The sequence below is a fragment of the Harpia harpyja genome, chromosome 23 (assembly GCF_026419915.1).
Source record: "Harpia harpyja isolate bHarHar1 chromosome 23, bHarHar1 primary haplotype, whole genome shotgun sequence".
Lineage (NCBI taxonomy): Eukaryota > Metazoa > Chordata > Aves > Accipitriformes > Accipitridae > Harpia > Harpia harpyja.
Genome location: NC_068962.1, coordinates 15,452,508 through 15,729,226, shown reverse-complemented (window position 1 = coordinate 15,729,226; position 276,719 = coordinate 15,452,508). Strand labels below are relative to the sequence as shown.

Sequence of the window (276,719 nt, the reverse complement as noted above, 5' to 3'; positions counted from 1 at the left end):
AGTCTAATCTGAAAGCAGACAGTTGATAAGGTTACAAGGAACATAGTTGCGGGTGTACGAGACTTGGTATATAAAAGCCCTTTTGGAAAAACACTAGGTCTTGATCACAACAGCTGTTTATTAGTTACAGGTAAGATTAAAACATTGGCAGGTAAACTGACAAACAGAAGTAAAGGCAAGTTTATATAGTTGATTCTTTAACAAGAAGCATCTCAGTGGATACAGATGTCTTGTGTTTGATGCTGAACAAACCGAACACTATTCATCACTGTCTTATTGGAGTGTTCTCTGTTTTTACAAAAGTAAATAGAATGAGCAGTGAAATTCCATACCATACTTGTGTTCCTTGCATGCGTGTGCCTGAAAACACTTCGCAAATGTTGGCTTTGACCGGGCATTTCAATGTTAAGATTAAAACAAACAATTGAACCTGAATATCTTACTAGTAATGGAGTATGTCCAGCCTGGGCTATTTCAGTACTGATGAAATATTTTTATCAATCACTACTTCCTGTTGTAGAAACCTGGAAGAATTCTACCTTAAATTGTTAAAAGTGTTGTTTGTTCTTTCAATAATGCTAAGGAAGTCTGGTTTTATTCACTCTTAGAAAACAAACTGTATTTGTTGGTATGATGTTTTATGTTAGGCTCATAAATGCTTCCTAAGTGATTGTTAATCCTTAGTTTACATAATGAGATCAAACTGTTTCCAGGATTAGCTAACAGTAGGTAAATGATAGCTGGTAGCTGCTGCTATTCTGATTTAATAATCCTTTACAAGTGTTGCTCATTCAAGCAGAGAGAAGGGTCCTTTGTATACATGATAGTGTCAAGACATAAATGGTATCTAAAGTTTATTATGCTGAGGTGATTTTCTTGTACTAGGGACTACAAAGATGTACCCAGTGTATCTCGGTGGTAATGACTGTTTGGCTCGATTACATCAAGTAAGTGCTGATGGGCTTGCTTCTGTCTTCAAGTCCCTTCCCTGAAATTCTTTTCTATATTTTTAATATAAGCTGCCTATCATGAGAAGCCTGTGTCACTGTGAGTGCCTGGGGCTTGTAAAAATTGCACAAGTTACTTGTCTGGTGAATATAACTACTTCAGAAAATGGCCTTATTCCAGACTTCTTGACTTCATTGAGGTTTTGTTCATAACCAGATGCCTCTGACAGATGCCTGCTCAAAACATCTGAATATTTTCTCCTGTTTGCTGAGGGGTGACAGAACAGGGGCAATTTTCATTGTACAAAGATCAAATTAAAGAAGGTGAAATAGGGTTTGCTGCTGGCCTTAAAAGACCTTTCTTCAATGTTCAGCTTTCCCATATGTTTTTCAATGTTACCTTAGACAAACAGGTTAATCTGTCATTTAGTTTTGTTAATAATAATGTGGAAGTTCTGCTTCCCTATAATCAAATTGCTGTGAGATACAATTTTTTTAGAGCAGTTGGATAGTCTGACGCTCAATTGTTTATGGTGAGACCGGTGATGGCTTTGCTCTTGCATTTTTGATTACTATTGCTTTCATCAGTAGTATTAATTACATCACCTGTGTGAAAGTACAGAGGCAAGACAAGTAATTTTTATTGCTGCATTTTTTGCGCATGTGTAATTATGGTTAGTACTGGGACCAAAGGTCCTTAAAACGAGAACATTAGACGTACTGAACGGAAGAATGCACATCACCTTCATCTTGCCTCAAAAGCCTTGTCAGATTCTCCTTTATGTGTAGCAGAGTTTAAGTATAGCCCTGGCTCTAGTTATGGAGGAAAGAAATCAGCTGGGACAAAGTCACTGAAACCTCGGACAAAAGCATGGTGTGTTCCTCGGCACGTTCATAATCGTCTGGAAGAGAGACAGTGCGTTTTTCTCAGTGGTACTCTTCAAGCAGTAAGAAAGCAAAACACTTCTGGCTTTCCATGGATGTGGTGGGAGAAAATGAGGCCCTGCAGCAGTTCTTTGAAGGTAAGAGTCTAGTTGTAAGAGAGGGTCTTAGCAATTTTTGGTGGCAGCAAAAAATACAGTCATTGTTTGGGGTTAATCGAAGAAAGGAGGAAGAAAAAGAGCCCTGAAACCCAAAGCTCTATTTACACAAATCTGTGGCGTAAGGCCGTGCCAGAATGACATAGTACAAGTGGTACAGATGTGCTGCAGTGCCTTTCTCCTTCTGCTTCGGCCGGCAGACCGAAGGGAGGGTGGACCCAGCAGAGCCTGCGGTACCGCCGTGGTAATTCCCAGGAAGAAAAAACGGGAAGTGGCTGAGGTCTCCTTGCAATTTATCACTTCTGAAATCTCAGTGATTTTCACGAGGTTAGAGAGCTCCCTCCCTGCTCTGCTCTACCACGTCAGGTTAAAGAGGGTTTTCTTTCCACTGATATCATTCTGAAACGGCCTGATGATAATTGGGAAAATGGTAATTGTGGCAGCATCCTCGGGATCCTTCTGAGAAGTTAAACTCGGATTTTTGTGATTTTTGGCTGGGATCTGTCCTTCTGCCTTTTTCCCAAAGACATTTTATATTCAAGCAGGTCCCATTAGTCTCCTGCCTTTCTCTTACCACGCAATTTACTTTCTTAATAGATTGCATGATAAAACTGCATTTCTCAGGCCTTGCCATAACATGATTCAAAGTGGTTGTTCAAAGGCTTATGTAGCTTTTTTATTTTTTCTAAGTCTTTTTTTCCCCTTCCTCCAGTTTACACTTGACTTTTTTTTTTTTTTTTTTTAAATATATTAACCTTTCTATTCCAAGCTTCTTCCTCTGTATTTGTTTTCCTTCCATTACCTGTGCAGGTATTCACGTGATACTGATCTCAAGGTAACTTGGAAAACGACCTTTTCTGTTTTGGATAATGTGGACAACTTTTGTTTCCCTGCATTTAATTTCCATTGTGCTAAAGTGATTTTTTTTTTTTTTTTTTTCCCCTGTTGACCTTGGTGAGAGGTGGCAATTCCCAACTTTTAATTTCAAGCTAGGAAATTAAAGAATCTCCAGCATCGATCAAGAAAATGTATTTAAGCCAAGACATTTAAATCAGTGAACAACAATCTAGGGCTGCTAGCCAGCATATGTGTTGTTTATAGATGTTAGGAAATTCATACCATGTTTCTTAAGTTCACTTTAAGTCATGGGGATCAAAAGCTAACTTTCTTGGCTTTGCTTTCAGCAACATGTTTGTTTTTATCAAGCTGTTTGTTCAAGTACTGCATTGCATAGCTGTTAAATACTCCAAATAGTGTTGGAGATGAATTATATAATATCTCATAATCAGAAATTTTTTTAGGAACTGACTTGGAAAACGGGACTTTCCTAGGGAGTATGGGTTAGGGCCTGTTGGCTTTTGTGACAATGATACTTTGATGGTAGAAGGTATCTTGGAGTTTTTACCTGTATAAGCTCTTTAACTAGAATTAGTAATTGTAATTCTAGAATTATTAATTTAGCTCTTTTTAGAAGGTAGTTTGGCAGAACATCTGTCTGGGCCAGCGTGAGGGGGAGAAGCCCTGTCGATTCCATTTAATTGCAGGACAAATGAACCATCTTGGGAGGTTACGTTCCTTCGGTAACGTCGTGTGGTTCTGCTGTGCAGTGCTAGAATACGACAAAGGTCTGCGAACGCCGTGCAGCGTGCCGGGATGCTGTGAGATGGCTGAATTTCATTATCTGGACGAGATTAGATACGTGTCAAGGCTACAAGAGCTAATCATTATTTGATTCAGCATGCAGTAGCTAGGCTCCTCTTGCTGTTAAACCATAGGTAAGCCTGAAAAAGTGATTTAAAGGCAGGGTTTGCACTCTTTTCAAGCTGGGGTTAACTTCACTGAATGTAAGGCCAGCTTTAACTGATGGTTTCTCTCCAGCTTAGCACTGCGGCTTGGGGGTTGGCTTTATAATGCCACCTCGTGAGGCAAGAGCAATAAACTGCTGGTGCTAACTTGGTGGCCTCTGAGATTAGTCATAGCAGCGTTAGAACATTGTCTTTCAAGGCTACAAAAAAAGCTGAGTCCTGCAATATCAAGTGGAGCCACTTGAGAAAGTCTCTCCGCTTCGTCGATAGTTCAGTTTTGGTTTCCAAATGCATCAGCTGGCAGCTGAGCACATTTGTAGATCTGTTTTGTAAGATTATTTGAAATTCATGAGCAAAAAGGATCTCATTTTCCACATTGCTTTAGTTCCTTACAGTGCAGATTTGTTTTGACGCTCATTAGTGAGATAAACTCACATTTGCAATATTGAGAGGGCACAGTCTGAAAAAGGAGTTTTTTTCAAGGAAAATGAGATAATGTTTGTTTTCCTGCTGATCGCTCCTTTCAATAGTTAATAGACCTCTTAGATTAGATATGACTCTGACTGGGATTTGACCTTGGCTTTTTCTCATTCAAGTAAATGGCTTTATTCTTGTGTTGTGGGCATTCTGGGAAGTTCTTGTCTTTTTTTCTGTCTCATTTCACTCCCACGCTGGAGATGTCATCTCTGCTGCAAGTTTTTTTTCTATGATTTCTTTTGAAATTAGTGTTTTTAATTAAAAGATCTGTATTTTAGGATCAGAAATTTCCTATTTGTCAAGGGAAGGTCAGAGCTCCTGATGTCCGTGTGTAGCAGAGCAGTCTATTCTTGCTGACGTTATCAGAGGGTTGAGAAACTTGAATGAAGGCCAACCTAGTTACAACGTTAAACTGAGTCTTGTCATTTTTCTTGCTGTTGTTGGAAGGTACGCTGAGGTGTCTGAAATGGGTGTGTTTGGTCTCAGTGCTCTCTCTGATCTAAAGAAGCGGTTTCGCCACCTCTCTGTATGCTCATGCTCCTGTGTGGATAACACGGAGTATAGTTTAGAGCTCTTGCTAAATAAATTAAGCCACAGAACAAACACGCCGTTAAACGCAAAACGCTTAAAACCCAAAGCTGTCTCATACCATTTTAAGGATGAGAGATTGAAACGGGAATAAAAGATGAAATGGGAAATTCAAAATATTAATGGCAAGTTTCTCTGGCAAAAGTTACTTTGGGGAAAAACCATCTATCTTGACACAAGCTCACTCCTTACCACTTGGAGTTACGGGTCTTCCTGACGTTGAATAACTCAGACTGTGATGTGTCCTGGCTGGGCGCAGTTCTGCCAGCTACAGCTGGTTTGTCCTTAACCCATTCCTGTTTCTCGCTGCCCTGTGCCCCAGGTCCGTGGCCATAGCTCTGCCAGCCCGGCAGCTTTTATCAACGACTCCAGGTCTGTTCCAGTCAAACTGAACTGGGCTATCTTGAACACTTCGAATAGTGACCAGTACGTGGAGTCCTTTAGCATGAAAGAAGTTAAGGAACTCTATAAGCCACATAAGTGATACTTATCTTAGTGTGAGTCGATGAAGTTCAGCTGGACTTTCCACTGAGCCTGTATAGCGGAGCTTGTAAAGCGCTGAGGCCTGTTTTACTGGTGAAGTATCCTGAGATGAAAATCAGTTAATAATTCTCAAGTAGAAACGTTCCCCTGAAGTTGCAAGAGTTTGTAGCAAACATTATGAATTTGTCCTTTCAGCAAGCAGGAATTACCAAGTGCTGACCACGGTCTGTGTGCCATTTTTTATACCTCAAGCTGTATTTAAGTATTGTTCCCTGTACAGAGCAGCTGATGTTTTAACATGAATCTTACTACAAATAGCTGGACTTGGCTGGGAACTTCCTGGCATTCTCTTTTAATGTCAGGAAATTACCAGTTTAGCATTGATTTTTAGTCAATACTAGAAGTTTTGACAGAGTATTTGTTTTGATTGTGGACTGAATTTATGTTTGCAGAAAGAGCACCCTGATAGCCTGGTTATTTGGGTACTCCTTTGGAAGGCGATGGCTGTGGTTCAAGCCAAATTCAGAACAGCGTCTGACTCTCTGAAATGGCTGCGCTATTAAAGACATAAAACCTCCTGCAAGGAAATTTCTGGTTCTCTGTCCCCCCTCCTTCACTTTGCATTTAGACACTATTGAAAAGGGGGCAGCTGATTTAAATGTGGTCATATGTAAGGCACTACATGGAAATGGTGGGAGAATTAACTGAGGCGGGTAAGTCGGGGATGGAGGCTGATGGCTACGGGCGTATAAAGTGCAGCTGAGGAGCCAGGTGACGAGCCTCATGGCTGGAGGAAAGGCAGGGACGTCTGCCAGAGAGAGATGAAGCAAAAGCAGCTGTCAGATTAGGAGGCTGGAGTTTGGACTCATCCTTGGGGACCCGGGGCTGGCAATAGGGACAGGCTAGGTGAGAACGGACAGGGAAACAGAGGCCAGTGGCAGGACTGACAGGTTTTAGACTTCAGATTGAAGGAGAGAGAAAAACAGAATATCAAGCTTAGAGAGAAATGGGAAAAATAACATCATATGCTGCCTATGATGCAGTCTCTGTTCTGCCAACAACCCCAGTCACCGTCTTGGCCGTTCATCCTCATCACTCTCCCGGGTAGCTGGCAATCCTCCGCACAGCGACCCTGAAGCCGAACGTGTCCCCCAGCGCAGACTCTTCCCGGAGATGCCTGGGCACGTCGCGGTGCGGAGCGTGGGCTGGGAGCGGAGACCCCCCAGCGCCAGCTGAAAATCGGGGCTGCCGACCCCCCCCCAGACCCCCCGGCAGCTCTTGGCCAGGCGTGGGGCTCTGCGCAGGACGCGATGTGCTTGTGGGGGTCTCTCGGCAAGGCTCGTCCCACCACGTGCGCGCAGTTCTCTGCTCTTGCAGCCACCCGACGTCCAGGCGAGCGGCTGGCGTGCGTGCTACCCGTACCTATTAAGTGCTTACTGGGATCAAATGCCTGTGAAATGGATGCCACCATTTTAAATAAATTTGCATGCGATCCAACAGCTCCTCCTCTGCTGAAACAGATGCCAGTGCGAGCACGTGATGCCACCAGCCTGGAAAGTACATTCAGAAAGACAGAATAAAGTTCTACAGGGCAGCCCAATGCACTGGCTCTTCTCTGCACCTCTGTTGCGAACTTTCATTTGCCTACCTTCTTCCTGGTGTGCTTCCTTCCTCTCCCAGCACAGAATCGCTTATTCCTTCCTTCTCCTCCTACCCATTTAACTGCTTATGCAAAGTGGAGAGATTAAGAGGGAATGATACATATTGCTGTTGTCATCACTTGGCAACAGAGCTCCTCTCTGGACTGTGGATGCCCCTATTAAGGCCATGTCCTTGTTTGATTCATAGCTGTACTTCAAAAGGGCTTGTCTCTGAACTTGGTCAAAATAAGGAATTCTTGGGTTTGTGGTACAAGAAAACGCTTTGTATCTCACCTCTGGCCTCATGTTAATAACAAAATTATATCATTCTGCATGAGGGCTAGGCAATTTGAGCAGGAGGGTAAAAGGAGGAGAAGGCGATGGAATTGTTTTCCTGTGGACTACATTAGCAAAAGGGGAAGTGTTTGAGATTCAAGGGGGGATATCCTAAATTCAGACCTGAAGAACAGAAAGATGAGAATCCAGCAACCTTGAGAGACGTTGCTAAGGAAAGCCAGGCTCTCTCGTAGTCTCAAGCTGGTTTTACAAATTGTTTTGCTGCTACTTCAAGACTTTCCATGTTACAATTTTGCTGAGGCAAGTAAACATGCTGCACCTATTGAATCTGTTCTTCTCTGATATGCGGAGGACAGGTTTGTGTACAGTGTCGGGATCTTGGGATGCAAGGATGTATCGGTAGCACACCTGCAAGTTGCTATCTCACGGTGAAAGGCAGCCAAAATTAAGTCAGCAGCAGCGATAAGCAAACGCTGCCTAGACCAACCTGTGATCACAAAGCAGTTCAGGGGATGTTTCTTAGCAATGTGAATTTACGTATTGAGACAGACGCATGAGGGAATTCCTACGCATGGTGGTGGAAATGGATTTTTAGGGGAAATGGCGGGTGTCAGCTGCTCGGGGCTGAGCCACGCAGCTCTGGATGTATGGGCTCGTCCATTTTATCTTGTGCAGCAGCGCGACAGCCACACACGGCTCCTGCGCCTTGCTGGAGGGAGCAGGAACTTCAATGTCCTTATCTTGTTTGCTTTTGCCACACCTGTATTTATGGAAGGCGTGCTGGAGAGGTGGGGAGCCTACAGAGTAGTTCTGTTTGTTTGTGGTTTGGTTTTGGGTTTGTTTTTGTTTTTTTTTTTTTTTAGAGAGAGTTCTGGCTGACTTTCTACAAAAGTTGTCATGAATTCTGGAGAATTTATAATCATAAAATCTGTTTATAGCCCTCAGTTACCAAGCAACAAAGGACAAAGTACTGAACCTTTCTATTCATTAATACATTTAACATGTTAGTGGGCTGTTTTTTCAGGGAGGATAAAAGGAAGCCACCAGTCAAACATTTCTCAAGCTTTATTTGTGCTTTCTTCAAGCTCAGGATGGTGGATTTTTAAACTGAGTCTTTCACAAACTCACTTGCAGTACTAATGCAGAAAGTGAATCTGTGTGAGACAATGTCTGACCTTTGACCCAGTTGCCTCTTTTGATCCCAGTGTAAAAGGGTGTGACGTTATCTTCAAAACCCCTTTTTCCAGTTGCAGACTGGGGCCCTTCATCCTCGTGCTGTGGCAATTCAGTGAAGCCTTAATGCCGAGGATGAACTGGTGTTTGCCTGGTGCTGCTGTCGTCTTTGCCTTCCCCTGCACACCCTGGTTTATTCTGCGTTTCCCATCTTTGCTCCCAGGGTGACTAAACCCGAAGCGTAACCCACCCGTTACACACAAACCAGGACAGATTTGGTTTTCCTTTGTGCAGGAGAGAGGGCAACGTTACTTAGCTGAAGTACTGACAATTCCCTCCCAATTCCACTCTCATAATTTCTGTCTTTCTGACATTCTTAATTTTAGGGCAAGATGTCCATGGAGCCTTGGAGAATCCCATGGTGGATACAAGTATGTTGGAAGAATTCATCAGTAGTGACGCAGAGTTTGGAACTTTGTAAGTATCACCGTAACATGTACTTTCCCTCCGTAGCAACATCTCTTACATTGTTTTCAGTAGTGCCATAATAAAATCGGAATGCAACAGTCAGACCTGAAATCTGAGTTTCAAGAGGGTTGTGGCTCTCTTGATATTGTTACTTACTTAAAGCTGTATAAGATGACGTGGAAAAATGAATTACAGGCAGTAATGGAAATACAGTCATCTTGTTCAACAGAATGAATGATAATGAAGTCTGGGATAATTCACAACTGTTATGCTAATTGGGGCACTAAATGCAAAGCTGTTATTTTAACATTCCTGTAAGTGCTAGTTTAGTGTTTATGTACAGAATAAGTGATATAAGTGACACTAATGTATAGTAATTTGAGAGAATATCGTAAACCTCCCAGTCTGAGGGAAGCAGGGCTACTGTTTTCATTCTAACGCTTCATTCAGAACAGAGAGACTATCCATTAATCTCTTCTGAGACTAACTCTAAGAGATACAAAGGATGCATAATGCAAAGGGTCGTGGTCAAGGGTGGAAAGTTATGCAGCATAGATCTATCAAAGACTTCAAACCCAAATCTTTCATCTAGACAACTGTCAGATGACTGTTGTTCAATGCAAAATATTATTAATGGGCCGACACTTGCACTAGCCAAGAAGCAGAGCAAGAGGGGAAGTCTTAAAAATAATTAAACATGGGATTTTTTCATTCCAGACACACTCAGCAGCACACATATTTACTTACGGTGGGCTAAATAGGCTTCTACCTGCTCTAAATCATGAATAATGAATTGATTCTCTCTCTGCCCACGCTATAAAAGTAAAGAAGAATGAAGAGGTGGTTATATATAAATATACATAACCTTTATTTTTTGAATAAGTAAACACGTATCAGGTAAACAGATTATTGAACTCCTGTATGACAACTTTAAAATATTATTCTTTTGCTTTTATACACAAGACATAGCAGAAATATAAATGTGTATACGTATGGTATTATGTAGCTTAGGTATGTTAGATATTATAGTTGCAGTGCTACTAAGTATTTACACGCAAGGAAATAATACATAAAACTACTACGGGTTTGGAGACTCAGCAGGATTTTACACGGATACTACAGTAATACTTCATTAATTATGGGATTAAGAAGAACATCTACTGAATCATTAGATCTCTAAGTCAAATTATGAAGTATTTCTCTGTATTGCAGACTATTTGTGCATAAACAGAATAGAACCTCATAAAGGAACTTGCCAAAATGCGTCAAAGGAGAAAAATATTAAAAGTCTCCACATATATATAAGATGCAGATCAGCATAATGGCATGTGCAATAGTGAATGCAGAATGCAGTGAATAGGGTGCTGTTACCACCAAGGTCTTGGGTGCATCTGGAAGTGACCATTAAAAGTTGTCTTGCTTCAGGCAGGCCATCGGCATTATATTTATTCTCCTCTTACACAGCATGTGAAGCACCATGTGATTTCCTCATCTTTTCCTACAGTGATAGCTTACTCTTGAGTGGTGGAAGGAAAAAAAGGGTTGCATATCCTTTCCTAAGGAGGCATTTAATTGATATGCTATGTCTGTAACACAGGATCACTTAAACTACAGAATATTTTTTCCTTCAAAAGCACAATACCAGTTTCAGTAAAGTTCTAACTTGGAGACATATCGCTACTACCTCTGTACTTCATGAATACTTTATTTGTCCTATAAAGTGTTTGTCTGTATTTTACTGAAATACTCTCACTTAAAGCAGAAATTGAGTACCCAAGACAGCATTTGAAACTAGGAACATGAACCAAATGCGTAGAAGGGAAGCTTTAGACTTTTGTGGATGTATCTTTTTAAATTTTACAAGGCATGTTTAGAATTCAGTAGCTATGGATTAAGTATCCCACAGAAAAAAAAAAATTCAAATGTTTACCTACTCTCTATTCAAAGTTGAAAACGATATTTAGAGCAGTAGACACGATATTTAAAAGCATCAGAAAATTTGTTTTGAAGGAAATCAAAGATTATTCTGATGTGGAATTTTTAAATTTATTTTTTGAGAGTAATCATGTAGTTGAAGCTAAGCCAGAATGCAGGGTTGTGGATATGGCATGTTAGAAAACCAATAGCAATACCATTATGAAATACACAAGAACATGTCAAAAGTAATAGGCCGTGACCAAAAATGAAACTCTTCTCTCTCATGGCATCCAAACTCAGAAATACAAAACCTGAAGTAGAAACAGTAGAATTAAAATCTGGTGATGGAAATTTTCCATTGATGCTTGAAAATATTTGCTGTGTCTGTGGGAACACGTGTTTTTGGAATATGAGGGTGTCCATTTAAGCAATTTTGTTTTATTCAACTTCTGCCAGAACACTGGGCCTTAGTCGAGGAGGTGTGCCCCACTAAATGTCTGTCATCCTTCCTCTGCTCTAGCATTTTTAGCCTGACATGTGTCATAGAATCACAGAATCGTTAAGGTTGGAAAAGACCTTCAAGATCATCGAGTCCAACCATCATCCATGCCCACTAAACCATGTTCTGGAGTAAAACCATGTTCAGGTAGTGCTTCAGAGCAGTGTTTGAGGCTACAATTCACAGGAATACCTGAAAGGGTTAAGAGTCCATTTCTTGAACCTCCGTCTATTCCTAATGTAATAGAGGAACCCTCTGTAGGTCCTTTAAATGGCAGTGAGATGGCATAGGATTTTCTCTCCCTTAAGCTGCTTTGAAAGCGCCATCACGAAGGACTGAAAAACCTGAAATAAAATAGGAGATGTGACAGACCTGTGCCCTCAGCTGACAGGAGACAAGCACAGCCTCTCCATAGCGGTCTGCCGTTGACTTGGGATGCTCCTGTTTTCAATGCAGAAGGAATGAAGTGGTTTTGCTACGTAGTGTGGGAACATCTGCTTGTTGCTGTGACCTGCTCGTGAAGGACTTGGCCTAGCTTAAACTACGGGGTAGTTCCAGGTCTCACTCTGAGTAATCCTTTACACGCTGTCTGATAGAAACGCTGTAAAAGCAAAGCACAGTATCACAGGGAGATATAGTACAATATAATGAAGCATAGGTACCAAAGAGTAAATAATCAAGAACCTTCTTTCAAACCTCAGGCATGTGAATGGGCTGAGCTGCTGGAGACAAGCAAAGCTCTTAGTCACCTGCACACAAGGAAACTCAATTCCTGCCTGAAAATCGGGAGAAAGCTGCACAGTAAAATATGGGCTGGCATGTTCTTATACAGAGCAGCGTGCCTGAAGTTCTTTAGAAAGGAATCATAAGAGGTCGTGTTTTCCAAGATTTACCGGTTTCAGTAACAAAAAAGAGTGAACACTTAAAAATCACGGAGCACGCTTCAGTTATTTGGCTTTCCACCATGACCTCTCCAAGCAGGGGTGTTAAAGCTTAAATCTTTCCTGCTTGGCTGTGGGGTTTGCCAAGGAGGTGGCTGTGGAGCACATGGAGTATCTTGGTTCCCAGCCAGGATTCCTCTGTCCTGCCTCTAGTCCCTGGCTCTTGTCATGGCTGCGAGAGTGTAACTGCCTTTCCAGCCTGTAGTCCCTGTGCCTCTGCACCTGCTCACTGTGTCGTGGTTTAACCCCAGCCAGTAACTAAGCCCCACACAGCCCCCATCACTAGTGGGATGGGGGAGACAATTGGGGAAAAAAAAAAAAGTAAAACTCATGGGTTGAGATAAGAACAGTTTAATAGAACAGAAAGGAAGAAACTAATAACAACAACAACAACAATAATAATAATAATAAAAGGATTGGAATATACAAAACAAGTGATGCATAATGCAATTGCTCACCACTTGCTGACCGATGCCCAGTTAGTCCCCGAGCAGTGATCCCCCAGGCCAACTCCCCCCAGTTTATATACTGGGCATGACATCACATGGTCTGGAATACCCCTTTGGCCAGTTGGGGTCAGCTGTCCTGGCTGTGTCCCCTCCCAACTCCTTGTGCCCCTCCAGCCTTCTTGCTGGCTGGGCATGAGAAGCTGAAAAACCCTTGACTTGGTATAAACCCTACTGAGCAACAACTGAAAACATCAGTGTGTTATCAACATTCTTCTCATACTGAGCCCAAAACATAGCACTGTATCGGCTACTAGAAAGAAAATTAACTCCATCCCAGCCGAAACCAGGACACCTGTGATGGTCCCATGGGGGGGTCTGAAGGTGCTGTGCCATGCTGGGACCTCCCCTCGCCCCAGGGTGCCGAGGGTGTTCCTCCTGTGTCCTGCTGATTGCCAACAGCCCCGAGCTGCTCTGGAGGTGGCCCGGCTTTCCAATCCGTAGGATGTGAACTGGATGAGCCTCTTGCTTATGTATCTCAGCAGAGAGGAAAGCAGCCCAGCTCTGCCTGAATTTGGCACGGCGCGGTGTTACTCGGCAGGCGTGTTGATGGCGGGTGACGTGGGAGCTGCTGGACGGTGGTACTGCGTGGGTCTGCACTTCGTGAGCACCCCTTGTCGTGGGCAAGAGAGCCTAGACCCAAGAAATTTGTACTTTAATTTGTTACCAATTAATGCAGACTTCTGATCACTGACTCGTGTATTGAGAAAAAGAGAACATAAACAATGAAATGCTTAGAGAAACATCCTTCTCCCCCCCGCCTTTTCAAGGCTCAGTTTAAACTGAGCACTCAGTTGCTATAAATAATCAGTCAGCAATGGTGTTTGGGTTAAAACATGACTGAATGGCTTGTCTTCTGTGAGGAATGAGGGGTTGTTTTCTTTTTGAAGCTTTTCTTGGAGGAGGCTGTTGGGATGGACCTGTTGGTACTCTTTATTTTCCATTCTGTTGTGATTTAGATATAGAAGATATTAATTCTTGGTCCTCCACTGTGTTATTCCAAACGGAACTGTAAGATTGTGTAGGACAGAAAAGAGGGAAGGTAGCTCGTCACCCGTGGAAACCCCACGTTAAGCTTCTGGATCTTTTTGGTGAGCTTGTAAAAGCTCTTGTTTCAAACCGGGCAAACGCGCTTCCCAGCTGTGCGGCAGCCCCCGCTTCCCCCCGCGCTGGGGCTGCCTCTCGTGGTGAGCAAGGTGCTAAAATGGGACCTGCTAGCATCTGATGGAGACCGCGAGCGCTTTGGACGTGCTCAGGTCTCGAGAAATCAGCCGGTGGAGGACGATGCTACAGATCTTTGACCTGCAGTCTCGAGGGAAGGGGTTTAGAGCCCTCGCGGGCTCCGTGCGCTCAGAGTCGCGGGGGTGCCCGGAGGCGACTGAAGAACGAACGGCTCGTGGGAAGGAAGGAGGACTGGAGTCAGCGGGTTGTGGGGGGACGTTTGGGCAAGAGCTGGTAGGGATGGGGCCTCCCTGTGCGGGGGGGAGGCGGAGAGCCGTAGGAGATGGTCTGGTGAAGCGTAAGTGACGTTGCTCCTGTGAGAAGGGGCAGCAACCGTGGTGGGCGATGTTTCCTGAAGACCCGTGTCGGTAGCCTGATGGTGCCCCTCCGGCTGCTTTCAACGTTGCCTTGTGGTCGTCCTCCGTGTTTCCTCCCAGTAGAAATTAAAATTTCTTTTTCATCCCTAGGCAGAGCCAGTTGCCAGACTCCCCACCGGACTCTGGATCGGAACCGTGTTCTCCGCCACAGCTCCAGAGTAAGTCGCATGAATTCGGCCTCTCCCAAGCCCGTAGGAAGGTCTCCAGCTCCTTTTCCTTGTCCTTACTTTCTTGTCTGTTTGCTTCTTGCAGCCCTGTGGTGTGACGCTACGTGGCCCGGTGGGCTGCAGCCTCCGCTCCCCTGCCCATCTGCTGGGGTACCCAGCAAGCTTCCCTGCAGGTTCATGGAGACTTATTCCGATCCCGGTGCCGGTGGGCATCCCTGCACCATCCCCCCGGGCTGCTGCCTGAAGACAGAAAGTGCTGTGACTCCTTGGAATAATTCTACAGCCCCCAGCTGTTTGGGGTTTAATTATTCATCCTTTCAGCCAAATGCATCTCAGATTTCTGGGTAAATGATAAAGTGTTTATGCAAAGGGCGAGACAGCTACAAAAAAAAAGTTGAGCTGGTAGAAGACAGGGTTTAGGACCGCTGTCAAATCCCCGTGGGTGTAGGGTTTTCCACAGGATGGCAGTGTTTAGACATTTTTGAGATGCTTGTGGTTGAGGGTTCTTTAAACTTCTTGACTGAAGTTCAGATTGGAAGTAGGAATGGATTTCAATTTTGAAAACGTTACAAAGCTAAAGAGAGACCAACATAACTGCTCTATAACTGGATTATAAAAGCGTTCAGGCGTTTTGCAATACCTGTTGCAGGGATTTGTCCATAAGGATCTTGTAAGTGTTCTGACAAGTGGCACGAGAGAAAAAAAAATAATTGTCACATCTATGTAAGGAAGTGAAATGGTATTCATACACCACCTGCCATATTCACCCACCAGCGTGTTGTGGATGCTTAATTATTTAAAATACACTGGGTAGTGCACGTATCCAACCATGATACCTGGTAAGACTGAATTGACTGATGCATGCCAGAGGGGGAACTCTGGATTTCGGGAGAGAAACATGAATTTGTCAGTGTGAGTCCTGGGCTTGCAGATGCTCCATCCCCGTCTCCTCTTCTCTACAGAGCTCAATTACGTGTTGGACGTGGGTGAAGGAAGCTGGGCCTGGGTTTCTCAGTGGAGCTATTTGTGTTCTTTCTTTGTTTTCCAGTAGAAGGTGCCCCTTAGTCAAAGTCATACTATTTTTTGAGTGAATCCTTTGGTTATTGGAACTTAAGATACAAAATACTTCTTGACCAACTGTGGAACTTTTGAACAAACACAGAAAAAGAGTAACAGTTAATGTGATGAGCAGGCTTTTCTGCTACTCCTGCCTGCACCTTAGTTTGAGTGCCGACTGAGCCTGACTGAGACCTGGAGTTTGGCTTGGGTTTTTTTCCCCCGTCCAGAAGGAGTGACCATCTGTCAGGATATTCTAGTTTACATTTTATAATATCAAAACTTTGGAATAAAGTTTTTTTCCCTTTGCACAAAGGAGCATTTTTTGAAATCTCACTTTCTGGGAAAGGGGAAAAATGTTACCCAGCAGTCGCCCCTTGAGATCTCTTCATTAACACATTGGTTTAACTGCTACTGGTGTTTTCTATATAAGAGGGAAAGTGAGTTCACACTTGATGCAGCACACTTATTCAAGATAAAGCTGTGATTTTAATGCAAATGTCAGGAAACAATAAAACCCTGCCCCTTATGCACCGTGTACGTTTTTAAGAAGAGATCAACTTCTCTATTCATATGAAATAAAAAAATAAACTGGTCTATGTTTTGGAAGGAAAAATTACATAATTCAGTTTTAAAAAGCCAACAACAATCACCTCCCCCTGGCAGATCAGAATTTGGGTGACAGTGCAGGTAGAATGAGATACGTGGGTGTTCTCTTGTTATGATTCTGTAACACCTGTATTTAAACTTATTTATAAGTAATGCAGCGTGTGTTTTTAAAAAAGTATTTCTGCAGCATCAGGCAAAAAAAGGAAGCTCTCACAATTACTGGGAGATGCCCCTGATTCTCCAGTCCAGTCTCAGGACTCCAGGCAAGGTAAGCAACTGTGTGAAAATGAAATTTAATGTTTCATGCCATAGACAAGTACATTTTAAGAGCACAGCTCCTGCTGGTTCTGAAAATGCAGCAGTATTAACAGTCTGGGCTCCGCTACCAGGTTTGGAGGAATTTACCTTTTCAGTGTTTTTGAAAACCAGGATGTATTTGTATTTGGCAAAGAGAGAAGAAGCATTAGAGGCTCGTGTTTCCTGAGGACTCTCTGGACAAAATATTCTGCCCTTCTCCGTGTGTGAGCCTGCAGTACACAGATGATACCATACTCTGCTGACTTTGCTTGGCACTAGATTGACTGGGCAAAGAAACCATCTTGGGTTAGCTTAACAGGGAATTATTGGGGTGGATGAGCAAACAGATTGCAGTTTCCCTTTATCATCTCAACTCCATATTTTTTCTACAAAGTGTGTCCATGTGCGAGCTTCGTAAAAGCTGTGTGTTCTTCCCCACCTCTTCCCCAAATTAATTTGGTTCATTGTTTTATCAAGATAAAAATGCTAAGCTTATACCAATTGAATCAAAAAAGCTTATCAGGCATGTACAGAAATGGATCAGCTTCTGTGAAGTGTGAGGCTCTCCATGAATGAACAGTTTGTAATGAACAGTTTATCTGAGGAGTTTCACCCTTGTCTGTTAGCGGAAAATCTGAGAGTTGCTTGTTGTTTCTTCAGAATAAGTTATTTTTCAGCATTAAATGAATCTTTTAGAACACTTTTAATGAGTAGCAACTGGATTTAGTAGGTTACTTTTCCTTTGGTATCTTCTATTTGATCAGTGTTGCTTGATTGTGACTAGTCCTCTAAGTCTGCCACTGCTGGAAGGAGAGGATGTGTCTAAAATTGCTATTGCTGTTTTTAGTATGTAAAGACACAGATTTGAAATATGCTTTCCTTGGGGGTCGCTGTTAATAAAATTGCACTGACACACGTGCTATTGGAAAAAGAACACAGCCCTTGGTTAAAATGGCATGGGGATCATTTAGAAATGAGGTGTGAATTTCTTTACTGTGGGCTTTTTCTTATATTTTTACTCTGCTGTATGTCACAAGTGGGGAACTGCAAATGAAGCTGGGGCCTGAAATGATTCTGTAGGCTCTATCTTACTGTGCTGCCACTGACTGTGGATGGATCTTAGCTGATATGCTCAACGACATATTTTCTCCTGTCCTTACTGTACTCCATTTATCTGTCTCATCACATTCTCCTCTGTCTTCATAAAATGTATAATATCTCAGAAAGCATTAACCAGTCAACCAGATGTAGCGATGAATGCGTTTGCTATTGGAAAACTGTGCCTCCTGCTCTGGAATGAAGTACCTGTTGCAGTGAGTTAGAGTATATTCAGTTTAAACCTGTAGTAGAGAGACCGGGAAACTTACGTAGTTATTTTGCTTAATTGTTTCTTGCAGTGTTGCAGATTTACAGTAAAATGGTTGGCTCAGCTTTCCTTTCCCCCGCCTGCCCCCAAAGGAAACTATCCATCCTTTTGGAGAGAATAAAAATAGGAACTGCTACTTGTGTAATAATTTGCAAATAAGGAAAGCTGAAAAATTTATTTTCTAGGGCAAGGGAATATAACACCATCTTTTGGAATAACTGCAAAGGACAATCGGATTTAAATATATATGCAATGTGTTTGTGCTTTATATGTATGTATATATGTAGATATATTTATAAAAATGTTTATGCAGGATTTTTGGCTAGTCACAAAAGTAATAACTGAATTGTCACTATCTCTCTACAGCAACTGTTAAGGACTTTGCAGCTGAAGTGCAAGAATATGACAGTGACGGGCAGAATGCAGCTTTGGAAAAATGCTGTCAAGCTCTAACATGGCAACCATATCAAATTTCTCAGTGGAACAGCTTATTTAACTCTAATTATGAAAAACTGTAAGTACTGATGTTTGCACTTGGGAAAAGTGGTTTCCTGGGTCCTTTTTTTTTTTTTTTCTGGTACTGTAGTTCTATAGGAATAAATGATACATTTAGCACCCCTTGTTCTTACTGAAAATAAGACTGGAGAAGGAGGTATAGCAGGCATGATGGAATATGAATCTGCAGATGTATCAGAAGCAGAACTTTAAACACTGGTTGAAATTCATGCCAGGTTTTCTGATTTCCCTTCAGGGATTTAGGGGCAAAAGGAAAATGAGTTTAACTTAAAATACCTGTTTATTTTTGTTTCTTTTGTCAAGCACATTGGGGCAAGTAATTACTGAGCATATGGCACCTTTCCCTCTAATGGCCTAAAACATTAAAGAAAAATGGAAATAGAAGATACCTGTATTACTTCTGGGCTCATATAACCGAAGTCTTAATAACTATAGACGTATATATATGATGTGCAACTGTTTAGTCAAAGGTTTAGAGTTCTCCTGTATGAATCAGAACTGTAAATCATTTTTTTGCCGCTGGCAAAGGTCATTCCAAGTTCACTTTACATCCCTGATTTTCTCCATTCTAGTATTCAGTGAAAGATCCCTTTTAACAAAAGCCCTTCTGCAGTGGCTGGTTTATTCCCCAGGACTGGTGCAAACATTTTGTCCCTGTCTCCACAGGACTTCACCAGCATAGTAAATTTTAATTTTCCTAGAGCCCAACCTGCTAAAAGCACTCGTGGGAGTTTGGAGGGTATCAGTGTCGTTGCTGGACACTGTCGTTCCCTGTTGATGCCCAGCGTGACGGGTCAGTACGCATCGTGCTGTGTCCCACACAGCCCTTCTCCCGAGGTACGGACGTGACACCAGAGCAGACGGCTCGGTGTCCCCACCTTTCTACTCCCTGGGAGCTGGATGGGCCAAGAAACCTCCTCCTGTGTTCGTCATGCCAATTGTCACTCTAGATGGAAGCGGCTTCCAACTCCTGTCACGCTTTCAGTCAATGACGACGTGAGAGCTGTGAGCTGCTCGTGGGAGATTTGCTTTCCCACCGCTACCCAACTACTTGGTGGTTCCCATACGCTTAAAGTTGAAGTTCCAGGCTCACATTTCTTGGTGGCTTGTGTCAACAAAGACAATGTGATGCTGAGCATTAAAGCATCCAGATACACGTGGCGCTGCCACTACCGTGGAAGGGGATTGAGATGTTATTTGCAGAGGAAGTCAGTGTTAATTTTAAGTGAGGTCAATGGCAGCGCCTTTGCTCCAAGGTGCGCTGTAATTATAGCACGGATTTTCTGAGCAGTCATCCTGTATTTTGTTAGCCTCAAGAGTCATGTACTTATCACTGCTCAGTGTAGGTGGATTGGTCCTGTACCTCAAAATTGCTGTGCCCGCTTTAGGGGCATTTCTCAGGTTAATGATTATTTTCTGTTTTATTCATCCAGTATTTTAACCTTTTGATTATTTCATTTTCACAACAAAATGCTGTTAACTGAGGTAGACTAATTAGAAAAGGTTACTCTACCATTAATTATGCCCTGCATTGTGTCTGCTTGGCACTTTCTTAGCTGCTTGCCCCATTACTATTGTGATTGGTGGGACTCTGTTCCAAAGATGTTGTCTGAAGACTCAAATTCTGAATAGAAAGAGGAATTGGAAGTGTGTTTCTCGGAGGGATGCTTGTGTGACAGGGATATCCCTTGCTACCTGAAAGTTCTTCCAAGTTTTACTGTACTGCTTGGTGAGACTGACCATTCTTTGTGAGATCAGATCAAAATATGTATTTGCTCTTAATTACTGTAAATGGCATACTCGGAAAACGTTAAACGTGAAATTCCTCTTTGGGAGTCATTGTTCCAAACAATTCAACTTGGAGAAATGGAAATTTGTACTTTTGCTTCTCAATCTGCTTGCCTGCCTGTAAGCAAGAACTTTGAAATTGCTTTAAGAATATCAGCTAATGAACTTGCTTCACACTTGAATCTGAAAAATGACTCTTCTCCCTACTATGAAGTACACACATAAAAAGAATTACCTTTGTAGGAAGAAACTGAAGAAGTTTTGCTTCTTTAATAATGATCTTTTGAGGAGATGGTAGATACTTCATTATAATTTTTAATATGAATTAACATATGACTTAGTAGTTTTGGAGTAGTTACAAAGTAGTTTTCTCTTTATTCTCTGTCCTAGATAATCAGTGATTGTCTGAAAGGGGCCTTTTGTTCGTAATTTATAAAAAGATAATAAAGTCTGTACATTTCTTGTGAAGTCTGTACATTTTGATTTTTTCCACCTAATAATGTGCAAACAAATGGATGAGTTCTGAAAAGCCATCTTCAGTAATTGTGTTAATGAGAGGTTCTCGGTAGCATCAGACGAGATCATCATTATCGAACTTCCATTAGCAAGAAAAGCCAACGCCCATATAAGAGAACCTTGCCATGTAGTCCTGTTATTTCAGAATTATGTATCACTTAAATCAGAGGACTGGAAACATTGTTGGGATGGTGAGTTCACTGGCTCTTTTAGAAAGATCTTTTGATACCTTTCCTTGTTTGCTATGAATCATAAGGACAGAATACTCTTTCACTTTGGGTGACAAATTAGCCCTTTCAATAAACAGAATAGGGTTTCCTTAGTTGGGGTAGGATGGACAACATTATAAAGGAGAGTTTTGTAGTCATCTGGCCAGAGGGTCGGTGTCTATAGCTTTTCTTCTAGCTTGAGTAAAGCTGTGTTTGAATCCCAGCAGCTTCTGCAGAAGCACTTGGTGTGGGAATTCAGGAGCAAACCAGGGAGTTTTGCTGGCTCATTAGCACATTGTTGTCTGCAGCGCTCATTCAGCTCTGGTTTTTTATAGCAACGTTATAATGAATGCTTGAACACACTAAAAGGTTTTATTGTGCTTTTAGGTGCACAGAGTCCCTTTGTACCAGATTTGTAAGTGAGGATTATGTAAGCTTCTCCACCTCTGGTTTCCAAACATTTCAAGTGTCAGACTGGAATTAGAGTACATTTTATATGCATTTTCATTTTTACACCTCTGAGAGGCTAAGAAGAAAATACTGGTAGAACTGGTGATTGTAAAGATGTATTTCAGCTCCCATTTTGTCATTAAAAATCAGATGGATTTTCAGACCACGTAAAAAAATAGGAACTCAAGATGTCACTCAAATATGCCTCAAAGTTGCTATTCTTTCTTCTTGTTTTTGTAGACCTGCTGTAGGATATCACATTGTCACAGATAAAGGATTTAATTTTTCAACAACAGATGATGCCTTTGTGTGCCAGAAGAAGAATCACTTCCAAATCACAGTCCATATTAGAATCACTGGACATCCAAAATATGTCAAAACTCAGCTGGGGGGGAAACCAATAGAAAAGTTTTACTTGAAAGCTTTTGGAATAAAGGCAAGTATTTCTCCTCTTTGTGATTATTACTTTTAATAAGTTAGTATGTGATTATCCATAGAATAAGGTAAATAATTGAAATGAACTCTTTTCTTAGTCATTTTTGACCAAGACAAAAGAGAACACTTTTAAGTTACTAGTGACTTCTGTGTGGAACTCTTTTGCAAAAAAGTGATGTTTTGTGGATGCTTGGGCTGATATATGCCGAAAGACGACATGTTTGCCTGTTTGCTGTGGTTTCACTGAATTCCCTCTCTTTGACTGAAATTTTGTTCCCTCTGTGGGCAGTGCGGGGGTGTCAGCTGGTGTGTAGGTGGCCAGTCTACCCATTGGTCAAAAAGAGTTCTTGAAAAAAAAAAACAATTCACAAAGCAAAGAAAAAAACCAAATCTGGTTTTCCTGAACAGTTCACATGTAGAAAACCAACAAAATTTCCCCATTTCTTCTTGCCAGGGTTTCCATTTTCATTTTAAGAACCAAATTCTTCCCAGCCAATATGGGTCCACAAGCTTGCATATACAGAAGTAGTAAGAAATTTTAATCTTTCTGAAAGATTTTACCACATTTTTTTACTTACTACCAAAATTCAGTCATTTAAAACAATCCATGTAGCTGTTTTACAAGGCAGCTACTACCAGATTTGCTTAATGCATTCTAATGCAGAAGAAATTAGTGAATATTACTGTCATCTGTTCCCATCTGAAGCAAAGTGCTGCTTGCTACCATTCCAGAAAGGTACAGAAGTTTAGATTAAAATAACTTATGGAACTACCTTGTACAGGTTCAGTTCTCACATTAAATATCTGCATTTTTGCTTTGGGATAAAATGAGCCAAGAACAGTCTAGATTCAGAAAGCAATTTTTCTTTTGCAAATTAATGCATGACTTTTTTTTTTCTTTCCCTTTTTTTCTCTTTCAAATTATGTCCTCAGAATGATTTGGGGCTTCAGACTAGCTGTCAGGTGTCAATTGATCAGAAGTCAATTCCTGTGTTACTTTCTGTGTAGTTCCATGAGAAATGAGAGACATTTCACTCTTTCAGACAATTTGCCTGTTAACTTCTCTTTCAGTTTTTATGTGTTTTAAAATTTAATATTCCTGTAATTTTTGAATTTTTTTTTCTTCATAGGTGGAAGCTCCAAATCAAACAATTGCTATTGAACAGTCTCAGTCAGATCGAAGCAAAAAAACTTTCCATCCTGTTAAGTAAGAATTTTGAGAAAATGATTCCATTTGATTTCAATATGTGATTGGTTTGAAATGTGAAGTAGTAGTTTCTTGGAAACTTACAGTAGTTCTAAGCCAGTTTTCTGATCTGTATCCAAATTCCATTCTGGGTGCGCACATAGAATCACCATAACAGTAAGTGCCTGGTCTCCCTCCATTAAGGAAAATTTTCAGCAGCTTTACAAGTGTGTGAAGAATGCCTGTCCAAAATATTTATATTCAGCTAGCAGCACTGCTGTATGGTGTTCAGAGCTGTATGGCAGATGCATTTCCCATCTTAAAAAATGGCAGTAATGTTCCTGTTCTACGTGGGCATGAGATGTATTTGCAGTGCTTTTCAGGGGGAGTGCCTCTGCTAGAAACATCTGTGCGGCTTCTCCCCACAGCTCTCTGCCATTCTTCTGCATCTTAAGTCACTGGCAGAATCAATGTTTGTTCTTCTGGCATGAGTGTCTTCTGTTGGAGCTGTTCTTTTCTCTATAAATAATTAAATAAGCCTTAAAACAGAAAAAGATAAGACAGCATCAACTTCGACAGGACAGTGCTGGGATAAAGGCTGCATGCAATATATAATTGCAAAAATGAACTTTGAGCTTGGGATAAGAGCTCATTTTCACTAAATTATCTCTATCATGTTATTTTTCTTCCTTTTGCACACCAACAAATAGATTCTGGGTGTGTGTAAATTGTTTCATGGGTGACCGTTCGGTGGACTGGGTTTTTTTCCATGCAAACCCTTTCTTTATTCGTGTTGTTTATCACTTACAGGAGCAATGCCACTATGTATGTGAGACACAGCTGTATATTTTATACTTCTAGACATACAACTTAGGTGTAGGTGATAAAAAGGACAAGCAGTAACATTTATTTATTTTAATGAGGAAATTCAGATCCAATAATAAGCAATGTCAACCTTGGCAAGCAACAAATACCCATCCCTTAGAACACATGCGGTTTTATTATGTTCAAGACTGTACAAACAGACCGAGAAACACAAGACTCTATTACTAAGAACAGTTTCCCACTGCTGGTGCTTTATCCTGTTTATCTCCTTGACGTAGTCACTGTCTTTTTAATGCATTTTTATAAACCAGGGTTACTGTGTTTTTGCTGGGGTCCCTCTGTTTTTTTTCATTTGTCAGTTTTTCTCAGAACTGCTTTAATGAGTTTGAGGAAATCTGGCTTGAGCTGGGTAGATCTCCAAATGCTTATTTCCCTGATCTTATTTCCTTTTCTATTTTAGAGTTGATCTGCCAGGGGACCAGATAACTAAAGTAACACTGGGAAGGTTGCATTTCAGTGAAACAACAGCAAATAATATGAGAAAAAAGGGGAAACCTAATCCTGACCAGAGGTATTGCTGTAGCTAGTTGGCCTGCATGTGTGAAGTGGAAAAGAGAAAGTCTACTTTAGAATGGAGCTGATGGTTGTGAAAAATCTCAGTGTTGCCAAATCTGTGATTTTATTTCAAATTCTGTGATAGCTGGTATCTCCTTAAAGGCCTCTCTTCTAGAGTCACAGAATGATACGAGAATAAAAGAAAAGACCTCATCCTCATGGGTAGAGATAACTTCAGGAAGTCATAGCCAGAATGATGGCTGACGAAATCAGGAAGCCAAAAACCCAAATCATGATGATTTCCTTCTGAGGAAGGAATGGTCTTCATCTTTGAGTCTTTCTTACTTAAATTTCTCAAAATTACTGTAATCTTTGTTCATTTTCAGTGATTGTGGGCATTGAAAGAGCATGTTGCTTGAGAATGAAGGAAGTACTTTTTCTTTCATATTGTAACATAAATACATCTAAAATAATGTTCTGGCTATCTTTTGATGCATCACTAATAGCAGCTGTACTTAAAACATTTTATTATTTTCTGTGAGAAGACATTACTTCAATTATTGTCTTGATTAAATCAAATCAGATACTTCATGCTGGTAGTCGGACTGTATGCTGTCTCTCAGGACCAATTCTACTTGCTGTCTGCAAATGTCTCTGAAAAGATCATTGTGAGGGTAGGTAGAAATTTATATTGCTTTCACGTTAAAAGTATTTACTGTTTTGATATTCACAGGAGACTATGGGGAGGGTGATTCTTGGGCACACAAATTACCATTGACTCAAAAAGATTGCGAAAAAAGTTACAGTTGCATATTGTATGAGTATGTTGTTATCTTTTAATTATCAGGATTTTAAAATGTTAAAAGCAGAGCTATAGAAGAATTTAAAAAGAAAGCTTGTTGTGAATTCCAATACAAAATACGCTGATTTTTCCAGATTGTTTTTTCTTTGAGGTGAAACAATTTCCTGCACTTGCCAGGAATTTGGTAAATGCTTTCATTGGCTAGATGCTTCATTTTCAAAGGAGGATGAGAAGGAAAAAAAAATGCAAGGAAAGAAGCTCAAGCAGCTCTAGGAGGATTTAAGACCCATAGCTGCCCCTTTCCAGTGTGTTTCCAGAGTGTCACAGCTCTTAATTTGGTGGATGTAATATAGGTTTCAAAAGAGAAAAAGGAAGAATTGGTGTCTCTTCCTCACGACCATTACTTTTCAGTCCTCTGATTGACATAAATTTTTCCTTTTAGTCCTCAGCTTTAGCCTACAGTGAGAGTTAGACTCGGAAGAGAGCTCTATTGGAAGAGGAGCTCTGGGGGGTGAGGGATAGGAGAGAGGGAAGGCGCAGAGCCCCAGCGTCAGCGGGGTTGCAGGGGGGCTGCCGAAAGCTTTCCTTCAGTCCTGGCCCCTTCTTCGTGTGACCGATAGCCGTTGGGTAACGTTTGAACTGGGCATAGTCTTGGGTTATGGTTATTTCTAGGGTGAAGATTATGGTTAGGGCTTAGGGAGATAGGGAATGGCTAGGTGCCGTGCGGTGGGGCTGCCGAGGATGGGGAGGGCTGCCGGGAGACGCGGTCGAGTGAACTTTCTCGCGTGAACTTTCTCGCGTGGGACAATCGAGGAATTGCTTCTTGTTTGCCTGGGGTCTTTCTAGTCCTTGGCTTATGGTGAGGAGTAGGCTTCCAGCCAAAAGGAAGTTCATTTTCTTCCCAGTGGCTGGTATAGTGCTGTGGTTTGGATTTAGGATGAGAAGAATGTTGATAACACACTGATGTTTTCAGTTGTTGCTCAGTAGGGTTTATGCCAAGTCAAGGGTTTTTCAGCTTCTCATGTCCACCCAGCAAGAAGGCTGGAGGGGCACAAGGAGTTGGGAGGGGACACAGCCAGGACAGCTGACCCCAACTGGCCAAAGGGGTATTCCAGACCATGTGACGTCATGCCCAGTATATAAACTGGGGGGAGTTGGGCTGGGAGGATCACTGCTCGGGAACTAACTGGGCATTGGTCGGCAAGTGGTGAGCAATTGCATTGTGCATCACTTGTTTTGTATATTTTTATTTTTTTTTATTATTATTACTATTTTTCTTTTTTTTTTTTCTCCTTCCTTTTCTGTCCTGTTAAACTGTCTTTATCTCAACCCACAAGTTTTACTTTTTTTTTCCCCCAATTCTCTCCCTGATCCCACCAGGTGTGGGGGAGCAAGCGAGCATCTGCGTGGTCCTTAGTTGCCGGCTGGGGTTAAACCACGACAGTAGGCAATTGCTTGGGTCCTTTTTGGCAGCACGTCATCTGCCTAGGCTTATGATTACAGCCTGGCTTAGCATTTGGGTTTGGAGAGAGCAAAAGTGCAAGTCCCCAGTATGTGTGGTGTTGCACAGGGGTTTCCCAGGGAAGATGAGGGCTTTCAGATGGTTTCAGTCCTGACTTCTTTTTCATCCGGGCCATAACTTCGTGTCCTCTCGTGCCATCAGCCCTCTTCCTGCGGTTACGGTTAGGTTTTTGGAGGGCGGTGTGGCCGAGAGCTCCTTGCTGGGTGGAGCTGCGAAAGGGCTTTGAAAGCAATGTTTGGAGTTCAGTAGTTTTCTGCCCTGCTGAGAAGTTTTATCATCCTGGCCGTTGCTGTGGGTTCTTTTATTTCAGGACACTGAAGCATTATGTTTGTATTATTCCTGCGTATTTAGTTCTTTTCCTTTTTTGTCCGTTAATTTCCACAATACTGCTTTCATCTGAATTTCTCTTTCTGCGTCTAGCAATGTTACAAATATCATGTCTTTACTAATTTGGGAAAGCTGTTGAATTTTCACGTTTGACTCATCCTTGGGATCATTGTTACCTTATAAGATATGTATTTTTATGTATGATTTAGAAATTTATATTTTTCTACCATTTTTAAAGTTAGATGCTTTTGAAATTTCAATGAGGAGAGCTCCTTCAATGTGTGTGAGACAGTTTTTTAATAGGAATCCAGGGAATGAGATTTTGCAAACCTGGCCACTATTCCAGACAAAGAAAAAAGAAGGCAGAAAAGCAGAAGGATCAAGAGGCTGTGATTTGAAGTGGTGAAAACATCAACAGGAAAGCCGAAAAGAAAAAAAAAAAAAAAAAAAAAAGTCATTTTCCAGATGTCTGAGAGGGCTTCAGTGGCAGGGTGTACAGTGAGCCAGCCACTGGTTACCTTAAAGTGGCAAAGCTGTGCAAATGCACTGCAAGAGAAAGCAGCTCATGTTCTGGCCCTTTATACACTCAACCACTGCTCGGCTGGTAGTTTTGTTATCAGGCATATCAGATCATGCTCTAATTGTGACAAACAGTGGTAAGTGCAGAGCACCATGCCTTGTAGATGGCAAGGCCCTGTGAAAGCCTGGCTTCTTTAAATGCGTGCGAACTTTTTATTGTCATCATACTTTTCGTTCGCACTCAAATTTTAAAGCCTGAATTCAAAGTTTAAAAAAAAATAATTAACGAAATTTATTATTGAAATCAAATGCCTTTTCTAACTATACACACCCCCTTGTTTTATTGGTGTTCTTTGAAAGATCCTGTTTCCTCGACACGAAATTTCTGATCTGAGTTAATTTAAAATATTACAGAGGATTTGGTGAACCACATGTGTTTAATCTCTACCTTGTTTGGTCTTTTCCAATTTCCAGCCTCAGCTAAAATTTGCTGGTAAATAAAGAATGGTTATGTGGCATAACGTTGAAGTTAGAATTTGGAAAGCTTTGGACATTGACAATTTAGCTTAAGGTGATAATAAAATATAATTCAAGTGAAAAAGCAATGAGGCCAATGCTGTGTAAGCAGAAACACTTGGAAGTGACTCCACTCTTTTTTTTCTTTTTTTTTTTCCTGTTGGTGTGTTAGAAAAGCTCTTGAATACAATTTAAAGATTTAGCCTTCCATTTTCCCTGAATTTCTAATGGAATAAGCAATAGTACATCTATGCTATGCTATACCTTTAAACGTAATTTTTTCTTCCAGGCATCTAACCCAGGGCAGTTTGAGAATGACAGTGATGTACTGTGGCAGCGAGGACATGTTCCAGAGACAATAGTCTATCATGGTCGAGTAGGAATTAACACAGATGCACCAGACGAAGCACTGGTTGTCTGCGGAAATGCAAAAGTTATGGGCAGAGTCATGCATCCATCTGACAGCCGAGCAAAACAGAATATCCGGGAGGTGAGGGCTGTGGAGTATTTAGGGCATTTATGTTTGCACCACAGCACACGTGTGGATCATTGTTCTGACACATGAAGCAGCTGCTTTATCCTGCGGAAAGGCTGGCCTAAAGAAACCAGATGCAGCACTGTGCTCTGCAGAGCCATCGCCTGTGGATTTTGGAAGAGGCTGGCCGTAGAAGCTGGGATATCTGTGTAAATGGGAGTTGTCAGACTGAAGGGTCACTGGCAACGCAAATACAAATAGCGCTCTGCTGATGGGGAACGGGAAGATCGTCCGTATTTTTGGATGCGCGGATTGCCCAAGTGGCCGTGCCAGGCTTGTCGCTATCTCGGCGATGTCCTAGATGCCGTGACGTTCTTAGTGTTGCAACATGTGAATCTTGGTGTTTGTCCAACTAGGTTGATACGACTGAGCAGTTGAGAAGAATAACACAAATGAGGCTGGTGGAGTATGACTACAAGCCTGAATTTGCATCTGTTATGGGAATAAAAAATACCCATGAAACAGGTATTCAGTCAGCTCTGTTCCCATTTTTCATTAACTTCCACTGTTGTTCATTGTGCCATAGTGCCTTTTAACACCCTGCTGTTTCATCCTCATTTCTTGGGATACTACAATTGCACACTTTGCTGTCTGTCTCCTGTGATAGAAAAATGCCAAAATTAAGTATTTCTGGTAATTTTCCAACTTCTGTTTCAATTTTTAAAGATAGGAGGTTGTTTTTCCAGAGGTTTAATGAGAATGAAGTACGTGATCACAAACAATTTTGTTTTTATTGCAGAGAAGTGGGAATTCTAAAGGTTTCTGTTTGTTTTCTGTGGGATGGAAAAAAAAAAAAAAAGGTGAAATCCTGGATTTTCTTACCACAGAGAAATTCTAGATCATGTTTGGCCCTACCTGTAGCTTTTAGGATGATCAACTCAATGCACACAACCATGGTCAACGGTATGCCACTGTGTTTCCTGACTTCAGTTTGTTATTTTGTGAACAGGAATAATAGCCCAGGAAGTGAAGGAGCTTTTACCTCAAGCTGTTAGAGAAGTTGGAGATGTTGCTTGTAATGACGGAGAAAAAATAGAGAACTTCCTCATGGTTGACAAGGTATGGTCTTGAGAGAGAAAGGGCAAGCGTGTATTTAGATTGTTCCTTTTGTATGTGGAGCTGTAAGCACACGCTATGCTTTATAGAAAGGTGTAGACCTCCACGTGTATTTACAAAAATAGTGTTTGGCAAATCATTGAGGAAAAACTGAACCGCCAGATGTTGGTAAATGGCTGAATCCTTTAATGACAAAAAGTATTTACATTAAAATCTCATTATAATAACAAATATACAGTAAAGGAGAGAAGGAAAAAACCTACTTTGCTGAATGAAGGTGGGTAGCGATTTCACAGCATTGGTCCAACAAGTGGGACTCCAAAATATTCTTTTGGGTTTAAGTTAATTGTTCCAGAAGTGAATTAAGCACTGATGGCATTCTATTTGCTAAATAAAAACTTCCTTACTCTAATTTTTCACGCCAAATACAAATGCTAGCTCCGTGTGCTCTGTGGGAAGGTTTCTTTGGCCATCTGAAATCCTTATTATAGCTTTAAAATCACATACTACAAAATGTTTATGGCACACAAAGTAATTACCATGCTCACAGGTTGGAAACGATGCCTCAGCCTGTTGTCCTGTGCTCTCTCCCCCTCCTTTCCCTGTAGACATAGGACGGCAAGGGACTGTGGGTCACCCCTGACGGCAGGCAGCGCTCGGCCGGAGCATTGCTCAGAGCAGCCCCTCTGTTGTGCGCTGGTTCGCTGCAGGTCAAGGACCGCTTCCCAGCTTCTTCCCGCTTACAGCTGAGAGTGGGAAGAGGGAGGTTGTACAGATTGGTAACCTTGTCCTGTCTGGATGATGCCGTGAACACGATCCTGTATTCATTATAACCATGCATTCTTTCATTATTCTATAGAAAACACAAAGTTTATACCACCAAACTCGGAGAAAATATCTATAAAAAATACTGCGTTTCACTTGTCATCTTTTGATAGGCTACAAATTAGTTAAATTCATAGGTTAAATCTGCTAGGCTGTATTCCATATAAAGGAAGCACAAATGAGACACCTTGAATAAAGCTGCAGAAAGAGCCCTTTCTAGAGATACTGTTGAAAAGGAGACTTAGAAAATTTGCTGTATTTGGTCAGGGTTCCAGCCTGTAGCTGATCTCTAGGTGCTCACAGAAGAGCAGTGGTGTTAGGTAGTGACACAAGGTTCATTTTGTCTGTCAGCCCTTCCCGTTACGCTGTGTGACAGCTGCAGCATCCTTTGCATTTCTGAGCCCCCCCCAAAACTGCTTTGGGGTGGCCAGTTTTTTTCTGACAAAACTTTTAGGTAGGACAATTGAGCTTTTGACTTACCTCTCCCTTTGCTGAAATATCACACAAATTTGGGCCCGTAGTGTTCCCTTTCTCCTCTGTAGCTCGGGTCTCCGGACAGCACTGCCAGGATGTTTTCCAGGGATGTGACCCGGCAAATGGAGAAAGCCTACAGCACCCGGCGGGGCCTGATTCTGCCACCGACGTGGCCTGAGCAGGACTGAGTTGTTACAGCAATGGCTTTTTTGCTGCTTAGCGTTTTCTTGACTACTTAGCTAGGTCTGGGATCGCTTCGCAAACACTTTGACATCGTTTTAATGCGGTTAGGTAAATCTGCGCTTTCTCCTCTTTCTCCTAACACCTGTGGCAGAGGATGTGAATGTCAGTGCTGTGACCTTTGGGGTGACAGGGGCAGGGGAGATCTGTGTCTAACAGTTTAAGATGTATATTGAATTCAGAGATTTGGAACATCTGATGTCCAGGTGGAACATCTGCTTTCAATGTCTGGAGCTCCCGACTCCAGAGCAGCCCCGCACCTTGACTAGTAAAAGGACGGTGCTTCATATCTTTGTGTTAGTAGGGCAGGTGATGGGGCCCTGAACTTTATTATCTCGCATTCCATGTTTAGTTCCAGATCAGCAGGATATTGGCTGGTTTGGTTGTGTCTCTTTGTCAGTTACCCGTTTGGAGCTGTCGAACCCTGTAGAATTAATTGTTTGCATTACACATTTGAACCAGGCTCTGCTACTTTCTAGAGAAATGTCTCAACTGTGTGGAAATTTGCTATTTTGGAACAAGAATCTTTCTGCTGTTCTCAGTCACACTGTGGTCAGTACTTTGTCATCAGTGGGGCAGTAAAACTCTAATCAGTCCTTTTTTTCTCAAAGAAAGCATTCCTTCATTTTGCCAGATGAGCCATTTTCTCAGCTAGTTGAAGTCACCTGGAAGAGATTCATGCATGATTTGAGGAGAATGGAAAGGGCAGCTGCTACATATCATTGATATGAGGACAAGTGACCGTATAAATGATTTCACAGTTCTAGATGCAGGAGGTTATTTTGAAGTCACTTTTTAGTTAAACAGGCTGTTGGTCTTCTGGCAGTAGAGAAGTTTGCAACTTGCCACTGATACCTGTGCTCAGGTTCTGTTTATACAAAATACTGTCTGTTTTTGTGGAATGCAGTCACCTTTAAAAGAAAGGTGTGCATGGCATTTACAACGTGAAAGGCAAAGCTCTGCTTTTGCCTTACTTCTGCATGACTTGCCTAGACTGGAACACTTAGCAACACTAACTGCAGTAACAGCTTCATCCAAGGTTTAATGGCATCAGTCTGGTTGTACGTTAGGATGAGAAAGCCGTTCTTTCAGAGTGGAGACAGTACGCTGTTACCATGCTCCTGCAGTGGATCAGTAACCATTTTTGGCTCAGAAATGGATAAAATACTACTTGGATTCTTGGGCTTCTCTGGCAGCAGATTGATACCTAGATGATAAGCAGGGGGTAGAAGAATACAAGGCTTTTCCTGGGTAAAATAGTCAGAAGGAGTAAATGGAGGGTGTCTGAACTGTGGTAGCTGCAGAGCTGATCACGGTATTGGAACTTGTAGGACTCCTGTAAGAGGGTGGAGGGGTTGCAGGGGAGAACAAAATATTACACCGTCACAGCTTGACCTCTGCTTTGGATCTTTCCCTGTCTCAGGGACTCCTGTGTGATTCATGTTATGTGTACAACATGGATGGAAGCTCTAGCTTGTCTGAGACAGGTTAGTCAATCCTGTAGGCAGATGGTTGGATGTACATTTTGCTAAGGGATTCTGAAATCTATGTTCAGCTGCAGCACTACAAATCAAATAGTAGATACCTGTTGTGACAGTGTTAACGTTTAAAATTCAATGCAATATGAAGGTAAAATATAGTTTAAATTCTTGGTCTACAAAGCCCTTTAGCTTCTTCAAATTTTTCTGCAAGTCCTCATTTTCAATTTACTGCAAATTGACCAAAAGCAATTTTTACAATCTAGCAAAAGGGGTTTAGAGTCGTAAGTGCGTCCTATTTACAGTGAGATAACTTGTGTTTGCATTTTCAATATTCAATGTATCCTTATATAGGTGAATTCTGTACTCATTACTGCTTGTTACATCTGATCGATGAATATACTGTATCTACTTTTGTCATTGTTTTGCTTCTCAGGATCAGATCTTTATGGAGAACGTTGGTGCTGTAAAGCAGCTTTGTAAACTAACCAACAATCTCGAAGTCAGAATAGAAGAATTGGAACAGTGGAACAGGAAACTGGCCAGGCTGAAACGGATGAGTAGTTTAAAGTCAACAGTCAGTGAAGAGAGCAAAGTCAGGTACCTCTGTCTGGGATGTTCTCTGATAGTCGTCACAGAAACTGGTAAAGTGGTCTCTGCGGTAGAAGCGAAAACTGATTTTGCTCGACAGTGGAGTTCAGCTCATTTCCAGCATTTAAGTTGTGCAAAAATTTCAAATTTCTCATAATTTTTAACTTGCTGACAAAATTAATATTTGAAATGGCCATTAAATTGCAGTCATTTTTGTAATTGCTTCAGTTGCATAAAGCAAGGGTAGATTATGTCCAGTTACAGCTCTGGAGCTTGGAAATTGCTGCTAAGAGAAATCTGCAGAGCTGCTTCTGCAAGAAAGAATCTTCATTAGTGCTTCAGTGGAAGTGATGAGTGTTTCCTATTTCTAAACCATTTCCCCAAGTTTTCTTTGAAATCAAATGTAGCATTTAATAGCATTCACCTGAATGAGTTAATGGGAGGCCTTTGTTCTTGAAAATGAATCTGATGACACTTCTGCCTTTCTCTTTTTAAATGTTAAAATTGCAAAAGCAAGTGACATTAACACCCTATTGAAAATGTCTCTTTTTCATTTGTTAGTTGCCGAAGCATTTGAATGTTAAAGAGATCTTGTCTCTTACAGCAGGTATAGTCGAGCTACTAGTCTTTTGCCATCAAAAAAATCAGTCCCACTGAAATCCAGCAAGGTGAGTGAAATTAAATATATGAAATGTGCCTATGAGAGGGTTTTTGTAAGTGCTGAGATATTGGTGAAAGCTTTCTTGTTTCTAAATATAGAATCAAATTCCTTAGCCAGAATTGTTTAGTGTCATGCTAGCAGCTTAAAAACTAGCTGCACTGAGATAGAAAATATGTATGAGGCACTTCTACTTCTTGCCTATACATTGTGGGTGTGCGAGTAGATCCACGCTGTCTAATGGTGTGAAGGAGGAGACCAACAGGACAGAGTTGTTGAGCCCGTAGGTGTGCTCACGTGGTGCAGTGCAGCCTTACACAGAAATGCTCGCTGCGGTTTGGAAGTCTGCACAGTGATAATTCTTCCTTGGCTTTCTTCCTTGGATGAGTCTTTCACCGTGGTTTGCAGTTAGCATCTCCTGTTTTGTGCTGGGTAGTGCTGTCTTTCAGGTGGTTAAGACCTGGATAGGACATCGTTGCTATTGCTGAATGACTTCCTCTTGCCCATACCCTGGTATAGAAAGAGGAGACCCCTTTTCACAGGGATTGAATGAGTTAGGGAAATATATGTTGACCTTGTTCAAGACAGTCTTTCTAGGCTGCTAAGTCCTGTTCTTCAAGACGAACCAATGCTCATTTGCCTACCTTGCTTTTGCCAGTGCCAAAGAGCAAGAGAAAATAATAGGTCAGATGTTCTTATTCCATGATGACAATCAAATGCTCCATCATCTAAGATCATCCTGCTTGTTTGAAAAGTGCCTTTCTTCTGTATTTCCACCAGCCCTGGTTTAACGTGGCCTGAGCATATGCCGAAAGCGGCTCCTCTTTTAGTTCTGGCCACTGCTTACTGAGTTCTTAATTTGATTTTTAAATACTTCAAGAGTATGAAAAATGGCAGGAAGAAAAGAGAAGGAGCTTTCTTCCTGTGTAATGTTTGTGTCCCCAGACTATCAACAGTGTGCAGTGCGCTCACAGTTTTAGGGAGCCTTTCATTACTTAAGTTTTTCTCTTTAGATGTTGACCCCTATATAAGGATGACTTGTATGGTTTCTCCGAAAGAAACAAGGTTAACTTAAAGTCAGACTAGTGTAGTATTTCTTAATCTGCTAGTAGCAGCTTAGTTATGTGCCACTTAAATTAACCAAACATGTATTTTTTTTCTAGGTTTGTTTGTCAAAGACGAAAGAGTCTTGCTCCGTGAAGATGTTCCGGGTGACCATAATAACTTTGATTGCTATTATGGCACTATGGTAACAGTTAATTATCAACAAGTTGACTTGTTTCTCCCTTCCCCTTTCTATTCACCAGAAAGAAGATTGCAATTTTTTTCTTCTTCTCACCCTTCCTACTCAAAGAACACAATGTATTTAAATTAACAGTGAATATGCCTGGTAATATTGTAAAGTTGAAATCATTTTAGAGAAGTGAGATACTGATGTGGTGCACGCACAGCTAATCTCTGTCCATGTCACAATGTATGGTGCACCTTGAATGTATCTTGGTGGCTCGTGCTACAGGGGCAAAGCCGGACTCGTGAGACCCTGCATGTTTTATGCAATCATTCTGTGCCGAAGTACAATTTCTGATGTACAGAGTGATTCTGTTAGGTGAAATGAAGCTGGACTTGTTCCCAGTGTGGTGGGCAGTCCTGTGACTCTGAAAGTTTTACTTGTGACGTTGGACTTGTGGAAAGGAAAGTATGCTCTGGACTTCTGAGATTTGCCATTTTCTGTTTCCAGTCCAAAAACCCACGGATTACAATCTCTCTGTGAACTGAGTACTTTGAACTGGTGTTGTGATTCTATTTACAAGGGAAAACTGACGATATTTTGTGTTGAATACAAGTATATGTATATATACATATATACAAGTATACAAATACAATACTGTATACAAGTATCTGATCTAAACCCCATTAAATTCAGTTGGAATTTTTCCCACTAAAGGGAAAGTGATCAGATAATTAACTCTTACATTACTACATTTGGACAAGGTGCTGTCAAGGTATTATTCATATTATGTTACGTAAGAAGGTGGATGTAAATCTACAGAATAATTCTCTTTCTACAGTGCTTTGACAATATCAACCCTATATTTACTTAGCATTCATGACAGACGTTTTGAAAATCATCCGATTTACAGGCAAGTAGTTAAATTTGTGTTAGTGAATTAGAATTAGTAATAGATTGTGGACCAACCTGTTTTGGTCCACAACTCTGATGTCCGTTTCTTAATGAATTGTTTTTCTTCATCAGCAGTACCTCAAGTTCTGTTCTACTCTCTCCCTCTGCCACTACAGCAGGTAGGGTATCTCTGTTGGTCTGCATACATGTAACAGGCTTTCAATTTCTGTGCTATTATAAAATGCCAATAGACATATAGCACTAGTGAGAATTGTGTCTTTTTTTTTTTTTTTGCCTTTAGCATTGCAGGGGGAAAGCACAATTTCTCAGAGCACGCAACCCATCAGCAAGATCCCTGAAGTGAATTTCTGTGACATTTTGCCTTGTGACAAGGTCTATTGTTGTCCAATTCATCATCCAAAAGTCAGATCTCTAAGTTATAAGAAAACCAATGCAAAAGAGAAACGTAAGTTGAAGCATTAATTTCTGTTATTTACCATTTAAGTAAAGACTATATGAAGAGTGTGGGGGAAGGGGCAAGAATCTTGAAAGGTAGTTAGCTTCGTACAAAAAAGCCTAGTCCAGAGGACTTAAAAGATCCTGATATAACTAATCATCACTGCAGTCAATATGTTTTTGGAAAATCTGGCCTGGTTACCTTTAAGAATTTTGGGTCCTAAGATGTTTTGTCAGGTGTCACTGTTCTGCCTGGCCATTCGTGGTAAATGATTTCATGTGAACCAGAAAGTCACTAATCCCTTTAATTAACCTTTGTCTGTAGTTGGACAGGAGTTGATTGCGGGCAGTGGAGGGTGAATTAACAGATGTAAAAAAAAAAACAAAAACCAAAACACTTAATGGTGTCACAGGTGGTGATACTACATCTTTTCTGTGGGCAGGGACAGAAATTCAACTGCCACAAAACATAAAACTGAGAATTAAAACTCTGCTCACTCAGGCAGGGTTTTTGAGTAGAGTAATGTTATTTGAAGGCAGAGCTCTGTGAAATAAATTACTTTTACTGGAACGAATTCTCTTTCAGCTGTTGTCTGCCAGATGTTATGTGTGTAATATATGAGTAGGTGTATTGTTTACAACTTTTATGATATTTATAAGAAAGAGTTTAAATATAAAGGTATGCACAAGTTGTTGGAATCTGTATTCCTCTTTCCCAGACCTTAACATTGGCAATGTCTGGAAGCAAGCGTTAATATTACTAAACCCAGCAGTCATACTCTTCCTTTCTTGGCCTTGGGAACAATTCTTGCACCAACCACAGTTAACAAGTTGAGGTGAAATTGGGGGCGGATGCAGTTCAGCCTCTGAAACACAAATGTCTGCCAGGGCCGGCGTTGCCGATCGCTGTGACACTCTTATCTATCACATCAACTGTTCCAGTGGCATTCACCCACTGGCCATTCTTTATACTGGAAAGTGCTGTTGTCCCCAGACAAGCTGCGGGTAAGTGGTCCTTGCGATTCTTGTGATTAGTGCTGCAGTAAGCCCTGTGGCAGATACAGCTCAATACAGCGCTTTCAAGAGGTCGTACCTAAGTGATTTGTATTGCTCTGAAGCCCGAAAGAGTGTTGATTAATTAAAAAGACTTTAGTCTCATTTACAAATGAGGGAGCTGTAGACGGGTGAAAATGAAATATGAAAACCTTCTATCCCCAGCTGGCTGCTTTTGATATTAGGTGGAAAGAGAAGATAAGAATAAACACAAAGCATTACCTTCTCAAGGTCTTATGCTCCAAATAGCATTAAATGTGGATCCAAGAGTGAAAAATCAGCACAGTACGCAAGCTACTGAAAGATTTCAGATCTGCACAAGTTTAATGAAGCTGAATGTATCCCCAGATGGAAGGTAACAATGTCAATATGAAATCCAAACAGAAGGAAAACCAACAGGCTGCTTAATGTAGCTGTAGCCAAGATAAATGAGAAGGAAAATGTTTTCAGAACAAAAAGCTAAGAGTTAAATATGGGGAACAATTAAGATAAACAGTGAATATTTTAGAATCAGCTGACTAGTCTGATTCACGGAAAGATAAAACTATTTGAAATCACGGTTGAATTAAATGCTAATTTAGGAGTTCATCTTTAACAGACCTTTTACTGTTCCACTACGCGGTACCTGAATTCTGTGGGTGCAGGCTACTGCTGAGTGCATCCATTGTAACTCCTAATGCCTTACACCTCAGATTTGTTGAGGAGAAGGCTGTTAGGAGTGTTCAAGTAGAAAAAAAAGCATTCATAAGCAAGACAAAGTTTATGAAACAAAAATTCAGCATGTCTTTATGTAGTCTAGTTTGATGTGGCCTTTTTTCCTCATACTTCATTTGTCTTAAGAACTGGTTTCTCTGAAGGATTTAGACTTTCAGCTGAGCAGCTTGAATACCCTTCAGCATCTGGGCTTTTTCTTCTCTCTGCTTCCATGCCGTTAGTGCTCATCGCTCGCCCCTTTGCGTTAAGCATCACTGATAACCAGGGACTGGCCTTACTTTCTCTGAGTGTTGTTTCTCGCTGCTGGCTTTCCCCTCACAATAAAAGCTTGGTGAGGATTTTGGTCAAAGCTGCTGGATATTGGTCAACTTAATGCCTTTGCATTTATTGCCTTCGGATGGTAATTAACGGATTTGTAGCAAGGTACCACCACCACAAGAAACCTTCAGCAGGTTTTTTCCATACTGCTTATAGAATATTACAACTCATGTGAATTAAAACCAGAAGGTGCTTGAGGGGAAAAAAAAAAAGGATACCACATTTATTGGATGAGTTTATCTGAATCTTATCTGGAGAAAATGGTTGTCCTCATTATATTCTGGTCATGCTCGTACTTTTATATTTGTTATTGCATTGGATCTTCACACCCCACACGGGCCTTTGAGAAAGCCCTCAGAGGTACTGTATGTGACAGAGTGGAAGTTTACCACAATGTATTGAAGGCTTCTACAGCGTTTTGGGGGGGTTCTTGGTGTTCCCAGTTGGCAACTTGAGCTCCAAATAAAAATAACATCAGGGTTCAGTTTTCTACATTTCATTTGGATTGCATCAGCTTAAAGGACAATGAAATAGTAATTTTATGACAAGTAAAAAAACCAAGTAAAAATGAATTTCTGTACTGGTTACTGACTTAGTTTAAATAGTTGAAATCTTAGTGAAGTAAATCTGTCTTCATCCTAGCTTTTATACAAAATTCTGATAACCACTTAGTGCTTTCTTCCATTATCTGCAAAAGAATCACAGTATTGAATGTTTAGTAATTCAGAGTATTTAATAAATATTCCTGCTAACACTTGCACGGCTGAACTATTTTATCTACAGGGAGAACATTTTTCTTTCAGTGAGCAGTCTTTTACCTTTACCAGGGGATACAGATTTTCTTACAGAATAGTTCTCTGTTAATGAAAATGCAAAATGGCAGGGAATGTTTAATGCATTGCTAACATATCTAGACTATTAAGGGAAAACAGAAGAAAGCGGAAGGAAGATGTGACAACTAGTTTGTAAATTAAAAGGGAGTATGAGAGAACAAATAGGCTTTTTTTAGATCTGCCTCAAGACCTACTGTACATGTATAACTGATTGCATGTGTTCAGTGGCCATTTGTCTAGGTGTGTGGAACAGTATAAAGAAATGGGACAGCAGATGACTACTAAGTGCAAGAGTTACTGCCTGAGTTGGCAGCACTGGTAGATCTGTATGATGAGCAATTAAATAGAAAATGCATTCAAGGAATAACTGGCAGCAGTATCACAGATTCATAACAAAACACAAAAATGATGGAAATCCCAAGGATGATTTTGCATTGCATTGCTTCTGGGCCCTTGGATTCCAGTTGTTCATGTTGTTCCATGCTCTTGGTCACCTACTAGCATGAGAAAAGTCTGGATTTTCTTATTTCCCAATACTGAAATGAAAACCAAAATTTGGAATGAATAAGGAAATAGCAAGGTCAATGCAGCTGTCTTGTTTCAATCTCAGTGAAATAATGCATTTTGATCCTTTCTTTTGTAAAATAAGTTTTTATATAATGAAACAGTGACTTCTGTTCTAAACAGTCATTTTGAAATCAGAATCTTTCCTTTGGAAAACGCCGGAATGAAGCACCTTGGTATTCTAGAAATACGTGATTCTTTTTTTTTTTCCTCCGCAGATTAAATGGTATTTGATGAAGCATGTTAGTTTAGGCAAGATCAACATTTCTCAGTGCCAGCTTATTGGTAGCATGTCTCTGGACAGAGTCTTGGCTGGCAATTAGTGTAAAAGCACAGGAATAGCTTTAAACCATTTCCCCTGGGCTTGAAGGGCCTTCTGCCTCCCCCCAGGTTGTATTATGTGATGATTATTCAAAAGATCTTTTAAAGTTCATTTTTCTAGAGAAGTGCTATGAAAATTAATAGGATTAAAAAAAAATCAGCTTATATTTCCCAGCCTAGTTCAATGTCTGAAATTACAGAGGTGACAATCAGTGAACGTGGCGATCGTGTTGTTAGAGCTATTACTCTCTTTAATTTGCTGACTCACCCTTCTCTCTGTGAAGTACCGCGTCTCACTTGGGTCCGTCCTCAGTGTCTTGCATCTCACATTCAGACAGCAAGGTTACTCCCCTGGCCTAGGTTTGAGTGGCAGATGCTTATTCTTACTAAGACTATTTTCTCACTGATGAGAGAGATGTGGCTTTATGATCAGATTTGTGCTGAAGTGCCTGACTGGATCTTGACGTTCAGTTTGGCTCTCTATTATAACAATTGGTGATATTCTGCGTGTGGGATGAAATCTTTTCTCTTAGGCTATTTTTTGAAATGTTTTAGATATCCTGTAGAATTTCAAAAGCTTGTTTCTTGTTACCTACAAATTTCTTTTGACTGTATATATCTGCTTCTGAAAAGAGGTGCTTTGCATTTTAAAGGTTTCTCTTGTGGTTACGCATGCCTTTATCCAAGAGAGAATTAAGAAAACATCATCTGGTATTGTATTCATATTTTGCTGTTACGAGTGTGCAAGGCTAACCTGGGGACATTTGTACATACATCCTTTCACAGGAAACACAAGTGACATGTTACCTGAACGAGATCCAGTCAAAAAATCTAATGGAAGACCTGATCTTGGAAATGACTGTAAGTCCCATATTTTTTTAAAATACTGTTGGAATGTATACTTGTATAACTTCGAAGAGTTACTTTTAGGCTTGGAATTCTGCTGCTGGAATTTGGAGAAGTTTCATTTATAACTGGTCGTTATAGAGAATTAGCACTTAGGAATCTATTAAATACCTGTGATTTGCTATAATTTTCTTGTCATTCCAATTTATTCTTACGTCTTCATTAGGTTTTTATAGACATTCTGGCTGCCCTCTCTAGAGAGTTCTTAGACTTGGCTTCAGATGCAATAAAACGACAAGTGATATTTTCCTTGACAGGGGCTAAAATCTTGTGAGGTGCTCAACACAGCAAACCCTATACAGCAAAATACGTAAGGATATGAGTGTAGTATGAGTGTAGTATTTGTGTGCAGGCAATGCACGATACAGTGTTAAGGAAGAGTTTGGGGGTTGGCTCCGTTGACCTAGTGGATTAAAAACATCAGCTGCTGAAAGGGGCCGTCTCTACCTTAGGATGCTGACACTGCCTGCACCAGTGGAGATGAATTGAAGTTCTTCGACACAAGACTTTTGGCTTGATTTCAGGCTGCCCTTTTAGTGACTGCGCACTGCTGTCAGAGCCAGTCTGGGCTGAAAATTTTGATTCTTTCCCGTGGAGATGAGTATCTGCTGATTACATATGTTATAATGGCATGCTCTGGCATTCATTCAGTATGAGCAGGATTATGCCTTCTCTTTTCTGTTTAAGCGGATGCTCTGTTTTAAGGTTTGTTTTTTTTATAAATATTTGGATGATAAAACACCTGTACGCTGGCACGTGCTTAGAGTAGTTTGGTACCCAGGGCCACGTGAGGAATAGAACACAGGCTCTGCTTGTTGCCTGGGTATGCCCCAGTGGGATGATCTGGGAAAAATCATTCCCCTTTGGATTTTTTTTTTTTTTTCCACATGGCTACACACCTCAGAAAAGGGCCTCTGTGGCATTACTATGATGCATGTTTTAATGAGATGCTCTGTCACAGGGAAATGTTCTTCTGTGCTAGTTCTTTGAGATGAGCATGCTCAATTTCCCTCTGCCACTTGAGCATATGTGTGGATATTTGCATGCCGAAAGTTAAGTACATACTGCCAGACAGATGTTTTATAATCGGAGCGCAGGTCAGCCTACAATCATGCGGTTTCTGTGCAAAGCAGGGAACTGCTGCTGTGGACCAGAAACACAAAACCAGCGTTCACAGCGCGATGTGAAGAGCAGGCTCGGGTCTCTGAACCGGGTCCTCCCGGGGCTTTCTGCACCACGCTGCAACGCTTAAAATGTCGATGCTGTAGGCAACAGCCGGAGTCTGGCCATCTGCTGATGGCCCACACATCTCCTCCATAACCTGGGCCTTCCCCAAACCCTTGGCGGGGTAAGCCGAGGTCCACTCCTGGGGATTAAACCTGTCCAGCCCCTTCTGTTCGCGGGTCCTCCGCAGTTCAGACTGAAGTGGGCTGGTTTAGGGGTCCGAGGTGCTGCAGGTCCCGACTACGGACCTGCCGCTGATGGGATGCTCTAGAGGTATCCAGGAGAAATAAGCTTTTCGGGATGCGGTGGTTGCTAGGCCAGCTGTGAAAGCAGAAGCTGTGCTGCTGTGTTGGCACGCTGGTTCTTGCCGCCTAACTCTCCGCAGGGTTAATCTGCCTCGGGGAAGAGCAAAGCCATCGTGGCTATACTCTTCATCCTCTATGTAGAATAATACAAAACTCTTGAGTTCCTGCAAGTTCAAGGCAACATTTTATGAAGAAATTGTAATATTCATTAGAGTTAGGTAGTTCTCCCGCACATAGGATTAGAAACAAATTTTGCTGCATTCCAAATTATTTCTCTCAGCAAAGATAATGTTTTTCAAATTAACATTTACTTGCGTGAGCATGGCTTCTAGTATATTAAAACGAACATTGGCACATTTGTATTCTACTTGGACTGCTGTCAAAATAGCCTTCAATGTCTGCCCAAAAGAAAATGTTGCAACGTTAGGTGCCCAGGATATTTGTCCTTGTAAATCAAACAAGGATCTTATTTCCCCTGTAATAGCAGAATGAAGGTAATCAACCAGAGGCTTTTTACTGAGCGCTAATTTAGACCTGCAGCAGCTCCTGTAATGGCAAGCAAGGGAGTAGATGCCACTGTATTAACTGCAATTTTATTATGCTCTTCTCTAAGATTTCTGACATAATCAAGAATATAACAGTATTCTTTATATTTTTAGGGATTGATACAACAATCAGTTCTATACAGATTTTGGAAACTCAGCAAATCATTGACAATCGCTATTGCAGTAAAAATCTACAGTGCAGGTAGGTAAATTTTTTCATTATGCTTTGTTATGGTGGAATAAAATACCATTGATTTGGCTGGCTCCTCCTCACAATCGTTTACTCTAGCTTGCAGAAGCTTTTTTCTACCTTTTTGTATTTTTTTCTTTTAAAATTTAAATGCAATTCCATGTTTTTGCAAAGATACTATCTATCTCGAAATCCTGTGTGTATTAATGCTGCCTTTTTCAGGTCCGGAAATTACAGCTATGTTATTCCTGTTAACAAATACACACCCATGGATGTAGAAATCTCACTAGAAATAAAGTAAGTACAATTAAAGATAATACATACATAATAACAGTCGTTCATTTTTTGGATCGTAATTCTTGCCTGATTTCTATTGTGACACGAATTTGTCCCTATTCAGAGGAGTGGGACAAATCTATGCACAACTAAGTTCTCAATGTAGACCTTTGGGTAGATCCTTTGCTGTAGTGTAGGCCCAATGCTGCTCTCCGCCCAATAACGATTTCACCCATTGATTCACATATTAAAATTCAGTAGTCTTAAGGTTCAGTCTAATAATCATTTGAGCAGACATGTACACATATATTAGCAGGATTGTGGCCTTTGGCCTAGGGATTTGATTTTTTTTTTTCCTGTTTTTTGGTGTAGAGAAATATTGTTAGGAACATACATAAATAACTCCAGAGAACACCTTTTTTTGGTCTGTTGCACCAAGCCCTGTAAAAGGGGATTCTTGTGCGGGAACCTCTGGTAGTGCATAAAATTGTGACTTGCAGCAGGAATAAGCAGCAGACTTACTCCTCTCAGCAGATATTTTCTCCTCAAATAAAAGCCTAGCTCCACTGTGTTCTCCCAGAAATAACAAGTCCTTTCTTTTGGGGTTCTTCCCGGAGAAAGTCCAAGGATAGCCAGGAGAGCTGCCAAACACTCTGCTTGATGACACTTCATGACTCCAGTCTCTCCAAGAAAGGGCTTGGTGAAGTTATGGATCGTCTTTGGGTCCAGTCTTTTGATCTTGAATGTTATCCTTGTAAACATCTGCCTTTTTCAGATAAGAGGAAATATAACAGTACTCCTGAAGTGCCTGCTTGTTTTCTACAGCCACTGCAAATTTGTCTTTTAGGTGTATGCCATTATAATCTAATAATACAGCCCTCCCATGTAGGGATTAATATATCATACTCAGAGTTTCACTGAAGCAGTTAGTGAATTTATTTTGGATATTGGTTTGTGGTTTGGGGGGAGGGAGATTTTCAATATATGCCTTTTCTATATACTTTCACTAAACAAACCACAAAATTAAAAAAATCAAAATATTTAACAAAGCCCAAACATATTTGGATTACTGCTGTGTCCAAATACTGCAAGATACTGTAAATACTTCAAAAATTTGGAAAACCTTTATGCCTGCTGAATAAAATGAAATGAAACCAACACACATCACTAATAGCCTGTCTAGGACAGAGAATCTGCCATGTATGAATTACATGCATTAAAATTGCTGTTTCTTATAACACCTTGTTAATGTTGTGAAAGCACATTTTGTTGGGGGGTGTTTCATTGCTCCCCACAGCATAAACTAGAAATGTTCGTGTCACCTTTTCCCCACCTTCTGCTTTCATTTTTTCTGCTAGCCATTGCCATATCCTAGTTCCTTTGGATCTCCAAGGCATTTTTGTTTGTTTATGCTCTTCTCAAAAAAGCCATCTGGTAGGCTAGGAAGTGCTGGAAACTCTCTCTAGGGATAGTTTGGAGAAGATATGACCACAATGTCCTTGCTGTTGAAGATTTCTGAATGAAATTCTGTTTACCACTGCTTTCCAAGACAAAGTCTGGGATATTTGTACTTCTTTTTAATGATATATTTGCATGTGTACAGTGGCAAATGGGAGTTACTTATATAGGTCCCTGTTTTAAGGCTTATTATGGGGTGGTATTCCATAAAACTGAGGTTGTGTTAGATGCCCCAGTACCCTCTGGCACAGGTATATTATCCCTATGCTTGATGTAAGCCATGCAACTCAAGCATGTCGTGACCATCACTTTTTATACAAAGTCATATACAGTAGCTTCTAATATGAACATTCTTAAGGTTTGAGGAAGTATAGTGTACGTTTCTAGATTTATCTTAACAACTGTAAAGATCACCCGTATTTCCCAATGCAAAACATCCTCCATTCATGGGAGAGAATGGGATCAGATCAGAGGTTGGTGGCTTAGGTTTATCTCCTTCATATCAGACAGTGAAGTAAGCTCCTCTGCTTTATTTCTCCACAATTCAATTCTTCGGATTTTTTCCCCCTATATATATATATTGTATTTATATATATGATTATTCTATTTAAGAGCAATGGGATAGATCGTTATTTTTCTCTGTTTCTTGAAGCACCACAGAACCATTAATTATATTTCTCTGCAAAGTCACATTTGGAAATTATTGCTCCTATTATTCTTCAAGCCAAAACAGTAGGAAGGATTTCCTAGAAACCACACAGGTAAGATTTTTGCAGCAATACTCTGGCTTGTGGGGATCATTTTTATAAAATTAATGGCTGCAAAATTCTGATCTTGATTATGGTAGTAGAAATCTAAACGGTACTTTGAATCTGCTGGTCGTAGCTGGCTTTGGCATGACCATAATGAGATGCAACCCTTTTGTAGGAGTCAATTTTCTGCTGACTTTTATAAAAATCTAGTGACACTCCGCAAGAACAGTTTTGAGTCTGCTTCAGCCTAACTCACCACTGTAACTTGTATCTCCAGAGATATTTAAGAAATGGGGCTACTTCTCACCCAGGGCCTTAGGAGACAGAGTCCTCCAAACTCTCATCTACTCTACTGTTTCCATTATTGTCTTATGGGTAATGAATTCCAGTTTTTAAGTCTTGAATTCACTGGAAACAATGGTAGTATTCCCCTTTATTTCTGTGTGAACAGGAGTTTACCAATAAATCTCTCTAGGGAAAATTCTTCATTGTAAAAGCAAGAGGTGTTTACATGTCATTCTCTGGATTGCCTCAATGGGAATAAATGCTGCTAAAACATGTTAGCTTTTCCCAGTAAAAAAAATATTTGGAGGCTGGATCTTGCAAACTTTTGATTATCTCCAGTAAATTGATGAAGGCCTTAAACTCCCTTCAGATTCTCTGGAAATATAAGACTCTTTCAGGGCCTTGATTTGTCCACATTGCTTGAAAATGCTTATTCTGGCTGAAACAGTAGGAAAGGCAGAAGCAAGGATAGTAGCGTTTCTGAACACATTGTAGGAGAAACCTCCCCGAAGTTGGAAGTCATTTCAGAGTCGTCTTTAGATTTCTGATGTGTGCTGCCATACGTGATATGTTCTTAATTGACTTGAAATTACTTTTTTTGGTGCTTTGTCAAATTCGAGCTGCCCCCACCCTTAAGCTGACTTTCTGATCAACTTTTCAAATGTCTTTGCAAAAAGTTACGGGCTTCTCTGCTACTGCTGTAAAGCCATCAGAAAGCCAAAATTGTCCAAGTTTTGACCTGTCTACCATAATCCAACAGAATTGAAATTAAGAGAGTTTCACAATGCAGAAATATCCTTGAAGCTTACTGCCAAAACTGGTCAAAGAGATTTCCTGCGTCAACCCCAAATCCACATCAAAAGACTAAAGCTAACTAGCCTCCAGCAGCAGGGAGCATTCAGGTTTGATGTGACTTGAAATAGAAATGCTGCCTCGTTGAAGAGGGTTTTTTTCCCAAGAGGATTTTCCCAGGGACTGGAAGGCTTATTCCCCACCAAAGGGCAGGACAGCAATCATTTGGCCTCAGCGGTCTCACATAAGCTGTATCACGTGAATGTATCGTCTCCAACAGAGAGAATGTGTCAGAAAGCGGCAGGGGGAGGGAAAGATGAAGGAGTTGAGACACTAGAAACTGATGAAATAAAAGTTGCCATGGATCATCAGGCTAAAAAGAGGTGAAGATTAAATTTTATTTTATTCAATGTAGCATAAACATTTCAGATGCAAAATATATTCATTTCCTTTGTACATGGCAGGACACCGCAATCAAAAATAGCGTGAAATCTTGCCTGCATCTGTTTTTGAAATACTGAGTGGAGACACTACCTCTATCTTTGGAATATAGAGAGGACCTTTCACTGCCTTCTGAGGACTACTGAAGTTGCTGTTTCAAAATCAGCAGAATTGCCATTTGCTACTATTACACCTTAAAGCTCTCGGGCCGCCTGGCACATCAGGAACAATCCCTCTTTATTTTGGGATTTGCTTGGAAAACGAGAGAGGGACTTCGGTTATCCAGAGCCAGCTGAGTGTGGCTGGAGGCAGCTGTCTGTCAGTGCCTGAGCAGAGCTGATCAAGCGAACCCACGCTCGCAGGGTTTCAAGTCAGCACTTTGTCTTTAAATACCCTGACTATAGCTATCAAGTCTTGTTACCGTAATTACTTCGCACTGCATTTGTCAATGAAATGTTTCCAGAGCCTATCCTTCTCTCCAATTTAATGGGAAATAAGGTTATCTAATCTCTCCCTCTCATTTATCATCTAGGGACGTCAGCATATTTGGACTCTCCCTGTAGCTAAACTGTATGACAGCGCATACTATTTCCGTGTAGCTGCACCGGTAAGCCTTTTCAAATGGCAACACAGCAAAAGACAAATAGCGTTTGAACTGAGAGAAGATCCTATATGAATCTCCTTTATTTTTCTTCTGCAGGGTTTTGCAGGCTGCTCGACAGATCCTTATTTTGCTGGAATGTTTTTTACTGACTACTACTTCTATTTTTATCGGCAGTGTAACTAAAATGTCGCTGATCATTCTGTTCTTTGGGGAAAAGACAAGGAAGCTCTTGATATGAAAAAGAGACTTGTGAATGGCCCTGGATATTTTTTTAAACCTCTTGCTGAGTTGTATGGCACTTTCTTTTTTGTTTCACTTTTAAATTAAAAAGAAAAGGAGAAAAATGAAGTGTTTGACAACAACCATAGCTCTGCATTTCCAGGAACTGTTTCTAAAAGGATGTGAGGCAATGGAGTATATGATGTGTAAATAAATAATCCCATTGATCATAGTGAAGTTATATGATATTGTACATATAGCAGACAAGAACAAACGGGTAGGAGCTCTGCTGAGCTGGGATACACTCCAGTCCTCAGAAGATGGTAAGATAATAAAATGTTATTTGCAGTCAGGAGACCTGCTTCTGTCCTACAGGCATATACCTCCTTTTAGTATCTGCTGCCCTTTATTTATATATAAATCTACTTTTTTTCCCTAACAAAACCAAAAGCAAACAAAACTTAGAGAGAAATGTAGCACTGCAAACGCCCTCTAAAATAAGTGCTGTAAATTAGGGAACAACAGGTCAATTCTACGGTGTGTGTAAGTATTTCCATTTCAGAAAGCAGTACCATCATTACCATTACAATTGTGTGATTTAACGACACTGCTGCTGTTTGAATGAGATATGTTTCAGCTACCCTTTTTATTTGTTTTTTAACTGTACAGCAGGAATGAACTATTTACTCCTAAATTCAGGTTATTTTCTTCTTGGTGTCTGTGATTTGTGCTAGTGTGATGAAAAAACAGAAATATTTGAGAAGACTAATGTCTTGCCTGCACGGCTTTCTAAGATGGATGTGGGTACACACTTGCATGGGAGAAATCTTTCTGTTTACATTTAGGAAATACATTTTTAAGGTAAAGCTATTTGAATGAAATTTCACATTAGTTGCTCAGACAGAAGGAAAACAGATGTGAAAACCAAGTACAGTATCAATAGTGTTGTGGGGTATGTTTAGAGCAATCATTCATTTTGTGTAGAGAAGAGAAAGTAAATATAATGGAGAGACTGTAGGCTTTTAAAGATTTATAATGTAAAAGTTACATTTGAATAACCTTACTCTGAATGAAATTCTGTATTTAGCAGTGAAAGGGAAACATTAGGAGGAAAAATTAATCTTTACAAAAGAGCTGACTACAGTCTTTGTAAACACCGATGTGTCATGATTGTATATTTATTGCCTGACAATATGATGGGAGAGTTTAATTTGTTTCTATGCTGTCATTTGGCATTTCTTTTGTCACTATTTTGGGATTTCCTTTAAGGATGACCTTCTCACTGATTTTTTTTGTTTGTTTGTTTGTTTTTAAGATGTGTGTGTTTCAGTTGGGGTTAACTGCAACATCCGTGGATTTTTTGCCTTAAATGACTCACTCCTTTGACCTTAAACGTGTAAGGGTTTGGTTTGGGGGTTTTGTTTCTTTGTTTGTTTTTTGTTTTGGTGTTTCCCCCCCTCTCCCCCAGGAAGTATTTATAGTGTAGACCACATGTTCTGTAATATCCCAGAGACTAACTGGACTTGGAACTCTGGATCCAAAAGCATCAGAAGTTTGTGCCTTTTTTTTTTATGGTCCATACTTAAGGGTGATTCCTAAGAAGCATCACCAGGTCACAGATGATAACGCATATGCATTTTGAACAAAAATTGTGCCTTTCTAGACCCACGTGGTTTTCATCACACTGTTCAGGGTTGAAATACTCTTCCCAGTGGCACAGAGCACTGCAGTAGGAGAATGTAAGCTCCCAGTGTATCCTGTCATCAAAAACTGCCTGTGATTAGAGTCTGGGATGACATGCATGTGGGATAGGAACTATTTTCTTTGTGAAAAAGCTTGTGGTGCTTCTATTACACATTACTTTGCCCATTCAAGAATTTTCAACTAGTTCTTTACTCCTGTCATACGTTTTCAGTAAGGTACTCTTGAAGATTTTAGTCAGATTTAAGATGACAAGTTGCTGTACGGAGGCCGTGTTCTAACATGTCCGTGGAAACAAAAATCCACCTTGGCAAAAGCTAAGGAGGAACTGGCAGAAATGAAATACTTCGCATTGAAAAACCTGTGATAAATAGTGTTCAGGCTCCTGAGAAAATCTGTGAATGACAATGAGCTGAAAGACTTTTTTAGATGGGATGACGTATTAACAGTAGTGTTTTGATCATTTTAAATGGGGACCAGATGGCTTCTGCCTGTTTGTGACACTAATTATATCGGGGTGACCACTGAATGAGTTAGTGGGTCAGGGGGCCAGGAGAAAATACTGGTAATGTAACAGAACCCTGAGCATCCATGAACATTCCGTGGTTTTTCCATCTAGAAGTTTAGTCCAGTTAAAGTAAAACTTTGCTATTTGCCTGGGATTTCACATACGCCGGGTCCAAAAGCGCAAGAGAAGATACCTGATGTAACGATTCAACCTATACTTGCATTAAGGCTCATTTTAATGAGAGTCAGCCAGGTGCTTGGTCACCTGGGAATCCCAGAAAAAGTTTTAATTCTCTTTCCCCCTGGCTAGTGTTTTCAGAATACATGGAATTGCCAGGCATGTGCTGGCTGGCTGCACAGTGCGTGTACAGCAGGTTCAACAAGCCCAAAGAGTATCAGCCTGTACGGATTTTGGCTGGGATAGAGTTAATTTTCTTCAGAGTAGCTAGTATGGGGCTATATTTTGGATTTGTGCTGAAAACAGCGTTGATAACACAGAGATATTTCAGTTACTTCTGAGCAGTGCTTACACAGCATCAAGGCTTTTCTGCTTCTCAGACTGCCCTGCCAGCCAGCAGGCTGGGGGGGGGCACGAGAAGTTGGGAAGGGACACAGCCGGGACAAGGGATATTCCAGCCCATAGGACGTCATGCTCAGTATATAAAGCTGAGGGAAGAAGAGGGAACGGGGGACGTTGGGAGTGATGGCGTTCGTCTTCCCAAGTCACCGTTACGTGTGACGGAGCCCTGCTGTCCTGGAGATGGCTGAACACCCGCCTGCCCATGGGAAGTGGGGAATGAATTCCTTGGTTTGCTTTGCTTGCGTGCATGGCTTTTGCTTTACCTGTTAAACTGTTTTTATCCCAGCGCACGAGTTTTCTCACTTTTGATTCTCTCCCCCACCCCAGCGGGAGGAGTGGGCGAGCGGCTGGGTGGGGGCTGGCTGCCTGCAGGGGTTAAACCACGACACAGCCCCACCACATGTACGGCGGGTGATGCGCACACCCAGATTTTGGTCCATTTTGATGTGGAAATACGGAAGGTCTAGGAATGATTCCCACTGCCGTATCTGCTGAGCCTTCGCTTTCCTGTGTTTGGGGAGGTGGAACTCAGCTTGACACCACTGGACTGGTGACATTCTCCACCTCGTGCAGTCCTTCTCCCTTGTACCACACTGAACTAGCACTGCTGTAGAATACCATGGGGAAAACATGGCCGGCAGCATTTTCTGTCCTGAACAACTAAAGGAAGTATGGATTGACTTTTCCAAATGAAAAACATGGTTCTAGAAAGTTCAAGGGTCTCAGTTGTTTTTTTGCCATTTCTGTGTGCTCAGTGATAAAGTTGCAATGATTTTTAATGTGGGTAATTAGATTGTAATTTGAAACAACTTTTGTAGTACTGAATAATGAATTGTTGATGTTTTATGTACATTCTACCTGGAACAGGAAATTCCCTTTCCCTTACCTGTTATTAACACAATGTGGATGAATTGTAGAGGCCTCCAGACATCCATCACTGGAATAATTCCCCCTAACTTGAGAGGGAGCTGAGGCAAAGCAAACATCCAGTCTGGGTGATAGACACAGCCATAAATTGCAGAAGGGAAAACTAGAGCTAGAATAGGGCGATCTGGTACTGTTTGATCTGGGTTTCAAACCATGCTGTTCATATCAAGAACGTGATACGGCAATTCACGTTTTTACTTGACTGTAACGCAATTACCTAGCCTTGCTTTCGGTAAGTTTGATCTAGCGGTGGCAGTGGCATTTAAAGTGAGGATCTGAGATCACTTGAAAGCCCGGCGCACTAAGTAGAGAGGCTATAAAGGGAAAAACCTGCACGGTCACCCCATGGAAACCAAGTACAAGGCAGAAGAGCAGAACGAGTGGTTCTGGGGTGTGAGCCTGCAGCTGGAATAGCCGATAGCCTTCAGGCACAACCCTGGCTGAAGCTGTAGACAGCTTCAGACATTTTTCTGGGATCATAGCTTGCTTTCTAGAATCAGAAAAATACTTGCATTGAGAACTGTTAGCAGGTTAAATTCTGCTCACAGTGCGAGAAGTTGCTCACTCAGGAGTCACTGACTTCTTAAATTACAAATCCATTGCATAGAACCTGAGTCAATCCAGCTGCAAAATGAAAACCTGATTTACATCAGGCTTACTCTTTCTGTTGATCTGAGTGCTAGAGTATGTTTAAAATAGATCAGTTCATTGTAGGTATAGAAACTACTTTCAAGACACACAGAAAATTAATTGTAGTTTTTAAACTAGTTGCAGTGCCTTAGGACTTTTATATGATACCTTGGTTATATGAAGACATGGCTTTTATATATGGCATTATAGTATGCTTAAAAGCATTGAACACAACTGATGGAAACTCATTATAGGAATAGTTTACTGATCTTAGCTTCATCTTGGAATAATTCTACTTAATGTCCCAGCTAAACTGTGCTGCAGAGAAACAATTTCCTGCAGATTTGTGTCCTGTATCGCTGATAGTCTGCCACTGCAAAAATCCCAGCCGCTCTGCTGTCTTCCGTGGATCGCTCTTCCGCATGATGTTTGCTTCCTCCTGCATTCCCTACCTGTTGGATGAGGCAAAAGGCAGGACCAGCTCCGGTCTGAGCTGTTCTCATATTGATGGGGAAAAGCTGGCTGCTCCTTCACACAGGGAATTCCTACCTGCCTTTGGAAATATTAAATTGTTCCTGTCTGTTTCTTTGTTTGGGCACCAGTTTGGATCTTTTTCTCTTCTTGGCTTCAGACTTTCTCAAATCTTGTAGAAACATAATATGGCTGAGCCTCTATCGAATTTGATTGTAATTGGTCAACACATTAAAAATTACTGGTAAGCAGAACAGGGAGGTTGATCATATCAGCTTGGAAATTTGATGTTCTGTTTAAAGCCAGGATTTAGTTCATTCCAGACAAAAGAATCTTGAGCGATGGCTCTCAGGTTCCTTAGGAGAGGTGGTGCTTTTTGAAACAGGATGTTTGGGAAGTTTTAATTTGTAGATCCAGAGCTTTGGATAACGTCTTTGACACAAGGAGGCTGGGAATCAGTCTCGCCTCTCTGTAGACCTGGGGCCACTGATGGAGCCTTCATGCCACCATTGATCACTAATAAGACTTTTCTAATAGTATTTTCCCTCCTTGAAGGGAAAGGGAACTGGAAGTGGGGCAGTGTTGTAAGGGTAAATGCATTAAACACGCTGAGATGCTTGTATGTGTCAGGTTTATATATGTCTGGGACTAATCAAACAGACCCTGTTTTAGTAAAACAACCTGCTCAGCACTTTTGAAAAATCAGGTGCAGTGAGGACTGTATAGGTCTAACTTTAGCTTTCCAGTTTGAATGCTTTGATCTTGGCATGTTAACTCAAAATCCTCGTTAGACTTTAGAAATGTTCCTCCGGAAAAAGCACGAACATCTTTTTTTCTGGGCAATGGTGATCAAGTATTTGTAAGAAGCAGTTTTCACTGTTACATTTCCACACCCCCTCCCTTGCTCTTATGCATGCATAGTATTTGTTAAATTTTTCTCCTATGATATAGGTGTGTTTGCTCACTGTGGAGTGAGTAATTTTAATTAACAACTGCAAACCACCAAATAATACCTGGAGCGGCAGCTGCTGGCTATGTCCCATGCTCCTAAAATTATTTGGCTGAAACAACAGCGCTTCCTAAGGCAACGCCAAGGCGTAAGCATGTCCCAGTCTTAGATTATGTGTGTTTTGTCCACTGACTTGCTTCCCCTCCTGCTAAGCTTTGGAGAGTGCCGAGCGGCGGTTGCATCCCAGTAGCAGGCACCAGCAACCTGGCTGATGTGCTGTGGGTGCTGCTGGGAGGGACTGGGCTCACGTACCCGCCTGGCCCAGCCTCAGCGGTCCCCAGGACACGGGACTTATTGAGCACAACCAGAGCGGCAGTGAGGTTCGAGACATGTTAAGGCACTTTAGTTAGTCCTAGTGCATCTTGCCCAGGTCCAGCATAGGTTAAAAAAGAGAAAAATTCACGCGCTCGCAGCACTTCGGGCAGCTTGATGTCCTCATAAATACAGTCTCCTCTCCCCGCCTCCAGCATCCCAAATAGCACGTCTTCTGTCAAAACAGCACACGAACGAACATTTTCAGCGTGAGCCCAAGGCCTATGTTCAAAATAGCAGGTTTCGCATTGGCCATCCTGACCCAATTTTAACCCCGGTTGCTATGGCACTCCGCGGGCCGGGCGGTCGGCGCGGCGGGGCGATGCGGCGATGGCACACAAGCCTTTTGTTGCTCCTTGGCCTGGCTCCAGCCAGCTCGTTTCCCCCCCTTCTCCCTCCACCGCGGAGCGGCTGGCAGCAGCCTACATCTGCCGGCCGGGTCGGTCTCGCGGTGGAGTCGCCTTCTCCCGGGCACCCAGAGCTGCTCCCCTGCAGAGCACAGCTCCCATCCTTTGGCTGCATGCCCCTCCGTTGGAAAAGCCTTCATCATCCCGCTCCTGGGCTTTGAGCAGCCTCCCTCTCCTCTTCCCTTACTAGTTGCTTTCCAGCTGTCCCGTGTCCTGCTTTACTCCCTCCCAAAAAGGAACTCGTTACAATACTTTTAAAGGATGAGATTTAAAATAGGTCATCTTCTTAGTAACGGGTAGAAAGGAAAGTGACTTTTATGAACAGGATTTAAAACAAAACTCATTATTTTAGAGGCGGATGTTTTAATTTCTAGTTGATGTTAAATATATCGCAATTGCCTACAAGCAGTGATATCAGCACAGGATTTGCAAATCGGAGTTTAATGTTAATTTAGCTGGTAGAGATACTCTGCGGGGTAATCAGTGCTTTGCATTTTTCATTCAATCTTAATGTTACACTTTCCCTTCCACAACATAATCTCAACTACAGACCAGCTGGCTGTGTTGATTAAAATCCTCTTTCTGCTTTTTATTAATCTTCATGGTTTTGCCCTAGAATTATGAAGTGGTCATGGTCTATCAGGAAGGAAATCTGCTGGGCCAGAATGCAGTATTTACAAATCAAGATTTCTGCCTAAAGCATATTGCTGAGTCCTAAAATAAGTGGTGTCCTGAATCCTTTGTTATATCCACAGAGCCTTACATGAGTTTGGAACAAAGCTCTTCAGATTTAAATTACTTACAAATAATTCATTATGCATTTGGCTGACACGTTTTCTCACCGAAAACCTAGATTAAGAGAATGTCATTAGGGGATGGGGCTGACAGTGGACTTTTGTTGTCAGTAGGCCTAATTCTGCATTTCGGAGGCGTAGAGTCATGCAAGCCCTTCTTGTGGACCCTGGTTGCATTTACCTTGATGGCAGAGAGGGAATGGATGGGGTCAGGGTGTTGCTGGAAGGGGGAGCACTGATCCAGGAATCAGAGGTTCCTCGGGATGCACAGCAAAGGGGTGGGAAACCTTCTCAAATGGAAGGTGATGGAGCAGCGGGAAGGATGCTCTGATTCCCAAGATTAGTCCAAAGGCTGCTGGGGCACATTCTCGATCTTCCTTGCTCTGCAAAGCTCCTTGCACAAAGGCTGTTTGTCCAGACTGGATGAGATTCACCCCAAACAAGTAATGTGCTCTGTGTGTTGTTGCTTTTTGGTAAATAACTATTTGATCATGATGAATTGATTTTTTTTTTGAACTAATTTGATGTGATGATTAGGCAATCGCTTTAGCACGTGTTTTTTCAATTATCTCTCATTAACAAAATGAGGCAGTAACTAAGCATAATCTGCCTTTTCCTGATTTTTCACAAGGTTAATTAAGACTGCGGATATTCTTGCTGAGGGGGTTGGATATCTTTGCATCTAGGATGGTTAAAGTGGTTATATCCTGTAGTTATGCCACCTATACTTTGGCCAAGATCCTACACTTAAGGAGGGTACTCTGAAAATGTTACACAGGTAGAGAGATCTGCCCACAAGGTCTTTGCTGCACCCTTCCCTACTGTATGTTGCTGTTGGGGACTGTGTCAGTGCATACATTTGGGGCAGAGAGAGCACAAAATGATGATGGATGCTTATAAATAATGCATACTAATACCTCAGAATTTTGCTACAGGGAGTCTGGTTTGGTCTTAGAAGAAGGAAGTTTCCTATGAGCCAGCTCTGCTATGGCTTGAACTGTTGAACACAAGCTCTGGCTGTTTGGGAATTAGTCTTCTGTGAACAGAGCTGTTCTTTCTCTGTCTTCTTGTGGGTGTCTTAAACCTTTGTAGGGTCCCCTTTCCTCGAAATTTCTCAGTTTCTAGGCTTGTTTGGAGTCTGCTGCAACCTTATGATTTTGCAATTTTAATCTTCAAAAAGCAATTCCTTTTTCTTACTCTGGAGGGCCTTGGCTGCAAAAAAAGTCGGTTCTGACTTCCCCTCTTCCCAATTTACTTTTATCCGTTTTCCAGGCATTGATAGTAGTTTTTGAAGCTCTGATTTCTTCAGGTATAGCAACTTGCACTAGCAGCTAGCAGTGGTAACCTCAGTGCTGATAGGATGCTGGTGAGCATCGCTTGGCTGACTGCTGACAGCTCATGGGTACTGCTCAAAAAAACCAAAGCCCAAAAGGCTACTGGGTGGCGCAGGTTAATCACCTTGTTTTTCTCCTCATGACTGCACAGCTCTTACTTGCATTGGACTTTTGCCATCTCAGGCGTTTTTTTAAATATAGCGCACATAGCAGCTGTGAAGTGACTGGTAGCGGCATTCAGTTGATGCTCTTCCCTTGTAGCCTCTGGCATTCCCATGCAGCTTCCCCCAACAGCATCATGACCGAAGCAGCTCAAATTACCCCTTTGGCAGTAGTCTTACCGCTTTCCTTTGTGATCTGCTTGCTTTAAGGATCTGTCTGTTGCCTCGTCTGTTGGTAAATACCATCCCAAATTCAAAATTCTTGCCCTTATCTTCCAGAAATATTCAGCAGGTTGGGATCTCTCTGCTGGCTTTTGTGTTTCTCCCTCCTTTTGGGCTATCGCTTTTGTCCCTGTGCTTTCTCACGTAAAGCCCTCTTCCAGGTCACTATTTCCTACCAATACTAACCTAAATCATCAGAGGCTCAGCCACGCCACCAAATACGTATTTCATGAAGAATCAACGCTACAGTATGAAACCTCAACGCCTTCTGTGCTTGTGGATGGTCTTACTGACTTCAGCTGGTGCTCCACAGAGCACCGGTGGTCCTCTGGGTACACACGGCAGGCCTCCGGTCCATGGGGGACAAGCTGAACACTTCACAAGCAGAAAATACAAAAATGAACAGAACTGCTTAACAAAAAGAATGCAAACTCTGCATTTCTGGTTCACTTTACTGTCCCTTAAGGATTTCTTTTTGCATTAAGTTATGTGGTTAAGTGTATTTTTCAAGACAACAGAGTGACCTGAAGCATCTCGCCCAATGCGTCTGTCTTGGCAAGGTTTAGTTTCCTTGCTTCTGTTCAGACAGCTACCAAGAACTGTACTCCCTGTGTTTACTTATTTAAACTGAATTAGGTATCATGGTTACAGGAATCAAAACAAAAATAGTCTGCGTATCCAAGAAGCAGCTGATGTTCTGTTTCTGGAGTAAAATATACGTAGAGAAATTTTTCTTCATTGCAGAAAGAAGAAAAAAAAAAATCTGAACCTGTCAAAGTCAAGCATATTAAAGGAGATGGTTGCAAGAAGACGACCCATATGCTGTACATAATATATGACTTTCTTCCTCTTCTATATCTGCCCTCCAAAAGATGAAAAATTACAAGGGCTGAAACTGAAAGCATCATTAAATGTTAATCTGCTGGGTCTTCCTTAGTGCTAGCGAGGTCAGGCTGAGCCGCAGAACACGGTGACAGATGGAGCATCCTCTGTGAAATCGTTCCGCGTTGCCAAACGCCGCTGGTAGACGAGCTGTCTGTCGCCGTGCCCGTGCTCTGGCCGTGCGCCCCGTGAGCTCCCTGCCCAGGGGTGGGAGCGCTCCGAGGGACCCGGACCCCCGGGCAGGACAACGCCGGCGTGGGCAATGCCGTGTGTGGACACCGAGTCGGGAAGGACGGGCTTTAGGTTAGGGCCAGTAACGAGTTTTCTGGCTCTGTGAGCGTTAGCGTAACCTGCGGGCAGGAAAATGCGGTTTTTGCAAATGGTTTGTCCTGGCGTAGCGCTGAGCCGGGGATCTCTAAATCGCTCTGAAGGGCACTCTCCCTGCTGAGCTTGGTTCCTGTGTTTTTCATCACCTCGTATGAAAAAGAGTCAAGTCTTGGAGGCTTACTGTCTTTGCAAAATTAAGTTGAAATCTCCTGACTGACAGCCCTAAGGGCTTTTCCCGTAAACAAGTGAAGCTATACGGCAGCTGCGACAGAGGGATAGGTTTTGCTTGGTGTCTAGATATGCCCGCTTTTGACCAGGCTCCCTACGCTGCTGCGCTTTTGGCATCACCACTTCGTAACTCGCCAGCTAATTTAGTGGCGAAGCTGCTGACAGGAAAACAAACCAGTCGAGTTCCTCCCTAAAGCTTCGGCACAGCAAAAATGGGAACGATCCCCAAATCAATGCCTGCCCCAGCTCCTTTTTGCCAAAGTCCTTTGCGGTGGAGGAGCCGAGGCTGTTCCCCAGGGCTGCCAGAGCCAGCGTTGCAGACACTGTGGCCTTAGGATCTGTCTGCTCTCGTTCAGGAGGGAGATAACACGAGCATTATTCAATGTCACCTACCCCAGAGACGTGGCACAGAGGTGATCTGCGAGCCTCATCCTCTGCCTCGCGTACGGAAGAGAGCTGTTCCCGCTGCACGAGCCGAGGGGGCGAAGAAGACCTAAAGCTCCGATGTCCTGTCTCTGGTGTCCTAAAGCTCCGGTGAAGCGGTGGTGTCACCGCCTCGGTGCTACCCGATGCATTTTGGTGATGACCTGGGTTACACGTGTGGTTCAAGCAACTTGTGAGAGGCAGCGTCACCACCGATACGTTATATAATGTTTAGGGGTTTAGCGAAATCCTTAGAAAACAGTGGAGCTTTCCTTAGTCGCTGCTGGTTATGAGTCCACTCATTTTAACTGTGTCTAACCTGGGTTGCACATTTTCCCAGCACGGGCGGTTTCCAGAAGTTATTTGCTGGGCTTGATTGCCTTGTGAAGGCCAAGAACGTTTGCGGAACCTTAAAATGAAGCTTTTAAACTTTAGCGTTAGATCAATAATTGAGGTTTTGTATTCAAGCTTTTTCCTCAGATGAACTGAACAGCATCAAACCTGAAACAAATGGGTTGCACACCTTCACCTATGCATTGCAGCAAAGAGGAGAGCAAAGTAATGTTTGCTTAACAGAAAGACATACTTGCCAACAAAGGTGTAGTTACTTATGCTTTTGAGGCAATTGCAGGCTTTCACTCACAGTGGTTGTAAAGAGGTAAATACCCTGAATATGAAGATGGCTCAGCCCTGAACAGAATAATGTCTAGGGCAAACCGGTACTGGTGGTGGTGTACCTTAAAATATCAATATATGAATGGCAGGTAGACTGACAGGCAGCTCAGGTGTCCATGAAGTGGGGACAAGGTGATAAATTGTCAAGCTGAGCTAGGGACAGCAGAGGCTGAGACTACCATACCTGAGGTTACCCAAGAGGACCCTGGCAGAGCAAGGAGCAGAAACTGCATCTTCCAAATTGCAAAATGGCCTCCAAGACGAGGGCTCGCCTTTGCTTTCTCACGGACATCTCCTAACCCCTCTTCCTAAGCTCTGCTCTGTGCCTGCTTTTCCGTAGGTGGCAAAGAGCCAGCTCACGTGGGCTCACAAGGAGTTTTGTAGTCTGATAATGTTTCTCAAAACAGCAGGCATCACACTGATGATGTGACAGTTTCACGTTGGGTGAAATCTCACTGACTGTGGGATTAAATTTATGTTTTTCCAAAAAGGCTAATACAAAAATGTGCTTATCTCAGGAGAAGTGAAGTTCTCCCTTGGCTGTGTGGAGTCATTGCCTTATCTTCTGGGGAGGGAGGAAAAGTGGCCGCTGTTGCATGGGGTATCTGGGAGCACAAGCTCTACCCAGGATGGGAAGAGAGTGCCAAGGTCGCTTCCCTTACGATTCATCTTGGATTTACGGCATTTCTGTGGGTTGTGGACTTATAAAATCCTGGCACCTGCGTGTCTTGTCTTTGCTTCCTCGTCCTACAGGTTTTATTCAGACTTGTGTCAATTTTCTTCTCCAGGTATATGCCCAGCTGGGTTTTGATAATGCTTCTAGAGGCCCCTGTGAATTTTCTCTTCAATTACTGCCTCCCCTCTGGGAAGATTTTACATTTCCAAATGTGCTGAAAAGCACATTTCCCACATCTACTTTAACAGTGCTAACAGAGCTCCCTCCCCAGGCTCTGGAGACTCCCAGGACACACAGGGTCAGTGCATCGCTCTGCTTCAGCGTAGCCATGTCAAGTTTTGTTTTTAAAACGTCTCATTCAACATACCGTAGAACATTAATCCTTTCTCTTCAATAGATAAGCCTGCATTTTTGGCAACAAATGCAGGAAGATAGCCAGTATGGAGCAAGAACTGTGTGAATTTGCTTCTACTGAATGCTGCATCGTGCTAAGGTACTCTGGTGCAGATGGGGCTCCAGATGGGGGTCAGACATCCACCTTTTTATGTCTCTGGAGCAAACATTCCCCTCTTTCCATGCTTGCATTTGCAGGGAGCATGCTGCTTGTCTGAGCAGGGAGATGGCCATTTGTGTAACAGAGCTGGTGAAATGTGTTGCAAACAAAACATGCACTGTGCTTCATCCTGGAGGCCTTGCTCTTTTGCTTTCTTCTTTAATTGTTTCAGTGGACATAACTAAGCCACTCAAACAGAAAGTCTGTGGCTGTTCCATGTGCAAGAAATATGCAGTAGCCATCGCGAGCGGGTGATGCGGTTCCTGGAGCTCTGCAGTGGGCACCCCGAGACCGAGGTGCTGTCATTCACCTGCGTCCATTTGTGACCCAGAAAAAGAGAATTTGACTTATTAACTTGGCTTCCTCCGCTGCTTGGTGCTGCAGTGTCAGCCAGTACCTTCTGAGCGAGGGCGCTTTTCAGGGAGAAGTGGGCAAACCAGCTAGAAACCCACCCCAAAATGTAAGGGAGGTCTCAACAAGTATTGCTGATGAGCTCTGCAGGGGCACGACTAGAGAGCCCTCACAACTTGCAAAAGCTCTCCTGGCATTTGTGTGAAGTATGAGGGAAAGAGGAACAGCCCTCTTGACTCCTCAGGAGATGTCTTCTGACATCTGCCGCAGGGTAGCGGTGGTTTTTATCACAGTTTGCATAACTGCAGATATTCGTCCTGACTATGAATTTCACTTTCGGGAATCTGGGCAGGAGAGTTTATGTCAACTGAAGTATTGAATGGATTCGTGTTGTGTAATGTGCTGGGTGATCCAGATGGTTAAACATCAGCTCCCGCATGGCTGAGTGGTTCACTGGAGGTTTTTCTTCTCACCTGCCTTGCCTCTATCTGAGCCCGGGCTGCTGCTTGCAGCTGCGAGACGGAGAGCCAGAGGGTGCAGCAAGGTGGCTTCTGTGGGGCACGAAGGCCACCGGCTGCCACCTCAATCCTCCATGAGCAAACCCATTCCTGATACTGACCATTCGCCTTACCTGCAACGAGCAGCAACGCTTCTCTGGTTTTCATATTGTTTGGTGCTTTTCCCTTTGGAACAAGAACTGGTATTCTGCTGTTTTGTCCCATTATTTGTTGTTTTTCTTAATGAGTTCCTCTAAGGAACCTTATTTAAGCAAACAAAATTTGAAATGTAAACTTTAGAAATATTTCACACACATATGTATCTTTGGCAGGTTTCAAGCCCAGAAAAGAGGGAACAGAGAAACCGACAGATGGAGAAGGATGCAGCCGAAGGAATTGCTCCGTGAAGGAGCCTCTTTAACCTGTGAGGCTGCTTTGTATTCGCTATTTTTACTTCCATTTGAATTATAACGTCGAATTAACTAAAATAACCAAAGTACAGACAGTCATACTTAAAGGAAAGGACACAATTAAGGATTTGCCTGCTTGAGGAGAAAGTAAGGGCGCTTCGTTACCTTAGGCACAAGCTAGATGGTGCTAGAGCATGTGAGTAGGCTGATGTTCATCTATCAGCTGTGTGAAATTAAAATGTCATGGTCAAAAGAGACTGTACTAAGGGAAGCTCTTCAGCGTTACAGGCATTTTAACACCTGGTTTTGCCTGCTACTTTTGTTCTGACTGTGTAAAAGTAGTTTCTACTTCCCTTGAGCCTCTCAAAACTCCCTGTCAAATATATTAACTTACAGAAACCTCTCTTTGATATTCTTGTATTGAACCCATTAATACAGATGACCCTGCTCTGTGATTTGAAGTAAGGTCAGTTTTGTCTCTCTCCTTCATTCCTCTGTTTGCATTACATTGGGAGAGCGGTCAGACATTCCCCAAAGCCAAAGGGCAGCGCCGCTCGGCATGGAGCTTGCAAAGAATGACGTGCGTTGATGGAGTAAATGTTCAAAAGCATTTGTGGGACCGAAGGGCATAATTCCCATTGAAAACCAGTGGGAGCTGTACTTTAGAGTTTCCTATACTGCAGAGCTTCCCCTGGTGTGCTTACGTCGGTACTTCCCCTGTTCAGACTCAGGAAAAAACCACCCTTGGTTGTGATTTAAATGATTAAGTGATTTTTGGATGTTTTGACTTGCTTAAAAATGAATTGTTTTGACCTGAGGAATGAAAGAACGTCACTCTTTCAGCTTTAACTGCAGACAAAAATTTGTGACCATAAATGTAGTCAGAGGATCCAATCCCTCTGGGGCCTGGCCAGCTGCAGATCCTGTGCTGCTCCTGCACATTTTGACGGGTCCTTCAGGGCAATGTACCCCACTCGACAGAGCCCGGAGTGCCGTTGGATGGAAGCATGCGTTTGCTTCAGAGCAGAGAGGAAGGGGAAATGGTACCATGCAAGTTGAAGAAGTCTTCTCTTTATTTTTTAATTTTGTACTTACAGGTTTTGAAATGCAAGATCTTTACACTTATAAAAGCATGGCCTACAAAGACTTTAAGGTGCATATAACTTCATCCATGTAAGAAGTTGAACTGGAAGCAAAGAGACTATTCACTTAGGTAAAAATCCCATGTGTTTTAGCCCGCACACTTAGCACCTTTCTTTGAACTTGTACAGCTTTATCAGCACGTGGCAGATACAGTAATGTCACTGCACTGAAATGTGATGTGATGGATAGAGCGCTAGATGGTGAGCCAGGAGCTGTATCTTCTGGCTCTTCCCATGCTGTATGATCTTCTGCAGGACTTCATCTCTACTTTTCTTCACTTACAAAATGATATAAAGATGTTTTCCTAGCCGCATAAAGCACCTTGCTCTTTAGAAATGAATAGCGCTGTGACAGATATGTATTACTGAGTGTAGCAAAAGGAGTAAAACTGGAAAAGCTGAATATGTTCAATGCATTTAAATATGCCTGGGGGTTAATAATTTCATTGGCAGAGCACCCTAGTATTCTGGCTAATGGGCCTGTTTAGTGAGCTCCCGCCACGTCTGACATACCGGCCCGCTGCTGTTCAGACACAGTCGTACATCTGGTGATCCGAGCTGTGCCGCTCCATCTCTCGCACCCCTTCGGTGAGCGTGACAGGGCCGGGGTGACGCCAAAGTACTCAGCCAAAGATCTGTGCTTTCATCTGAGCCTTGAGGACGTGCTGGAAGTGGTCCTTTTTGCAGCGTGCAAGGTGATCGGCGGGCATGGTGGAAAACTGCTGCGACGAGCAGAAGAAATGGTGCTTGCACAGCACCGGTGCTGCTCTGCGAGGTGTACACGTGGGAATACAGGTCAGTGAAACATCCAGAGGAGTTGCACAGCTGCAGAGGGCATATTTATGTGCGCAGGGTGCGGACGGCAGGCTTGAGCTAGCCAAGCTGCTGCTGAGCAGCCTGGCGTGTGCCCGGGGAACGGTGTGCCAACACGCCGTTCCAGCCTGGTCCTCAAAAATAGCTACAGCACTTTTGTCCAGAGCTGCCCTCAGGCTGGCGTGGCTATTTTGGCTCTGGAGTGGGGTACTTGTGGCACAGGGCTGCGGGGTGCGTGGATTGCCCGGGGCCCCTGGCTCCCCTGGCAGTCTTGGCAGGGGTACGTGCCTGGTTCTTGGAGCCGTGTTGGGCTTGGTCACTGCGAACGCGAGCAAGGTGAGGGTTGGAGGCTAGAGCAGGTATCATCTGTGTTTTTCAGGTGTATCAACAGATGTGGTTTTGGACCCATAAGTCTTTTTTCAGGCCTGAAGCAGTAGCAGCTGGTTTTGCTCTTAAGCAACCCAAAACTGTGCAGCTTCACTTGCATCAGCTGGTGGAATATTTATAACTTTGTACTATGAGGTGTCCCCAGTTTCTTGGTTCCCTCCTGCTTATGTCTGTGCGTGCAGCATCTTGAAAAATTTCTCCATTCTTTGCTGCTTGCATTTATTTGACTGCCGTGATTATCCTGGTATAAATACAGGCTGGGGGATGGCAGGATTGAGAGCAACCCTGCAGAGAAGGACTTGGGGGTACTGGTGGATGAAAAGCTGGACATGACCCGGCAACGTGCGCTCACAGCCCAGAAAGCCAACCGTATCTTGGGCTGCATAAGCGGCAGCGTGGCCAGTGGTCGAGGGAGGGGATTCTGCCCCTCCGCTCCCCTCTGCTGAGACCCACCTGCAGTACTGCCTCCAGTGATGGGGTCCTCAGTGCAAGCAAGACATGGACCTGTTGGAGCAGGTCCAGAAGGAGGGTCACAAAAATGATCAGAGGGATGGAGCACCTCTCCGGTGAGGTTCTTCAGCCTGGAGAAGAGAAGGCTCCAGGGAGACCGTATTGCAGCCTTTCAATACTTAAAGGGGGCTTATGAGAAAGATGGGGACAGACTTTTTAGTAGGGCCTGTAGCGATAGGACAAGGGGCAATGGTTTTGAACTGAAAGAGGGGAGATTTAGACTAGATACAAGGAAGAAATTTTTTACGATGAAGGTGGTGAGACACTGGCACAGGCTGCCCAGAGAGGTGGTAGATGCCTCAACCCTGGCAACATTCCAGGTCAGGCTGGACGGGGCTCTGAGCAACCTGATCCAGTTGAAGGTGTCCCTGCCCATTGCAGGGGGGGGTTGGACTAGATGACCTTTAAAGGTCCCTTCCAACCCAAACCATTCTTTGATTAATTCCAGACTGTTTTTAAGGTCTTAGGAGAATAAAAAGACTCAGTCTTTGGGGTTTTTTAATTTTATGAATTTTATCACAGACTCACTAGGAAATTTATTTTCAACCAACAGTGGACAGAGCATGTGGAAAAGTCCTACTGAAATGTCAAGCCACTGGACCTTTTGTCCCCAGTTGCCTGAACTTGGAAGGCACACACAGCTCGGCTGGGACTCTGTCTGCCTTTTTTAAGAGCATTGGAGGTTTATGGTTTGAACCAGCTGCTGTTACAATCAGCTGGGGACAGCAGCTTGATGGTGGAAGCCTTTCCTGTCCTTCCTTCTAATACTCACTACTTTATTTGTTATGCCATGAAAGATGTGCTGCAGGGTCCTGACTGGGAGTTCTCATTAATGAAGAACTGAGATCTCTGAACACCTTAAGCTGCTGCCTACAGCTTTCTTCATGATCCTCTCCTGAGACCAAAAAGAAGCACCCAATTCCCAAACTTCCAGTGAATGCTTTATTTCCCTTGATCTTCCCTACCAGCTGGCTCACCCTTAAAATTTGCCTGCAGGGACGCACTAGAGGCTTGCTTGTGAATTAAAGAAAAAAAAAAAAAAAGGCTTAAGTTTTCATGAGACATTTGCTGCCAACATGAAGACTACCAAAGCTTATTGTGCTATTACTGAAGAAAACATTTTTCAGAGGAGTTATTTTGACTAGCTCTAATTTCCTAGACTTCCAGAGTTCCCAAGCACCCTTTTCCCTAACTGAATAATGGAAATTTGCTGTAATCAGTTTCCCAACCCATAACCAGATATTAGTTTCTTTGGATCCTTCACACATTGGTTTTCACCAAAGTGATGAACTTGCTACTCTTACACTGACTTCAGTTTCTCTCGATAAAGGAAAGAAAGGCATTAAAGACCAGCCCTCCACGCAATATGTTGAGAAAGTATGCTAGCATTGACAACAGGCTGGCTGATATTCATAATAATATTTTAACTGGACTGCAGCAAAAGTTTCTACTAGTCTTTTGGCTGTGCATAAGTATTGTATGAAAGCATCCATATTTCTCAAAATCAGTCTGTAAGCTGGCAATAATTTCTGGTTTTGCAGTAGAAGAGTGGAGGTTGAGAAAAAAACCCACGGGTTTAAAGGAAGTTGGGAATGTCTTCCTGCCACTTAGCCTACCGTGTTTGATATGTTCAGCTATGCGCTGCTTGGAAATCAACCAAGGATGTTACAACAGATGTCTGACTAGTCATTCAGCTCAGTATTGAAGATTCAAGCAGTGCTGAGTTTGAAGTCAGCTGGTGGTAGCACTTGACCCAAATTCGGTGATAGCACCCCAGGGTTTATTGAGCGTGCAGTGATTGTTGGGTGACGTTATCCAAGCAGATGTTCAGCTGGCAAACTTGCTTTACTCTGTTGTTCTGTCCTCCGCGAAAACATGGGAAACATACTTTGTTGGGTCTTCCTGGAGGAGAAATTGAGGCTGTGGGGAGAAGAGGTTGCCGATCGTGGCAGCCAAATGTTCCCACGTGGAATTCAATGTGTCACCCTGTCCATCTCAGTGAAGCTGCACAGCTGGGTTCACTGGCAGCTCTTCTGAGTTTGCTGCCTGGTCTGGTTTATGGAACGAGCTCTGTAAAACCTATCCCATATGTTTATTTTGCCAGAAATCCTATTGGGTTTTGATACCACAACTGAGCGTGTTCATGGATATTTGATCCCTGTCAGGATAAGACAAAGATTTGCTCTACATGGAATTTTAAGTCAAATGTTAGTTCTGCCTCAGCCTGGATTATATACACGTGCTGGCAAAAATTAATTTGGTGTTCTATTCCTGCTGTGAACAATGCAAGATTTTCCTTTGGGGATTCTAAGATTGTTCTTACCTAGTAATTAAATCTTAATCATGTTTTTGCCAAAAGCAGTATCTTTGTCTCGCAAGGAGGGAGGTGTCTCAGTGTCCGTCTGTCTCTTCTCCTCCTCCCAGTTGCGTTTGCCTTGTCAGCTGTTCAATCTCTGACTCTGCAAACCGATACTTGGATCTGCTGTGTGTGAAAAATCCCTGCTCTGCATCTTGCCAGGAGTTATTTCCTTCTGTTCCACTGCGTGCTGGTTTTGGCTGGGATAGAGTTAATTTTCTTTGGAATAACATGTATGGGGCTATGTTTTGGATTTGTGCTGAAAACAGTGTTGATAATATGAGGATGTTTTCGTTATTGCTGAGCAGTTCTTCCACTGAGTCAAGGTCTTTTCTGCTTCTCACCCCACCCCACCAGCGAGCAGGCTGGGGTTAAACCACGACACCCTGGTATCCAGAGGAGGTTTTTCTTCCTGGGAATTACACGCTTTCTCTGCCGGGAGCCACGGACGCACAGCATGGCTGGCACAGGGCCATCACGTGCCGTACCTGCCCGCTGCCAAGCGGGGATGTGCGGCTGAGAGAAAAGGGCTCCGGGCAGGAGGTCCCGGAAAGCTCCCGCTTCTCACCCATCCCGAGGGGTTGCTGGCGGGGTCACCTTGGGTAAATGGCTTCTGTCCTCCTGACAGCCAGCCTGCAAGACTGTATGTGCATGTGTCGGGGTTTAACCCCAGCCAGCAGCTAAGCCCCACGCAGCCTCACACTCGCTCCCCCCCCATCCAGTGGGATTGGGGAGAGAATCGGGGAAAAAAACCCCCTCAAACTCATGGGTTAAGAACAGTTTAATAGAACAGAAAGGAAGAAACTAATAATGATAATAATAACAATAATAAAACCACAATAATAATAAAAGGATTGGAATATACAAGTGAGGCATAGTGCAATTGCTCACCACTCACCGACTGATGCCCAGTTAGTTCCCAAGCAGCGATCCCCCAAGGCCAACTCCCCCCAGTTTATATACTGGGCAAGATGTCACATGGCATGGAATACCCCTGTGGCCAGTTGGGGTCAGCTGCCCTGGCTGTGTCCCCTCCCAACTCCTTGTGCCCCTCCAGCCTTCTTGCTGGCTGGGCATGAGAAGCTGAAAAACCCTTGACTTGGTATAAACACTACTGAGCAACAACTGAAAACATCAGTGTGTTATCAACATTCTTCTCATAGTAAATCCAAAACATAGCACTATACCAGCTACTAGGAAGACAATTAACTCTATCCCAGCCGAAACCAGGACACATATAATGCAGTGTGCAGATGTTTTATGTATATTTGTATATATAGTATTTTGTCAACATCAATGATTGTAGATGTTTGTCCTGTTGTGAAATCAATCTCATATGTATCCTGTCCTGGATTCTGACATCATGTTTATCTTGTCAGGAGTTGAGTCGTTTCTTTGTTCTCCTCAAACCCAAATCCTTTAGTAAGAAAGTTTTCTGTAAGAAAATGCAAAATAGCTCTTTCTTTGTATTAAAGGATAGTCTTCAAAAGCATAAAGTCACTAAGCTCTACAAAGCCTTTTGTACAAGTAGTTAAGTTTACAGATGAATTAGCTACCACGAAAAAACCAAACAGAACAAGTAACAAAATCCAACTGCCTTTCCCGTCTCTTTCTTGGACTACTACACATATCTGTCCCAATGACAAATCTTTAAAATTAATCACGGATTCACTTCCAGCTAAGGACAAACTATGACAATACAATCTATTGGAATGGAGTTTTCTTTTCTTTTTTGTTTTCATTCTGGAACCATATTCTGTGCTATAGGGCTTTCCAATTTAATGTACAAACCTCTTTCTTTTCCAGCCAAGAGCCAAACATACATTAATGTATGTATGAATGCTTATTTCTGTAAGTATTCATTATTTTTACCTTTTAAAATGCACATAAACATTGCTAGATATGAAATGTTTAGAGCTTGTAGGGCTGAAAAATGTGATACTACTTTAGCTTTATCACAGCTTTGTCCTTTGCATGACTCAAGGACTTATTCTGCTATGAAAATTATATGCATATCCTTGGAGAAACCTTTTCTTTTTCCTTTCTTTTTTGTTTTCTTTTGCAGACATAATCTACATGATGGTAATAAAAATTAAGCCTCGGTAGAGTTTTGCCAGGAAGAATATTAGGATGCTTTCCCATTCTTCTCTCATTCATCTTGGAGGACTCGGGAGGGATTTGGTTTGGTTCTGGTTGCCACCGACGTGTGCATCGCAGATGCCAGAAAGACCTTTGGGAGACTCAAATGCTGTCATGCAGGAGCTACTGGTAGTGACGACTGCATGCTATTTAGAGAAGGCATTCACTAATTCCTTTTGTGCTTCTGACATGAGTTTGTGAAAACAGACCAAAATGGTGGTTTCCACTGCTCAAACCAATGACCGGTGTGAAGGAATAAAGCTTTTTTTCTGAGTCAAATTGTCTGTAGCATGTGCCAGTGTTCAGAGTCATGACACCATAGCCAGATCATTTCAGTATGAAGCGTGTTGCGAGGAGAAGCTTCTGTCACCCATTCTGAAAGATCAAAGACCTCCAAGATGTGCATATGTTTCACAGTCAGCGGTAATTGGTTTTATGTCGAGCTTTGCTACAAGATTGGTTTCGGATTTTGTCCATCTGAAGTAACATAGCAGTTAAGATTTACCTAGCTTACAGTCGTAAGAATTGTATTAGAAATAATTTGCCTAATGACTGGTATCTGAACTGTTTCCTTCAGCTGCTCTTCTTGGGCAAGTCCACTGAAAACGGAGATGCTGCCTTCACTTTCCCAATGGTAGGATCCATACCCTATTCTCTAGCTTGGATAAATCTCCGTGTACAATGCAGGAATTTCAACTTCTTTCTGTGCCTTTAAAAATGGAAGTAATGTGAACAATATTGGGACTTCCCTAGCTGTGTTGGGTGTTCACTCTGGATATCTAAGCGGCCTGCTCTCTTCCTCTCCCACCCTCAGACCATCAGAGCCTTCTTCAGTCCTCCTCCTCCCACATCTCCCTGGCTTCCTCTGGCTCCCAAGAGCTATCTATCTCCAGTGCCCCCCTCCCAGTACCTTGCTGGGCAGTAGCAGAAGTCAAGTAAGCTGCAGCTAGTTTGACTCAGTGCATTTGCTCCCATTTTGTGCCCTCCAGGTTGTGCTTGGGTCAGCCACCTCCCTTGCTTTGCCCCTAACACAGCACCTCTGGTCTTCCCAGTATTTACACACTGGCTTTCATTTAAATGCATAAGCACAAAGTGCTCGTAGGAGTGGAGCCTGGGGCTGACTTGCACTTGGTCCAGCTGGAGAATTAGTGCCATTTAAGAGAGTATGGTCATTTTTCTGGTGGTTGAAGAGACAGAAGTTGAAGGGTAGTCAGTAAGATCCCCACTGGTCAGTGCCAATACCCTGGCAAGCATCCTGGCAGCACAGTAGAACTACGTCCTTAGAGGATTCCCTTTGATTGTTCCATGGATGTGTAAGGATAAAGCCAGGACTCAGTTTACCAGTAAGTCCAGCTCCAGAAATCTAGCTGAAGATTTTTTTTTTTTTGGGGGGGGGAGGGTGTTGGATTCAAGCATTACCAGCTCTTGAGACCACAAAAGGCACTCAGCCTTGTGGGTGCCTCCTGTGCACTTACGAAAGGCGAGCTCCTCCAGCTGAACGTGGAAGGTGTTTCGAGGGATAGCGTAAGGAGTATGTGAGCTCCCGGTGAGGAGGCTATGTGGCAAAGCATCAGCTCTTTCTGTGGAAAGACACCTGCCTACTCCAGAGGTGAGCATCGCGGAAAGCTGTCTGCCTGCTTCTACATGTGCACGTGGACTGTTTCCACTGCCCCTAGTTTTCACCTGTATTGTACCTAGGTAAGGGTGAGGAGAAGGAAAAGTCAAGGCTCTTTGTGTGGATTATGTTTTGGCAGTGGGTTGCTCCAGCGAGAGAGCGTTACTGATGTGATGGTGCAGGGGGAGCGGGAGGGATGGGAGCTACCTGCTCCTGGCTGGTTTCCTGCCTCTTAGGATAAATCTACAGCTTACATTTTTCTCTGCAGCCTTCATCATGCTGACACTGATGTCAGTCTGTGCCGACTTGTTTTCTCACAGCGAACACAAGCGGCGCTTGATGTGCATATTGTCATTTTCACAGCCCATATGGTCCTCTCAGGTTCCTCAGGTGCTTGGCAGAAAGGGGTTATTCATCAGCAGCTTAATTCATGGCTCCCTGGGGAGCCAGGGATGCTCCTCAAGGAGGGCGAGCTGCTAATCCCAAGCCTAGCACTAGTCTCCATCTAGGATGGTCTGATAATTGGCAATGTGGAGCATGGGAGTAATTTAAGAAAAAAATGAACAACCCTGAGGAAGGCAAGATTCCTGAAGTTACTGTAGTCATATGTCAAACACCTGCGTGCCTGCAAGGAGCCCAGCTGGATCTTCTACAGTAGCTGGGGCTGTAGACATTTGCCCCCTTAAACATGAAGTTGGAGCTGGTTGTCCAGAGGAAAGGGCAATGAAGTGCAAAAGCTTCAAAAGCTTCAGCTACTGTTTCCTTCTGCCTGGGGTCAACCGCCTTAAAAGTGAGACTCTGGCTAAACGAGCCTAGGAGGCACGGGAATTTCTGCCAGAACAGAGAGGCTGGGTAATCAGTCACATTAATTTGGGCTAAGTGAAGCATGAATGAGGCCTTTACCATTCATTCCATGTTAATCATATTGTTAGCTAGAATAACAAAACTGACTCTGTAGAAATCCAGTCTAATTTCCTTTTGTTGTAAAGTTAATCCAACCATGTTGTTATTGCGTAGAAGTTCTGTCTTCCTAAAAGATCTTTGACATTGGCTTAACATCTCTTTCATAAGCTTAATTCTCCTGATTGAATAGTGTTTTGGTATTTAGCAGAGATAACTACTCCATATATTTTATGAAAATAAACTTGGAATCATCTGTATACCCTTGAAAAGGGAGACTACCAAACATGTGTCCAGGCAAAGTATGATAACTCTGAAATAATAAGGAAGAATCAGATGAGGAAATAATAATATAAATGGTGACCTAGACATTGTCCAAAAGGTAAAATTGCATGAGAACTATTGAGGTGTACCTTCCCTAGAGATGAGACAGACAGATACGTGTTTATACTCATTTTGTGGGTGAGAGAAAACAAGGCTTGGAAAGGACATCTTAATCACTGTTATTTAAGGCGTATTTCGGCTCAGTAAAGAATTAGATCATATGTATTACCTAAACCTTGACTAACGATGGTTCTTCCTTAAGATGTCTTTAAAATACAGAACCACACCGAAGAAAAGGTTTAGGTCAGTTAATCCAAACTTACCCCAATCTCAACCTCTGATGCTGAGATAATCAAATGAGTTGAAAAATACAATTAAATCCTATTTTCAGGTCTGCCTTTTGAGCATGCCTTGTGCCTTCCACTTAAAATATTGCCCCCAGGTACGCTCACATACTTTATACACAAAAGCATGAAAATATGTATACACAGACACAGAGTAAAGTCGCTGGCAGCCAACGCATTTAACTCTCAGCCAACTGCACTTGTGTGGTGCTTGTCCTTAGTGAACCTTCCTCTGGTATTTCTTTTGTGTTTCAAGCTCATGTAATGTTGAGTTTTCATTGCAAAAGTAATGGGGTTCCATTTGATCGGTTGCCTGATTCAGGGCGGAGAATAGTACGGGTTTTCCTTTACATCCAAGTCTCAGTATAACCGTCTCCGATATTGCCTGAGTCTACCTTGATGTGCTTAAGCACGTGCTCCCGCGCTGCCCCGGGAGGTCTGGGTCTGCCCTTTCCAGCCTGGTGCTCCCATCTCCTCCCTGTGACGGTGTCAGTAGCTGCACTACCGTGCGGTACGTTGGGTTCAGGTTGAGGAACGCGCCGAAAACTAATACAGCAAATGAGTAAGTGGAGGTTAATGCCTGGTCAGACCCGTGAGCTGATCTTACGCACCATGTGGCAGCAGGATCACCAGCCTGGACCCAAGAGCGGCCGTGGGAACATGTAGCCAAGGACCGGCTCATGCCTTTCAGCCACAACGTAGTCTTGTACTGGCTTAAGTTGCCTGTAATGCCTTTCCTTAGCCCACGTGACTGGATTTATAGACAAAAGAGAAAAATTAGTAGTTTTAAATTCTTCCTTTAAAGATAAATCCCACTGTCTAAACCCAGGAAGCAAATAAAAAGTATAAACCCTTCATTTTAAAAATTTCTTTCTCTTAAAGCTGGTTGCGTGACTTTTTGGCAGGCTGACCTGTAACATCCAAGGCCCTACGTTCAGTAGCTTTTTGGATGAAGTGCCCTCTTGGAGTTATCTTCCAGTTAAGTGGCAGATCAGAGTAGTGATTTTCATTTTCATATTTACAGCTGCTCTTTTAGTCCCACTAATTATCTTAATTTAGTACACTTCAGCAGAGGTCCTAGCAGTACTCTTGTCTCTGCGTGTTTTATGACCGGCCATCAGACAGAGCCAAGGTTGCGTCTCAGACTTTTGTACCTCCGAGGCACAGACTCCCCTCCTACGCAGGGACTCCCGTCTACACTTCGGACGTTGTTCTGGCAAGAGAGGAAGCAATTCACCATTTGACTTTTATTTTCTTGCAGACAGCAGGACCAGATCACCCCCAAATTCAAAGACTTGGGTCTCTGTCAAAAGAAAGTGTCACGGGACTTTCATGCAGTGTGGCATGCCAAGCTTGAAGCTCTTCTCCCCAGCCCCTCCAAATACATATCGTGTGTTGCTCTGGACATTGCTGGCTGTAAGAGCGTAAAATGTCTACGCAATGCTCGGCGTCACTAGCACAATTCTTTCTGCTGTTAATTAACCAAAGCCAGAGAAGGTTAGAAAATATGCTGTAAGCACATCTCTCCAGCTGCCACCCTGCAGTATCATGGACAGGAGCGGTTCCAAAATCTTCCTTATTTTAGTGGATTTCTGGGCATGAGTGAGGTGCCAGGTCCGCTCTGAAAGGAGGTGTTGGTTTTCTCCTAGGCAGAAAGTAGCATCAAGATAGAACACCCCAAATTCCAGCACCTTTGAAAGCTGGGGAGGTTGGGCTACGTTTTGGCTGACGGCAACCCTGAAGACTCGTTGCCTGGAGGTTCTGGTTGTTATCAGCGCAAAATGGTCGTCTCTCTGCCTGCAGGTACCTAGGTGGGGTCATATGGGGCTGTAAATCACTGCTGGGGAAGCGCTTTCCCTGGTCTGTTCTCTCTTGTCTTCGTGTGTCAGAAAATAATTAACAAACATCTGTGGGGGATTCTCAGTAATGGGTTGTCGCCACTGTTTTATGGATGTAGGAACTGCCTTCCAGGATAACCCCCGGTCCACACCTAGGTCAGTGTCCTATGTTCGATACTGGCCAATGTCGCTGGGAAAAACGCCCATAAGCTCCATAATAACACGGTGCCCATGCATTTCCCTTGACCTTATGTGCGATGCCTGAGTACCAATAAAACTTTTATCTTTTTCTCCAGTGTGCTGAGGAAAATGAGGACATTTCTGCAGGCTGCATTTTAGGGAATGTGTCCTGAGGATTCTCTAATGCTCCCAAGTTTTCTGTGAACTACAAAAATATGACAAGTTTATAAACATGTTTCAGTTGTAGTGCTAATCAACTGAGGCTGACGCCAGCATTTTGTTGGGAAAGGCTTTCAGTCCTACGGTGCTTTTTAAAGATGTTGTCCCATGTACATCTGTTACTAGGCTTATTGCTTGGGATGTGGTCCTCACTACTCCCAGTGTCCTTCACGTGTGGGTGAGGGGCAGTTTCCGACTGGGTGGGCAGAGGGTCCGCGCATCCTCATCTTCGGATACACCTGGTGGGACTGCAGCCCTGGCTGCCGTGAAAGGGAAAGGCGTGAGGTGTGCCACGCAGGCGGTCTCCAGCCCAGCAGCTCAGTCCTGGTCCCTCCAACCACCTCAAATTGTCCATCAGCTGCTTTAGCAGACGAACGTAAGAACGAGGTCAGATGGCTGCCACATCTTGTGCGCTGGGATTCTGCCTGAGGTGCCGCATCTTTTATTATCCTTAGCTGGCATCACGTTTGCCTGGTTGTGTTGCAGCGATGTTTTAAATCTGCTATTTCAAAGTTCCATAAGTGAGACACTCTTAGCTGCCATACCCTTGTCGTGGTTGTGACTTCTCATTCCTGTTCTCCTGCGGGACTTCAGATATCAGTTTTCTTCTATTTCAGTTTTAAAGACAGAATCTGGTGGCTGGAGCTGTTTGGTTTTGCTCCTCAGCGCACAGAGTAAGATGGCCATTGGGATTTAATTTTCTGCAGCAGCTGTTAGGGGAGCACTGCTCACCTCTGGAGAGATCGTGGCCGTGTGAAGGCCAGCACAGATGACCAGCATCTCCTTACACTATCCTGGAGCAGTTTCGTGAGACAGTGGTGCCCTCCTTTGTCTCTTAGGATAAATCTGACTTCTTCTGACTCCTTCTCATTTTACAAGAAGTTGGGGACAGAAACTGTCCTCAAAAGATTTTATTATGAAAATGTAGTTGGGGCTTTGGCTATTTTGTTTAACAGAGCTGTTCACAGATGGAATCGAATGTCCAAAGTTTTTTTAGTTTTGACTGAACAGGCAATGGTATGAGGTTAATTAACTGCCACCTGATTGTTGCAAACAATATTGGAGGACAGGAATTCTGAAACATAAAATTAGTTGCAAAGTTATCAACCTGCAAATGTTTTTAATCAAGTGGCTTTTAATTAATCTGCAATTGTTGCATTGTATTTAAACATGTACTGTGATTGCTAAATTCTAATTAAATAGCGATTGATTACTTAAAATAGAAGAGGGGAAAACAATCTGCTCTGATAACGTCTTACTCGAAGCATAGATTTCTGCTGCCCTCCCTGCGCCCCTGCCAGCACTGGTCCTGTCTGATATCAGTAATATTTTCTGTCGGGAGAAAGACCGCTTCTCACTGGGATGTAATTAAGCAGTAAATTAGCGTTGGTCACGTGAACGATGAAAACTCTGGAGTGCTTTGCCGGTATGTGCAGTGAAAGCTGCTCCTGGCTGGCGGCCGAGCCCTCCCCGGGATGGATGCCGGAGGTGCGTGAGATGGGGAACCCTCCTGCGCCCACCCCACCGGGCCCCCCGCTCTCCTTCCAGGGCCGTGACGGGGACGTGCTTCGGCGGTGAGGCGCGTGGCAAACCCGGGGCTGACTTGGTGGGGATGGAAAAACAGCAGAAGCTGGTGCTGTATCCTGCTGGTCCTTGGTACGTGTCTTTTGACATGTCTGTCTTAGCCAGGCAAGTTAACGGTTAACTTTTAGGTTTTCTTCTCATTCATCTATTATGAGAAGAATATGTAAGGCATGCAGTGTCTGATACATTATAAACAGGAATTGAGAAACGAGTTATATCAGTAAGAAAGGTATCAGGTGATACAGGCATGTCCAGCAGCAGGATTTTGGAGAGGCAGAGCATGAGAGGACAGCGAACGGACCTTCCTGTGGATGGGTTAGGGGCAAAGGTTGCTTCCCCTCTGAGTTTTCACCCATAGCTGTTACAGTCATGGGACGCAGGGTCATGGATGTTATTCTGCGTGTTATTCAATCACCAGTCAAGGGAACCCCTCGCAGAAGCTGGTATGGCAGAAGCGCTCTGCTGCTCCCTATTTTGGCAGAGAGACCAGGGATGAGCAAAGGAGGGACTTTTTCATGCTCTGAAAGGCGCAGCCTTTCCAGACAGACATGGGAACGCAGAGATGAGCCAGTTTGCAGGAGCTGATGCTGCACTTGTGTCTCCGTAAAGCATCTCTGAATAAAGAAGTACAGCTTCCAGCACTGTCAGTTCAGCACTTTGCCTACCTCAAACACAATGACAGGTGTGTTGTTTTGAATTAGGGGCAAAGTAGTCATCATCAAAATTACACTTACAATATGACAAGCTTTAGCGTTTACCAAGAGTTATGCATCTTCTGTACATTTATTGGTATTTAATCTGCAAGGTTGGATCACCTCAGCAGAAAAGTTGACATTGAACTGCTTTCTGGATTCTCTCAAGCACCGTAAAACACAATTATCTTTACTCAAGCTCTCTGCAGATGAGCTAGAAAATGAATTACTTTCAGATATTATCCTTTAAGAAGCTTTTTAAGGGAGAAGAAAACAAGTTGTAAGCCCTGCAAGGAAGGGTAGTTCTCTCTTGTGGGGTGGGAGTATCTTACAATCTTGTAAACGCACTGAAATAGCTCCTGTAACCTAAAAATCCCAGTGAAGACAATTTTTCTTACTCTACCATAGTTACCTGAGGCCAAGCCTATATGTTGTTTAGTTGAGCTTCGCCTCAGTGGTATTCAGGTTAAAACCCCATACCGATCAGGGTGGTGTTTCCGTCAGGTTTTGCACTCAGCCAGCCGGGCAGGATTTGCTTTCCCCATGAGGATGCTCCTTCGCCTCGCTGAGGCTGTGTCGCCCAACGTCAATGCTTCGAGGCTTGAAGCGAGTCCGATCTCTAGCCTTCGGTGGTCACCACGTCTTGGCTCTCCCGAGGGGAAGAGCTCCTCAGGAGCTGTGGCTGTGTCCTTTCCGTCAGCTCAGAGGGCAGGGTCTCCATCAAACGGAGTAGCTCTGATGCCTTGAATGTCTTGTGGAAATACCTTGGCTCAGATAAAGGAGGTGGAGAGTAGGCAAAGCAAACAGACTTTGGCGACCTTTTTCTCCTCATCAAGAGGGAAAGAAAAGAATTGGGTTTGAAACTGTCACTGTTCAGCGGACCAGCACTTCCACCTTCTGTAAGTGAGACATGGAATTATTTGCTGGATGTATTAGTAATCTTAAAAAGAGATGGGAAAAAAAAAATGAGACCCGTAGTTTGCAAATGGCATCAAATCTTTAAGTTAGGAAAGAAAAAAGAAAATACGCAAATGTACAATTTATTATTCATTGGCAATAGCTATTTCCCCTTAGAGCAGGCAGATTGGGAAAAGCAATTAACTAATGGTCTTGCGTTTTGGTATGTGCGAGGGGGAGCACAACCCATTCAGGTTAGAGCACGCAGTGGAGGCAAAAAGTACTTTTTTCCCTCCTGGATGATGTCTGAGAGCAAGCCCTGAGCGTGCCTCCTGCTGAGAGACAAAATTCACGGTGGCTTTGTGCTGCGGGGTGGGCTGGCCCTCGCCGGGGGACGGGACCCAGCCCGGCGTGGCACCGAGCAGCTGTGTCCCCACCGAGGTGATGAGGTCTGGGATCAGTGCGTGCGCTGGTGAGCCGGCCAAGACCCTCGCAAGCTGCTGACAGGAATGATTTGAACGATGGATTTACCCCAGGGGACGCTGGATTAATTTGCAGGCGGGATGGAGGGAAAAAGCTAGATGTGACTGCCGACAGATCACAGAAAACCTCTAGCTGATGTACTTAGTGATTTAAAAATAACAACCCAAGTGCCAGATTGTGTAAGGGACAGAGTGGAAAAAAAATTACATGGGATTACTATTTTTCCTTTCGAGGAATTTGTTGTCCACCCTACCAGAAACGTGGCTCCTGTTCTGTTTGCCTGTTGTTTAGCAGAGCAGAGAGTGCTCTGGATGGGGCAATAAAAATTAATGAGAGCAGGAAAAGATCTCCGGGAAATACAACAGGAAAAAACCAGATTTTTCAGCTAGAGAGGAGATGAATACAGAGACGTGGTGGAAGGATGTACAATAACAGACAGTACAGAGAAATCAAACTGGCCCAACTGAATTTCCTTCTAGTACTAGCATAAGAGAGGATTTTGGAAAATGAATGCATTCATGTAAGATGAACGACTTAAAAGAACATGTTAGCAATCTTACTGAAAGGAACAAACTCAGTGTATTTCAAAAGCTCTGCATATCCTAAATCATCCAATTATACAACCTTTGCAGTAATCATATGGCCATCACAGTATTACCGTTTTACAAAACACCACACTGAAATACAGCTTTCTTGTGATGAATACTGGTTTCAGTAAAGAGTAAGGTGCTTTTACAGTCAGAATAATCGTAATGTTCACCATCTCCTCTTCAAATATATAATTGTGTGTGCGTTTGATAGCTAGCTTGGGATGAGCACGCTGCAGATTTTTTTGTCCTGCCTTGTAAGTGAAAAGAAATAAAACATGGCAGAGAGATTTCGGGTTGAGATGCGGGTGAAATCCAACACTCGCTTCTCGAGAAACAAAGGGGCTTTGTGCGAAGGGCCGTGGGGCACGCCATTGATCTGCCCAGGCAATGCCGTGGGGTAGGGATACAGCACTCATGTTTCTGTGGCCGATAAGCAGCAGCTATTTCTTCTTGATATTCACAGGAGAAGTCATTTTGATCTCTGCAGTCATAGGGAGGGACCAAGTCTTGCTCCAGACCTGAGGAGCGCTTACTTCGGCATCAGCAGGAGGACGGGTCAAATCACAGGTCCCTCGCCCCTTGTTTTTTGTCTCAGGCATTTTACTGCCTGTCCCCTGGGTTATCGTGTGGTTTCCAGTGCCTCTGGGTGCCATTCAGCAAAGCCCATCTCCAATCTTCTTTGTTTTTTCGAGATGACTATGTGGGAAAGCACGCAGTGCGGCACGGGTCCTACCTCCTGCTAAACGGAGAGGTCTGAGGCTCCCTAGGTTTCCGACTCAACTTATCCAGTGAGTTTTTTTGTGTAAAAGCAAGCAAAATCCACCCCCTTTTCTCCTCTCAGTACCTTCCTAGGCATTTCTCTAGAATTGCTCTGCTGGTCAACTAAAAAGTGTTTTTGTTGTTGTTGCCATAGTGTAACGAGATTTCCCTCTGAGATGTTTTTATGTACTTTTCAGAGTAAAACCGAACCAACTACAGTTTTAACATGGCTTCTTATTAGATTGAAATTGTACAGACTACAGAGATTAATTTTTTTCCCCTCTTTCTTTTTAAATTGGTTTCTGATCTACCATCGTATATAAAACTGATTACTTGGAACAGTCATTTCTGAAGTGCTGCATGTTCGATTATTTCCATGTTTGTTTGGTTGTTTTTTTCCTGAAACATGGCACCTGTTTTCCCTAGTAATTAGTGCGACAGTTCATGCCAAAGCTAACAAATTAAAGGCTTGGCTTTAATTTAATCAGGTTACTAAAGCATGAGCTCATCTCTCTATTTTTATTCATCTATTAGTAAGTATAGTTGCCAAAAGTACTCTTCTAGTTCCCACTCCATGCTCAGAGCAGGGAGAGAGGCACCCACAGAAGGCTATTTAACCTGCAAATCTTAAACACTTAAAGAGATAATCTGCTATTTGGCTCTTTTTCCTCTTTGCCAGAGGAGGAAACCTACATGATCAGCCTAATCTAGCCTACACCTAGGTAAGACAAGTGCCATCCCAATTTACCAATTTACTTAAACACTTACAAAGATCTTTTGACCATGAGGTTGTGGAATATCCCACTGGCCAGAGTGTACACTGGTAGTCCTGGTTTGGTACCTGGACTGTAATGCAAAATTTATTTTAGGAAAAAACCCCTCATAACAATGTTAAACAAAAAGTGCTGCCTTATTTAAATAATACGAAGTGCCATAGTATTTAAATTGAATTTAAAAAGTCTCATTTTCATAAGCAATTGTTTCTTTATTTCCTGCCTTTATTCCTATTATAAATGCTGTTTGTACAATGAACAAATTAAGAAGATTCAACAAATATTTTTCAATGGCAACTCAATTTAGCTATGAATAAAAATGAGGAATCAAAAGGCTAAACCCCAGTTGTGTCAAGAAGTATGTTAAAATCCCTCCTATAAAGCAAAGATATATAGCATCTCTGGATGGGGGTCTGTTTTGTATAAAAAGTGGGCTTCATACATTTTGAAAGTTTGAGGGTTTTTTTGCTCTTTTGCCTTGTCCACTGGTACCTGCTGTGGGCTTCCACCCACCTTCTCTCTTTTGGTGGAAGGACCCAGAGATTATAGCAACTGAAATTTCATGGCATGGGAAAGCCATTTTCCAGCCAGAGTTAGTCTCAACCACAGCACCTGTGGAGGAATTGATGAGGTGAGGTGAGGTTTTTTTAAAAATAAAAAGCGTATTCTTTTTATTAGCACTACGTTTTCTATCTAAATATACAGGGACCACAGCAAGATACCCCACCAAAAGCCATCGGAAAGACACTGGAAAGTTTTAATCCTTTTTCCCTTTTTTCTCTTTTTATTGTTGTTTAGCAGCTGCCTCAGTTCAGAGCCCCCAGGTAAAATGTCCCTTGGTTTTCTCCTCATCTGCAGTCCTCACCGTATGAAATCAGTAGCCATGGCTGGCCCCAGTGGGTCACGGCCAAACCTCTTCTTTCAAATAGCAGTGCAAGGTTTACCATTTTTTTCTGGCAAGAAGTGAGTTCTCCACAATTTGATAACACATTACAGATCCAAGGGTGGTGTCACTGCAAAGGGGACTTAGGTTTTTCTCCTGAACTTTGTATCTTCATTGCTTCAATTTAGATGGGTTCGTCTGGAGTGCTTTTAATTAAGGTATTAGTCAAAACATTCCTATTCCTTATTTGGGCTCAAATATCCCTGGGTGAGGGACTGCACTGTCCGGCGGGCAGCAGGGACATGTCCTCTCAGCCCTTTTTTCTCTGATTTCTGATGCTGCACAAAGCACTGCATGCATCGCTTAGGAACAGTAGGAAACTGCCTGCATCCTGATCTGATTTAAATTATTATGTTGTCTAGAGAAACAACATCAGATCAAACATCTTTAAAAAAAAAAAAATCCCATATGCCGTGAATCCTAAACAAAGCACGAGTTTGCCTGGGACGTAATGACACCAGCCTGTTGTGCTCTTCTGCAACAGCCTGTAATTATTTCTCTCCTCAAACTGTGCATACATCATTGAGGAGGCTGATACATAAATAAAAAGGCTGCATTAATTTCAAGCTACATTAGGAACGCAGGAGTAAAAATAACCAATGTCTGATAGATAGGAAAAAAAGGCAAAATTAGAAGAAATCTGACTGGGGGGTTTCTAGGGGAGTTATAGAGCAAGGAGGAAACAAAAATTAAACCAGCAGAAAGCAAAAAAGTTTGCTATTGCTGCAGGATTAGGTACGGCATGTGGGCTCTGCGGGTTCCTGCCGGTCTTACACTTAAAGAATCATAGAATTGTTTAGGTTGGAAAAGACCTTTAAGATGACCGAGTCCAACCATTAACGTAGCCCTGCCAAGTCCACCAGTAAACCGTGTCCCTAAGTGCCACATCTACATGTCTTTCAAACACCTCCAGGGAAGATGACTCAACCACTTCCCTGGGCAGCCTGTTCCAACGCTTGACAACCCTTTCGGTGAAGAAATCGTTCCTAATATCCAATCTAAATCTCCCCTGGCTTGATCACTGACAGGCTGGGCAAAGGCAGCGCTGCAAAGGTATGGCGTAACCCCTGGGTCTTCATCTTGTCTTCTTCAAGGCCATGAAGAAAATGTGATTGCATGAAGCCCAGTGTGATTTTCTAAATCGCATTGTTTCTCCAGAAGGAGGATGTGTGGTGGGAAAATGGGCAGATGGAGCTGACAGAGGCCATCAGGCATGTGTTGGGTGCTCCTGCTTTCCTTCTGCTATTCTGGAGTCTGCAGTTCAACTTGAAAGGCTTTGGTGTGCCTGAGTACCAGCTATTTGAAGTAGTGAATTAAATTGGGACTGGAATTTCACACAAAGCTTGGATTTGGTGTGACAAATCAAGGTGGCTTCCTATCCTCCCTGTCTCATGTCCAGTCAGTTCACCTCTTGCAGCTAAACACAGATATCCTCCATGCGCTCTGGGGAGATGCTGTTTTGGCTGCCAAAACAAGCTCTTTCAGGCTAAGGGACATTCTCGTGTCATTTTTTTATTTTTTCACAGCAGCTATGTATAACCAGGAAGGAGGTGGCTGCATTTTTCAAACCAGCATGTTAGAAGTTAAGATTTTAAATCCATAACTGGGACGTAAATCTGAGCGATTTGGTTCCTGGAAGAGCTGAGCGTTCACGTATTCTGCTGAAATCCCAAGGGTGACTGTTTTGGCTAGCAGGTAACATACGCTACATACAAAACTTTTTTTGAAACAAACCAAATAAATTCTAACCTTAAGTGTTCAGAAATCAAGGCCCTTGTTGGAAGGGAGTGTAACGATGAGTAACCCGCCCAGTGCGCAGCCACGTCCTTCCCCGAGAGCACGCTGTCGCCTGAACCAGATGTGCTCAGCAACTGGTCTTGCCGCTTTATTTTTCCTGAGCTCATACATCACATCTAACTTTTCTGGCTAGGAACTGAACGGTGACCCTCACCAGCATCACCCTTTTGGAAATCTCCCTTCAGCTCTCTGGCAGGGGCTTTTCCCGGAGGCAAAGCCCGGTGCTCCCGGCTCTAGAAAGGGAGCTGGTGCCTTGAGCCGGGAGGGAGGAGATGGGGGTCCCGCCGAGCACTGCGGTGAGCGGTGGGGTCTGCGATGCCGGGCAGGGCTGCCGAGGTTCAGAGAGCAAACGCCGCAGCCGAGCAGGAGGGGCGAGAGCCAGCCTCGGACCCCCATCCTGCCTCATGCAAGGGGGGGACCCGGCGGGGGAGCAGAGCCCCGACCGCCCCAGGGTCCGATGAAGGTGCGAGCTGGTGGGTATCCAGCGTTCGGGGGGCTTTCCTGTGCTGCTTCTGAATGTGCAAGGCTTTCCTTTTATTCTGATCCCAAAATCTAACTGGGATTCAAGATTTTTGTTTACTTTCTTCCGTATTTCAGGATTTGGGCTGAAAATGAACACAAATTTCTATTTAATTTTTAAAGGGCCGTGCTATTAGCCGGTTTTCCACGTGACGTACTAATGCTTACTGAATTACCAAGGGCAAGCAATGAGGGACCAAGGTTTTTTATGCAAGGTGTTTTACAGAAATCTGTTAAAAACCGAGTGCTGACAGATCACACTTTCCACTAGAGTTTAGGATTACACGGTTGCTACTTATGTTATGACTAGAGTTGTAGCCTAGATTCAATTATGGGTATTCCATGTCAGGTTTTACTGGACTGCATATCCAAGTTCATCTCTGTAGCTTGACTGAATGGCACCAGTGAGAAACCTGACTCATGCAACACAAGCTAACAACTTGCTCCCCGATAAATACTTGAGAATTGGCTTTTTCTTGAGTGCTAGCAGGAGTCGATCCAAATAAATTCTTCTTCCGGCAGAGGTTGCTGAAGGACATGGAAAGTTTTCCTCTGGAGTAACTGCATTTGTCTGCAGAAATACTGAAGAAACAAATGATTGTTTGGGAAAATGTGTTAGATTTTTTTCCCCTTTCTTTCTCATCTCATCATTGTCTGTTGCTTGCTCTTTTACACGTCAGTCTTTTTAAACAGGGAGCCGTGCCAGCTGCATCAAAATAATTTTCTTTTAAGGGTGCATGTTCTTCTTTTGTTGATCAAAAGCAATTAGAGAGAGAAGAGCTGACAGTTTCACTGAACTGTCAATGAAAATACTGTAATGAACAGTTCATTTTGAAATAACCAATTCTCCCATTAAATGATCTGTAGCCCTGGGGGGAAGAACTCTGTGGGAAGAAGAAGTATTGTTTGTTGCAGCATCTCTGTGTTGATCTTTTGATATTTTCTACAAACACAGTGGTATCAGTATTTTGAAAGGAACATTGGGAAGTGTGAAAGAGGCTGCAGCGTACCAGGATCTGTCTTCTTACTGGTGACCACGAGAAGTTTCCTTCTCTCTTCAGGAACATCTGGGTGTGTTGCCTCTGTCAGAGCTTTGCTATAAGCACAGAGCTCTGTGAACCTCTGTTAAAAATGGGGGAAGGATGCCAAGTCCAGCTTAGTGGTCTTAAATAACTTTATCTGATTAATTGCTTCATAATCCCAACTGTACAGGTGATTAATGAACCTTTTCTTTAATATGATCATGAATGGTTTGAAGCACTGTCCTCCTCCCCTGGGAAGGGTTTTATAGGACGCCACATATCCTTGCACATATACACTGGTATCTTATTTCATAGGCAACTGCATGCAAAGAGCATCAGCAGCTGAAAATGCAGCACATCTTTGCACCAGGCACGGTCCCTCCGAAAGACCCCCGCGTCTCTTTATGGCCACGCTCTCACGTAAGTGCCTGTGCTGCCGGCACCTCTGGCTCTGCCTGCCCTGCCCAGAGGAGAACTGAATAGACCAAGGAACTGGTTTTGGTGACAAAACCAAATGCTAGAAAGACGTTAAACCTTTGGCGGAGTATCAGAGCAGTTTGCTCAGCTGAGCAATGGGCTCAACGTGGTTTAGATATACCTTGCTTAGCCTAAAATCCACTAAAGAAAATGAACCTGTCCTTAATTGACTGTACTAGGTAAAAAACTTGTTTTGTGCTCTTAAATGCTCCTTCTCCTTGACTGACTTCCCTAGGGCCACCAATACCCAGACTTTTCCTACTTTCTCCTTTCCTTTCCATGACCTTCCACATTTTATACATTTAGGGCTTCTCCCCCATCCCTAGACAAGTTGACCTCCTCCCCTCTCTGCCCCATCTCCTCTCTCCTGTTATTCCTTCCCCAGACAGCCTCTCCCCAAGCCGAGCCTGATCCTTGGGCTTGCGAAAGCATGAGGGAGAAGTCTCCTCCGTTCCTCGCTGTCTGATCCCGAGTGACTCGCTGTTGCGATGGCGTTCGACCTATTTCCAGGCCAGGAGCCGGCACGGGGCGAGCGGCCGTACCCCTCTCTGCATCTCACAGACGCGACCTCTACTGCGTTGCTTTACAGCCAAAGTGAGACAGAGCGACCACTTCTCTCTTGACCAGCTGATGTCTCGTTTACCTCCCTGATGAAGCGGGGAGAGGATCTCACGCCTGGAATTACGAGTCCCCTCCAGGTGAAGGAAACTTTCTCAAAACACGTCTGAAGCTAACCTGTCTGAGAAACAGTGGAGCTCGTTGTTTCTGTTGTAAGTGTTCTCTCCTTATCCTGGGACGTGAAGGACTTCTCCACTTTGCTCCTGGGGCAGGGCCAGGGCTGGGCTTGCCACGACCTTTTAGCAGTGTATCAAATGGCAAATGGCTTCCCCCGATACGGTCTAGTGAAGGACTTGGTCTCCATGGCACACTCAGGATGGCACCATCTTCACATTTGCTTATTTGGGATGTATTTTCTCCCACAGGGTCCCACAGGAGGGGTCCCACTGCTCAGCGATACACATCTGACGTGACCACCCGGTCTCCCCACGCTGTGTCTCTGAAGCCGAAGGAGAGGGAGGTGTGCCGAAATCCCCGGAGGAGCGCTTGGGCTGCAGCAGGTATGGGCAGAGCTCGGATGGCCGGCATAGGTGCTGAGTGAGGGGCTTGGCTGTCTGAAGCTCTTCCCTGGAAGGTCTTGTTGCCATGTCTTTTTGGTAGTCATTAGACCAAATTTATGTCTTGTAGCACAAGTATCAGAAATAGCCTGTACGCTGAAATGACCGGCTGGCATCCCTCACACAGAAAGTCAAGCCAAACAGCCGGTAATACCGTTATAACCATCTTTCCTGATCCTTGCTGGCCTCTTGGCACTGCTTTTATAAACGTATGTCACGGCTGCAGCTCAGTCACCGATGATCTCATTCAGTCAGGCATCTGCTTGAACTACCAGAAGCTCCAAAAATATGGAAGAAAAATTGCCTTCCGTAAGTATCTTGTGGTCTAGGGTATGGTAGCCATTGCTTAGGCACCTCACTGCAATTTGCAACAGGCCACTTTAAAAGTATAACCATTTAGTCAATGTAATTAGCAAGAAATCAGCACTGAATGCAGCAAAAAAATGGATGTCCAAGTTGGTGTCTTGTCTCCCAGTGATATGGAAAAAGGAACTTTGTCTTTCCTTCCACATCGGCCAAATCCCCCAGCTGTTACAGGAACTTTCAGGCTACTGCTTCACTTCCCCACTCCGGAGCATTCAGCTGAGAGTTCAGAGCTCATTACATATTTTTCTGGTTATGCCTATTTTTTTAGCACAATTTCTCTCGCATACTCTTCAGGGTGTGCATTTTATGTTAATTCCTATGCTAATAAGAATCTGTGAAAAGCCTTTTCGGGAGGGCAAAATGGATCCCAAATTATTAGCTCTGCTTAGTTATTGCTTCTTTTCCCAATTATTGTTTCCAAATAAAATTTGTCAGTTTATGCCTCCTGACCCAGATGTAATTATAGCATGGCTGTCAAATAAGAGCTGGTTTAGTGCCAGCAACTAGGGAAGCCTCCTTTGTAGAGACATAAGGAGACCGTTACTTGCAGCTTCTCTTACAGGGTTTGGGTCCTATTGAAATAATGAGAAAATAGCTGTCTGTCTCCAGGAGAATAGTATAAATGGCTGTCTTTGAGTGAAACATTTGGTGCTGTTTTTATGCTTTTCATGTTGCAACAGCATGCTGCCTCAGTGCAGCCTGATACAACCTCTGATGTGTCCAAGCTGGAGATGAAAAACAGCAAACATAACAATTTTACTGGGCTGTTTGTTAGGATTTTATATGGAGTTTTCCAATGGGAACCAGTGCTGCTGGGGTCTCGTTGGCAAACATGAAAGTACTAATTATAGATGAAAAGTGCAACTCACTTTGATTCGAGCTCTGTAGGACTAGGTTATTTTTGTGTAACTCGTGGAATGGCACTTCATACTAACATCTGATATGTGGATGGATCCTCTCTTTATTTCGAGAATGTTCATGAAGAGCAGTGGGTTGCACAAAGGCTTGGATATGGTGGGCCAAACACCCTTTTTTTTTGATTGCTGCTTTGCTGCTTTTCATTTGTGGTCCCGTATTGTGTGGCATGAACAGCCAGCATATGACCATGGTATTTTGGCATCCTATACAAGTTCTCAGCAAGTCCAAAGCTAAGCAAACATCACGAGCGTGTCCTAAGAAGGCAAATTGCCTCCAGAAAATGGCATCCAAATAATGGAGTTTTTCTTCTTGTCCTAGAGGTTAAGCAACCATCTTTGGTCACTTTGCAGACCAGAGGGGATCGGTTCCTTTTAGGCACGTTTTGCCTCATTGCAACATCCCTCACAACATGCAACTTCTGCAAACTGACTTCTGTAAGAGGTTGGCATCCGTACGGACAGGGCGGCATTCGCTGGAAGGGGGTTCAGTGCTCCAGGGAGGGCTGGGTGTGGCAGAGTGTGACACTGCTTTATTTTAGACCTACAAAACGAATACACTGCCAGGTCTGGGGTCACGCATTGCATTTGGGCTGAGGCGTTCGGTGAGAGCGTGTGTCCCTGCTCGGTGTCCTCGGGCACTCTGGAGCAGACTGGTTTAGGAGCTATTGCCTCTCCCCGGGCAAGATGCCCTTGGTACTTTGCCTCTGGCAGGAACAGGAGGGTCTGGGTCCCCCCTGGAGCTGGGAGAGCTCACGGAGGGAAGGTCCTCCTCTTCCTCCCCAGCTCCGGCGGGGGTCCCGATGCCCTGGGAGCTCTCAACCCTGCGAGAGGCTGGAGCGGCTCCCCGCTGCTCTCCCTGAGGTTGGAGCTTCGTCCCTGCGAGGCAAAGGCAAAATGTCCAGGCGCCTGCTGAGCCTGGAGCCGTGCCAAGCCTTATTTCTCCGTGCTGAGCACCGCCAGAAAGATCAAAGCATTGTTGAGAGGTGGAAATAACTTATTAGAATTATTACTTATTAGAATTAACTTCTGCCTCAGAAATTGCATCTCCCGCCTCTAATTCAGTTGCCTCTACCCTTACTTGGAGCAAGGAAAATCTCCAAAGCCCAGCTTTGGATTTCATTAACACTGCTGGAAAGCTGGGGCAAAGCCACCGGCTCCTGCAGGGTCACTCCAGCTGCGCACCTGAATCCGGTTTGACGACGGCAGAGCTGACGTGACAGCCAAGAATGTGCAGGAACAATTTAAAGCAGGAACGGAAATGTTTCCTCTTTAAAGAAAAGGAGGTGATACTGAGCCCTTTCCACATGCTAATACCCATTTCTGAAATGAAAGCCAGGCTGAGAGCAATAGATATATCCTGCACAGATTGCAAATCATCTCATCTCGTGTCTGGTTGCCAAAGTCCTGGATTTTCTAAGCTCTTTTTCAAAACTTAAAAAACTTTTTCCTAAGTATTAAATCCAAGGCAAATCCATATGGTGGATTATAACAAATGCACTGATGTTAAAAACCGAACTCTCTGAATAAATGATGTGATCATCTTAACCAAAAGCCTTTGGCCGTTGTAGAAGCTCCGCACTGGAAGACCTTCAGTTGCTGTTAATTTTGCTTGCTTATGGGAGCTGCGAGTAGGAACTTAAGAGCAGCACCTATACGGGCACCTCTCACTCAAGTGGCCTGTCCTGTGACCCACATCAGAGCTTATAAGCAGGAACAGAGGGCGAATTCCCATGGTCAGCTGAGAAAAAAAAAAAATTACCTTTCTCTTGATAATTTCTCTGTGTGATTCCCCTTTTTTATCCTCAGAGCTCAAAATCCAGGATCGTGTAGCCGGCTCTAGAAACGAAACTCTTAAAGTGTGGTTAATCCTGCCGAGAGGGTGAGGAAGGGCAGGAAAGCCTTAGTGAGGAACGACCTTCCTCCTCCCTGCTCACCTGAGTGCTCGTTGCCGGTGAAATCCTCCCACCGGTGTCTCTGAGCAGTAGTTCTCAGCCCGTGAGCCGGTGGCACTCGGAGGCGGGGGGATGTCTACCAGGTCCATGGAGGACAACAAAGAACAAAATCAGGAACGCTGTGAGGAAACCCAAATTCTCTGCCAACATTTTGGAGGGCAGAGTTGAAAACTGTCACCTGAAGGGCTGCAGGTTGTATGCAAGGTACCGAAAAGTGACAGGGCTGTCACTCCATCTGTTCCATTCGTTACCTGCCCTACGGGGCGGTCGCCCTGATTTTGCTTTGCTTGGTGGCACAAAGCTTATTGGTGTTATCCCTGCCGCTGGGTCACAGCAGCAATCCTGAGTTTAGCGCATAGATAATATACCTCTGCCTTCCACTTTCCAGAAAGCGGTAGTAACATTAACACAAACCCTCTTTTTCTTAGTAGTCCCTGTGGTTAAAGAAAGCAGTGATCAAAAATCATAACTTTCCATGCAGCTTTTATACGGTTTGAAGGGCTGGACTCTCCAGTGCCCTTTCCATGTGGAGGTAAGGTGTTTGCAGTCATGGAAGCGATGCTGAACTCGGCACACTGGGCACTGTATGTGTGACATGCTCTGGAGCGATCAGCACCACATACGTAAGAAATAGCCTTCGGATGTTACCTGCATTGGTGCAACCTGCCAGAAAGAAATAGTATTAACACCTCGCAAAGCAACGCGGTGCTGGGCAAGGACGCGGTGACCGTGGGTCGTTGGAACCCTCTCCCAAGTGCTGTGGCATCTCCTCCCCACCTCTCCCAGGGATCCCTTCCTCTCCCAGGACACATCCTGCCCACCCTGGCTATCTCCTCGCCCTGGCCCAGCTGCACATCGGCATCTGTGTCCTCCGCGTGGATCCGCGGCACGCACGCTGGTAGCACCGCAGCCTCCCTCCTGATCCCCCGTGCCAGGCAGAGAAAGTTGCCAGGTCTCTGCTCCGACTGCATTGGGCTTACGGGGAAGGCTGCGACGGATGAACGCGGGAGCAGGGACACGACAGATGCCCGTGCTTCCCGTGGGTGCACGGCGCTGTACGCGGGAGCCCCGCGTGGAAAGCGTGCATCCAGGGACGACCTCGTGCTGCAGCCGACTGGCCAAGCACCTCTGCCGCGCAGAGCCTCTGAGCCGGGGCTGGGTGCCCGGCTGCGCTGCAAAACTCACCGTGCTATACAAAATATCATAGCCTGCAATAATTCAGCACGAACAAGTGATGAGCAGCTCATAAAGGACTGCGTAACCCCATAAAACTATTGGACTAATAACACAGGCACTTGTGGCCTGTAAGAACAAAGTGATGGTAAATGAGGTACCAAGGTATTAGTCTCCAGTCTGTCTTTACCCTAGTTTGTTTGTAAACTTGCAGGCATTATGCCCGATATTGATGACAATGGAGTTGACTGTATTTGAGAGGCTTAACTTTAATTTTCAGCGGAGGTACAAAACCCACAAATGCAGCAAAATCAATCTGCAATTAGGAACGTTTTTCTGAACATCTAGATTTACTCACAGCAGTAGAAAATTAAGTGCCCATCACTGTGATTTTGGCACTCGGAGCTGGATTAGTGCCTGGTGCTAGGGAAAGAAGATAATTTACAGCACCACAGTTCCACCTTCCACATCAGGTTAGTGAAATTACCCTGAACTGGAAAAGGTGCCTTTGCAAGGAAGGAGGTTGAGTGCACTGCAAGAGCCCCTGCTTGCAGACTGATAGAATATGTGTGAATTGGAGAGTCATTCCCCTTGCATGTATAATCTTAATATGGGAATAATAGAATAAAGGAAATATTCATCTTCAGGTTATGGTTGTCTTGATAAACTTGTTAACGCTGCTTAAAGTGCATATTTCCTGGGTAGTGTCTGATGAAGGATGTTCATATGCCAGAGATTCAGTTGCCACTAATATAATTGTTATGTGCCACTGGAGTTTTATTTCACAGCAGGTATATCTACCTTGCGGTCACAGGGACCTGATTGTGTGGACACAGCAGAGTGGCTTCAAGTGCTGAATCTGCATTTGTTAGCATACGCGTAAATGTACTTTTCTCTGCTTTGATGGAAACTGCAAGCCCCCAGATCTTGCCCCGAGCATGTGAAAGTGGTGCTGGGTGGGAGGTGCTGAGCACACAAGCCTAGCCCACTGCCGCCTCCGCTGTTTTCCTCTCCCCTGATAACTGGGATGTTTCTGCAGGAGCCGTCCTCTGCAGCCACCACCCTGACCTCCAACTTGGACTGCGTTAAGAGGATCACGTCTTTGTGACTTTTCTTAGTCTGTTCGTAGGCTGTCCCCTGTTTTTCTGGTTTTCTTAGTCTGGGTGTCTGGAGAAGCAACTTGTAGATGTGATGGGATCCTGATGACCTGCTAAGAAAGGTGCTATTAACCCCTGCCATTCTTCTGCTGTTTCTCCTGGACTTTCCCTTCCATTCTCCATTCAGACTTAGCAGTTCTGTCGCAAAGGGGAGTAAACTGCATTTATGGACTCTCTGCAGAGATCTCTGGAGATCTTTAAGAATCAGCCAAACCAACATCTGACAGAAGTGGTTTAGGGAGCGCTGAATCCAGCCATCAGGGTGAAGGGTGGACTAGATAATCCTTGACCTCTTTTCCAGCCCTAGCTCTGTGATCGATGCTTACATTGCTCTACCCAGATTTCTTCCTGATAGCACAAAAAGCCCTAAAAACATGAGTTGAGAATAACCAAAACCTTCAGATTAGAATGCAACTAAATAATTTTGTAATAATGTAATCATTTCTAAGATGGCATCCTGATATTTTTATGCCTAGCATGATTTTCTGAAGCCTTAAAATTAGCAATTTTAGGTATAGCATATGGCATATAGGGTTCCACAATAGCAGTAGATAAATACAGGCCTGCGTTTGCATCTAGAGTCCCCTTCCCGTACTAATCCTGCCCATTCCACACCTGCACCCCTAAGGGCATGAAGGCAGTTCCCATTTATTCCCTTTTTTCTTAACATTTAACAGCAACAAAAGCTAATGCAGCTAAATATGACAGTGGGATCTGAAGCTGTAATTGAGATTCCTAGGTGCTGCAAGTATACACGTAATTTAATTGGGTTGTTACACCCTTTGGTGAGGAATCATTTGACAGATGGACACTGGTCTTAGCAAACCTAGTGAGAGCTTTCCTGCCATAAAGCTCTCCTTCTCCCTGAAGAAATCAGGGTGAAAACGTCAAGTCAGTGGTACTTTTGTCCTGGATGCAGCAGTCAGGTCCAGCTTCACCCTGCAGATGTGGTAGACTTCTAGCTAGCTTTCATGCAGATGCAAGCACAGCTTGCCTGGAGAGCTGTCAGTCAGCAGCTCGTCCTCATTGATAACCTTGGCTGAATTCGCATCTTTGCTCACCACCTCACTAAAATAACCTGGATATTGCAGAGGAAGCCCAAGTGGGCTGTCTTAGCTTAGCACTACAAGTTCATTTATTGCAAGTGGAAAGAAAGGGGCCCAAGGAAATGCAAGGAGAGGTTTTATTTCTTACCGCCATTCAGTCCTCTTCCTCCTTGGGCCGCTGATCGCTGGTCTGTAACGCTGTTTGCTTCCAAGGGCTGTTCCCTGGTGGGTATTTTAAGGCTTAACCTTTTCTAGGGAAAGGTGGGTTTTTTTCTGCAGAAGGGCCAGGAAGTTTCCTGAAGTTACTCTGGGAATTAATCCAAACAACAGGACAAGTCCTGGCAAGTGGCCAGCCCTCCCTCTGAGCCACCTGGGGCAGGGAGGTTCCCAGGCAAGCCCTCTTAGCAAAGGTTTTCTCCTCAAACGGCGCTTTGCCTGCGTGTAGCTATTTCAGGCTGTAGTCGAAGCTAAATTGGGAAGTTACGCTCCCAAGAAACTTGGATCCGCTCTAATTACATATTTAGTTACACCATTATTGAAATATTATAAATAAGTTTAACAGTGGACCAACAGCCTGCGCTTTACGTGCAGTTTGGTAGCTCCTACCTCAGCCGATGTTTGCCTCCGTGAGCACACAAAACACTTCTGAAACCCAGAGGGAACCTCTCCCATCCAGACACAGCAAGAGGTGAGGTCCTCTCCCCTAAATTGTTGGGGGTACACAGAAGCGCAGGCAGCTTGGCTGCCAGCAGGCGCAGGGATTCGGGTCACTGCAACCCAGGTGGGTGAGCAACCAGTTTATGGCAACCTTTCCTGCGAATATGTCAGAGGGTTTGGAAATGGGTAGGAAAATATCCCTGTGAACTGACGGACAGCTTCAGGAGTTCCTCTGGATGTAACAGTAAACCTGCCTGACCTTTGCAGGGTTTTTTTCCTGATGACCGCAGCTGGATGAAAACAGAAAACAAAAGAAGCTCCAGTTTGTTTGTCATGAAAGTGGATATTATTTACCAGCTACCACAATGGTATGGTTATTGGTTTTCTGTAAAATAGATGTAAACTGTCAGTTACAGGCTAATGGGAAGCAGATGTTGTCCAGAAAAAAACCCCTGGTGCACACAGCATGCAACACCGGGCTTCCCGCTGCTCTGCCAGGGCTGCCACTGTCTGCAGGGAGCGGGGCACCCTCCGTCACAGCGCAGGAAAGAAAAGGGTTCTGCCTTACCTTGTCTTTTACTGATTCAGGAATTTTTGAGACCCGGCACTCGCACGCCTTCGTCAAAGACGTTTTCTTTCATTTAAATGAGAGCGTTTTCGCAACAGGCAGCAGGGTCACAGCTGGGAGCATCACACACCGGTTCAGCCTCTGCCCTTGTAACCGCAGCTCTCCAGGGCTCCCGGCTCCCTCCAGCAACCTCCACAGCCGAACAGGGCTCAGCTGAGTAATCAAAAGGCTTTAACTAAGTGCACTAAATACAACTGTGACTTAGTGTGCAACAAACAATTTGGTTAAAAACAAAATTTACCAGATTTTAGCATATTCTTTGGCGACAGGACCCTGATGGATGGCACCTACCGTGGGCAATCTAAGGAAACGTGGGGTTTAGCTGCCGCCTCGCTCTCCGCGCAAACTGCAGCCAGGTTCATCACAGTGCACCGGGTGTATATGTCTTCCCATGAGGACAGGGCAAAGGCCACGCCAAACACTTAGAAAAATTGTTTCCTGGTGAAGCCAGCTCGGTATTTAACGAGGACAAGGTAAATAATTTTATTAGCAAAATATGATGCTATATATTTCTTTTCTATGCACCTGCCCATTTGCCGATGGTAGACTAAAAGTGCCTGGGTATATTTGGGTGTATTATACTTTATTGACATATTTTGAACTGAAACCATCCTGCCCAGGGTGTGCTTCTGGTGTGTGCTCTGGACTGGTTGTGCACGCTGATTTGCAGCACCTTCTGACTGCTGGCACGTAGGCACCCTGCAATAGGTGGGAAGTTTGCTTTATGAGACTACCTCTGGTACAAAATAAAACTATAGACAATATATATATATATTTCTCTTATTTTTGTAAGCAGTAGCGGGACTTCTGCACAGCAGAACCTTGCTTCATTTCTGTAACTCAGTAGGGACTCCGTAGATTGGCACTGAAATTGTTTAGCCACTGTAATCTTGGATGGTAATGGCATCACCAGGAGGTCCTTCTGTGCATATGCAAGGTCCATTACCCAAACACCCACCTCCTTCTGCTATGGCAGTCCCACCTAATAATGACTTTTTAATGAGTTTTTCCAGGGCTAAGGGTTTTTCTTTTAAATCCAACATTTTAATGACCTTTTTTTATGGCATAATCAGACAGTCTCCCCAGACCGTTAGACTGTTCGTAGTGTTACAATGTCTAATTGTGAATCTCAGTAGCAGAGATTAAGTGCTTCCCCTCTTTCTCTTGGTACCTGGCTGCACTTAGAAACCCCATGGAAGACAAAGGCAGGGTTGTGCAAGGGACAGTTCGAAAAATAAGGCGATACCCTGCCAGTTACAAAGGACTTTTTATCTCTGTAGCAGATGGACCCCTGGCAGATGAGGGGATGCAGGCAGCAAAGGTCCCCACGCTGTCACCCAGCCCGCGGCTCTGAGAGCAGCGTCAAGGCCAGCGTACTCGGGGCAGACATCTCCGTTACTCAGAAGGATTTTGAGTGGATGAACTGCTAGACTGTCCTAAGCCGTCCCCAGCTTCCAGTCTCTTGTTTTATCACTTGCATATTTTCTTTTTTTTTTCCTCACAATTGCATTCCCTCCCTTTTAGACTGAGGATTAGCAGCTGCCCACTTTCCCATTTATGAATGTGATTTTTACCACGACCTTTTTTGTATGAATGATAAATGCTTCTGCGAGGAGGGAGAACTGGTTTAAAACCCTTGTTTTGTACAACCTTCTCTGCAAAATGAATCTTTGCTAGTTTTTCTTCAGCTCACCTACCTCTACCCAAACCCCTGTGCTCAGAGTGAGAACTCAGGTCTCAGTTTCGGTGACCGTTTCCAGACCTTCCAGGTTATCCGTGCCTTGCCAGCCCGGATTTGCAGGGGACCGCTTTAGGAGGCTGAGTAGCCAGGCTTAAGCTCTGGCTCTTGGTGGGACACCTAATTGCTTAGAAACAAAATCTCCCCGTGGGTCTCCGGGAGGGCAAGGGACAAGGGGCTCTCCCAGCCCTAGACGCGGCCGTTTGGCTGGGGGCAGCCCCTTCCCTGCTGCAGGGTGCAGGGCACCTGGTGTCAGCACCCCTGTGCCGATGCATTCCCTGTGCCGATGCATTCCCTGCACCGATGCATCCCCTGCGCTGATGCATCCCCTGTGCCGATGCATCTCCTGTGCTGATGCATTGCCTCCACCTCAGTGCCATCGGGAGGACCTGGGGGGAATGCCCTGCAAACCTTTCACTTCCAGCCCCTGGCTTTTTTTTTTTTTTTTTTTTTGTATCAGTAGCTTTGCCTTTCTGGGTTTTTATTTCTCTTCTTTCCTAGGTCTGATTTGTTTCTTTACTACAAGGCTTTGTGGCTGGCTCAGCACAGAAGACATTCAGGGTTTTGCTGTTGAATTTGCTGGTCCAGTTATTTTATCTGCTGTTGAATCTGCATCTGCTGCTTTGCTCAGCAGCCCACCCTCGGCTGCTCCCTGCCCGGGTTAAAGAGGAGCTCTGCCACCTACGGCCCCATGTGATAGTGTTTGAAACCCTCTCTGGGCACAGATTAACATCCATTTCTTTGATGTGATGGTTCATAGCTCTGACAGGCTCTTCGCACAGTCACGGCAGCTCTGGCCTGGGGCACGTACGACACAACCTTTACAGGTCTCGGAGACCTTCTCCCCTGGAGAGCCGTGCCGAGGGCACGGTGCACAGCATGGTGTTCGTACATCCCTGCTCTCCAGCCGAGGCCGTTGCAGGCTCGGCACCGAATATTTCCAGAAAAGGGTGAGCCCGTGGCGGTGCGTTCGCAGCGGCTGCTCCCTCGAGGCGAGATGGTCCCTTTTTGCACGCAGGGACGGCTGTGCCCCTGCCCTCCTGGGGTGGCATCTTCTTCCATCACACTGTGCTCTGACCGTGCTCCCCAAAGGGGCTGAACCTGCGTCTCCTCACCAGTTCCCCCCGGCGCCGTGGGCACTGGGCTGTGGGAGGGACGGGGGAGAGGGGCTGGGACGTCTGGTGAGGACACTGGGGAGGGTGAACTGGGGAAGGCGCCCAGACAGCAGCTTTGTCCTCCATATGCTGCGCCACTGGGCGTAAGGCACCCCAAATTCTTTTCCGTAGCGGGAAATAGCTTCAGTGGGATAAACGGTGAGAGCAGGAGAGCTTTCTGGTAGTGGACAAGGTGCTGTGGAGTTCAGCTGAGCAGATCAGCGTTTGGGGTTAAGGTGCCACATTCTCCTTCAGGCAGTGGGATCTCCTTTCGGATCTGCCCCGACACCCCTTCATTGATTTGGCCCTTCGCATTTGTGGCCTCTTCGAAACTGAAGTGCAGCTTTCCCTGGTTACTCAATGCTGGTTTTATTTTCGTTACTAAATCGAAATTGAACCACTCTTTATAAACTAAATTCCCATTCTTGACAAGTACACAAAGATAAGAGATTTGCTTTGGCCCTTGGTACTGAAAGCTCTCACAGTTCAGCATAGCAAAACAAGGATTGTTTGGGCTAGAACAGCCCAAAATGTACTTTTCCAGCTCTCTTGTGGAGAATACTTTAAACAATGCCTTCCTTTTGTCTCAGCATTTGCTCAGCTCCCAGCTTTAATCACAAGTGAGAACAGGAGTTCTTACGAGGGAAAAGCAAAAAAAAAAAAAAAAGCAGAGCCTGATTTTTAAACTGATCTTCAGCCAGGTTTTGGCAATGAGGAGCCAGCCGGTCCCCTCGGAAGGGAAAATGGCTTTAGTGCAGCAAGGCCATCGAGTGATGGTACCTTTCCAGGCTGAGCAGAGTCAACCGTGTGTCAGATGGGGGCTGTCCTCGCTGCAGGAACGGGACCGCAGGCTACATCCAGCAGTTAATCCCTGTCTCCTCACCGCCCCCCGCCTCTGCTCCTTGTCTCCTTTCTCTTCCCAGCTGTGGAAAAAAGGGTGTTTTCTGTGCCCTGACCCCCTGCCCAAACCCCCTCATCCCCCCCCACTGGTTCCCGCACCTTCGTCCCCTCCCCATGGTCCCCGTCCCCCCCCGCAGCCCCTGCGCTCCCCGGGGAACGTGTCTGAGTATGTCACGGTTTTGAGGAGAATCGTCTCAGCGCAGGAACGTACGTGAATGGATCTGCCCTGGAATCATCCGCAGCAGTGACAGCACCTTTTGTTTCTCCCGTGTGCACGTTAACTTTATCAGCCGTTAGACCTTGAAATTGCATTCTACCCTTAAATATACTGTTGGGAAATGAATTCAGCTGAGTAAATCGCAGCTCTCTCCAAATGTGTATAGGAGTGGGCCAGCTGGTATTTAAATTTCTTTTTATCGTATACTTTCTTATGGGCCACAAAGTGTGCGTGTGCAGTTCAGAAAGAAAAAAAAAAGAAGGATTCTGCTGCAAGAGGATCATTTGCAAATATTGAGCGAGTGCATATGAATTTTGCAGTGTAATTAATATGATGAAGTTGGTGTTTACACAAGGAAGTTGGTTTGGCAAACCCATGTTTGAGCGACGTGTCTGTAGGAACTGCGTTGAGAGCCCCGGGTTACGTCTCTCCTCTGAAATGAATCCTCTGCTCCATCCATCCTGATGAGGATCCCTGAGGTGCAGAACTCCTTCTAGTACAATGTAATTCATTTTTCAATATTGTTAGCTTCCTGGGTAGTTTTTGGTGCACGTATTCAAAACCTATAACCCACACCACAAGTGTGTTGTAAAAGCCATCAAGATCATGTTCTTCAAATAAGATAAATCTGAAGGACTTGCGGTAAATGTCACAGGTAAAAAGCAAAAAAAGAAAGAATGGGACAAAGCTCAAACAGCAGAACGAGAGGACATTAAGCAGGCAGGTGTCTCTTTAGGATGTTCTTGAAAAGGGAGACTATTCACATAACCCAATGTCAGGCAGCAAATGTGGGTGCTGCAACAGAGATGCTTCCCACGTAGCCGAGGCGGGGATGGATTCGCCTCCCTCCCTGTTAACTCTCGAGGGCACTCAAGGAATGGCCCAGCACTCTGAGACCTAAACTGGCACCCTGAGAAGCTCCTGGGAGGACCTAAGGGCCTCGGGCCGTCTGCCCTCTGCAATCCTTGCCCTGCTGCTTACCAAGAGTATTTATTTGCTGCCTCCGTTGGCCTCGGCTAAGGTAAGTGATCCCCTCGTCTGAAAAATCCACTGCCCACTTTTCTTCCTACTCCTCTTTTTTCCTGCTTCTCAACTCCTCTCTCTTGTTCAGCCATAGAGGAAGCTCTGACAGCTCCTTTTCCCTGAAAGTGCTATGTTTTCCTTCTCACGCATATCCTCCCATTTAAAATGCTGATGTACATCAGCACTAGAGAATTGGAAATATGGTGCGGGCTGCATGGAGCCCTTCATGACCACAGAGATAACAACTTAGGGTCCCACGCTGAGCAGTTCTCAGACTCGCCCCCTCCTGCTGTGTGTGTTATATGAACTGAGGAACTTTGATTCTAAGTAATTTTGATTAGTAAAAGTTAAGGGAAATTATAAGAAACTTGTTTAAATAATTTAAATGGATTTATATATTGGGCAATATGTATTAATTGAAGTCAGAGGGTTTTTTTTTATTAGATATAACAGGTGTGGATGTTAGAAAAAAAAGTCATATATTCGTATGTTGCTGGTTTCTAGTCTGGGTCCGTGGAAAACACTGTAAGAATTTCTGGGTATCAGTGAAGTGTACAGCAGCAGTGAACATCATGCATTAATGCTGATTAAATACTCATTAAAAAACTCATTAAATAGAGATAGAAACTACTGAACTGAGTAGTACAAACAAAATGTATGTGTGTATATATATAAATAATATATCTGGAGTGTTTTCCTCAATACTGTTTCTCATCTCAAGAAAGAACATAGCTTAGAAAAGATGCAAGAAAAAATAACAAAGTTAGAGATTTAATGAGATTTACACTTAACGAGGAGAATACAAAACCAGGGAATAGTTATCTTCAGGAGAAAGACAATGTAGTGAGAACCTGATTGATTATGATAGGTATAACACAGACCAATCTGTTCTCTTGACTGCATTGTATAATAAAGGAACAGAATGATGCTTACGTGAAAGGGCAGTAAAATTGTAAGCAATAAAAAGACTTACTCCCACAGTAAGTTCGTGGTGGTCAGTGCTGGAAGAGGTCATCTGAGCAGGCGGTGGGGCAGGATTTAAACAAATGTGCATGACACAGGAAGAACAGGGAATGTGTTCTCAGACAGCACTGTCGGACCCCCCTCAAAAAAGGTGTCCAGAAATAAGCCCAAGAGGAATGAAAAGCAGCCTTGGACTAGCCTTTGAGGCCTGTCATGCTCATGGCTTCACAGATTGAAAAAACCGGTGTCAATATATTCCAGGATGGGAGGCCAAAGGGAATGAAATGAAACATTGTGGTAATAGGACCAGATCTGCTGAAAGTGAATTCCTCCACTTGACATCCACACAAGGTTCAGCTGTAGGACGCCTCTCATTTGAAACTATTGGAGTCAACAGCAATTCTAGCTATATCATATACACAGCAATTTAAGATTACTCAAAATACACGAGGTGCACAATGATTAATATGTTGATTTTTTTTTTATAGTCCGCATATCATATTCCCTCCTTTCATACAATGTAAGGTCTGTGGCATCTCACCAGCCATTGCTACGTCTTGGTTTACACCACCACTGGCTTAACGCAATATTTGTGACATAATTCGTCTAATTAATGACCTTAACAAACACTCAAAGTTTTTTCACAAAGTTATTTTTACAATGTTGGGTTTGGGTAGTTGTGGTGTTGTTGTTGTAGCAAATTTCTTAATTATCAGGCAATGTGCTAATTTAAACTAGGCTCTACTTGTCTCTGGGAATAAGGTTCTTAATATATAATTAGTTAAAACAACATTATTTAGCTGTGGCTTTCAGAGCCATATTATATTTTTAAATATGCCTTCAGTGGGATGGTGTTATCCTTTTATTCTTCCCTGGCGGTGTTGGCTCCCCGAGTCCCTGCCTCCAGTGACTGCCAGCCTGGCCCCCCTTTACCCTGGTTGATCTGAGGGTCCAACAAACCTCACACCCACCTGCGGTCCCGGCTTTGTCCCCACCCGGACACCGGAGGAGACAATTGCTGCAGCTCTTTCTGGCTAAGCTTGAAGCCCTGTTTCTTCCTCCGTTACTCTGGTTCCTGTAAGAGAAGAGAGATGGTGCCTGCTCCCACGTTCATCTCCCAGACAGCCTCCAGAGATGGACACTGGATTAACTGATGGGATGCCGGGTTAGCTGCTGAGGCAAGGCAACCTCTTGAAACAGGGTGCATTCATACCCGGCCAGAAGATGTGCTGGCATTTGTAGCAGTTTTAGCATGCCGACATTATTCTATCAGTGAGGAAAGAGGAGAAAGTACCCATCATTACAGCTACGCTGGCCCTGTGGAAAGTACCAATATTGCGTCTGCTGTTCCATCTTTAAGCTGATGAATTCTGTCCATAAAACCTTGTGGAAAGCAGAGATTCACGTCAGATCTATCCATGAAAATCAAGATATTTAGCAATCCCTCTATCCTCAATTAACCCTTAGCTTCTACCAGGCCTAGGAGCCCTTTGACAGCTGTAATAGCATTCTCTGAAGGTAAGGAAGACAATTGTGTGGGCTGAATGGCTTATTCCATAAAGTCTCTTTGTCAGGAGGCAATTAGTTAGGCTATTTAGATGCCTGACTCTTAGATATCTTATTCCCAACGGGACTGATGCAAGCTGAGTGCCTAGGTAGCTTATTATGCTAATTGTTTTCAACAGGTTTGGGGAAAAGGAATAAAAAAATGATACTGCTTTTTTTTTTTCTTTTTTAAGAAAACCACCCAAATCCATACTTGTTAATGAAAACATTTCACTTTCAAGTCAGAAAAACCAGAAAGTTTTCCAAAAGAGAAAAATACCTGCAAAAACATGTTTGTGTGAGAAACTCATTTTTTGTAAGGTAGCTTTAATGTCCTTTCCCCCCTGCAAGTATGAGCCTTCCTGTGCTAATTTCTGAAACACAAGAAATCCTAAACTGAGGAACCAATGCTGGTGATTTGACAAGGGAGAAGGGATACGCTAATGCAAAGTAAATAGATGTAATTAAATTTATGCAGGTCTTTGCACTGCCAAGGAGAGAAAGGAAAAAGTTCTCATCCTGGAACAATGCTGGAACGAGTTTTGTAAAAAGCTGGTTCTCTTTGGAGCAATAAAGCTCAAAACAAAACCCAGAATTTGCAAAAGTGAAACAAACCCGGAGGAATACAGACATGTAATCTGATAAAGCCAACGAGCTCGCGTCTACAGGACCTCCCTTTGCCTGCTACGAAAGCTGCCCACGGATGTCCTTTTTGTGCGTGCTGCACTTGTTCTACCGTCCTTTGCTCATGTTTCTAAACACCCTCTGGTCTCAATTTTTCGTCTCCAGTCCTACCCGACCTCTGCACCACGCAGGGCAGGAGACCCCGGGATCCCCTCCAGCCGCAGGGATGCTCCACAGCCACCCCGGCGTCTCCTCGCCTCGGGGCAGCCGCTCCAGCGAGCCCCTTGCCTCCCGCGCTCCGGCTGCCTGCCTGGAAATCACACCTGAGTGGAAAGGAGATTGGGAAGGACGGAGGATCGGGCTGAGGTCCGGGGTACTCGTCTGCAGAGCTGCTGCCGCTTTAACCTCCCTCAGCAGTCAGGAGTTTGCTTCCTCTTGTTTTACCCCAAATAATTCACGAGGCTCTTAAAACGTATCCTGCACGGACTAAACAGGGAAGCCCATACAGCGCACCTGAAAGATGGTATGAGAAAATAGGATACCTGAGGAGGTGCTAACAGTTTTATTGGGTCTTAATGACTTGGGGGAGAATTTTAAAGGCTGCTGGAAGACAGAGGTTTCTTTTTTCCGAGTATAACAACATGCTCTTCCCAGGCACAGCATGGAGGTGTGGAGCCCCTCGGCCGGTCCGTGCACAAAAATGATACTGAAAACCCTCCATCGGGACAACGCAGCAGAAACTCAGGCAGCGATGCGGTGTGATCCTGCTGTCCCACTTGCACGGGCATGTGTGACAACAGCCATGCCCGCCCGGCTACGTGCTGCCCCGGCACAACCGGAGTGCCCCACGTAGAGGTACTGGGGGTTCCTCCTAATTGCCTGCAGACCGGCTGCCTTCTGGGAATTCTTGTTTTACAAGTTTTAAAAAAAACAAACCCTCCACCAACCAGCTCTCCAGAGAGTCTGGCATGCTGTCAATCCTGAAATGTCTGCAGGCTTTTCCTCCTGCCTGAGAGTGCGTGTGTAGATTATTCTTGTGTATTTCAAGTTTACAAGCACACACACGCCTCGCTTTTGACATGTAGGTTAGTCACAGTTACATCATTTCTCCTCCTCCCATGTAGATGCATAGGCACTCACAGAGTCAACACCTCCGTCTGCTAAAAACAGGAATAATAATAATATTATAAATGATATACAGACACATGTACGCATGCACACACACACAGTGGACAATCTATCACTTTTCATCATTCAGAACTAACCCATATTTTCAGAGAGAGACATCTGACCCACGCATGCCAATCCTCAACACATCCTTGGTACAGCGAGCCCAACAGGTACAGTTATCCTGAGGCCCAATAATGAAAGGCTTGAAGAACAGCAAAAATGCTGTTGCCCTAGCAAGTGAAACATGTTTTATATAGCATACGCCTGCTTATGCCAGGGCCCTTGGTCAGACACAGACACAGCTGTTGGTGCTCCATTCAGCAAAGCGAAGGATTCTGCACCTTCTGCATTCTCAAACCAAACACTGGCTTTCCAGCTGCGAAAGAGAATTAAAGATTCTACTGTGAAGGAAACTCAGAGATTTCTGAGGACAAGGTAGATGCAGGCAAATAGTTCCAAGGAGAGACAATACAAAGAGTTTCTTTTTTTTTTTCTTTCTGGTTACGGTAGCCCCTGTAAACATGCTTGTTAAAACGGTTATTTCTTCTAGTATGCAATTAATGGTCCTCTGCTTGGCGTGCTCTTGCACTGCCTTGCGATTTATGAACCATTTCTATTGCAGACAACGAAATTTTGACATGTGACATGGGATGTATGGAACTGCTCTCAACTGCCTTTGGGGCTAATTTTAAGCCGATCAGTCTGGAGTTTAGCTGTTGCCAAGCACTTCAAATGGGTGCATCCTTTTCCTTAGTAATCCCTTTTATGCTATGTGATCTTTTTATGGGCATTAGCTGCTTGGGATACACACAACTTCTGTTTATCATTTTCGGTAGCAACCGATATTTTCAAAGATGCCAAGAAGCAGATCATTAGCTCCGAAGTAGCGGTATGAGTGACTGACATGCAAATCAGCCCTTAACACCATTCATCCGCCTCTCTGAGGATTTCTCCAGCATCGGGCAGCCCCCAGGGCGCACACAGCTCCTGCATCTACCTGTGCGTAGCCCCACAGCCTGGGGACTGGCATTTTGGCGTTCACTCCGAGGTGGCAGTGGCTGGGGCTGGCAACCACCAAGTTCCATCATTTATAGCCAAGACGTGGCCAGCACGGCATGGGGAGCAGCACAGGCACCTGAACCCCCTCATCTCCTGTTGCTCGCCGTCTGCGTCCCTGCGGTCCGTTGTGCTGCCTGCAGGATCAGGAGAGGGCGCAGCCAGTGTAAAATTTCAGAATTAGCCTAACGTGGTCTGACAAATGAGGGAACGGGACAGCTCTACCTCAGCCACCAAGCCACCTCCACCTCCTTCAGGAGGAGAGCTCGTTCTGCTACTGCCTTTTGAAGCTCGGTGGGCTTCTCGAGCACAGCTGATGACCCCCACAGGGTCTGTGTGTCTTGTTACTTACATCTGTGATTTTCAAATTTGGATGCACTGATCGTGAAGGATTTACACAGCTGACCTGATTTTCCAAATTACTGAAAATTAACATTAGTATCTGCAGCAGTGGCAGCTTATGGACTTGAGATCACTCATTTGCCCACTGACATACAGACATCGCTCTTCCCTCTTTGATCGGAGGTATCTCCGAGCACCTGGAACTTACTTAGCACTTGATAAATGATTTGCACTGTTTGCGTCAGGCCTGAAGTTAGTGCCAACAGAGAGCTCTCGCCCAAACACTTCTGTCTCTCTCGGCGTACATTCCGGATTTGGGGCTGGGTGTGTCACTTTTTATTTTGTGAACCCAGGCCATCTTCCCTTATAGTCTGAACTGTCGATGAACTTAAAGAATGTAAGATCTTCTTATTACATTTTGTAAACCAAATATTTTGTGATTGGTGATATTATTACAGAATATCACAACAGCGCAACTTTTCAGTAGAGACCACAGTAAAAATGAGGAACTCAAAGAGAAAAAGCATATTCTCCTGGGCTCCTGGTACAGATGAACCTTCACTTGAAGACTTTCAGAAGTCACCCAGAGGGAAGATGCCTTAGAAGGTGTGCAGATAAAGATTTTACATGGGAATGCCAGCATGGAACAGATGATGGGTGAAATTTTCTCTCTGACGGTAAGGCCCCTCATTCACAAGGGTTTTCTTAAGATAATTGGAGGTTTGTTTTTGTTTTAACTTCAAAGGGCTTTATAAGCTGAGGGAGGGGCTCAGGAGGCCTGGAAACATTCATATACGTTCATTTCATGATCTATAATCAGATGTATCTGCTCCATATGAGAAACTAGCAATTCTGTGAGTAAAACAAAATGAGTTTTGAACAACTCACCTCTTCACCAGTAACCGGGTGCGACGCTTATTTCATAAAGCGTTTCGAACCCTACCCCAGGGAGGAGGTGTGCAGGCCGTTGTCCACTTTAGTGATTTTTCCTAACTCTGGTGTTATTTAAAGCCTGTTCCCCGCCCCAGGACCCTCTGAGAAAGGGCCCCCGTGTGTAGAGGGAGAGAGTCAGCGGATGAAGCTGCAGCAGGGCTGGACGTCGGCTCTGGTGGGACTCGTTGGCCCCCCGTGTGTCAGAGGTAAGACACTCTCAGAGGGGCTTTTGTAAAGAAGACGCCTCAAAGAGGACTTGTCTTACCATGGCAGCATTCGCCTAGCCTCTGTCTTGGAGAGCTCGGGCTGTGCTAATGCCGAGTCCTTTAAAAAACATTTCCATCCTCGTTCACTTGTTGTTTGGGGTCTGTTGCTGAGGGAACTCAGCAAGGAAAATGCGGCGAATGAATTAAGCTTCATTAATAACAGATGATCCCCATTATCTGTTGAAAATAATAAGACCGAGTTGCCTAGCTGATGCAGTAGGTGCTGTTTAAATCACTCCTATAAGCAGTAGGGCTTAGAAAAGTGCAAGTAGTGCAAGTTAGTCTACATTTTAATAATGTATCTTTGTGTGTAATTGGAAACTGGAAGGCAAAATGCGCAGCGGAAACCCAAATTCTGCAGGGTGAGCAGTAATGAAACAAAAACATTTTCTTCAGTGTTCAAGATATAAAAATTACCAGAATGAGATTTCTCGGTCTACCAGAAATAGTAAGAAATGAAGAAGAGGGGGAGGGAAACTATCTAACTTTGAAAGAAAAAGAAACAAATGGAGAAATAGCCTCATGCTGTGGTAGAACCTGGTTTTGCATTGAGCAAGAGGCAAATTCCCTTTTGACTTTTACAGAAGCCAGACCTTACTTTTCATCAGAGCTGCATGCATTGCACCCATGACCACATGCCTTCTACCCACGTAGCTGTAGGTCACGCTCAGATTAATATTCTGCTTGGGAGTGGCCAGGCTCGGGATTTCTCCTACCAGAGAGGGAGATAGCATGTGTAGCCTAACCCATGTCCCATCCATTACATGGGAAGGCTCCAAGTGCACACAGAGGAGTAAAACGGGCTTGGACCTTCACAGAGCCCCAGACCTCAGCCACCGTCCCTCCTTCGTTGAGTCTAGATGGTGGCCTTGGGAGTCTAGACTTCGAAACCACGTTAGGTTTATGTTTAACAGGCAGCAAATTCGTAATTGTATAATGAGGACACGGTGCTAGGAAAAGCTGAGAAAGATGGAGCTCACTCTAAGAGAACCAGTCTGTCTGACAAGGGTGATGTGTGTCAATGACTCACCTGTTGGTGCTGGGAGAATGAACCTCGCCTCCGGATAAGGTTTGACGAGAAATTGTAGATTCTTCCCCCCTGCATTATTTATGAAGATGGATGCACAGAAAATGCTGCAACACTGGAAAGTAAGTGTAAGATACCATGTGCGAAGAGAATAGCTGAAAGAGCAATGCCTGGAGGGAAAGGACTTGGGAAGAGTAAAGAAGGGAAAGTAAAGGCAAAAACTGATGCAGTAAAGTTGTGGTAGTGAAGTTATTTTAAATTTCTGACCATTAATAATGACCATTTTCATAATAGCTTTTTATGGTTATCAAACAGATGAATAAAAGAAGTGACCAACGAGCATGCCAATAAAGGCTGATAAAGTAAATGATTGAGGAGAACATTTACAAATGTATTTTTCCATGTATTTACTTGAATGACTACAGATATAGCAACCAAACTTAGTGACAAGACACAGAGATAATATGATGTGATTATGTTCTCTCTCTGTAAGGAGACAAACGCTACTATCCTAAGGCTAGCCATGGTTTCTGGACAACTGCGTTGTTATTTTCATTACACGATGTGAGATCTGGATGCTAAAGAAGTATCTTTTTCCTCTGGGAGGACTGTCCTGATGAAATACAATTCCTTTGCCTCTTTACTATTAACAAGTTTGAATTTTTGCAGGGTATGTTTTCCAAATCCCTGCTCCTACAAATTGAGTCGGACTAATGTCACCAAATAATATTGCAGCAGCTATGAATACAGAAACATTTGTGTATTTGTCACTGTTTCTTAACTAATGCAAGTATTTTTTTCATTGCTTATGACTAATTGTTGTTGTGTCAAAAGCAGCAGACAGGAAAATTAGTGTTTCTTCCAAACATATCATTACAGTCACTAAAGTAATGAGAAATACATCAGATATTTTTAGGTCATCATTTTTTGTCAGGGAAAATAGCAACCTTTTTGAATAAACTGGAAATCATTATTGCTTCCACTGGGATTCCCACTGAACGCACTAATTATAGTGAATTCATTTGGTACTGACAAAGTTACAACAAAGTAATTTCACGGAAGCTCCATTATAAATTGCAGTGGTCGTCCCCGGGCCAGAAATTTGTCTTTTGGCTGTGCCAGGCTGCCTGTGCCCCCACGGGGTGCCAGAGGGAGAACAAACAGAGCCAAGGGGGTGTAAATCCCACCCGCCAGCAATCCCCTGGGATTGCCCTCCTGGGTCCCCGTGGCAGTGGAAGGAAGGGCCGGGGGCAGCTCCTGCCCTGCCGCGGGGCTTTGGGGCGTCTTCGGGAGCAGCGCTGCACGCACAGGAGCGCGCGGGGGCTGCCTTCCCAAAATAACTTCGCGTGTAGGCACAGCCTCAGGAAATTAATCTGCATTAACTAGTGGTAAGTGTGTAAAATACCTCATTAAACCACAGCAGACTGCGGTACACAGATGTTCGCTAGACTTCCAATGAACCAAATTAAGGCTATCGTCTCACTTCCAGCCAGGAGAGTCTCGGCGCAGCCCAAGACGTGCGGGTATCAAGCGTGGTGCTTGATTCCTCCTTCGCGTTCCTCAGCCACAATGTCAGCTTCAGGCTTTCCTGCCCCGACACGGCTTGGTGACATGCTGCCAACGCTGTTTGTGGGGCTGAGGGTCGCGAATGAGATTTCGTTACATGGTTTTGGTTTAGCAGCAGTTTAGGATTTATTAATATTTTTGAGATAGATCGCACAACTAGGTTGTATAATTTTAACAGTACTTAATCATCAGCCAATTTAACAGAGCGATTCAGTGGAATTTGTTACAATCAAATTTGCAACTTAGTTAAAGATTCGAAAATGGCAAGGATCACCCAAAACTTACAGCAGGGCTGCATGCAGATGGAGGTTAAATCAAATCACACATGCGTGCAGACAGAGAAAACAGTTCTGAACCACGTACAGATGGGCAAAATAGCTCCGAACCAAATCACACAGAGACAGGCAAATAGTTCCGAACCAAACTGCAAATGCATATGCACAGGTACAATGGTTCTGAACCAAATTTTACCCACACTCTGCACTTGCAATCAAGCTAACAGCACAATGGGAGGTTTTCCCAAAGCATGCATAGCTTATCCTGAGATCTCCGCGTGGCCCGGGGGGCTGCACTACCACCCTGAGCAATGAGTCCTACCAGGGAACTTCTCTGGGTGGAAGACAAAGCCTTCCCTCTTTTCATGCAGGCTTACTTTTATTCCGAGTCAATTAACTGATATAATTTTACCATGTGGCCCTAAAAGCAGCTGGGGAGGCGCAGCTGAGAAGGTGCTGGGGAGCAGGAGTGGGTGGCTGAAGTCTGATGGAAACGTTTGAGCTGGTACTACCACAGAAATAAAACTCTGTGGCCCTTGGCTATCACTTGCCTGTTAGCATCGTCTCCCTCAGATTGGCTTTGTGATCATCTGTGCTTTGAAGATGCCAAAATGCTCAGGTACTGTCCTAGTATGGACACCGAACCTCATTTATGCAGTGAAAAACATCCACAGAACCAACAACCTTGATGCCTTCTCAGAACTATGGCTCGCAGAACCACCAAAAAAGACTTCGCCCCCCCCCTTTTTTTTTTTCATGTGGAAATTCCCTAGTTGAGAAGGGAAGGGAAGGGAAGGGAAGGGAAGGGAAGGGAAGGGAAGGGAAGGGAAGGGAAGGGAAGGGAAGGGAAGGGAAGGGAAGGGAAGGGAAGGGAAGGGAAGGGAAGGGAAGGGAAGGGAAGGGAAAACCCCTTCCTAACACCACCCTCCACTTTCCTTGGGTGTTAAGAGGATCACCTGCACAAACACAGCTGATTTGCCAGGAATAGAGTTACCACTGCAATCATTTCCCTGCCGGAGTCCTCCTCCTTATTATTTTTTGATTTGTACTGAAATCTGTTTGTTTGTACAGAATTCCGTGAAGGCAGTTTTGCTCCTCACAACTTCCTGAGGTGACCACTGTGTGAAACATCCCAGGTGGGAGTAAGTAATGTTGCCAGTCCAAAGCAGCTGAATGTTCAAAACTGGGAATATTTAATGATATATAAAATTTCCAGACAGTCTTAGGAGAAACAACATTTTCTGTTATTCTCCATAAATGAAAAGAGTTTTTTAGCTTTTTATCAATTATTTTTACATTCTAAACTAGTAACTGCTTGCCTAATCTAAAGCAATAACATTTTTTTTGAAGCAGAAAGCATTAAAAATATAAATCAATTGGTCTCATTATTTATTTAGAATAAATATCCTGGCATTCACTGAAAACAATCTCTCAGATGTTTATTAGTTCATATCACAGCCTTATACTTTATTACTTTCAAAGCCTAATGGGTTGAGATGAGGTTAACAAGTATTGTTAAACTTTGTCCATTAACTAAAAAGCAATTCTGAAACAAAAAAAGCTATAATATGTGGTAAAAAAATCCTGGAAGATGTGGAATGACTCCTCTGTTAAAAAAAAAAAACAACAAAACCAATTAATTGAGCTGTGAAAAAGAGGAAAATGTCTCCAAAGTCAAATTATCTAAAAATCAACATGCCTGTGCAAGTCATTCCACAGATGCAAACCACTAGCATGAATATATCAGCCTGTTCTTCAAATGTATCATGGATCAAAACTCAGTGTTATATTCCTGAAGGCACCGGGTTTCTAAATGACATGGTTATAACCAAAGTATTTATGTTTGCTTACTTTTTTTAGACCAAAGATTCGCCTCACAGAATGGTTCCCATTGTAGGGCAGGAGAGTGATCAGAAAATGAGGATGGATTTCACTACAGTAGACAGAATTAAACTGAGCTACTGATTCAGCTTAATTTAGCAGAAAGAGAATTAATTTTTTAAATAATGAAATGCATTGCAAATTGATTAATGCTCACTTCCCTGAAGCCTTCTTCCTTTTATCTCAGTTCAGTATTTGGAAGCTCAGGACTGGATTTTTCTCTCTCTCCCATCGAAGTAAAAGATCCATATTAAAGATTTCCTTTTGTGATCACCAAACAGTTGTGTTTTTCAAAGCCGTCTCCTCAGCTGCATTAGCCACTATACCTCTATGGCTGCTGGAGACCGGAGGAGGTTTCCCATCACTGGACCCCGCATAAAACCTCTAAATTCTTCAGCCAGCATTGGGCCCTGGGAACCCTGTTGACTCGCTTCTGTGGGCACAGTGGGATCTGGCTACCACAGAACTGCGCAAAGCTCTTTGAAAGGCAACCTAGCAATTTTTTGTTTTCTTTTGGTTTGTTTTTATACAAAGCTGCCTGTGTTTTCGTGTTTCATAGGCTCAGACAGAACGGCTGTGTTCCCAGAAAAATAAACCTATCTGCATCAGCCAGCACTCAGATTCAGGAGGCGTTGCAAAAGGATCAGCATCAACCTGTGAAAGGCAGGTATCAGCTCAGACACCTTAAATATGTGAATAATCTCAGCTTCAACATTCCTTTGATGCACCAAGTTCTGGCAACTGATGGGGAAGAACCTCTGTGCAATGCTTGGAGATTTTTCAAGGCTTTCAGGGAGCCTCACAATCTTAAATAGCATCGTGGCTTCTGAAGATGCCGCAGTCGCACTGGGAAATAGTAGTACAAAATCAGTAGAAAAGGTAGCTCCAGGTGACTTTCGGTGGCGTACAAAGACTGCCCTGCAGAGCTTTGCAGCTGCCCACCACCAGTGCTTGCCGTTCGGTGAACCTGCCATTCGGGTGCGGGTCTGGGCCATTCCGGTGGGGACCAGGCTTTTGGTCTGTTGCCAGTGGGCTGAAAGCCACTGTGCAAGGATGGGCTCCTCGCCTGGAGGTCATCAGCACGTACTTTGCTACCTATAATCGAGTCCCTTCGTAGCTTCAGAAAGGCACTGTATTAGAGAAGAACGGCGGGATGAAACCTTGGCACTGCTGAAGTCGAGGAGACATTTAACTGTGATTTTCTAGGTCTTTATCCACAATATTGCTTCATTTGTTTGAGGTCGGCCAGAAGGCCCTGGCAGTTTTATGCTTACATGGTAACATGAAGAGAATGACAGGGCTGAAAAGCGTAATGATAGTTAATTCAAGAGCACTTTAAAGGCTGAGTAAAAGACAGTATTTAGAGATATAAGTGGACGGGTTAATTTCTTGGAAAAGGTAGAATTATTACAGTATCAGAATAAGTGTATTTTGAAATAGTTTTTCAGAAAATGTCTGCTCTGGGACAAAAAGAACATTTATATGTTGTTCTTAAGCTTTTATATGTTTTATGTTATAAACCTGCTCTCCACATTAATTTTCTTGCAATTACATTTAGTGACTTTTTTGCATCATGAATAATAAACCCTCTCAATATTCTTCATACTTTCACTGGACATAAAGACACAGTTTAAAGCCTTTTTGCTGTCTGTGGCTGAAGACATACTTTTTTTTAACGCCGCTTGCTCGGTGACTGGTGGCCCATTATACAGCGGGGTTGTGAGCTATGATTTATCATCCCAGGCACTGCCTTTGCACAGCAAATGGAAATTACCGAGTTTCCTGACACCCATGAGGGACTGCAGAGATGTGTGTGCATGCATGGCCTCCTTTTGTGTGTCCAACCTCCATTTTAAAGAGAGGAGACATACATGTTGCCAGATCTGCTGAAACTATAGAAAGGGCACAGCCAGCATCAGACTGGAAGTCCCGAGTCCTCGGTCTTTACCTACCAACTAGAATATAACCTGCCCCGTCGCGATGGGGCTGTATTTCTCTGGATAGAGGTGGCAGTTTGAAAGAATTACATGAAGTGTCTAAAGACCATGTTCTCGTGAGGTTAAACGCAGCCCGATGGAGACTCGCTTCGGGGGGGTCTCTGCATCCGTGCCATCGGCGGATGCCGCCTTCCCTGCATTGCACATTTCGCTGAAATACGGCTCCTGAATCGATTTAGTTGAGTGTTATATGTAAAAAGACATGTGATTTTGGCTTTGCTAGCTAGCTGCGAGAACAGTGCCACCAATCATAATAAATGAACTGTCTCACTCAGCTTAAAGATGCCATTGTATTTTCTCTCCATCGCGGTTGAGAGCAGAGGGAAATCAGGAAGGCCCGAAGCCCAGAAGGGCACAGCAGCAGCGAGAAGAAGTCGTCTCTCTCCTAGAGGTAAATGAGCAGTGTAAATTACACCTTTTCAGTTTATTAAGTACTAATTAAGGTTTGCAAGCCTGGCATTCTTCTACCAGACGTGCGAAGCAGCCACCCATGCGTTTGGAGGTTGATTGCTATCCTGTGATTATACAGAATCCAAGCGTGCTTGCTCTTTTTCAGGTATTGCTGTCATTTGAATAATAGATCATCAGCATGCCTCGCTGCAGCGGTCCATTTTTCACAAGCGGTTATTGTCCAAGAAAGAAGCGTGACTGCTTCAGAGAGCTCGTGTGACGCCCAGGCAGCGTGCCGGCGCGCTGGGAGCCTCGCGAAGGTCTGACTGACCTCAGGAGATGGAAGAAAGGGTCCCTGGCCAGCCCCCAGAAGCAGTGGGAATGAGCTGATCCCTGATAAGTTTAGGCAGGATATTCCTGACTCCGAACGGAGCCATCGCCGCAGGATATGCTATACATCTTGATGCAGCTCCAGGTGAAAAATACACGTTCCCTGAAAACCTCCTCTGTGAGGAAGGTTTCTTCTGCAGAAGGTTTCTTCTGGTTTTCTTCTGCAGAGAAGCAGCGAGCTACAGCACATCTGCAGCCCGGCTGCCACCAAGTCTCTTACTGCTATCAAAGCCGGGGGGGTTAAGGAAGGGGCCATAAGAGGACAGCAAGGCAGCTCTCCAGGGGGTTACAGGGAGCATCCTCCAAGCAGGGAAGTACGTGTGAAGGACCTGGTTTGAAAATTACTGACAGAGGTTAACATCATGGGCCAAGACGAAGGAGAAGGTCCCCTCCTGATACCTAATGAGAGAGGAAAGTTTGTTGGGGGGGTGGGGAACAGTAGAGATAGGGAAGGGGAATAACCCCTGAGGAGCTGCACCAGTGAGGACAAGGACCTGTACTGGGGAAGAGGGAGGGAAGGGGGATGCCGTTGAGGACACCGGCAAGGAGAGTGCTCTCCGCAGCCCTGCTCTGCCTGGGTATCAGGCTGGGTTTGCCAAGGCCCAAGAGGAGCACGCTATGGAGCCTGAGATTTGGGATGATGAGAACCCAAACAGGAGTTTTGTCCGTGTCCAGCTTAGCTGTCTTGAGCCAACCTAATCATGCACTAAAGCGTTTTCCTCCCACACTCCAGCCAGAAGAAAACAATAGTAACATAGCCAAAGACTTTTTAGTGGTAGTGGAGCAAATCTGAGATCAAGGGTGGCTAAATGGGTCATGCACCATATGAGCTGAAAGCTTCAAACGCAGAAGCTGACTTACACTTGGCTGTTCTCACCGTGCCTTTCTTTGTGCAGTTGCTTTGTGTTGCTCTAGAAAGGCAGGTTAGTTGTTTAAACAATATTTTACCCATACTCTGTGGATGTTTACAGTGAAAACCTCACAGACAGGGAAAGAAGCATAAGGGAGGTTCCTGCTAAATCCCATACCAGCCAAACCCCAGCTACCTGAGCATCTCCAGCATAATTCTGAATAATCCACTTGACTGAACTACAGATAAGTAGAAGAAAGGTTAGGCTTACTGATTTGCTGTCAATGTTTTAAATACTTTGCTTTCCATCCCTTAAGTTCCATTAACAAATGCTAAAATTGTTCCTTCTTTTGTGACTTATGGCAACTGTTGTATTACAGGTTTTTCAGTTTACTGGCAAAACCATTCAAAAAAATGCAAAAACCCACCCCACCCCTTGTTCATTTTTAAGGTGTTTCAAACTGTTTTTCCTTTCTTAAAAAGCTGAAAGCATTTGAAAAAAAAAAAGTTTGAGGACAGATAAAATTGGCTTACAGTTTTATGCTTGCATAATAACAGAAGGAGAATGGTTAGGCTGAAAAGCTTAATGACAGTTAATTTAGGATCATTATTTAGCTGAGGTATAAGGTAGTATTTAGAGATAAAAGAAGATGGAAGTTTTCAGAAAAGGTATGTTCTGGGAAAATAAGACTAGGAAATGCAAAACCGCAATGTGCACTTCCCTTAACAGTTGAACTGCAAAAATACATCTCGCTGACACTGCAGACCCCAAGGTAGCATCTGCACACCTCTAGACTAGCTTTATAATTAACCAAGTAAGAGTGGTAAAACATCATCATAAAGCTGTTCTTTGGGCTGACTACATCTAAGGCGGTGTGTGTAAAACGATATCATGTGGCACGACTAGGGGAGGGTGTAATTTCAGAGAGATCCCTCCCCAGGTGGCATTCCTTAATATTACAACCACTTTGCTTAATTATGCAAATGCTACTGAGAGTATTAAAGGAAAAGCTGGAATGTCTAATTGTGTGGACCTCCTTGTCTATATTCTGGATACCTCCAACCGTTCAGCTGTAATGCTTTTAAGACTATTTGCTGTAGCAGTAACTTTGCGCTAATCATATTCTGCACACAGGAATTACTGACTCTTGCTAACTTTGAGACTACCCCATTTTTGCCAATCACAGTTTGAACTATGGACACAAATAATTTGTCCATAGATATGTATTTTACTCTAATCAGACATTAGTTCTAGAATGATTTCTGCTAAGATGTGTGGAAAGAAAACTTCAAATTTTGACTTTAAAATAGTACACATGAAATAAACCTGTGACCAAATACAGTTTTTTTCATAAATGTTTGTTAAAAAGATGCCTCCCACCTTGATTTACAAAAAAGCAACCAAATAAATAATGTCAAGGCAACAAATCCCCAATCCTATGTTATTATTATTATTGATAGGCTGGCTAGAAGAGCAATAAATAAGTATAAAGAACCCCAAACACTGTAAAAAATTGTCTTTGCATCTCACATCTGTGGGGCAGATGGCTTACCTGGAATACAAAACATAAGCAACATCAATTTAAGTCTGAATTATTTTAAGGTGTTTAGGTGGAGGGTTTGATCCAAACCCACCTTCCATCATCACCTGTGACTGAATGTAAAAAAGATTTACTCATCTGAATGAAAATGGGGAGAAAGTCACATACTTTGATCTCTCACTCCATAGGTTTTTTAAAGGCTTCTCTTGTAATGAAAGGTGCCTGCATAGTTCATCTTTTTGTCTGATGTATCAATATATCATGGGATACAGAAACAAATTACATCATCTCTAACAGATTTTTGCAACGGGCTGATTATAAATTTACCTTCTCCAAGAGATTTACCTCTGGGATAGTGTTTGAATTTCCACTACCGCTTTTGCACCTTGCATCAGGAGGAGAGAAGGAAGAGTGTGATCAGGAGAAAGCCCAAGCAAAGCTGCTGGTGGCAGCAAAGGTGGATGGAGAAATTTGTGTTACATTGCAGCGAACCAGCCCTTCGGCAAGAAAGGAGATTAATTACTGTGTACACGTACAGAGTGGCTAATGGCAGATAATTTGGAATAAAGATGAATTGTTTCCCTAATATGTTATGTTTGCTGGCCACAGGCTGCCTGCCCAGCTTCCACAGTCCCGTGGGCTCCCTGCCAACAGCCTCTTAGGACCATGTGAAAAACTGAGGGATTATCCCTTCATGTGCCCCTTATGGTGCCTTCCAAATATTTTAGCTTAAACCGTGTCCATGTCGCCGCATCTAGCTAAGACTGTCCCTGAGGCTGTCCTGTACTATGAAGCTCTCCATTTCCCTAGGCAAAAAGCTTATGGATTGGAGAAGTCTGGGAAAATGGAAAAGCTGGCAAATAAGAACGGTAATGTCTAGAGAAGTTCAGTATTCATTCTGTAAGGATCACTTTTCTTTAAGGAGACTGGGATTTAGCGAAGCTGTCGTTCTGAAACATCTGCCTCCACCTCGGCAGGGTCCCCGCCTGAGCCTGCTGGGTGATGCGTGGCATCAGGGAGGCAACTTTCAGACTCACATTCATCACAATTAACACTAAAAATGACTCGTCTGCAGAGCCTTGCTTTCCCCACTGACTTGGCATCCGTCCTGCACTTGCAGGTTTATTCTAACTCCAGTGAAACTACTCACCGTCTATATGGTGATCTTAGAGGAAAAGAGAGTCAGGCCATGTCTCTATCCTATAAAAACACTCTCATCCTGAAGCCCGTGACATCTGCTGTGGCTTAAATTGTCCTTACAGGACTAGGAGCTGTTTTTTAGAAAAATAAGGAGTCTTCTCAAAAGAATGTCAGAGCCTGGAGTCTCGACCAGACAGATCACTAATGACAGCTTGCATTAAAAGTACAGCAGCAAGGAAGTTGAAAGATACATTCCATAAGCTTAAGCATTTGGAAGCTTTTAATTATTTTTTAAACAAAGTTCCTCCAGTCTAGATGTCTTGGGGAGCTCTGGTATTTACAGAATCATTCAGCTCTTTGCAGGCAGTTGACCGAAATTCGCCCAGGTCTTTATTAATGGATGCTTGCAAGCGACTCTTTGGTCCTGGCAGCATAATTCTCCAGGAACATTTGGATACATCACAAAAATGATCAAGAACTGCACCCTTGCCTGCTATCCCATCTGAAAGACTAAGTAGTAAATGGACATGTAGCCTGGATTATCCTTTTCCTTTTGGAGGTGGTTCTTGCAGTTAAGGAACGGCTTGGTGGAAGATTGCTTGAATTCTCCGTTCAGGTGGTGTATCTACATTTGTTCATTGTATCTACAGTGTTCAAATGCATATTTGTTGTACGTACATTTGTTCTTGCCACCTATTCGCTGATAATAAGTGCTGCCTTAGTTTTCACAGCACAAGATTTGAAATCCTACTCTTGCACTGAAAATGTAAATACCAAAGAAAAATAAGAAGCAGCAGAAAAGATGGCAGGAACTTAGAGGGATAGATAGATCCTCCTAAGCACTAGTGTTATTTTATATGTCCTTGGTAAGCCAATAATTCCTTGTTTCTCTGGACTACAGAGATGTATGAAGAATTACTAAATTAATGCACATGATATCCATCAAAATAGAAATTTTTATGAATGCCATCTATTAATCCCTCTGATCTAATAGCACAGTTGCAGAATGTAATTAGTAGCTCTATCAGCAGGAGTCTACATTTGTCAAATCATCATTACATCAAAACTGGCTTTACGTGCGCATCTTGTATAATCACCGAGGCCAAGTTCTTGCATACTTTCAAACAACAAATACAGCCTTCCTGTAGAGGTGATCTTACTGACCTTTTTATGTGCTCCGAGAGTTAAGGTGATGTAGAGCACCTCGTTAAGGTTATATAAGCATCTGGCCTTAAGTGCTATGTAGTGCTCTCGGTTGCCTAGATAGGGTGGAATAGAGAGAAAGCACGTTGATACAATACTGATGCAAATACTTCCTTAGCCCAAATTATTCTGGGTCTCCTCACAAGAGCTATGAGAGAAAAATGTAAGGATAAGGAGATTAGAGGAAGAAAAGAGGCATGTAGCAGTAAAGAGATCAGTAATCTATAGTTCTTAGAATTCTATCAGGTGCACAAAAGATTATTTTAATTTTAAGCAAGGGCTGGACAGATTGTTGATAAGGACTGGTTGTAATTATGACTTCTTGCGAATTAAGACTTGTGAATTGAAGCTTCTAACTGTGCTGCTTGTGGAGCTGTTTGATCTGTATCCAGAGGTACTGCTGCTGCACTAAGACATGGCCTTTCATTGCCGTGAGTGGTTTGATAGCTTCACTAATCTTAATGTCGCAACAAAATTTACTGCTTTTTAGTGTCATTTGTTACTTACGATTATTAATGAATCCCATACATAAGGCTGTCTATACTTACCAGTCCTCATAGAACAACATTTTAAACCTTTCCCTTGTAGTGGTAAAGATATGTTACTTCAACATGTCATTTAATTAGCACTTTAAGTAATGTGAGGTTTTCTGCTGAATGAATTTGGAGGCCTGTCTTATGGTTTAATACCGTACACATGCAGTGCCAAATTCTGCTCTTGGGTTTATAACTTCGAGCTTGCTGGCACTTACTGCATCTTGCTGAAATGAGGCATCAAATTAAGTGAAGCATGTATTCACTCTGATTTCCTTTCCAGGCAACGGAGAGATTTCAGTGGACTAATTAGCCAACTGGAAGATGCCTATGTCCCTTATTGATGACAGAGCACGCCCAGCATGCCCAGACCCTGAAATAGGTGAGATGAATCTGAGACATTGACCTAAGATGTCCTTATATGCCTTAGGATATGCCTTAGGATAGACCTCAGCCCTTAATATTTTGAACTGTTCGCTTGCAGAACATTCATATATTAAACAAATTAACTCACAGAATATTCAGTAAAACTGCCAAAAATATAGTATCTTTCTTGTGAAAAAAGAAAAACCCCACAACAATAGATCAAAGCTAAGGTTTATTTTTTCTCATGTTGCTCCCCACGCTGGTGGTGTTGGTCACAGCTTGGTATGCAGATACTTCTTTCTTCTTTTTATTTACTTCTTATAAATCTAAATTGAAAGTTAAAATAATTTGTGGACTTTTTAAACTCATGAGAGGAGAATGCATACTATTTTATCTCAGAAAGCAATGTCAGGAACCAGTTCTTACTAAGAAAAACTTGAGTGTGCTCCTTCAAGTCAAGATGTTGGCATCACGTCAAAGGTCACTTAATAGTGCATCTAAAAGTAATATTTTGGACTGAAACCTGATGGACAGGGAAAATCAAAACCAACAGGAATAAAAGAAATTCAGCTTGTGTTGGAATCTTCCATGAAAAGTAGGTACTACGCAAAGGATGATATTGCAGGCAAACAAAAGTAATGCTTAACTGATTGGTAAATAGGACTTATGCACGGCATGGATGTGGTACTCTGGTGCTCTTTGCTTCTTGTCCTCTCTTGCGATTGACAGAATGTCAATTAATATATAGTGAGATTTGTGTTTTGTGATGTAGGCTTGTCTTGATGAAGAGCTAGATTGTAGTCGCCAGTAGAAACTTCCAGTCACTGTTTTTCTGTGTCTTCTGCCGTTTCCTCTCTGGGGTGACTTATGTTTGGCAATCCAGAAGTGAACAGATCTATGTCCGTCTAACATCTCTAAATAAACCAGTCTCAGGTTTTGAGTGAAGTTAATTCATATGGCTGAACCAGTTGTTTTATGAATTTCCTGACTGGCAGTTTCATGGTACAGTCCTCAAAAGTTCCTGTCTGAATATTGTATGTAATGTTTTTTTCACTTAATGCTTATAGAATAGGCCAAGTTCATAAAATTTATCAGTGTCATTTGCAGAGGTCAGCTGCCTCTTCCCCACCACAAAAGCAATATTATATAAGTGAAAATCTCCAAATATAAAATCAGTGAAAACACCTCTGATGAAACAGGTATCCCCCAAACTGATTGTAAATTCAAAGAAGAAAGGCAGAGTTTCCTCTAAGCTAAATTTAAAAAGCCATTATTTGATTTTCAAAAATACACTAAAGCAAGAAGGCTGTTTCTGCGGGTATACAGAAAATGCATTCACCAAACTTTTCTTATTTTTGAGAAGTCTCCTAACAGCGTTGAGTTACTTGTGAGAAAAATCTTCATCTGTGTTTTTAATTTCATATTGTTGGCTGTCTATACCTTTTTTTATCCCCATCCCAAATAATTTTGAAAGGTGTTTTACAAAGAGATAATAAACTAAAGACCTGGGAAAACCTTTAAAAAGTTGGAGAAAATATGTATATACAGATGAAACAGCTAATCATATTTTTTCTTTCCATGGCCCTTGGGTATCCAGTTACATGGGAAATACTGCCATGTGTATCTACTGTTAGTAGAGAATGAAGAGAATGAAAAATACAAGATATTGGAGATGGTAGAAAGAAACAAAAATTGACTGGTTTAAATATTAATTTTGCCCTGGATCGCTCGCATGTTTTTGTTTTTTAATCAAAAGTATTCTCTTTCCTTCTGATCATATTGATGGTACATGGGGATCTGTTACGTTTACAAAAAAAGCCCTCCCCATCTATATTTTTGCATAGGTGCATACACCTTTTCAGGAATAATAATGGAACAATCTGCTATGCGGAAATGTAGTCATTGCTGTCAGTAGGAGCTACATTTATAGGTGAAGATGATACATTTTTACCTTAAGAAATTTGAAAGTAAGGCTCACTTTCTTCCCCAAAAAGTGGGAGACCAGAGCATTCCCCTGGGCAAGTGAATCAGAAACCCGCAACGGACTCACTTATGAATGGATAAGAAAAAAAAAGGTTCTCTGAGAAGGAAGAGGCCTAAACCCAGCTGATGTGGAAGGATGGAGCAATACTTCTCCTAATAAGGACTTCCAGCATCTGGCAATATTTGCATTATTCTTGGAGCGGCTCCTGAGCATGACGTATTGGGTTACTTGCAGCAGCTGGAATCAACTAGTATAAGATGGTATGCTAAACAGCATTTAAAACGCCATATATGTCGGTCGGTATTATGAAATAAATTTTACAGCAGGAACTACTGCATTCTTTTCCTGTAGTGTTCAATTTCTATTTCAATTGCTAGCAGCATGGAGCTGATCAGATAAAGTCTCTGTACTGACTGGACTTTGATCCTGGGAACTCCCTGCAACAATATAGTACTCCAAGAAGATAAATTGGTCTATACGAATAAAAGCATAGAAACTATTCCACTTATTAATGGTGCCAGGAAATTTTCAATGATAATAATAAGCCTCCATACATAAACTTGAAAAATAATTCTGTACATAAGCACTCTCTCCTTTTTTAAAGGGAGACTTGCGAGGACAATCTCACGAGAGCTGAAGCAGTTTCTTCCAATGGGAAAAATCAACATAGAGCGACGCAGAGATTAAAACTCTGAAAAGCAAAGAATATATTTGTTTTTGTTTTACAGTGTTGATGGAAAGAAGTAGAACCGTTTGACATGTGTGATCTGTACATTGTCCGGGCTAGTCTAGGATAGGCTTTGCCTTATCCGTTTTGAAGTTTGCAACAAGATGCTGCAAACCGTACCCGCTGCGCCCAGGCACCTGGCTCCCTACCGCTGCATCCACCCTGCTCCTGGGCAGGTCTCACGGTCCTTGTGCCAGGACACCTCCAGCGCAGGCTCGCCACAAAGCATATGGAGATTTCCATACCTCCTCTTTAAGGCAAATCGCACCAAACCAGGCTTCGGGCAGACTGCCAGGGCAGCGTTTTGTACTCTTGACGCAGGGTTTATTGCTGAGCAAAGCTGGTTGTCAGCACCACGACCTTCACGAGAACAAAATGTCATTTGAAAAAGGAAGTCTGTGTGCTTAACTTGAACCAAAGGCTTACAGAGACAACCTCTCAGGGTTGGACACAACTCTTCCACTAGTGCTTAGTCCTTTACGCTGACCTGCAGAAGTCAGTGAGCCTGGCATCATTAATACTGGATTAATGTTGAAGCCTGGAGGAGGACAACTTCAGCCACGTCCAAGCATGTCCACAGGCTGGAGATGGGTTAACCCAGCCACATGACAAAAAGTTCATGCTTCCAGCCCAGCTGCGGGAACACAGGCATTACCTGATCTGATAGAAACTAGAAGTAGCACAGAGAGACAACACTGGTCGGACATAAACAGTTGGTGCAGAGTTAATGCGTTAATACTTTTTGAGCAAGGTTGAACTAGTGCTATACAGGACACATGCTGGTACCCAGTGTGGTTTTGATCTGGCTCCAGGAACCTGACAAACACCCTTATTGCACGGTCCAGCCCCAGCCTGAGGTTTGCTTGCACAGATTGCGCATCCCACTTCCCAAAGAGCTGTCGGGCAGCTCGGAAAAGGAGAGCAGCATAGGAACACTGAATCCTCTCGAAAATGGTTACACTTCAAATCTGCTTGATGTTCTCACTGTCAGTTATATAAATGTAGCAGTGTTATTATTGTAGGGCAGGCTATTTTAAGACAGACAGACTAACAGAGTTGGATTTCAACATTTATTTAGATTCTTAGTTTTGCCATTGCATATGTTAGCTCTTGTTTTTTGTCAAAATGGCTCGACTAGAACTAATGTCTAGCACATATACCCTAGGGAGGGGTGCCAAGCTGAACTGTGAAATACACTTGTTATTTCACGCTCTTCTACTGTTACTTGGGGTGAATTTGGTCATGCCAGTCCTGCTCAAGCTCTCCTAAAACAAATCAGTCAGATGGAGTCTGTGGTCCTCCGCAATTTTTAAGAGCCAGGCTGCAGAGCTGTCAAACTGGGAAAGAAAACTAGTGATCACCTGTTTAAAGACTTGTCTCTAACTTCTCTCAGCTCCCTCCTTGGTAAAATAGTGAAACCTAGGCTCCTTGGTAAAGTGATTTAAAGTCTGTGGACAAAAGTACCACAGAACAAGGTTTAGGTGTTGTAAGACTTAGTTCTTGATGAAGAATTTTCTCCCTTCCCAGCGTGATTACTGTGCCATCCCACATAGATTGCCATCGTTATTTTGTTCTCCAGCACTTTCTTGCATTTGACATGTTTTTCACTATATTTGAGAGTAGAAAAGACCTCACAGTGGCTTCTTTATAAGGACATTAATAATTTAAACTCCCCGAGAATGGAAGTCCTTTTGTCACTTATCCTCAGTCCCACATGAAGGACTTTCTTAGGATATGTAATTTGATCTCATAGAATCACAGAATCATAGAATCATTTAGGTTGGAAAAGACGTCCATGTCCTGAAGTGCCACATCTACACGTCTTTTAAATCCCTCCAGGGATGGTGACTCAACCACTTCCCTGGGCAGCTGCTTGACAACCCTTCATTGAAGAAATTTTCGTAATATCCAATCTAAACCTGCCCTGGCACAACTTGGGCCATTTCCCTTGTTCTATCACTTATTACTTAGAAGAGACCAACCAACACCCACCTCACTACAACCTCCTTTCAGAGAGCGATAAGGTCTCCCCTCAGCCTCCTCTTCTCCAGACTGAACAACCCCAGATCCCTCAGCCGCTCCTCATCAGACTTGTGCTCCAGGCCCCTCACCAGCTCCGTTGCCCTTCTCTGGACACGCTCCAGCACCTCAGTGTCTTTCTTGTAGTGAGGGGCCCAACACTGAACACAGGACTCGAGGTGCGGCCTCACCAGTGCCCAGTACAGGGGGACGATCACCTCCCTGCTCCTGCTGGCCACACGATTTCTGATACAGGCCAGGATGCCGTTGGCCTTCTTGGCCACCTGGGCACACTGCTGGCTCATATTCAGCCGGCTGTTGACCAGCACCCCCAGGTCCTTTTCCGATGGGCAGCTTTCCAGCCACTCTTCCCATTAGTGTCTTCTAGTGGCCTGAATCTTCCCTCTTTCATGTCTTCTCTTGCTTTTTAACACTGTGGAGGTTGTCTGAAGCCAGCAGCGAGCTATGGAAGTTTTTCACTGCTACCATTTCTTCTTCAAAGAAGCCTTGCTCTGGCCACTCCAGTCTCGACTGGCAGAGTAAGCCTTTGAAATGCATGAGGCTCCACAGCATGGTCACAGTAATGATGAGCATATAAAAAAAAAAAGGGGGGTGGTTTGTTTAAACTGTTGGTAGTGACCATATAATTAAAGAGACGAGAATGTATGGAGTTTGTTTGTCTTTTAGAGGAAGGTTGCCCACGCACTGGCTCCTGCTTTACTACAGGTTGGGTCAACTATAGCCCTGCGACTGATGCCGTGGCTGCCGCCCAGATGGATTTGGCTCTTGCGCCTTGGCACAGCCTCAGTACGTGCCTGCTAACCTGTGACTGTCTACCGTAGACTAAACGTGAGGTTCCTCAGACGGTGCGATACCTCCCGGAGAGACCGCAGGACGTCCGGGCTGGGAGGCTGCCCACTGACCTTCGAGTCCGACAGAGATGGACAAACCGAGAGGCCCTTTGGCCCTGGCCCCAGGGGAGGTCGCCATCATTCAGCAAAGCAGGTAAAAGCTAAAAATACCCCTCTGGGTGCTCAGAAGCCATGGGATGAGCCCCGAGTGTGGAGGGTGAGGGCCCCATCATCTGGGCAAGCTCCTGGGCAAGCGTCTTCGGCTTCTTGGACCGGCGTCCTGCCGGTGGCCGCCCCACGCTGCCCTGGCAACGAGGGACCATGGCCAGGGATGCAGTTAAACCACGTGTTTTGCTTGAGGATGAGCCTTCATCTGCTGGACCCGACAGCAAAACCCCTCCAGGCAGTGAGAGATCACCGCAGCCTCACGCCAAGGACAGCGAAGGTAAGTCCAGGGATAAGTAATTTCCAACAAAGTAATGCAAATAGAGCAAAGGAATGAGTCAATCTGTTTCATCCTATCTGTAAGCACACAAAATTACTCAGTTACTCTGTCAGGTAATCCTGGCCTGGATAGAATTAAGTTTGTTAGCCCCTTCAGTAAAGCAGCATTAGCTAAAACGAGAGCGCATTATGCTCAATCTATCAAGCTAATCTGCTGTGCTAATGCGATAATCTTGGAAAGACAATTTGTGGGAGATCTCTAGGAAGCTGGGTTTTACTTTTTCTTTTCTTTTGCTCTTTTTGGGAGAGTTCTAGGATAAATATGTGAAACATCCAAATACTGAGAAGTTATTGGAATAAAAAAGGATTAGTAGACAACAATATAGCTCCACCTGTGGAATGATAAAGAACTTCACGGTTGCAAAATGAGCATTTTGTTACTGTTGTGGAAATTTTTTTTTGTACAGCATTTCAGAACATAGCCAGGAAAGATTAGACAAATGTGCTAATAACAGAGGAAAATATGTGAGATTTTATATGAGTGTAGGAGAATAAAAGCGATGTGGATTAAACGCCCTCTTGCTTGCTCCTGCAGATAAGCCTCTCCCCAGCATCTGCTCTGCCCTGTCATACCTGAGAACCTTATCAATAAAGAAGGCAAAGCTCAGATTTGGAGGTGTCGAGTTTTTTAACTTCATGGAGTTTGGATCAGGCCTGGAGGGTCAGAGGGCACAAAACCATCTGTAACAAAACACAAAGGTGTTTTGAGTTAAATGGAATCTGGAGGGAACCACTTTCATGACAAAATGAACCGCAGGGATACGGATACCTTGCTGATCAGGCTTTGCCACAGGCAGGCAGATACTGTGATTCACTTGGCAGACTCGAGTGATCTGTTGGGTACTTTCTAATGTTCGTCTTAGACTTTCTGAAATCTGCTGCTATGGGTAGATTTCCTCTCACAAGCTTTTCAGGATGAGAAATATGCAGTAGTCTATACTTGCTGCTTGGGATGATAGGGAGCGACCCAGGCCCCCAAGGGTGGTTCAGGCCGATGCTGTAGAGCATCCCCATCTTCCTGGGCATCTCCATTTCCCCACTCCCTGTGGAGGAACCTCAGCCAACCAGTTTAACCTCAGAGCCCAGCTTTTGGAGGGCTAGAAATGGCCTGGCTGAATCAATCCTTCCATGAATAACTGAAAGTGGGATCCATCTCACCTGGCTTCAGTGACCTAAAAATTAGGTGTCCAGTCTAAGGCAGCTGACTCCCTCTTCTAGCCAATGCAATGAAGTAAACGCCTAGAGAGGTTGATTTACCTGATGTGACTAGGTAAGACAAAACTGGCGGTGCCTGTTTCTCTCCCCAAGAGAAAAAAGAAGTCTACAGTGAGCAACAGACGCTCTGTCTTGTCAGGTCCTTATAGTCTTGTGGAGGCACCGGGATTTCCTCATTACAGCAGAGCTCCATACCTGCGCTGCTGCAGAATACAACTGACCGCATATGCAGAAAGCCACTTCGGTAATGTTGTGCTTCAGTCAGACCACTTAAGCTAATGTATTCCTATTTGACAGAATGTCTTCAATATCATATGCTGAGTGCTTTATGTAATGGGTTGGAAAAGCCCGTCTGTGCCATAATCACCTTGGACATTCAACGATAGTATAGCTGCAGGTGCTCTATATATGTAGCCTATAGCTGCATGTTCATGAATCTGGGTAGACGGATGTGTGAAAATACTTATATTTTATTCACCAGTGGTATCTGGAACTTGTTGAAACTTTAATTTTCATTAAACATGCAAGAACACTATGTACAGTGGTGTGATTTGAATGCATAATTTAGAGGGAAAATTATTTTTTTATATTTTATGATGGTTGTTTGCTGCCATTCCTGCCTAGAGTTTATAAATCAAATTTGTTTGTAAAACCAGCCACATCTAAGGTCAGGATGCAACACTGCATTTACAGCAAAAGCAATACTAATTGTGTACTTACAAAACTTTTAAAAAGACTTTTGTCATTCTTTATGAACAGCTAAAATCTATGTTTTTAACAAAAAGAGTCTACAAAGTATAAAATGTTGACAAGAAATTCCTTGTATAATGTATTCAGCAGGTCAGAGTAATTATAATAAATGTGGCCCATCTGCCCAGATTTTTGCAGACAAAATCCCTGAGTCACAGCTGCCTTTGCGATTTCAAAGGTTATTTGATTGGATCCCATGCTCTTATTCTCCCCACTCATCCAAACTCCATCACTGTTCCATTGCTTTCTTCTGCAATGAAATCCAGCAGAAAATTTCCTAGGCCTGTATTAGTTTTGATATAATCCCATCAGCTGCACTCAATCACATACTGCTCCAGACACCCTAAAAAGCCAGTTCTCCTGTACACGAGTTTTATCAGGTCACTTATTAGCAAAGTTTACTTTAAGATGAGCATGTTCACCATGGAGAGAGCAGATCATGAATATTAATATCACAGTATATAATTGCAGTGTTTAGTGTGAAATTCAAAACGCAGATACAGATATGCACCATAAAGCTCTTGCTTCCACAAAGTCCACTGAAGTAGAAAATCATTTTGAAGCTAAGCAAGGCATGAACGAATAAAATCCCTTGACTGATACTCTGGATTTTTAAACTTGCCTAAGTTTTATGTGACTTAGTCAAGTAATTTTCTACAGTTTACAAAATACTAACAACAACACAGCTGAAAAATGCAATCTGGTATTTCAAAGGTCTTTTAATTTGTCAGGAAAATACGTCACTGTATGTCTGTTACAATGCATTAACATTTCTGAATATTTTGTTTTGTTTGTGGGATGAGCTACTTTATCTAAACTACATGACAACAGCAGAATCGCTACTCTTTTGGTGAAGAACTTCAAAAACATTAAGAAGAAGTTGGTTAAATTTTTATTGACAAGATTGTTTTTTCAGAAAAAAAAGGGAATTGAAGTGGAGAGGGAGAAAACCCTCTACTTTCTTTCTTTTTCCCTTTTAAAAAGATAGAAAAAGACAGAATAAAGTGAAAAAGCCAAGGACTGAGGGAAGGTAAATAGCTTAGCTATATACTTTTTGCTGGAAATGCTGTGTGTATTACCATGAAGTGCTTGTAGCGTTCACTTTTACAAACCTTAATAGGGAAAAAAAGTCCTCTGGTTGATGTGCAGAGCTGGAGAGGAGATGGGAGAGCTCGGCTTTGTCTCTGCCATGCAGGTGCTGAACTGTGGGGGGTCTGCCTCTATTTCGGGAGCAGGGAGGATGTCCTGCGCCAGACGGGGAAGAACATCTCGTCCCAGGACTCAGCGTGGGATGGTGCCTCCCATCCCACACTCACCACACGTGCCTGGACCCGGCTGGGTCGGGCAGCAGCAAGTGGGGAAGGCAGTGCCCACGAATTTCGTCTCGTGTCCTCCCAGGATGCCACACCGCCGCTCAGTCAGCCGTGCTCCGTGTTCTCACTTGGCAAATGGACCCTTAAATCTGACATGACAGATGACATTTTCCATTTTCATACTTCTAAGCTCTGCTTAGTCTTTGCTGAACCTTCACTGATGCCCTGAACATGGGCTCGTCAAAGGTCTTTCGTGCTAGCACCAAGGTGCTGCCACCAAGCTCTGGTGCCTATAGACTGTGTCAGGGACAGCCAAATTTAGCTACGTTTCTCGAGTGTGCTGCATGACGGGGTGTGTATGTTCGTCATTGCCATGCTGTAACATGTGCTGTCACAGCATTAGCAGAGCGAGCATTTATTTTGTGGTGGTAACTTTCATGAGGAGATACTAGAGGAGATCCGTGTGATGGGATGAAAAGTGCTGTTAAGAGCTGGCTGGCTGCCTGAAATTATCTCACTAATGCTTCGCACTATAACGTGGTAATCACGGGGGACTGGGGTTATTTATAGCTGACTGGGTGGGGAGTCACTGAAATTGTTTTACATGCACAGGGAAAAGTTCTTAGGCTGTTTCTGGTTTCAAGACTCCCAAGGAACATGAAAAAGAACGAATCATTTGGCACTAAATTATTAAGGACTGACAAACGAGTTGTTCTGAAGCAGTTGACGGGATTCAGCAGCTAGAGGCAGTGGCCATGTGCTCCCAGACTTGGAACCGAGCTGGAAAGCCCAAACCCACCCTTGGTCTTCTCAGCTTGTACCTCCAACCTCATCTCCTGCGATCACCAATGCACGCCCCTCTCGCCTTCCTCCTGGGAGGGAAAGCAGCGTGAATGGAGGCAGCGAGGCCACCCGCATGCCTGCTCAGTACGGACACCCACCATAATTTGAAGGAGAACATGCCCATAGCTACTGAAACACCTGGAAAGCCGTAGGAGATGGGTGGCTGCGGTGGGCAGCGGCAGCATCCCTCTTCTGCGTGACCGCGCGCGCTCGGGCTGTTAGGAGGGATGCAAAGCAAAGCGGCAGGGATGCCTCGCTCTCTATACTCATACCACATAACGAGAAGGAAACATAGATTTGGTTCCCCTGGCCCCGTATACTGTGAGAAGTCCATCTCAGCACAGGCACGGCGTCTCTGGTGGCTAGTGAAACACAGAGAGGGGCCACGAGAGGGCTCAGAAACTGCTGCTGGGGAGACATCCCGATCCCACATATTGCCACGCGCTGCAACTCAGTCATCCCCGCAGCATGCACCCCTGGGATTTACCGTGATGCTTACTTCATTGACCGCTACCAGGAGTCAACGGCACCTGCAAAATATCTTCCTGTGGGTTTGACACATCGGTTTATTTCCTCAGCGGTGCACCTCAGCATCATCGAGTCTGATTTGCAAGTGCAGGGCACTAACTGTCACTGAAACTGAGTCTCCAGAAGTTGAAAGCAATTACTAAAGGAGTAAATGAATTCCAAATTGCCATCTATAGGGGATTTCCCATTTTGGAAATGTTTTTGCTTTCATCTTACTGAAAAAAGAGGTAACAATATACTGAATACTTCAAAGGTAATATGTAGTAGGGAATCGTGTCACACAGTCAGCTTATAGTGTGCACAGTTTATCTGTGTTTCTAGATTACTGAATAAAAAGGCAAGCTGTTGCTCATGTTGAAATTACCGATTCCTGCAATTTTTTTTAAGTAGCATGTGAAAAGCTGTTCAAAAGCATTTTGGCTGAACTGTGTTCTGTCAGAAAACAATTTCATTAAAATATAAATATTTTGTAGGAGTGTTTCAATTTCAACAAAATAAGAGATGAAATAAAAGTCTGACATAAGATTTCATCAAGTATTTAATTTTTATGTTGATTACTAGCCCAGTGACCCCAACAGAACATCTCCACTGAATAACTAAAACTAATTGCTATAACATGTCTGCTTTTTTGGGGATACTTCCTGCGCGCTAATGTGCTGAGTTCTGGCACATAATAATGTGAAGTAATACACCTCTAGAATGCAAAAAAATCTTTCACATAAGCAAACTGCATGGCCTGATGTGCTCCTTTTTATTTTCACTGTTTCTTAAGTTGTAAGTTTAAAGTACAGAGCTCACGGTTTATTTTCTCATTGTCGGCTATCCACCTACAAAACAAAGCATTGCCTAGGCATCATCAAATCACGGCTTAATTTTGCAGACAGGGTGCTTGTGTTTGTTTTGATTTTAAATATAATACAGTTTATTTTGTTTTCTGAAAGTAATTTTACCATGAAATGGTACACAGTTAAAGAATGTCAAGGAAACCAAGTATACCAGCGTAAGCAACGTGATCTAATATCGCTGCCCTTAAAATAAACAATGAGATGTGTGATGGCTTCCACTTCACTTCTTACCATAAAGTATGTAGGTAGGCATAACACTTTTTATTAAATCAGCTGATACAGTGGAATTAAATGAACATGCTCTCAGACAAACAAATCTTATCTCAGTCTAACAACATTATATCAAAAGTAGATGTTTCTAGCCTTGGGTATTTGACACTTCTTTGCCAGAGCTGATGAAGGTACTGTGTGCTCACAAGTTTCTTTAGTTTTTACAGATGGCCTAACAAAAATATTACCTCTTTCTACAAGCATTTGCTTGCACTGGATTTTGGAACATCATGCTTACAACGCCACTATGACAGGTATTTGCTAAAACATTGGTTCTTTGTTGCTTGACGTCATTGGCTTTAAGTATTAATATAAATATATATATATATATTTGTGCATCGTTGATTAATTTTGGTTCACTATCAGTAAAATATTCATTTTAGTGTTTATATCCTCAAAGCAGTGTGCCATGGAATTTTATTTTCTTAGACCTGGGAAGATTCTCCCCGTGCATGGAAGTCAGGGTTACAGCCCCTTACTGTTCGCACCAGTGAATTACATTGTCCTTCCCATTATTAAATATTTCACCGAAGCAACTCAACCTAAAAATCCATGACACAATATGACTAACTGTCAGAGCTTCAACACTGAAAAAACTCAGAGCAAAATTCAGCACATGCCAGGATTTAATCCTCGTGGAAGTTGCCTGCTGCATAGCCGCAAGTTACTGCACAAGGAGATGACTACAGGACCCTGCTGGGAGCTGCCAAGATCAGAGACCTACAGGAACCCAAGCACGGTGCGGAGAATAAACACAGCCCGTTCTGAGACAGATGCTCCTGTTAGAGAAAAGTTTTGCAATTTCCCTCTGGCTTCTCTCCAGGTTAGTCAGTAAGTGCTGAAGAACCTCACCGTCAACAAGTGACTTTCTGGTTGGTTTCAGGAGATGGAGACAGCCCCTGCCGATGCCTCTCGGCATCCTGACGGGGCATTGATCCAACCGTGACTCAGAAGGAAATGTGTCACGTAATGAGACACCAGCATCGCTGCCCCCAACACCTCTGCTCTAGTGATTTAGGTCTCCCGTCGGAGAGCTGACAGTGACCTCATCTTACTTGTGGTTTCTTGGGGCAGTGAAAGCAACAGATGTCATCGCTACGAGGCAAAAATATAGTGGAGACTGTTCAGCTACTACTCTGGAGTTTGACAGCTGAAGGACTTTGTACTCTTCTTTTTTTGTTTTTGATAAGGATGGACAACTGCTCAGGTTTTCAAGAAATGAAAAGCCAGGATAGCATTTACAGTACATTGGTGCCATTACCAGGATAATTATCAATGGTATTTATGTACACTTGAGACTATGGGTATATAACTATGATCCACAGCTGGAGAAAAATTGGAAAATTGTGTCATTTTCTTTTTTCTTTTTTTTTTTTTAATCTATTAAAAACATTACCACAAGGAAGAACCAGTTCACTTGCAAAGAAATCTGGAAATGAAGAAGGTTGGGCCATCGAAAGAAGCAGAAAGTGCCCAAAGGGAGTTACTCCTAAATAATATCACCTCTTTCAGGGGAGCACCTAATGCAGTAAAAAATCCCTCACTTTGTTTCCATTTTCTAAATAAATATTTCCAATTTAGATAAAGGTTTTGAGTTTCAATGAAGCCAGATGTCTGCCTCTGTGGGTCTGGGACAACAGATGGGTTGTTCTGTATTAATATTTTCTTCATTGTAAGCCTGAAAAAGGAACAAAGGTTGCTGCACAGTTTAGGGAGGGAGAGATGTGTGGCCGTGATGCAACCTTTGTCATAGTCTGCTTAATTTAGAAGAAGAAAAAGAGGAAGAGAAATGGGGAAAAAAAGGAAGAGGAACTTTTACTCCTACAAGTGCCTTTCCAATGGGAAAGATAATTTATTTGCAAAAACTGTTTTCTTCATTACCTCCCCACTGTTTGAGCTGTTCTCTATAGGGTTAGGAAGGACTGCCAATGGCCCTCTCCCCACTTCTCCCATAATCCCATTAGTGTGTCTGTTAGCAGGAGCAACACAACGCCATGGAATATATTAAGGCTACATGTCTACTGGTCAATCGAACAGGGCAGGTAGGAGACTGAGCCCTGGGGCAGCCATCCACGCCGCTCAATTTCTGGGGGGGGTCCCTGGCCCGTGACGCCTGGTACTCTGAGAAATGCCTGGGCACGGTCTGGGGGAGGCATGTCCCCAGCATACCTGCCGAGCTTGCCAGCCCTGCGGCTCCGAAAAGTCAGGCTGGTAAAGGTGAGCTGGGGGGGTGCCGGTCGGCCACAGAGGCAGGGAAAAGCTCCCTGGGCTGTCTTATTTAGCAGCGTAGTTGCGGCTGGAATTGGTGCAAACAGCCAAGATGGTGAGCAGCAGGAGCGAAGAGGTGGACCTCCTCCTGCGGGCACGGGTCTGGGTGCTGCCCAACCCTTCTCAACCTCCTAGTCTTCGAGATTCCCTCACTGGGCCTCTGTGACCACTACGCTGAAACATCTTTCCAGGGCGGTTTCTTCAGTACAAGGAAACACTTTAAAATTGTCCATTTAAATGTGAAATGTCTTATGTTTTTATATTGATTTAACTTGGTTTTCTGGAATAACCACACAACTCTCTTTCTTGTTTTTTCACCACCTGCAAGCCAGGACTCTTTTTTGACATTCTGTGCTAATATATTTAACAATCACCCCACCTCCTCTAGTCTGGCTACTCAGAAAACACAAGAAAATACAGTAGCGCACTGTCAAAGGGAAGATACTTCTCTAAAAGCTGGTATTTCTGGTAGCAAGACATCATAAAACCTTTTTTCTTTTGCATCTTTTATCAGAAGCGGATCATATTCTCCTGAGCATCTTAAATCTGTTTGAGAGGGCACCAAGCCCATTAAGGGCACCTGAAAAATGAGAGCCCGCCATAAGGTGCCATGCGACCTTTGCCTTGTCACTGCAAACCCCATCCTGGGTGCCACAGAGCAATGACTGCTGATGTCTAAAAGATAGCTGGGGTCAAAGAGCACGATCAGAAGTGCTGCTGTGCTAGCACCAGGCATCCTTGCAGAGTTTAATCTCATGATTAAAAACACCTCATGTAATCAACAAGTTGCATTGTATAAGACAGAATTTCTGAAACATCAGCAGTTTGGTGACGTGCTTTTACGAGACCTGTCATCAACCAACAAGCATATAAAGGCTTTTGGTTTTCTAATTAAAAGGGTGAATTTATCTTGATTCCCCATATGCTAAGTGAGGTTGATTAGTGAAAGATATAAGGGATTAAAACTTTAGCTGATTATAATTAAGACTAAATTATTCATTGCAAAGAAATTATCTGACAAGTTGGCCATTATCCTGCTCCTGAACCGATCAAAAACCAATCTAACATATTCAATCCCACAACTACTTTGCAAGTTATTTCCAAATATTGACTACACAGGACAAAAACATTTCAGAAGACTAACACAAACACTTACATCGATTGTCCGTCAACGTAAGATGGGTAAGTCTGGAAAAGTTGGACCATCTTAAACATTTTACTGTACGTCTGAAAAAATATATAGATACATCTTATGCACCATCCAGTACAACACTCTTATGTATGCATTTTGTGTATCTTGCTAAAAGATGTTTAGTTGTAAAGGAACTTGTTTTCAATTAGAAGAAGGGCACAGCGAGGCATTTACTACTGTATTTTTATGTTTCTGCAGAAGTGGGCCTCAGCAGCTGCAGGTTGCAAAATGGTGGTCAAGCCCTCATGGCCTTTTTCGGGTTTTTCATACAGTGCAAGGCTACAACAACCCCTTTGCCTTTTATAAAATCAGCTTTACACCCAGTAATAGTGCTTTCTCTGCCTATACCATCTCAAAGCTTCCTGCTGCTTTCAAAGGATCAGTCTAGCAAAAGCTTTCTGTATTTCCCGCTGGCAGGTACCTAAGAAAGCAGCGGGATGTACCAGCTTGCTGCGGTGCGCTGTGGTGGCAACGGGCCTCGGCGTACCGGTGGGATATGACCTTGGCGTACCGGTGGGATGTGACCTTGGTGTACCGGTGGGATGTGGCCTTGGTGTACCGGTGGGATGTGGCCTCGGCGTACCGGTGGGATGTGACCTTGGCGTACCGGTGGGATGTGGCCTCGGCGTACCGGTGGGATGTGACCTTGGCGTACCGGTGGGATGTGACCTCGGCGTATCGGTGGGATGTGACCTCGGCGTACCGGTGGGATGTGATCTTGGCGTACCGGTGGTATGTGGCCTCGGCGTACCGGTGGGATGTGGCCTCGGCGTACCGGTGGGATGTGACCTTGGTGTACCGGTGGGATGTGACCTTGGCGTACCGGTGGGATGTGACCTCGGCGTACCGGTGGGATGTGATCTTGGCGTACCGGTGGTATGTGGCCTCGGCGTACCGGTGGGATGTGACCTCGGCGTACCAGTGGGATGTGACCTTGGTGTACCGGTGGGATGTGACCTCGGCGTACCGGTGGGATGTGACCTCGGCGTACCGGTGGGATGTGACCTTGGCGTACTGGTGGGATGTGGCCTCGGCGTACCGGTGCCCTCCCGACCGCTGCCCCTGGCTCCCTTGGAGGCTCAGCAGCCACTCGCCAGTTAACACTGCAGGAACGCAACCCAGGAGAGTGAACGAAGGCTTTTGTAACCCCCAAAACTCTTATTTGTTGTGGGATAACAGATATCCTGTCGATGCCTGTACACTCAAACAGCCCCACGCCCCAGCCGCCCGAATACAGCGGTGCCTGCGATGGGGACGGAGCTATCGACGCCCACATCACGGGATGCTCACCAAAACCCTTCCTGGTTTGGCACCGATGAGTCGTTAAGCCTGGAACAAGCCCTTGCCAGCCGGCAGGGTGCCATGTGAACAGACGAAAAGCAGCGCAGCCGTGCCAGGGATCTGGCCGACTTCATCCCAGGAGCAACGGCACTGGGGTCGGCGGCATCGCACCTGCGAGCTCTTAGTGCCAATGCGCTTGGCTAACGATTTTAGACTGAGGTTAATATCTGCTGGGCCAAATGGGTAGAGAAGCATGTTTGTGTCACTGCAGGCCAGAAGTAGATTATCCTGAAAATTTTAAACACGAGTTTAGTGGCCGCATGTGAGAAAATGTTGGACTGAATTCTTAAATGAGCAAAGAAGAAACAATTATTTGCGAGGTTTGGGTGGGGGTTTTGTCTTTTGCGGGGGTTTCAGGCTGTTGGGTTTTTTGCATTTCAGAGTCATCAGATTAGAAATCCTGTTTGAATTCTTCATACTAGAGGATGACTTGCATGACTGGTGTCTGAATTTTGATAAGGTTCTTGAATATTTTTCTGCTTTCAAACCAAAACATCTACGTAAATGCATCTTTCAAGGAAAAATGTCATCCAGTTTGTTCATAATTAGAAGGATGTTTCAGGGAAGCAAAACCTTTTATCTACCTTTTAAACATGAACACCATATTTCTAGCTGGCTAGGAGGGTTATTAGAGTTTGAAGCTGAGGTGCATAAAATGCATTTCCAGGAAAGAAAGTGCTGTGTTATTGAGCAAGGCTGCAGTTATTTAGACCAAATCCTCCTGCTGCGGTTCTTTCAGACAGAGGAAGGTGTAAGCAGCAAAATGTCTATGTAAAAGAGCCAACTACAATGGATTCAATGTCTTTATTATTTTCTCTTTTTCCAGTCTCCTTTGGCAAGACAAAGGGAATAAGAGTGGCTAAAGAGGGGCATCATTTGCAGAGAATCGTGCTCCTGTAAGTATTGCATGTCCCGGGTTGCCAGAGTTGTGCGCGGGTGTCTGCCTGTGTGTGTAGCTACTGATAGTAACACTAGACTTTTGTCTAATCCAAGCACTTTTTCAGCTACTCTCCTTCTCACTTCCAGGACGCAACTTCATGTGTGACAGCGAAGGATGACTGTAAGCACGGCCAAGGCTGCGGAGAGCCAGAGCCAGACCGTATGACAGGCAGCGTGCTGGTGAGCTTGCGGCTGCGCTCCAGCCATCGCTACCTCCCACGGTGAGAGATTTCATGATGAATAGCCACGGTTGCCACATCCTTGGCCTTGGAGGTGATCCTCCGTGATGTGTCGTGGTTGGAAAGAAGCAGTTGCAGCCCAGGTGGGGTTCCCAGACGCAAAAGCTTGTTTTGGCACGGTGGGGGATCAGTACAATCCTTGATGTATCGGTGTGCTCTGATGGCGCTGAAGAAATCTGTGTACAACCCCTTCCCTCTGAGAGCAGCAAAATAGCTAAAGGCTTGTAAGAATCCTGTCATGCAAAAGAGTGAAAAGGAGAAAAACAAGTCATTAAGACTTCACAATGAGAAGAGAGAGGGATGCTAAAGAGTGTGCACTACTGGGAAGGATCCTTTTTGTCCCAGGGAGCTGGATGGAGGCAAGTGTGGAGTGCAGAACTATACCAAGCAGGGAATGTGAAACAAATAAAAAGGCCCAAACAAGTATCCAGGCTATCAAAGTGCTTGCCAAAAGCTGAGACATTGAGAACTGTCTAAAAGACAGAGGTTTTTTGGGCAAGAATGCCCTTTTCCACTGATGGACCAAATGGAGCTGAAGAAATTGTACTTCAAAGGCCAGAGGGGGAGAGAGAGAGAAAGAGTCCCTGATTAGATGAAGAGAGTAACCTAGAAAGGAATCCCAGAAGAAGGGTGAGGAGGTAGGAGGAGGGATGTCACGAACAATAACAATTTACTGACCTAAATCCCAAAGAATGCTAAAATGTAGTACGGAAATCAAGCAGAGATGTACATGCTAAATTTCTTATGCTGCTTAAACTAAAATTCAGTTGAAGGAGTTTGATTCAGAATGAGGGTTTCCACATGATTTGGATTCTGGGACAACACAAGCTAAACTAATAAGGTATATTCAGTGGTTCACTGGTCCGGAGACGTTCACCACAGCTGTACTGGAGCATTCCAACATATAGGTAGTGGATCATACAGACCTATAGATCTATAGATCTATACTATCTATACTGATACGGATCCAGGGAGTGAGCTGGAGGGACTGATGACAGATGCCATGCTACAGGTTACCCGGCCCAGGATAGGCTTACAACCCCGCCGGTCAGTGCTGGCATCTCGCATGCAGCCATGCAGTGAACGTCCAGCAGGGATATTTGGCTTGGGTGACATTTCATGCAAGATCAGAATTTCATTTCAGAAGGCAGACCTAAAATATTTAAACGCTGAATATATGACTTAGAAAGTATTGATGGATGAAGGATGTTCCTTTTATAAGAGGTGAAGAGAAAATCACTGCAGATAGCTCCTTTGCTAAGGAAAACAGAAAAGTGTTCCTAAAATGCAAGCTATAAACAAATGAAGTAAGGAGGTGAATATCTGTGATATTTGTGTTCCTTTTGTGTGTGAAGTGAATTTCATTTCTCTGGCAATTTTGGTTTGGTGTAGAAGTAGTGTTTCAATACTTCCACCACTGACATACAATAATCAGGGTACAGCCCCTCTGGAAAAGTTCCCAGTCTAAAATAAACAAGTATTAGGACTTGAGAAGTAATTCTGTTGGCAGATGAGTGCCAATGCCAGCTATATCTGACAGACAAGCAAAATCAGAACGTATAAAAAAAATTTTGTTTTTAAATAATATTTCTACTTATTTTTTATACAAGAATTTCAGGGAAGGAATGGTTCTGTGAAAATTGTAACTGGGCATCTCTTATTCTCAAGAAACGGCAAAGAAAAAGAAAGTCATGCGATATGTAGCAGCAGGGATGACTAGCAAGCTTTTATTTTCATCTCAGGAGATGGGTTTAGAAAGTAAGATCCACAACTGCTCTGTTTCTCTCCAGAGAACTGTAACAGTACAGTATTCACACACACGACACACACGCATGTGACACAGTCCTTAAAACACAATTGTTAGTTATTTTCCTTGCTGTGGGTGGGTGAAGCCCCAGTGCTCATAAAACGTCTCTTATAAAGGAGAAGTGAAGGACCGTTTGCCCAGTTTAGAGAATACAAATGAGGAATTATTCTAAACTAATTCAATGGCTTTTCTTTTCCCCAAACTGCCATAAAACGTAAAACATTTGATAATACTGTAAACAAAAAAATTATTGCTCGCACTTTTCCAGATGAATTTGTGCAAGTTACTGCTATATTATACCACAGGGATTTTAACTATATGTTACAAATGATAAATTCTTTAATGCATTAGATATGATTAAACTTATGAAAATGCTCAACGGTGAGCTTAGAAACGTATGTTTTAGCACTAGGATTACTCCCTTCCTTCCAACAAAATTTTTATCTATAGCATCAGCAAGATCTTCTACTGAAACTGCCACGAGGCCGAGACACAGAAGTCACTTCACGGTAGCCTTGAATTAAGATCCTTATTTCCTGATAACTAGTGAAAATTTGGTCGACATCCCGCATTTCTTTATTTACAGCGGCAACAGATAGTGGAATGAATAGTTGAGGCTGGACATCTGCAGCAGAGCAACCATCTGGAGAAACACGGAGAAAACAGGCTGCTTCTGGGTGTCAGATCTGCCTGGGAAAAGGGCTGGAGCGACCTGCCCCAGGCTGTGCTGGAAACCGATCTCCCCTGCTCCACAGCAGCCGGCTGTCACGCCGGGAACCTTCCAGGGCAGGTCCTGACCTAACACACTGCGACCTGGGCTCGGTTAAACACGACTCTTCTGCAGGCAATTAGCAGCTATAATAATGATAGTACCAATAATAACATTGAACTTTGGGTCCCCAAATCCTGCTTATGAACACCTATGGGAATCGCAAGGGAGTATACAAAACTACTTATGTAAACGTGAATTCACTCATGAAGAGCTGAGCCGGCAGCAGTTAATGCCTACCAATGGGTGTTTCACTTCCAGCTCAGACCCAGATGATTTTGGCAATGACTGTCCTACATTGTACTCTCTTTTATTGCTTTAGAAGCAATAAAACCAGAAGCAATGGCTAAAGATACCGCTTTAGTGGTTGACAGGACAGTAGAACCCCATCTGCACCAGAGCAGAGAGCAATGCCAGCTCAGGTAACCCAAAGGCAACGAATGACAACAGACTCACGCGCTTCACCCAAGAGGAGGGGGAAGAAGCGCAAAGACCAAACTTCCTAGTGTTTCGCTGTGCAGCAGAGCAACGCACCGCTGTGCTCCCAGGGTAGGTCCATCCGATGTTTTGGAGGCAGACGCGAGGCCTCTCCCACAGCTCACCCTCCCTGAAAACATCATAATTTAGTTAGCCAAGCAGAGAGATCTAATTATTAGGGCCTCCTGGGCTAAGCAGCTTTTTGTCAGTTTGCAATGTGACTAGCTGCAAAAAAAGCAACCCCAAATACGGCTACCTACCTTCAGACCACGATGCCACGATGGCTCATGCCATATCTATGCACTCCTGGGTCACGGCACGTTCTGGTCCATACCAGTATGGGCTTGCTGACCCAGCCAGAGCTAGTTCATAGCTTTTCCCGATTTTATGTTGACTGCTGAAGGACGGACAATAGATTGTCTGGCATGAAGCTAGGCTCTTGTTTTGGCACAAAGCCTGCCGCTACAAAATTAATCCATTTACATTTTTTGCAACAAACATGAACCAACAGAAGAGGGGCCACAGTCTTTTAGAGTGAATATTGGGAACTCTGAAGCCAGATTTATTTTCTGACCAAACTTCAAGTGGTTTCAGGGCTCAGAGCACCAACTATCTTTTCACCAGGTTGGCATGAGAAACCTCCATAAACGTTCTCAATAAAGAAACACTCGAGGCTGAGTGGGGAAAGCTGGGGCAGGGTCAGAGTATACCTGGGCTGCTGAAGAAGATGTCTCAGATTAAATCATATTTGTACACTTTTTTTAAAAAGATCATACTCAGCAGTCTTTGGCTAGTATTTTACTTGGGTGCTAGTACGGATTGCTAACAAGGATGTGGCAACCACAACTATTCATCACAAAATCGTTTGCCATGCTAACAATGCTAAAAATCATTAAATCTTTGCTCAGGATATTCCATGTTTGAATATAAACCATTTGTCATATTGTTTTTCTCCCTAGGGAACACTTTTCTTGAACTGGGAAGGCCAAGCTAACTGTAGAGTAAGGTAGTCCATCTGCAGTCCCAGTCAGCAGCTTTACCCCTGCACTGGAGCCTGGGAGAGGAGACTTTTACATGACTTTTAGCAAGTCACTTCAGCTCTTTTTCATCATCTCCTCCATTTCTGTCTTGTCTGTTTTGACAGTAAGCGCTCAGGAAAGGCATGTCTCCAGCTATGTATTTATAACACTAGAACCTTGATCTCTGGAGCTCGTAACAGCTCTTTGTGCTGGTGAATTTGAAATAAATATGCCTTCATACTAAAAAGCAGACATAACTTAATCAGTATGAAAACAGGGTGTTAGAACTGCTACTTACATTTAAAGAAGCAGATAACAATTTCACATTAAGAAACTGTTCTCCTGCAGATGATTTTTCCAGCCCTGAAAAAGGCAGGGTCCTTCTGAATTTGTTTTTAGTAATATACATTAGGATTGCATAGTTTTATATCTAGGATCTTCCTATCAAATTAAATGTTGCAATCAAGAGAATACTTCCCATTCTTTTATGCCAACATATTTCTTGACCAGATTTACCACATAGTGCATAAGAGAGAGACCTTCTTGCATACTTTACAAACACAGGCCCTGAGCAGAAAATCTTTATATTTGTGCACAAACTTTCTTTTTAGTAAATGCCTCCTAAATATGCAGAATGAGCAATATTCAGGCTTCCTGTTTGAGTAAACAGACTGTATAATCTCTCCCAGCTAGCACTAGCCATCCGAACACCACACATCCCATCTGCTCCAGTCACCTGCAGCCAGCAGAGACACCCACCCTCGGCAGGGAGCGCAAGGAGTAAAAATTCCCTTCTCTCTCCATTGACTTGCAGGAAGACTGGCTGAATAGCTCAGACCAGGCGCCTCCTTTTCAGACAGCTAAAGGTGGTGAGATGAATCGTGTCCCTAGCTTTCAAATTCATCTGACTTAACATCAAAGGAAAAATACGAAAAGTGAAATATATTTGTGTGTGTGAGACACACGACTCCTGCCAGTACATGATAGTGTCCTTTCAGTTACCAGTGGGAATCAGTGTTACACCGTTGCTTAGTTATAAGGGAAAGCGTGTATGCCCCACGGAGTTGCTGTAAACATAAGCTTGCTGGGACTGTACCTGGAAAAAAAAGAATTTAAAATGTGCAGGGTTGTCTTGGTGGGTCTGCCGCTGTGCCCAGCCCAGGCACCACCTGTCACAGCTTCTGCCTGTGAAAGTGCTGCAGAACTGGGGCTTTAATGCTTTCATTTCTAGCTATCACAACGCATAATGAAATAGGAAACATTCTGGATGTAGAAATCATAATTGTAAGTTTTGCACAATACGACCTGCATGTTTCAGGCCCGTACTGAAATCTGCGGGGCTCCCCAACAGGCGCAGCAGTTCATTTGCGCAGGAGCCACAGCAGGAGTGGGGTTAGTCTCTTGTACTAAAAGGATCTGGCTGCTTATTGCAAGAATATTTGTATCACTGTGCGTGTGATTTCAAAAAGACAGCAAGGTAATGGCCTTAAACTGAAAAACGGTAGATTTAGATTTGATGTAAGGAAGAAGTAGAAGTAAGGAAGAAGTTCTTTACTGTGAGGGTGGTGAGGCACTGGAACAGGTTGCCCAGAGAGGTTGTGGCTGCCCCATCCCTGGCAGTGTTAAACCATCCAAGGCTTTTGGGGGCAGTTTTGTAATAAAACAGCATCCTAGCAGCTGCAGCAAAACTGAGACCCAGGAAACCTCTGGAGGGTCCTGAGCTGGCACGTGCCCATAGTTATATCTCCTGCTGGGCTGTATAGCAAAGGTGGAGAAGAGCTCAAAAGCAGCCGCTATTGCTCCGTGACAGAGCACTATAGTCCGTGATACAGTGGGGTTGTTGCTCAGCTGGGAAGGCTCAGGCTCAGCCCTGTGATGGTAATGGCTATTGGAGTTTCCCAGGCGTGCTGGGCATTGGTTTTATGCAAGCCAGAATGAAAAGTAATTCAATTCAGTATACTGGCTGCAGACACAGATTAGCTTTGATGCAGTAAGTTCCCTCTCTCATCAGCCTAGCAACACGTTGCTGCTTGAATTGGCTAAGGAGGTAAGCAGCAGCTTTGGACTTACGATCTGGGTTTCAGCCTTCCTTGAGATGAACAGGCAGATGCACCAAGGCTGGCAAGAGCAAAAGGATGTGCTTTTTGTTTTTTCTGCCTAAGTCTGTAGTAAACAAGTCTCAGTTTAAAACATGAGCTGATAATGGCTTTGGAAAATGAGGTAGCTCAAGCCCTTCCGAGCCCTTGTAAGCCTCATTCTGTCCTGGATCTGCAACCCGGTAACAGAAATGGGTGCCGTGCCTGGCAGATGGCCTTTGGCCTTATCTGAGGAAAAATATAAGACTCTCTGCTGATGTTCAGAGTCACCTAATGTGATGATCAGGACTCAGCAAAGCTTTCAAAGTGGCTTAAAAGCTGACTTTCCTCTTCAAACAGGCACAAAGCCCAGCCAAATACTTCTGCAGTCAGCAAGCACTCCCAGGGTCTGTCCACACGTGAAACCACCCACAGGCTGCAGGGCTGGCATGAGACACGGGGTACATGACAGCACCGCTGGGGAGCTCAGGGACCCTTCTCCAGGCACCATCAAACTTCTGATAATGGCATGAGTTGGCCAACCTGTGCTGCCCGGGCAGCCGTGCTCTTGTGGGTCTTCTGCAGCTGCACGCTGGCGACTTGCTTGAACAGGGCTGGGTCCATGGTCCCAGCGCTCTGCCCAGTGGGACAGTGATACTGGAGTCCTCTGGCTTCTGGTGGGATGGCAGACTATCGTCATCTGCTGTAGCCAGAGTTCATTTGCTGGGCTCATTAACACTTATTTAAGGGAGAGCACATTTTTGGAAGTAGGCCTGGCTGTCAAACTTGAAAAACTGTCAAAAAGCAAGAACTAGAATCCAGCACTTTCCAGCCCCCCAGGCTGTTACCTTCCCCAGCTGAGACCTGTCATAAGGGAAACTAATCCTCCTTTTACCGTAGATACTGTGATTGCTTTCCCCAGGCTGCTGGTTATATATTTGCCAGTCATTTTTACAAAGCCCTTGTAATAACTCTTACTTCCCAGCTTAACTTTTAATTATCACCATCTTAAACACTTAAGTTTATGTTTTTATCAACAGGGACTGCAGCTTAATGGGGAGACTGTGCTATGTAGCACATATTCATAGTAACTACACCAGTTAGTCACGTGGAAAAGTCATGCCAAAAACCCCACAACATCCAAAATAAAACATTGTCTGTCTTTTGACATGATCACAAGTGGTGTTTCCCAGGGCTCAGTACTGGGGCCAATTCTGTTTAATATCTTTATCAATGACCTGGACGAGGGGATCGAGTGCACCCTCAGTGAGTTTGCAGAGGACACCAAGTTGGGCGGGAGGGTTGATCCGCTTGAGGGTAGGGAGGCTCTACAGAGGGATCTGGACAGGCTGGATCGATGGGCCGAGGCCAACTGTATGAGGTTCAGCAAGGCCAAGAGCCGGGTCCTGCACTTGGGTCTCAACAACCCCACGCAGCGCTACAGGCTTGGGGAAGAGTGCCTGGAAAGCTGCCCGGCAGAAAAGGACCTGGGGGTGCTGGTCAACAGCCGGCTGAATATGAGCCAGCAGTGTGCCCGGGTGGCCAAGAAGGCCAACGGCATCCTGGCCTGTATCAGAAATCGTGTGGCCAGCAGGAGCAGGGAGGTGATCGTCCCCCTGTACTGGGCACTGGTGAGGCCGCACCTCGAGTCCTGTGTTCAGTTTTGGGCCCCTCACTACAAGAAAGACACTGAGGTGCTGGAGCGTGTCCAGAGAAGGGCAACGGAGCTGGTGAGGGGCCTGGAGCACAAGTCTTATGAGGAGCGGCTGAGGGAACTGGGGTTGTTCAGCCTGGAGAAGAGGAGGCCGAGGGGAGACCTTATCGCTCTCTGAAAGGAGGTTGTAGTGAGGTGGGTGTTGGTTGGTCTCTTCTCCCAAGTAATAAGTGATAGAACAAGGGGAAATGGCCTCAAGTTGTGCCAGGGCAGGTTTAGATTGGATATTAGGAAAAATTTCTTCGCCAAAAGGGTTGTCAGGCATTGGAACAGGCCGCCCAGGGAAGTGGTTGAGTCACCATCCCTGGAGGTGTTTGAAAGACATGTAGATGTGGCACTTAGGGACATGGTTTAGTGGCAGACTTGGCAGTGTTAGGTTAATGGTCGGACTTGACGATCTTAAACGTCTTTTCCAACCTAAATGATTCTATGATTCTGTGATTCTATGGTTTAATAGTTTCAAATGAGAAACAGCACATCTGACCAGGCAGCTCTCCAATAACCACCAGCAAGAGCACCGCTGACTGCTATCTTGAGAACTAAAGATAGGAAGGGTTCCCCTGTCACCACTGCCGTAAGTCCCGTCTCTCCGGGGATAATCGTGCTTGGGAATGTCAGCCAGCACCTACTCTGACACCGGCTTGTGTTTCTCTAACACTTTCTCTCCTCTGGAAAACATATTTCCATCTGCAGCATTATTGTCTTTGTTAAGACATACTTGAAACTGCTGCTATCTCTAATTCCTGATTTATCCTCTTTTACTAGCACTCTGGCAGACCTCTTAGTTGCTATACAGCAGCACGAAGTATCTTATTTTTGGAAAATTTTACATTTTATCTCCTGTTTGGGGTCATATTATTTTCCAGAATTGGCAGATTTCTTTTTAAACTTGATATTTTTTTCCCTGGTACTCTGGTATAATTAGCACTAAATCAGACACTGAAGGAACTACAGCAGAAGGCTGAGATAGGGTTTCCTGATAGTAAAAATATGAGAGACTGAGATAAAGATACTTCCGCTCCCAATATTCCCTCCTGGAAACTACAAATCCAGCAGATGAGAGGCCATCTGTGTGGATACCTTGTGATGCATTTTAACACTAAAACAGTAATGGAGCTGCACTTCTAGGGCTTCCCTTGCCAGCAGCCATCCCTGGAAATCCCCTGTAGGAGTGAAAGGATAGATAAGGACAGTGCCATGGAAACAGCTGATCCTTCCCTTACCTTTCCTAAATAAACTAGAAATTGGAGACTGACTTGCAAAAGTCAAACTAACTAACCAAATCTTCCCAAATCTACGTATTTTGTGCTCCATTTTAGTGTAATAATTAAGAATTATGCGTAAATACAGTTAGAAAATGAGAGGTCTTAGTGCTTTTATTCTTGAAAAAAATGTTTTAACACCTCTCTGTGGTGAGATCTTTAGTATCAGATTTGGCATACACTTTGACACACCTTTATCCTTGTGTTTTAGAAATATTTCAAAAATCAAATGGGCTATATTTATGAAAAAAAAATCTGCTATGATGTTCTTCTAGGGCAAAGATTAATGCAGAGCAGTGCTGTAACCCTACAACCTTCTTCCAAAGAAAGCAACTGAGACACTTTTGAACTTCATGCGGCAAGAAAGACATCCGTGAGAAGCTGCCGCTCCCGATTCATGAGTGTCCCACAGTTGTGAGTTCAGCAGAAATCAAACACCTTTGCCTCCTTCAGAAGAGGTATTTCACTGTTTTAGCTCATCAAACGCACCTTGCAATCGAGGGGCACTATCTTCTGGTTCAAGCTGTTTCTTCCAAGGGACTTAAACCCTAATTTGAGAAAGAAAAATACAGCCTGTTTCACCACCGCTGAAAAACTGCTAACCCTTGCTCTAGGTGACTGCACTGTATTTGTTTTTCCCGAGGAATACTGGGACAAGCTGTAGGTGGGAGAAGGAAAGACCCTTGCTGCGCTCCAATGCACTTTTATGTTCTATTTAAAAATGACTTACAAGGCTGGCTATTCAGCATGTTCTGCCTCCACTCATGATTGAGGATGGTGGTCTTACTACGACTAATTTAATTTTATGTTTTGGTAAAGTGGAACACCCTAACTGTGCCCTGCACATACTCTGGGCAATTCGCCTTCCTCCCACGTCTGTGATCGCAATGCCCACACCTATCGGGAGCTCCATCTGAATGGAGCCAAAGAGCATCCACAAACTCTCTGGAGCAAAGGTTCAGAAAAACTGCAGAGAATTTCCAGTGAACACCCAGAGACCTGACAAGAAAGCGTTTGGGGATTCTGAGCACATCCATCTCCCTTGATGACCTCTTCCCCCATTTTCCAGCCAGATGCTGTAGGCTTTTAGCCCTCTGTGGGCATTAGCAGAAGCAATAGCCAGCCAGAAATCCAAGTGGCTGCTAGACGAGTGTCATGACTGCTTCAGAACATGCACATTAAGGCCCTGGCTTTCATGAAGATCAGGTAGAAGACTGTGCTGATTGACTTTAAGAGCACCACACGAATTGTTGACTGCATGGACCTGCACATGCAGCCACCTGCAGGACAGGTTTTCTGTAATTGCTGCCATCATGTATTATAGTTCCTTCACCTGTGCTGTCATAGACAAAAGTTTGCAGCCTGACTCCTATAGACATTCTTACATTGATTAAAAACTGGTGTGTATCAGCTTAGCCTGTGAAATAAGTCAGGGGGAAAAAAAGAGATACTATTGATTAAATGAGATTAAAAATAACAAATGCATATCTGTTTGTAGATGAAGACTTACACGAGGAGGTCAACCTGAATCATATAAGGTTCAAAACAGATTAGGAGTGTCCACGCACGATTAGTAGCCATTGCATTAAATGAGCTCAGGACACTTCTTTAATTAAGCAGGTGCAGCTATGCAAAACAGGCCTCACCATTGTAGAAAAACGTATTGAGCCAAGACTAAAACTAGCAAATGTATGAACACATATATGACAATACATCCTCTTCAGTGGCTTCAAAGGTTATTTTTAAAGCATGAAAATGCTAACAGCTTTCACTTTCTTTAAGAAAACAAATGAGGAAGTCGAATACACACCTACTACAGCCGCAGTGACGAGGTTCCTCAACTAAGCACATAGTTTTAGGCAGAAGGGCAGGTTAGATTTTTTTTAATTAACAGAATTTAAATCACAATTTACACACATTGTGATTGCTAGTTAGGTTGTTGCACTAAGCTAACCAGTCTAAGACAAGAAAACCTATTTTTCACTCGTTCCCTAGCTCTGTTGAACTATACAGGCTTCTTGTCATATAAATGCCAATTGATTTGCATGTAAACTGTGATTTTGCAATGGACAGAGAGATCAGCCCATGCAGATGAAATGACAATGTCAGGTGCTTAGTTTACTTGCATCATATCATTGCGTATCCTAAGTCTTAAGTGACTTCTCTTTGGGGAAATACAATGAAAATTAGCTTTTGAAAAAGACACTCAGACCATTAAAGTGTAAAATGAAACATAATGAAGCAAAATGTTTATAAATGGATGTAAAAAGGGTCAATCAGACTATAGAAAAGCTTATTTAACAACAGGAAAGATTAATAAGATTCATTACTGTTTTCAGTCTAAAAGTGCTGCCTTTGTATCTGTCATGTGGTGTAAAGAAATCTTTGATTTTTCAGACTGAACAACTAAAGTACTCCAGAAGTTCAGAGATACTCTACTTAAAACAGGATGTCACTTGTGGTGTTTTATAATGGTTTGTTTATAGCAAATGCATGAATATTTGCGTGACAAAGGAAAGGTTAAAATATTAGAATAATAAAAAGCAGCATTTTCCTGGGCAAAGTGCATAGACATTCCTTTCAATGACACGGCACCCAAGCTCGGCATGCAATTGTGGTGGCATTAAGAAACTGGCCTCCTCTCTTAGATGAAAGACTGTGTTCGCTCATCTTCGAAACCTGTTTGTGTTGACAGAGATGTTACTGCAGTACTAACATTTCTATAAAACATTAGTATCGTGTGACCTGCTGAATACTTATTTTTTCAATTCAGTTTGGAGGTCCAGCATCAAACCTGAGAAGAAAGCACACACGTGAAATTATTGAAAGAAACCCGCTGTTTCTGGTAAAGTATGATATGTTTGTCCTTCCTTTTGTCTGAATTTTTTGAACTACGTGATGATTTCATAACAAAATTAAGGTAGAAGCGCCGTTGTTTTTCTTGACGGAGCAGAGAAGCCACTTCACAAAGAACGTTGGCCTCGATCCTGTAAACACTTGTGCACAGGCTTAGCTTTTGTGCCGTTGACAGTCTCATTGAATTCAAGGGGATTATTTGCATTACGAGTGTTTTGCGCATCAGCGTGTGCCGTACTGGAGCCACTGTTGTAAACCGCGTGTTTTCAGAGCCGACAAATTAAAAAGTCCGGTTGTGTCATCTTGGCAACTCTTTCCCATTTTAATAACGAAGCGGATAGCAGGGCCGGCCTGCCCGCTGACAGAGAAAATACCAACTTTCACAGGATTTATCCCATCAGGGCGGTAGCTCCTGACCTAGATCCTCCGCAGGCGAAGGCACAGCCTTCAGCAAGGCCGGGCCGTTCCTCCCCGGCTGTCAGCCGGGCAGAGCGGACGGGCCGCGGCCACAGGGGATGCGGCAGCCCCTCGGGAGGCCGGGGCCCTTCCCGGGGGAGGCCGGCCGGCCGGCCGGCGTACGTCTCCACAGCCCCCCCCCCCCCGCTCCCCGGGCACCCCTGGGGGGCTCCTGCCTCCGCAGGGAGCCCCGCCGCCCCCACACCCCCTCTCCGACCCGCCCTCTCCCCTCACAAAATGGGGGCCGGAGCCCCCTCGTCCCCGGCCGGCAGCGTCTCTGTCAGCGCCGGCGCCTTGCGGCCGCCCTAGGCCCGCGGAGTCTCGGCTGGGCCCGGCAGCCCCGCGGCCTACGCGCCCCGGCGACGTGCGCGGCCCCAAGCGCTGGGCCGCGTCTCCCGCGGGAGGCGGAGGGAGCGCAGCCGAGCGGCTCCTTCTTCCTCCTCCTCCTCCTCCTCCTCCCCGTCGCCCTCAGCCCCTCCGCGGGGCCGCTCCGCTCCGGGCCGGGCCGTCAGCCGGCGCTTGCCTCCGCCCCTCGGCGCTGGCTGCCGGGCCGAGCGGCGGCGGAGGCGGCGGCGGGGGTCACGGCGGCGGCGGCCGGGTCAGAGGGTAAAGGTTGCTCCCCCAGCATCCTCCGTGCTGGATACTCAGCCATCTTGAATCCGCGGGACAAGAAAATTCATGCGGTGAGTCCGGCCCCGGCCGCCCCCTCCCCGGTCGTCGCGTCCCCCCCCACTCCGCCGCCGCCGCCGCCCCGGGCCCCGTCGCCGTCCCGTCCGCGGGCCGATGAGGGAGGGCCGGGCGGCGTCGCGGCCCGCGGCGGGGCCCTGCGGGTCCGGGGCCGTCCCGCCGGGTTTCCGTTTAGCTTTTGTCTCCGAGGGGGAGCGGGGGGGGGGACGCGCGGCGCCCGACCCGGGAGCGCAGCCGCAGGCCCGACCCGGCTCGCCGACCCCCGCCTTCCTCCGCGGCCGCGGGCGGCGGCGGCGGCGGCCGCCGCCGGGCTCCGGCTCCGGGGCCGGCCGAGGCCGAAGGCCGCGGCCCAGCGGTGCCTGGGCCCCGCATCCTTCCGCCGCCGCCGTTGGCAGCTCGCCCCGCGGCCCGCTCGGCCCGCCCGGGACGGCTCCTTCCCGCCGACGCCGCCTCGCCGCCGGGCCTAGCGGCGGCCGCCTCCGCGGCAACCCCCCCCCCCGCTCCCCCCCTCAACTCCTCCGACCCAGCGCCGAGCCCCTCTACCGCGCCGCGGCGGGGGTGCGCGGTCGCCCGGCCCCGACCCCCTCCCCTTCCCCTCCCCACCCGGGGCAGCGAAACCCGCCGCCCACGGCCGGGGCTGCCGCCGGCCCCGCTCCCGGGCGGCGCCGGGCTGAGCTCCTCGCCGGAGTGGCCTTGCGGCCTGCTCCGCCGGCCCCCGGGAAGGCCCGGGGTGAAGAAGACCGGGGTGCTGCTGGCTGGTTTTCTTTGGAAAAACAGATATTTGGGGGGGTTCTTTTGGTTTTTTGGTTTGTTTTTTTTTTTTGACTGCGCCTTTCCCACTCTCCTGCCGGCGGCGGTTGAGGTGGTGCGTGAAGAGGTTCTGGTGTTCCCTGGGACGCGTTCGTAAAACAAACTTGAGCCGCTTTCCCCAGCGCTGCCGGCGGAGGAGGGAGCCGGCCGTCCCCGGGCCGCCGGGCCGGCGGTGGGAAGCTTTGGCGTGAGCCGGGGCCGGGGGGGTGGTGGTGGGGGTGGGGGTGACAGGTTGGGGGTCCGGGGGTGGTGGGGGGGACACTGGGGAGGGTGCGAGGGGCAGTCCTCGCGTGTAGTTAGTGTACGTGTGCTCCTGACAGAGGGAAGGGGTTGCTTACGGGGATCCTGGGTTTAGCGGTTCTGTTTGGGGGCAGGTTTGCGGTTTTGGTTTTTTTTTTTTTTTTTTTGGTGAAGTTACAGGTAACTTTGTTTTGGAGGTTTTGTGACGTGAGAAAATGAAAATGCGCGCGTGTTAGGTGTGGATCATCAGCAGAAGCTGCGTGTGACTCGAGCGTGTGAAGGAGACGTTCCTGTGTGCCTGCACGGCGGTAACATCTGGTGCTGGTGACTGGCTGCTAGTCTTAACTCTGCGGCTGGGGGAAGGGAGTTTGAGATGATCAAACCTGCTGTCACATCAGTTAGTGGAAACCTTTCTGTTTCTGGAAACTTGGATATGCTTCAGACTGTTAAGACTTGTAAAGACCTGCAAGAGCAAAATAATTGTTTAGGTTTATATTGCAAAGGCGTCTTTGCTTGGACCTGGAGGAGTTGGTGTGTGTGTGTTGGTGCACTTTGAGTTCTCTTATAGTGGCATATGAATAGAACACAACTCGCAAGATCCGGTTTTATGATCTTGAAGGCAATGTACGTGTCCACTGCCTTTTTTTCCCTTTCTTTTTTTTTTCCCAACTTCCACTGTTGTTTATGTTGAGAACTCTGCCGGCATGCTAAAATTCAAGGTGTTGACTGCTTCTGATTTTGGGAGGGGATTTGAATACTCGCTATCATAAGCTGACTGTCTTGACTTGCAAGTGTATTTCCGTTTCACTTTCAGGAAGCTGTTGATAAAGCTAAGAGTGTAGTAGTAGATAAACCTTGTCTACACATCTCTTCTAGAAACCTAATATTGCTGTCAAAGTAGTCACTGTTATTGTAACCCATTTGTGTGTCAGTTATACCAACAAATGAAAGCAAAAGCCCTTGGCTAAGAACTGAAAAGGAAGAAAACAATCCCTGGAATTTATGAAAAATTTAATCTGAATTCTCTTTAAAAGAATCTAATTTCAGAGAATTGTTATTCAGTGGAAAAATAGGGCAGTTAACACATCCTGAAGTTTGATGCTAAAAACTGGTCCCATAAGTGGCTGTTTGCACCTGAAAATCTTGATCTGTGCCTCAGTCCCTTCATGGGAAAGTTGTGCATGCCCACAGTGGAATGGTAGCTCTCAGTATTTCTGCTGTATTTGCTATACTTCTAAATGTATTTCTGTCTAGATAGAGATTAGCTCTGAAATTAGAAACATTGTTGCATTTTTGGCCTCTGCTGTAGCTTTTAAAAAAAATTTTACTTGTTTTTGTGTTGATGTAAGGGTCTGTCTGTTGTGTAGTAGTGCAAAGTTGTAACCTCGTTATAGCCTTAGAGCAGTCTTATAACTTTTTTTATTCAAAGATATCTTGCACCTCCTTGTTGTTATTGACTCCAGAAGTGATTAGAACTTAAAAATATGCCATAGTTGAATTGAAAGAGAGGTTTCTTGCACCTGGCTTTCTGACTTGATCTGGAAACTTAAGAGAAACATTGAATTGCTTGTTTTGTTGTGAGGTGGTGTAGAAAGTGCGCCTAAGCTTCCAAGTGCAGAATTTTGTTCTGAAGTAAGTAGATCCTTGTATTTATTTATTTTTTATTATGTCTTCCCTTAAAGCTATAATGTGCTTGAATACAGATTTTTAAAAGGCACCTTAAAAAATGTGTGCTTAAAAAAAATAAAAACACAATGAATTCTTGGCAGAATACTTGCTGTATTTGTTGCCTGTGTTTCTAAACGTTAGCTTAGATAGAAAGCTCTGTGCCAGTTTATATAGAAGTACAGTACCATAGTAAGTCAAAACAATGGGGTTTTTTGCCACAGATGTAAATGTTTGCTCTCTAAGGGATACAGTCTTTCTCCTTTTTTTTTTTTTTAAGTTGTTATTAATACAGTGTACACATGAATTACAGTGCTTGTTGTGAAAAGCCAAGAAGTTCAAGTTAGGTTAACTTTGCTTCATCTGGGCTTTTGAGGTATAAATAAATAAAAAATTGTATGTAAACATTCTTCTACACAACAGAGATCTGCTAATATTTTTGCTTGAAATTTATCCTGATGTCTCAGATACGCTGTACTGAGCAATTCAAAACAACCTGTTTCAGTTGTGTTTCCTGAATAGGGTTGGCCGTTTTTTTTTCTTTTTCTTTCCAAATGTGCTTTAGCACATACGTTCTGTGTCTGTGTGTGTTGCGTTGGTCTCCTGACCCAGGTTCCTGTAAAAGCATGTGAACAACTGAAAGTTTGTGGGTAGTCTCATTGACTTAAAAGCACCTACTTGCATGTTGACAGTTAACTTTGTGTGTGAGAGTTTTCAGGATGGATGCTGTATGTTGACAGCTAACTGTGCTTTTACTGAGCACTATAACAGTGTAGGAAGAATTGTGTCAAATGAAATTATTGCACGGTAGGGTGTTTAAAATTGTCCTTATGGAATTACTTTGTTTTTAGAGAAGGTGTGTGTATACCAAACATGGTCTGTGCTAGTCAGTAAGAGATTTCTGCATAGGATTTAAAAACTTTTTATGTTTGTATCAGCAAAAATAAAAAAAAAAAAACCCAAACAAACCATAAAATGTTCAGATTGCTTTTAATTTATACTTTATCTTTCATTTATAATGCTCTGCTGAAAATTGAATATTTGTTTTGTAGTGTGTACCAGCTCAGCTTCTGCTCTGGCTGTGTAACAGGCCCCAAATCAAGGTGTCAATGATCCTGGCCCAAAGAGGTTACTAAGCCCCGCGATTTGTCTTGAGATAGCATTGGTTATCAGTAGTGTTACCAAAAAGCGTGCATTATTTTTTCCCCTTGGCTTGCTTGCTCTGCCATCTGACCACTCTTTACACTGCTAATATATTTAATTTCACAACTCTCTACATTTCCTGGGAGGATTCCTTTCAGATTACGCTGGTAGGTTAAAACATGTTTATAATTGAGACTTTTTTCAGACACATCCTCCTCTTGTTGAATTGCAATGTAAGAGTTGTTGATCAGAAATTCATTAGTAAGTAAACCATTGTTTCCTCCTGGTTTTTATTTTGATTTGGGATAATTTGGGTGTGTGTGTGTATTTTTAAGCATCATCTTGTACCCCATGTCGCTCAGGGTTCTTTTTGGTTGCAGTGAGCAGTTTAATGAACTTCTGAAGCATTTTCAAAGTTCTGCCTTCAAATTTTTCATGCATTTGAGATCAGTGATGGTTGAATATTGTTTGCTGAGGTCAAGTTATTTGTAAAAAGGTATAGCTTATTTAAAATGAAAACTAGTCTAAAATGCTGGTGTATTTGTGGGAAGTAAAATGGAAACTCCTCCTTTGTATTATTACTCTTGCTGAGCAGACAGTAATCCAGTGGATTGAGCGTAAGCGTAAGAGTTGGAGCATGCTTTCTGTCTTTCTGAGTTACCTACTGAAGTGATGAGTGACTCTGGGTAAGTCATTTAACCAATTTATAGCCAAGTTCTCGTCTGTAGTAAGAGGATGATGCTTTCCCGTGTTTTACTTGCATGGTTCAAGGCTTCTGTGGAACTAGATACCAGTAGCAGTTAACACACATAGTTAGAGAAAGCAATGTTAAAACCCCCCAAATGGTCCTATACCAAATTCAGTAGGTGGCAGTTGTATTGTTTGTCCTTACGTGTTTCAGAACTGTATGTCCGCAACACTTTTATTACAATCTAAATATGTGTGTATTTAAAAACAATAGCAAGGAGTTTCCAGGCACCAAAAAGAAGCAGTATGACTAATTACATTAAAACAACCACCAACTATTTTAAATTATAAAGTGCAAATGTTTAGATTTGGAGGCAACTTCTTGGCAAACAAGTTTTTCTAAGGCTGCCTTCGTAACACAGATAGTGATAATGTAATGTCATATGTTTTGTCTAAGGTTTGTAGGAAGATGCCCGTCCTAGTGCAAAATAGGTAACTAATGCTTCTGTCAGTGGACTGTATACTTGTCATACAGTCTATATGGCTGCGTGAGTTTTTTTTCTTCAAGCTTCACTGGTATAGTATTTTTCCCCTTCCAGCCTACTAAAACCTTGCATTGTTTGAGGTAGATGGACTATTCTTTGTAACTATTTTTAATGCATTTTTTTGTTCTAATTGTGAAAGCTGTTCTTGCAAAGGAAGTGTTGCCAGAGAATTATAATGATGGAAAAAAGGTCTGCCAGCCTTCCTTCTGTTGCTTTGCTGTGTAGGGGACTTGTTCAGGTATATGCTTGGAGTCTTTCACCATTCAGTAGTACTGCAGTTTGTGAGAAAGTACTTGTTGTATATAAATATATTTAAAAAAAAAAAAAAAAGTCCAAACCAGGAAAATAGCTGCGAAGCAGGTATTTTATGTAATGACTAAGTAGGCTAAAAAAAAGTATAGAAGAAGGGCTTCTCTCTTTTTGAGAGTTTAATATCATGCTTTGTGGTGTGGAGAAGTGGAAATCTGAAAGGTTTTCAGAAAGAAATTAGAGCTGTACACAGTGTCAACTTTTGAAAGACTGAAGAGATGAGCAATTCTGAACATTAGAAGTACCTTGCAATATTGTGTCCACCTGTAAAACTGTTCGCAGTAAAAATCTTTATGTGAGAGATTTGATTAATTTGTTGCAATGTCAGTAGCGTTCTTGATACTTTGCTGTGTGGTGTACCTTTTTCAACATGTCAAAAGCATCATTGTGAAGTAGAAGGGTACCTCATGTTGAAATTTTAATTTGTTGGCTTATTTACTGGATGTGGATGCACATTTCTAGTAAGTTGATTCTTCAAGATTAAATTGATTAAGATCAGCATTATACATGAGAATAAGTCAGTATCTCTTTATTTCATGGCAGAAGTTGAAGTAAATTCAGGTTCCTGTGCTTTTGTGATACGGACTTTGGTTTGTTTTGGTTTTGGGGTTTTTGGGGGGGGTGGTTTCTGGGGGGGAACTTTTAGTCACTTTCAGGATGATATGCTTTGGGCAATAAATACATTATTTTTCCCCCTGATTCATGGAAGTTCAGTTATATAAGAACATGTATGTTGTGGGGCATCTATGATGAAACAGGAGGTATTCCAAATTTCTTGGAAGGGTAAAATGTAGTTTTTCAAGAGATTGGTGCTCTTCTGAGCTTTCCTTATCTCGGGTAGGTGTGTATTGTGACTACCAGCAGTATATGCTTGATGGCAAGTAGTATGTTCATGACAGTTTAATTAGGAATTTTCAAACTGTTGATATTAGCTGTGAACCTAATCTTTTATTTGTCTTCAAAAGACACATAACTTTAGTTTAAATGACCTTTTTTTTAAAGCATCTGGCAGTTCTTTTAGGGTCCTAACTGTAGATTCAGTTTCAGGCCTCCCTTTCTTAAATACGCTACTAAACTGAATTTGTTTTTTTAGGAACAGCTCAAGTCTTGAAAACTGGGATGACTGAGTGCAGGTCTGGTTGGCAACCAGGAGTGACTTACTGAGAGCAGGTGTCTTTAGCTGCCCCTTAACTTGTTGTCCAGCATACAACTGCTGGACTGTTCTATACCAGTGAATACCTGTGTCTGCAGAGTCCGGTTTTTAAAACAAAAACATTTTGAGAGGTGTGTTTTAAAACTCAGTAGACTAAGCGTAGTCCACAGGCCATGCTGTTAATCTACTTAGCAAAGAGCCTGAAGAGGAATAACGTAGGCTGCAAATGAACAAACAGTGGTAGTAAAATCTGTTGACAGTAGGATGCGCTTAATGGATTGTTTTATGTCTGTATCTGCAAGAAATGGGGGAAGCGATATTGATAAATTCAGGTTGGGTTGTTTTGAAGAGCAGTGTGATACGTGATGACAAAGTTAGCTGTAGTTTTTTAAAAAGTGGCAAAAATGGGAGGAACAGTGAAAATCGGAGATGGTGAGGGAAGAACAAAGTTTAATCTAGGCAAATGCATGCTGGCTTCATTCCGCGGTATCTAGTACTGTTTAAAGAAAGCAAATGCCTAGGAAACTGATTCATTTTTTGGGGGGAGGTGTGATTTGTGAGGTTATTTGGTTTGTCTGTCCCTCAGTGAGTGTATACATAAAAATTTAAAATATGTCAAGTATGTATAGGTAACCCAACTTCTGAGTCAAAAGTTAAGCATTTCACTTAATTTATACTTAAAAATATATTTATATATGGAAACTTAAATCAGAAAGAGAAATTAAGACTCAAATTATGGTCCTACAAACCTCATAAAATTGTGTCTAGGTAGAGGAAGGAAGTCCAAATTAGTGCACCTTCTTGGAAAAGAAATAGTCAGACCTGATCTAGTATATATTCTGTAGCTGGTCAGGCAGCCTGTGAGCACATGCAGACATCCAGAGTGTCTGCACCATGACTCTTTTCCCTGGAGTGGCGGCGAGAGAGATGGTCATGAAGAGACATAGAAAAGAAGGAAGTTGAGGGTTATCGTGGTGTGGGAGAAGTATTAAGAAACAAAAGAACAAATCTGTAAGAAATGAGTTTTTATTAGTTCTGCTGCTCATAGAAGAGAATATGTCCGTCTTTATGATTAGGAGTGTGTTTGTGGTTTGTTGTGTTGTTGGTTTTTTTTTAATGAATGCAAATTAACTTTCTTAGTCTCAGATGGTTCAGTATGTTTTGGGATTGGCAGGAGAGAAACTCTAATCTGAATCAAATCTAATATTCTGCTCCAACTGAGCAATTGTTCTTTGCGCACATTGATGTAACTGTCCATGGCTCTGCAACAGATTCCAGTGTAGTACTTAATTTTGTAATGTGCTTCTAAAAATAAGTGCACAGTCTTATGTAACACTTCTTGTATTGTCAGCACCTAGAGGCTTCATCCCCGGTATGAAGCGGAACACTTCCTACATAATTTTTGATTGTATGTATTTACTTCTGAAATATTTTCCCTGTCAGTGTCTGTGGCCAAACAGTAACTTTGCTTGTGTTTTAGGAATATCAAATATCTTGTTTGCACAGTTAGATATGTTACTCCTCTGCATTTGCAGACCGTTGCAGTATTATTCTGGCATATCTGAGTTAAACAACAGTTTGGAAGTACTATATAGTACAGTAGACCTCTGTTTCTCTAATTTAAAGAAGCCCAGTGGATTCCTGCTCACAGGTATGTGCACTTTCTCAGAGACCTCTCACATAATCTGGCTCAGCACTGTAACTGTTGGAGTTCTGGAAGTCTGTGGATGCTGCAGACGTGAAAAGGAGGTGTTAATTGTATTAATGCAACTTTGAGGGCAAACTTGAAATACGCTTGAAAATAAACCTCACCTTTTTTCAGTATTTTAGGTGACATTTATGATCAAATTATACTATTCTCTTAGCTGTTGTACACTTCTTGCTGTAGTCTTAGCAATGTTTTGATCTGCTTAACGTGACTTTTCTCATGCTTTTTGAATTCAGGCTGCAAATAACATATTAAATTAAATGATAGAATGCATCATGTCTTGCTGATAGGATGACACCTGTACAGAACAAACTTGTCATATGTAAATAATTTAAAGGACAGAGACTGGATTTATCAAGAATTATAGCTTTATTACAGAGTAACTTGGTTCTCATTTTTCACCACTTCTTGAAGTAGGTGCTATATTTTTATGTTAGGAGCACAGCTGAAGTTTCAGAGTAGAGGATTGATAGTTGAGAGTCTCAAAATCTGAGGCCAAAAAAGAGACATCCATTGTTTGTTCTATTACTCTCCTTATAAAAGTTAATTTTCTATAGTGTTGTTTACTGACTTCCCAAGTGCTTCATTTTACAAGGTCCTTCTCTTTCCCTGAGGGATCCTGTAGTTCAGTGAAGAATGAATTCAAAGGGATCTGAGGTCTGAAGAAATAGATGCTTATAAAACTAAACAAACAGATAGTCTCTTCATTAGGTCACAGCTTTAAGAATAAATGAGGTTTTGTAGATGCTTTTAATGATTGTTTTATCGGAACAATTCAAATTATTTAATTTCCTAGCAGTGTCTAGGTCAGATATCCAGAACTTTGGGGCAGGGGAAGTACTGCCAGCCCTCAGACCTCCTTGTCAAGCATGGAGGTCATCCTGACAGACTGAAAAATTTGTGAAGCTTGCTGTTTATGACACCAGCAGCCCATGCTTCAGTATGAGGGTTGCCTTTGGCAAAGTATGGGTTACCTTTGTCCTTCCTGAGGCCAAACAGCATATATACATATTCAGATAGGTAGATGTGTGCCATTTCTACGTGGATAGGTTTTGTTTTGAGGTTGGGCTTGGGTTGTTCAGTGGGAGAGTGAGGCCTGTCACCCTGTGTCTTCTCCCTTTGGTTGTGGGTCTTAAGAAACCCTCTTGACCCAGCTGGTGTACTGGGGGGCTGGGGAAACACAAAGCACCACACCACCCTTCCTGGAGGCCTGGGGGTACCATCCCCTTATCCTGGTGATGGGCAGGCAATCCCTCCTGTTCTTGGGGAACTGCTGAGTATGCCTGTGAGGGGAAGGAGCAGGACGTCCAACACAAACCCGTTGTTACTCAGCTTTGCCTTGTGAGTAGCAGCGTTTTGCGTTTTTCTCAGTTCTGGGCTCTCCAAGGAGCCCTGGGACACAGCCGGAGCACTGTGGCTCTGGGGGAAGGAAGGACATTCGTCTGCTGGTGCTGAGGGACTCCCGAGTGCCACGTTCTTTGCGTCGGAAGGCCGGGACTGTGCCCTAGCCGTGGTGGAGCGGGCACGCACCTTTGGCAGGCGAGGCGAGGAGCAGGAGGGCAAGGGTGGAAGAAGCACCCCAGAGAGGAAGAGCCTGTGCCGGCCAGGCCATGTTCTGTGCCTGGTGTGTCAGCCAGGGACTAGCCTGTCAGTTAATAGTGCGTTTGTAAAGGAGAAATGCAATGTTTTTATAGTAAATACGTTCCTCTGCTCTGTTTGGTATTGTTTCCTCTTATTCTTGCATTTGGCTCCATGGATTACCACTCTAGAAAAACACATGGATTGTGTGTTTCAGCATTTATGTGCCCAGTCTTTTTTTTAAGAGCGTACCCCAGAGTTTCCTCACCACGGCTGTCTGTCGTCCATCTGTCCACTGGTAAGAGAAGACTGCTGATGTCGAGGAGGCCCTGGCGATTGTTAGTATTTTATCACTGAGTCGTCTTGGCCTGGTTTGAGCTGGGCTGTGTCAGAAAACTGTTGGTATCACTAGGTTCATGGGGGGTCATTAGGAGAGGGGAGTTTTGTGAAAAGAATTTCCTATTTATTTTTGTGTAGAGAGTCAGCACGTGCTTTTTACTTTAAATGCTTAATTATCCTGTTAATATAATTTAATTCTGTGAAGTTAGTGTGTTTATCCTGCACTCCTTGTATAATTTGCTATTTATGAAAGGTTTTAGGTTTTTGTGGAAGATGGTGTAACCCCCCCTTTCCTCTCTAATTAAGTGAAACTTTGAGATTTTATGTCAGGTTTATTCAATGTCTGCCTTTTTGACTTGCAATTTACAGAATGAATGGGTAGTCTTTTCATTGACTAACGCAGGGTTAGAATGAGTGCACATCCCTCTAATGTTGCCCTTGCCATGGCACTCTGTAAAACTGTGTGGGTATGTTTTGATCCTTCTGAGGTATGGATATTTTGGTTGTGAACATGTTTTCTGTGAAAACTCTTAGTCACTAATAATTGTAGTGACACTTTAAAATATCTGCTACTGTTTTTAGTGGAAAGGAAAAAAGTGTATAAAACCACAAGAGAATGACAGATTTTGCTTAGAAGGTAAGCCTCTGAAATTGTTATGCATGAAGAGCATTTAAAATAATCCAGTTGTTAGTGTTAAACTCTAATACCGAAACGGGGGGGGGTGGGAAAAGTGAAAATGGTCTTGCCTAATCAGTTGCCCTCATGCTTTGTAGTGTCAAACCCAGAAGACATACCAAGTTTTGCCTTTGTTAACAAAAGAAATTCCCTTTGGTGGTGTCTGCCCACATTATCCTTTTTTCTTTTTTTTTTTTTTTTTTTTCTTCTTCCCCTCTCTCCTCTGAAGAACCACTCAGTATTTTTCTCTCAGTGGTGTCAGGGTAAGGGTGCTGTTCTGGAACAAGCTGGACAGCTGCTGATAGAGTGGGTTAGGTTTGGGTTCCACAGCAAAGTCTTGTCATTCACTGGAAACCTCACCATGTCCTGCTCCTGTCAGCAGTCTGACCTCTGTGGACACTGTCCAACTGGCGAAATAAAATCAGCAAAAAATCAGAATTACAAATGGCTAGGTTACTAATGGAAATACGTCCCTTGAGTAAGAATGAGAGTCCTAGTGATACCTTGTAATTACACATCTGTTATGAGGAACTGCTTTATATTTGGGGTTGATGTATGAAGTGATAGTGATAAAAATCTCTGCAACACTGCTGAGGTGGTCATATCCTCACATACGCATTTTGTAATATTTCCATTACATTTTTTGTAATATCAAATATGCTTTGAAATTTTAGCTATTAAAAGTTTAAATTTTTTTTCACTTAGTGCGAGAAGCTTTGAATTGGGTTGCTATATAAATCTAGAGAGGAGCAGCTGTGTTCCATCAAGTGATGAAGGCATTCCCGGTGTTAGTATAGGCACATGATGCTGTGAAGTTAATTTTTATCTGAAGAGAGGGTTTTAGATAAATGCAGAACACTTTAGCTAGCCATTTTGTCTTCTGTGCTCCTTTTTCTACCTTATGTATTCTTATGGTTTGTTTTTTTGTCCCTGTCCTTTTCTTATTCTTTTTCATCTATTCTTTCCACTCAGTTTCTTTGCTTCCCCAGCAATTTAAGATTGAAAAGCTAAGTTTTGGATTACTTCATTGTTCTTCCTCATGCTTAGTCTTTGTATTGCTGTGTCATAAACTTGTCTCATTTTCAGTTCATAAACAGAAGGATGTAGGTCACTGGTTATATGAGCATTTGAAGTTTTGTTACAAACAACCCCCTCCCTTAGTACATAAAACCCTGCTTCAATGACTTTAAAATTGCAAACTCAAGGCAATCTGAATTTAAGAAATGCTGGAATTCTTTCCTAAGTCAGGTTCCATCTGCATATCACTGTTATATAGTTTTTTGATCAAATGGTGTTTTTCCCAGAGGACTCCAGCCTCATTTGTTAGACAGGATGCATGGTGTTCACTCACTGAGGTTTTTCTTTTTTAATCCCGTTGTTCAGATCATGCTATCCAAAGTTATAAGTAAATTCCGGATTAATGTTTTCTCCCCAGTTTCTTCATTACAGTTTCATAGAAGTGCTTTATATATGTTTTTTTAAAAAAATCTATTTTTTTATATTGCCTCACTGAGGTGACATCCGTGCATTACAAATAAAGAAACTGAGGCATTGGCTTAGTATTTCATAACAAATACCTTTCATTTAATTTGCAGCTGTGAATGGTTAATGCTTCTGCATAGACTCTTGAAATATTTCAAGCAGAAGGCACTTGTGAAAAATCTTTGTGTGGCTCCCCCAGCATGATTACAAAAAAAAAAAAAAAAAAGAGACAAACCTTAAGAGACAGGCATAAAATCAATTTACCTATGTGACATTTAAACATCTTAGCTAGACATGTTGTTTTCTTTCTATAGTCTTTGCATCATTAATTAGAAGAGGATAGAGGCACATCTTGAGGGTGGTCCCTGGTCCACCAAAAGAATGAGGAAATGCAGAAAGTGGGTCCAGGCTCTGCAGCTCTGCATGCTGTAGTGGCTGGGTCTTTGGGACTCTGCTTTCCCATCAGTGTCTTACACATCTGTCTCTTTCTCTCTGCAGTTTCTTTTTCTGTTCCTGTTTTGAACTCTAATTCCTTTTCTGGTTTCCTCCTCCCCTGTGTCCTAGCTATCCTCCTGATGGCACCCAACTGATTTTTAAGAGAATTAAAGTATTTCTCAGTCCTAGGATGAAGTGTCCTTAGCTATCCTGTGGCTAGGCTTACATCCACACCACGTTGCAGAGGTCTCATGCAAGAAGGTGAAACGTGTTGTAGATCAGCAGAGAGATGTTGTGAAATTCTGTATGATCTCAGTGTAGCATGTAAGCAGGGTGGTGTTGCAAAGTCTTACAGCTGAAGCAAACCTGAGCAGGTCTTCCTTGTGATGGTACACAGTGCCTTCCTAAGACAAGAACGTGCCCTGCTTGTCAGTGTTGCACAGCATTCAAGTGCTAGAGTGTTCCAACAGACTAGATTTTAAAATGTTTTCAGCTGGAGGGGCGATATTTTCCTGTTTAAAAAATTCAGAAATGAGTGAATTATCTTAGCTACTTAAAAAAAAAAAATCTTATCAGTTCAGCCTGAAAGATGGTTAAGGAGGTATTTGGGCATAAAAGGCTTGTGCATTCTGTAATTTGGCCAAGTGAATGAATATGGGGTCTTAAAAGCAATGACTAAGATTATCCAAAACAGTATTACTGCCTGTACTGTCCATAACAATGTAAGTTGCTCTTAAAAGTAAAAGAAAATCTGTATATTTTCATAGCTTTTTCTTCTTCTGAAGTAGTGCATTTGAAGGCAACTTTAAATAAGGCCCAGATTAAAGTGCGTTTCATGTGCATGCAATTTATTGTGCAGTTCTCTGAACATGGAGTATAAGAAGAGCGATAGAAAATTTCTGGAAAATCGTTAGTCTGGAAATGTTGGATAAACCTCAAATTACAGGATTGTTTTCAGAATTCCTAACTTTAAAACATGGTACAGTTTTCAAAGTGAGTTATCTGCCCAAGTTTTTTTCAAAAATGGCACTGCAGTTAAATGCTTAGAAAAAGTATTTTTGCGCTCTTGATTTTTTTTTTTTCTTTTCTGAAAAGAAGCTTTACTTGAGGTTAGCTGTAACTTCATAGTTAAGGAATGACTACCATTGCTACATTAAAAAAAAAAGTTTGTGTTGTAAATGAAGATACTGTAGTTGTAAGGGTATAGGAGGATTATGTAATGAGGAAAAGGGTGAAGCAATTAAAGGAGAAAGTGTTCGTTACAAGAGGAGTGAATGTTCTCAGGTGAGGTGAAGGTTTAGTTTTATTTGATGTGTTCACCTATGTTAAAACTGTTGTGAAAACAGTAAAGATGTCTATTCAAGTAATACATGACTCATTTTCTCCTCTTCTTTGTATTTTACAAGTGAGGCAGTTAATACCCAGACTCAGCTATAAATCTTTGGGTGTCAATTCAAGATGTGGGATAAATCTAGATATCTTCCTCCACTTAATTTTAATGCTTGAGGTGAAATTTCTTTCTTCTGACTTCAGCTGGCTCTGAAGGTAGGAGGCATCTAGGCCTCTGGAAGTCCAGGGAAAGAAGTGGAAGGACTTCTCGTGTATCCTTGAAAACACATGCATATACCAGAAATGAGCATTTGCTCTCTGAATGAATAAGCGTAACTGAACAAGAGCATGTGTGTTACTGTAATGTGGCTAACAGGTCATACAGTCAGTGTAAGTGTTGCTGTGCCCTTTTCCTCCTTTTCAAACTATACTCGTGGCAATACACAGATAGCAAATCTATGTGTTATGCAAATACACTGCAGAAAATGAACAATCAGTAATTTTCACTAGGATGGATTTATAATGTGTAACTGTGACATTGTGAGTTGCTGGAGTAAAACTTTCCCCCTTTACGCTTCAATTTCCAGGTAGAGGTATTTTTTTTTCTTATTATGCAGGTCTCATTTTCTGCCTGTAACCCAGGGTTTTGGTAAAAATCTTCCTATATAAATAGGCAGTAGTGATGCTAGACTTGTGCTAAAGCGTAAGAATCTAAATAAGTCTTGTATCACTATAGCAGTTACAGTATAATATATTAACAATTGTGAAACCTTTGAATAATCTTTTTTTTTTTTTAAAAAAAAAAGCATGCAGCAATGTATAGTCAGTAGAATCCCTATGGGATTATGCATTTTTTGAAGACTGCCTCCATGTGCCTGTGTGAGTAGTGTTTATTGAGATCACAAATGAGAATGTGGTTAACATATTTTCCTGTAAGGGATCAGTTCTGGACTCGTACTTTCTTCTCCCCCCTCTGTCAGGCCTGTGTTGTGGTGCTCATCCTTCTCGGTGAAGGGCCTGTATCGAATTATGGTTTGTTTACTGGCTCTTCACTGGCTTCTTACTGCCTGCTCCTCAGGCACAGCGCCTCTGGGATCTTTCCTTTTAAACCTTCTTTGTCTGGGAAAACCAGTGTCTGTAGTTTGTAAAATTTATTTCAGTTCTTTTGGCTGCAAAGTGTGATAATTTTTTAACGTATAGTTTTATAATGATGTGCAGTGTTAGTGCAGATTTTTGTTAAGTTTGCAGACTCTTAATGTGTCCTTCCCCCTTTAGATGCACATATAAATTGTTGCCAGTTTTGACTAAAAATATGCTTAAGTTAGTTTAGTGCTTATTTTTAGAAAATCGGAACAGTATAAATTGGATTAGGTGTAGAATATGCAGAATAAGAAGTTTGTGAGCTGTGTAATTTTTGCTCAGTAAATGACTCTGTGTCCTCTAATTTTGCACTTCTCTTTAGATCTATTGTGAGAAAGCCCTTACTGGGCCACCACGCTAATGGTATGAAGTTAGCCCAAGGTACTGACCTTGCTTATAAAAACCTTAAAATATGAGGCAGAGTTCTTGTCACCAATTTCTGTGTCCTAACAAAGTTCTAAATCAGGCTACATTGCCTTTCCGTTTGGTTTTTTTTTTAATTGAAATTTTATTTGTCTACGTCAAGTCAAGTATGTAACATACTCAAGAATCACTGAGTTTTAATAATGTTAAAATTTATTTTTATGATTGTTCTTTAGATTGGCTATTAGACTTTACAACTGTAGAAATGTGCTTGATACTGATGGATTTACTATAAACATTTACTGTGAAAACTTTTTTAAAGTTCTGGATCAGTAAGAAATGTAATGGTAAAAATCTAATTTTCTGAAAAGAGGTAGATATGGAAGTGGTTAAGGGAGCCTCCGTTAGGGCAGCAGAAGTATATTACTCCCATATACATCATGTAACTGACACATGTTAATCATGATGCACTTCAAAGGAGTAAACTACTGAAACAATTTCTTTCATTTAGGCTTTTATCTTGGGATGTTTGGTCATAATTTAGGAGTGCTTTACTCTGAAAGAAAAGTATGAGTGGGTTAATGGTATTTAATTGAAAACTCTTTCTTAAAGGATTTTTTTACGCTGGAGCCATACTAAATGACATTAAATAGTAACTATGCCAATTAGAAAAGATGATGATCTTTCATACTTTAGTTAAAACTTCTAACTTACGTTTTATGTGGTTTTGAAGATTCTTGAAGGGCCAATTCTTTTAAAGTGAAATTTCTTTTGTGTTAAGTGTTAGCCTTGCTGGATTGAATTTCAGCATTAAAACCTATAGTTTCTCAATATTGCAGATTTAATAGTGAAGGTGATTTTTTTTTTTTTTTTTTTTAATCCTGTTACAGAGAAGTCTAGAGATTTCTGGGATTCTATTTTTTTTTAATTCTGTAGTGAAAAGTATGTTTACTCTTGATTTGCAAACATGAGTTGCAATCTCCAAACTGATGTGTCATCAGGTATATACTACAAAATTGGGCAATTGTTTTTTTTACATATAGATTTGAGGGATAATATAATGAGATTGTGGCTTTGCTACATTTTGCATTCTTGCAGAATTTAGTAAACAGTTCTCAAGTGAACTTCTTCCTTATAGAACCTTGTTATGGGAAAAGTAAAATTTAGGATTGCGTATTGAAAGATGCCTCAAAACATCTCAAAACAGTGTCACTTTCATTAAACCAAGTTTATAGTTCAAGTTTTTATCCTTATGAGAAATAGCAATCACACCAGTGCAGTCTAATAAGGTGCAGAGGAATGCCTGTGTTGTCACTAACAATAGCTAGTGATCTCAAGATCAGAGTGGTGAGTAAAGGAGACACTGAAGTTAAAAGCACTTAAAAATATCTTCAGCTTGTGTTCAGACAGGAGACCGACAGTACTGTCTTCTATTTGTTTCAAAGCACACGTTTGTTAAGCAAACAGCTTGGATTATTGGGGTGCTTAAAACTACCTGATGGACTTCTAAGTAATGTCTCTGTTAACCCTCTAAGTAAATAATGTCTCTGTTAAAGGGTTAACAGAGATGTTACTTAGGCATTAAGTCTAGCTTTCCTCAGTTAGCTCCAAGGACCTTCCCACAGGGTTGTTACGGAAAGTAAACGTCCAGATCGAAGGAGTCCCCTGCTCCGGCTGAGTTAGGAGAGGGACAGCTGATTCTGGAGTTCCTGCCTCGGAGATCAGTGTCCTGGAAGTTACTAGTGTTTGATAAACAGATACCACACAAGACTGTAGGAGGGTGTCCCCTGAAATGCTCTTTAAGGGTTTATAAAGCGAAAGTCTTGAAACTGTTCTTCCTTTATATGATTTCTCTGATTCCTTGCAGCTTGCCATTCCAAGGACATAGAGGAAGCTATAAGCTCTGTCTCTTAGAATTATTTTTACTTCTCTGCCTTTCTTGAAAATGCCATTGTTACCATTCATAGCCTGCAAAAGGTGTTTTGTATAGGAAGGAAAAGCATAGATGGAGAGATTTTGGAAAAAGTGCGGGAATGTAAAAAGCAGGGAAGGTCTTGGGCTGTTCAGGACAGCGTCGTGTTTTTCTCTCTCGGAAGCAAGAGGCAGAAACCATTTATGCAAGGTGCTGGTTTCCCCTAGAAAGAGATGAGGGAAGAACGATCTATACCTCTTCTGCTTTACTTGTGGTGTCAGCCTTCCAAGTGAAATGTCAACTGCAAAGCAATAGCTTAGATACAGATGTGTCTGAGCAGAGTATTTATGATCATCACTGCCACACAAAGTGCTTTGCCCTTCCTTTTTTTTTTTCTTCCTTCATTCATAAAAGCTTCCTTGCAAACAATGGCCTGCCAGCACAGGTACCTGTATGACAGGGAAATGAGCAAATAAACATAAACGCAGGAGATCCTGCCAGTCCGTACACTGGCTACAAAGTTGCTGTGAGAACTGGTGAAGTTGGTTGGCAGAGCCTGCTCTGATAAATCTGGAGTCGTTTTTTCACTGTTCATTGCTAGACAGGCTTGCAAGCACTGCCTTAGGCTCTAACAATTATCTCTGATTTCCAGCAAGGCAGCTGAATTAAAGAGAAGTGCTACATCAGGGAAAGACAGGAACAAGTTTCTAAAGAGATATTTCAGGTAGTTTGCTGGGCTCTTCTCCAGCTTAAACGTCATCTAGGAAGCTATTGCTGTTCTTGGTCCTTCTCACAAAATTAGATTTTGGAGGTCATAGATGGAATATTTCATAGATGGAGCAAGATCCTGGCTCACCAACTAATTTAAACGTGTCATTAAAGTAAGATGTTGTGCATCTGTTCATGATGTGACTAATACGATGCTTCACGGAGTATCCATTTGAAATTGCTTGAGTCTAGGTGAAGTCCAGGATCCCTTTCTGTATAGGATGCCTTTTTCTGTAACTGTCTTTAGTGAATATACTTCTTTTGCACAACACTTCCAGAATAATTTCTGCATTTTTGTTCTGCTTTGATGCTACTTAAAGGCGAGTATCATGCCAGTAAGCAAATGGTGAGAAAGGTCCTCTTGCTTCCCCTGTCAGTATTACCTTTTTACAAAAGTCACTTGATAAGCCACTAACCCAAACCAGAGAAAGTCTATTGGGACAAGTCTGCAAAATGAGTTGTGGTAAAATAAACTTTATGGGGGAGAAACTTCAAATCTGTCATCTTGCATTCCTCTCAGTTTTTTTCATTTTGTTTTTTGTTCTGTTTTTATCTATACGCCTGTCTTATCCAAAGGTAGCTTTCTGATATTTTCCTAACAGTCAAATTACTTCTCAGCTTCTTTAAGTGTGTCTGTTTCCAGGAGCCAGACCTTCTGCCTTTCTAGTAGCAAGTCCTGAGCCTGGCTCTTGGCTGCTGCAGGCTGAGTATCCATTGTAATAAGCTTATAGAATTTATTTCTCTAGGAATAACAGTTTTTATAGTAAGTTCTGTTTGTCTCGCTTCTTGAAGTTTAGATAGAGAAACAGAAGCTGCATTCCTTGCATTCTATCCATAGGGAGGGAATGAAGGAGGGAACCTGTGCCTTTCAGTAAAGAGCATAAACCTGGGATTTGCTCTTCTGTGTAGTAGCAAAATATGCTAACAATTCCCCATAACTTTTGTTTGTGTTACTACTCTCAGCTTGTTAAGGTCTATCCAGTACTAACAAATACTCGGTGCAAAATTTTAGCTTTAGAAACCAATTGATAATATGCAAAGGAAGGAAAAGTAGAGTAACTTGTATCATCATATTAATTCTCATTGTCAATCTTTGATAATACTGTCAGCCCCATTTTCCGTATCTGTTGCTTTTGGTGTTTTAAGTGGTACTATCTGAGGCCTTTGGGGTTTTTTCCCTTGTCTCAGTTGCTCTTGTCCGAAGTGAGTGAAAATGGACATAGGGCATGTCCAATTCAACTCAAAGCAAACTCTAAAAGAGATCTAATATTTAGTCATCTTTTTATCTAAACATAAACTTTTCTATTATGCTTTTTTCAAATAATTTATCATGAGAATGCATTGAACTTTCAAAAAAATTGATTTGCATATTGATATTGTGACTTCAGACGTATTTGGAAGTCCAGATAGGTACAAGAACAGAGATTATACCAGCATTATTTTTTTAATTGATTTGTCATGGAAGGTTTCCAAATACTTTTTTTGTTATTGTATTGTTATAGGAACTATTTGTAAGGGATAAAAGGCCAGCAAATACGTAGCAAAAAAAAATTTGAATATAAGGCAGCCTGGGGATGATACTACTGGGAAAACTTATTAAAAATATTATATATTTTTATATTTAAATCTATGTAAATGTCATTATCTCTAGCATTGACTTTGGAGCATTTTTTGAATGTTTTATTATGCATACATGTCTTTTAATCTTAACTACATATAGTCAGTCAAGAAGATCTCTGGGTGCTCATTCCTAGAAGCTTAATTAATTTTAAATACTGCAGAAGAAGGGTTTAGCATACATAGTAACATTTGTAATACTGAAATTTGATGTAAAGCCTTAAGTGTTCTAATGTACCTTCCCTTAAAAGAATGGTTCTTAATGTATTGTAAAATAATAAAAGCAGTGCTCTGGATAGCTCTATTTATAAGAGTGCCTGTGTAATGACACATATTTTAATTACAAGATCCTTGTGCTTTCAGATATATAGAAAGCAAGCTTTTATTCTTTAGCTGTCATCTACATATTACTAATACCTTGAGAACTGATGAGTGGAATTACTGTTCTGGTCCATCAAGAAATCAAGAGTGTGGAGTGGCATAGACAATACTGAAGCAATAATTTGACCTAACGAGTTCTTGCATTGTTGTCTGCAATACATCAAAAGAAAACTTTGCCATTTAGCTCTTCAAATTTAAAGAGCAAAAGGCTGAATAGTTTTCTGACTTGACAACTGAGCACGTTTATGAGAGGAGATGAATAAGCTTCTTGTTGTTCCTAGGTACTTTGGATTTACCATTCAGGAGTAAAGAAGAGTTTTCTAATCAAAGGCAAGATAACCTGGACACTGATCAGCTGGAAGAGATGTGCAGATTGGTTAATTGACAGTGGTACCTTGCTCCTTCCTATAAAGGGAATGTAAAATCTGGATGAGCCTTAGAAGGAGTAATTGTAGCCATACTTTTACATGTTATATGCAATTAGATTTTTGTAATTTTGCTTGATAATTATGGGTATTCTGCAAAGACTGAAATGTTTTAAGTTGTTATCTGTTGCCAAGTGTTGAAACATAAGTAGCAAAGTCCAAATTTTTAGTGTACCTGGCCAAAGACAGTTATACAGGTGAACATTCAGTTAGGAAAAAATATGCTATGATATTTAATGTGAAAACCAGCTTTTCTTTAAATTCTCGTGTGAAGGATATGTTATTGCTAGGGAGTTGTAGGTCACAGTGCTTTTCTTGTATTTTTCTCCTTGAATTTTTCTGCCTTGCTGTCTGTTTAAAACAAGAGAAGGAAAAAATGAAGGGAAAGGGCTCTTCTACAACCCCCTTTCCTTCCTTAAAAAACAGGGGGGGAGGTGGCAACTTAGTTTTCAGATCTTAATTTAGAATAGGCTGGGCCCTGTTGGTATCGGTAGGATTCCCTGTGTGTAAAAAGCACCTGCATTCGGGGAGAGACTGGCCCCAATCCCACACTAAACATAGCTTGGTTTAAGACATGAGTTTCTGATTTGACTTCAGTGAGGCTAATTGTGTGTATAGTGTTTCCACTTGAGCAGGTTGTGTAAAAAGAAAATAGAAGAGTGATTGAAGGGGCACTGCTGATTGTTTTAGGTTGACATTTTCTCATAACACATTTTGAATATTACACCGTGAGGCCTTTTTATTTATTCAAATACTTCCCCCCCCCCCCCCGCATCTCTGTTGCTGATCTACGGTTTGCTGCAGAAACTGTTGCTTGTCAGCATAGGTATCTTGCTGGTCTGCTCTCCTCCTGCTCATACACCCTGCGCTGCCTGCTGGCTCTTCAGGGACAGGGTTGTTTCTGCTCTTTGTCGCTGCTGGACGCTGCGGTTGGTCTGGGCGTGCAGGAGTGCGAGTGCATGAGCAGTGCACAGCATCGATGGACGAATTGGGAAGTGCCAGTAAGAGTGAAACCAGTGATCTGCAAAGTGCTCTCAAAGCAAATAAGCAAAAATACTAAGAATATTTTGAGTAACTTTCGCTGATGATTAGGCATTTGTTTGCAAGCAGAGCTGACAAGTGCATAAACCACTGTTTCGTGTTTTAACAAAGTCCGCAAGAGGTGTTTATTCAAGTCGTGTACTCTTGTCTCCCCAAGGGGTATGTGTGTATTAAGGGTGAAGGCACGTCTCCTTATCCTTGTAAAAGTAAGTCCTACTTAGGAGATATGTAGCTGTTTATCGTGAATTGCACTTTTATTTTGCTCTGTTACTGTTGCTGCGTTACTGTAAAATTGCTGTACTGGCAACCTAAAAATAAGGGCATTTTGTGATTATCTAATATCCACTTAAATAGCAGTGGATAAAATGCTTGAAACATTCATGGGATATTGTACTGTGGTGTCGGGTTAAATGGAAAGATTGGAGAAGAAAGATAGACCTGTGTCTGAGCTATGTGAGTCAATTAAAGAAAGTAGTTCCCCATCAGTGCTTGACTGTGCTAAACTAGCACGGGTGCGTGTTTCTAGCTCCACATAAACATACAATGTTTGAAGAATTAAGGAGAATGAAACTTGGAGAAATATAATCTGTTAGACAAAATAGAAAGAAATCCAGCTTCAGTGTAAAATATGATTTAGCTGCAATGGTGTATACTGACCAACTTCAAACAAGAAAGCAGGAATAGTGCAGGTGTGCTCCAATGAGTGGTGTCAATTCGCGCTGAACTCCCAGCGTGCAGAAGCTGGGTTGTTGCTGTCGGGACTGTCTCAGTTCTGTTTCTGCAGACACTGTGCCAAATGCCGCTTGTGCTCTAAAGCTGGGGCTCAGATACTGTGGCCAACAGTTTGAGAAATATTTAGTTAACTTGTTAACATCTTTGCCCAAACCTCTTATTGAATATACTACTGCTTTAACGATACTAAAAAAAAAATAAAAATAGTTACTTTTGCAGGTTTCTTGTTTTACCTTTGAGGCATGAGCCACGTGTGTTTTCAGGGAGATCCTTGTATGCCCACAGCTACGTGAACCAGAGACCTCTGCTCCTTTGCAATTGGTGTTTAGCTGGAGTATTCTTGGTGCCCTCTCCTGTTTGCTGACAACACTTTGCTATTTTTGTTTTTCGCTGAGCTGCACTGTTTTTCACTCGGAGTTTCTGGCCTTTAAATCTACTCACCCTACTTGTCATTGTCATTTGCAGTAGTGGCTTGATGGTCTCTTCAAGCCATGTGTGGTTTAGGACCGAAAGATGGTGCAAAAGCTTCTGTTTACCTCTTTCTTAAACAGCAGGTGAGATGCCTGCCTATTAACTTAACCTGTCTGGGCACGTGATCCAGGCCGCAGATTTGTGTGGTACAGTAGTGGATCTCCATCTTCCCCACATCATCTGGGAGTCAAATAACTTCTCGTTACAATACAGGTCTTCTCCCATCTTTGTCCTTCAGAGAGAGCACCACTTGCAGGTGCTAGTGGGACAATGGCTTTACTACTAGGATTTAGGCACTGCAATGTCCTGTGTATTAGAAACAGAAGAGGGAAGGGAAGCATCCCACAACCTCACGCATGTTCTGCAGTAGCTGACAGTAGCTAGGCTGTTTTTACCTGCTGGTGTGGCCAAAGCACAGCTGTGCTTTGCTGCAGACTTCTGCTTCCTCGGCTGTTGGAAAGAAAGGTCAGAAGTTCCAGGCTTCTAGGAGGGTATTTTTGGTATTGCTTTCATGTCTGGCTGTCTTGACATGATCAGAGAAGTTTTAATAGTCAGAGTTTAGGGACAGGTGTTCTAGGAAAGCCCAGGATATGCAATAATACACCTGTGTTTTGCCAAAGTGCTTGTATCTGTTGAAGGTCTGTTTTTTAATAAACCTGTGCTGTTTGGCCTGAAAACAGATGATGTTTGATTTTGTCAGGGTTTCTAGCTGCAGTGACATCCATTGAGCATCTTTTCTTTTGCCTCTTTTTTTTTTTTTTTTTTTTTCCCAAGTAAGGTGGCTTTTACACTGCTTGAAGACTTTAGCTTCAGCTTTTCCTTACTTGCTCTTCAGACTTGCAGAAAAATACTTCCAGAGCTTGAAGGCTTCACAAGTGTTACCCCCAGTACCTATGACCCATCTATATTCCCTCTGCTGGTATCACTCTATGTGTCCCAGCAGGTTCCTATCGCCCTCTTTGTCCTCCCTGCCTACAGTTCCTTTCTCTAAATTTAAAAAAAAAAACAAAAACCAAACCCAAACCACAACAAACTGTGTCCTGTTCTTGATAGACTAGCAACAAGTCTTACAAATCATGCCACTACTGTCCTGCAGTTCATCACTACCTTTCACTTCCTGGAGTCTAGAGCGTGGGCTTTCACTGTATACTGGAGAAAGTTTCATTGCACTGTGGAGGGAAAGGATTTTACAGCCTGTTTTTCTAACATCAAAAAGGAGGAGAAAGATGGAGTCATTTTAGACTTGAGCATTCATCTTCTCCCCTCCCTTTTCTTTAGGGCTTCAGGACTGGCCATTCTCTTGGCCAGTCAGGAAAGAAATTGGTGTATCTCTTGATTTCAAGATACTGGAATGGATATACGGAAGTGAGTGTCACAGAGGAAGTATCTGTATTTTTTAGTGATACAAATCTACTAACAGTAAAATATCTGATTGGTTGGCTTCTTTATGGCACTACTGTATGGTGACGTTGTCTCCTTTCTTGTCATAATAATGAAAAAGGGGTCTCAATTAAGAGACTCAAGAAACTGTATTGTTGACTTGAAACATCCCCCCCCTCCCCCCCCAGTGGAAGACTAAACTTCAAGCCCAGTGCCCAGAAATTTTGCTTATGTCCTATCAGTTGGATGCAGCTGACTGGGGTGATTCTGGACACAGTATCTGTGAAGGCTTTTCTGCCTTGGTGGATTCAGAACCATTAAGTCTTGGTATAGATGCCTATCCTACCACACAGAGTAAGGCCCTTAGGATTGTCTTCGTAATGGGCTACTCCTTCCAATTTAAAGTTTAATTTGAATTAGTTTTACTTAATCTAGGATGGGATGCACAGGTCTTGCAGTTTAGAGTTGCTCATCCCAGTGAAGCAGAAATGTCACATCAGCTTTCTGGAGCTCTTCAGTGAAGCAGAGTGACTGACAGGTCACTGTCTTTGGGTGACAGTGATGGTGTGTATCACTACAGTATAGCAATATGGAAGAAAATACTGTGAAGTCACATGGTGTTTACCAGGATCAAATAAATTAACGTCCGGGGTTGAGTTTGCCTTTAGTCTGTTTGCTGGGTGTTTAGAGTACCTTAGCAAAAGTCTGAGTCACTTCATGGCTTTGAGTCTGAATGGGAGAGTTGGATGAGTGTGTTAGAGGTGGATGTCTACAGATGGATCTCTGTCAGCTCTGTTACACATTCAGAGAAAAATTCTTGAAATATCAATTCTGTTAGTTTTAGTGCTGCAGTGGTGTGTGGTGATATTTGCACCCCTTAGAGAGCACAGCGGGGTCAAGATTTGCCTCGGACTAGTGAGAAAGTTGGTCGCTGTTTTAAGTGCTACCCGTGCTCCTGTTTGGACCTGCTTCTGCATCTTATTGGCAACCTGAAGGTCCTTTTCAGTTTCCTTTTTCCAGCATAATGTCTTCCAGTTTTTAGGATAATATTAATTCAATGTTTCTTGGATTTTTTTAAAATATGGGATTAAAATAATGATCAGCTACAATGGATATTTTGAAATGTCCTTTATTGATAGGAGAACCACTGCAAAACAGCTGGAATGGTTTGGGTAGCTGTAATTTGCAGGTAACGGAACAAATATATGAGACCATAAAAGCATGTAGTATCAACAGGAAATTGTGTAATTTCACTGATGTTGTAAACACTTACCTATATTGACCCAAACCAGATTTCTTTTATTTTTTTCTTAATTCCTTTTTGACCATATACCTGTTTGGAGTTCCTTTTATCTGCTTGTTGATTCACAGGGAGCCTGTGTTACGTCTGTGCAATGTGGACCGAGTCAGTGTTTTTGCAATGCTCAATTTTATGCATTTTTGTGGTGACATTTTCTTGCTCTTTTTTTATTTGCTTAGAAGATCTTTGACAATCTGAAATCTAACTAAATGAATGCTTCATCATTTTCAGTCATCTTTATTAAAAGTAAGTAGTCTACCCATAGGAAATTTACTGAAGACAGGTGAAGTCTTCAGTGTATATACCCATGCCAGGTACTGAGGAAGACATCAGTCTGTGCACAGATAAGAGATGTGGATTTTAAAGTTATGTTGTCAGAGGTGCAGTATGAGGAGGAATTAAAAGTGAAAGATGAAAAGGACTTGTCAAATCATACAAGCTAATGAAGAAATTTGAAAGGAACAAGTTGAAAAATGTTATTGAATGTGAGTATTGTTAGCCAGAAACTGAATATCTATTTAGGTTTTATGAGTTTGAATACCCTTCCATTACTCCCTTGTGAACTTTTTGGGGTGAGGAGGATAAAAGGAAGCTTACATTATAGGAGTCTTATATTATCAAATTAAAAAAACCCAACAAACAAAACAAACCCAACAACAAAACTAAATGTAAGTGCTACCAGTTCATAAAGCTTTTGAAATCCATGGTCTGCAAGGAATATCTTTTTATTGAGATATGCATGTACACGCATTTGTGTGTGTCTGTGTATATCTATATCTATATATCTTGATATATGGGTTGTTATACCCCTGCCCCCTAACTTTGGTGAAATAAAAAGCTTTGTTCTTCTAGGATTGTTCGGTCATCTGCATGATGCAAGCAAACAAGAATGTGGTTGTAAGGTGCCAAGTGGAGAAGTTTATTTTTTTTGTCAGTTAAACTGGACAGAAAAATATGCGCAAATGTGAATAGTTTAGGATGATCTCTTCATTAATATGTTAAAGCTATTAATTAAAACTTTCCTGCATTATTTTTCTTCATAATAGTCAGATGGTGACTTTTTCTGAATGGAAAATGTTACTGTATTTTGGACTTTTATATGGAAAGAAAGGTGTCGTGGTTTAACCCCAGCTCTAGTGGCAACTAAGCCCCACACAGCCACTTGCTTACTCCCCCCATGGTGGGATGGGGGAGAGAATCAGAAGGGTAAAAGTGAGAAAACGCATGGGCTGAGCTAAAGACAGTTTAATAGGTAAAGCAAAAGCTGTGCGCACAAGCAAAACAAACCAAGGAATTCATTCCCCACTCCCCATGGGCAGGCAGGTGTTCAGCCATCTCCAGGACAGCAGGGCTCCATCACACGTAACGGTGACTTGGGAAGACAAACGCCATCACTCCCAACGTCCCCCCCTTCCTTCTTCTTCCCCCAGCTTTATGTGCTGAGCATGACGTCCTATGGGCTGGGATATCCCTTGGGTCAGTTGGGGTCAGCTGTCCCGGCTCTGTCCCCTCCTGACTTCTTGTGCCCCCCCAGCCTGCTCGCTGGTGGGGTGGGGGGAGAAGCAGAAAAGACCTTGACTCTGTGCAAGCACTGCTCAGCAGTAACTAAAACGTCTCTGTGTTATTGACACTGTTTTCAGCACAAATCCAAAATGCAGTCCCAATACCAGCTACTAGGAAGAAAATTAACTCTATCCCAGCCAAAACCAGTTGTGCTGATAATTTTTTTGTTTTTAAATCCTGAAGTGGTTAAAGGAGAAATTGATACTAGAACAAGCTTAAGTATTTCTTTTTCCCTACTTTATTTTACCTGCATAGTAGGAAGTTTTAGAAGTCTTATTCGGGTATTTCTGTGCATCTGTACTTACCAAGTGTGACACTTGGGTTATGTAGGTGAACTTGTCTGCAAAGCAGCGGTGGTTCTGCTTTGATAGCTGTCTCCCACTCAAGTTAATAGCGGTAGTGTCTATGGTAAAAGATAATTCAAGATTATGGGTCCTTTGTGTTGAATGTTTGTTTTCTGTTAACTACCTTTTGTGTAGTCGTTTTGTGCTCCTGCCAAAGTTCTGCATGTTTGAGCAGTTTGTAAATCATTTTTGACTGTTTTAAGTGCAGATCACTGGTGTCTGTTCTACTTCAGACTTCAAGTGCTGCATCCTAAGATACTAATGGCGATTTAGAGCCGTCTTAGGTAAGTGTAAGATGCTGTTGAAATAGAGTATGTGAGAGCATAAGTAAATGAGCTGCAGATAAATACAGTAAGTGATAAACTTCGTTTCAGTTTATTGTGCATGGTTAATTATTCATTTTAGCTGGTGGTTGCATTTCTGTGTGACAAATAAAATGACGATATTCTCTTTAGCGTGAGCCATTAGAATTCTGGTGTGACAAATTTAGGATTATTGCTTTTGTTCCAATCAGTAAGATCAGAGGAAATGTGAAGTATGCTCAGCTAAATGCAGTGAGTAGGTCTGCCATGCTTGTATTTAATTACTAACAAGTTTGAAATCTGGTTCACCTACCTCTTCAGGTTCCCTTTGTAGTCAGTGGATGGAGGTCACTTTAGGGAGCAGTTCCTCCCCTGATACTTCTCTTGACTGACTATAAAGCAAGCCTAAGTGTTGCTTTTGAAAGCAGGGTTCTTCATGCAACTGTCTGATTCTAATCTCTTCCATTACTGACAAAGACCTTGTGCTGCAGATTTGCTTGGTTTGGTGGAGCATGCAAAAGGGCCTCATTACCTAGAGAAAACTTTTCTTTTTCTTTATGCATTAGTACAGACACGAGGAGGGAGCTATTTCTCTGTTAAAAAAAAAAATTAAAAATTCTTTCAACAGTTTGTTCCTGAAAATGACCTGAAGTGGTTGGGATTAGGATCACTGATCAGCTGAAGGTTTTGCAAGTATGTAAAGTCAAAGCAGTATAGGAATATCTGAATTTGAAGGAAGATGCTGAAATAAATTTAATTTTCAACTATAACACTAGCAAATCAAAGTTGAAAATAACAAAACTGCTCATCAGTCAAGACTAATGAGTATGAGGCTACAGAGAAAATATCTTTCAAAGTAATTCTTCTACAGGGAAAAATGCAGGCAGCCTTCTCCAGTATTCAGAATGCAAATATTAAACTAATGTATCACAAATAGAAGCAGACTATATTATCTGAACTTGGTGGAGAGGAAATGTTATGCAAAATGACATGCATATTTTAATATGCTTTAGTGTAAATGCTGTTTTGACATTTTTACTGGAATTTGTAAATTATATAATGAAACTTTTCCAATAGTGAAATACTTCCTGTTGTCCTTTACTGTATGTAACCTAGGGTCTTAACATCAGAGGCATCTTTGTTCTAGCTTTGCATTAATCCATGTTAAAGTTTGGAATGCTTGAAGAAGCATTTTGCAATTTTCCTGGCCCTAACATGTATTTTTTTGCTAGGATTGGTTTGTATGGAGACAGTTGGCCAAGCTGTGTAGTCTGGAATTCAAAGCGGGACTGGGTCAATATGAATACTGCATAGTATTTCTGAAAATCAAAGGCGAAGGGGCGGGGGGAAGGGAAGATGATGTTTGACAAGATGTTTGAATTTTCTGTGGTTCTGTCAAATTTATTGTTAATACCCATTTTCTCTCTCTTTTTTTTTTAAATAGATTGTTACTTATTTTTCTGTCACCTTTTACTCCTCTGTGTCTAACTTCCTTTTAAAATAAGATGGTTCTTAAAGCGTGTCATCTTTGTGTGGTTTTGGTTGGGTTCTTTTTGTTAACCCCTTTTCTCAGTTTGTTAGAATGGAGGGTCAGTCACTTGGTTGAGGTTTTGGAAAACCTAAACCTATGCTATGGATTGAATTTGACTTGGGTATTGCTCTTGAAACTTAATCTGAAAGCGTTAGTACAAAACGAAACTGCTAAAGCAATCCAGTATCCTCCTGTGGTAGAGCAGAAGATCTAAGTAGAGGAGAAGCAGTAGATACTGTGTATTTTAAGAAGAGCTTTTGGCACACGCTGGTATGGTCTACATAACTAAGCTAAGGAGGTATGTCCTGGATTGAAGCTACTACAAGTTGTCTGGAAAACGGTAGTATCAGTACTTCGCTGTGAAACTGTAGGAAAACTGTAGGTTTTGTATGCATTTTCTTGAGTCTAGTACTTGTCGATATTTTCCTGAATTATTGGATGATAGAAGAGGAAGTAAACGTACCCATTGCATAAAAAGGCAAATACAGAGGCAACAAACAGTACAAATACATAATGAGGAGTACTGATTAATTAGCAGGGAAGGTTGTAGTCCTTGTAGTGTGTAATAAGCCGTTCAGACTGGCAGTACGTTGTTGAGGGTGAGAGGGAAGCAGACGTAACTCCAGGATGTATACGTATGAGTGCCTGTATCCTAATAGTAGTGAAATACTGTTGCTATATTCAGAGATGTTAGGACCTCACATGGAGTACTGTACTTACAGAAGTACATTAACCATTAAAAGGACTAAAAAGGAACATGGATCTTGCAAAAACGGCCCAGAAGAGCAGGGTGGAAGAACTGGAGCTGCTCTCCTCTGGGAATGAGTACAATGCTGTGCCTCATGAGTGCAAAAGGAGAGGGAGAGGAGAAGCTGTTCTTTGCCCTCTGGGAGGGGATAAGGTCTTCATGATGTTTGTACAAAGGGGTTTTTTGAAGATTGGAGGGACTTTGGTAAGCGTGGTCAGACACTGGCGTAGGTTGCTCAAGGAGGTTGTGCAAGGTTGGCTCTCGGACCCATGACAGACCTGTAATGGTGTTACTGAGCAGATGATGGCTCCTGCCTTCTGCAGAAGTGAGAGCTCAGCAGGAGCCACGGACTAGCATCCAGGAGATGGTAGGAGCTGCTAGCCTCTCTTGAGTATGAGGTATCTCTTTGCTAGGGACGATTCCCCATTTCCTGCAAAATTCTTAATCAACAAATTAACATCTAATTTGGAAAAGAAGAATACAGATTGATGCACAGCCTTTGGGCCGAAGAATTCTCATTTCTCATAAAACACGGAGAACAAAAGCCCTGTAATGAGGTGGAATTACAGTGATTTTAATCAGTATAGAATTTGTGTGTGTATATGAGAGAGGCTAATATTTGTATTAGCATGTTGTCTTCTCAATATAACATTATATACATATGTAACAAAATGATGAAGATTGACATTTTCTCATTTAAAATGTATTTTCAATTTGTTTTGACTATAGCTCTCTCAAGTCATATTTTGGTACTCGACTAAGGTCCTCCTCTTGCTTTCTTAATTCCTGTCCCAGGGATGACAAGGCTGGAGTGTTGTGGAATTTCATCAGTGCTGTTTGAATTGGCCTGGTAAAGATTGCGTTATAATGTCATGATGTTTTTCTACTGCTGGAACTGAACACAAAGCTGCTTTGGTTAGTTGATGCTGTAAAGAGATGAGAGGGACGAGCCGAAACCCAGCTACTTCTGTGGCACTGCCTAGAGAGGCTTTGCAACCCAAGTCCTTTCCCTTGTTGCAAGGGAAAGGGAAAGTCTAGTTTTGTGCTGAAATTAGGATACTTACTTAGTGATTATACCCTCAACTCAGTTGCTTATGCTGTGACTAACTTTATAATATCTATTTGGGAAAGGAATATAACGCTTTCTCTCTAATTTCTCTCATGATTTTATTATATTTGCATGTCAAGTATGGTGCATGTTCCCACCAATAGGTTTATAGGACTGAATGAAAGAGCCATTCCACATGTAGCAAGTCTGAATTGAATGAAATAAAAGAAACTTAATATGGTCTGAATGATTACAGTGTTAGAAGATATACTTAATATTGGCAAGCGTGTGGATGCGAGAACTGAAATTATAACATTTTAAGATGAGTAAAGAAAGCAGCAATACTGAGTGGGGGGTAATGCATTCTGAGTTTAGAACCTGCCTGGAAGGGAGTCTTGGAAACTCTGAAGTTTGTCTTATGGTGATGGAGCTCTATAAGGATCCAGTCCCTTGCCAGGCAGAAATGATCAGTCTGCCTGTAAGACTTCAGTGATACAATTTGTATTTTTATAGCAAACGTAGTTCTCATAAAAATCCCTTCCTCAAAAAATAAACCTGTTGGTTTTCCACAGTATTTGGTACAGTTTCCATTTTATCAGGTGAAAAACCAGCTCTCAGGCACAACCTTATACCAGCGGTGTCGAGTCCTACTCGCGCTGGGCAGTGCTACTGCTCTTTGCTAGTGCTGGCGAAGGAGAGTGTCTCTGGATCGCCTGGTGTAGGCACTTGACTTGAGGGCTGGTCTCTTCACAGAACCAGGCAAATCTGAAACTTTTGCTGACTTTATTGGTGGTGTATATTGACTTTGCGACCTTCGGAAGTGGAAGGAGGAGGGCAGCAGCTTGCCTGGTGTCCTACAGTTCCTTTGCGGGACGTGATGAGGCTGGGTGCGCACCGAGGCGGTCTAGCCATGTCAGAGATGGCAGCCTCGCCTCCTTCGCTTCTTCCCATCGCCCCACCATTGGCAAACTATGGGTTTGGTTGTGTGGTGCAGCCCTGGCACTGGGGCCACACTTGAATTGCTCAGGGACCACAGGTTTAACTGCTGTAGGCCTGGGGAACTTGGTTGCTTTCTTCAGACTCTTAAGTCCATGTTCGGTGGTAACCACTTTGAATAGGTCCCCTAGTGTATCAGTGCCTTGGTGATATTTTCAGTGAAGTGTTTTTGTTGAATCATTTAAAGCTGAAGAAAACATTTTGCAGAATAAATGCACACAAATTATTTCACAAATCTGCTTTGGAATTTTGCCACTCTTCTGAGGTGAGGAACTTTGGAAAAGTATTGTGTGAAGGGACAATGCAAAACGCTTGGTGGGATTTTATCCTGTAGCTGCAGTAGAATCATAGAATGGTTTGGGTCGGAAGGGACCTTAAAGATCATCTTGTTCCCACCGCCCTGCCATGGGCAGGGACACCTTCCACTAGACCAGGTTGCTCAAAGCCCCGTCCAGCCTGGCCTTGAGCACTGCCAGGGATGGGGCAGCCACAGCTTCTCTGGGCAACCTGTGCCAGTGTCTCACTGCCTTCACAGGGAAGAACTTCCCTGCATCTAATCTAAATCTACCCTCTTTCAGTTTAAAACTATTATACCTTGTCCTATCACAACTGGTTGTGCTGTGCCTCTTCTGAGCATCGCTCTTAACAGTGTGATTGTGCCTTTTGTTTCTTTTGGTGAAAAAAAAAAAATTCAACTTTATCATTGCATGCAACAGCCGGTTCCTTCACTAGCTTAGGGTCCTAGAATACAGCTCTGTGTTCAAGGCTGGGGTGATGTGATTTTCACGGATGTAGTTGTTCAATTCCTGTACCAGTTACAGCCAGAACATACCGATTCTGGAGATCACAAAAGGTCAGAGCCTCTACTTTCCCAATTGTTTTTTGTTGTTGTTTTGGGGTTTTTTTTCCTTCCCATTATTTCTTCAGTGAACCAAGATTTCTGTCAGGAATGGTTTTTGTTTCCTTCCTTCTCCTTTGGATTTGGAAACACAGATTCTGTGCTTCCAGCTTCTGGTTTGGTTTTTCCAGTCATCTCTGAAAACTGTTGGGGCATGAATTTTGGCTTGTTCTCCTGTTGTCCCAAGGGTGGTTTGGAAGCGTTTCTGTCCTTCTTGTAAGGAGGCAAAGTTCCCTTTAAGGTGTATAATAGAAAGAGTCGGCCAGTATTCAAGTTTTATTGGGTTTAACAGAGAATAAATTACACACAGTTAAAAATAATTTGGGGGGCATTTGTGATTTCTTATGTGGTTTTCTTATGAGACTAATTCTGTATTATTTTTAGAATGACTTGTCTTTACAGGATCAAGGCACCCGTGCCTTTCTGTTTGGACAAAGGATCTGTAGATATGTTAGATTTCTGTAGCCTGTTAGTTCATGTTGTGAACTCCTTTCTTTTTCTGGGGTGAAAAAGTTTACTGATTCATCTTTTTCCTAAGTCTCCAAAATAGTACTGATTTTGTTTTTAAAATGAAATTCTGACAGTTAATGACTCCTGCTTTAGTTTGTGCGTGATTATTGCTTTTTATTGCATTTGCTTTTTTGCTTGAAAACTACTCAGAAGCTTTTTATTTTAAGTTTATATTATTTTCAGTGCACAAAATGTTTTGAAATGGATTTTTTTTTTTCTTTCCGTTTATGGAATGGTAAGAATTGTAAGAATCTTGGAAGATAACAATATATTTTTACTAATAATGTTTTATTAATCTACTTCATTTACAGGAAGTGGTCATCGGTCAAAATTTGCTTACCTCAGCAGAGACAAAAAATTAATGGGCAAAAGTACAGTGTGTAGGTAGGTAGCTATTTTCAGTGCACTTAAGGTTCTTCGAGGAGAACCTTATTCTAAGGGAGTGGGATAGCTATCAAAATGTAAGATTTTGCTCTTTAAATATTCAGGCAGAAGATTTAACGATGAGGTGTTGAAGAAAGTGGCTTTGAAGTATATTAATGTGCTCCCTACTTTTATGAGATTTTATTAAAAAGTGCCTTGGAATGATGCATGTGTGTGGTAGAGAGAAATTGAAACAGGTGTATTTACTTTTATATGTGCTTTTAAAAATTTTGCAAATATTTTCTTTAAGATTTGTAAACGAAGTGTTCTTTCTGATAGCATTCCCGAATTTAAATGTAACTTACATTAGGTAAGTTATAAAGGGATTGGGCACGGGCATCTTTATTTTGTTGACTGTTGGTGTTTTACTACATTCAATGCATTGAAATGTAGTGCAATAATTGTTACACTTCAGTATATTCTTTTCTTTTACAGTATTCTGTAATCGTAACAAAGGTTAGTCAGCGTTCCATGATTGTAACTTTGCAGCAGTAGTACCATACAGTGGGTGGGTGAGTTCTGCATTTTGGCATGTGAATAGCAATCACATTTTATTTATCCCCTTAAAAAAAGAAATAAAATTAATCCTTGATTAAAATTTTCATATTAACATAGTCTGCTCTGCAAATAAATGTTCTTTGGAATCCCTAGCATTCCTTCAGCTCAAATGGCAAAGGCTAAAAGAATCCCTGGAAACAACTTGGTTTTGTTCATAGAGGAGTGTATGTTGTTAATAATTATATAGGATATTTCAGGATAGCATTTCATTTAATTCAATAAAATCATCTTTGAAGATGGGAGGTTCAATTTCAGGACTGTTTCGTTTTATCTTTACATCACTAAAATAGAAATGCAGTGGCTTTGTTTTTTATTGCAAGTCTCAAACTGTGGTGCTATGTAATGTAGCTGATTTTTATATTTATGGCCTAAAAGTAGAGCAGGAAGGAGGTGACATTTCTAAATGGGGTATTACGTGATTTTAAAAGTAAAATTTTTGTGAGTTAGGAAAGAATTTCAGTGGACTGCAGACTCTGGGTTAATTGGAGCCCACAAATTGTTGGGGGAAACAAAAAAAGTGAACGTGATAAGAAGACATGAAGTTAAAAACTTACAGGTTAACTCTGGGGTTTGCCAAGTAGCATGTTAAAGTAGCATGGATGTATTCCCAGGAACATGTCATGACATGCTTAAGATTCATTAAAATAAGATGAGCAGAGTCAGTAAACCTCAAGAATAGCTTGCTTTTGTGATTACTCTGTTTTACATTTTGGCAATATGTGTTTGAATTTAATGATACACTGTGGAAAGTCCCAAAAGTAATTTTGAAGAGTTTTTCCTTTCATTTGTCATGTATTGTTTGTTATGCTCAGTTAGGCTTCAGTTTGAGTATTTAAATGTGAATGTGAAATTTTCTCCTGTGCACTCCTAGCTCTTGTCCCAGAACCCCAAATTGGTTGGGAAAAAGTTATGCTTGGCACAGTTTGGTTTCTTGTTCCTCAGAATAATCCATCAGTGTATTGCTTTTGCTTCCAAGGCAGTCTTCCAGACTGGCTTTCCTAGAGCAAAGCTGGGTAAGTAGTTTACCATTAGAGAGCGTGCCTTTTCACTAATACTTTCTGAGAATTATTTTTGTGGCAAAGCATGTTTCTCTTCAGTCTGCCATGTAGTGCTTGAAAGAAGCTGAGATCTGAGCAGGCTGTAGTGTGGAATTACAGTTCCCTGCACAGGTGAAGGCTCAGCTTTGAGAGCCAATGTTTGAAGTGCAGCAATGGAGTATGCAGACTGGTAACCAGGAGTTTGAGAAGTTGCAGTTCCAGTTACCCTTAGTATCAGGAAGACAAAAGCTGTCCTGGCTTAATTGCCGTGATAAGGAAGGCAGGTGACTGTTCTTGTTTATGAATTTATTTATTCTGAACTAGGCAATAGGATCACAAAGCCAGAAATCCTTGAGACAGATGCAGGTACGAGGGTATGAGAAGTAAGGACTGATATAGCTTGAGAGCTCCTTAGGCATGTGATTCAGGAGCGGCAGTGCAGCCCTGCTTATTTAAATTTGGACTAGATCTGATACTTCATGAAGCAGTACCAGACAGACCTGTTTTGAAATACTGGATTCACAGATGAAAAGTCATTCATTTATTGAGAGTAATCTTCAGCTCTGTTCTTTTTGAAGTATTAAAATGGGTTTGTCTTCTCAAAGAAACCTGCTGTGGTTGTGCACTCTTCTACCTCTGTTGTGTCTCTTTTCCAGTCTCTAGTGCTTTTGATACCAAGAAATTTTACAGAAACCTCTCACAGAAGACTATACCTAATGTTATGTTTTGCTTCCCTTAAAAGTAGGTTTTTTAGAATGGAATTTAGAACAGAGGGATGCTTTCGTGAGAATGTTTTCAGATGTGGATTTTGTTTGTATTAAATCCTTGAGAACAGATTTGTTGCTTTGAACAAGAATGAAGTAGTTCTATTTCAGAGACCTTGATTTAGAGGGTGTGTCAGTCCTTATGAACATATATGGTGGGGGGAAAACAAACTGTAAAATTCTACTTTAATATAAAGTGTAAGACCAATTATAAAAGTTAGTAGCATCAATACAGAGCAAAAGATCAGCTAAGAAATGTTGGAAATCACTAAGTTCCCAGAGAGACTCCTGTCTTTCTCCTTATTAGGCTAAACCCCAGCTTCCTTAAAAATTTGTTGGATTACTATAAATAATGGAGATTTGAAATAATTTTTCCTCTGAAATTTATCAGAATTGTGATAAGAAAGCAAGCTGTTAAACTGGAAAACAATAGTAAAGGAGGAAAATAGAACTGACCAAGGATGCGCTTTCTACCCAGAAAGTAAAAAGCCTAAATGGTTTCATTTCAATGTTTTGTCAATTAATTGGACTATAGACTTCACAGGAAGCCCAGAAAAATGAATACACACAGGATGCAGAGAACACTTTCAAAGTTCGCAGAGCCATAGTATACTGAAAATCTTCATAGAATTACTTCTTTCCTAAATAACCTGAAACGTAAGTCTTCTTTTAAAGTTTATCTTTTAAAGTTTATCTTACAGCTCCTCAGTTTTATTTGCTTAACTAGGGCTATGCACGCCTAAACCAGCTATCTAAACATTTAATCTGAAGCTTAGCAAATTTATCTTTCTTTTTTTTTAAAAAAGGTGCTTCAAGTCATGCATCTTTTCTCCGTATGTTCTTCATGGCTTGCTGACAATTTCTTTTCCTTTAGCGTTATTTTCTTATACCACTTATTGTAGTACCTGAATCACAAATTAACAGGCATTGGTCAGTATTTTGTTTTTTCAATTGAAATTTTAGACTGAGGGTTAACACTTCTCATGACATGAGAAGCATAAAGGTAACAGTAGTTAAGATCTTTTAGGATCCATTGGTTTATTGGGTTTTTTTGTTGATCTTTCCCAATGAAAAGGCAATTGAGTAGATAAAGGAAAACAACACATGCAGGTGCTGTGTGGTGACTGGCACCCTGTGGAGTGAAAGTGGGGTGGTTTATGTGGTTACCACCCTCAGTGTGTTCTTGCTCCTGTCCCAGAGGTGGTTGTACCGGCTGTAGGGATGGTTGGACAGGGTATGTAGCAAATCCTGTGCAAATTTCAGTATAATCTACCAGGAGTAAATCAGTGGTACCTCAGTTGGTATTTGTGTTTTGCAGCTTGTCAGCAGCCCCTGCGGAGGGGGCATGATGGAAGAACTTAGGATGGCATCTGTATTGCCCCACCCTAGTTCAATCCACCACTGCATGTGATCAGTTACGTATTATACTTGCTTAACAGTGATAAAGTGAATTCGGACAACAGGGTGCTTGCCTTTCTTCGTTTCATAGAATGGTTTGGGTTGGAAGGGACCTTAAAGATCATCTCGTTCCCCCCCCCCCCCCCCGCCACGGACAGGGACACCTTCCACTAGACCAGGTTGCTCAAAGCCCCGTCCAACCTGGCCTTGAACACTGCCAGGGATGGGGCAGCCACAACCTCTCTGGGCAACCTGTTCCAGTGCCTCACCACCCTCACAGTGAAGAACTTCTTCCTTGCATCTAATCTAAATCTATCCTCTTTCAGTTTAAAACCGTTACCCCTTGTCCTATCACTACATGCCCTTGTAAAAAGTCCCTCCCCATCTTTCTTGCAGGCCCCCTTCAGGTACTGGCAGGCTGCTGTAAGGTCTCCCCAGAGCCTTCTCTCCTCCAGGCTGAACAACCCCAACTCTCTCAGCCTGTCTTCATAGGAGAGGTGCTCCAGCCCTCTGATCATCTTCATGGCCCTCCTCTGGACTTGCTCCAACAGGTCCATGTCCTTCTTACATTGAGGGCCCCGGAGCTGAACCCAGTACTGCAGGTGGGGTCTCAGGAGAGGGGAGTAGAGGGGGAGAGTCACCTCCCTCGACCTGCTGGCCACGCTTCTTTTGATGCAGCCCAGGATACAGTTGGCTTTCCGGGCTACGAGTGCACATCACTGGCTCATACTCAGTTCTTCACCCCCTAATACCCCCAAGTCCTTCTCCTCAGGGCTGCTCTCAACCCACTCATCGCCCAGCCTGTATTTGTGCTTGGGATTGCCCTGACCCATGTGCAGGACCTTGCACTTGGCCTTGTTGAACTTCATGAGGTTCGCAGGTCCCTCTGGATGGCATCCCTTCCCTCCAGCGTGTCGACCGCACCACACAGCTTGGCATCGTCAGCAAACTTGCTGAGGGTGCGCTCAATCCCACCATCCATGTCCCCAACAAAGACGTTAAACAGCACCGGTCCCAATACCGACCCCCGAGGAATGCCACTCGTCACTGCTCTCCACTCGGACATTGAGCCATTGACCGCAGCTCTTTGAGTGTGACCATCCAGCCAATTCCTTATCCACTGAGTGGTCCATCTGTCAAATCAAAGTCTCTCCAGTTTAGAGACAAGTGTATCATGCGGGACAGTGTCAGACGCTTTGCACATGTCCTAGTACCTTGATCTTCAGATACAGTTTCTTGGCTGTTAAGATAGTGCAAATTGGGGCTGTGGCTATTACCTTGTCCTACGCCTATGGTGTGTTATAACTGTGGCTGTAACCGTGTAGCAAAGCTGCAGCAAGGAGCCAACTGGCTGAAAATTTAATAAGCTAGCCAAGAGCAGGACTGTGACAGTAGAATTTGCTGCTGTGAAACCTTATGCCTTGTGAAAATCCTGCTCAGTGATGATTCACACCGTAGTGAATCCTTAATTTAAAAAACAAACAAACAAAAAAACCAAACAAACCCCAAAACTTCCTATGCAGCCCCTTAAAGTAAGAATTGTCTAGTGAATGTGTAGAAGGCTTCTCTCTGTCACTTCAAAATCCAAAAAACTTGCTTACCGTGAAATTTTTGTGACTGCAGCCTGTAATGGATCATGGTTATCTGTTTGTATTCCTCCCTCCCTGTACCTGATTTCCTGTCACTATTAAACTAATTTTAGAGTATCCTAAACAACCTTCCTATTCTCAAAGATCACTTTAAGCCTTAAGTAAACTGCTTTCTACCAACTATCAGTAGTATATCTGTTTTGCCTTGTTCTGCTTTCAAAACTTTCATTAGGTATTTAGTTTGTTGAGTCATCTAGACCTTTCTTTGCAGCTGCTTAATGAAATTCTGGTCAGTACTTCAGAAGCCGTGAGTGCTAATGGATCCTCCCTTCCAGGAATCTCCAGTTTTGGAGGCAGATTGTTTGTCTGCGTAGAATTTGCTTGATAACCGTTTAAGTTCAGATTCCTAAAATATCATTTGTGACTCTGAATTTTTTCTGCATTTCACTTAGATGTGGCTGATCCAGCAATCTCGTTAAGTTTTTTTCTGTTAATAATTCTGTTAATTTTGATGTAGGATATATATCCAGTCACTATATGGAATATGGTTTTTTTGCTCTTTTATTCTTACCTGTATACATTAAAACTATTGCTGTTCCTAAACTAGCTTTTTGAAGATAAACTCTGGGCAGAACTAGAAAAACATACTTTTTTGTGCGTGGCTAGGTTTTGGAAGTTGTGAATTGTGCACAGTGCTGCTTTATGGGCTCTTTACATACACTGCCTCCAGGAGTGTTTTTCTTTTTAGCAATAAGCCTTTTGATAACTTCCCTTTTAAAAAGGGAGGAAGGGTTAACAAAAGTGGTAAAGAATACATTTATTTAACGCTGCAGTAAAAAAGCTTATGGCACCACAGAGATTCAGAAACCCTTTTAAAAATGACAGTAATGAAGGAGATCAAACACAAAGAATACTTCAGTATTTGTAAATGCTCTTGCCATTTGTAGTTTTTGAGAGCTAATTATTGTATGCTTCCTGTCATTGAAAAAGAGCTGCACTATGTGGGTGATGTTTTGTTCAATTTAAGAATAGTTACAAATTTATGTAATGTGTAACTGCCTCCAGTTATCCAGTGTATAGGTTCATGATGAAATGTGTCGCTCTTCATATTCTCACCAGCCTGATGCTCAGAGAAAGACATATCTATGCCTTTAGAGTATTCATTTGGATTTTGAAAATGTGGTAAACAAATGAGTCTTTCTTTGTCTTTCCTGGACAAGATTTAATGCTGGAATGATGTGTCTTTTTAAAAGCAAAACTTTTAAGAGTCCTGCTTCAAGATTGTGCAGGGTGGGGGAGGGCAGGGAAGGGATTCCAGCACTGAAGAAGCAAGAACTTCTTCCAGGACTTGTCTGACCCTGAGAAGACTTGAAAGTATTTGGCATCAGATTGCAGTGTAATGATTTACACCCCTGTATTTTCCCCATCTGCAATACTGGTAAAATGGGTTGAGACTAAAATTGATTTCAGTATTTTGCAACTGCTACTGTCTAGATGACAGTATAGTGATGCTGCTGGTCAGGATAACTTTTGAATCTTAAGAAATCAGCTGTAGGAAAAGAAAAACTGAAAGCTGAGGTCTTGCATTTGCAAGCACTTCACTAACTACAGAACTTTCATTGTGAGCAAGACTATATACATTAGCTGAAGGTTGAGTAGTCCCATTTTCAGTAAAAATACTCTTATTTTTTAGTGAGAACAGAATAATTGGAAGTAATGCCCTGTTGCTTGTTTTACCAGGCTGTTGAGGTGCTAAACATTGCCATCCTGTCTTGGAGCTCTAAGTACATGCAACTGTTCTCTGAGAAACTGAGAGAAAGGTATGAGATGGAGGGGACCATCCCATGTCTGGGACTTGGGCCAGGTCTAAGCAACACTTGCAGTCTGAGCTTAGACTGCCAATTTGAGGCAGCTCTATTTTAAAATGTTGTGGCGTAAAGCCTGTCTCTTCAAAGGGGAATTGCTTTAAAATGAAAAGTGACATGTTCTTTCAGTTTCTGATATTTGAACAAAGTTTACAGTATATATTGAGCCAGAATTTTACAATACGGGAGTCTGACTGAAGTCCACCTGCTTAAATAAGAGAGTGCATAGCTGGATTAAGTCATTTTTTGACAACCTTAATGGAGAACAGAATGACTGAAGAGGTTTAAATTAAACGTGTGAAGATCAGTACGGTGAAAAGGCATGATAGATGCATTTACTGCTTTCTTAATTTTATTTGGTGATTGTATTTGTGGTAGCATGGTAGGGCTCTCAGAGTCTGTAATTTATCTTTTCCAGTGTGGAATAGTATCTAAGTCTGAAAATTCTTTACTAACATCAATTAACACTTAATAATAAAAAAATCAGTGAAGAAATGCAGTTCAGCAATTTTAAGTCTTAAATAATTCTGGTACTTTTTCATTATCTTTAAAATAAATTCAGTAATTTTTATTATTATTATTACTTTTTTAAGACTGGTTGTGTCCTTGTTCTTTAGATATGATGTAAAAACATCGAAGTTGTTTTGTTGTACTTTATTTTATAGCTGAACCTGGTACAGCTGTAATCACAACATAGCCTGGCTGTGTAGTCAGAAGGTTACAAGAAACAGGCCCTGGAATATTTTGAGAAACATGCTTCCTAAAGCGTCTTAAGACTTTCATCTAAAAACCAATCCCCCCCCCCGCCCCCACCCAAAACCCCCAAAGGGTAGAAGTCTTTAACTTCGCATTTTTGCGTTTGCCCTGAAGAGTCACAGACTCTCTTAAGTATGTTTTAGGAGGACACGCTAAAAAGCCATACATGAATTTACCTTTAACCTGTCTGTGCTCTTGGGAAATGTTTCTGCTTTTGCAGAATGTACCATTAGTCTGGAGAAGGAGAGTCACTGAGAAGCAAGTATGCTGCCAGGAAGTTGTGGCAGCTCATAAATATTTCTTTCCCTTCAAGGGTTCAATATATTAAACATACTTAATGTTTTGAATTTTCCAGTTGTATTTTAAGGTAAGACAAGATGCTTGATGGGCTGTGTGTGCAGAATGAATTTTTTGGCCAGAATATCTCAGCTATTTCTATTTTTAGAATACCTCTGGAAAAAAAAGAAACCCAAACCAAAAGGAACCCTGTATTTCTTAAAATTCAACATAAAGTAAAAATACTGGTTTTACCTCTAAATGGTTAGCAGCTTGCATCAAATACTGTATGTGTGAATGTTCTGTTAGATAAATCTTTAAAAATTAGTTGTGCTCTTTTTCAGTTGTCCTCCTCTATCTTGTGATCTCTAAAAAAAAGAACCCCAATAACATACCTTCCCCCTGCTCCCCCCGCCCTGCCTCTGCAAATCTAGAGTAGAAATGGGTCTAGTACTGATTTACTTAATGTCAACAAACTCCATCCAACTAATGAAAGAAAAAAAAAAAAAAAAAAAAGAAATTCCTGTTGCTACTCCATTAATCATGATCTACATCTGACTGTATAGTGCTTAACTGCAGGAAATGCTTGGGAAACCAGGGCTTATTTGAAATACAATGTTTTAGATTAACCAAACACGAAAGTTTTGGCTGTATCCAGGAAGGAATAGGTAGGCAGTGCTGCTATCTTAAAAAGTTAATGGAATTGGTTGTTAGGCAAAAAAAAAAAAAAAAAAAAAAGGTAACTGCAGCAACCATCTTCCCTTGCTTGTGAGCCCCAGCTGACCTTCATGTCTCCAACTCATCCGCTCCTGTCCCCATGCTACCACCCCCTGCCCTGCCAGTATTGTTGCTGCTGGCAGTCTTCAATTTTGCATCCCCTGGAGGGATAAAGCCTCCCTAAGACCCTGTGGGAGTGTTGTTTTCTTTTTCCTCACCACCAGTTTTCCTTGTAAAAGTTTCTGATTTGGCAAACGCAAGAAATTCAGCAAATGTTTTGAAGCAGTGGGATGCAGTTTACGTGTGAATTAAAAGGCTTTAAATTGTACAAAATGAGTAAGTTGTTTGGCTATCAGTACACAAGCTGTTGGTTTAGTGTGCCACTTTTATTTAAGGCTATTTTATTTTAACTATGTCTTACCATTTAGGAGGCTTAAGTGTGTATATATATATATTTTTTTTCTTTTGAGTATAATGTCACACTAGGCTGGCATGTAACTAAATGTGTAGATGTTTTAAAAAGAGGGAGCGTAATGAAGCTTGCAGATGAATTTGTAGAGTCTGTTGTGAAGTACCAAAAAATAAAGCCTTTGTTTGCAAGGATGCTGGCAATCAAATATATATATATATCTGTCCTCCGCATGGGCAAATGGCTTTTCTCACTTTCATAAGTAGCAGGGAAATTGGTTTGCAGAACAGTTAAGGACTCTTTCCTGGGAGGAACATCAGCTATTAACATACTAGTTACAATGGGCATAATTCAGAAAAATGGTTACGACCTTGTTTCAGTGTAAAATAAAGTTTGCATGTTACTCCACCAAGGATTTTCTTTTGGTTTTTATATCTTCTTAGGGGACTCATCAACATATAAAAGGTTACTGAGATGCTCCTTATTAATGAAACCTTTATATCATTTCTGTAATACTGGGAGCAATTATCTCTGCTTCACAAGTGGGACCCTAGTGAGAGCAATTGGCTGGTTTGGACTAGATTAGGACCTGGTTTGTTTTCCAGGTTGCGCACATGGACCAACAGCGCTTATCTGTTGTGGTTTAACCCCAGCCGGCAACTAAGCACCATGCAGCTGCTCTCTCACTCCTCCCCTACCCAGTGGGATGGGGGAGAGAATCAGAAAAAAGAAGGTAAAACTCATGGGTTAAGAGAAAGACAGTTTGATAGGACAGAAAGAAAGAAAATAATAATGATGGTAATAATAAAAAAAGACAATAATAAAAGGATTGGAATATACAAAACAGGTGGCGAACAGTGCAGTTGCTCACCACTTGCTGACCGATGCCCAGTTGGTCCCTGAGCAATGATCTGCTCCCCCCCTGAGCCAACTCCCCCCAGTTTATATACTGGGCATGACATCACATGGTCTGGAATACCCCTTTGGCCAGTTGGGGTCAGCTGTCCTGGCTGTGTCCCCTCCCAACTCCTTGTGCCCCTCCAGCCTTCTTGCTGGCTGGGCATGAGAAGCTGAAAAACCCTTGACTTGGTATAAACACGACTGAGCAACAACTGAAAACATCAGTGTGTTATCAACATTCTTCTCATAGTAAATCCAAACCACAACACTATACCAGCTACTAGAAAGAAAATTAACTCTATCCCCACTGAAACCAGGACAACATCACCTGAGTTTGTCGTTTGTAGAAAAAGGTGTGGCATGGCTATGAGTGATACCAAGCATCAGAGGTGGCAAAGTGTGTCATGTTGATATTGAAGCTGTAACACTTGGTAGAGAAGAAATATTTTAGCATAGCAGGTCTTGTGATAATGAAGCTGAAGTCTGACCTACTTAATCTTACTTAGTTAACTTCCTGTTATAATTGGTATTAAAAAATTTGTGATGACTGTTGAATAGCAATGAAGAATGAAACCTGTTAAAAGTTGTTTGTTTGTTTGTTTGTTTGTTTGTTTCTCCCCCTCCCCCCCAACTGGTCTGAGCTTTTCATAAAAAATCATACTTAATTTCTTTGCATTTTTTAACATATCTGTCCTGTCTGGGGATTCTAGGAGTTAAGATGGTAGAATTCCAAACCTCGTTTTCTGCCTGTCTGGTTATCACTCAACCTGCTTAATTCTCTTTATAGAAGTGCATTTATGTCCCTTGAGGATCTTTTCTCTGCTATATGCATATACTCATAGCATGGAGCATAAACTAGTAAAACAACTGTCCTGTTTTGGTGCATTCTAGCAGAGGGAGAGTACAGTAAAGAGGGAGTTGATAGTACCAGTGCTCTGACAGCAGACTGGCATTTCCCTGTTGAAATCCCCTGTTTTCTGTTGCTTATACAAATTGCAACAGTTTTTTCAGGCTGAAATTTCTTGTTCCCCATATCTGCTTCTCCTCGTTGTCTTGGCACCCCTCCTTGAGTTTTCAGCTGAAGTTACTTGAATTATAACTAGTTCTACAACTTACTTCATACAGAAATGAGTTTTTGGAGTAGGAAATGCAAAGTTCTCTAACTGTTGGCTTTTTGGTCACTATTTCCTTTTCTGCCTCCATGAGAAATGCATAGAATCTGTGACAGTTCTAAGTCTTTGAGAAGAAAAATTTGCATGTGCTTAGTATGATTTGATTTTATGGGTTCATTTCTCCAGTTACCTGATCCAGCTTTCAGACTGCGCATACACCATGTGAGTTTGGCCATACGCACCATTTGCTGCAGCAGAATTCTGCTGAACACAGAAACTCCATTTTTATCAATTTGCTCCGAGTACTGCAATGTTTAAGAAAATGCCGAATTCCAACTTCTTTCTCTGGGGACGGGAGGGAATGATAGGATTTTGTTATTTCTGAAGAACTTAGTGCAGTAGCTGATTTGCTAATCTTTTAAAGCTGGGCTTTACCATTGTATATACCCTATTAAGGAGCTGAAGAGTGCATTGGAGTAGATCTAGAATTTCTAACTGGGTAAAGTGCCTTTTTATTTATTTTATAAAAAAAAAAAACATGCCACAAAGCAACAAAAAAGGCAAGCCCAGACGTGAAACTGGAGATAAAATTCAAATAGATTAACTTGCTGAATTGGAGCATATCTTATTCTAATTTGTTATGAAAGGGTAATTTCTGAAATACAGGAAAACTTATTTCAGCTAAAGCAAAATACTCAAAAGCACTAATGCAGTCCATATAGCAAACTACAATGTTGTTCAATTGCAAAATCAATTTTTAGTTAAAACTGCAAGTAGTTTTCAAGCAGTGCATTTCTGAAGAACATGATGGGATGAGTCAAAGGTTTTCAAACAAAAGAAGGTAGGAAGTTGTCATTCTGATAGCGTCCAATGGCAATTTTTCTTATGGCTGAGGTACAAAATACTGGTCGAAACTCATAGAATAAGCTTTTGAGCAGCCAGGAGAAGTGCCACTGTAGTAATAAGTTTATTATGAGAATATTTGAAGCAAATTTCATTATCTTTCCAGAATGGAATTTTGTTTTTTGCTTATTTATTTACAAACTTGACAGCTGAATGTCTCCTTTCTAAGACTGACCTATTTCCATATTAACCAAGTACCAGTTTTCATAGACAGGTTTACTGTAATAGTTACTAGAAATGCAAGTTTACCTATCTGTTATTTTATGTGCTGCTTTGCTTGTTTGTTGGGTTTTTATTTTGTTTTCCCATGACAACATAGGTACTTCAGAAGCTTGTTTGGTTTCTGAACTTAATTTTGGTTAAGTCTGGCTTCTTAGCGTAACTGTTTTCTTCTTTGATGGTATTCGCAAAAGACAATTGGTAAATAAATGGGATACACAGATAGTGTATATTTAGCTGATAATTGTCTTGATGGATCATCAACTGATGACATGCTTTAAAAGTTACTTTTTGTTTACAAATTGAACTAGTTTCTTTTTAAAAAAAAATATTATGGCTGAGGAGTGTCTTAAGTAGGTAACAGGAGTATGCCAGTACATCATTTATTTTCAAGATTTACTGTTGTTCACTGCATGCATACTTAAAATAGCATTGAATTTAAACGTACGAGCCAACATATTGCCCCCTAAAGTTACTGGCACAATTGTCACTTCTTTCTAAATCTTTCATGGTGAAACCTTAGAGTTGAAGGGCATTGCACAGCCAAGCGTATAACGTTTTACAATAGTAAGTCAGAAATGCTATGTTAAATTAAGTCTAGAACCACTCTTAGTCTTGAATGGACTGTAAATACTACAAATGACTGGAAGCATCAAGAGGAGAGAAAGTGGGTAAATATCCTCACAGTTTGGATAGGCTGTTGAAGGTGGTGTATTGGGTTTGGGGTTTTTTCTTATTATTGAGTAAATAATATTATTTATAGTATCAGACAAGTAATAGTTGTTCCTTATCGACAAAATTCTTAAAGCATGTCTTTGACAGATAATCCAGCTTTGTGTTTTACAGTATGTGTGTGGGTATGCATACGTGTGTGGTTAGTCAGGACTTGTGACTTCCTTGCCATGTCTACAAAGGACACGCTCCTGCTTCTCCTCGGGTCACATCACTAAATAAGGTGGAATGCATCTGGCATCTTGGTTTCTCCCCACAGCTGCTCTAGATGGAGTGCTAGTTCGTTTGCTCATATGGTCACTTTTTCAGATCCCTTGCTGCCTTTCTCATCTTTGAAATTTATTTCTTATGTGTGTTTGGATTTTGTTGAATGGGGCGTCGAAATATTATTTCCTAAGTGAGTACATTTCATTGATCAGACCCATGAAAGGTATCCACACAGCTTAGTGCAAAAACCCAACCACTGTTGGTTTCTCACATCTTCCAAATCTTGTGCCTGTGATTAATAGAAGGAATCTGCCCCAGGGTGGGCATGGTGTTAACCATGTTATGAAACCAAATGGAGCTTCTTGTAATCTCAATTTTCAAGTTTAGCTTTAGCAATTTCAATGTCGGTTTACTTTTATTTTAACGCGGGATAGTTTTTCTTTTTCTTCCTGTTTTATTTCAGGAGTGTTTTAAAATGTTCATTTTGTAATAGTTAAGGATGGTTAAAGGTTTAAAACAATTAGCATGTAGATCTTGGTCAGGAGAATTCCTGTGGCTTGTTTGACGTTAGTGACTGCATTTTCCTGACATAGTTTGAATGCAGCAGAGATTCACAGTATTAGTGTAGCTTTTGAAAGCATTGTTATACTTTATAGAACACTTGAAAAATTTTACCTTGTAGATGGCTGTTCTTGAGAATGAGTGGAGGATAGTCTAAAATCATAACTATATGTTCTTTATTTCCTTCATGCTCAAAATTTTTGTCTGGAGTTCCTGCATGGAAGTTGCTACGCATCTCGTCTGTCATATTATTTCCTTTTTGAAAGGAAAGACCATGCAGTGTTTTAAGGAGACTGGTTATATCTTGAACAACTTTGAGACTTGACCTAAGTAAGTCTGTAAATGAGAGTTGCTTTATGGCTGTTATTTTCTACACTGCTCTGTGAATTTGGAAAATAATCAGTTCATGAACCATATGACACAAGTACTATGAGATTGTTCCAAATGCTATCCAACCTTCAAGTTTTTTGTTGGATTTGTCTCATATTGTGGTGGTCTTCATTTCAGTCTTCCATATTTCTGAGATTTAAACTTAAAAATACTTACATAAGTTAAAATAATATAAACCCAGTTCTTAAAGATGGACAAAACACCCACTTTACTTTTGTATTCTTACAGTGAGTACAAATCTGTGCCAGCGTTACGCTCATCAAGGAAAAAGACTTTGTAACAAAAAAGGAATATAGTGAAATGTTCCATTTTCTGTTATTATGTATTGTTGATACTACAAAGTTGTTGCTTGAAGGGCTACCATAGCATAAGCATATAGTATAGTGTTAGAGGTTATCGGTCACCTTGGAGAAATGGAGTGACTGTGATTGTGAAATGAAAAGAGGAAACAAAGGATCTCAACTTCTAGTTTTGTTTTGTCTTTCAGCCTGAAAAGAAAATGTATCTATTTGTACCAGTGTACTATTCATGGTGTTTTTTAATAGCTGTAACTTATCACTAAAGCGTTGGGATTTGAGAGATCTTTTGCATCTAGCAAGTTGGTAGTCTATATCCTATTGCATATCAGTTCCAGTTTGGGACAAATAGGAATTATCTTTGACGCTGAGAATTAGGACCATAAACAGTAGCAGTTTTTACTATAAATTGAATTTATGCTATCTTTTATCAACTGATGAAATTCCAAATTCTATATTTTGATTTAAGTTGCAGGCTGATTTGGTGGTTAGCAACATGTGACTTTTGATAGACACTTATTTTTTGAGACACTTGCTTCTCGCTGAAGGCCTCATTAAGGGTCACTTTTGTAGATACTTTGGATATGCAAGTATGTTACCTTTTTGTGGAAACATTGATTTGTAACAGAAGAGAAAAATAGAGTCAATTACTAACTTCGCTCAGTAAGACCTAAACAGCAACATCAGAAGCCTTAGTATATAAATGGGTGGAAGCTCTGTAACATTAGACTGAGATAACAATTTCTCATTGCTCTCATGTAATAATAGTGTGCATGTTGACAAATGCTATAGTCATTGGAGGAGCAGGAAAGGGAAGATATTGCTAAAATTCCTAATGTGGTTTCTTTTTTTTAGACTTGTATTACTGTATGTAGTTTTCAGCTCTCATAAAGATGATGAGTTTAATCAGTTGTAATGCAATGACTGATTTTTCTGCTCAATGCAAAATTAAAAATACTCATTTTCCAGGGAGATTTTGTAGTATCCTCTTAGTTTAGAGTTGGCGATGTTAATGTTGTGAGTGAGCTCTCCTTAGGCACTACCTATAGTAATATTGCAAAACAGAAATATAATTAGTTTTCATGTTTTAATACTATAATTTGCTTCAGGCTGTTAAACTAATTTAATATACAATCATAGTATCACTTTATAAGTGATTATAGAGAAGATCTTTTTGCAGCTTAAGATAACAAAACTTTTAATAGTTTTTCCTTACAAATTCTGTGTCCATAATGTATTTTCAGTTACTGCTGATAAACAAGTTTTTATGTACTGAAGTATGCTATGCTGCAGCATTACTTGCGATGAAAAGGATTTTTCTTGAAATCTGTTTTCTTTAAATTTTTTTTTTTTTAAATAAGTATTGTTGGTTGTCGTGTGTTCTGTACTCAGCTGAAGGATAAAGGTCAATGACCGCAGCAAACTGCTTATTAGATGCTTCAAGTTCTTAACATTTGTACGCTGCTTTTAGTTACCCTGTCATGGTGGTTGTTAGGAAACGTTCCACAGAGGAATTTAAAGGTCTTATCAGGTTTGTGACTGCATTCTGCTTGGTTAACATTAACTTGAAGTTGTGGGTGAATCTGATTTTTAAAGATGACGTGCTTGTGTTCATCTGATCAGAATCGGGCTTAGTTTGTGGTAAGCACAGCTGGTTAGTTCTCTGAACTCCATCCTAACATATAGCTCCTTCCCTTTCTTTCCTCTTTTACCATGAATATTTTTCTAATAATATTTGTACATGGGTCTACCGGTGGGAGTTGTAAGTACTTTGGCAATATTATCATAAAGAATGAATTGACAGAAGTGCACCATTTTTACATTTTTAATGAATGGTTATGCTGCCAGTGTGTCTTGTGCAACAGAAGACTGAGTTCCCGCAGTAGAACAGGAGAAGTAGTTACAGGATTAGGAGAGCGATCTGTATGAAATTAGGCTGAGTAGACAGGAATTCTTTACTTAAGAAAATTGCTATGCGACTGGAGTACCACTTCTGTGAGATTGTGTTGGCATAAATGTGTGTGTGTGTTTATAGGTATATATGTATGAATGAGGAATTTAAATACAGGAGCTGATTACTACCTTTCACCCCATCAGTCTAGACCCTGTGAAGGTACAAAACCTCAGGTCAGTGTTACTTTCCAAAGGGCTTAAAGTGTATTTTTAAGTGCTGCATGGACTTTGCTGAATCTGCTTTTGTATTTGATTGGACACTGATCTCTCAGTCTGTGAAAAAGGAGCTGCAGTCCTTGTGTATGAGGTTTCCTGGTGGCTTGTTGTCTCCTAAGAAATAAGCAACAAAGCTCCATCTGCAGATCTGCCCGCATTTGGCACAGCCCCAGTTATTCTCACACCTTCTTATAAATAGTTCTGCAACAGTGTTTTTTCAATATCTATGCATATGCTTGTAGCGTGACTGACTAACGAAAATGTTAGTGAAAACTGGAATAAGTTAAGGTGGATAGGAAGATGCTGACTGCTAACTCGGCAACCATCTGACACTGTCATTGCGTAAACCTGCTGTAATATTATAAACGTCTGCACAGGGATAGGTGCTCTGATTCAGAAGTTTATCAGCCGTTTACTGACACTGGTGACTACTGGGAAGTAGATAAATCGGCTGCTGTTGTTAGCCTAGGAACAAGCGAGAAGCAAAGCTGCCTGGCTATGGCAGCTCCAGCTTCAGACTCTAATCCCGATTCCTGCCCTTTCAGTTGCCGCTCCTCAGCGGCTGCCTCACTTCATCGCGCTGTTCGTTTTGTTACAGGGCTGGATAGCAGCGTGAATTGCAATGCCACGTTTCTCTGTGATCTGTGCTGTGGTTCACCCCGAGAACAAGCGGCGGTTCTTCTAGCGAGGTGCAATCCTGTTAGGGGTGCAGGCAGCCGCCAGAATGGCCTCCAGCGCCTGTACCGCTTCCCTCGGCGGGAGCGTGGACAGGCCGCATGCGACTGCTCCGCTTGGCAGCCTCGAACGACACGCTGTCGCTTACAAAATTGCCGCTGCGAAGAAGCGTCAGCCTCTGCAAAAGGTTTTTGAAGGTCTTCGGAGCAGTCAGTCAGTCAGTCGGTCAGGCGCAGCGGTGCAGCTGGGTTGCAGGCAGGGCTCCTCCGGCCTTCCCCTCTTCCCCTGCAGCTGCAGCCTGCCATGCGCTGCTCTGCTCTCTGGACTTCGTCAGCACAGTCCTGTTAAGTATCGTGTAGACATACGGCTCACCAATAAAAATATCAATATTTGATCTATCTAGTTATTAAAAGTTTTCTTCATTTCACTTTTTAATAACCATGCTCTTGTGAGACTCCATATTGATACCAGTGCACTTGATCAGTCTTCAGGGCATAATCTTGATTAGGTTTTGGGCCACTGTCTTATACAATTATCAATATAGAAAATAATCTTTTAGACAATTTCAAGTTAGTGGAGAGTGTTTAAAATATCTTTCAGCTTTTCGGTATATAGACTTCATATTTGGGCATACTAGCTTTCTTGCAGCAGCGTTAAACATATTTTGACTGAAAACTCTGACCTTACCCCACTGACTCAGATCTTTACAGTGTATGTGTAGCCAGCCATGTGTAAACCTTTGCGGAAATAAGATCAAAAGCTACAGGGTCAAAGACAGAATCATTTTTTCCCTTTACATAGTTCCGGTACTGTAGCTCAGGGTTAGGTGTTACATTAGTACAGTATGGTGTATGCTTCAGTGACTTGCTTTCTATCACAATTAAATTTTGTTACTCCGATGATGCATCACAAGAGAAGGTTATGTGGCAAAAGAAATTCTTCTTTTATCCCAGGTATTGTTAAAGGAGCATCAAAAAATTCTTCGGCACTTGTGAGAAGCTGCCTTTTACCTTCTCAAGAGCAGTAGTTGGTTGTGACTCTCAGCTTCTCCTCATTGCTCGGGATAGCTTCACCAAAGCATTTCACTATCCTTTTTACAGCGGTTCTCTGCACTTTACTCAGGCAGAACAAAGGACAAGATAATCCCCTTAGCCTATTAAATGCTCCATCCCATCTGGTAGGTGATAATTGCATTGTAAGGGGATTAGCACAGTGGGATATGCTTATAGTGTAATGAAAGCTTCACTACAAGTGTGAAAGTCAGCTGAATGCATTCGAACAGTTTGGGACCTTATATTTGCACATTTTTGTAAATATCATAAACTACAAGTTTCATCTGGAGAAGGTGTGCAGTGCCTTTACATGTATATAACAGATTATAAATTTGTTTTGAGACATCAGTAGTCTAAATATTTGAAACCTTCTTGTAGGAGTAGTGGCATAGGCTTTTGTTTAGCTCAGTGTTTTAGGGCAATTCTGTGATTATAGCTGTATTAAATGCATCCCAAGTGTTGACTTTACTTTTACTCAAAACTCCTATGACTTTGAAATCATGGGTTAAGTTGTTACTAGTATAGGAGCACCCATATTATTAAATACTGCCTAGAAATCTTCATCAGTAAAGGTGAAATTTGAATAAGCCACACTGCGAGGAATATCAGAGTAATTTTGTGTCAGTAGGGATAAGAGGATTTCAAGCTGAAAGTAACTCTCCTTGCAGCCAACCAGAATAAATGTTTTGAAATTTCAGTTTCAAGCATGAACCTAAGTGCAAAATGACTCTTAAAAAAAAAAAAAAAAAAAAAATTAAAAATTGTCTTTTTTTTTTTTTTTTAAGTTTACCTAATGCTGTCAGTAGTGAAGATTTACTATATCTTAGGGCTCAGAGCATTTCATAAGCTAACTGTAACTTAGCATCCTTACCTTTCAAGATGTTAAAGATCCGTTTGAAGGTATATTATGTAGCTCGGGGTTGATTACCATCCTGTTGGTTGCACTCTCTCCAGTCTCCCTGTATGGTACAAGAAACTGAGCAAGTTGCTCAGTGCTGACCAGTATGTGCTGTTTTGCTGGTTTGAACATTAACCTGTTAGGTTAAAACAGGGATTGGATAGCCCACACTGCACTGTGACAGTGTTTTGTAGTCACATAGGTTAGAAACTTCAGAGGTGTGTGTATTTTTACCTCAATAAGAGAGTTGGGTGTATAAATATGCACTGCATGCAGTAGATGCTTTAGCAATGTTGTATCACCCTGCTGCAGGATTAAATTTTCTAATGAATTAAGGTTCTGTGACCAGCTACGTGGTTGCTCGCTCTTTAGTTTCCAGTTCCTGACTTAGCAGCTCTGTCCGTGTGTGTGTGTGCCTGTGGGAGTAAGGGCAAAATAAAATCTAGCCAGTTTTTATGGGCTGTCTGCAGTAACTTTGCAAGTCTGTGATGAGGTTGTTGAGTGTGGTTAAGCTCGACCTTCTCATACTTAATCATGGCTCTGAGTGTGCAGGGTCGAGTAGAAAGCTGCTTTTCCAAAGTTGTGGTGGTGAACAATAGGAGTGATTTCACAGATTTTTTTTTTTTTCCCCTTTTTTATTTCTGTTATTTCTTTTAAGGTGGCTATGCTCTAAATAACATTCCTTAATTTTCTTCTTTTAGATTAAAAGTGTTTACCTGAGGAGAGGAAAATTTAAGAAACTTGCTCTTTTGTTTTCTGGCATTCTATAATTTTAAATAAACCTGAGTGATTTGAGTCATGGGACTCAAAAAAACAACCAACAAAACAACACCCCTCCAAAACATGAAGCATGTCCCCTCTCCCCACCCCACTCCTTTCTGAAATATGTTTCTCTCCCCTGAAAATCCCACTTGAAAGAACCATTATGCTGGCAATATACAGAAAATATTTTTAAAGAGGAATTTTCAAATGTGTAGAAACAGTTGTTCGTTTTTATTTTTAACAATCCCTACATGTATTTAAAATGTATACTAAGTATGTAGCAAGCCAAATCATATATGGAATATAATCGTTTTTCTTTTTATTTAGGTGACAAACAGCATGTTTGGTGCTTCAAGGAAGAAGTTTGTAGAGGGGGTTGATGGTGACTACCATGATGAGAACATGTACTACAGCCAATCATCGATGTTCCCACATCGGTCAGAAAAAGATGTAAGTTGAACAAGCTTATTTTCTTCCTCTTTCAATAGCGAGATAGTTTCAAGTATGTGAAATATATCTGAGGAAGGGCTTCATTTAGCTTTAAGCTGTGCATGACTGTGTTTTCAGTGGCAAGTGCTTTAATTTTAGTGAGTTTACATGTAGAAACTTCAGCCATATGCTTGCCAGGGTTTTATTTTTTTTGTCTTTAAGAATTGTGTTTGTAACTTAAATTGGGTTATTGATTATATCTTGTGTTTACATGTTGTGTCTACAGTGTTTTTGTTGTGGTTTTGCATTTTACATCTTCAATGGTTTTTAGTTTCTGAAAATGCCTTGTGCAGCTTGTTTGTCTGCTCCAGTATTCTAATTTAGGTATTTCTCCCATTTCTAATGACACAAAGTTACAAACCCAATCATTCTTTAACTTTTTTTTCCCTTGGTAATGCATTATTGTATGTTAGAACTGCATTGGCATTACTGAAGCTTTGCTTATTATTAAAATAAATAAATTAGCCAGTAAAGTATTTCACTTTTATATGGAGTGGCACGTAGAAATATATGGAAGACTGAAAGCATGACTTGAAGTCTGTGTCACCTGAAGGTCAGTAATACCACCTCATGACAGGCTTGCATTTAATATGGGTAAGCAACATGTAGGCTAGATTTTCTTTTTAATTAAAAACAAATAATAAAAAAATCCCTTCAGACGTTCAAAAAGGTGTCATTGCTTCAAGTCTGCCTCCATGACTGTCCAGAAATACAGTTGTTTAATAGCAGACAGATGTGAACGTAGTCTTGATAGACCTTGACCTATGTAAACATAAACATTTCCTGTAGACTCTTAGTTAGATGAATTTTAATGCAGATTTTCAAAGAGAAGGAAATAGGTTTAGGGTTGAAGGCTTTTTAAAACAAAATGAAACAAACAAACAAACAAAAAGCTTAAATGCAGCTTTCCAATTCAGTTTCGTAATTGGGAATTACTTTGAGAAATTTCAGGTGAGCCAGCGAAGGATTAAAATGTACTCCAGTGTAAAGAAAATTAAATAGGCTGCCCTTTTCTGTTTGTCTATTACATATGTGCATGTACCACAGATGCACACAGGCACAATGGAATATTTATAATGTTGAACATGCTTTCCTTTCTGTGAGCACCAAGAAATGCAGCTAGCACTCACAAAACCAGTAGATGCTATTTCTCCAAAGTGATTTTTGGATATTAAATCCCCACTTTTAGATTTGATGCACTGAGGGAGAAATCATTATGGTGTAGTAAGAAATGTAAAGTGAGATGATCATATACTATATGTATATGTATATACTGTACAGTGTACATAGTGAAAGCTGATGCTTGGCACGTTGTTGACACAATGAATGAGTGTTTTAGTTGCCTACTTTTTCTGTAGGCAATGTTGCAGAAGTGGATCTTAGAATGGGACTTCAAGAGAAGGAAGGTGGGTGTTCCAGGCACCAGGAGTGACAAATGAGAGATCGTGAAAGCTTGTGGGAGAAGTGGCCAAAATGGGGCATAGAAGCTGCTGTAGTTGGCAGAAGAGTGATGTCGTTCCTACAGGAAATGGAAGAGTGATTTTTGCAAAAGCTTTTTAAAGTTTTATTTCCAAAATCTTTTTGAGGGCTTTTTTTTTTCCCTGTAGCTTTCACTATTCACCATTACAAATTTCTGAGTTTATGCTTATGAAATCTTGAACTATTATATGCTATTGTAATATTTTTTTAAAAATTGATCAAAATAAATATTTTAATATTTTAATATGGTGATATTGACATTGTCTGTACATCTGTGATCACTCATGTATAGCTAAATGTATATTCTGTATTACATGATCCTTTTGATACCTCATTTGGCTCACAGTAGATGAGAAGGGTTGCAAGGGTGGTTGTATTCTTTTTAGTTTCCAACCAATTTTGCAGCTTTGAAAACCTTTTCCAATTGAAAATAACCATGTTTCAAATAATCTTTCAACTGGAATTCTACTAAATATGTTGTTCTGTATGTGAGAACACAATAAATATATTGACTGTGTTGTTATTTGGATAACACATAGTATTGACAGACAAAAATAAATTTGCTCAGAATTTTCTCTGAGTAAGCTAATAAAGACTAACATTCAAAACCTGGATCCAGTTTTATGAACACCAGGGGGAAAAAGGTCCAGCATTCTATATCTTGAAACATTTTGAATCTTTCTGTCTTCATGTTTATGTTGAAATGGAGTAGGCAAATGTGGGGACAAAATAAAGGTAGAAGAAACTTTGCGGAAAGGAGGAAATCCCTTTTATATTCAGAAAAGCCAACTGGTAATAAAAAAAGATTAAAACATAGCATACACAATCTCTTTGTAAGCTTACTGAAAAACAGTCTTTATACCTTTTTTTTAATAGTAGAATTATCTAAACAAGGTGCAGTTTTACTGCAATTTAAATTCTTCCTTTTTTTTTTTTTCATTTTCAGTTTCTTGTATATCTTTTACTGAGAGCAGGTAAAATGAATGTATTGCAGGTTTTAGCTACAAACCTGTAGAAAAGGACTGAAACTTTAATTTTTTTTCTCCAATGTATCATGCATACATATGAATCCCGAGTCCTTCATTCGTGCTTTGTTTATCCTCTAGAGTTCTTCAACCTGAAATAGGGTGGTGCTGAGGGAAGCCCTCTGTGAATGGCCTCCTTAAATACTGCCCTTTGCAAAGGGCTAGAGCTTGTTTAGTATTTACCCTCATACTGGACATAACTATGGTTTTTTTTCTGGTTTTTGCTTTGTTGAAGTGTTACTGATTCTGACCTTAAAAGTTGCTACTTTCCAAGGAATTGTTACTGCGCATGTGTATGTGTACTCCAAGCAGAGGAATATACAGAATGGTGAAACCTTCCTAAAACTTAGAGTAAGGACTATTACTGGAAGTATATTCTGTATAAACTTCGGAACCTATTTTTCACTTTAATTTTACAGTAGGGTTTCTATACTTGTGAAGAGGCATTGTCTTCAGGTGGGGTACTTTGATGACTTGCGCACAGTTTTTGACTGGGTTGGGAGCTTTTCAGCTTTCTACCTTGTTTTAACACCTATGGTGGAGGGTTTAAATTTTTTCAAATTATATTAGGAAATAATTCTTCATTCACTAAGTGAAAAAAGAATTTAGAACCTATCTGAAAAAGATGTGAAAAAAATATTGTATGCCTTTAATAAACAATTTTCATCGCACTTACTGATGTGGTATTCTTGTGACTTGTTGCTTTAGCTAATTTGTATTTTAAAATAATTTCTTTTACACAAAGGTGAAGTGAACTAAGACTGCTTAAGTCCTGTCTTAAATTTTGAAGACTTTTTACAAGTGGAAAGTAGCAGCAGCAAATAGTTTAGGACATGTTATTTTTATTTCAGAACCTCAGTGTAGCTAAAACCTAAAAGCTTTCTTTTAACTTGCCTGTTGTTTTCTCAGTAGGGAATACAGTTCTAGACAGGCCGGACTGATACAGTAATTGAAATGGAAAAGTTGCATGTTACTGATGTGCACAAGGTGCTTCTAAAATCATATGGATGCTGTTTGGGTCTGTTGTTTTAGGCACAAAATTATGGTTCCTTAGATGAGATTAGGTCTTACTTAAGCCATCTAATGCTTTCATTTTACTAAATGAGCAGCTTTGCCTTGAGTCATCGCAAACCTTGCTATGCTAAGTAGGGAAGTGGAACAGAGTATATCCATGAATGCTCTGTCTATGAATTCTGCTGCACTTTGGGTCAGCGCATGATAACCAAGTCAATAATCTTTTGGCAAAGAAATTAGGCATTTTATAGAACTTGCAGAAAATGGAACAGTTTAAGAAAATAGTTTAAGATTTCTCTTGAAACAAGTGTGGTCCTGTAACTTAAATTGACAACGAGATGCACAATGTGCCCATAAAATAATTGCAGAGCTTATTTGTGGCCAATTTCACCAACTTAATTAAGCTGTCTATGCACTCAGCAAAATAATTTTGAGGACAAGGTACATGTATTTTTATTTAGGTAGAGTGACAATGGTAGAAATTGGTAACTCAAAGCCTTCATATACTTTTGAATCTACTGTCTTCAAATGAGGAGAAAAAAAAATGACAATGAGGTTTGAGAGAAGATGGGACCCATTCAGTCTGAACTTCTTTGATTTCTCATGTATAAGAATGTAAGTAGTGCTCTACAAAGTTTGACCAGTGTAGACCAACCCCCTGAAGATGCCTATGTGAGAATGTAGGATGAGGGCATCTTCTGTTGTTCTGAACTGCAGTCATAAATCTGACAGTAGACAGACATGCCTTTTAATGAAGATCTGCCCAAATAATGAGGAAGGTTAGGAGAAATTTTTCAGTGAATGCTTTTTCCATTTCTTGGCCCAGTGCTTTGCTGTTCATTTTCTCTCCCAGTTGCTCAACAGATGATAAAATGCTTACAGCAACATAGTAATAATTCTCTGATTTGCACTTCTAATGGGTTAGTTTGCTGAGCTTATTCTCCTCTCTGAAAAATCTTAATGTTTTAACTCATTCTGGACTTTCTCAGTTGAGACCTGATGTTCTTTCAAAATGTGGCTTCTTGTGAAGTCAAATATATTTTAACAATTAAAGCAAGTGAGATCTAGCCTGCAGATTAGATTTGGCTCATTGCAACTATTTATCTAGCTCCCTGGCACTACCTTCCCTGAAGTAGGTCTTCATGTTTGGATATTGAGCTTAGCGAAATGGGTTATTGATTCTGGGAGCCTGCTTTCCAGAGGTTTCTTCCATCCTGATGTAGTAGAAGCATTTCTGTGATGGATCAAATTCAGGTGTTCCTCTGTTGTGAGACAGTTGCATGAAGGCAGGTGTCAGTGGGTTTGTCTTGTAATGGACACGATGGTGGTGATACAGCGAAGGGGTGGTCAGAAGCTGTTATCAAAGCCTTTTACCGCGAACTTCCATCAAAGTAATTTATGGAACCTTTACCTAACTCTTACTGTGTTTTAAAAGATATGGCCTTATAAAGAAGTGGTACTTTTACAAGAGAGAAAACCCTGAAACAAGACTTAGCTTACCATGGAGATAGAGATCCAGAATCTTGCTAAGTTTGGGAAACTACATGTGGAAGGGTTTAATCAGTCTTCTGGAGACAGCTTTGGCTTTAGGGTTGCTGAACACCACGTTCCAGCTGGATTGTTGACTTTCTAATGCTATTTTTTAGGATTCTAAGGAAACCTGTGGTATCTTGTTTCCCAAGGCATCTTTCTTGGCATTTGCCTTAGTCATTGCACGAGAGCTTGTTAGCTTAGTCATAATTTAACTTAAGATGCTGCACATGGAGTTGTAAGTATTTAAGAATTCCCATTGAACCCTCTTGTATCAGGAGCAGTCGCAGCATTCATGCTAATGCTGGCTGATTGAATAGAGCTGTTTTACATTAATGGAAGTTGTAGTCTGAATAGTTTTGATCCGTTTGTGGAGAAAAAAAAAGTAAAGCTTATTTTGGGAAGAAAATAGATTAATGTCTTTAATTAATTATAAATGGCAAATGAATATTTTCATATGCATTACTTTGCATGTAAACATACTTGTAGATTTGACTGAATAGTGGGTTGGTTTGCTCTGCTTGCTTTGTGAAACACATGGCTTAAGCTTTTTTCTTTGAAGTGTGAGTTGCAAAGCAACAGAGTTGCTTTTTACCTTCCCAGAGAGTGATTAAACATTCTTTGCATCTTTTAGTGAGTACATAATAAGGTTTTTTAAAAAACAAAAACAAACTTTAAGTGAATGAAAATTGCAATGCCATTACTGAAAACAGTTGGAAGGACTTGCAGGGGATGAGATTAGAATCAAACTGTGTTTTAGTGAGTATACCCTTTCAGAGCCTATTGTCATTCTACCTATAGCTTGTGTTTTCATAAGAGAGTTACACAGTATGAAGAAAGAACAAAAAGTTTAGAATGCAAAATGCAGCCTTTCACTGTGTCACCTACAAGTTTGTACCTGGATGGGTTTATCAAATAAAGCAATACATGATAAACTAATTTTACTTAGAGAGGAAAATGGGGTTTTATCCTCTGTCACAGAGTTTGCAAAAAGTATGTATCTGAATTGAAGTTATTTCACATCACTTACTTCACAATTTGAAATTATATCATAAGGAAATTAATTTCACTATTGATGACCGTAGTATATAATTTTCACCATGATTGAGTTTGTATTTAGATTTTTTTATAGAAGAACTAAAGGACTCTGGTAGGTGTTGTTTCTGTACTTCATCTAAAAAGCTGTATTTTACTGCATCTCCACTTAAATCAACAATATATAATAGTTTTTGTATGTCAGCTTTAGCATTTGAAGTGGTTCCTTGGACCAGATTAATTCCATGCATAAAATCATCTGCCTTTCCTAGAGGGGGAGGTTATGGTTTCTTACACAATAATTCAGTTCACTGAACATACTGTATTGTAATATTGGTGGTTTACATGCACACTGTCTGGGTGGTTGGGGTTTTGTTTGCTTGTTTGTTTTTTAGTTTTTCATATGCAACTGGTTATTTAATTGAAATAAAATATTTGCTTTGTTGTCCTAGTTCTTAATCGCTTATGGCACTTTTTGTAGCAGCTTTCAATGAGTTTTCAGTAATCTTTTGGCTTATTAATATACTGTACCATCAAACTGAATGTCTCTGCACAGGGAGAATATTTTTTTTTAGAGTTTTACTTTAATAGCCATGTTAATCTCATTTAATAATGTCATTTAAAGGCAACATCTTGCCTTTAAGATCTTGAGATACTGCTGCCAACAGCAGTGAGGTCCTACCTCCTTGTGCTTCCCAAGTGCCACTGGAAGCAGAAGACCAAAACTGTAAATGGTGAAATCTGAAAGATCGAATAAAATTTCATTGATTTTTCACTATTGTATTTGTTTTTATATTTCACAAATAATTTATACCAGTAACAATTTTTGCTTGCAAATAATACCCTGCAAATATACAGCTTTCAAAATTTCTTCATTGATCTCTGATTTTTGAGATTTGGAAATGTTTTGTTGTAACGTGTGAATTTTGTGAACACTGTATTAAAAAGCATTATGTAATCTAGAGGAGGACTAATAGTAATACTAAATATTTAACTGGTATAGAAAAGTGTTTTTTTAATCTCTTATTTGTTGGTTTGATTTATTAGGTTTGTTTTTTTTTTTTTTATGTCACTATAACAGTCTCTCCTTTTGAGGCTGTGGGTCAGCTGTTTTATTATTAAATAGTGCAGCACAGATGGCAGATACCAGAAATAAAGTAGTGCAAATACAAAATGATGCTGATGTTTGCACCTGTGCGAAACCTGTCATTTATCAGGCCAGATATTACTCACAGACTTACTTGCTTATTCTAACATGTTTTGCTTTTAGGAATTGACCTTGTAGCGCTGGAGTGATGTATTTTAACTTCAGCTTGCGTTGTGTTTAGGAAAGTAGCTTTGGGCTATAACTGCATAATGTAGCAGCCTGTGCAGAAGCGTCGCTTTCCGAGTTTTCTTGGTGCCGCCGTGCCGAGGTGCGCTACCGCGGCAGTTACGGTGACGGGCAGCTGTCCCCGCGGTAAGTTGGGGGTTTGCCTGGAAGAGGCAGGATGCTGCGGTGCCGGCGGCAGGCGGGAACCCCATGAGCCAGCTCTGCTGCTGGGCCTCCTCCCGCCACCTCCCTCTGCTTTCAGGGAGGCTGCAGCCTCTGTTCACCAGCCTCCCGAGAGGTTTGTAAAATGCAGAGGTTTTTTTTCCACAGTTCTGGCAAATTTAAGCAATTGCTGGTGCTGTTTTTCGAGATTATTGACGCTCTTAAATGAACTTACTGCGGTAAACTCAGCAAGAGTTGACAAAAGCGGTTACAGTAAGATCTTGTTCATCGCTAGGGGTAGGAAATTGCCTGATAGCATGTTAGGTCTTACTGATTTTTGGTGTGGACCAGTCCAGAAAAACTGGGCCATCAGCTTGCATCATCAGTTGGTTTGAGTTTAGATGCAGAATCTTCCATGATCAGAACTGCACTGTGACTGTTTGAGACTTGCGAGTAAAATGATGTTCACATCTTAGTTGCGTGTCATCAGCTCGGTCCTTCAGCCTGCCCGTACAGACTGTTGGTCCTTCTGTGTGCCAGCAGAATAAAGCGCACCCTTCGCGTTACACAAGGTCTTGTTTGCTCAGTTGTCTCCTTGCCCTGTGGGAAATGCAAGTCTGAGGCCTCCTCCGTCTCCTAACATGTCCAGGGAAAGCCAATTGAAACAATCTGTCTAGTTCAGTCATGCTCGGTTGGAATAGAAGCAGAAATCCTGTGCTATTTCACAACTGGGTTTTGTAGCTGTTAACCACTGGCAAATTGATTTAAACCTAAATGCCAAAGTTTGAGGAGTGGAGGGTTTTTTTCTACACATGCAGCAAAAGCTATAGGTGTCAGAAAGTTGCTCAACGATTTCCTTGACTCGATCGAAGATTACTAGTCACTTGTTTAAAGAAGTTGGTATTGTATACACAACTGCTAGAATATGCTGTTCATTGATGTGATTGCAGTAATTTGGTACGTTTTGTTTTTCAAAGGTTGTTACAGGTATAATTCTGAGCATTTTTTTTCCTAAAATACTGACATAATAAGGTAAAGCTTAAAAGGTCTTACCAACTGGAAGAGGCTTTAGTCACCTTAAGGGTTAGGCTGCTTTAGTTTTTATTAAGATTATCATGATCTTTGGCTGTTGCAGACTAAAAGATATTCAAGAGTGACTTCTAGCCACTGTTGCAAGTACACTCTTGGAGAGTTGTTACATTTTGCGTGTCATGTGGCTAGTAGTCCAGTCAGATAATACAATGATTGCAGAATGCCAGAATGAATGTTTTAAATACTACCAATAGTGTTCATCTTGAATCTTCATTATCTTTGGTAGACCAAGTTTGAGTAGCCTATAATAATGACTTAGAGGTTGTGAATGCACATAAACGTCCGGGTAGCACAGGTTAAGGTTTTGGCTAATTTAGTTGTTTTGTTGTTGACCTAAATTATGCGGAAATAATAGAAAAAGACGACAGAATTTTAAACTGGACCTTACTTAGCTATGACAGAAAAAAAGCATTCAATACTGGGGAGGGTTTTTTGGGGATATTACAAAATAAACTATTCCTTCTCCGTGAGATTTGAGAAATGCTGCATTTAATCAGCCTGGAACAGATCCACAGAAATTTTTATTTATTTCTTCTTGAGGCTTGTTATCTTTGATGTTCTAAGTATGTTATGACTTTAAGACTAGTTATTAGACTTATTGAATTTAATACTTGGCCTTTATTATGGTTTTCTATAAAGGTTTCTCTACAAGTCATTTTGCAATTAACTTTTCATGTAAAAGCAAATGGCACAATGCATGTGACCTACTTTGCAATGTTTCAAAAGAAAATCCAATTTCTAATAAGCAGTGTTCATTAAGTATTATTTGCCATTCCTTTTCTTTTAACTGAATTTAAAAAATCAAGTAGTACTCAGTGTAGAAGAGGTACGATTCTTTTTCCTCTCTTTCAAGTAATCTAGTACCTCTTAGGTCTGTGATTTTTTAAAATAGTTTTTTTGTATCTAAGTTAACATTATAAATAAAAGGTTTTTATGCTGAGCTTTGTACCATCATCTGCTAATTATATCACATGCCATCACAGCAATTTTTGAATGCCCTGAGTAGCTGCTCTTATGGGATCTTGTTTTTGGCTTAACTGTTTTGCTTACCTGTCCTAAAGCTAGTAGTACTTTTTGACTGCTGTTTCTATCTCAATATCTGGTTGGTTTGGGATTTTTTTTTTTTTGCTTGTGTGCCCTTGTCATTGTCTCTGAAGGTATCTCGTAACCTTTTTCTCTCATTTTTTTCCTATGGAATTACAATTTGCCACACCTTGCAACATGTTCTTGGATTTTCCAGCTTCTCAAAGTTGAATGTTTTTTTTTTTACCTCAACATTTTACTTTGTCTTTCCTTTCTTAAAATCGCTGTATGAGCTTGTTTTATCAATGTTTAACAAACATCAGTTTGTTAGTTTGGGTGGGGAGTGTGCTTTTGAAGTCTGTCTCCCAAGTATCCCCACTTCAGCATGCTTTGGTTCGCATTGCAGAGCAGTCTTGGTGTGAGTGAATTTGATTCCTTCTGGATCAAAATAGCCTGGGAGAGATGCTCCAGCAGCTCCAGCAGAACACCAAACGTGTTCTAGTCACTCACAGGCAACCAGTCCATGGCATCAGGTGTTATAGTCGCGGCTAACTAACTCCAGCTAGAAATGCATACAGTATGTACGTTAGGCCCTCAGGATCAACTTTCTTGTTTCACAAATGCACTGCGCTCTGGCTGCATTGCTTGCTGATGCAGCTGTGGCCTGTGAACTTTGCTGTATGAGTGCTGAGCTGAAGCCACTGGTAGTTATTTGAAGTGTTCTTTTTGTTCACAGCCAGTTCTTCACTAAGAAAGGAGACCTTTGGTCCAGTTTGGCACATACTTTAGTTATATTTTTTTCTGCAGGAAGTTTTTGTCTTAGTATTTCAAACCTCTTTGTGTATGCAAGCGTGAACGTTTATTGCTGTAGTTGCTTACTATCAAATATGTGCACCTTGCTCAAAGTATGTGTGAGTATATAATATTTTGGGGTGATATTTTTGATACGTTTTGTGATGGTCTACAGTAATTGCCTGCTGTAATTTCTCTTCTCATGCCTTCTGTATGTATTCAAAAAATCATAAATACTTTGTGATTTACAGACATGAATGCTACTTTTGATATTTAGTGTCTACCCTGCATATCTTCTTTCTCATTTCTACCATCTAGATTTGGCCCCAGTATAGACAACTAGCAGATTCAGTTTATAAGGTTTGTTTGAGTTTTGTCTAGATTAAGTCAACAAAGCAATTTATCACAGTAAAAGCTATTTTGTTTTGAATTCTTTACTCTCAAGTTGAAAAAGCTTGAAATCCCCTTATGTGTAAGAATCCAGACATTCCTTTCCTTGAAACCATCCTAAAATTCAATCCAAGTCCAGACTACTGCACTAAACAAGCAGATATTTGCTGATGGGTTGGTAAGTATGAGTAGAATATTCTGTTGTGAGCTGGATGGATTAGGTCAACTAATACCTCTTCTTGTTCCAAGGGCCAATCAGCTATACCTAATGTTGATGAACATCTAATCTGTTCTTAAAAACATCTAGGGATGGATGCTCCAGTGCTTAACTGTCCTTAAGATTGCAAAGGGCTTTTTTTTTTTTTCCAAATATTTAGCCTAAATCTCCTGTTTCTCAAATTCATTAATACTTTCCATTTCTGCAGCAGCATGGAGAGGGAGTTTATTCTTTTCCTCTTAGAGCAATGACTGGAAGCCTGGTGTCATGTCCCTACCTTAGTTGCCTTCTTTTTGGAATATACAAACCCAAATCTCAATCTTTCTTCATAGATTATGATTTTTTTTTTTTTGTTTGGATCTCACTCTTCCCAAGAGTCTCTTTAGTTCATCACATTTCTTGTGTTATGTCTGAAAGTTGACAAAGAAGGTTTTAATGGAAATATTTGGTAATATGTGATATCTCTAAAGCAGGCATAATAGAGCAGGAAAGATTATTTCTGACATTTCTACATCTTACCTATTCATATGGTGTATACAAGTGTGTAGCTAGCGCTTAGGGCAGTGCATTATAATTTTAACATTGGAATCTTACCTGAAGTTCATCTCTTTCTATATACCTGCTGCTACCTAGCCACTCATTTCTGACCTTTTACTATTGTAACTGATAATATGAAACTTTGCACTTGCTGTTATTACATTGAACCAGGGATTGATTTGCTTGTATGATGCATGGGGGGGGGGGGGGGGTGGAAAACCCTATATCTGATTTAAATAACAGGGTATTCCTTCTTCTGTGAAGATGGGTCTTTTAGCTACAAGGATAGAAAAACTGAAAGCTTTTAAAACTTCTTCCTCTGCTATTTGTCGCAAGTAAAAGTCTGTTTTTATACATGTAAAGTCATACATTTTTATTGACATGTAATATACTTTTACAGTTGTTACTGTGCAGGTATTTTGGGGAGTCTCTAAAACTTTTGGGGACTTAAAAGGAGTTTTCAGTTGCTGTTTGACTTTCTTGGCAAAACAATATAGTGTTGTAAACTTTTAGAGCAAGATAGCACAGTATCTTGGTGTCTTTAATAACCTTTTATTCTTACATTTTAGATGCTGGCATCACCATCAACATCAGGTCAGCTGTCTCAGTTTGGGGCAAGTTTATACGGGCAACAAAGTAAGAATTCTTTTTATTGATGATATGTTTATTTTATGCTAAATATGTTCTAGTTTCACGCTCTTTGGATAAAGAACATGCATATGGCTTTGTTTTCTGGTGATTGTAAAAAAGACAGTATGTCTCCTTATTTGTGTGTTGTTTTTTTTTAAGATACATTTGTGCTTTGCTTAGTATGCATTTTTGCAGTGTTTAGTATGCTAAGTGTCATATATTGACACTGTATAGCTGTTAAAAATCAAAATATAATCATCCTATAAAGAATGTCTGTGATTTAACTGTGACTCTCTGAAGGAAAATCTAAGGAAAGTGAGCTGGGCCAAAATGAGCCTAGCTCAGAAAAATATGTAAGGAATAGAAGGAAATTATACCTTAAATTGTAACTGTTATTTCATGCTCTACAGGAGCAATTGAATCTTGTGTACATGCTTGGCAACTCGCATTTGGCAAAGAACTATGCCAGTAAGATTATTGCCTTCTGCACCACTGTTTGGGTTTTTTGTCCTCATACCTTGAAGATTTTTTTCTGTATCTGCCATTCTTGTGTATACTGTTGCAATAGAAGACCTATGGAGCAACAGTCACAGTGTGTAACGCTAGCCACCTAACTTAAGGGCCAGCGTTGAGAACTGAACCTCCTTGTAGCGGAGAGGTGCATCCAGAAAGTGACTCAGAATATCTTAAGTTAGATACAGTTACACAAGTAAAACAGGTTTGTGAACATCTCTCTTTTATCACTATATGCTTTTGAATGCTTGCAACTTTCTTGCCAAGTGCATCTGACTTGGATTCTAAGAAAAAGTGTCTTCAGAGTACTTTAGAGAGTCTGGAGTTTTTTATCTGGACAAACTAAGAGCTTTGTCTGCTAGATGCATGGCCTTTACAACTTCTTTCGGCTTTCTTCAAATAGTTTAAAAAATATAGTGGGTTTGGGTTTGTTTTTTTGTTTTTTTGTTTTTTTTTTTTACTATCTCAGTGGCTGTTGATGAGTGACCATGTAATATAAACTGACATTTGATTGTGCTACTGAGATTTATATGAGCAGTTTCTGGCCAGTCTGAGAGTCATGTTTGGCTCTTGACTTTTTGGGTCCTGAATCTGGCACTATTGAACCTTTCAGATGTAACTGTATAAAGATACTGAAGTAGTTTATTCAGTCTGTTTATCGCAGTTATTTGTTGTTTATTTTTAAGGTTAACTTTTTTCATCAACTTTGTTGTTCATTCAGTTGGTTGTGGTGCGTAGGACATAATCTCTCTAACATGGAGACATGCATGGCTAAAAACTAGAAAGTAAATATTATCGGGGTTCAGTTTCTACCAAATATTGAGAAAAAGGGGGAAGAAACTTCTGTGTTGAAGTCAATGCTTACGATTAAAGTACTTCTAGGAAGAGCAAAGCTGATAATGCCTATGTGCTTTTAGATTGGTAGCTGTCATTAAGCAAGATGTCATGCTATAGGTAATATAACTTAACTATTGGGCAGGAAATCAGCCACTTCATTGATCAGCCTCCAGTACAGCCCATGCAGATCTCTTGTCTCAGTTAAAAAAGTGGAAAGAGGAAGCATAAGAAAAGAGTTTGGGTTTGGGGTTTTTTTTTTCCCCCCCCTTATGGTTAATGTTTCAACTGCCCCTCCTTGCCAGCCACAGGAGTATGGTTCTACTTCACTGTAACAGCCCTACTCATTAAAAATTCTAGTTTAAAGAAAGCCAACAACAAGAAATAACCATCAGTGTAAAACTGGCTTTGCTGAAACAAATGTTTGCACAAAATTAACCTGAATATTGTAATCATGTTTTTCAGTGTACTGTATCTAGTTTGGAAGTGTATGTATTTTTTCTTTACCTTTTTTTTTTTAAATTCCACATAATTGTTAATCAGCGTGAAATATTATTTATAATATATATTTATGCTCATTGAAATTATTCTGATGCAGCAAATTGCCAAAATATTTACAGTGAACACCTTGATATAATCAGCATTTAATGAAGTCTTAGGAGGCTTGTTATAGCAAGTCACACTACCTCTTAATCTGAATGTATAGATCTGAAGTGTTATCAAAAGTGTTATTGCAAACTTGGATTGCAAATTGTAGAGTAAGACACAGACAGAAAGCAGTTCTTAAAGTGAGAGCGCTAAATGACCGGGAGGTTTCTTCAGACCTTGTCCATTGTAATAACCTGAGCGTATGCTATGTCCGTTCTTTGCATTCTTAGTATTTAATCATGCTATACACTGGCATATTCAGCTCTTCTGCAGGGGTGATCCGCTATGGGAGAGTGTTGATTCATCATAATTTTTGTTTTGTTTGGTCTGCAAGATAAGGTTTTAAGTTCTGTGAGTCTACCTCAGCAGCCTTATGCCAAAGCAATAGGGACCGTTACTTATAGCTATCACATTTTATATGCTAAGTTTGTTTCTACTGATGTGTTGCACTAAATGACTTTTTCTTGTCTTTGAACATCATTCCGAAACTTCATAAGCACAAAAAAGTGATGTGAGAATGATGAGAAACTTCATAAAGTTTTTGGACATTTTGAGACAGGGCAGCAACTGGTTATCTTTTGCTGTTCTGAGTTAAAGTAATTTTGTTCTTTACTTCACTGAAGTGCTTACTTTATTCTGTCACACCCAATTGTTTGCATAGAAAATACTTTTGATCACAATGTTAAAAATCTTCTGTATATTTTTACATGCTGATAGAGGGCAGTTAAAATTCTGCTTGCTTGCTTTTCCCAAAACATGGAACTTGACTTGATCGTGGCCACTGAAGTTCTGTTATCAAAAAGAAGCAACTTAAACTTTACAGAGAACTGGCCTAAAATGTTGCTTTTGTTGTCCTAAAAGCAATGTTATTGTTAACTAAATATTCATAGCTTTCTTTTTTTTATTAAAGGTTTGCTTAATTTTTAGCAAGACAGATCACTGTTCTAAATACTTGCCAAACATATACCAGTTTGTTCAGAAGTAATTAACGTGTTTCTTGAGTGCAGTTACTAATTTTCTCAAAATGCTGCCTTTTTTGAGATAATTTGTAGATTTTCATGTCCTCATCAAAAACCTCAAAACTGAACCCTTTCTCTACAGTATGCATCTCAAAGGAAACAAAATTTTGTTAGTGACTCAAATGCAGAAATTCCTTAAAGAGCCTTTCTAAAGTTTAACAGAAATGGGGCTAAATTTGAGATAATTGGGCAAAGAAGGACTTAGTTTTTACACTGCACTTTCCTTCAGTCTTTACACTTTTTTGTAGGTTGTCAGCATAAATTGTTTCCATCTACACCTGATGGAGAAGACTTTGTTCCTGATTGCTCTATGTCTCCACCCCTCTGAATTTTTTTTCAATAGGTGCACTAGGCCTTCCAATGAGGGGAATGAGCAACAATACCCCTCAGTTAAATCGCAGCTTATCACAAGGCACTCAGTTACCGAGCCACGTAACGCCAACAACAGGGGTACCAACAATGTCACTTCACACGCCTCCATCTCCGAGCAGGTATTTATTGATAGCCAATATTTCTGCGATTGTGTCGTTCTGCAGAGCTCTTGTTAAATGTTCTGCATATTTTGCCTCAACTACTTTACAGTCTAATTAATTAAAATAAGAAGAAAAGTAGTTTCTATTGACCACTGCCTGTGTTAGGGAAATAATACTGTAGAACAGTAAGGACTTACTGTAAGACAGTATTTGATTTTTGTATGTAAAGGACAAATTGCTGGCAAATTCTGCTTCAGAATGTAAGAGACTGTTTTTTGATTGTTCTGGTAAATGTACGGTTAAAATTTTTGTATGGATGTCATACACCGTGTAAGAATATTAAGGTAGCAGGTCTGAAGTGCTCATTAACTAAAGAGCTGTGACACCTTCTCAAATGCATAATACTTAAGTATTTATCTAAACCTGACCAAGGACTTGATTAGTATGTAATGGGTCATCTGGTATTTCTGAAGAAACCCAAAACTACATTAATTATAGAGAGTAATCCAAACATGCCGTGTTGACGCTAAGCACAAATTAAGTTGCAACAGCTCAGAGTCCGTCCTACGTTAGTAATCTAAATGAGTAACCAAATACTATTGTACAGATTCATCTCTGTGGATGGTTTTTCTCTTTCAGGGGGATATTGCCTATGAATCCTAGGAATATGATGAACCACTCCCAGGTTGGTCAGGGCATTGGAATTCCCAGCAGGACAAACAGCATGAGCAGTTCAGGGTTAGGCAGCCCCAACAGAAGCTCTCCAAGCATAATATGTATGCCAAAGCAGCAACCCTCTCGACAACCTTTTACTGTGAACAGGTAAGGCTGTTTAGTTGGACCATCCCTGTACAGCTGTGGACATGCTTAAATGCTGCTCTGGAAATCTAATTTTTATCCTTTAGAATAAAGCTCAAAAGCTGCTTCATGTGTTCTCATCTCCTGGCAATAAACTTTGAAGCTGCTTCTAATATTCACGCAAGCTTTTTGAGGCCTTAAGCTAAATTCTGTTTCTGACTATTGAATTTCTACTGCTGCTTCTTTAAAATATGTGATGTTTCTCATGTGTTCACAAGTTTGTTTTTGAAACATATCTTGACTTTTGGGTATATGCATCCCTTTTAAGACTATTCATCTATGAGTTTGGGAAGAAGTAAGGCAAGATTTAAAAACACAATAGTTATTCTGGAAGAATAGTTAACTGATGCAGACACAGTAGGGACTTAGTATTTTCTTCTTTAAATTCAGGAATAATACAGAGAACAGTGGTTTGCCATTCATTTAAGGATTTGGTGCTCATTTGGATGCCAAAAGCTTCTCAATCACTTCTGCTCTTTTTCTAACACTGGGCAAGATTCTAACATCATAAATCATTAGGCTTTAACTGTGGTTTGGTGCTGTGTTTATGCTTAGTTCATGCTGATAAACTTGTAGTAAAAAGTGTGTTTGATTCTAATTATTTAATGTGTGTAGTCACAGCTTCGCACAGCTGACTGCTTTCCAGGCTTCATTCCACAACCTCACTATCTCTGTGCTCCCAGTTTCATCCTTTTTTCCCTTCAGGACCTTCCTTAGGGGACGGACTCTTAGATGGAGCACAAACAAGCTCATGGCAGTCAGGTGCCACCTCTAACCTGACCTAGTATTTTACAAAATGGATAAAGGAAGGCAAAAACTAATGTCACGGTCATCTGAAAACTGGTCAGGCTATTTAATTCTGTAGTTTCGCACTCATAGAGGCATAAAAATGCTTTTCTCAATCACAGCTATAGAGACTTGGTAGTAGCGGTTTATGTTCTTGGAGTGTGAGAAGACTTTGTATCTTGCCCCTGATTACATAGAATTTGTCTTTTCTCTCCTGTGATGTATGGTGGCATGTAAAGGCGATGATAATTTTAAAAGATAATTTTAGATTTTAAAGTATTTTTGAAACTTTTGCATCACAAAAGGTTGAAATAGTAATATACTTAAAAACTGTACGTGCAGAGGACAATGATTTTTGGAGATTGATGTATGTATAGAAAGTACTTGTTTAAATATCGTTCAGCTGTAGGGTAGATAATTAAATCCATGTCTGTAGGAGCATTTGAATTAAAATCCTCATCTTTCACTGTTTGCATTGTATATCTCATTTTCAGGAAGCTACAATTTTTACAAGTTGAGAAGGAAATATCACTGGAACAATGACAAGTTCTTATTCCATAGTTTATTAGCCTACGGAAGTATAGTAGTGGTACATATCCAATTGTTAATTGATATATTTAACAAAATTTTGAATTTATACTTGGAAAAAGAAATGTATGGTGTTTCCCTGACAGGTGCATGAGTTATGTGACTTCCAAGAAGTGTTTTCTGAATGGTTGCCTTAGTTGGAGGAATGAAAGTTTTTAGGTTTTTGAACCTAAAAACTACTTCACTTTCGCTTTCTTAGTTACATTGGTAAAACAGGTTACAAACAATTGTAGAGAAGTATGCATTTTGTGGCCTAATCCCTTTCCTATCCCTGAAATTCCTAACATGGTTATTTCTAATTACTTTAAAAGCAAACAAAAAAACCCTTGCATGAGAAATACTGTCTGTCACCAGGCTAGATTATATACCCTCAAGACCAAGTTGTCTCCTGTTGGTGCTCTCACCAGGTCTAGAATTCACAGATGATACCAGGAGTGTGTTTCTTCAGATGTGTGAGGTGTCAAAGATCTGGATGCCTTTCAGATACACTACCTTGGGGAAGCAAAGCAGGACAGGACCAGCCTTGGCTAACTATTCCCTTTCTTGATGTCTCAATCCAAAATGAAGCATTTAGGGCTATTTCAAATTGGAATGAAATGCTTCAGAATTCTAACTGTGGAAAAAGTCCACGTAGGTAAAATTTCCACTAGGAAGATGTTTGATGTTTTTATTTACGGAAACTTTTAAAACATCAACTTCCATCCTGTTACAGGGGAAAAATGAATGTTGTGATTTCCCACAGGGCAAAAATTCAGCATTTCACTCAGCTGGGGCCTACCTTTGGGCTTCTCAACATCTCCAGCTTGCACAGAATGAAGCGGATCGTTTGTGAGGGTGTCTTTCTGACCACAGTAGTTCTATATGATATTTAGATGTCTTCAAGCATTTTTGCCTGACTGTATGAAACTTTAATTTAGCTGGTATCCTTGTGTGGCAGAGACCATCCGTGGGCTCGTGCTAGTGCCGTATGTACGTGGTGATGATTGCACACCATAACTGTTCAGCTTATAACTGAGTCATGATCAACTTGATCACTTCCATGATCCAGCTTCCCACCTGCAAATGAACGGATTGCAGTCTGACTTTTCACTATTGCATTTACTGCTGCTTCATTTTTCTATATGAAATTATTAACAATCGTGTTTGTCATAACTTGTTGGTTGACAGGTGTCTTAAGACACAGCGGCTATTAAAAAATGAAGCTATTTTGAAGTCATTCCAGTTGTCTTGATTGAACAGTGCCTGCTGCTGCTGCTCAGAGTTTTCAGAAGTATAAAGGAAAATAATTAAAAACTGAGTTTAGGCTAACGTGGGTTGCTTAAGCTTAAAATAATTTAAGTGTCTTAGGTTTTTTTTCCCCTTAATGCCTTCCACTGGAAGTTACAAAGTATGTATACCCTTTTGTCTGACTTCCTGGATTTTTTTCACAGTATGTCTGGATTTGGGATGAACAGAAATCAGGCGTTTGGAATGAATAACTCCTTATCAAGTAACATTTTTAATGGAACAGGTGAGTTTACTATGATTAATGTTGATCTTGAAGTACAGTAGAGATATTTTTTTGACTAAGTAAATCTAATTGAAAATACTTTGTTCTGTTGGAGTGCAACTTTGTTATAATTTTCAGTTGTTCCATAGAAATGCTGCTCCAGGAGTGGTGCTATGAAACTGTTACTACTTCATAAGAGTGGATTTTAATGCTTTTGAAGACAAAGTGAAAGTGTTCTGTAGAATGCTCACTGTACATCACATGACTATAGATTATACCTAGTCAGTTAGAAATGCAAAATAGCTTATGGAATTGAAAAGGGGATCAGAGAAGAAAAGATTTATCCATTTTCTACAAAAACATTATATAGGGTAAGAACAGTGGGAAAGATTTTTTGCTATCTCCAACTCCTTTTGAGCAGCTGGTATATAATGTGATTCAGTCAGTTGTTTCAGTTGTGATTTTTCTCTGGGAATTACTTCTTCACCTGAATTTAGTGAACTAGAGTAGGGAAAATATCCTTCTGCATAAACACCTTAGGTTTGTCCGTGATGGTGTTTTTGTAGGTAGCTGTGTATATGAAGCAACTTGAGGTGCTAGTGACATCACAGAGTGTAAGGGTTTGGGCATCCCCTCGGACCTTATGACATCTTTATAGAGCCACTGCTCTGACCTCGCCTATGTAGTATTTTCTGCTGCAAATGAAAAAATGTTCCCATGTAACTTGCACTGCATTGGCTCTACAACTGCTTCAGCTTTATCTCACCTTATCTAAGGACAAAAGAGCTCCTTGATGTTGCTGCTGATATGGGTTATTATCTTCTCTCAAATTTCTTCTTGATAGCTCCTTAAATTTTAAAAAGGCTACTTATCCTAGTACTGTAATTTTGATAGCCTGCCTGTACTTTACACATGCAGTCTTTAATTCAAAATGAGTAGACTTCATTACTAAGTACTGTTGTCTAGCCATTGTTTAAAAACAAACCCCAAACATCTTGATTCTCTTTAGGCTAGCCTCCTAACACAGAGACTGTAGTTATTTGTAATAATTATAATGAGTAAAAAGATCAACTCGAAGAAAGAAAATATGTTCTACATTTATCTTGCACATAGTGAAGTCTTTGAGTAAAAATGTAAGGGAATTTAAAATACCTGTCTTTATTGTAGATGGAAGTGAAAATGTGACAGGACTGGACCTCTCAGATTTTCCAGCACTAGCAGACAGAAACAGAAGGGAAGGAAGTGGCAATCCAACTCCATTAATAAACCCTTTAGCTGGAAGGGCACCCTATGGTAAGACTATACTTTTGAAAGCTCTTTGAATGAAATCAGTGTTTGCTTGATTCACCTTTTGCTGTTCATAAGACAATAGGTAGTCTTTTAAAAAATGCCAGACACTTGAGCTCCTAAGTCTCGTTTTTTTAAAATAAATGTTCAGTATCTCTGTGATTGGAGATTACCCTCAGGCTTTTGTAACTATTAGAACTCATCTGCTTTAGTTTCACTGTCAATAGAGGTTGTTGGGGCTTTCAGTCTGTACAGTATGATTACTCTGAAGCTGCTCGCTCATTTCTTAGGCAATAGGTTGTTTTCTAACTGTACATATGCAAGAACTGTCAATGTCCGAGTAGTAAATTTTAGAAATAATACTTGATTACTAGAGGTGTTGTTGTGTACAAAGTCAGCAGCTGTAAACATACTGTATATTTTCTGTGTGTATTGGTAGTACATGCTGTAGTACTGTTCACTGTCTTTTATGATGAACATCAGATTTCAAAAAATAGCCTGTAAGCATCAACTATTATCAGTCAGATTCCAAGTCTGTGTCTTACATAATTCTTGCTGAACAGCTTAAAAAATAATAAAAGGGAAAACTTTAAGGTGGATACGAATCTTATTATTTGGGTCTGGGAAAAATTTAAGTAAGCTTAGCATGAGGCACAATACTTTTTTTTTATTACTTTAGTAGATTTTGTCAGGCATGTTGCATCAGCTACTCTGAAAAGTTGCTTTTATAACCTAAAGTTATTTTTGTGACACTTGTCAAATTTCCAACCAAAAATAACCCAGAGTTTTCTAACTATAAAAAACTAGTGTTTTCCAGAGATATCTCCAACTTTAATTGGAGAGAAATAATAGATACCACATTATCAGGAGAAAGTAGCCTCGTGGGTTGGGCGTAACCAGGGCCCTCTGCTTAAGATAGCTGTGAGAAAGAGCTACACAAGTTAAACTGAAGTGCTCCTAAACACAGGGAAAAGTCACTTCCCCAAATAAAGGCACCGAAAAGCCACACTGAGAGTGGAGAGATAATACAGCTTGTGGTTTACATGAGATGCTGTCTGTCTCAAAGAGAAGCCATTACATGGAAAACTGATAGAAGGTAGGAAGGAGATCCACACAGATGTACTTCCAGTATGGAGCTGGAGTTCAGCATTCAGCAGCACTGCTGCATAAAAAACCCTCTAATTGCTCCTGTGCTTACACCATTTCCCTGTTTTGGTGCTAGCATCAATGTTTGCATGACTGTGTGGTGAACCAGGAAAGAAATTTCTCTGTCTGAAGAGTCATCTTGAGCAGCTGCTTAATGCAGGGGATGGGTGTGCTGGTAGAAACAATCAAGAAATGGGGATATGAGATGCACTGGACACTGACTCCAGCAACAATAAGTGGAGAGCACTTAGAAGAAAAAGAAGGTTTGAAACTGAGCAGAGACATACTTTCTTCATGCTTAGCTTATTCAGGAAAATTAGACTTCAAATAACTTTTAGATAGAATGAGAATATGCAACAGTTAATTCATTATCAATTTTATTCATCCAGTGGAAGGAATTGTAATAACCCTGGATGAAAAGGGTGAACAGCAGAAACAAGATTAACTCAGTGCGGTTTTTTTCTTAAAGAAAGGACCTTTGATCTCTAACTTCAGAATACTAGAGAAAGTCATAGTCATCTACTGAACCATTTTAGATCCTATACATCTATTAAGAATCTTTATTAAAAATAGGCTCTAGACTTCCTTCTGTCTTCTCTTTCTCTAGTGCAGTGTTGTTTGCAACCAAATCACTGTATTACTTCTCCGTCTCTCAGCAAAGAATATTTGCCCTTGGGTGCGTGGTGTGGGGGCTTTTCTTTGGTTGATTTTTTTGTTTGTTTGTTTGCTTTTGTTTTGGGGTTTGTTTTTTTTTAACTGGCATTAAAAAAAAAAGAATGTTGCTTTTCAGTAGTCGGAATCCATGTTCCAATGTGACTGGCCTACTTTTTTTAAATTAGGGTCAGAGCACTGAGAGTTGCAGGCTAAATGCTTTCAGTTTTCATACTGAAAGTAGGAGTCGGTCTTATGTCACAGGCAAGTATTTCATTGGTGATATGTTCTGTTGCAAGTTAGCTGGGCACCTTTTAAGAATACTTGCTTCTAAAGAGATTATGCTAAGAAATTCTTCATGCAATTAGGGGATGGAGGAAGAATGTATTATAATCTTAAAAGCAGTACATCCTTCCTTCATCAGTGGATTTCCTTAAATACCGCTTTAATAATGCCTGTGAAGATTATTTGATCATTTAGATGTGCAAAACAGGTGCTGTTCCTGGTAAAAGTACTGGGCTTCGTTCTTAAAGCAGTGGATGTGTCTATGAATTTAACCCGGAGTGTTTCTCAGCTCACACTTAAATAAGAGGCTTTAGTCTAATATGTGTGGATGTTTTACATGAATATGCTTTGTTTTGGTTTACCTGGTTTTTTTGAAAGTCATTTCTGCTGTACAGCTTGCACATAGTGAAAATGGACAGTAAGCAAGATCAAGAGCAGAAAATTCTTTACTTAGCAGTCGTTTAATGTTATTCCTGCTTTCATTTTGATGATAGTTGGAATGGTAACAAAACCAGCAAGTGAGCAGTCCCAGGACTTTTCAATACACAATGAAGATTTTCCAGCGTTACCAGGCTCCAGCTACAAAGACCCAACATCGAGTAATGATGACAATAAATCTGTAAGTAAACCTTAAATCTTCTTTTATTTTGAGTGTTTGTGCTTCTTCTGATGATTATATTTTAAAATGGGCAGTGACTATATTTGTAATATAAGATTTTCAAATTTGCCCCTCTAAATTAATGAGAAATTTTGCATAATCAGCATTTCATATGTAACTACGTAAATTGAATTTCTCAGGAAGTTTTTTGGTCCCAACAGTCACTGCGACCTTGCTTTCTTAATTTCATATGACTTCTGTGTATCCTTTTGTATTTGGGGGAGGGGCCAGGGAGGAACTTGCAAGAACATCTCAAAATTTATTTTTGAGAGTTGATATGTATTTTTCAAGTTTTGCAATTTGTAATTTCTTTTTCTACCAATTCCAGCTTAATTTTTGCTGTTGGTGCCTCTCATCAGTAGTAGTAATTTACACATTATAACAGCTTTCTTGAAAGCTGTCAAATCCTTTAAAAGTTAGGTGGTACAGTATCACTTCAAAGTAAAATTCTTGATGGGGAAATGAAATCACAAGGAAGAAGCTCTTTTAATAAAGACCATTGGATACATGGGTATATTGTAGAGTAGTGGGATACGCTGTATCTTACGTATTGTTGTAATTACCATGCATTAGATATATAGCTTAAATCATAAGATGATGGGGTTTTTTTCATTGTTTACTCTGAAAGATTTGTAATAAAAATGGGGGTTTTATTACAAATGAAGGGTGAATAAAATTTGGATGGCAGAGAAAAGTTTCCTACAGTATTTGACAAAATGTTCTAGTTTCTGTTTGGTTTATTACTTATAATTGGAAAAAAATATGTTAATCGCGGTGGCATAAATACTGATGAGGAAGTAGTAGATGTGACTACAATCTCATGTGAAAACTGAAAAATGCAACTGTTCAAAAAAGGGACGGCGGGAAGCCTAGCACCCAAATGTTGTGGCCAAGTTTATCGTGTGGAAAATGTTCTGATACAGTTAGCATTGAATACAGTAAGGAAGGAGGGAGTAAATGTAATTACATTGTGTTACTGCAGACTTATTTTAAAGAATAACAAAGAGTAAGAAATAGTAGTTATGGAAGACATCTTTTGTCAGTATGTGGGCTCCTGGAGCGCAATCACAGTTTTCTTGCCAGACATAGCGTTTACATCTCTTTCCTGATAGTTGCAAATGTGCCAACTGTATGTTGCTTGCACCTGAAATTGGTTTGAGTTATTGTTATCTGTTGCTATGTCATGGAGTGTTACGTGAGAGCAAGACTGTATGGAAAAAATATATGATGTGATGAGTCCAAAATATCCTCTAGTCACAGGCACTTGGGATATACATTGTGTATTGAAACTCAAGTGTAAAATATTTTCTTATCCTTTTAGAATGCAAGCTGTTAGCTCATTAATAGCTCTTATTGTATGACAGGTATACTTTAGGAAGTGGTAAATATTACATAAGGTTTGTCAGTAGAACTCAAGAGCTTCAGCTTGGTTCCATTTTAATGCCTAATTTATTAGAGTGAGTTGACATACTGGTTTAGAGCGCTTGACTGAAAGGTATGGTCAAGAAGTTTTTCCATTGTGGTTTGTTTCCATCATACCAACTCTGCAAATTATTTTTTATAGAATTTGAGTACATCAGGCAAAACATCATCCAGCACAGATGGGCCCAAGTTTCCTGGAGATAAAAGTTCAACTACGCAAAACAACAACCAGCAGAAAAAAGGGATCCAGGTGTTACCTGATGGTATGTGTCATTCCACTTTTTCTTCTCTAAAAGTTTTGACAGTCATTTAGGTCACCTTGTTGATTCTTCCACTTCTTGAAAGGAGAAAATTAATTTGTTCTTCTTGCCCAGGTCGGGTTACCAACATTCCTCAAGGGATGGTGACGGACCAGTTTGGAATGATTGGCTTGTTAACATTCATCAGGGCAGCAGAGACAGATCCAGGGATGGTACATCTTGCATTAGGAAGTGATTTAACAACACTAGGTCTCAATCTCAACTCGCCTGAGTAAGTTTCTGGTTTTTAGTACTATCTTCGGTTTCGGTTTTGTTACGCTGTCGTTTATAATAAGCTTACTTAGCTCACACAACTAACAAAGCCACAAGATATTTTGACAAATAAAATTTGAAAATGTAATGACAGTAAAATAAAATTTTCATAAACAAGTGAATTGTGCTTCAAGGCATACTGAGATCTTGTTATGCAAACTTTCAATAAAACTAGTGGCTTTGCTTATTCTCCTAACTTCTTTAGGACTTCCTTCAAGGAATTGACATGGTATTGTTAATAAATTTCATGTATATGTTATTTTTCAAATAATAATATTCCTTGAGGATATCTACACGTAACTCTCAGCAATTTAGGGGGTAAATTTGATTTATATTAGTGTAATAATGAACAGAGCATCTGCAGTGCTACCCAGCACCAAAGATTAGTTTAAATGAAAATGCAGTTTTATAGTTAACTTCTAGTCATCCAGTTCACGTAAGTTCAGTCATCTAGGCTTCCTGTAGACACAGTGGGGAGAAAAGCAGTTAGCGACTGCACTAATGGTGAGATAAGTGTTCAAGATAGGTGAGATGAATCACCAGCCCAGAGTGCCTCTCTTTCTCTACTAGTTACAGAAGGAACCTAGATCAGTTTGGACAAAAGCAGTATCTTCTAGGTGACTGTAATTGTGAGAGAAATTTGATTTCTGGTACTCTGCCTTTCAGCTGAGAATCTCCCATCATTTTGTTTCAGCAGAGATTTACGTAGTGTTAGCCCTGTTGACAGCGTAGTATATGTATTTTAAGGTTTGCACATAATAGATTAACAAAACAAAGACCAAAGAGCATACACACGCACAGTTTCCATGTTTCGCAAATTTATATGCAGCTGCATATAATCGGGGAAGTTTGATGAACATGGATATCAAGGTGCGAGGGAAAGCATAAGAAAAGTGGCTCCTGATCTTTCTGTCTTGAAATAATTGGCATGAATTTACACATCTCTTTCTAGAGATGTAACTCTTTAGAAATTACCACTTCCAGAAATTCGTTCTATAGAGCTTGCATCAAAAGTTAGTCAAATTGTTATGCCATTGGCACTTCTAAAAATATTTCAAGACAATCATCCAAAGTCAATTGTCTGTAGATATTTGCAGCGTGTGTTACGTTAATGTAATATCTTCTTCATGTGTAGTGTTAGTCTCACAGCTCACTTCTCCCTTGAATCCAGTAGCTTCCCCACTCCCATCCCCACACAAACAGTGCGTGTTTGTACATGAACAGTATATATATCTGACATGCTGCTGCTTTTCCTTAGCAGCTATGCTGTAAATAGCTGGATTTTTAACATTTTTAATACTTAATTACTGTATATAGGGTATTTAGGGTCTTGGTTGGAGGGAATAGGGTTAATATTTAATCCAAACAGTTCTGTATCATGAACTTTATCTGTATCATGAAATTTATACTGAGCCTGTGCAGTCCTCAGTGTCTGGCCTGCCATCTTGCCTTATGTTAAACGTCCTTTGCTTGCTTTATGAATTGTTGTTTGAAAAACTAAAAGCATTTCACTTGTGGAAAGCTGAAATCTTCTGCCTTGTGAGGTACTTCTGATGGTAAAAATATCTGCCTGACTTAAATACTTAGCACAATAAAATGTGCTTTTACAAACAAAATTTTAGAATTCTGTGTGTATCTCTAATGGTTTGAATTAACCCTTCTAACTCCTGGTTTTATATAGATTTTCTGTGCAGGTAGGTTAAGATTTGTTGAAAGAATGATGATGTATTGCCTGTACAGTCCTGTATTTCTTTAAGAAGTATGCTTTTAATTCCTTAGGATAGCTTAAAATTCTACATAAACAAAAATGAGAAAAATGGCATTACTTCATGTAATTCTTTAGAGGTTATGTAGCTGTTTGTTCATGTTCTGAAGCTTTCTGAAATATTCATCATCAAATAGACTGTAGGCTGTCCCATACCACCTTGAAAAATGTTAAATTAGTAGAGTTTTATTTGTATCATAGGGGGAACACTGTGCACGAACTTCAGTTTTTCTTGCATACAGAGATGCAGTCTGAGTCTGTAAAATCCTGGATTCTTTGCCCTAGGAAACCAAACTTTAGGGCACGCATGGTGCTCCTCTTCTTGGGGCAATGCCTATCCATGCTTTCAGTAGAAGGAATGGTTTGGTTATTTTCAACATCTGCAGATTTTGCCACTGAAATCTTCCTTCAGGCTCTAAAGCATGTTTTTGCTAACAGTAAGATTAGTTAGCCTGGAGTAAGATTGACACCACTTGATCAGTGTAGTTTTTGGCCCATATAGTTCAGCTGGGAGTTGGTTGTGTTCAGGTAATTTGGTAGGTTTCTGATTTTTTTTTTTTTTTTATAGTAATTATTTGGCCTTTGAGAAGAAGGAAGCAAGGGTTTGATAGCGTGTACCATACTCAAGTTTCATTTACAAAACTTGCCATAATAGTGTGCTATCATGGATAATTAAAAGCAGTCTGTAGCTACCTGCCAGAAGTACATTTCACTCAGTCCTTTTTTTCACTTCTTTACCTGTTAATTAGAAAACTCATTCCTCAGTACATCAGTCATTGTAGTAGAGTTGGAAGGTTCATAATTTTCTCTTTATTAAACTAATGGCTCCATTTCTTTAATATATGTTAGCAAAATGTATATGAAAGAAAAATACTAAATCATGATAAACTTACGTTCATGTTGTGCTGGGATTCAATTTATTTGTCGTCACCAAAATTTAGAAGAAGAGTAAAATCTTTACTGGTTAGTTTTAAAAAAAAAAAAAAAAAAAAAAAAAATCTGCCAGGATAAGCTTCTCATCCCCTGTTAAATCATAGGCTAATAAATCAGAACCCACCATGCTTGTGGCAGCTGTTCCTACGCAAACTGAACCATCTAAAATTGGATCCCTGAAAAGGGTTGGGATCCCTGAAAAGGGGTGGGATCCCTGGCACTTCTAAGTTGAAGGAATGATAGACTAAAAAGTAAATCTTGACCTTGATTTCCATGGCAGTTTTTAAATGCAGTCTTACTCTGCACAGTAAAAACAAAATGAATAAGTGTATCTGTTTTAGGAAGGTGGGATGGATATTTCCTTTTTCCCTTCCTTCTCACTCCAGCTAGTGATTTTGGTTGTATGGTTTTCAGGTTTGCGAGGTTGGTTATGGGAGGTTTTTTTAGTTGGTTGGTTTGGGTTTTGTTTTTAATTTTGATAAATCTCTGCTTTTCTCTTTCTTCAGAAATCTTTATCCCAAATTTGCATCACCCTGGGCATCATCACCCTGTCGACCTCAAGACATAGGTAAGAGAGAAATAACTATTTAATTCAATATTAATATTTACAAATTATATTCATTTACATGTCTTAATAGTTGCATCAATTCCGATTCTTTTTTAGACTTCCATGTTCCATCTGAATACTTAACTAACATTCACATTAGGGATAAGGTGAGTACGTGTGTGTGTGCATATGTTTTGTTAATTTATTACCAGTCCAAGTTTTCTTTCAGATAGGTAATATTAAAAATCAGTGCATTTTATGGATGTCCTCAATCTTTTTAGGAACAGTGGTGCGTTAACCGGCTAATTCCACACATCATGCACCCATTCCACCTTAGAAAAAGAAAGGGAAGACAAAACTGAGAATGGGCATGGTTAGCAAAAGAGCACATTATCTTTTTAAGAGTTTGCCCTTCATGCAAAGCAGAAGTTTCTTATAGTCCATATACTGTAATCAAATGCTATATTAAATTGAGATATTTCTTCTTGAGATAAGCTCAGAATTGTGGTTCAAGATATTCTCACATTTATCTGTTGCATTCCATATCTGCATGAATAGGGATTTTTTGTTAGTTATATTTTCTTTCAACTATTGTAGTTCTGTAAGAGGGGATCATTGAGAAATATTGTAAGACATTTTAGTAATGTTACTTTAAATAGAGTATGAAGTGAGCAAATACATGTGTATGTTTGGTTGGTTGTTTTTTTTTTTTAAAGTAAGTAGACGATACACACAGGTATAGGGAGAAAATTCTGTCTTGCTGATTCATTACTTCTGTTTATTTTTCTGTTGAATCCTTTAAGTTAGGTTAACTAAAAGTGATGAAAAATTGTTTTAATAATTATTACTCGTTATATTAGAGTATCATTTGCAAACACATTTAGGATGGAAGCACATTCTGGATGTATCCTTGTGTTATATAAGTGGGATAGTATGTCTTAAAACATTTATCTATTGTGATTTTTCATCCTCATTTTCTTCAATCTTTTGCAGCTGGCTGCAATAAAACTTGGCCGATATGGAGAAGATCTCCTGTTTTATCTCTATTACATGAATGGAGGAGATGTATTACAGCTATTAGCAGCAGTAGAGCTGTACGTTCAAACTATTTTGTCAGTCTTATATGATTTAATCTATTGCAGTAATGAGGTAGTAGATGTTAAAAAAACAAACAAACAAAAAAACCCAGCAAGTTAGACACTGAAAACAGAAGCTTAGTCAATCTAAAGCTGGAAACCTTTTTTTAAATACCTCCTCCAACCTTGGTTCCATTTTGTACTTTTTTTTTCATTCATATAGTGGAAATCAAAAGTCTGTCTCATGAATTTTGCATTATTATGAAGCACTGTGAAGAAGTGGCAGGTGCCAGTCGTTATTAAACGTGTAACTTATCTATCTTCAACAAAATGAAAAACAGTAAATAATCATAAAAAGAGTTTGTTGTTTGAACCTACCAGACTTCTTAAAGTTCCAAATGTGATTAGTTTGAGGTGTAATAATTGTATGGAAGAGGTATGAGATTGCAGGTGTAACGATGTCTTAGAAATCTTGTTTTGGTCTTGAATGTATTGCACAGTTTTGATTGAAACCCTTAAAATTTTAGTTTTATGAAGTCAAATTCAGATAACTAACACTAAAAATTATTTTTCCTTCCTATTAAAACTGAAAGATTTAACCGGGATTGGAGATACCACAAAGAAGAACGAGTATGGATCACCAGGGCGCCCGGCATGGAGCCAACAATGAAAACCAATACGTACGAGAGGGGAACATATTACTTCTTTGACTGTCTTAACTGGAGGAAAGTAGCTAAGGTATCTCTTTTCCCTTGTGCAGATTTTTTAAGTCTGTCAACCATGTATTTTTAGAAGGACAAAGGTAAAACCCAACATCCTCCCCCAAAATCTCAAACTTTTTAATCTCCTATTTTTTTAAGTTCATTAGCTTAATTTCTGATGTGTGAGGGAATAAAGATTGCCTAAAACACTGGCTTCCTTGTGGAAAAGGAGGAGCTGTGTCTCTGTTTTCAGTTTTCTTTGGGAGGTACAAGGATGTAGAACTTTCATTATGAGTTTTGTTAAAATCGAAAGCTTTTTTTCAAGTACAGAATTACAGAATGGAAAGCATTATTTGGCATTTTAGAAATTGTGCTTGCAAATATTTTATTATTTTGCTTTAGAAAATAAAATAGGGAGCTACCACATCTTACTTTGGAATCAAAAATGGGGGTGGGATGGGTGGGTGGAGTGCTTTTTTTGTTTTTCAGACACTGTCTCTCCTTAAGCATATTGCAGGACTTCCATGGTCTGTTGTTTGAACATCAGAGTACTTTGAAACAACTCACTTTAGGGAGGAGGCATATTTTCATGATGCTTGTTTTCTGTATTCTAGGCCAAGAGGCAGTAAAGTCAGAAAGCTATAGTCTTCTGCCTTCCCACTTCTCATAATCTATTTGTTCCTTTCTGTCCATGAATACTGTCAGTAATGTTCACCCTTGACTTGTTAGCTGAAGAAATTTATAGAATCGTGCTTCATTTTTTCCACCCTCCCCCAAAGATAATTAATTTTCAGTATCTTCCAACTTTTAAGACTATCCAACTTCTAATTCCAGCTTCCAGCTTTTAAGACCATATCATACAAAGTCTTTTGCTGACTGGATCGTGATTTCTGTGATTTCTCTTCCCCACTAAAGCAAAGATTTTTTTAATGTAGATATGTGCCAAAATACTATTTGAGTAATCAGGAGTGCTAACGTTCACTAACCTGGCAAGAGGTGTGCTCTTTTGAAAATAGCCTGCCCTACAAGGTGATGCATTCAGCTTCAGCTGGAGCTGAAAAAAAGATATATTCGCAATATGCATACAACCATCATACCTGCCTACAGTCCGTTTGAGTTAAATAGTTTGTCAAGAATCTCATTCCCCACTTAAGTTTGGTTATATGAGATTTTATGAATGTGGCATGATTTTTCCTTCAAGTTTTAACTGACATGTTGGATTCATTGGTGAAAGAGCAAACGTAAAACTTCCATGACAGACTTCTGTAGATACGGTATCTCACTCCTGCTTTTCTCCAAAAAACACTTAACAGATCAGACCAGATTAATCTTGAAGCCTTGAACTCAACAGATGTGATTCCAGCATGTTGGAACTATGTTTTGTGGTTCCACAGGCTTAGGTATTTGGTTTAATCAGAAATTTTTTCACCTGGAGCATAACTTATGAATTGTTTGCTGAAAAGGCATTTCATTTCTGTGAGCAAGTCGCATCTATCCGCTTGGAGATTATGAAATACTGCATTAAATAGTTACATGTCTGTTGTGTTTTTAAACAGCAGCTCTAAATTAAAGGGAATAAAGTTCAGTGTTGTCCCCTCTGTTAAGTGCATTACATTTCTTCCTAGCCAGTGTATTGAAGTTTGTCATCATCTAGAGATAACTAGATATAATGGTCTTTTTTCTTTCTTCCCCCCTCCCCCCAGTAAATTTGCTTAGTCTGTGCAAGCTGCCCTCAGAAATTAACGTTTTAGTTGCCCCAAAGGATATAAGAGGCTCTTCATTCTGTATGCGTGACTCGTTGCCTCTGCTGCCTTTCTTGTGACCATAAGAAAACAAAGATTTTGTAACTGAAGGTTTTAATGGCAAACCCTACTTGTATGGTTTTTCATAAGTGCAAGGTAATTCCAAAACTTTTAAGCAAAAGCATCACTCCTTTCAAAAGAAAACCCAAACAAAAGGAAAGTTTTAATTTCTACTTGAATTATTTATTTGCTGCTTGGTATACTTTCTTAGGTTTCCCAAGACACTGTTTTAAAGCTATTTTATTATTATGTGAGATCATCAGAGGGGAGGTAATTACCTTTTGAAAGGATAGATTTCTTCTTTGGAGTCAACTGAATATGTTCCATTTATTTATGAGCAATAAGAGCCTCATGTCGGATCATATATCAATGGAATTCAGTTTTTACCCTATGTGGAAACACAACACTTCTTTTACTAGGAGGAAGCGGTGCCACTTGTACAAGGATAGTAACCTCTTTAGTGTCTCTTCTTTTTCTACCTGTAGTAAATGTATGAAGCTGCTACTTGATGCTTAAGCATTACTTTTGAAGACAGTTTTCTCTATTTGGAGTCCTGAGAGCTGTCCTGAAATGCAGCATCCAGTGTGTGAGTTAATTAGCACGCTACATCCTTCCTCTTCTAAAGAGTAGAGCTGGCTTCATCTATTAGGCATTCCTGGAGATACTGCGGTGAGAGAGAGATATGAATCACTACTGTTCTCCGAATGATTTTGCCCAAGATCTACAAAGATTCTCTTCTCTTTACTTTGCATACTGAAAATAATTCCCCCAACATTAGGAAGCAATTGATAGCTAGTAAGGAGAGGGATAGTGTTTTCTGAAGTTTTGCACCTGCAGCGGTAAGTTAACAAGGAACATGATTTCTTTATTTTCCCCAGTGTCCATAGGAAGAGATATAATATCCTTTCTTTAGGCTTGTGTATTTCTTGATGTAAAAACTGGAACTGGAATATTATTTTGACATTTTTATTTAATTTAGTTTGGTGCAAAATACAGCAGGCAAGTTGAGGCAAGGAAGCTAGAGAAGTATTTGGGGGAAAATTGCTATTTTGTTACATGGAAAAGGAATCACTTGCTAGAAATAATTCTGTGACATTTCTATTTATGATAAATAAATAAGAACTTACATGTATGTCAGATGTGATCTTGGTAATGTTGTTACCTCTGATACTAATTTCTGGAGGTGACATTTCCTTGGAGGAAGACTAACATAGACTTACCATAACAAGAATGGCAGTATTTGATAACTCCATGTTGCTTTGAATGCAAAGAAAAGTACAGCCAAGTAATTTTTTGTAACAAATGCAGAAGTATTAATTAATGTTTCAGGAAGTTAAAAATATAAGAAGCTGGGAAAAAAAAGAAAGCATTCTGATAAATTGCAGTCTCCTGCTATAACTGCTACATTAGTAGTGAATGCTGGGAATATCAGTTCCTTAGAAGGCCGCAATAGTAATTGCTGCTTTAACGGTTTCATTGGTCCTTTTTCGAAGCAGTCAAACAAGAATTATTTCTGGTAAATTACTGTCTCTTATATGTGCAAATTCAGTTGTTTTTCAAGGTGCTTTATGAATTTGTCTGTTGTTCTAGCGTATATGCTCAAATATAGGGCAGCACATATTTTAATGCGTTGTGCTTTGCAGACATGGTGCATTATGTATTATGAGCTTCTGTGTATATTGTGCCTATTTTAAATTATACTGCATTACGATAGATACAGTGAAATATAACTGTTTACTTTGGATAATATTACTAAATCTTAAGACTAAGTCTGTAAAAACATAAACCAGATGTGGTTTAACAGATTTTTTGATAGTGTCCTAAATTGGTTTTAACAAAGCCCAGTAAAGTAGACTGAATAACTTCTTTCAGGAAAACATCAAATAAATATATTTATCTTTTTTACTAAGCTGTAGGCTCTATTTTTATATTCCTAGTAGATAATAGACCGAAGAAGGAAATGCAGCAAAACAGTCGAGTAATGAGAGAATTCCTAAATTGTTAGGAGATAAAATCAAATTAATTCTATGTTGATATGTGGTAGTGAACAGTGAAAAAATATTAATTACAATAAACTTCAAATTCACCTTACATGCAGAACAAAATGCAGGAAAACACTGATTACAGATATGTCTGTGTACATGGGTTTTCATCCTAGGGCATATGAAAAGTACAGTATGGTTAAAGCCACTTTGACTTTTCACTGAGGATTTGGCTATATAGTTTGCTGCTTTTGAGGAGACATGAGAAAGGAAGAGAGGTGGATATGACACCAAAAATGCTTTCTACAGTTGCACATTTACTGAAATACTGATTTAAATTGTCCAAAGTGAAGTGTCTGGAATTTCTCCTTTGAAAAGTAATCCTGTTTAAGGAAAAAGATTATAAAAACCTTTTACTTTGATTTTTTTTTTTTTTTTTTTTTTTTTAGTTAGAAAACATGGAATTCTCTATGGGAGAGCAGGTTAAATTTCCAAGTGTTTATTTGCTTGTAAGTGTTGCTGCCTATATTAAATTACTCCCTATCCTTTTAAGATTTCAATATTAATTGAAATACTTTTATAATTGCTACAAAGTTGAATTTGTTCTTCTAACAGAGATGTGCCATAGCATTTTAATTCAGCCCCTAATTTAAATTTGGGTCTTTGCATCCATCTTTAAGCCAGTATAAATGCTGCCTTTTTGGTCCCATTTGGAATTTTTGAACTAGCCATGGGATTTCTACCATCTCCTTTGGTGGACTTACACAGTCCAGAATATTTTGTCCTCAGGACACTTCCTATTCTGCTAACTTTTTGTTTTGTTTTACTCTACTAATGCTATGGATCACCTTAAGCGATTCTCTTCTATCTTTACTTTTCTTATCTATTATTGTTTGTACATGTGCAGGCTGATGTAACTTTACCTTCAAAACAAGTTTTCAGGATGACATGGGAAGTGATTGATTTCTTTGCATAGAACAATTTATTTAGTGTTGCACATGTGCTGTAAGTTTCCACACACATTTAATATTCATTATTCTTGGTTAATAAAAGGTATTTAATTTTTAATAATTACTTCCATGTGGAAAATAAAACAATTTAACAGATGTTTGTCAATGGATAAATGGCATTTTTCTACATTTTATTTGTATCTGTTTATATTAAAAAATATCAGTGCTACTGTTCACATTCTAAACCACAGTGGCCCCTGGAATCAAAAGCAAAACCATAAAGTATACCTGTAATACAAGTCTTTCTCTATATGTAATAAATAATTGCCTTTTAGTTTTCAAAAATATTTGGTCAATGAGTTCTTTTTTTTGGTATTGTCAGACATAACTTTAGGTGTTCTTTGCTGGATATTGGACTTGAGCATTGCTGACGCTGGGATGCAAATCAAAAAGGCTGTTTTAAGCCTGTTTATTTTAAAAAGCGATGACAGTTTGAAGTATGAACTCATACTTCTAAAGAAAATTTGGTAGGGAATCGCATGCCTTCTTCTAAACGAGGGGCTTCCAATTTGTGGCACACAAAGGACTGCTCAAGCTACTGAGCGTTTCCTTCAGACACGCGCCTTGCTCGCAGCTACTACTGCCAATACAGGCACACAACTGCCTTAAGTTTGGAAAGCCCTTTTAGGCTACTGATACTGTCTTGCTGGTTTAAGTAGCCATTTTCCATGTGTAATTTTGAAGGCATTTCAGAGCGTGTGGAGGTTCAGGTAACTGATTGAAGCTGACCATAGACTGATAGTAATCTGCAGACTCTTACATGATTATGTGCAAAATGGAAACTTTGAAGCCATGAATGGGAGAGAAGTTTGGTATTTTTTCTATTATGAAATTACTTCAGAATTACTGAAGATCCACCCAACCTAAACCAGCCTTTGACACCAAAATACCTACGTAGCTTTGTACACCTTGATCTTGCTTCTGACAAAAGGTGGGAGCAGGCATCTCTTCCCTATCGGCACATGTGTATGTATCTGCACAAAAAGAGAGCATACACCAACTGGCATGCAGTGTTAATTAGGAATGCCAAAAGCAATTGACTTGTGTATGTGTGTATATATATATATAACATAAAAAAAGCTCAAACAAAGAAAACAAACAAACCCACCACCAAATTAAAAATAAAAAAACAACCAACCAACTAAAAAAGCCCTTGGCTGGAGTAGAGAGCGGGGAACCAGAAAAGAAGCAGATGTGCAGCACCTCAGTGCAGCTGGCTGTAACCTCACATAGGTTTTGCTAGGATTTTCCAGGTTTAGGGACAGTATTCTCTGGGGAATACAGACTTACTGAATGCTTAGCATTTTCCCCTACTTTGTTTCCTTACCATGCTGAATGTTCTTTCTATGCTAGGTGGATCTTGTTTTGCCTTAAAGAAGAGAGATCTGAGAGTTGGATTTCCTAGATTTTATTTTTGGTTTTGCATTGACTTGGTCTTTCGTTTCGTTTGTCTACCTGTAAAAACTGATTATGTTATATTATTTAATCACTTCAGGGAGTGTTCTAAAAGATCTATTCACTACTCATAGTGTTTTCATCTGTATGTAAAAATAGCGGGGTAAGTTTGCTCTGCAGATACAGAGGATGTTCTGCTGAGGTTCTCCACCGAGTTAGGCAAAATAAATTACTGTACGTGTCCAAGGTAGCTGTTGTAGAATTACCAAGAAGTACTCTTAAAGAACAATTCTGACACCTCCGCTTACTCTGTTTCTTAAATGAAGATAAAATGGGGATGAGACACAGATAACTGCTGAAAGGATCTGAAAAATATAGGATTTAAGTAAGTCCTTGTACATTTTTGCATGAATGAAGAAACAAGCACCACATGTCAAAATGCACTAATTAGGTTTGTGTGCACAAGTGAAGGTCACAGGGAAGGAAGCTGCTTTTTTCACTGTAATAATCACGATGCATATAGACATCAAGGGTGCTTACAATCTGGTTTGTACTAGCTGCTGTAGTCAGAATAAGAATTCCTTCTGGATCAGTGAAATGTTTTACAGTTATGCAAACCAGACACCCTTAAACAGAAGTCAGGTGATTGTGCTGGTGATTCAATAAAGCTGCTTATTTATGAACCAGTAGTGTGTGTGGCATCCGAGTACATGGGCAGAGGTTTTTATTCTGTGTGGTTGTCTATAAAACACTGAGAGAATTTCTCATGAAGGATATTGGCAAAGTGTGATAATAGGAGCAAGGAGCTCGGGATGTGCAGGAGGGTTGGGTGAGTCTGAAGCTTAAGTCTGAGGGTGAAATGTGGTGGAATAGTTTGTTAAATTCTGGCTTAAGTAGATCTCAGTACTTTGTCTCTAACATCTTAGATAGTGTTCCCGAAGGAGAAACCTAGCTAGTTTAACTTACAGTTGGGTCTGGTAGTATGCCCTAAAATATCCCCAAACTTCAGGTCATCCAAAATACATATGTCTGACATGTTGAAAGACAGAAGCTTTCATTCATAATTCAGCTCATGCTGTGATTGTGTATTTGTGTTTTGTGTGTGTGCATATATAAAATTGTTTTGAGAACATAACTAGGGTTCTGAGAGTAATGTAGCATTAAAAAAAGTAGGAGAGCCTACATGTTGCAGGTATAATGGCTTAGGATATTGACTTTTTTTCTACGTAAAATATAGAAACCAAGATAGCGAAATTGTGTTTCTGCCTTAAGATAAGTTAGGACTTGATCTCTAATGTATTTGTGCTTTTCAAGTATGGCTGGTAGAAAGACCAGGTCTCGACAGGTAAATGATATGTTGTTTTATTTGGTTTTGTCTTTTTTTTTTTTTTTTTTTTTTTAATTGTAGGAGTTCCATCTGGAATATGACAAATTAGAAGAAAGGCCTCATCTGCCATCAACCTTCAACTACAACCCTGCTCAGCAAGCCTTCTAAAGACTTCCCTTTTCTTGGGGTATGGCTGTCTCAGCACAATACTCAACATAACTGCAGAACTGATGTGGCTCAGGCATCCTGGTTTTAATTCCTTGAGGATCTGGCAATTGGCTCATGCGAAGGGTCACCATTTGAGGTCCTGCCTTACTAATTATGTGCTGCCCAACAACTAAATTTGTAATTGTTTTTCTTTAGTTTGAGCAGGGTCTGAATTTTTGTTTTTGTTCTATTTTTTGCCAGCAGACAAGCTTGGGTCTGTAAAGACAAGCGAGTACACTGACAAAAGTTTACCACTTAGTTTTCCAAAATGTAAAAACAAAAAAAAAAGAAAAAAGACAAAAAATGAGACAACAAAATTTGCATTGTTCATTGTAGCACTATTGGTAATAAAAAATGTTTGTGCATTTTTATGTGAAGATCCTTCTCGTATTTCATTTGGAAAGATGAGCAAGGTTTGCTTCCTTCATTTTACTTCCCCTTCTGTTTTTGAAAGGCAGTTTAAGCCAAGCTTAATGCAAGAATATTTGACTGTTTAGAAGAAAGATATTGCCACAGTCTCTGGTTAGTTTCCAGAGTTGTGTATTACTGAGCTTCATCTTTCCAGAATGAGCAAAACACTGTCCAGTCTTTGTTACGATTTTGTAATAAATGTGTACATTTTTTTTAAATTTTTGGACATCACATGAATAAAGGTATGTATGTACGAATGTGTATATATTATATATATGACATCTATTTTGGAAAATGTTTGCCCTGCTGTACCTCATTTTTAGGAGGTGTGCATGGATGCAATATATGAAAACGGGACATTCTGGAACTGCTGGTCAGGGGACTACTTTGTCGCCCTGTGCACTAAAGGGCCAGATTTTCAGCAGCCAAGGACATCCATACCCAAGTGAATGTGATGGGACTTAAAGAAGTGAACTGAGACAATTCACTCTGGCTGTTTGAACAGCAGCGTTTCATAGGAAGAGAAAAAAAAAAAGATCAATCTTGTATTTTCTGACCACATAAAGGCTTCTTCTCTTTGTAATAAAGTAGAAAAGCTCTCCTCACTGCAGTGTTGACTTTGATTTGAGATTGTGAAATTATTTCTTCAACAATGAAAAATGGAAAAAAAAAAAAAAAGTTGAAGTATTAAAAGTATCGAGCTGTACAGTGGTTAAGACACTTGAAGAGTCTTTTTGCTGCTGACAAGTAAATTTATAAGAGAGTTTTATATTCTTTTCCACAGCCAAAAAGTTTGGTTAACCTTGGTTTCAGATCCCCTCTCTGTAATAGCAAATAGCAAATCATTTTTAGGAAGGCGGGTGGGTAACATTTTGAATGACAGAAAGATGCTTCAAGAATTTATCACAGAAGGAACACTTGGAAGAACCTTGGTTTAGAACTGATCATAGCTTAGTTCCAGGTTGGTATTTTCCCACTTAAAACAGAAATACATTTCATTTGATGATCACTACTACTTGCACTTCCAGCTGCAAACAAACGTGAGTATACACTGGTTCTGAAAATTACAACTGTTGTCTAGGGTGGAAGAAGAAAAACCTGAACCGTTTGGATAGTTTTCTTCGTCTTGATGTGACTGCCACTTTGCATTGAGCTGCCTCTGGTGATGGAAACCATTTCAAAATACCTGAAATTACCAAAGCAAGAAAAGAGTGAAATGCATGTCAGTGAATTGTGGGGTTTTATTTTTAGGTTTCGACCTGTTTTTCTATGTAGTGCAAAACCAGCTTGTTGGTATGTATTGAATTATGCTTGGATATTGGACCATTAATGGCATTGGTGTGGTTCTGTATCAGGTGTATAGCAATTTTAATTTCTACACTTTTTTTATACCTGTTTTAAGATGGTAGACATAAAAATATAAGCCTATTGATTATAATTCTTTTATTATTAAAGCAAACTGCTTTCTCAGCTTCAAAGAAGAGGATGGTTATAATCCAGATGATGGCTAACGCAGCTGAAAATGATGGTAGCTTTTTCTTTTTCTCAAATCAGAGCAGATACAAACATATATTTGACTATTCAAACATAAATTTTAAAAAGAATTATTTTCAAAAGCATCTTTCTCACTCCACATCCAATTAATGTTACATTTTTTTACTGTCAGAGGTCCACTGTGATCTTTGTGTTTATTTTTTTTAAGGATTCCTGAAATGATGTTTATATCTTCAAATCAAATGTGATTATTTCTTATTCTATGGGCTTGGGTTTTTTAAATGTCATTTGCCATCTGCATAGCCAATCTCATGGAAATGAACAGCAGACGTGATTAAAGGGAGCAAGATAAGTTACATTAAAAATGGTATCTTGTACTACTAAATACCTATGGTACTTTAAAAACAATTGAGCTGAAATTGGGAACCTAAGTTCTCCAAGAAGTTGCTTTGATGATACAGTTGTATTCAACTGCACAATACTTCAAAAATGCAAGATGCTTGATTTTAGCAAACTTCTCACCTGTGAGCAGGGAACTGGTGCTTTGCTCCTTCCAAGGGGAAGAACAGTCTGGCTCTTGTTTGTTGATTAAATAAGCATATATGGAGACTTTAAAATCTGTGGCTTAATTTCATGTTACACTCTAGGCTGAAGCAGGAGAAGCAGGTTTAAACAGAAAACAAGGTGTAAAATTGGACTCATTTCTTAGCTGATACCACGTTAATTAAAAAAATTGAAAAAAAACCCATACTGCCTCTTTTTCTGAAAGGAAGAAAACCTCAGCCCTCATTTACATATTTACACACGTGGCAAACTGGCAACTAAATTGACCTGGAGATTTTTAACACCGACAATTAAGGTCTGAGGCTTATTTAATATGTTTTTACATTCCGCTAACACTATGAATAAGGGGAGAGAGTAGAATGCAATTTTAAAGATATATTTATTTGAGGTGGGTTTTTTCCCTCTGTAATTACAGTGTTGTACAACAACGTGCAAGGTAAGTTCTGAGTAGTAAACCCGGTGTTCTTGGAAACAAGAAGTATTCCTATTTCTGGCCTGTTTGACGCACTGTCGTGTTTATTGCTCCTTATTGCATAGTGTTTATAAATCTTTATTGAGTAGTTAGCTCCAGTTTCTCTGGAAATGTACTATCCTGGATTTCCAGGGTTAAAATGGCTTTCACCCACTTGATTATCCCTAGTATTGCAGAAAACACTTGCAGCTGTTATTTTAACAGTTAAACCACCCTGCTTGTGGAAAATCGAGGGTACCAGGGAGTCATGGAGGAAAGAGGTAAGGACACTCCACCTGGGTGTTTAAAAACGAAAATAAAACCAAAGCCCCACCCACTTCTCTGCCTTAGTACCTGGTGCCACAAATACTTAAGTGCATGAGAACCTTCGTGGGCTTGATTAATCTAATTGACGGCCCAAGTAATCCGGGGAAGCCCGCAGGTAGTCACGTTGGGTAAAACGGCTTTGCACATGCCTGTGACCTCCGATAACGCGTCGGCTGCGTGTGTGTCGGGATTCACGACCGACCACTCCGTTCCGTCACGGACGTGACATCTGTGCGGTACAAAGATGTATAATCCTATCGCTTTGCTGCGCGTCGTGCCTGAAATCCTCATTATCCCTAAGCCAGTATTTTTTGTACTTTCCTGTTTCCATTTTACAGTTTCCATGAAAAAAATACATTGAGAATGTACCCAAAGTAAGAACTTGTGTGTTGTAGTCAGATGCCAAATTGTTTGCAGAATGCTGCGGGGCTCTTTTTGTTGACCGTAAAGAGACCAGAAACTCTCTTTGCCGTGACCTAAGCAGTGCTAGAAGGCGTAGAGGTCTTTGGGGCAGTCGGCTTGATCCCGCATGGCTCACAGGTGGCCCTGGCTATTGAAGAAGGGTGTTCAGTTTCAAAATAACATCGTTTTAAAGATATTTGTCACCTAAAAGGAACATACTTTAATTTTTTTTTTTTTTTATTAATTCCCCGTAACTTCTGATTGAAAGTACTTCCATGGCTGGTTGTTGACTGAAACAAAGAAAATTTGATTGCTATCTGTCACACTCAAGAAGAGCTGCTGAATGCACAGTTGTCATCCTAAGCATGAGGTAGCTAGACAGTGCTTTTGATTTAAGATCCTAAATCTAGCAATTGCTTCTACTAAAGCAAAATTTCTGAGTGTGCTTAATTTTCAGATACTGTACCCTTTCATCATATTCCTCAAAATTTGCCACTGCCTAAAAAAGGGGCTAGTTGAATTCTGGTAAAGAATGCAGATTGGGCTAAACTGTTAGTCTGGATTGCCAACTGATGCTTTTATTTTCCTATAGTATGAGAATTAAAATGGTGTGGCTGTTTTCATTTCTCTCGTCTGGTAAGTGTGCATGCTCTCATTTCCACAAATCTGAAAGCTTCTAGTACGTTTAAAAGGCTTGAGGAAATGCAGCTGGCTGACTGACTTTGAAATTGTGAGTTGAATTACTTCAGTAAGTTTACCTTTTAAAACTGCTTTACTGTTGGAATTAAACTTTATTTTTTTGAAAGTAATGTTAAAGCACATCGAACAATAGTTTTGAATATTGCTGATCCAACCCACTTCAGTATTAGCAGTGCTAACCAAGCTCGCGTGTTATTTCCCTGGACTTCAGTTTATCATTTGCACTTCATACTGCCTTGTCGGTATTAACGTGCCGATATGGGACATGGGTATACGTCAGGATTTTCCTGCTGAAGCTGCCAAAATAATTTTCTGCCAAATCACTGCTTTGAACTCCCTCTGGTTTAACAAACAATCCAGTGAAGTGGCCCATTTTCACCATTGCACCATCCTGCATCACCTGTAAAACCCTCCTGATGAGGAGCGAAGGGAAGGCAGGCAGCCCAGAACATCGACGAAATTCTGCGGGAACCCTTCAGCCTTCTCTACAGCTACTTTTTTGGACAAAAGGGCTGGTTTGGTTGTTCCCCTGCCCCAGGTGGGTTTCTACCAGCCGGCTACGATCTTCCTCCCTTTGAAGGCCAATTTACTTTCTGGTGGCTCTCACAGTATTGGTTTCAAATGGTGTTTTCTTACGGCGTATACGTACGTTTGCTGTTCGAAAAGGCGGTTCGTTGCTGGCACTTTGGCAGAAGGCAGCGCGAGGCAGCTCCACGATCGACATCACAAGGACTGCCGCTAGATTTTGGCAACGAAACGGGGACGTGTGAGCCCGTTCCCCCGGGGACCCCCACCACAGCCTCTCCAGCCTCGACGTACGCGACCGAGGAGGAGGCATCCTCGCCGCGGGGCAAGGAAGGGCCCGAAAAAAGCAGGTAGCAACCTCTTTTCCTGTCGTTGAAAATTCCGTTTACCTTCGTACGCTGGCTTTCTCAGCCCTGATGCAGCCCGTGGTGGTGGACCCAGCATCCCCGCTCCTGCCCTCAGCAGGTGACAGCAGAGCTAAAATCTTCACAATGGGCCCCTAGTACCTGGCTTTACTCTCTTAAAAATAGGGCATCGAGGGTCATTTTTCACTTCCAACTGATCCAAATAGACTTTGAGTCCTGACTGAGTTATTGTGCAGAACTTCAAAACTGCTGAGGTTACCTGGTGAATGTTAAACGCCGTTCCCTGTTAAAATACAGCCTCAGCACCTCCTCCGACTACAGGTGATGTAGGGCTTGGATGCACGCAGGAGGACTAACTCTCAAGGTTACTGTGCCACCCCGTGAGCTGTTGCCTTTAATTTTCAGCTGACAGCATTTATGTACAGGGCACAGCAAGGAATTGAGACGAGTACTGAGGGCTGGGAGACTCAACGCCAGCTGTTCAGAAGGTAAGACGAGAAGTCGGAGCCCATCTGAACTGGGAAAGCAGGGCTGGAGCTTCCCTTCAGGTGGCAGGCAACAAATCGACCTGATTAAAAATTCATTTTTTATAATACAAAAGCTCGACACAGCCCTCCCCACCATGAGAGACTGCTGTCACCGCAAGCGCTGGCAGCAAAGCCTGACTGATGGGAATGCGTGAACAGAACCAAGGACTAACCAAGATGAGTTCGGTTTCTAGTACAGAAACCTATTGCAGGTTTAAGTAAAATAAAAATAAAAATAATCCCAGGCTTAGAGCTGGCATACTTTTTCTGAAACCCTTTGGTATTAGGCAAGGCTACTACAGAGCAGCTGGCCTGAGGGCAGCGTAGTAGCGTACTGGTGCAACCAAGGACAATATTTGCATCCATTTATATTCATGTCACAGCGTGGATTCTTAATAGCCTTCCTGCCAAACCTTGCTCAATAGTCCATTTGGAGAACCTATGGATCAACTTCATTTTTAAAAGTTTGATGTCGCACTCTGCAGTGGGAAAGTGATTGAAAAAGGTGGCCAGAGGAACATGCTAGTTCCCGTATTTATTTTTCTATTCTTTCTGCACCTTCTTGTCTGCTGTATCATCAGGTTCAGCTGTCGGCTCCAAAACTGTCATATATTGTTCTACCTAATTGCCTATTACAGAATAAAAATATAACTATTGTTTTATGGCACTCGGGCACCGAAGAGCTTGTTCTGTTGTGTTGCCACGGTGGGCAACGCTGGGTAATAACCACATTTTATGTGCAAAATAAGTGTATTTTCTCGGAGTGACTGCTTTTCTGCAGACCTCCTTTGAAGAGGGCACTTCTTCGGGCAGTCTTTCAAAGGTCAATACATTCCCGTTGAAGGCAATTCCGACGTAAAACATTTTGACAGCTCTCATCTCGCTTACTTATGAAAGAGGGTGGCTCTGCCCCCGCTGTGCAGATGTTGGATTTGGGGCTGGCCAGAGCAGAACGCTTAACCCCTCACCCCCCAAAAGTCATGTTGAGGCGGAATAACTCCCGTTATTTCCCTTCTCGGTTAACAAGGTGAAACCAGCAGCCGCTCCCTCCCTCCCAGCTATTTAATTTCTTTTAATTTCAGGTCTGACTCTACACATACACATAGAGCCCTCGCAGATTTTGGCACATGGGGGGGTACTGAGCGTGATTTTGGGGGTTGCTATCCCATGTTGGTTTAAGGGGGGGTGGGGGGCGCCCAAAGGGCGTGTTGCGGCCCCCCCCCGCCCCCCCACCCCCCCAAAATATTGCACCTTGCCCAATACCCGCTATTAATCCGGACTAGCCCTCCCCACAGCAAATCTCCCAGGCTAGATAATCCCCTTGCAAGCTGTCCCTTCCAACCCCCCCTCCCCAGAGGGACCTGAATTAGGTCACCCGAGTTGCCATTTGCATTTTTTTTAATTTTTTTTTTTTTTTAGGGGGGGGATGCTCGCTCATATCCCCCCCCCATCCCCGGAGGAGGCGGGGAAGGGAGGCGGGGAAGCTTTAGCCGATGGCAGCGACTCCCCGGCGGCGAATGCCAGCGGCAGCCGGGCGATGGCGAGGAGCCGGGCGATTTCCGAATACACCGAGGCTGAAGATAAGAGCATGCGGTTGGGTTTTCTCCTTATCGCCGCCGGGTTGTTCTCCCTCTTGGGTTTGGGTTGTTGCTGGTTACGGCCGGCCTTGCAGGAGCGGGGGGGGGGCAGCTCCGCTAATTGCACCGTGCTGGCGGTGCGGCAGCTCGGGGAACGGTTTTTTTGTACCTTCTCCTGCGGGACAGCCTGCCGAGGGACAGCCCGCTACCCCTGCCTCCAGGTCCTGGTCCGTACCTCCCGCTCCTCAGCCCCCGCTCTGCTCCATGAGGACGAACGACAGCTCCGCACGAACCCGAAGGTGAGATCCCCCCCGCTCCCCAAATGGGGGGTTGGTCCCGCAGGGCAAAGCCTCACCCCCCCCCATCCCACCACCCCCGGGTGCTGGGTGCCGTTTCATCCCCTCCCGCCTTTGGGGTCCGCGTCCCCGCAACCGCCCTCCGCGAGGGTTTCTCCGTGGGCGAAGTGGCGGAGCATCCCTCCCAAATGCCCCGGTGCTGTTACTCAGCAAAAAGTGTGTATATATAGTATATACATACAAATACCATACATGGTATGTCTGCATATACGTATGGCATGTAGACATACGATGTGTGTATACATACAGCATATATATACACACACACTATACGCAGCGTAGCACAAGACTATATCTATAGTACAACATTATATACATACACGCACGCTACATGTATATATTTTTTCCCAAAGAACCCCAGCCCTAGATTATCCTTCCCGCAGCCCCGGCACACCCCGCTGCTGCTCCCCGCTCTGCCCCGCCGGCAGCCCCGGGATGCCGGTGGGAAACCGGGGAGAAACTCCTGCTGCCGGTGAGGAGGTCTGTCCGCCCCAACGGTGACCGATGATGTCCTTGCGCTGCCCGTCCCGGAGGGCGAGGGGCTTCCCAGAGCAGCTCCCCGAAGTACAAGGAGGAATTTTAATGGAGATGCTGCTGCCGGGGCTGCTGGGGAGAGGGCTGCGCTGAAACAGAAGTTTCCTCGGTGCTGTTTTCATTCTTAAACTTCTCCATCCCCCGCATGAAAACGGACCGAACGGAAGCGTCTTTAAAGTTGCATCTTCTAGCAAAGTAGGAGAGTCTGAAGGCAATGTGTGACTTGTGCTTTTTTTCTTTCTTTAAAGGCAGTTATTCTGCTTTGTCCTTTTTCTTTTCACGCTGGCTAAAGACCGTCTTGCCAGTATGCTGCCTGTGTGGAGGCGATTTTCTTAAGCAGCTTCCAGAAAATAAAAAATGTGGCAGAATCCCCCACACCCCCCCTCCCTGAAGGAACCTGAAATTGGGAGTGTATTTGGAGAAGCAAATTCCAGCTCAGCGCCCGAGATGTGGCTGTAGCGCGGTGCCAAGGACCATGCTAAGCAGGATGCAGGGCTCTGCGTGCAGGGGCTGGGGAGCAGACTTGCGTGTCCAGTTTTGGGATGCGCAGCCTCGCATCTCCGCAGTCATAGTTACACCGGTGTGGATCTGTCCCTTGGAAGGTGGATTAAGTTGCACGCTTGGGGTTTAGGGGTCGCTTTTTTCTCTGTGGCAGCTTGTGGGCTCGGAAGGGTGGTAGGGACAAAAATCAGCAGAGCAAGAAGTAAAGCGGTAAGTCTGACAGGATTTGGATTAAATTGTTGGCACCGCTCAGAAACGATGGGCGATGAAGCTGCAGTGCTGGACGGTGCCTGACAGCGAAGTGGACAAAACGTTGGCCTGTGAGGGAGCTTTGCAAACTTCACCTTTCCCTGGGAGCGCCGCTGCCAGGCTCCCCGTGGAGAGGGCCGTGGTTACGGAGAGGAGCACCCTGAGCACCCAGCTGTCCAAGCACCAGGAGTTCCCCTAAACCTCTCTCCATCTTCAGATGGGCTGGGGGTAGTTGGTAAAATGCTCTTTTGACGTGGGGTGAAGATGCTGCGTTGCTGCAGAGGTTGCAGCGTGGCTGTCCCTGAGCGTGGCCCGACGGCCCTGCTGTCGCCGTCTCCAGCAGGGATGGGAACTGGGAACTGGGAACTGGGAGCTGGGTGCTGGGTGGTGAGCCATGCCACCAGCACGCCTGGGCTCAGCAGCTCTCACAGCATCCTCAGTTTCAGCAGAGGCTTTCAAACTGGCCTGCGACCGCAATGTCTCTCTGAGTACTCGGAGTGGTTTCTTTTGGTTTTTTTTTTTCCTTGATCCCCTCTTCTCCCGCCTTTCTGGAAGTCTGGTGGGAAAAGGAGGATTGCAATTTCTGCAGGGAGGCACCCAGACCTTCAGAAGCGATGGCTGTAAATGTCACTCAGGAGCCTGATTTTATTTAACAATTTATAAGGAAACTGAGGGCTGTGTGTTGGCAGCACGTTGTGCTTGCGTGCTCTTACCCATTTTCTCTAGCTTGCACCTTGCATCTCTAGGTGTGGGCTGTTTACCCTGGGATATTGGTTGCTGAGGACTGAATCTGATTTATCAGATGAGACCAAGCAGAAAGGATGCATTTTTTGATGTGTCTGCATTCTCTGGTAGTAACTGAATTTAACTAAGTGGAAAACAACATAGAAAAAAAAATGCGCTCTGATTATTTTCCTTACCTTAAGCACCTTACGTAAAACCAATACAAAATAAGATGAAAAGTTGTTTAGGTCTTATTAGGAAAACATACGCTTTTAAAGGAATGAAGTATGTATAGCTGTCACTGGTTTTCCCTTTTTTCCCCAAGTTTAATGTCTGTGTAGCTGAGCAGTTATATTCTCCTTTTAATTTTTGTCCTAAAGTCTCACCATCTTTAAAAGCTTTCAGGATTTTATGCTGAAATAGATTAGCTGTACCAACAGAGTAGGAATCTGCTGGATTTAATACTTGGGATCCAGTATGTCTTTATGAATGAACACTTAAGAAGCCATTAACCCTTCCCATTTCCATCACCTTCTTGCAGCATGCTCACTTGTGTTCATGCAATTAGACATACAACATGCTAATCAGTTCCAACTAACTAGAAGGAAAAAAGAAATGGACCAGTTTTGTTTTGAACAGTCTTTAAATTTTACATTCTGTTCAACTGCTTCTCTGTGTGGGGTAGCGATTCTTCCTGGTAAATCAATAGTGCAGAAAAGGCATAGTTCAGGTTCCTTACAACACACAACAACACTGAATCAGCTGGCAGCTTCACTCCACCCCCAAAATCCCCAGTGTATCGGACTAAAAATATTCTACTTTCCGTAGTAGAGTGGGCTGGCGTATAAACATATGGGCAGCTACGAATCGGTCTGTTCTAGCGAGGTCTAGCTGCAGGAAAAAGAAATCTTTTTTTTTTCTCTCTCTTGCTTCCTAAGATAATCACACCATTGTCCAGCCCAGGATTCATTTTAGCTCTTAAAAGATTATATAGCTGGGTCAGAGTTAATCCAGAAACGTATATATAAAGCACCAGGCACGATTACATTCGTGTTCAGTCCGAGTGATTTGTGGATTTCTTTTTTTTCTTTTCTTTTTTTTTTTCTTTAACTGTTGTCTTAGAGGAAGAAATTTCAGCAGAGTGACGGTAGCCTTTCTTCAGCTGCCTTGATAGCAATAATAATCTCTGAGATAAGGCTTAAGGGGGATTAATTCTAAAGTCAATTTGTCGCTATCGTTCTGGCCGAGTGCGTTGGCGGCGCATCGAGCCAGCGCAGGGGCCAGGCTGGAGATTTGGTTGGGTACAATGACAGGAGAGTATGTCACCTGCTAAAAGATCTGCTTTCTGGCTTTTTAGACTGTTCCCTTTCTATGCTTAAAGTTAAGCGTAGGGCCGGAAGAACTTGCCCACCGTTTTGTTGAAGAAACTTTTAGGGGAGTGACTGGTGAGCCTGATGTTTGCCGCTGCGCAGCGGGACCCGGTTCTGCCCGTCCCCGTCCCCGGGCAGGGGTGCAGAGCAGGCAGCCGCTGCTCCTTGCCTGCGCTCCGCATCCGTGCGTGCTCCTGCCGCGCTTCTTTCTGTAACCGCTCAGCCTGAGGAGATGATATACAGCTATCTTGTCTGTGCACTTGTAAACAGAATTGGTTTTGGGTTTTGGACTCTCTTAAATATGACCCACGACAGAGAAGGTTTAATACCAAAATATGCCCAACCCTACAATAATTTTGGGAGAGTCTGGTGCATCTGGTGACACATCAGATCTGTGTTCGGGCTGGTGCCTGTGACGGGCAAACTCTGCAGATGCTGTCTAGCGATTCCTCTGGAAGCAGCCCCAGGTGCCGCAGACAAACCCCACCGCCCTCCCGTCTCGCCTGGGGCGACCCTCGCTGCCTCGAGCCTCTGTGGGGGCTTGTGGGTTTGGTGACTCCCGGGGGGTTTCTCTGTGCTGACGGATGCAGGCGAGACCCAGACGTGACGCTCAGCTCCAGCTGGGAGGGGGGCATTTTTTTGTACTAAAGGAGCGAGTCCCCCCGCTCATCTCTTGCCACAGCGGGATGGTTGGGGCAGCGCTTCCTCCCTTCGGGGCCATGAAGATAACCCAGTCATGTGCAGGGATGCTCACACACAAAGTTAGGAGAAGCTCATACGCTGCTTGGTTGGTGGATTGACCCTGGCTGGATGCCCCAGGTGCCCACCAAAGCCACTCTATCCCTCCCCTCCTCAGCTGGACAGGGGAGAGAAAATATAAGAAAAAGCTCATGATTCAAGATAAGGACAGGGAGAGATCACTCACCGATTACTGTCATGGGCAAAACAGACCCAACTTGGGGAAAAATTAATTTAATCTATTACCAGTCAAATCAAAGTAGGATAATGAGAAATAAAACCAAATCTTAAAACACCTTCCACCCACCCTTCCCTTCTTCCCAGGCTCAACTCCACTCCCGATTTTCTCTCCCTCCTCCCCCCAGCAGTGCAGGTGGATGGGGAATGGGGGCTGGGGTCGGTTCCTCACACCTTGTCTCTGCCGCTCCTTCCTCCTCAGGGGGAGGACTCCTCACTCTTCCCCTGCTCCAGCGTGGGGTCCATCCCATGGGAGACAGTTCTCCATGAACTTCTCCAATGTGGGTCCTTCTCGCAGGCTGCATTTCTTCACAAACTGCTCCAGCGTGGGTCCTTCCCATGGGCTGCAGTCCTTCAGGCACAGCCTGCTCCAGTGCGGGTCCCCCGTGGCGTCACAAGTCCTGCCAGAAAACCTGCTCCAGCGTGGGCTCCTCTCTCCACAGGACCACCTGTCCTGCCAGGAGCCTGCTCCAGCACGGACTTCTCACGGGGTCACAGTCTCCTTCGCGCATCCCCCTGCTCCGGCGTGGGGTCCTCCCCGGGCTGCAGGTGGAGATCTGCTCCACTGTGGACCTCCATGGACTGCAGGGGGACAGCCTGCCTCACCGTGGTCTTCCCCACGGGCTGCAGGGGAATCTCTGCTCCGGCGCCTGGAGCATCTCCTCCCCTCCTGCACTGACCTGGGGGTCTGCAGGGCTGTTTCTCTCACGTGTTCTCGCTCCTCTCTCCAGCTGCAGGTGCACAGGGTTTTTTTCCCCCTCTTCTTAAATACGTTGTCCCAGAGGCACTACCACCGCTGCTGATGGGCTCGGCCTTGGCCAGTGACGGGTCTGTCCTGGAGCCGGCTGGCATGGGCTCTGTCAGATGTGGGGGAAGCTTCTAGCAGCTTCTCTCAGAAGCCACCCCTGTAGCCCCCTCCACTACCAAAACTTTGCCATGCAAACTCAATACGCTTGGACATCGGGAGCCAGAAATTGTTGGCTTTAGTGGTGCATAGTACTTTTGCAATGATACTTATCTAGAGCGTCCTTTCCACTCCTTTCTTTCATCACAAGCTTCCCAACCTGGGCGGCACACGATGCGGGGGCTCTCTGCCACGTCAAGCAAATGGTACGTGCTGTGTGCTGTAGTTCACCAGCAGCCAGGAGGATGGTCCTCGAGAAGTTGCTTGGAGACTGAGGCTGGAGAGTTGCTTCTTAGTGCCATCGGTTTGTCTTCTGATGGGCTGACTTGCTTCTACTTTGGGCCCTTACGTCTGTTTGCATTTGAGACTTTCTTGGTCTCATCTTCTAGACAGTGTCTTCCAGGTTTGAGAGAGCTTCCCTCAGAACCTACCAAGTCTGGCTTCTTTTTCATAAAAATGTGGCTGAATTAGGCAAGAATTAGTCTTTGAAAAGCATGAAATGCAACCTGGAAGCTGAACCGTGGTCAAGAGTTCACACCTCTGTCCCTTCTCCATGCTCTGGAAGAATACCTGCTCTGGTGAAGTGTTCAGAAGGACCAGGAATCTTCCCAGGCATCTGCAGAGACACCAGAGTGGGAGCATCCAGCAGCAAACACAGTTACAAATCTTAGAAAACCTTGGTGGAAAGGTATATCAGCTGCTTGCCTGACATTTTTACTGAATTGAATCCCGAGTCATCTATCCAAACACTGGCTTTGATTGAAGGGGGAATATTATTAGCCTGATACTGATTTTGAGCTGTGTAATTGAGACTGTATTTGAATTACATAATAATTTTATCGTTGCTATGACATAGCGTAGGAGGTGCAATTACGGCACCGTGTACCAATAGATCTGCTGAAAAGGCCTCCGCTCCATTAGATTTATTCTGAATGTCTAATCTTAAGTCTATTCTCCAACTCCATTGTAACTTGTTAGAGAAAAAAAGGTGAAAGAAACATAGAGCGGGACTCTTCCACTGAAAATGGATGTTGCTGTGCGAGCTGCAGTTGAGCACAAGGCGTCCTAGCTTGCTTTCAAACACTCGGCGTTTGTTTATGTTTTGATGGTAGGATTTCATGCCGTGTCTTGTGGAGGAGGACTGTGGAATTAACCTTTCAGAAACTGCCTGTTGCCAAAGCGGGAGGTCGTTTCAGGTTCATCCACCAACTCATGGCAGCGAAAGTTGCCAGGTTATGATTCCCTTTTATCCGCCTGCTGACTGTGCTTTGGAGGGTGGTACAGCTGATCAAGCAAAGTCCCCAAGAAGCGTACTTGGGAGGCTGAGAAAAGAGAGATCCACCACCTACATGGATCAGAAGGGGCCAAAATGAACATCAGGTTGGTGGGAACTCTGCCGGCATCCCAGGGAGGCAAACAAGCTCCGGCGTTTGTGCAGCAGGCGGTAAGCCCACACTGGAGTGGGACCTTGGGCGTTCACTGTGGCTCAAGGCCTTCATCGTGTTGAGGAGATGTTTCAGCGTGACCCTTGAGATTCCTATGATGAGGATTTTGCCTTGGGCGGGGACCACTCCTCTCTTCGAGGCTGTTAATCCTCGACAGGCTCAAGCAGTGAGGTCTCATAGATTTATGGCAAGCCCCTGGGTGTCTCCTTTGTGTTTTCCACATGAAGATAAAGAAGAAGAGAAGGAAATGAATCCAGCCGGTTTTCTGTGAGCTGCCGTTGGGATTACTTGTGTGAAGAGTGGTGTGAAGTTTGGGTTATGGAGAGCACATTCACTGTTGTCCCCAACTTCCAGCTGTCCCTCCCGTAGGTACCGGCGGTACTCCCGTGCACTGTCTTGCCTTGGCATGGGCAAAGACAGACGTGTTGATCGGGGAAGCTGTCTGTGGGCCCCTTTACATCTTCCAAACCAAGCAAAATCCCTGCCCTGAAAAACTCCATTTTTAATAGCTTCATACTGAGCTAAAAGCATGGGGACTGATGTCAAAAATTTTGAAGCCCTCTGTGACGGAGCTGTTCTTGGAGACTGCTACAGCTTGCTACTTTTCCGTTCAGATGGACATCTCTCGGGAAAAAGAGATCTCTGCAGTTGTTTCTAAGCCTGAAACTCAGGATGGAGACAAACAATGGTTCACCAGGTTGTGAACTTTGTGAAGGATTCAACTAATATTTGGGGGAAGTGGAAGGTCTCTGAAGGACCTGGAGAAAGTTTGGCCAGCAGAAGACTGGTGAGGCGGTCACACTTTGATAGCAGGGGACAGGAGTAGCTCAGCCACAAGGAATAAACATTTCAGAGGAGAGAGAGAAGCTGCGTACTGGAGCTGGTGCCACAGACAAAGGAGTTTTCGAGATCACTGAGGAAATTTAGGCAGAGGAATGTCTATTGGTACCTAGTTGTTTTGCCTGGTCCTGCATTTTGTGTGCTGGCTAACTAGGGGCTGGTTTGGGGGGCTCTGAGTAAAGCCTGTTTACTTCTGCTCTCTTGTGTCCCTGTATTGCAAGAGCGTACCTAAAAGTTGGGGGCTTGGGGAAGAGCAGGGTGTAGATTACAGTCAGACGCAGGCAGTGGGTGTCCAACAGGTGGGATGTCGTACCGTTCCCACAGCAGGACCCGCAAGGCTTCACGAAGAAAAACACCCGAGTGGGGAGGGTTGGGAGTGCCGGACCCTGGGCTGAGCAGGGAGCACCAGGAGGGGCCCAGGTGGGACGGAGCGGCACGTTGGTGGCTGTCGGGGGGACAGAGCAGAACCAGCATTGCCCTCGGGTATCTTCGTCCCAAATCTGCTGACTCCGTCCAGCTGCTGCACGGATGTGTTTGTGCACTGGGAGCGTGGAGGAAAGAGGAGTGTGGTTGATGCTTCCAAAGTACACAACCAAACCAAAACCATTGCCGGCCAAGGAATATTATCTAAGATGGAAATAATTGCGTATGATAAATCCTGCATTCTGGTTTCTGAAGCAGAGCGGTGTTGCTGCTCGTTTCTGTCCTTCGTCGTCAGCAGTGGAACAATCCTTGTCTAGGGTCATCTGACCAGGGATCTAAAGGGAGCTCTGGGCTGTGGCAACCAGATGTGGGCCCATGTGAAAAAGGGGGCCCATGTGAAAATAGGGGCGCTTGCACATGAAAAAGGCGAGTTTCAGCTTGGAAGCAACAAGCAAGACCTTGCAGATTCTTCCAGTCTGAAGCACGGAAGCTACAGGCAGCAATTGTAAGTGCTGACAGAAGCGGTCAGGTTTTACATGATCAGGCCAATAAAATCCTGAGATTTCTCCCATCCCCCTGGAATGGCAAAGATCCAAGCTGTTGTACGGTGGAGACGGACGTGTAGGTCTGTACAGCTTGGGTATAGCGTGCAGCTGGGGGCACGGTAGACCCCTGTGGAACCTCCCCGGGTGGGAAGGGAGAGGAAGCGCTCACTAGGCACAGTGAGTCACGGTGATCTTTATTTTTGGGTTAGCAAGGTTATCTCTCTCCTTGTTGTTATTGCCTTCAGGATACTGTGAAGAAACTCATGTTGTGAACATATGTGGGAATCCCTTTAGGGGCTTCCCGCACCCTGCACCTCCTGCTTCCTCATCCTACCGAAGTAGGAGGCTTTTTAGCTACCTGCAGAGTCTCTGTTTTCTGCTTGCAACTCCCAATTTTAAAGGAATTAAAAATCTGTGTGTGCACCTGGAGCCTTGCTGTCTGTGCATCCTCCAGGGTGAAAAGCCTTTATGTTATCCTAGGATCAGTTAAGCTGTGTTACTCAGTTTGGTTCAACATCTCCTGTAACGATCTCCCGTACGGCTGCCTGGTAACAATAGGAGGGATTGTGCTTGGACACTGAGATCCGGATACCGCCAGCCTTGGATTCAGTGGGCTACTTGTTTTTTCGTGTTTAATTCCCCGTGGCTAGGAGGGAAGGGTGCTGTATCAAAGGCGAGACTTGCAAACAAGGTATGTGCGTTACGTGTGACCCCGAGTGGAGCCTCGGAAAGCCCGGTCCCAAGTGCACCGAGCTGGGGGAGGACTCGCCCTTGATCTCTTTGGGCTTTGAAGCAGATGTCTGAGGGTGAGATCTGCAGATAGCTCAGCTGCACGCTCAACTCTTGTTGACTTCTATACAGCAGAAGCAGATGCTGAACCTTTCCACCGAAGTGGGGCTTTGAACTTTCTGTGCTTGTTTCCCCGTGTTGTAACAGTGGAAGAATACCTGTCTTTTGCCAACGGATATCAGCCAGATATCAGATATCACACCATCTGGGAACGCTTGCTGGAATATTTTGGTTATTAACATGGTGCTAAACAAAACTTGTGATTACATGCCTCACTGAAAATAGGAAGTAATTCAAGTCCAATCCATGCAGCTGGCTAAGAATACATCAAAATGAAACGATCATTTTTCCATTCATCATGCAAAAACCCAAGGTGTTATGTGGCAGGTTGGTTTGATAATGGAACAAAACATGATAAAGCCTTTATTTTATTTCTGAATGCTGGCATCTTCTTTTCCAGTACCTGCACGGAGTAACTAGCAATTACAGCAAAGTATGGCCAACTTTTCTTTTTTGTTTCTTTGGAGCTTGTACTTACTATTCTTTGTCCGTTTCAGTCACACTGGTATTATGAGGAAAATGCAGAGAAAGTGATGCCCTGCGTTCTCGAGCACAGAAGTAACTCTGTTTTGCAATGTGTGTTGGCAGTGTTCGTACATCCCTCCCTGCGCAAGAGACGATCAGGAGAACTCTGAGAACGTCACGTACAAGCAGAAATACTGGAAAGAGAAAGTGGGTTCGCAACCATTTACATGCTATTTTAACCAGCACTTGAGGTGAGTAATCTATATTTGCATAGGCAGAAGTGCTTATGCATCTGTTTAACAGCTGTTGATTGGTTCTGTTTGAAAATACATATAAATGCATGCATATGTATATACACCTCCCCCCATGTAGTGATGTGGTTTCTCACACAGAGTTTAGTGCAGAACTTTTTGCAAGACAGCTCTACTGATGAAAAGCTACATAGAAAGAGGAGAAGCGGTTTTACCTCTTGAAGTAAAAATATAAAACTCTGAGGAGTGTTTCCCCTAAAACATGTCATTTTATGGCAAAAAGCATCTTGGCTTTTAACACTTAGATAGCAAATTTCTGGCTTGGATATTAATGTTCCTGCCCTCCATGGAAGAGAAATCCTACTGTGTTCATGAGGGGCTGGAAGAAAAGGGGAGATCAGTAAATAGTACAAACCAACTCAGGAATTGTGTTCATAGAGGATTAACAAATCAGATACATGTAATAAATGTTCACAGAACTGCCAGTTTTCATACATGCTTGCAGAGTAGAAAGCTGTCACTTAAAGCGTCTCCTCTTCTTTCTCAATTCTTACTTTTACTACCGACATCAGCGTGACTTATGTGTGTATAAGGATGACGTGTGGTTTCCTTCCTCCAGTAAATGGGAAGAGGAGGGAGTCCTTTTGCCTGTTTCTGATGATGATGATGATGTGCCGGGAAATAAAAGGTGATGTGGCAGCAGCAACTTGCTGTTACCGCAGCGTGCAGGCTCGCTGGGAGGACTTGGGCGAACAGCAATGATTGGGATGATAGGTCCATGTAGACAGGGAGGTGGAAAGAGAATATTTAAAATTTCCAGATCAGCCAATGTTTTATGGGGTTTAGACTCCAATTCTGGGTGCATATGACACTTGCTTAATTTGATCAGCATGAGTACTTTTGGTACAGCTGGGGTTACTGTTCTTGGTTGCTAAGTTAAGCACTTAAATAAATATCTGCCATATCAGGGACTAAAGGAGGAGGTTGGTCCTACTCCACCAGCACCTGGAAGATAAGCAGACGAGGGAGACCTAGGTGGGAAGAGCTCGGTGCTTGCTGGTGCAATTCAGGGCTCAGTGTGGGAGCGTTGGCATCAGATGTTTAAGTTTATTAAGACGCACAGGAGGAAAATGGATGCCAGTGTGTGCAAGGACCTTGAAGGCACCAGGTTGCTGGAGCAGGGTGGCAGGCAGAGAGACGCCCAGCTCTTCTGTGGGTGGCCCGCTGCGTGCCTTGGGGGCTTCAGGTTTGTCCTGGGCTGGCTGTGATTGTTGTCCCCTCCCAGGAGAGACCACAGACCCAGTCGGCGTGCCCAGGATGACAGTCCGTTGTCCCTGGTTAACTCTTTGCAGAGGGAAACCACCGATGCTTTGTAGCACAAACTAGTTGTTTCTTATAGTGGGGAAAGAAGCACTTTCTACAGGGTGCGGAGGTTAAAACTTAGGGCACCCGGTGCGGTGACATCAGGCCTGGCAGAGACCTTCTTGGGAGCTGCTTTGGTTCACGAAGTGCCAATGCTTGGGTCTGCAAACCGGGAGCCGAGTGATGATTTTGGCTTCTCTGGGCAGGGAGGTGCTGCCGAGACCTGGGACCTGCCGCAGCCACTGCCTGAGTGAGCAGGAGAGTTAGAAACATGGGATCTTCTGCAGAAGATGTCATGGCTAGGATTCACCTGAGCTGGTGTGGACAGGATGCTTTTATAGTCAGTGGAAAGAAATAGGAGCCTTTCATCTTACCCCCAAATAAATGCCTAATATAGGCCGGCTGCCCAGAGATGTTTATTTCTCTCCCGTAAAGGAGCCGAGGGTGATCTGCTCGGGTGCAGGCACCCAGATGGTAGGTGTCCAGAGCCAGGGGAGCTGGTTCTCACATCACATCTGCAGGTGAAGCAAAGGCAAAATTTTTCTGAGGCTACATACTGCCTAGGGTCTGTCATTTAAGTAGGTTGACACCAAGGAATTGTGCAGCACTCGGGCAAGGTTTTTTCCTTACAGTTGCTGCATCCCATACTGTTAAATGTTCTTGCCAAATGCAACAGCTGCCTTGAAACGCTGCCTTTTGCTGATCATACAACAATTTATGTACAGCAGAAGAGAGGCTTGCTGCCAGAGACATCTGAAGATAGTCTAAGCTGAAATGTGTACACCATCTATTTTCTTCTGGAGATAGGAATGAGCTTTGAGACATAAGTTTTGCTGACTAGGAATGTGCTTGCTTAGGTATACTTTTAGAGCTATGATGACTAAACAGCTTGTGAAGCAGTAAAAAACCATACAAACTGAGGGAAAAATCTGTGCACTTCAAAATAGAAGTGCTCATATTTTCAGTCAGTATTTTTTTAACTGCGTGGATGAGCTAACTCTTCTGTGTCTGTCTGTACCAAACATAGAGACTATAGTGGTAGGTTCCTTAGAGTAGTATTTGCAATATTAATACTCTCTCTTTTGACACAGCAGAATAAAATTCTAGTTAAATATCTAGGCAACTAATGAACATCGTCTCCTCTTCATCGAACTTAGTTTAACCTCATTCTCAGAATTGTTGCTGCATGCAGAGCGCACTGTTAGGTAACACCTCCCTTCAGTTTTGTGGGGCACATTTCAACAGGCTGCTTTGAAAAGAAGAAAGCGATGCCATTCGTACAGCTCAAAGTTATACAAAAGGGGTGAGAAGCAGACAACATGCAAACAAGGGTCACACCAGCATGCCCTTAAAGTGGGAGGTCTGCAGGAATGGGTGGGATGGGGCAGACCCTGTCCCTTTATTTCTTCACCTTCCAGGTCTCATTGACATAGACTCATAGAATCATAGACTGGTTTGTGTTGGAAGAGACCTTAAAGATCACCTAGTTTCAAGCCCCTTGCCACGGGCAGGGACACCTTCCACTAGACCAGGTTGCTCAAAGCCCCGTCCAACCTGGCCTTGAGCACTGCCAGGGATGGGGCAGCCACACCATCAACAAGAACAAAAAGAGAAACCAAGATCTCCATCAGCTCAGACCCCTCAGTCTCATGCCATGCAGAGACAGGCAGAGAAACATACGTCAAGTCATTTCTTATTAGGGACTCATTTATGTGCCATTATTGCTTTTTAACTCTGGGTTTGAACGGTATGGCGAGAACGCTCTGCAGTTCCTTTGCCGCAGCGCGGCAGATGAGCCAGCCAGGCTTTAAACTTTTCTGTGTTTGCTGCAGGATGCCGTACCCAAATCCACCTGAGATTTGAAGAGCAAACACTGTCTAGTGATTAGCAACCACCTGTACAGTGTTGGGGCACCCTGCAGGCCATTTATCTGGGAATAATTATCTGCAGAAGCCAAGGCGCTCAGGTAGTAGAGCTGCTCATTCATAAATGGTGGAACAGAAATCTCGGTTTGCTCTGGTACTTCACAAAGCTTTCTAAATAAATTCCCGCCAGTCAGAAGATGGTGTTGCTATTTTGCATCCTTTCTTTTCCTGTATCATCTGTGGAGCAGTGCTCAGCCCCAGGAGGGAAAGGACTTTACTGTCAGTAAGACATAGCACTGCCCCTGCGTGCAGCCGTCCAGCTGAGGAGCTCTGTGTCTTGCAACAACGGGAAAAAAATACTGATGAGTGCTTGTCACAGGGAAGGGATGTGAATAATTGTGGGCAAAATAAGCGTATGCAGATTGCAAACATCTTTAAATCCACATTGTTCGAATAAAAAAAATATTTGTAAGGTTTCCCCATCCCATGCCCCCGCCTCTGTCAGCTTCCGCTGTGTGACATAAATTGCATGGTGTGGTGCCTAAGTGATGACTGAAATGTTGACGTGCCTGTAACTTTTTGGTCCTACATGACTTTCTGGTAACCCCTGCACTGCAATTTTTCCTATAGTGTTCAGTTGTTGCTCCGAAGGCTCCGCTTTATCCTGTGTCTGTCTGAACTGCTTGGCAGCGCCTAACAGGGCTGTGTTGCATAATGCAACAACTAATCCAGTTACCCCTGGTCAAAGCCCCACGAGGCTCCAGCCCTGAGCTCAAAGTCCTGCTAAAAATAGGTACTGGTCTCACCTTTTAGCAACGAAAACAAAATTCCTCCTTCCTCGTCTGTTCAGTGAAAGGGAAAGGTGTGTTTTCAGAGTTAAGGTAGAGACTTCCTTAGAGCTTTTATTTTAGTTTGCTCATTCTTCTTTCACCCTGGGGCTGCTGCCGGGCAGTGGCGGTGGTGCTGCACAGTGGCTGTCACTGTTTGCAGCAGAACCAGGTCTGGATGCCTGAGCATCGAGTATTCAGGCGTTTTTTCCCCTTTTTGTCCCACTAGGTCTCTCTCTTGCCCCTGCCACTGTTTTTTCCACTGATAACTGGTGTTAGGAGGTTGGGTGCATCGCCTCGAGAGGCTTTGCATTTACTGGGGAGCTAAATGGCAGCATCGCTAGAAATGAGAGATGGTCCATAACTGAGCTTAGGGGGGATATGTGCAACCCCTCTGGTCAACATCTTTGAACTGAAATATTAGATGGAAGTCACAGAGCAAAGATGGGTTTATCAAATGCACTATACTTGCAGGGACAAGGCAAAATCTTTAATTTTGCCTGCTGATTTTCACAGGGAAAAAAACCACATTTCCAGGCATGACATACCTCCTTTGGGTTTGGCATCGCTGCCTCAGCACCAGGGGAGCGATGCTGGGGGGGCTTCCAGCAAAGCCACATCTTCGCTGTGAGAGGGTTTTCCCTGGAGATGGGGATACCTTCCCTTTTCTGTTTCCAAGCCAAACAACAAGCCTTCAGACTCTGGGAACAGGCAGGTCACCTCTACAAAAGTAGCAAGAAAAAGTCAAAACTGCAGTTTCGACACACGCTGACCTTGCCATGCAAAACCAAAACAGTTATGTTACCATGCTTCGGGTGTCCTGATAGCTATTTATTTATCTTCCCGAGGAAAGGGGTTGCTTGCTGTAGAAGTACAGCCCTCTCTTCTCTTCTTTTTGCTGCTTGCCTGTTGAATACATCTTTCTCTCTTCCTCCTGCCACCATCCCCTCGGTTTAATCCAGAGATTTCAGCTAAAATTTTCTGCTCCTTTGCCCTGTCTCTAGTGTTCCTGGGTGGCCGGAGTATTTTCCTGCTGCTGTGTGCTTCTGTTCCATGGGCAGGTGATAACCACCCAAAGGCTCCTTCTCCTGAAGGTCCCACAGGGTGTCTGGTTTCTGACTTTGCTCTCTTGGTGACACTCCCGGTCTGTGCTTGGCAGGACAAGTATCTCTGTGTGCGTATTTCTGATTCAAAAACACGCGGGGCGGCTCTCTTGTATTAATCACTGTGTAAGCCTTGGAGCAAAAGCCAAAGGTTTTTGTGCCAGGACGGATCCAGCTCGCGCTGATCCTTGAGGAGGGGCTGATGCAGCACCCCGGTAACAAGCTCAGCCCCGAGCAGGATGCTGCAGCACGGCTGCGTCCCGCGGGCCAAGCAGGGCTTCTGCAGTCCTGGCTGGGTCCTCTCTACATGCACATTTTGTTCCTTATCCCTCAGGGTTGGTTGCAGGATGGCTTAGGAGTTGTTCCCGGGATGTCCCCAAGCCCTCTGCAGACTGAGGTGTCAGAGGACAGCTGCCCCGCGCACCTCGCCGGTTCCTTCGGGGGCTCGCCAGTGGGGCGGTGGCCGTTCCGCTCTGCCCTAGAATTCATTTTTCTGTGGGAGGTGGAGGATAGCTCTTCCCTGAAACTGATGCTGTCACCTGAGGATAAGAAACAGCCCGGCAGAAGTGAAATCCAGCTGCTGTGGGCTAACCTGTTAATTAATCACTAGTGAGTTTGCTATGTTTAATTCATCTGATTAATTCTGATTCTAACTCCCTTTATCTCCTAATTTTTCCCCGGTCTTTTGTTTTGGACCTTACAGATCTCACATGAAATACCTAATTTTTTTAGCCTGGTACGGATCACCTGAAAACAAACACAAACACATTTATTCTTCAGGTTTTTAGGCAAGCAGCCCCCCAGGCCCTCACTCACGCTGCCCACCATGCCAGTCCCTGGCTGCTGAGCCAGGACTTGCTAGTCTGGCTTTGCAAGCCACCCACCTCGTGCCTCCGTCCCCCTCTTTCCAAGGAGCAAAAGAAAACGTGGGGATGAGCCCAGTTACCTCCTTTTTGCGGGGCACAGCACGTGGGGCCACTGTGACCCCCCCCGAGCCCCCGGGGTTACCTCTGTGCATCTTCTGCGGGGCTGCGGTGGTCCTGCCACAGGGGACGTCTGGCTGCCCGGCCCCCGCTCCTCGGACCGCTCTCGCCGTGGATTTGGAAGTCCAGTATAACCCATGTGCCGCTGGGGTGTTTTTCCCAGTCAGGGGTGTTCTCCTCTGCTTGGATGGTCCTTCTCAGGTCACGTCAGGCAACTCAGCCGCGTGGGCTTTCTGCCGGCACCGGCCCTGGGCTACGGCAGCAGGGTGGTGGGCTCGGGGTTGTGAGGGTGCAGCAGGGCTGATTTTTCCCTCCTCCCCTTGGAAGCTGTTATTTGCCGTTGACTGCAATCTCAGCACCAAAAAGCAGAGGTAAAAGGAGTTATCTTGTAAAGGAAAAAAGCAAACATTTTCTTTTTCAATAACCCCTCTTCAGGTATTTCCCTCCGCTGTCAAAGCTGCGTTTCAGTGGGACCCTCCGCTGCCATTACCCCCTCTAAGCTGTTTTCCAGAGCACTTTCCATAACTGCTGTCAGGTCCGGTGATGGATCTGCAGGGAAGGGCTCCTCAACGGCCGAGCCCAGGCTCCCATCCTCCGTTGCCTCCTCCCGCCGCCCCAGGCTGCCCAGTGCTCTCCCCTGCGCCCTGCGACATCTCCGCGCCGGCCAGCAGATGTGGGAAAGAGGAGCTGGTCCTGATGGGAGAGGGAGGGAATCATACGGACACAAGGAAAGGGCATTATACGCTGCCAAGGTTGATCTCGATACGTTTCCGTGGGCTGTTACAGGCGGATAACCAGGATGCTGCCATTCAGGAGCGTGCAGTCTATCTGCCGGCAGCGCTGTCTGCCTTTATTAGCTTTTCTCATTCACTCCTGGGGTCCAGCAGGGCTTATCTGCACTGGAAAGTTAAGTTGGGCTAAGATAAAGTGCAGCTGAAAGCACAGTAGTTCTTCCAGAATAACCACACAGATCAAACCAAGTAGGAGGAAGGCTCAGATTTGTCCCACCATTTTTTGATGCCAAGAGTCAGTGCCGAGAGGCTACATCCCTTGAGCTCTCCTGTGCGCCGGGTCACCTTCCAGGAGTGCTTCTCCCTCCCCTTGACTAAAGGGCATTTAATGTCTTAAATGTGGTGCCGATAGTCATTTAATGACGTATTTTTGGGGGACCCAGTCATGACTTGATGCGTTGTCCGAAGAGACGCTGTGAGCAGTTGACAGTGAATTGCTGCGCACTTTCTGCCACGTAGGAGTTGCACAGGGACTCTTGCTGTAGCTAAGAATAGCAATAATATCCATCTGAACCCAAACCTCATCCTGAGGCTTCATTAAAGGTCTCTCTAAGTCTTTGACTTTTTTCCAAAAGGGAAACTCTTTTAAATTACTAAGTTGCAAGAGTTACAGTCACACCTATAATGAGTGTTTGGCATCCATGGCTGCTACCTTTGGTGCAGATGTTTTCCAAAATATCTAAGGTTCAGTCAAAAGGCTATCTCGCTCTCTACAGTCACACTTTCTTTTCTTTAACTGAATCCAATTTTCTAGTTTGCTTGCTTGCCCCTTATTTTTGAACACTTTGATTAGTATCCACTTTAAAAAAAACACTTAAAACTCAATGTTGCTTGTAAGCTGAAAGCTGTGAGGATCGAATGCTGCCTACTTATGGCCTCCTTGCCAATTAGCACTCTGTTATTCACAGATGATGATACAGTAAATATGAGGGAAGGAGTATTATACCCGCTGTGAAAGGATTTTTCCGTTCGGGTGCTGTCATTTATATGGCACAGGCTGGTGAGTTTGTGCCCATAAAGTTAATATTATTTTATTCAATTTATGGTCTCCACATGTGCCTGATTATGTGTCTGGAGGATTTGAGTTAAGCAGACTTCACGTGTTCCACTATTGAATACACCTGGGTTTCTTTTGATCATTTTTTATGTTGCTGAGTTTCAACTTTCATATAGCTGAGCCGCTCATAATCAGAATCTTATTCCACTGCTTACTACACAGAGGTGCGCTGTGCCAGCCTTGGGGACTTGCAGGCTGGCACAGTGCAGAGGAACCTCCAGACAGCAATTTTGGGGGAGAGACCCCCAAATGTAAATGCGGGTGCAATTAAATCAGGGATCAGGTGTAGCCTGGCAGTCTGGCTCCACTGGCTCCTTAAGGATGGACAAAACCCTGTAGATTTGCAGGCATCTCCGTTAATTAACTTCTCCATGAAGGAAAAAGAGTTTCTGCTTGTTTCCCCTACCGGGAATGTTTTCTTAGCGCTGCTTTCTGATCAGGACGAAGCTGTTGGCGTAGAGACAGCGCAGTCATTGCACAGGTATCTGTTCCCATGTGCAGCCGCGTTAGGAGAGCTCAATTCCCAGACCCCGGCTGGATGAGCCTGGGTTGCCAGGATTTTAGGCTGTGAGGTTTGTTGCTCCAAGGAGCGTTGGGTAACATTGACAAATCAACATGGGGTGGGAGTGCTCATTGTAAGTGAGGACCAATATGAGTCAAGACTATATATATTTTCCTAATTAGAGAAAGTGCTGTTTCCTTCCTTTGCAGATAGTTTCCCAGCAGACTGAGTGTCTCTGGCTGTAGGTGGGAAAGCAGCAGCGAAGTGCAAATGCCACGAGACTGATTTAATAACTCTTTTAAACTGCAGGGAGAGCAGAAAGAGCCAGAGCTGAGGAAAACCTGCCATCAGATTTCCCAACCAACTTCCCAGACTTGGAAATGGCAGACAGACACCTGAGCTTTCAGACACGTGGCACGGCTGAATTTCCAAGCCTCTTGAGATGCCTCCTCCTTGCTATTCTCTTCCTCTCTCTGTTTCCCTTTGGAAATGCGTAAATCCGTCACAGCCCCAACTGTGACCGTGTTAGATGCTGTTGGCAGAGGCATGGGGGGGGGGGGGGTCAGATCTTCAGGGGAGGCTCCCCAAAGTGCCCCCATAGCAGCGTGCTCAAGTCCACTGAGCAGCCGGTGTTTGCAGTACCAAATTGCAGCTTATTGCTGAGGTAGCCTCTGCTGAGAAGAAGCTGAGTCGAGACCCTCCGGCACCCCGGGGCCAGGCAGAAATCCTCCCGGGGGTAGGTTTTGTGCAGACCCCTGCCTGCCGGTGCGGCTGGGCTAGCCTGGGAGCCCAGCGGTGCAGGGCTGAGGACAGGGACTGGGTCTTCATCCAGACCCAGACCACAGCCAGGGCTTCATCAGGAGCCTCCACGTAGCTCCACGGACATGTCAGGGCTCAAAGCTAAAAGGGAAGCTTTAATTGCACTTTAAACTCTGCGCAGTGTCCGATGCCGTTTGCAGTAGATATGTATAACTGCCGCCTGGTGTTATGTTTTTGCTGGAGCCGTTTTTCAATCCACAGTGTGATATTATATCTCTCACGGCTGTTTGTGATGACCGTGACCCATGGAAGACCTAAAGTACCAATGCTTTTTATATTTTTTTTATCTGAATGAACTTGTTAGCCTGTAAACACTGCAAGTGGAAAGCCCCCGCAGCCTGCCACGAGTGCTGGTGCTAGACGGGCAAACGAAAGCAGTGAATGAAACGGTCCACTTAATCATTTTCTAACACTGTTGCAAATAAAACACCTTTATTGTTTCCATGGCAGATGCTTTCCACTTATGATAAATTGATGACGCCGAGTTGATTTATATTTTCTCCCTCTTCTGTTCCTCCTCTTGGCAGGCCAGATGATGTGATGCTGAAGCGCACCCACGATGAGACCGTCCTCTTGCACTGCTTCCTCTGGCCTCTCGTTACGTTCCTGGTCGGAGTCCTCATCGTGGTCCTGACCATCTGTGCCAAGAGCTTGGCTGTCAGGGCAGAGGCAATAAAAAAGAAGAAGCATTTGTAAACGGCAAGGCTGCTGATGGAAAAGAAAAAGCTGCCAGAAGGTCTCAAGCGGGGCAACTCGACACACCTGCAGCTCTGCGGGGCACCCAGCTGCGCCTCCCACCAGGGTCTCATCTGACGGTGGAGTTGCTCTTTTGCCTCAGGATTATTCTTGGGAGACTGCCCCATGAAATGTCAGCTAGTTGCTTCTTCTGCTATGACAGTGAATAAGTATATTCTACCAAAAAAATCGACACTGCACCAAATACGCTGTGCGCTGTTAGTCCCTGACAGCAGCTACCCGGGTCCTAGCAGTATTGAGAGACAGTTTATCAAGCCCCCTGATGATGCTCATTTCATCTACACAAAGTCCTCTTTACTATTGTTTAATATTAGACATTTAAAATATTTACTTTATGATAGACTGTATTTCCAAAATAATAAAGTTTGGTTGTTTGGGGGGTTTTTTTAACCTTTGTTTTGTTTTTTTTTTTAAAAAGCTTTAAGACAAAAATAACACTGCTGATTTGGGGGTTTTTTTTCACTGTATAGAACTTCATTTTAAAACTCAAACTTTAACTTCTGTCTAGACGAAATCTTTCATCATCACCTGTTCATTGTGAAGAAATGTAGCAATCTCTCAGAAATACTTCTCCAAAAAATGAAACAGTTATTGGAAAAGGTGATTAAATACTGGATCTCATTTTATTGCCTCGGTGGTATTCGGTCCCTACAGTTTTCCTTGTCCCCTCTCAGTTACTCTCTTCACCGAGACGCTCAGGCTGTAAGGAGCAGGGATCTGGACTGGTTTTACATGAATTTACCAGCGATCTCCCCAAACAGCGGCGAGCCCGAGCGCTTGCTGAGGGGACCCTGCGAGCCGTGGTGTCACGCAGGTCACCGGGCTCCGGGTCTGGCCGCAGAAGGACACCGGCCCTTTGTCGGGCCGTGGGTGCTTGCTGCCGAAGCCGCCGTCCCGTTCACGCCGGCCCCGCGCGGGGTCCCTCCGAGGGGATGCTCCAGAAGACGCGAGGCCGGCTGCGCTCGGCATCTCGCCGGGTCGCCTCTCTCTGCTTGTCCCCGCGAATTGCCGCGTACGAAGGGAGAACCGGCCCTCGCCCGCTCGCTCGGCGCGGAGATTTCCGTATGACTGGCAGTTTCCCCCAGCACATCTGAGCCCGGAGCAGGTTCCCATCTCCCGCCCTCGGCCCCGCGGGGCTGCGCACCCCTGGGACCGGCCGTGCGGCTTTGCAGGGCTGGCGCGCAGCGGGGAAGAAAAGCCACGCGGCTCAGGCAGTGAGTCTCTCGGCGTGAGATTACTGGCAAAGCATTTTAATCTACGCTAACGATTCCGCAATTCTAACCATACTGTTCATTGTGCTAATCGCTGATATTCCTAGTATTACGTGTAAATGCCTTGTGTTTCGTTGTGCTTTTAACACATAGGAGAGGTATTTCCCGAGGACGAGGAAAGTGCTAGATTTGAAAGCCCGAAAGGTTTGTTGGCACAAGGCGCGGTGACAAACCTGCTTGTATTGCCCAGGCTCCAGCTCAGATTAATCATATTCTGCATTTAAGAACTGATTTCCCTACGGCTTCTTATTTTGTGAACTAGTGCACGTTGTGGGCGTCGTGGTGCCCAGCGATGAGGGCAGCAGGGCGACTGGAGGTCATTCCCCACTCCCCTGCTTACTTGCTATAAAACTTTCGGAGAGTCCTTTGGTCCCGGTGCACTCCAGGATAGCTATTCCTTCGAAGGAAGTTAAGGAAATCTGTCTGTGGAGGTGGGAACTTGATGCTTCTTGGCTAGTTACTCTCTATGAAAGATCTGGTTAGTGTCGGTTGCACATGTTCCAGCACTTCCAGTTCTGTGGATGAAAAGTGCTGCTTGCATGAAAATTTCCCAATTCTCTGTTTTAAACATCACCCCTTTGGAAGTGCCTGTTGTCAGGCTCACCCAGGTCCCCTCTGTCTCAGCCTGCCAAAAACGATAGCACTGGATATATCGGATGAAGAGCGGTTGTGAGCGCTCAGCCCGTCGGACGAAAGCCGGCCGACTTCTGGAAGTGCTGTCCCGCAAAGGACACGGCGTTTGCTTTCCTCGTGTCTCGCTGCCGTGGCCTCGCTCGCGCCTCTGCGATTCTCATGCCTCACTTGTGAAAACATTGCACACATGCGTCTGGTCGGGGGGGTTGGTTACTATATAATTTTTTTTTTTTTTAATATATATTATTTTTTCACACGCTGCAAATCACAGAAAGCTGCCGCTGTTGGGGTGGTTTGGTTATCTGGGTTAAGGTGGTGGCAAGTTCCCCTCCTCTATTTGCTCTTGGTAGCTTCTTACAGGTAAGGGAAATAACCCTGATTTTCTGCATATATACATCCTTTTGTTTTCCCAAGGGAGAAGGAAATACACGGTGACACAGATTCATCATGGATTTTTAAGCCAGTAGCTTGGAGCTCACAAATCCAGATTAATAAAATCCTCTCTAGCTTTGCTCCAGAAGCTTTTGTAACTGAATTGTGCAGCTGATTCACTGAGCAAAAGGCAAGAAGTGAATTGAGTTGATGCAGCTCACTTGATGGGCCGTCATATCTTTAAATCTGTTAGAAAGGCCTCTGGAAGTAAGTAATGGTTACAAGGATGGTATTAAATCATCTTGCAGAGAGATTAACATCCCAAATTAAACATCTAAATTGGCGTGCAAAGACAGGCAGTAAGTAAGTATCTCCCTGGCTTGGCAGTACGTGATGCTGAGGGGAAAAAAACCCAGACAAAACCTAAAATTCACTCTTCTCTCCCAGTCTGCACCTCGTTGATTTAGAAATGTCTTTCTAATCCCCATACTTGATCGTGGAAGCTGGGGATTTCCTTCTAGTGGATTATTCACTGATTTCCCCCTTGGCTTTGCGGATTTCCAGTTTTTGCGGCGTATTCTCTAAAGTGTATTTGCAGCCAGAGCAGCTCCTTTTTTTTCCAGACCCATCTGGAGAGTTGACTTTTTTTGCATTTTATTCAATACTTATTTGCTATTGCTTTGAGGAATTTTGTTCCGTCATGCTGCCTGCTGCTCCGCTTCAGTAAGACCTGCCTTCTCTTTCATGTAGTGCAATTAAATAATTTTGTTTATACAGTATCTTTCTCTGTCAGCTTCTTAGGCTCATTTTAAAAGTTGAAGTAATAGGAGCATTTTTTGTTGCATTTCTCCTGCTTTGTGTGTTTCTGTGTTGCCAGTAAAAGATGGGATTTCGCAACGCATTAGGAAATTTAGCTATTGAATGAGGCGCTGAATTCAACGCTCGGAGCAGAGGAGGGATGTCACGGGGGTACCCCGGGGTATTTTTAAAGGTCATTACCTGTCATTTCTGGCGTAAACGTAGCCCTTTGGCAGGGGTCCGGCACAGTCTGCTGGATTTGAAGGGCTTTTGCCAGCTGGGCTCGTCGGTAAGCGCTGCAGGATGGGAGCTGGGAGGTGTGGTGGAGAGGTATCGCGGGTCTGAGTTTCCAAACTCGCGCTTCCAAGCGCGTTTGGAAGGATGGGTCCTAGATCGGAGCAAAGACGTCTGCGAGGCGTGAGGGTGCGGAGCTCGGCTCAGCCCGCCCCAGCCCCCCGTGCTGCTGCCCGCAGGGTTTTCCCGGCTGCTCTTCAGCTCCGGGAGCCCTCCGCTCCCGAGCCAGGGCTGCCGTGGCATCCCCCCAGGAGCAGGGATGTCTCCGGAGGGCCATCGGGCATCTCAGCTCATTTCACGCGCTACGGGAAAGGATCCGTCGAGCGTGCGTTATTCCGTCGGAGTCCAGCTGGGAAATGTGAAAGGGGAAACGTTGGTGAATATTTAAAACCCTTTCATAGAAAAGGTATAGGGGTTAAGTAACCTTGAGGAAGCGTCTAATGGAGTTTGCTAGGGGTTTAGGCCTTACTTGAAAAATTAAAACTCTTTTAAATAGGGCAGTCAACACCTGTGTGGGTCTGGTACGATGCCGGGAGAGTGCGGATTGCCTGTTAACAGAAGGAACGTGCTGTGCAAGCATCTTTGCTCAGCATTGCAAATACGGGAGCTGCCTGCCGAACCTGTGTTTCTGCAAACTTTAGCCTAAATGACCAAAAGTATCTTAAAGCCAAGAATAAACATGTGGAAGAGGAGATACCTAGAACAGTGTTTAATAAGAAAAAGAAAAAAAACTCAGGCCATGGCTTGTATTTAGGTAATCAGATGAAAGGAAGCACAGCTGAATTCCGAGTTATGAAGCCTATTGTATCGCGTGAATATTTTCTTGCAGTCCCTGACAGAAATCCCATAGCTGGAGTTATCAAAAAATCAGCTTATTTCTATGTGTGATTTCTCCAAGAATCAAAAGCTGCTTTTTTTTTCCTCAGCATGAAGCAGCTGCTATTCCTCCCTTAACTTTCAATCAGAAACCAACCCCTTCCCTTTCTGGCATCTGAAGAGGTTGCTACACTGATCTGTCAAGCTAACAATCTTTGCCGCAGAAAGCATGAGCGGGAAAACCTCCAAGGGAATATGTGTGCAATTAATCATACTGCCTTGTCAGGTCACAGACCCACCGAATGAATCAACCCCAAAGTTCGGTATTTGAGAGGCTGTGCAATTTTCTTTCTGGTTTGATATGTTAGCACGAATGCCGTCATTACTTGCACGGCGTTTAATTCACAGCTCTTTGGTGGTCTAATGGTTTTAAGTCTCGTAAGCCAAGAAATCGCTTTGCGTGCATTGGATGCATGGGTGGAGGTGCAATAAGAAAAAGAATAGCCCATTAAATTATATAACCGTAATTTGGATATAAAATTTTATTACAAAATATGTTGGCATAGCTGTAATATTATGTACGCACCTACAATGCACAAACAATTTGCAAAGAGCACATGTAGCAGTCAACCTGAAAAAACTCTCCCAGAAATGTAAAGTTACTTAAATCACCTTTGATATAGCATTTAAAAAAAAAAAAACAATCTGCCTGTAATTTAATTTAATGACCTAATGCAGTGTTGAACATTACCTTACATAACGTGACTTTTTCATAACTTTTCAGCTAACATAAATTTTATCTCTTTATTTATTAGCATGCCAATTGCCATTCACTAAAAGCAGTTGGAGAAAATCAACTATCAAGCTCTTTCATATAATTGCTTGTTCAGCAACTGACAGCTATTGATGGTTTCTGGACAAAATACTTCAACTATTTGGACCCCACGCAGCAGGTTCAATTCAAAAAGAGATGCGAGCAGCTAACGTTTTGTTT

At 42.3% G+C, this 276,719-nt stretch overlaps 3 protein-coding genes across 6 annotated transcripts; all 3 read left to right on the top strand.

Moving 5' to 3' along the window:
* The first annotated feature begins 8,780 nt into the window (after positions 1-8,780).
* On the top strand, positions 8,781-49,485 carry MYRFL (myelin regulatory factor like). The gene is given in 25 exon segments (XM_052774768.1): positions 8,781-8,927; positions 14,470-14,537; positions 14,632-14,890; positions 16,388-16,479; positions 17,732-17,821; positions 18,241-18,388; positions 21,594-21,789; positions 22,919-22,995; positions 24,260-24,370; positions 24,938-25,028; positions 28,330-28,530; positions 28,932-29,040; positions 29,525-29,634; positions 33,085-33,248; positions 33,844-33,907; positions 35,061-35,146; positions 35,967-36,038; positions 36,152-36,198; positions 36,321-36,485; positions 41,065-41,139; positions 43,373-43,460; positions 43,671-43,745; positions 45,835-45,943; positions 47,985-48,059; positions 48,153-49,485. Coding segments are annotated over 25 exon segments (2,718 nt in total). The 5' UTR covers positions 8,781-8,868; the 3' UTR covers positions 48,240-49,485.
* Positions 49,486-150,123: 100,638 nt separating this feature from the next.
* Positions 150,124-244,720, top strand: CNOT2 (CCR4-NOT transcription complex subunit 2). 4 transcript variants are annotated; one of them, XM_052774314.1, is made up of 16 exons: positions 150,653-150,762; positions 184,647-184,719; positions 205,331-205,453; positions 217,670-217,736; positions 221,088-221,235; positions 221,857-222,039; positions 224,880-224,959; positions 226,106-226,231; positions 228,802-228,926; positions 230,530-230,650; positions 230,762-230,918; positions 234,164-234,225; positions 234,322-234,371; positions 235,198-235,298; positions 235,874-236,018; positions 243,579-244,720. In XM_052774314.1, exons 3-16 carry the CDS (start codon positions 205,343-205,345, stop codon positions 243,663-243,665), a joined length of 1,563 nt encoding a protein of 520 aa, XP_052630274.1. In that variant the 5' UTR covers positions 150,653-150,762; positions 184,647-184,719; positions 205,331-205,342; the 3' UTR covers positions 243,666-244,720. The 4 variants fall into 4 exon arrangements, with proteins under 4 accessions (XP_052630272.1, XP_052630274.1, XP_052630275.1 ...); XM_052774312.1 differs by lacking the exon at positions 184,647-184,719 and having other exon boundaries at positions 150,124-150,762; XM_052774315.1 differs by lacking the exons at positions 150,653-150,762; positions 184,647-184,719 and adding an exon at positions 151,576-151,763.
* A 6,164-nt stretch (positions 244,721-250,884) lies between these two features.
* KCNMB4 (potassium calcium-activated channel subfamily M regulatory beta subunit 4) lies at positions 250,885-272,146 on the top strand. Its single transcript, XM_052774694.1, has 3 exons — positions 250,885-251,345; positions 261,349-261,476; positions 271,313-272,146. The coding sequence occupies exons 1-3, from the start codon at positions 250,896-250,898 to the stop codon at positions 271,479-271,481; spliced, it is 747 nt and encodes a 248-aa protein (XP_052630654.1). The 5' UTR covers positions 250,885-250,895; the 3' UTR covers positions 271,482-272,146.
* Positions 272,147-276,719: the final 4,573 nt, after the last annotated feature.

Bases quoted from the DNA above. Each gene is read 5' to 3' on its own strand.
- CNOT2 (XM_052774312.1), top strand. From the start codon at position 150,139: ATGCGGCAGCCCCTCGGGAGGCCGGGGCCCTTCCCGGGGGAGGCCGGC. The intron at 230,651-230,761 runs GTATGTGTCATT...CTTCTTGCCCAG, and splicing joins GATCCAGGTGTTACCTGATG to GTCGGGTTACCAACATTCCT. The intron at 235,299-235,873 runs GTACGTTCAAAC...TAAAACTGAAAG, and splicing joins CTATTAGCAGCAGTAGAGCT to ATTTAACCGGGATTGGAGAT.
- KCNMB4 (XM_052774694.1), top strand. From the start codon at position 250,896: ATGCTCGCTCATATCCCCCCCCCATCCCCGGAGGAGGCGGGGAAGGGA. The intron at 251,346-261,348 runs GTGAGATCCCCC...GTGTGTTGGCAG, and splicing joins AGCTCCGCACGAACCCGAAG to TGTTCGTACATCCCTCCCTG. The intron at 261,477-271,312 runs GTGAGTAATCTA...TCCTCTTGGCAG, and splicing joins TATTTTAACCAGCACTTGAG to GCCAGATGATGTGATGCTGA.